Source organism: Panthera onca, chromosome B2, assembly GCF_046562875.1.
Source record: "Panthera onca isolate mPanOnc1 chromosome B2, mPanOnc1 haplotype 2, whole genome shotgun sequence".
NCBI lineage: Eukaryota > Metazoa > Chordata > Mammalia > Carnivora > Felidae > Panthera > Panthera onca.
In genome coordinates, this window is record NC_138343.1 from 143,401,465 (window position 1) to 143,689,822 (window position 288,358).

A 288,358-nucleotide genomic window follows, 5' to 3' on the forward strand; every position below is an offset into this window, starting at 1 on the left:
AGCTTCCACTGCAGTGATCAGATTCAACAGTCCCTTGACCTCCCAAAGTCTTGTTTTAAATAGGTACTTCATTTCAGGTAGTTGCAGCTTAAGTTTAAGGAACTGTTTTGCAACTGTCGTAAGTAGATACTATCCGTATCCCACTTTTTTCTGACAACAGTGCCATCAATGCATTTGATCCCAAACATATCATTTAACAAATTGCAGATTTTCCTATCTGGGCATCTATTTCCTGGGTGTGGTCTACTCATGGTCCCAAGTAGAATATTAATTTGTGTTTAATCAGCAAAACAGAAACCGCTGCAGGTATTTCAAAGAGAAGGAATTTAATACAGGCACTCGTTTACAAAATTGTTGAACAAACGGGAGAAAGGTATGCTAGAGAGAGAAAAGGGTGTTGACATAAGACCAGCAAACAGTGATTGCTTCTGGCTGGGGCCTGAGATCCTGTTCTTGCTGGAAGTCAGTGAGGCACTTCTGCTGCTGCTGCTGCTGTTGCCATTAAAACTGCACCTGTGCCATCGAGAAGTGACCAGGAGCCTCATTCCTTTGGTTGAGGTCGCCAGCAGCTCTTACTGCAGCTGCCCAAGATTCCTTCATGGTACAGGGGAAAATGGCTTCTCTCTTGCTCTTATCTTCCTATCTGGCCAATGCTGCCCATTGGGAGAGGCTTATAAGAAGCCAGGTGGCACAGGGCCAGGAACATGTCATGTGTTAGTGTCAACTCTTGATGTGACAGAGGAGAATTTAGAAGGACACGTGTGTGCTCTTTCTCAGGACAATACTGGGAGATGTGCTTCTTCAAAATGAGAGAGAAAACCAAGGATGAGGAAGACTTTGGATCTAGCAGACAGAGGTACACAAAACAGAGGCACTGGACATGCTCAGGAGGTGGGGAAAGGAGAGCCCAGGGCAACAGCTGTGCAGTAGGGCTCAATGGCACCCAGGCTCACTGGACCAGGAGAACTGCAGGCTCCAGGTGGGAAGGCTCTCTGGAAAAAGGAGCTGTGTTTGAAAGCAATGAGATATTTATAGTTTTATCAAAGAGTTGGGGGGGGGGGAGGAAATTAATGGTGAATATATAGAAAACAGCAACAAAAACCAAGGCTCAACAGGAACAAAATGCTGTGAAAAGAGTGGAAGAGTGATCATAGTACCCTATGTGGCTCAGCTGTTGGTAATAGCTACACAGCCCAAATTATGCAAATGTTAACTATTTATTGAATAAAAATGTGATAACACAGAGTTTGAAGAGAAAAACTGTGTGTTGGATTGAGGACAGAGATGAAGAGAGCTAAATCTTCATATTTTATACCAGAAAGTCAATAGGTAATATAATATTTATTTAAAATTTTTTTTTGTTTTTATTTTATTTTTGAGAGAGTGAGAGAGCGAGAGAGAGCAGGGGAGGGGCAAAGAGAGAAAGGGAGACACAGAATCCGAAGCAGACTCCAGGCTCTGAGCTGTTAGCACAGAGCCCAATGCAGGGCTCTAACTCATGAACCACGAGATCATGACCTGAGCAGAAGTCAGATGCTTAACTGACTGAGCTACCCAGGCACCCCAGTAATGTAATATTTAAAGTTAAAAAGGCAAGAGATATCAATATAAAGCAGGTTATTTAGATATATAAATATAAATCACAAGAGAAAGAAAGAGCTGAAATAGTTGAAAATTATTCTGGAGGCATTGGTAGAGGTGGAATGGGGCAAGGAACTTTTGTTTTCATTATAGGTCTTGAAGTATTTAGCTTCTAAATATTAATTTACTATATTACCATGGTAAAATATTAATATAATTTTTTTAAACCACAAATTTAGAGAAATTTTTATCAGGGTGAGACATTACCACATCGGTTTAGTAGGCCAAATTCAACACTGCTCCCTATCAAACTCTTCTCCAGATTTTTTTGTGGAAAGCACACATTTGTATTCAACTCGTCTAAATGGAGAAGACTTACTGATTACTCATGTTGTATTTCTGATTCTTTATTTTAGTTTCCTTTAAAAATCTAACCCAGATAATAATGTATTTTAAAATTTTGTCACCCATGTCACTTGAAAGGCCAATTTAAATTTCTTGGCATACATTCTGGACAACTTGATATTACTTTACATGTATCATTTCTTTAAGAAAACAGGTTCTCTGCTCTACTTAGTTTTCCAGATCTTCTCTGTTCTGTTTCCCTGGCCCACGATTCTCCTATGTGTTTTGGTTTGATATCATTGTGGAGAAAAGAATAAAATCAAATAAAGATAAAGACAATTCCTAGCACACCAATAGCATTGTCTTGGGAATGCTGGGAATGGAGTGAGCTGGTGGGGCTTGGTAGGATTTAGTCCCCTGGGTAGATTTTAATAAGTAGGACAACAAACTCTATTTGGCTATAGATTTAGGTTCGTAGGGTTCAAAAGGAGGTAAGGTTGAGTTATATGGGCTTTGTGGTGGATGGAGAAATCTCTGGTCTGGACTTGTATCATCAGAGCAAGGCCATAGCAAGAGTGGTCTCTCTTCTTAGTTTAGCGGATTGTCTACTTTCTTGACTTGGAGGTAAATCATCTTCTCTTTATTTTTTCTTGGTCTGCAGTAATAAAGAAAATGGAGAGGAGATAAAGAAATAATAAGGAAGCTATAAACCAAAATAAAGTGGGTAGTAAATGAATGGGACAAAAAATTGATGTAAGTTTTGTCCAGGATTAGTTTTGCAGTGTGTTCTGAGTGGTGATTCCTGAAAAGAAAATTGATGGGGCTTGGTGAACAACTAATGTGGTGGGGTGGTTCCAAAAATGCTCTTCTGGGACTGGCCTATGTTCCTTATTTTAGGTGTTCACTTTTCTATGTAATGGAGGATGTGGGTGGTGACTTATTTAATCTTATATTGGTAAAAAATGATTATTGCAAAATCTAGACAGCTATCATTTCTTGCAAATACAATTTTAGAAACTTTTTACCAAAGCTCATTTATTTTTCAACAGTTGCACAAGTGAAAAATCAACTAGAAATTTGTTCGAATTGCACATTTTCTCAGTCATCTTATCTTCATGAATACCAGGATGTTGCTGACACTCATTGTAGAGATGCTGGTTTCTTCGTTCTGCTGCTCCCAGACATGCCCTTTGATAGTAAGGCTGAAATCTGCAGTGGGGCGACCCCTGGGTCCCCCAGCTCCTTGCGGAATTTGCCCTGTTTGGGGATGCCTAGTCTTGCCTCAGCTTCTGGACCAGTCTGAGACAGGGAGGGTAGCAGAAGCTCACCCGAATCCCCTGGCAGTGCTGGAGTTCTCTCAGACCCCAGGCGTTGGGGCCCAAGGAAGTCAGCTGCACTCCCGGGGTCTCTGTGCCAACAACAGTAATGGCAAAAGCAGCGGCAGCAACAACAGAAACAACAGTTCCATCAGGAGCGGGAACACCAGCAACAACAACAGCAACACTAGCAACAGTGGCAACAACAGCAGTGACAATAGTGACAACGGCAACAACAGGAACAACAGCAACAGCAAAAGCAACAGCAGTAACAATAGCAACAGCAGCAATAGGAACCACCACGGTAGCAATAGGAGCCACAGCAGCAATAATAGCAACAACAGCAACAACAGGAATCACAGCAGCAACAACAGCAGCCATGACAGCAGCATCAGTAGCAGCCGTGGCAACGACAGGAACAACAGCGGCAACAACGGCAGCAATAATAGTGACAATGGCGGCAACGGCAACAGTAGGAACAGCAACAATAATAGGAGCCACAGCAGCAACAATAGTAACAACAGCAACAACAGCAGCAAGAGTAACTTTGGCAACAGCAGTAATAATAATGGCAAGAACAGCAGGAACAGCAGCAACGATAGTAACAATGGCAACAACAGGAACCACAGCAGCAACAATAGTAACAACAACAAGAACAAGAACCACAGCAGCAACAACAGTAACAGTAGTAACAATGGCAACAACAGCAGCCGTGACAGCAGCATCAGTAGTAGCAGCGGCAACACCAAGAACCACAGCAGCAATAATAGTAACAACAGCAACAACCACAGAGGCAACAATAGTGGCCACAACAATAATAGGAACCACAGCAACAACGATAGTAGCCGCAGGAACCACTGCAGCAACAGTAATAATGGCAACAGCAGCAGCGATGATAGCAACAATGGCAACAACAGGAACCACGGCAGCAACAATATTAACAGCAACAGCAACAACAACAATCATAGTAACAATGGCAACAACAGCAGCAGCAACAGTAGTGACAACAACAATAACAGGAACCACAGCAGCAACAACAGCAACAGTAGTAACAATGGCAACGACAGCCATGACAGCAGCATCAGTAGTAGCAGTGGCAACAACAGGAACCACGGCAGCAACAATATTAACGGCAACAGCAACAACAAGAGCAATAATAGTAACAACAGCAACAGCAGCAGCAGCAAGAGTAACTATGGCAGCAGCAGCAGTAATAATGGCAAGAACAGCAAGAACGGCAGCAACGATAGGAACAATGGCAACGACCACGGAAGCAACAATAGTAGCAACAACAATAGGAACCACAGTGACAACAGCAGCAACAGGAACCACAGCAGCACCAACAGCAACAGTGGTAATAATGGCAACAAGAGCAGCATTGACAGCAGCATCAATAGTAACGGCGGCAACAACAGGAACCACAGCAGCAACAATACTAACACCAATGGCAGCAATAACAGTAACAATGACAGCAACCGCAGCAGCAGCAGTAGTGACAACAACAATAACAGGAACCACAGCAGCAACAATAGCAACAACAATGAAAACCACAACGTCAGCAATAGTAACAACGGCAACAGCAGCAGCAGCAGCAAGAGTAACGATGGCAATGACAGTAGTAATAATGGCAAGAAAAGCAACAACAGCAGCAATGATAGTAACAATGGCGATAACCACAGCAGCAACAATAGTAGCGACAGCAACAATGGGAACCACAGTGACAACAATAGTAACCGCAGGAACCTCTGCAGTAGCTGGAGTTACCACGGCAGCAACCGTAGCAACTGGAGCAACAATGGCAACAACAGCAGCCATGACAGCAGCATCAATAATAACAGTGGCAACAACAGGAACCACAGCAGCAACTATAGTAACAATGAGAACCTCAGCATCAGCAATATAAACAACAGCAACAACAGCAGCAAGAGTAACCACGGCAGCAGCGACAGTAACAATGGCAAGAACAGCAACAACAGCAGCGATGACAGTAACAGTGGCAACAACAGGAACCACAGCAGCAACGGCAGCAGCAACAATACTAACAACAACGATAGGAACCGCAGCAGCAACAATAGTAACGAGAACAGCAACTGTAGCGGCAGCAATAGTAACCACAGCAACAAGAGCGACAACAGTAACCATAGCAACAACAACAGCAACAGTAGTGACAATGGCAACAGCAGCAGCAACAGCAGCAGCAACCGCAGCCACAATAGTATGGCAACAACAACAGCAACAACAGCGACCACGGCAACAGCAGCAGGTACAGCAGCAGCAGCGGCATCGCTATGCCGACTGACTGGTGAGGAGCCCCAGCCCGCTCTGGACCCTCACTGCATTCTTCCGCTTGTGAGCCCGGCCGTCTGGGACCTGGGTGCCAGGACTAGCCTGGCTTTGTCACTTACTGGCCTCATGGACGAATCCTTCCATCTGTCTTGCCTTCATTTTTTTCAGTTGTCCAATGGGGCTAATAATAATAATAATAATACCTGTTCCATACGGTTGGTGCCAGGATTAAATGAGGCAACACACGGGAAGGGCTTGGAAAGCACTAGCTAAAAGCTCTGAGTAAACGTTAGCCACTGTTACCCAATTTTACAGGAAAGGAAACAAGTGTCAGGGATGAAATAAGGTGTATATTAGGAAATCCCTAGGGCCGTCTTTGTAACCAGGATGGGCTCAGGGCCCTCGGGAGCCCAGTGACTCGATGGGGGTGGAGGGAGTCCCGCCCTACCCTGTTCGTGCGCCTCTCCCTCAGTGTCTGGGACACTGGACCTGGGTCGGCTCTCCTGACGGAGGCAGCCTGCCTGCCCCCCAGGGCCAGCGTGGGGTGCCCCTACTCCCGGCCATCTACGCGTCCTGTGGGCGGCCCCTGCTTGTCTTTCCCCACAGGGGGGCCCTTTGCCCGGCCCTGCCTCGGCGTCCACGTCCTCACTCCCTTGTGCAGCCCTCAAGCCTCACACAGGTCTGCCTTCCTTCTTCGAAAGGTGAGCCGGAGGACGTAATAAAGCAGAAAAGCGCAAACCTTCGCAGACGTATTTGTGGGTCACGTGAAGAGAAGGCGTGTAAAGCAACAGCAGGAATGATCTCCGCGATCCCCCTTTAGCCTGACGAACCGGCCTGACGAAAACGAAAGCCTCCTTCAAGGGGATGTGGATGTGTACGTCGCTGGGCTGAACTTCCCTGTCTCAACACCGTTCCGAATATATTTTAAAATTTGATCCCCAGTCAGTGATCTAGGTACATATTTACCTATTTTATAGAAGAGCCATGAAAACTTCTGTGAACGATATCGGTGGTTATTGGGCATCCACAAAGGGCCAGCCTCTTTACATGCATGTATCTCGTCACAAAAATCCAATGAGTAGAAACTGTTGTCCCCATTTACAGATGAAGACATTGAGGCTTAGAAGAGTTAAGGCCACACGGTAGGAAATGTCAAGACCTCGCCTATCAGACTCCACAGCCCCTGTCCTCCCCCACCACATATCCTTCCCACCTCTGGAGCTGGCTGGGAGAGCCTGGAGAAACCACAGTCAGAGATGCTCTAGAAGGAACTCAGCATGGGTCCCACAGCTCTTTGGCGGGCACCCGCTCTGTGTGTGTGCCAGGTACTGTGCTAAGCTCTAGGGCTGTGGCAGTCAATGGGGTACGATCTGTCTTCAAGACGACAGACGTCTTCAAGGGGACAGTCGTGTGCATGGGAAGCTTCACTGAGACGGGGGTAGAGAGGGGACAGTTGGTCTAGATCAGGGACCTCGACTCAAATGTCTGCATGTACCAGGCAGAAGATACAAATGTAGCGGGCACAAGACAGTCGGGCCTGGTGGCACCGCGGCCTACACCAGCAGGCGTGCCCTTCAAAATGCCGAGCTGTCTCTCAGCTCCGACGAATCATCGACAAGAGGAAATGCCTGCTCCGTGTTACCAAATCCTCTGAATTTGTTTTCTGGAACAGATCCTGGGAATCCACTTTATGTGGAATTTCCCACTTAAAAAATACCCACGTGGGCCAAGCAAAGCACTCGAGACCCTAGTGTCCTGTTTGCTGCCAGTGTGTGACCTCTGCTGAATTCAAAGGCCTCTTCTAATGCTGGCCTTCAAGCTCGGGGGGTAGCCTCCGACCACGGTGATTTCTTCTGCAGCAACATCTGCGTAAGTACTGAACGTGTTAAAAGGGAACATCGTGGAGAATGGATAAAATTCTGTTCAGTTCTCGGCATCAGCGGGCCAAAACTGTACTACAAATAAAATGCGTAAGAACATCTAAGCACACAGCATAAACAAACCTGTGGGGAGTGTGTCCTATGTTTATCTTTATTAGATTTTCTTGTGTTTTTTTTTTAAGTTTATTTATTTTTCTTGAGAGAGATAGAGAGCGAGTAGGGGAGGGGCAGAGAGAGAGAGAGGGAGGCAGAAGCCCAAGTAGGCTCCGTGCTGTCGGCACAGAACCCGATGTGGGGCTTGAACTCACGAACCGTGAGATCGTGACCTGAGCCAAAATCAAGAGTCAGATGCTTAACCAACGGAGCCACCCAGGCGCCCCTCTTTATTAGGTTTTCTTAAGTTTACTTTTTGAATAGGTTCATGTGGTTCAAAATTCAGAAAGTACAAAAAGGTATGCATTGAAAATCCCTCGCGGGGCTCCTGGGTGGCTCAGTTGGTTAAGTGCTCAATTCTTGGTTTCAGCTCGGGTCATGATCTCGTGGTTCATGAGTTCGAGCCCCGTGTCAGGCTGTGTTGACCGTGTGGAGCCTGCTTGGGATTCTCTCTCTCCCCTCTCTGTTCCTACCCTCTGCTCACTCTCTCTCTCTCTCTCTCTCTCTCTCTCTCAGAATGGGTACATAAAAACTTAAAAAAAAAAAAAGAAAATCTCTCCCACCTACGTTCTCCGCCCACCAATTCCACAGATGGCCAATGTTACAGCTTTTCCATATTCTTTCAGAGATACAGTAAATACACATATATATGTATATGTATATAGATATTTAACACGGATATGTATTTATTCATTCTTTTTTTAAAATGTGTATTTATTTTTGAAAGAGAGAGAGACAGAGCATGAGAGGGGGAGAGGCAGAGAGAGAGGGAGACGCAGAATCCGAAGCAGGTTCCGGGTGCTGAGCTGTCAGCACAGAGCCCGACGTGGGACTCGAACTCATGAACCGTGAGATCATGACCTGAGCCGACGTCGGACACTTAACCGACTGAGCCACCTGCGCGCCCCTATTTGTTCATTCTTTTTACAGAAATGGTAGAATATTTACTTTCTATATTTCCCTTTTTAAAATTAATAATATATCTGAGAGAACTTTCCTTACCAGTGCATGTAAAGCTGCCTCATTCTTTTTATTTTTATTTTTTTATTTTTTTTTAAATCTTTTAATCTTTATTTATTTTTGAGAGAGAGAGAGAGAGAGAGAGAGAGAGAGAGAGAGAAGCAGAGCTCCAGCGGGGGTGGAACGGAGAGAGAGGGAGACACAGAATCCGAAGCAGGCTCCAGGCTCCGAGGTGTCAGCACAGAGCCCGATGCGGGGCTTGAACTCACGAGCTGTGAGTTCATGACCTGAGCCGAAGTCAGACACCTAAACGACTGAGCCATCCAGGTGCCCCTGCCTCATTCTTTTTAATGGCTGCAGAGTATTTTATCGAATGACCTACCATAATTTATATAATCGGTGGGCATTTAGGCTGTTTCCAATCTTTTCTTACATAAAACACGGTCTTAAGTAGTAATCCTGTGCCCCCCTAATCTTGTACATATATGCTCCTAGAAGGGTGGAAATTTCCGGGTAAAAAGAAATGCACATTCTTGATACTATTGCCATCACAGAGAGTTCAGGTTTCTACTCCCACTGACAACACAGGGCGCCGTTTCCCCACGGTCCTTCCCAACATGATACGTTAACGAGCAGTTTAATCTTCGACAACCTCAGCTGTGAGTAGTGTGGTGTTCCTTTATACCTGTCTTAGTATGGGAGATCTGAGCATATTTTCATACCTTTAAGAGCTGTTTTTCTTTTCTTTTCCCTGAACTACCTATTCAAGTCCTTAGCCCATTTTTTTTTTCCTTTTGGGTGGTTCCTCTAATGGATTTGTCAGAGCCCTTTATATAGTGGGAAAACCAGCCCCTTGTCGAGGAGTAAATATTTTCTCCACATTTGTTATTATTATTTTTTAGATGATGTTGGTTTTTCAATGCAGAATTCTTTATTCAGAAAGGCACACTTACTGATCTTCTTTTCAAAGGGATCTGGATTTTTTGCCCTACTTACAGAGACCTTCCCCATTCTGAAAGTATCAGGGTATCTCCTAGCGTGTGTTCATTATTTTACTGTTTCTTTGTGTTTTGTTTTGTTTTGCTTTGCTTTGTTTTGTTTTTACTCTTCAGTCTTTGATTTTGTGTGACTCGATCTCAACGTACGGCATGAGCTACAAATTCAACCTCCTCTTTTTTTTCCACCTGGCCTCAGAACTGGCCCAGACACGCACGCACAGAGGAATTTCAGCTCCTTCCTTACCTCTGCATGTTCTCGGCTTCATCTATAGTCTCAGGCAAAGCCTTCCCTTTGGTCTCCGGAAGCAGCAACACCAGTACCCCAGCAACCAAGCCAATCACAGCTGAAGGTCAAACAGATGCAAATCACATTAAGAACTAAAATGCACAGGTTGGTTGTTTTTGCTGTTGGCCAGGAGCCTGACGTGGGGCTCGATCCCACGAACCGCGAGATCATGACCTGAGCTGAAATCAAGAGTCAGATGCTCAACGAACTAAACTCCTCAGGGGCCCCAAACATTCAGGTTTTATAATTAGAACTCCACTAATTTCTTCAAAAAAACGTTTGTGTGTGATTTTCTATAGTTACGGGTTTCTTTGCTCTCTGACTGTCCTATAAATATTTTGCTGATTCCAAACTCCGTTGGATTGCAATTCCTTATAGGGAGATGAAATACTTAACATTTTGAGTCAAGGTTATTCTAGGCTAGAGAACATTGCCACGATATTAAGATACATGGGAGTTAGAAAATAACTCTGAAAAAAAAATCAACTCCGAGGAAAGGAAGAACATAACCCTGCCAACATAAAGCACTTAGTAATGAAAATGAGTCAGAAACTTGGACCACTGTGAGCAGAGGTAATGAATCATGTATTACTGTATCGCAGTATGAAGAAGTATAGCCAGGCCTATGCTTTTAGTTTTAATTCGGGGGGTTGATAGAGTCTTTTTGTCCTTCCTTTTTCCCTTGTCTCCAGCTCTAATTTTTTGCACACGCTAGGGGGTAATCGTAAACATTAGGGTGTTTATGCTTCCTTAAATCCCCGCTAACATTTTGGGATTCTAAGGTCACATTTTATGCTTTGCTACAGTAGAATGCAGGAAGTAGGTGGGGGTTCTTCGCTGGTTTGGAGTTTCAAAAAAACGGCACACTGGACTCCATTTTGACATCTTTGCAAAATGGCAGGAGTAGAGGCCACCACGGTTCAGGACGCCGGCTGTAGCTTCGGGTCCCTGGGCTCCACTTGGGAGCCTCCACTCACTGGTCTCAGAGCCCTGGGAAGTTCTGTTCTGAACCTCAGCCATGAAGTGGGGTGACATCTCCACATCACATGCTTGTTGTGTGACTCAAGTGGCTTCCTGCCTGTTAAGTGGCCGTGCCCGCCACAGCGTATGAACGAGGTAGCTCTCCCCTCGGAGTCTCACCAAACCACGAACGATTCACTTGGTTGTAACTCATGCAAACAATAAACATATTCCGTGGGCTTTGATCCTCTGAAGTAAGTGAATTATGTAGAGAATATAATAGATGGCTCAAATTGTCATCCCTTTAGCATTTTATATTTGCAAAGATAGGCTTAATGAACCAGATTATTGCTTTTAAAAAAAAATTTTTTTTTTAATTTATTTTTGAGCGGGGGGAATGAGAGAGAGAGGGAGTGAGAGAAAATCCCAAGCAGGCCCTAAACTGCCAGCACAGAGCCCGGTGTGGGGATCGAACTCACAAACCATGAGCTCGTGACCTGAACTGAAATCAAGAGCTGTGTGCTTAACCGACTGAGCCACCCAGGCGCCCCTGAACCAGGTTATTTCTTAAATCAGTTTTTTTTCCAGTGCTCTTCCAATTGGGGTTTTCCCAGCTTTGGATGTGTTGATTTTCAGGCTTCTGGAGAATCGCTTCCGGCGATTTCAAGACCACAGTTGGCGCACCATTAATGTGTGCAAAAGAAACGCAAAGGAATAAAAATGTCAAAGTGTTAGTTTCGCTTCCCAATAAAAATGGGAGTTGTCTTCGAGTTTACTGGAAACGGTGACATGCAGCTAAAATCCTTTATCTTTTCAAGGGGAAGGTGAATCCTGAGGGAGGGTTAACAGAGGCTCCTCTAGGTCTGGACCTTACGTTGCTCTGGTAAATGAAGTCTCTGTTCGTGACCCACAAATGTCTCGCTGACCCATAATCACTCACTGCCCACCTAAGGGAGGGGCCGAGATTGAGGCGGTTCCACCTTCCTCCCTGGAAGGAAGGAGTCCACAGGGGCTTCTGGGACTCCTCTAAGTTGGAAAGTAGGCTCCGTGCGGATCCCTCAACCGGTGTGGGGAGAGGAAGGCGCCTGGGGCATGTAGGCCCCATAGGTAAGTGGTACCAGCCACTCTGTGGCCGAATCATGCTTATCTCAGGGTAAAGAGCTCGTGTTCTCGCAACTTTGGCCATCTTGCTGTTATTACGTTGCAACATAGAAGACTTCTTTGGGTCTATTCCGAGGGGAAGTTCTATTAGCGGCGTGGAGCATTTGCTGGCAGATGCACAGCAGTGGAAAACCCCCCTCTCCCCTTCCCGAATCCCTTGAGAAGAGGAAGGAGCGGAGATGTTTGTGTGCAACAATGCCCAGCATTAGGGGAAAAGCCATTTGGGTGTTCGTCCAATGTGCGGAGGGTCTTGTCCTCCCTCCCTCCAGTTAAGTGAGTGTTGGAGGCCCATGGGGGAAAATGTTACATTTTTTGTCAGATTAAAAGTGGTTCCCAATGGATCTAAAAGAAGATGAAAATGAGTGCATTGAGGCCTCCTGGCTAACGTGAGAAGGTGAATGCTGTGTGCGTGAATCTGGACACCTCTCTGCGTGGTGCCCAGGAGAGGGTCGGTCTCACAGTCCCCAGCTGCGGGGAAGGGCAATGGCCATGAGTGAACGGAAGTGCCCAGGATTCCCAGAGCCCTTTGAAAGCCTGCAGACCTTCAACACTGGCCTCTGTGTGCGAATTGCTGATAATTAGATTTGTCTCTGTCACTTTCCAGGCTGCAGGCTGGTCGGGGAGGGGAGGGCTCAGCACTGGTGCATTCCTTCAGTGTTGGAAGGAAGCACTGAGCCAATCCTCCTTAACTCTAACTGCCCAAGGAATCCGAGGAAGGGGTGCCCGACACCAGCACACGTGCACCGTTAAGCCAACGCATTTCCTTAATGGTGGTCTTTGTTTCCCCTGGATTTTGAAAACACTCTTTGCAAAACCATAACTGCCTTTCTTTGAAGTAATGTAGCGAAGAGTTGTGTATCTTCTCACATGTGGCCACAGAGGAGGCAGAGTGAGCTCTTTGACAAAGAGACCCAAGGAGGGGTGGAAATCGGTGAGGAGAGTTAGGGGTTTTCTTCAGGCAAATGTCTTTCCATCTTACTCCCTCTTGAACTTTGTACCACAAAGGCCGTGAGTCCTAGTGGGCTCCCATGCCTGGGTCTTAGTAGCTACTAATAGTATTACCAATACTAGTCTTACTAACGCTAAGAGTAGTCCTAATTACTAGCTGTATTTAGTAGTTGCTGGTAGGCATGATACCTATTTTGAGATAGAAAAATGGCGGATGCTAGGAAAATAGGGTTTCATTCAAAGACATGTCTGAGGATCTCTTACCAAAAACCAGCAGTGGGAGCTCATGCCAGACGTCGGTGAGCCGGTAGACCAGGAACGGAGTGATAATGCCACCGATGTCGCACATGGAGGAGCAGACAAGGACACCGAGATTCCTGAAATGCAGGAAACGGATTGAACTTTTAGCTTCTCGCCGGATGGTAGTTATCCCCCACTGCCTCCACATAAATACTTCCCTACATCACTAAAATGTCTGTGAACTGGAAAAAAAAAATTCACATTATTATATGTGTGTGTTCACATTATTTTCAACACACACAAATGGTGTGATACACAGTTCCCTCCCTATTCTGTTGTGCTTATTTCATGTTAGCTTTTTTGAAAATTTTTAATGGGGGGGTGGGCGATTTTACTCTTATCACCTGTCTTCTCTACGCTGTTCTGTGGTCCTGTGTGTGCTGTTTCTGACCACGCTCTCCCAGGGCCATTTGGTCATTGCTCTCTTGCAGTCAATACGCTGTATTTCACCCTAGCCGTAAGTGTGAGATGTGGCCTCGTTACTGCCTTCACATGTTCTAATCTTCTCTTACCCGTGTTTTGGAAAGGAAGGCGTCCTCTGAAAAGGTGTCCCCCACTGGCACTTGTGCTAGGTCTAGCCAACAACCAAATGTCCCGACCACCCTCTTGGCGTTGAGGAAAGCGTGCTAACCTGATGAACGTGGGGTACAGTTCCGCGTTGACCAGGCAAACCATTTCGTAGGCCATCGTAATCCCCATCCTACCCAAGCACGCGACTGTAACTCTTAGCCACTGCAGATCTGAGGGGCGAACACACACCAGTTACCCACGCTGCACTGGGTAGCGGCCTCCAAACCCTGGTCTGCAAACAGTGCCCCAGAGGCATGCAAAGGGAAAGTCCGCATTCCAGAATGGATTGAGAACGCAAAATGCTTCTTCTATAAACTCCAAGTCTTGAGCAAGATTCCCCACATCTGTTAGTTTTAACTTGGACACAGTTCTAACAGTCTCTTTAGACCCCAGTCATGAATGATGACAGAATTATACCAGTTTTCAAAGCTGGGCCAACTCTAGTCTATAGAGGTCGCCCACAAGGAACGGTAAAATATGGGAATATTTTAAGTAATTGCTAATAACTGAAGGATGCAAACAAAGCTCCTAGTTGCTAAGAGGATTCTATCATATAGGTTCTTCCTCTCCTTCGTTGAGAACGCATTTTAAAAAGAAGGAAAGGAACTGAATAAGTGTTCATTTGTTGCATTTACCTAAACTTCCTTATTTGTTCTGAAGAATGATGCAGGGAGGCCAAGGGAGTTGTCTAGATAGTGTCTGGGAAACACTAAAATAAGACTTTAACCCTGGGCCTGCTCTACCCCTGCAAAGCCCATGCTTTCGTTTCTGGGCCAGGCCAATGGTCTGTAGCATGAGTCCCCTTAGCCTTTCTTGTTCTAGTACATTAGAGAACAATCAGGTGTGATTGTATTATATCAGGCAACCTTTGGGTACAATTGTTCTTAAAGACAGGGTGGCTATATGGTTTGCTCAGGGAGGTCCCAGATACTGTGTTCACTCTTTCCAAATTGATTTGGATGACAAATTACATAGTCCTACTCTCAGCGGGCTATGCCCTCCCTCTGCTCAGGGCCTTAGAAGACAAGACCCCAGCTTGGCCTGACACTTACCATCAGGGATAAAAACCGAGGCTAGGCAGGCTACCCCTGCCACCATATTTGATGCAGCCCATGGATAGCGGCGACCTAAACGGTCAATGGTGAGGATGATGAGGAGGGCAGCTGGAAACTCCACCAGGGCAGAGTAGAAGAAATCCAAGTAGAAATTGCTCCCTGCAAGGCCCATGTGCATGATGAGGCCCTGGTAGAGAACAGAGCTCGTGAACCTGAGCAAAGAGGAGAGCTCAGGTCAAGCCAAGCACCAAAAGCAAATCATCGAGAAGGAGCGGCTTCTGGAAATGAGAGTGGATTGTGGGTCACCTTTCTTTGTCATCTTAGTGCTATTCCCTCTCTTCCACTGCTTTTGCATCATCTGACCCACTGTGGTGGCTGGTTGTGACCCCAGAACCAGGAAAGCAGAAGAAATTAAGATAGCATTCCCTGGCCAAACTGAAAGGCAAGAAGAAATTTCTTTCTAGAGTGATTTATTTGGTAAAACTGTATCAGTTTATTAGTGGCTGTTAATTATTATCTCTTTGTGGTTTTCTGATGGAATCGGGATCAAAAGGCTTGGCTACTTAATTCAAATTTTAGGAGACCAGAGACCCAAATAGGTACCAAATTCCCAAATGGATACGGCCTCACTTCTTGAGGATTTCTCTTCTGACACCATCCAGATAGCATTTTGACGATGTTTTTTTGCTTTGTTTTGTCGACTGAAAGTGTTTGTTATCTGTAATGGAAACTAGGAAGACCCCTGGCAAGAGCCACAATCATTCAGAAAAGGAAAGAAGGCTAACGAAGCCACATTTCACTGCTTCGTGTTACGCGCAGTACTGTAAAGGGTGCCAGATTAATTCCTGGTGAGCCTTGTTTCTGCCAGTGGTTACAAATCTCCGTTTGGCCAGTGTCAGTCCAATCACACTGAAAGGAAAGTTCACTGGACTAAGGAAGGCTTGGTGCAGGGTGAGGGCTCAGAGCTCCAGGAGAAGCCGGCAGACAGTGAAAACAATCACGCTTCAGCCACGGATTGTGGAGCTAGTGGATTACTCTTTGTGGCTTGTTCTCACTCGTAAGTTTATTTTTTTCTCCAATAGACAAGAAAAGGAAGAGACCCTTCCCTTGCTAGCCCTGTACAATAAGGAGAGATCTACACTCATCATAAATATAGAACCAGGAGTTGTCCGTTTTGGCTAAATACCGGAATCATCTGGAGAATGTTAAAATATCGGTGCCTTGGACCTTCCTTCAGCCAATTAAATTAGTATTTTCAGGGGGACAGTGTGGGGAGTCTGGGCTTGGTATTTTATAACCTCCCAGGAGATTCTAAGGCAATGCCGAAGTTGAGAACGTGCTTATCTATGCTTTGGGACTGTAAACCGATTTCAACCTCTGCCCCCCCAAAAAATACCAGGAAAGCCTGCAATAAGTGAGTCCCCTCACCATCCACAGTCAATACCAATACTGGAACTAGGCTATGTAATGGTGCTCTTGGTCCCTCCCTTAATGTGGATGATGGGGCTTTAAAAAAATGTGGCGAGGTTTTGAAGTGAAAAACATTCCTTACCAGTTGTACATCAGGATCAAAGTGTGTTTCCTGATCTGAGGGGTTCTGACCAAATCAAGAAATGAAGGATTCAGCTTCTCGTCAGCTTCCTCATCAGGTCTGAGGCTCTAGGAATAGAAATCGTAGGAACAGCTTTGTGTGGTTACAGACAGTGTCCCTGTATGTATGGAAGCCGATTTGACAATAAATCTCATATGTCAAAAAAAAAAAAAAAAAAAGACAGTGTCCCTGTGTAGTACAGGGAATCACAACAGTAGGTGACACTTTCTGGGGGCTCATAGTGAGCCTTTCATATGTACTAGCTCGGTTAATCTGGACTATCCTGGAAGTTAGTGTCTACCTTTTTTCACCCCTTTCACAGAAGAGGAAGCTGGGATTTGGGGGAGTTGGGTAACTCATGTGCCTCTGTCAAGGGGCCCTTGGAGGTAAAGCACAGGGGGGCAGGAGGAGGCCTGGCTCAGTGGCCCTGTGGGCTGAGGGCATGGGGCGCCCTCTCTGCAGGACCGGCTGGGACCCCGCAGTCAGGAAGCTCTGCTCTGGGACCCTTGCGCTGGGAGCAGCTCTTTATCGCCTAGAGCTTGTTAGAATGAAAGACCTGGGCCCCCATCCAGACAGACTGAATCGGAATCTGCATTTCCACAAGGTCCCCAGGTGCACCCTGTGCACAAGTATTAATGCTCCAGAAGCTCGGCTTTAGAAGAAAATAGTAGGTGGTGGAGTTGAGACCCAGTCTCCAGGGTTTTAGGAAGCAGAATGTTCGCAAAAACCACTCCTTCCGAAAGCAACACTGGACCGGTGCTAAAAGCCCGAGGACAAGAGGAAGAACCTCCAGCGGACTTACCGCTCTTCCGTGAACCTGAACTTTGGCCAGAGTGACTCACGTGCTTTAATCCCTGACCAATTTCTGAAATGGCCTAAAACTTAATCAGTGCTTGGCTGGTCATCAGCGGAAAAGACTGTCTACCCAACCACCAGAAACCAGAGAAGAAGTGAAAAAAAAAAAAAAAAAAAAAGGCTCTCAGGGTGGCCCAGGTGACTCAATCAGTTAAGCGTCTGACTCTTGATTTTGGCTGAGATCATGGTCTCATGGTTCATGAGTTTGAACCCCTCGACAGGTTCTGCGAGACAGCACGGAACCTGCTTGTGATTCTCTCTCTCCCTCTCTCTCTGCCCCTCCCTCACACACTCTCAAAATAATACATAAAGAAACTTAAAAAAAAAAAAAAGCCTCTGAGTCCCCAAATGCTCAACTCTAAAGTCATATAAATCGCAAATGCTTACAGGGAACCTAGCTTAGATCCTCACACAGAGATGATTTACTCTTATTTTGACAGTTTTCCAATCAGCTTGATTTTCTCTGTTCTATCCCACCAGATAAAAAGGCTTAAGTTAAAGGTGATGAGGTCTCCTAGAGGCAAAACACGAAATGCAGAGAAAATGGGCACCCCAGCCGCTTGTTTGTTTGTTTGTTTTTTTCCAGAGGGCAGGAGAGTGCTCACGATGTTTTGGGACAATTTCTATCCAAAATGTTTAAAATTCTAAGAAATTATTTGTGTTTGAAGACTCTTGCCTCTGTGAGCCCCTCCCCCCTCCCCGATCTGGTAAGGAAGACATTGGGTAGTTGGGTACAAGTGGCCCACACAGCCTTGGGTGACACATGGTAGAAACTCCTCATTTGCCTTTCAATGATTTTCAGTTTCCTTTTCCTTTTCTGCTTTGGATCTATTTAGAATCCAATACATTACCGGGGACCATGAATCCGAGTACCACGGAAACATCCTGTTGCATATGGTGGGCCCCTTCTATGACTCCCCATTGAGAACACACGGCTTTACCAGATTCTCCTTTGTCACCGTTCCATCATTTGATAGTTCAGCGGCTGGCTCACCTGAAGGGAGGTTGGCAGAGATTTTCCATTTTTCTTTGCGATGTGCTTAATGATCCTCATGGCTTTAGCATTTTTGTTCTGGGAGATCAGCCACCTTGGAGACTCAGGGATGCACCTAGGGAATAGCATAAGTGTTATCAGAGTTGTTCAGCGGGGGATGGGTGGAGGTCTTACTGAACCTTCTTCCCGCAGTGGTCACAGTCAAGTGTCTGCAAGTGAGGTTGGGTTGGATCTACAAAGGAAATAAAACCGTGCAGGGGTGGCACAGCAAAGGAAATCGACAAAAACAGAAAGCAGCCTACTGAATGGGAGAAAGCATTTGCAAATCATGTGCCAGGTTAAGAGGTTCATACCCCAAATACATAAAGAACTCATACAACTCAGTAGCAAAAAAACAAAAAATCTGATTTGGAAAATGGGCAGAGGATCCTAATAGACGTTTTTCCAGAGAAGACATACAAATGGCCAACAGGTACATGAAAAGATGCTCAACATCACTCATCACCAGGGAAATAGAAATCAAAACCACGAGGGGATATCACTTCACATCTGTTAGGACGGCTAGTCTCAAAAAGACAAGCAATAAACACTGACAAGGGTGTGGAGAAAGGGAAACCCTTATGCACTGTTGGTAGCAACATAAACTGGAGCAGCCACTATGGAAAAGAGTGTGGAGTTCCTCAAAACATTCAAAATAGAAAGCACAACATGGTCTAGCCATTCCACTTCTGGGTATTTATTAGAAGGAAACAAAAATACTAATTCAAAAAGATATATGCACTCCTGTGTTTACTTCAGCAAGTCATGGAAACACCCTAAGTGCCCGGGGATGGATGAATGAATGGCTGAAGAAGATGTGGTGTATATTACACAATGAAATAGTACTCAGCCATAAATAAGAATGAAGTCTTGCCATCCGACAACATGGGTGGGCCTAGAAGGTATTACGCTAAGTGAAATAAGTCAGAGAAAGACAAACACCACATGATCTCACTTATATGTAGAATCCAAAACAAACAGACCGAGCTCATAGATACAGAGCACAGATGGGTGGTTGCTGGCGGAGGAAGCGGACAACATGGGGGCAGAGGGTCAGGAGGCACAAACTTCCAGTTACAAAACAATTAGAAGCCCTGAGAATGCGACGTATGGTGCGGTGACCACAGTTAATAGAACTGTATTGCGTATTTGAAAGTTGCTGAGACAAGCAGTCTTCAAAGTTCTCTCACAAGAAAAGGATTTTTTAAAATTTTGCAGAGGCGACGTGGGTTTTTCCTCCCTCACACGCTGACTTGTGTTCAGCCTGGTGCAGGAGACTTTTGGGGCATCCTCTTCAGGGTCCCCGGTGGTCAACCGGATGCCCAGGCAGCCCTGTGCTAGAGGGAGGAGAGGCGGGTCAGCTGGGCTTTGCGAGTGCTGAGATCTGCCGGGTATGGGGACAGCAGAAGGCAGTTCCCTCACGGGGGAAACCAAGTATTTTACGTATATTATTCTGAGAGCTGATTTCTCAAAGGGAGGAGGTAAGAGTTTGAGATAAGATGGTAACAGAGCTTAAAAGCCAGATTGCTGGATCTGGCGGGACACGGGGTGGGCGGCCCTGTACCTCCTGGAGCAGGACTCTAGCCACCCGGATCTGTGTTTGGAGAGTGTTCTTGGAGTAGCCGGTTCAGGGTCGATGGGAGGAAGAGGGACTGGCAGGAAGGAGGTACAAGGACCGCCCTGGTGGGAGTCCTGGCATAGAGTCCGGAAGGCCCCATGTCGGGGCCTCACCCTGGGGGAGAAAGTTGCTCTGAGAGGGCCCAAAAGGAACTCGGGATGGATGTTTGTGGGAGTGCCATGGAGAGAGGAATCAAGTCCAATTCCTCAGTGAAGGCTCGACATCAGGAACAGAAATGTGCTCGGCGGCGGCCAATCCACAGCTCACGGTGAGCATCCTTTCTGCCGTGATGCCGTAGCATGATTTTCCTAGATCGCATTTGACGCACAGGTTCAGCCCAGTCGCTCACACCCCAAGAAGCGGAGTCAGCCGAGCCAGGTGTCAAGCGAGCTGAAGGGTCAAGGAGGACCTGGGAGCCACGTCAGAGAAGACAGGAACCAGAAATGGCTAGCCTCCCAGTGGAAAGTCTGGATGGATCCTCGGAGGCACATCCAGATAGGTACAGAGCTGCCCGGTAGAATAGAAATTAATTTTTTGAAGCTCTCGGTGCAGAATTAGGAACCCTGGGTAAACATGCCGGGAAGGTAAATTCCGGGTCAATGAGAAGTCTCTTGAAGACGAGCTTTGGGTTCTGCAGTGAAGTCTCTTGCTTGATGACAGAGTAAGAGCGAGAACAGTTTTCAAGCAGAGGCTGAATAATGATCCTCTGGGGGCATTGCTCTGGGGCTCCAGCCCTGGACAGGAAGCTGTGCCAGAGGGCTTCTAATGTCACCTCACCTCTAAGAGCTGACAGCTACCGGGACACACATGCCAGTCTCACCGTGTCAGGTGAACAGCTGATCCCAGCAAGCAGTGAAACGTGAAGGTTACAGAGACATGAGAGAAATGCCACTGGGCAGGGGACAGGGCCCCCCACTGGCCTTGGTCAGCCTGCATGGAGTCCCTCCTCTGGTGACCATCGCATCCCCTCCGCCCCTGTAGCCCGCCCCCCACCCCTTCTAGCCATGGCACCGCCTCTGTCTTCTGTCCTGACTCCTTGTCCTCAGCTAGGCTTTCAGAATTTAGTATATTTTTTTTGTGTTCTGCCCCATTCGCTTCCTCTCCGGGCTCTGCTCCTTTCCTCTGAGGAAGTGCCTCTATCCCCTACCCACCAACAGGGGGATTTTTCTTGAATTTCTGGTCCTCAGGTTCAACCACCCCTGGCCGTGTACACGTTGATGTCCTTTCCAGATGGATCTCAGATTCGGCATGTCCAAAGCTCACCCTCATTATCCCTCCTTTCAAACCCACCCCTCCTCTTGTGCTCCTTATCTCAGCACGTGCAGACACAGAAGCCTCCACTCCACCCACGAGGCACCTCCTCTCTCTAAACCTTCCCATTTGGTCTCCACCAGGCTCTGTCCCTGCTCACTGATGAAACTGATTTACAGTTTTCTCCTCTTCATAGGCCACCACTTGTCTTAACTCAGGCTCTGTCTCTCTTGCAAGGATTATGACGATAGTCCCTTACCTAACCTCTTTGCCTCCACTCTTCCCCCTAAACATCTGTTTTCTACTCTACATCTCCACTGATTTTCGATGATGTAGTCCCATCACGGAGGTCGTAGAATTGGAGGTAAATTAAATTTGATTCTATTGAGTAAAAATGGCAAGAAGCAACACATCAGAGGTGATCAGAACTTGGATGAGAGGTGCACCTTTTCTGTGATGCTAAAGCATCAGGAAAACAAAACCGTTGAAAGATTTTTAGGCAGGAAGGGAACACGGTGGAACTAATTTTAGAAATGGAGTGTGAAACATGCATTGGAGGATATGGAAGAGCGAATGTCAAAGAAACCAGGGTGAGTCTATCGTGCGGGTGGCTTCAGAGATATAAAGGAGATAGAATGGATATGGGAGGGAGGTAAGGGTCCCTCTCAGAGTTTGATCGGATTTTGCAGGAGAGCCAGGCTTTCTGGAAAGGGTTGAGATGCTTAATTCTTAGACAGGATGACTCTGGGAGGAAGAGGTGACAATGTCCAGAAAGTGGTTTGTTGCTTGAGAGAAGGATTTGCACGATAACCTAGCATCCCTCTTGTTTGATTTCAGGTAAACTCGCATTAGGAATTTCTGATAGTTTCTGCTGTTTCCACAGTTTCCCCGGCAGGTGTGACAAACAAGTTTCACATGTCCTGGCGACTCTGACTGACATGGTCTGCCTGATCTGGGATAAAGACTGCTGGATTGATTAGAGATATGTGCCTTGGGCAGGGATGTGGTTAAGTGGTAACACTTGTACGCTAAAGTCTCCTCTGAGCAGGGATGGAATGAGAGTAGTAATATTGTCAACCTCTGCCAAGGGCATTACAGCCACTAAAAGTTAATTTAAACACCACATTAATAATGTAAAAAGATGTGAGTTATAAAACTCTTAAGCCCGAAGCAAAAGGACATTTGATTTCCAGAGGGCAAGACACGTTGAAGTTCATGGGGGTTTTTTTGTTGTTGTTTTTGTTTTGTTTTGTTTTGTTTTGTTTTTATCCCTGAAACACTGACCTGGGCTTTCCATGAAGGAAAAGAGTGAATTCAGAATTTAGTATACACCTTGGAATACAGCTTGGAATACAGAAGGATGGTGTGCATTAAGGAGAGGTAGCCTTTTCAGGAAAACAAAATAGTTCAAGTTATTTCCTTTTTTGTTCCAAATGGACTTACCAGTAATAGAGCAAGAAGAAGACGTTGGGCAGGGAAACAGTGAGCTGGAGCCACCTCCAGTGAGGAAGCACGTATGCCACCCCCACCAGCGCCAGGAGCCCAACGGTGAAGGCCATTTGGTAAACGATGCCCACTGTTCTCCGATAGCTCAGCCCGACAAACTCCGTAACTGCAGAGAGAATCCAAACGGTCAACGCAAGTCAGTAGGACAGGGAGTTGGCCATCCAACTTCGGGGAAACTAGAGTGCCAGCCTCAAAAAAGAGTCCAAGTTCTAGAATGTTGTATACAACTTTCTGAATAATTTTAAGTGTTCTTTGGGACTGATTTTGTTATAATTTTGCTGTTGTATTAATATAAGATGTTGTAATTCCACATTGGGTGGGGGGGAAAGGCCTGCCAGTGTGAGCAAAATGTTTGATCGATAGAATAATTTCCAGGGAAAATGTGACTGGATTTCAGATACATGCAAAAAAAATGTTTTTTTGAAGCAATCCAAAGTTTTTATTTTTTTAAGTTGTGTTTGCTTTTTTTTTTTTAACATTTTTTTTCAAAGTTTATTTATTTTTAAGAGAGAGACAGAACATGAGCTGGGGAGGGGCAGAGAGAGAGAGGGACACAGAATCCGAAGCAGGCTCCAGGCTCTGAGCCATCAGCACAGAGCCTGATGCGGGGCTGGAACTCACAAACCCCGAGATCATGGCCTGAGCCGAAGTCAGATGCTTAACTGACCGAGCCACCCAGGTGCCCCATGTGATTGCTTTTTTTTTTTTTTTTTTATGTAACCCAGTTGTTTCTAATTGCAAAAGTTTGATCTAGAATAGTAAGGCAGGGGTAATTTACGATGTGAATAAATGGATCAAGCACTGAATTGAGATTGTAAAGGATTCTTATGTAAATGAACATCTCTTAGATGAGTTAAGTATTTTCTTGCCAATCCTAATAATGCATGTAAATGTCTTGGAAATCTAGCAGTGGGTTTCCCAACTGATTGGAGTCTGCTAGCATTGGCTTGCACGAACTGCTTTATAAATTTTCAGGGATTTTGCAACTTGGTCATTAAACCCATTAACCTCAGTCATGGTGGGAGTATTTACAACTTAGATATCAGACAACTCCACAAATCACGGCTCTTTATTTTCCAAGAGCCAGGTTGGCAGCGTAGCTCTGCATGTGGCATACGAATCAGCTTTACCCCATTCCATGGCTCCACCCTGACAGCTGTATGAAGTCTGCAGGACATGGACTTAGGGGATAGTCATTTCGTTCTCGCAAACACTCTAGAACTTCAATTCCAGATATTCCACGAGCCACAGACCTTTTGCTCTAAATGTTTAGTAATCGTGTTCAAGACGTCAACTATTTATAAACCAAATATAAATGCGCCCCCAAAATGTTTCTAGAAATTACTGCGAATTATCAAAAAGTATTTATAACGGAGTTAAACAAAAGTCTGTAAGTGCTCAATAAATAGAAATATCTGTCTTTCAAAGTGGTTGCGGCCACGGAGAGGTCTGAGGGTGGTGGGGAGGGAAGAGGTCAAGCAGCAAGGTGCACCTCAAGGACATTCAGAGGGACTGGAGAAGAGATTAATGGGCAGAAGGCTGAAATTTAAATTTATACAATGAAATTACACATATTTCTACATATCATGTGCTCTAAAAACCAATTACTGGTTGAATAATTGTACATTAATTCTTTTGTTGCCTGGGAATACGTTAGGGAGGTGCCTACCAAGACAGTAGCCTTCTGCATCTCACAGAGTTCCCCAAATTAACTTTACCAGGTGAAATTCTAAGCACACATACTCCAGCTCTTCATATTCTAGTTCCCATGGGTAATGAGAGTTTTATGATGGTGATGGTTTAGATTTCAAAGCGCCCATTTCCCTTTGTATGGATGCTCTTTGAATGTAGCCAGGGGCAAGTAATGATGGCGTTAATCCCCCAGATCTAATTATGGTGCTAATTTTTCTCACTATGACTTTAAAGGCGTTATGCTATTTATTGGGATTCAAGTATTCTCCCGGAGTCCGTGGAGTTTAAGCATAACTGGCTACCAGTGTGTGGGATGAAGTGATATTCCTGGTCAGACAAACGGCTGTCGAATCTAGATTGCCCACGGGGCTTATATTCTCCGTTTTCTTGTCTATAAATTGAGGAGAACAGTGGTTTGCAAGAATCCATTTATGCAAAGCAGTGAAGTCCCTCATAAAGCTGACGTATGTCTCACCATTGAATTTTCTTTATGTATAGACCTGGAGGGCTAGATTTTTCTCTGTATGTAACACCCCCGGGTATAGAAAGCTTTTTCCTAAAAAGTTATATTAGAATCTGGATGGTATGTTTACCCTCATTTCTGCCTTCATTGTTTTCTTTATAGAAAGAATGTAGACTGAGCGCTGAAAAGATTTTAGAAATACTTTTGATAGAGAAAAAAAAATCTCTAAACATTTTCTTGAAGCTGGGTCCGTTTTGGGGCCCAGCCCTTCCCTTCTCCTATGGATTTTGGCACAATGTCACTTAATTCTCCAGGCAGCAGCCACAAACATTCTTACTCAGGATGTAGCCTATAAGCCAGCCTGCCTTGCTGACCAGCCCCTGGATCAAACGGAAAATTAACACCCAGGTATAGTTTGGGGAAACGGCCAGCAGGAGTCCTGATGCAGCATTTATGAGGATCGTAACCAGTAGGCAGAGCTTACGGCCAAACCTGCAAGGAGAGACAATAGAATTAGATTAGATTCATGAAGGCTGTAGAAAATGCACAGAAGTTATGGAAGTCTCAAGAGGAGGTTGGCTCTGAATTAGGCAAACTCAGGAGACGCGGATTGATGCCCACCTAGGGAGAATCCCTGACTTCAGGTCAGTTCACTTTAGTACTTTTCCCCAGGGCACTCTGTGAAAATTCTATGCCTCATTCACCCCAGGGCCCCAGAACCTTCTCAGTCTCACACTGTGGAGGGTCTTCAGGCAGGGGGTGACTCTTCCAGGCCACCCAGGGGCCCATCTGGGTCTTCCTTCATCCTATAAGCTGGGGTCTCTGCACCAACAGTCTCCATCAACTGCCCACCCCAGAGAGTTTTTCTTTCGGAAAAACAAAAATTTCAATACTGCCTTTGGACTTTGTGGTATTTGCATGTCTCCCCGGAAATGGTCTCTGGTGTCAGCTGCGGGGGTGGAGGGCCTTTGTCATGGAGTACCCCAGGTTAGCTTCTTGACATTCTATCTGAGAGCCTTGGGTTTTCATCAGCTTAGGGACCTGGAGAGGGTCCCAGGACACAGAGGAGGGGAAAACTTAGAAACCTGGTTGAATCTTGGCCTTACCAATTACTCCGATGTCTGTGTTAGTCAACCTTTCTGTTTCCTCAGCTGGAAAAGACCTGTCCTACCCAGTCGACAAGAGGGTTAAGTGAGATATTACGCGGAAAGAGCTAGAGACACCGGCTTCCTTTCCCCCCATGTCTTTCCTTCTGTGTGTCAAGCAGGCTGTCTGAGAGTTGACTTTGGGGCAGAGCACTGTTAATTCATGTTGTCATCGCGTTCGCCTTGTTTTGTTCTAAGAGTCGTCCTAGTTGGCCGTTAATGGGTATTTTAAAGATTCTTCAGAGAAGGCAATGTTTTAGTCAGTCTTTGCTTATCTACTGCAAACTCAAGTCACGGACTGTTTTATGTCATTCCCTTGCACATTTGATGGTGGCTGAATATTTTTTAATAGTTACTCTGCTCCTAGGCTGCTACATCCTAGAGACCATTTCAATACCAGCTGACCGTTTGAAAATAATCCACAACATCCTTAACAATTATCGGGGAATGTTAATGTTTTAAATCGGAAATTGAAAGATCAAGCATTCTCATGAGTAATAAATGTAAACCGCTGAACTTCTTTCTTTTTTTTTTGTATGGTTACTTATTTATTTTGAGAGTGACAGAGCACGATCATGCATGAGCTGGGGACGGGCAGAGAAGGAGAGAGGGTGAGGGAAAATCCCGAGCAGGCTCCATGCTGCCAGCGCAGAGCCCGACGTGGGGCTCAGTGTCACAAACAGTGAGATCATGACCTGAGCTGAAATCAAGAGTTGGACGCTTAACCGAATGAGCCACCCAGGTGCCCCTAAACTGCTAAACTTCTTAAGGTTTGGACCATTGATTTCTTAATTCTCAGCCAATGGTTCCCCACCGTAAATATCTGCCTCTTTGGCCTTTTATTCAAAGTCTTCCAAAATCCCATCTTGACAAAATGTTTTAGCCTTTCATCTCCCGTGTCCTCCTACCCACACCCCTTCCTTTACCCTGAAAGAGTCTTTAAACATTTGTTCAGGTGATAGCTCTTTAGCTTCCAAAGTTGACCTGGGCCTCCCATACTAGTCACGCTCCTGTAGATGGACAAAATCCTGTGGCTGATAAGAGAGAATATTTGCCATTGGAAACTGAGAGCATGAAAACCTTCAGAAAATCAAATCTGTGATGCAGAAAAACTTCAGCGGGGGACACGTGCCAAATAAAGTCACGACGCCGAGCCTCAGGTTCCTCATCTGCAAACTGGGAATAACAAAATCATGTTTAAAAGGCTGTGATGAGTCTAAATGATCTATAACACATCAGTGTGCCCAGTACAGTGCCTGGCACATGGTCGGTAGCGGAGGACTTGTTTTGGAAGATTTCACATAGCTGGGTGAGTTTGACTATGACCCGTTGAGACTCCGATTCTGCTCTGATCTAGTTCCATCACGAAATATAGAGGAATGGGGGCTGGCTCTTGTTAGTTGGTCATTAGGATCTCAGAAAATTTGCAAGCTAATTGTTAAACACAGCCACTGTTAGAAATTAAATCCTACACTTAAAATTAAGGAAATTAGATTAAAAACAAGTGTAATAAGTATGCAAAACATTGCTTCCTAATTACTCTACTGTGTTCGGCCATTATCTGTGCTCATGAGATTATTTACCTCCGTCTGCTGTATCTGTACAGTGGAAATACCATACGATGGTGCCTATTTCCGGCCAACCCTGTGTCCAGTGGCCTCACTCTGGTGGCTTGAAATGGACCACTGTGGGAGTACTTACACCAGGGAAATCAGCAAATTCTACACACCAGGCCTCTATCCCTCAGAAAGCCAGTCATTAAACATTTACAGGCATGCCACTAAATACAGAACTTACAATTACCCATCAGTAGAGTAAAAAATCTGGAATTGGTGAGAGATTACTCTTTTTTTTTTTTTTTTTTCTTGCATCAGGTGATACTAAAAAATGTTCTTTAGGAGGTTTGAATGATGACATAAGTTAGACATATTATTAAGGGCTTGTTTTCAAATTCTCTAACACACACCCTTCCTTCCTTCCTCCCTTCCATCAGCAAAGCTGACTTCCAGAAAGTTGACATGGTGTAAAACTCAGTATTCTTATTTGTAACCTTTTCATCATACCCTCCTGGTTTTCTTCTAAAAGATACCCTCATCAGCTGTTGGTTCATATCTTTAAAAAGCATCACAGAAGGCAATCGATTTTAGTAATGTTAGTTTAATCCATAGCACGAAATGATTTTCCATGAGATTTTGTACCATTGTATAAAATCTGAGTATTGTTCAGAAAAAAGCATTAATTATGCAAAAGATAACTTGCTTTTTCTTTTTAATCCAATGGCTGTTGTGACTCTCACCCGCATATGCAAGTAGAACAGAAGAGGCAATAAACAACAGAAATTCAGACAATTTAAGAAACATAAATGGGGGCGCCCAGCGGCTCAGTCGATTGGGTGTCTGACTCTTGATTTCAGCTCAGGTCATGATCTCAGGGTCATGAGACTGAGCCCCGCGTCGTTGGGTTCTTCACTGAGCATGGAGCCTCCTTCAGATCCTCTCCCTCTCTCTCCCTCTTGCCCTCCCCAGCTTGTACTCTCTCTCTCTCTCTCTCTCTCTTTCAAGAAAAAAAAAGGAAAAGAAATGAAGATTTGTATATAGCTTTTTGGGGAAGAATAATGAGTAATCAACTTTACATAGAAGATTTCAACAATAGGAGCAAAATAATGAGATGAGGTCATCCAAGAAGGTGGATAATTGACTCAGGATTATAAATCAGGAATGCACTGTCAGGGTGGGGAATTATAACCTGTCTCCTTCTCTGTGAGTGGGATGAGAATAATTAACTCATTTCTTTAACCAGCCGAGAGGCTCAGTCACCTATTTGCTCACTTCTGTCCTGGCAGCTGAGTGTTAGTATCCCCACCTTATGGGAGGGAGGGAGTGGAGAGGGGGCAAGGAGGCAGGGGGCCGGACAGCCACACACTCTAGACCGTCCCTTGCCTGCAGCTCTCCTGACTTAAGGGCTCATCTCCAAACCATCGACCTATTGGTTGTGGGGCAATGAAAATAAAAGCAAATGACCTTCCTTTTTACCTCACAAGCCTCCCACACAAAGTCCCAGGAAGAACCTTTGAAGGAGGGCGGAGCAGACAGTTGCTGAAGTGGAGCGATGGATGGACTGCCCTGTGGCTCAGAGGCCTCGACTGCCATCCCCTCTCCCTCCCGCCGCCACGGTGGGCCCGGGCTCTGAACGCGCAGATACCCCTGGGAGGGGATGGATTAACTATTGTTACCAATCTTTAACTCATTTGCAAGTTTCCATCCAGCCTGACCATATAGCATCATCAAAGAAAATATTCTGTTTACATTTAATATAATACAGGTTTGGGTTTATCTCTAGCACAGATCTAGTTGGGGAAAGCAATACGCATAAAGCGTGTTTACCTAGATTCTATGTCTTTATTATACAGTTGCATAGCACTGGCTCTGGTTATTCGCGAGAATGATACTGTTCAAACACTGGAGCACAGTGCCTGGCACATGGAAAACACCCAATAAATAGTTGGTATTTCGAGTGCTCAAGTATCAAGTATAAAGCAAATTTTTCTGGTCCTTTCTCTTTTGAGGACTCTGAAAAATATCTAATTGGCCATCAACCGAGTAAAAATGCATGTTAAAAGGCACTTTCAGCACAGTAAATCTGGGAGTGCAAAGTGATGGACATAGAAAAGATACAGGCAGAGCTGGATTAGTGCGACTCACTGAAAACTAGCTCCCCGAACCGGACCTCCTCAGAGGACCATTTGCTGTATGCTCCACACACACAGGTCTTTCCTCGTCTCTCTCCGGGAACACTGACATTGGATAGTGGATATTTACCTCTGTCAGGGTAGACGGCCCCTGTGTCCCTTCTACCAGATGATAACCTAGGTTCCGGACCTACAATTACATCTGTCCCCAGGATCCCTATCAGGAATTCTGTGACCCAGTGGGCTAGGCAAGGACAGCTGCAGGGCAGGTCTACACTGGCTTTGGGTCTATGAGAGGCAGGCAGAGGAGGGAGAGCTTAGGAGCCCTGATGGCTCATGAATGGGGACCTAGTGATGAGGCCAATGAACTGGGAATCACAAAAGGGATCAAATCATTTATTACTCTCCCTTCTAACCCTAGGCTTCTGGATAGTCCACGCGGAAAAACTGCTGCCCAATATAGAACATTCCTCTGTGACCCCGGGGAATTAGAAAACAGACACGTCGGTCATGGTTATCAAAGCAGTGGAAGACATCTCAAATTGTCAAGACGGTTGCCATGAGGCCGGGAAACTGTGGTCTGTGTGCTTTGGGAAAGGATGCTATTCAAGCAGGGGCAGGTGAATCCGAGTGTTTTCCGGACCTGCGGGGCTATTTAAATTCCACCACATTTGTGTGACACCCACCTGTCTGCTATGTAGCCGATACCCACAGAACCGATAAAAAATCCTACATTCACAGCCGACTGAAACAGGTCCAGCATCCAGGAACTGGCACACACTAGGTTAAACTGCCGAGGGGCGAGAGGTTTCCCGGGTCAGGAGAGAAAACAAAATCCTGTTAGACACAGCTCAGCCCAGGGAACTCCTCGAATATTCCTTGCCTTGAGCTGATGTGGATGAATGGCCATAAACCAACTGGTTTTTTTTGTTTTTTTTTGCTTATGTGAATTTTCCTTATACAACCAAGAGATTTGTCCCACGATCTATTTAGCCTTCCACCTAGAAGCATGTCATTAAGCCAAAATCTGTTGTTGGCGAAATCAGCTGAAATCAGGTAAGTGCTCCATTTTCCCTTTCTAATGTTGATACGCAAGAGCAAATGGGTGCGTAAGCTGGATGCCAACGCTGGCCCGAGGGAGCTGGAGCTGGGGTATTCAGCGTCTCTTTGCTGTCTCTTTAACAGTAGGGGAATCGGGGTCGGGGGGTGTCTGAGTCGGTTAAGCTTCCGACTCTTGATTTCAGCTCAGGCCATGATCTCGCGGTTCGTGAGATCGAGCCCCGCATCGGGCTCCTTCTGACAGTATGGAGCCTGCTTGGGATTCTCTCTCCCCTGCCCCTGCTCATGCTCTCTCCCTCTCTCTCACAAAAATAGATAAATACACATTTAAAAAAATAGTAAGGGAATCTGGAATGTTTTCACAGCCTGCTACATTCGCTCTCATTTGGAACAAGAGGCAATGTTGAAGGAACAGGTGGAAATTTGGTTTCTAGAGTGAACTGTTAACTCTGTGGCCTTGGGCAAAATGTTTCTCTGTTCTGGGCCTCAGTTTTCTCATCTCTGTATGAAGGGATGAGATTAGCAACGTTGTAAAGCCTCTTGAAATTGTATGATGTTATATCTGTGATCTCTATCTACGGTTTCATGTAAGCATCAGACCATTTAAGAAAAGCTCCTATACTGGGGAGCCTGGGTGCCTCAGTCTGTTGGGCCTCTGACTTCAGCTCAGGTCATGATCTCTTGGTCTGTGAGTTCGAGCCCCGCGTCGGGCTCTGTGCTGACAGCTCAGAGCCTGGAGCCTGCTTCGGATTCTGTGTCTCCCTCTCTCTGCCCCTCCCCTGTGCATGCCTCTGTCTCTGTCTCTCTCTCTCTCCCAAAAGCAAATAAACATTAAAGAAAATTTTTTTAATAAAAAAAAAAAAAAAGAAAAGCTCCAGTACCTAAATGTCTGTTTATACAAAATGTCTTCACGTTACCCAAGCAGTCATTTTAAATTAAGCCAGGCAGCTGGCTTTCTCTGTATTTTCAGAATAAATGCACTCTCCCATTTTGGTTTGCCTCCAATAAAAGCAGGTCCCCATTTTTTTTTTTTTGTTTTCTCTGTATTTATTAAAAGGAGGCTTCACAATTAGATATTAATGTTGACTGTAGTTTTTAATAAAACAATAGCGCCATAGCAGAAACATCAACCCCAGATGGTTTTTATGCAAACATTTTGAGCAAATCCAAGAGAAAAAAGTAGCTATCAAGAGAAAATTGTATCGTATCATGGTAAGGCACCGTTCAGGTGAGTTCCATGAACTTTCAGGCTCCAGAAAAAGGCTTAAAAATTTTCCTTTTCCTGGAATTATGTCCAAGAATTCGGCTATGCTTTTCCTTGTTTCTTACCCCTGAAACTTACATAAACTGGAATCATTATTGCCAGAATTTGACGAAGTTTTAACTAATTCACTCATCCTCCAGACAAATAAGAGGCTCCATGTTCTTGCCGGAAATGAGGATTTTATAAGATCCTTTGAGCCCCCAAATCACGTCCAGACAGCGTAAGAACCAGGCCTTACTGGCTTCTCCCTTAAGAAAAGCCAGTGTATCGGCTCTCGCCTGCCCTGGGTCCTGCACTCACCCACCTCGGTCACGATGGACGAGCCGGGCGTTTCGTACACCCAGCCGTGCCGACAGGGGCCCAGCGGCAGGTGGCTCCTGTTGGCCGCCAGGCCGGCCAGGGGGTCCGCGCAGCTGAGGGCGCTCTGGTTCCAGTCCACCTCGTAGCGGCGGCACTGGTGAGGGGACGCCTCGCCCGCGGCCCCCGGGCCCGGCGCTGTGTAGTTCAGCTCCTCTGCCAGGCTCCAGCCGCATCTCCGGCTCAGCTCGGCCACCCCGGGGCTCAGGCAGCGGTGATCCGGGGTGAAGGCCAGGAAGACGATGCCCACATAGATGGGGGTGAACGCGGCCGAGAGCAGAGCTAAGAGAAAGAACGTCTGCTTCTGGAAGAAGTTAAATTCCCCTATGTGCTCTAGGATGTCATCCACAGTTGGCATTATTATCGGAGGCAGGAGTCCTGATGCTCTTCCCCGGGCTGGTGCGAGTGGCCCCGAGTGAGGCCGTGGCCGGCTCAGTTCAGCTCTTATCCAAAAGTCAGAGGGTTGGAGGGAGTTTACTTTCGAATGAGACCAACCTTTGATCCAGACCTTTACTTGGTCAGGCTAATTTCCAACTGTGCCCTCCTCCAGCGGACATGTGTCCTGCCGCTCTCCCGAGGTGCCCTGAGCAAGAAACAGGGCCAGATGTTGTGTGTGTGGTAAGATCACTCCCCAAGAGCTTGCCTTACCTCACCCCACCCCCACAAACAAGCCCTCCTCTGTATCACCCAGGGAGAAATCGGAGAGCGTTCACCTATCACGGGCCTGTTAATCTTTCCCCTGTAGGCTAAGCGTCCGGGAAATTAATATATTCGTATCTCACCCACGCAGCCAACCTCCTCTCTAAGGTGCTACAGAGAACGCACACGCATTTGGCTTTGCTCGCCAGTGGGATGTGAATCATGGTCTTGGGTCAGAGCTCTTGTCTGGATTCAGAGCGGTTTGCAGTTTCTGCCACCGGCCTCAGTCTACAAACAACAACGAGCGCACTGGGGATACACGCTTGTTTTAATTCCCCCCCCCCCCACCTAGATTTTATAATTCTGCTTTTCAAAGAATGCCAACCTGACATTCTTGTGTTTCAACCCTGAAGTGTCCTTCCCTTGACCCGTTTGTGGGGAAAGAATAAAATGTTCACCACACATACGGGTCACGTGTAAATGCAGGCAGGCAGGAATGTTTTTATTTTTCTTCTTTCGTCCGAGAGATTTCTGCCCGCGGTCAAGGATGCCTCTTTAGGTTGGTGTTGGGCGCATCCAAACACCAGACAAACAGTCAGTCCGTCTTTCCTGGTGTGCAAAAGGATCCTTCCTACAGCGGGAAGCTGCCCCATGGAGAAGGTGGCCTGTTGATACATCTGCATATGAAAACACCAGAAATTTAATCTCGCTTTCTTTCTTCCTTTTCTTCTGTTGACTAGTCAGTGGGCATGATAATGGTCCTAAAAGTAGTGGCTCATGAGGATCCTCCTCCCTCCTGCAGTTTTGAGCGTCTTGTTTTCTTGAAAAAGCAAGAAGCAGATGCCTGTGGGGACCCTATCAGCCTCTGCTGCACCTGTGTTGGCTCACAGGGGTGCTCTGCTTGGTGCAGGGGTGCATCAGGCCGGGCGGGTCCCTACCGCTGTCCTCCTCAGTTTGCCATTGGCCGCGTGAGTGGGTTCAGACCCTGCGGGACCAAGAGTTTGGGGGAGAATTTCTGGCACTAAAGTTATAATGACAAAGCCCATCGCAATTATCCCCACTGACTAGTCAATAGAAAACAAAACAAAACCAAAAAAACCCAACGAGAAATGGATTACATTTGTGGTTGCATCGTGACTATCCGAGGCCAGAGGTAGGCGGTGGCGAACGGGGATCTCACCTCCTGGAAAGCTGTGGCTCATTCTGCAGCCACCGTGGGTGCTGGGAAGCATTTATGAGAGACGAGGCTGTGGGCCCACGAATCTGAGACACGTTCCAGTTCATGCCTCAGGAGCTCCTGAGATGGAGAGAGTTTTCAAATACAAATGAAAAGTCATTCATAAAATCAAGGTCAGATAAGTAATGCCAACCAGCAAAAAGATGAGACAGTGTCGAACAAGAAAAATATACTTTCAACTTTTGCTTCCAGGAAATATGGAGTAGATGTACTTTACTTTTTCTTCCCACTCAGTACAACTAAGGCCCCTGGATACTATTTATAAAACAATTCTAAGAGACCGAACAGTGGAAATAAAGTCAGACTGGCTTGGGACATCCGGGCCCAGAGACACGGTGGGTGAGTTTTCTTCCGGGTTTTCTTTCCGCTTCACGTAAACCAGACTGGGTGCTGGAGAAGCCCGCCAGCCAAAAATACCAATAGAGGCAGGCACCCTGAGCCCCAGCAAAAGCCTGCTCTCTCTAGATTCCCAGGAATAAGTCAAAACTTTTTTTTATGAGCCCTGTGGACATCTCGTTCCTCTTTCCTGTGTTTTGGTCGGTATCTTACTGACTTCAAATCATTTTTGTCTCTCCAAATGGTCTTGAAAGAGTGTCTGAACGCCATGTGATGTAGCCTTCCTTTCAGAGTTGCTGTCTGCAATTCTGCAGGGTGATTTAGTCATCTGAACAAGTGTGCTGAGCACCTTGGACATTATTCCCTAGCTGGGAACAACTGGCAGGGACCAGCTGTCACCTAGACCAGCCTCGGACAAATGTGTGGATCCCTCAACAAGATCCTCAGCCTCGGAGGCTGCCAGCTTCACTGCCTGAAATTTCTAGTTACGGAAAGGTGCCATCTTATGCAATTCTGGTGCCTGTCCCTGTCCAACCTCTACCTACTGGACCTCGTTCTCCTCTCCGGATGACCAGAATGAGGACTTCTTCCTCTTTGAGGGGACACTCATCACACGGCAGAGACCTGCACCGCTGCTGAGGCCGACGTGAAGAGACTCAGGTGGTCTGTGATTTCTCCTCAGAGTCAAACATGGCTTTGGTCTTGGCACCGCGCCCTCCCCCTCCAGCCTCTTCTCCCAGGTGCCGATGACAGAAACCGGAGGTGGACTTACAGGGCCTGGGACCGAGAGGATGGCACGGAGTGGAGGAAGGAATGGAAGGGACGTGGTCTGCACGGGATCTGCTCCAGGTAGCCCTCGAGGGGCTGTGTTCGTGCGACTTCTCTCCTGTCATCTGAACAACACCCCTGCGTGGTGGTTGTGAATGCTTCTTTTTCACAGACGGGCATGCCGAGGATCAGAGCAGTTTCGGGACTTCCTCAGGGTCAGCTAGCCAGTAAGGATGGGTCAGAACCGGAGGCGAGGGTGTCCCTCGCTTCCCCTGCCTCCCATCATTCACCAGAAATGCTGTGAGAGTGGGCTCCTTAAAAAGTGACCGAGGTCGTGAACCTTGACTCCAGTCCCAAGAACCCAGAGGTGGTCCTGACTGCCTCTTACTAGGACACCAGACCTTCATACGGGGAACAAGAGGGCACCAGGTGAGAAGCAAGATGAGTGTCGTTTGCCAAGGAGAAATGATGTTGAAATGCACCATGAATTACTTAGAGTAAACAATCAGATAAGGAGAAGGTAAGACCTCAGATCACTTATAGCAACTGGTTGCCTGTCGTCCACACTTTCCCATGGGCTAGGAGCACAGGCACAAAGCCCACAGCACAGCTGCCGTAACACCCACCCTTGGCAGGTGACAGACCAGACTCCACAGCAAAGCCACAGGCAGCTGAGCCACTGGACGAGAGAAACCACAGAGGGAGATGCGGGACCTAAGATAGAGCGAACTCAGAATTTACTATTTGAATCTGGTCTCTTGTGTACTTATCACTTCCCGTGGTGTTGGGGGGTTGCTTACATACTCACAAGTATGATAAGGGGCTAATCTGATCCTATGGTGAATGATCATTTAATCCACATAATTTGATGATTATTATAATTAATATCAGCACTATTTCTCAATCTGTTATCAGGTTCTTTTGCAATGTGAATAATTATTGTCCCCAGGCTGCTAACTTCTGGAGGCACGGAGGAAGGCTGGTTGTGTCTACACTAACTTTCCCAGCTCTCCCCACGGGAGGACAGGGACTGGTTCAGGTGGGCAGTTAGACTCCTACTCGGCAACAAGCCAGGCATTGGGTCTTTGAAGGACGACAGGGCAGAGCCAGGTGACCCATCAGCAAGGGAGAGGAGGGTCTCTGGTCTTGTGTCGTGCAGGATGGTTTTAACACTAGATGTCTGATACAGTGAAAAAGCAAGATGTGGCCCTGGGTCAGTGCTGCCCCTCGGGTAAGTTGAAGTCTACTCGAGACAAGGATGACTGAAGACAGATTATCTCACGGTGATGCATGTTTTGTTTTCTCTCCGTGACTCACAGGGATAATGGCCGGAGGCCAGGTGGGGCCAGGAGGGGCGGGGCCACATAGACCGTGGTCCTGCCTTGCCCCAGGGCATCTGTGTCATCCGGGAAGGCTCCTAACTCGTGAACTGGCTACTGTACCCAAATCGGAGAGCTGATGTGCAGGAACACACGGGACTACCCTGGGTGGTTCACACTGGTCCATGTTGGTTCACGAGACCTTCCTCACTCCATCCCTCTCTTCTCCCTGTTCCCCTCCTCCTTGTCCCCCCACCTTGTCTTGCACTTGCCGGGGTCTTCTGCAATTCCCTGCTGCCCATGTGCATCGCTGCCAGCTGGTTAGGCATCGGGTCCTGTGGCCAGCCGTGGTGGCAAGAGATCCGCTTGACCCAGAACATCGGATGGAAAGGACCTCAGGCGACATCAGAATAGCACCGCGCTTAAATTCCCCGTAGACATCTGTCCCAGATAGTCACACACAAATGCTTCCTAGGTCAGGTGAGCACAGTCCGTTGTTGGATGTTACAGATTGCTGGAAAGCTCTCCCGCCTATTGTATCAGAACTTGTCTTCCAAAATCTCCCACACACTTGGACGTTGTTCTCCTTTTTTGGGGTCAGGTAGGTTAAGTTAAAACTTTCCTACACAGAACTTTAGATGTTGGAGGATGACTTTCTTTGACCTTGGCCTCTCTTCAGGAGTAGACCCTCCCATCCCGCCGGGACAGGCGTTCAGTTGTCCCCACCCCCGGGGACAACCCTGATGTGCAAGATGGCTTCTTTCTTCCCTTAACGGGCTGCATCCAGGACCCCACACAGCGCGCGGGTGGGGTGGTATGTGTGTGCCACACAGCCAGCTGGTTGCTTTCCAAGCACGGTTGGGGCCACGGCAGAGGAGGCCACTGCTTAATCAGCCCACTGTATTTACCTTCCTGCTGAGGCTGGAGGCCCAAGGGCTCGTGGCAGCTCCCTTGGAGCTCCCTTCAATAACGACATCTTTTCCTTTGTTTACTGGTTCTCTTTTCCCTATGAAAGGATGGCTCTGTGCTTATTCCTTTTAAGCATGGAAGTCAGAGTCAGATGGGTGTGAGATCAGGAGGTCTTTGCCAGGAGGGGGAGGCTTGAGGGTCACGTTGCTGGTTCCAAGTCCCCTCCCTCCGGTAGCACCTTCTCTCTCCCATAATGTGTCCCCCTCCACACCCAAGCTGGTAGCTGTTGGCCTGGACTCTGCACTTTAAAATACAAGACACCCCGGGGGGCCTGGGTGGCTCAGTCGGTTAAGAGTCCGACTCTTCATTTCAGTTCAGGTCATGATCTCACGGTTCATGAGTTCAAGCCCCAGGTCGGGCTCTGGACAGTGCAGATCCTGCTTGGGATTGTCTCTCTCCCCTCTCTCTGCCCCTACTCTACTTGTTCTCTCTCTCTCAAAGTAAATAAACTTAAAAAAATAAAAATAACATACCATTTTATTTCTTATGTAAAATTAACTGCAGAGTATCGGGGCTTCAGCATCCAGAGCTCCTCGATTTGGCAGCTCAGCACGTCCAGTTCTGTTGGCCAAAGCAAACACCTGATTGATATCCAAAGACCATTTAAACTGTCGTGGGTGGTTAACCTCTCCAAGAGCCAGGAAAGAGTGAACTTGGTTGGACTCCTGTCTTCGGAGAAATAGTGAATCCAGGTGGCATAGAAGGAACACCCTTTAAGTCTTACCTGGAGAACTATTGGAGACTGAGAAGAGAAGAATCGTTGAGATTTTAATTTCTATGGGGCACTTGGGTGGCTCAGTTGTGAAGCGTCTGACTTCGCCTCAGGTTTGTGAGTTCGAGCCCCGCGTCGGGCTCTGTGCTGACAGCTCGGAGCCTGAAGCCTGCTTCAGATTCTGTGTCTCCCTCTCTCTGCCCCTCCCTCTCTCTCTCTCTTTCAAAAATGAATAAACGTTAAGAAAAATTTTTTAAAGATTTTCCTTTCCATAATTGTCAGCTTTTATTATTTTTTAAAATTTAGGATTAGTGACCAGTTTCTTCCTTGACCAAGTTATTGTTGCTTAAAACCATTTATCCAAAGCACAGAGGATAACAGTGTTTACAACCTCTCATCTGCTTATGATGTGGCACAGATGCACGAGGAAGGAGGGAAGGAGGGAAGGAAGGAAGGACAGAAAGAGGGAAGGAGGGAAGGAAGGACAGAAGGAGGGAAGGAAGGAAGGAGGGAGGGAAAGAAGCAGAAAAGGAGGGAGGGAAGAAAGGAGGAAAGGAGAAAGGAAAAGAGGGAGGGAAGGAGGGAGGAAAGGAGGGAAGGAAGGAGGGAAGGAGGGAGGGAAGGAGGGAGAAGACAACTGACAACTGGTACACGTCTTTTCTGCTTCTTTGTCCTTTCTTGCTTCCTCTGCCTGCAGCATTCTGATGCTCTTGCCTCCACCGTGGACCATGAAATTGAAGGTGAGGATGCCTGACCCCAAACCAAAGGGGACAAATTCCATGGTGGCTTTGTGGCATAGAGCCTCCCTGCAGGTACTATGATGATTTCTTTTGGCTTTTTCATGAGAAAGTAACAAATGTCTATTTAAATCATTGTTAGTTTGGATCTGTGTTACCTTGCAGTGGAACCTAATATTTTTAAAAAACATTTATTTATTTTGAGAGAGAGAGAGGGGGACAGCACACGAGCAGGGGAGGGAGAGAGAGGAAGAGAGAGAATCCCAAGCAAGTTCCATGCTGTAAACCCTGAGCTCAACACGGGGCTCTATCCCACAAACCATGAGATCATGACCTGAGCCAAAATCAAGAGTTGAACGCCTAACTGACGAGCCACCCAGGTGCCCCAGGAACCTAATCTTAACAGAAACTCTTATCACTTAGAAATTCCAGATGACTTGGCTACTCATTTATCATGTAAATACCAATTCGGCAGCCCACAGTACGAACGGCCATTTGAGAAAAAATTCTAAGCAGATATCAGAATAATTCATTATACAGTTTGGGCAATAAAATCAAATTCTACTGGATTTTGAAGTTATAGAAGTGATTTGCTGACCCCTAAATTAGAGATATAAAAGTCAGTGCCCAGCTTGGGGGCCAAAAGGAACCCAGTGATCATTGTGTGGTATAATGAAACATGTACTAGACTAGAAAAGAATCTGTACTTTGTCTTAGATGGGCTATCTCCCCCAGTTACTTTAAGCTAGTCAGTTAATGAGTCTCAATTTCCTCTTCCATAAATAGAAGAGAATGACCCAGATTCTCTAGGGTTCCTTTCACATGCCATAATTTAAGGACTTAGAGATTTGCTGGTGGTAAATCCAGTCTGTTATGTCATGCACAGATAGACTCATAAAACTTATTATGCTAGAGATCTATCATCACAGCATAAATATATGTAAACATTTCCCTCTTTCTCTCAGACTTCCACTTTAGCATAGGCAGAGCCAAGTTGGTTCGTGCGAGGCGTATGGTTTCTGAATCAACGGCCACCCACGTCCTCTTGGTTTCCTTGGATTATCGGCCTGTCTAATTAAGAGAAAAATTATCCAGCATATCACTGATATAATCACTTCCTCTAGAAATTCTTCATTTTTTTTAAAGAAAGACAAATTCAACTGGAAGTCTAGCGAAGATCTGTGGACTTCCTACTGAAACGAGCGACCATGGGAAGTTACCGAAGTGTTGTGTTTATATCTGAGATTCCCTCAAGATCAGCTCTCAGAGTTTTAGTTTCTTTGATTCAGGAACAGCGAGAACAGAGAGCCTAAGGTCATAGTTTGCATAGGTTTGGAAGTCAATTAAGGGACCAGCAAACTGTATTTCATTTACCCAGAGCAAGCAAAAAAGGAATACAATGTGAAGCATATAACTGAGATTTAAAGTTTTTAAAAATTTTACCTCTTTTCTTCATATTAATGGGTGACATAATTCATTCTTTAGGGAAAAGAATGAATTTGTTCTAAAAGCTAAAATGAACAAGTGTGGAAATGAACAAAAACCACCCAAATGAGAAGAAGCAAATGCTGTTTATTTGGCGCTTGATGGAACAAGGGAGTCAGGCACCATCACTTGTGTTTCGGCAGAGACTCAAAGGCAGGCAGGGTGGGAAGCTTCTCAGGGAAGAAAGGAATGGCTTTGGATGCGTGCTGACGGAGGCTGTGGGCACGGGGCTGCTGGGGGCAGCTGACGAGGAGGGGGGCGTCCATGGGATTGCTTAGGGGCGCAGAGTTGGCTTTTCTTGGCTGCTTATAAATGGGAAACAGGGACAAAAATGAGGAAAAGCTGTCAATTATTAATCAGGTCCTGGCCATTTTAGTTTGATTGCTACAAGTGGTTATCTGGCTTTCCGGACTGATTGCTGCAGTCAGTCTGTTTGCGTGTTTACGTCTTCTGTCTCTCACAAACTAGTCATTTGTTAGAATAAGCTTTAGCTGCTCTGTGCAAAGAAACCAAACTGGCATTGGCTGGGGAGACAGAACAATGTGATGGGTTGTGGTCACAGAAAATGACATGTGATATCACGTTTGGGGGTGTGATTCTCAGACCTCATCAGAAAAAATCACCAGGAAAAATACAGATCTCAGAGCGGAGCAACTTTCTTCTAGACTCTCCTAGACTCTAGGGCTCTGAGATTGTAATGGTGCAATCAACAATCCAATTTTCCTATTTGATTGAAGAAAAACAGCTCTATCAAAGTGAGGGGAGAAGTCTGGTAGGGGTCCTTATTCTAGAAGATTCTCTAACCTTTTTTCCTTCAAATATTATTTCATTTTTCTCCCCTTCAAACATTATTTCTGTTCCATTCTCCCAACTGGAGTCTTTTCATAAATAATTTGGAGTTTTTCATTCTTTCATTCGTTTAAAAAAAACTTTTGGTCTATTTTTTCCATCTCCTTATTTCTCTGTATTAAAGTCTGCTTTGTTCTCCGAGATATTTTCAACTGATTAGTTTCCTCTTCTGCTGTATTTAGCCTACAGTTCAACTTGTGTACAGAATTTGATTTTAATGGCTGTTTGGTACCTCTTCAATCTCTTTGCTGGTTTTTTTTTTTTTTTTTAATTTTTTTTCACATTTTATTTTTATTTTTGAGAAACAGAGTGAGGCAAAGCGTGAGCAGGGGAGGGACAGAGAGAGAAGGAGACACAGAATCTGAAGCAGGCTCCAGGATCTGAGCAAGCAGTCAGCACAGAGCCTGATGCGGGGCTCGAACCCATGAACTGTGAGATCATGACCTGAGCCACAGTCGGACGCTCAACCGACTGAGCCACCCAGGCGCCCCTCTTTGCTGTTTTTAAGGTAATTCTGCATTCTTGCGTTACATATTCAACGATCCATATATTTACATATTCAAACTTTTAAAACCTACTCATTTGAAAATATTTTTGAGTTTCCCTTATTTTTGTGTTTTTGGGAATGAGTTATCTCCCATCTTTAGCTTTATTTTGGGAACTCAGTTTCAGCTGCTCATCACCAGTAGGGCTTAAGTCCCTGGCTTCTGTTTTTCCTTAGGCAGTAATCTCCAGTGACAAGGGGTGGATGGCACCCCATGGGCTCAACCCATGTTGAAACTCAAGAGCCATTGCTCTGATTTAGAATTCCTTCGGCGACTCAAGCCTCTAGGGATATCCTTCTCTTGCTTTTGGGCTTGGCTTTCTATCTAACAATGCTTCTATCCAGCATTTCTCTGAGCAAGGAGCAGTGAGATCTGCTACCTCCACCATATTGACCAGTGGCAACCGATACTTATGATGTGTCTGCTGTATATCTACTGTAGCTAGGTGCAGAGAGTGAGAAATAAAGCATGGGCTTCTTCCTCAGGGCAAGTAGAGTCCAGGGAGCCAGACAGACCAATGAAACATTTATAATAAATACAAGAGGTCTAGCGGTGCAAGTGTCCTGACGTATACCAGGGTGGGGGACATCTGACTCAGGCTTTAGGGGAAGGGTGCAGGTCAGCAAAGAAAACGCGTATTCTTCTAAACAAAGTCTCCATTGGCAAAGATGAATGTGAAAGGGAATTTGGTGTGGAAAACACTTTTGGCTTTACTTTATTTTAGAATCTATGTGTGGGCCCAACACCCACAATCACACACAGAAGGTCTTGCCTCCCTAGATCCCACAGCCTAGATTTTCACAAGCTTCCTGTTTCTTTCGGCACCAAAGATGTTATTTGATGAATCATTTATTTGGCAGACATCGTCCCAACAACTATTAAGGTAACTTCCCCAAAGATTAATTTTACTGCTGGGATATAGATTATATCCTGGAAGACTTTGAATCATTGTCAACAGTCATTGTAAATGTTTTTATTGGGAAGATATTCCCAATGACTAAGAAGCTTTATTCTGTTGTTGTTGTTGTTGTTGTTGTTAAAAGAGCTGTCAGCACAGAGTCGGACGCAGGGCTCGAACCCACAAACCGTGAGATCATAACCTGAGCCAGAGTCGGATGCTTAGCCAACTGAGCCACCCAGGCACCCTGAATCCCAATTCTTTATTTTGAGATAAGAAATGGAGACCAAGAGAGGGTAAGTGATGAGCCTTAGATTCTGCAGCTAGTTGCAAACAGACTGGGGGATAGCCACCCTGGTCTTCCTTTGCCTGTCCTCAAGCAGTTTCCACAGAAATCACAAGAGCTGTTGGCCAGTATTAGTTAATCAAGCATCCTGTTTGTATCAGAGCTCTGGTTCAGACCCTCAAAATAGCGTCGCTTCTACTGAAAAACGCAGGCTTGGCGAGCCATTTGAGTTGTCTACAATTTACTAAAGAACCAAGATTTTTGTGAAATTTCAATGATGCTCATTGATGTGATTCTACGTAACCGAGATGTTCCTTTCAAGGTCACGTTTTCTTTTTGAGAAAATATCTCTTCCCGCCTCCTTTACCTGTGAAAAAAACAAAGGCCTTGAGCCAGTCTCCGAGGCTTTCTGTATAATCTGATCATTTTCTGTGGTACTGGTGCCTGGGTGACCAAGATCTTTGCCAAACAGCAAATAAATCCTTACACAGCCTTTGTCCGTTTGATGATTGGTTGTAATATATGCAAAGTTAGAGTTTGCTTCATGAAAACACCCAGTTTTATTGGAGGTCATTTCTTCTCGTCAGTACATTCAGATGCCCAGGGGAAAAAGAAACCTAAATTCATATTTTGAAGCCCTACGGGCCTGTCATTCGCCTCTTACTACCATATTGACAAATCAGTAAAGGAGACAGCAAAGGGCGAATGAAAGCAGGCTCCAGAATGTCCTGCTTTATCCTTGGAGATTTGTATCTCTGTGAACCAGCCCTCCCTGGTGCGTGAGAAGCTCCCTCACTAATAGGTTGCTCATGGTCACTCGGCAGGCCTAGCTTGGACTCTGACACTGCAGGCCCGTTGTCATCGACTCTAGAGGCCGGCGGCTGGAAACGACCACCAGCGATATTCTAGCTCCACTCCAATCTATGTCAGTGTGCCAGTGACAAAATTCACAACTTTTCCTCGGCGCTGCTGGGGATCTGTCTGGCAGGGCACATCCTCGCCGACAGCCGGTGCCAGTGGCCTCAGCAGCTGTTCCTTGCCCTTCGCTGAGATGGCCGGCAGCTCCGGGAGACAGCTCAGGAATGCCGCTGGCGTCATCAGGGGCTCAGCACCCTTACCTGCTTACGCTGCAATCTGCCAGCCGGTAAGAGGAACCGCGTCTCCAGACTGTGGGATGCACTCACCGCACCCGGCGATGAATTCCGCGCTGGCTTTGCGCAGAACCCGGGAACACTCGCAGTCCACCTGAAGTCTGGGGGTGGAACCAAAATCAGGCCGATGCTGCGTAGTCAGGACATCCATCTGGAGGCCCCACAGAGCCCTCACTCCTTTGCCCTGAATTACCACCTCTTCTGCGCCGTTCCCAGAATCGTGTTGTGTCTCAGTCCGGGTAGACAAGGCCTATCTCCCGGTCTCTTTTCGCGCACAGCGCGTGTCCGACGTGGCAGCGTGGGAGAGCAGGAAGATCACCAGTTGAGTCTAAAGGTCTGGATTCCATTCACGCTCTGACAGTGTTTACGAGCTGGCGTAAAAAGCTCGGTTGCTGGGGGCCGTGTTTCCTCTCAACTGGCTGCAGCTGTGGTTTCCCACTGCTTCGGAGAGTCGAGGGTTCACGGAGCTGTGCACGTCCCCCTGAGAATCTGGCCACAGGTAAAGTCACTGACTAGGCTTCTGAAAACGTGGTGAGCTCAGACACTCCAGTTCCTAAGATTGTACTTTAGCTGCTTTCTTTGATGCCTGTTCGGGGTCACATCGCAAATTTCACGAAGAGCCCACACTGTTCCACAGAGCCTTTCTGTTTGAACACGATATACGTACACGTATGTATATGTGTGTGTATATTGGTAGTGTAGAAACGTGAAAAATACGTTGTCATAACAACTTCATTGTGAACCAAGATGTAGAACACGCAAACATTTGTGGCACAATGATGTATTTTCTGGGCACTCATGAGCAGGACCCCTTCCCTGATTTTTGGGAAGGCACGGTGAGGACAATGAGGCCCGACTGGTGACCTCTTTGAGACTCTGGAATTCTCCCTGCACGTCCATTGTGATGACGTGTCTTGGCTTGAACAGCACCTGATCAGATATCACTGAGGTCACTTAAAAATATTTGGAATCGGGCAGCCGGTCTCTGCCCCAGGAGAGAGGACACCAGAGATCCAGAGACGTGCTGTGCGATGGCAATTTTCCCAAGGACTGAAGTGTTCTGTGCGTGTACCGTTCAGTCTGACAGCAAGTGGCCACGGGTAGCCCTTGAGCTTTGGGATGTGGCAAATGCAAGCGAGGTACCACACTTTAAATCTTACTTAAGTTTAGTTAATTTAAATTTAAAGTTACAGAGACATGCGTGGTCAGCCACGAGCGTATTGGACATCAGTTTGAAGAACCTTTCGCGTGGGCTTCCCCCAGGGGCTGTGGTGGCCAGCTGGGGCAAGCCTGGAGCTCTTTTCTTCCCCCTCTCTTTTTTAAGTTTATTTATTTTGAGAGAGAGAGAGAGAGAGAGAGAGAGAGAGAATCCGAGCTGTCAGCCCGGAGCCAGATGCAGGGTTCCGACTCACAACCCTGAGATCATGACCTGAGTCAAAACCAAGAGCTGGCTGCTTAACCGACTGAGCCACCCGGGCACCCCAAGCCTGGAGCTCTTAACTGAACACCCCAAGCCCTGGTCCTGCACTGAAGACGGCCGGCCGCTCCCGTGGATTGTGCGGGCTTCAGTCCGGGTGTCTGCTCACCCATCTGGGCTCCAATGTCTCACTCGCTCGGTCCCCCAGCGTGCATGCGCACACGCACACACACCCTCCCGGTTACCGTGTGTGACCCCATGCATGTTGCGGGGTTGGTGGACCGCCGGCCTCACCACCGACTTTACTTTGACAGGAAGAGAATTTGCCTCGGCTCCCCTCTCCCCTCCATCCCCTGAAGAGAGCCCTTCGGTCTCCTCGAGGATCCGCAGCTCCGCAGCACCTGCCGAGCAGCCTGAGTCTTCCAGCCCTTCCCCCTCGAAGGCAGCTGCTCTTACCCCCACGCTCCCTCTCTCAGCTGCTCCCATCTGGCCCCAGAGATGGTCTAGCTTATCCTTCTTTGCGGCTCCGCTTATTGGTTTTACGTGGTGGAAGCCACGAGCGAATGAAGATTAAATTAAATAACGCAGGGCCTCTCCAAATATATTCCTGCAAGGTACTGTGTTGGCCCAAACTGGATTCAGTTCAGCTGCAGCTAAAACCAGATTCGGTCTCTCACCAGAAAAGAGCTTCTCAATGTCAGACTTTTTCTCTAGCACATTTTTTCCCCCTTGGGCTCATTTGGCTGCTACCAATTTTCAAGCAGGTAGCTAATCTAGTAGCAGATGAATTTGTTTTATTTTTAAGCTACAAATAATCCTATTAACAGCCTTTAAACAAAAAACCAAGTTCATATTTTCAACTTTTGGGGGAAAAAAATTGAAGTAGCCAAGCTTTGTAAGACGAGACACCTGAACCGTGGATTAATAGCAATTCCGTTCTTCCGGTGACTCAGGACAAAGACCTTGATTTCCAACCCAGCACACAAAGGGATCCCGTTTCTCCTCTGAGGCTCTCCTCACTGACTCTAGAGTAAGACCTCCAAATCTCCCCCGCTCCCTGACTCTGGCACACTGGCCTCTTGCCTAAGGTACAGCCTCTCCTGCAGGACCCGCCTCCTCATAACGCCTCCTCACCTCCTTCAGGACTCAGCAGTGCTCACCTCATCAGAGCAGACACCCCAGCGCAGGGTGCAGACACACAGCTCTTGCTTTAGTTTTCCTATCCAGCATTTTGCTCTCGAAAGCATATTTTACATAGTTCCTGTGTTTCGTTTCTATCTCCCCCATCACAGTGCAGGTTCTTCAGGTTGGGGATTTATGTCTCTCGTTCCCTGCTCTGTCACCTGCCCAGAGGAGCCTCCAGCACTGGCCCACACTCATGAATGAGTCTTCTCCAGTGTAGTACCCACATTCTGTACTTTGGTGTAGAAATTGGCGTGCTTTGAAATGACTGTCCCTAACATAGATACACAATTCAAACCTTGGTTCCAGCCCCCCTCCCGACCCTACAACCATGGAAGGAGTTTCTCAAACTTAACATTGTAGAATCTTCTTTCCTCTCTTTTCTTTTTTTTCTTTTCTTTTCTTTTCTTTACTTTTCTTTTCTCTTTTCTTTCCTTTTTCTTTTCTTTCTTTCTTTCTTTCTTTCTTTCTTTCTTTCTTTCTTTCTTTCAACTGGTAAACCATAAACTGCACGTATCTCAAGTGTAAAATTTGATGTGTGCGCCCATGAAACTATTACTACAGTCAAGATAATGAAAGCATCTCTCATCTCCCCAGATTTCCTCATGCCCTTTGTAATCGTCCCCAGTGGTCCAGCCCCAACCCATTCCACACAGCCACCTATCTGCTGTCACTAGAGGTAGTCTACATTTTCTAGAGCTTTATGTAAATGAAATCACACATTCTGTTCTTTTGTCCAGCTTTGTTCACTCAGCATATTATTTTGAGAACCATCTATGTTGTGTAGATCAGTATTTTTTTCCTTTTTCCTGCTGTTGATGGACAGCAGTCCATCAGTCTTGGGTGATTTCCAGTCTGGGGTTATGACTAAGAAAGCTGTCATAAACAGTCATGCATGAGTCTTTGTGTGAACATGTGGCTTCATTTCTTCTAGGTAAATACGTAGGAAGGAGGTGGCTGGGTCATATATGCTTAACTGTTTAGGCAACTGCCAAACTGTGCTTCAAAGTAGTCATGGATCATTTGACATTTTCTCCAACAGTGAATGAGAGCTCCAGTTCCCCCACATCCTCACCCACACTTGGTGTGGTCAGGCTTCCTAATTTTAGTCGTCTATGCGGATGTGTAGCAGTATCTTATTGTGCTGTAAATTTCTATTTCTCTAATGATTTGAGGCTCTTTGAGGTACAATTGAGATATAATAAACTGTACATTATTAAAGTGTACAGCTTAATCTTTTTGTTTATTTGCCACCTATCGTCTCTTGTGAAGCGTCTGTTCATGTGTTTTGCCCATCTCTTATTTGTTGCTTTCTTATTATTAAGTTTTCAGAGTACTAGATGCAAGTCCTTCATCAGCTATGATTCACACTTTCTCCCAGGATGTGATCCATCTTCTCATTCTCTTAATAGTCCTTCAAAGAGCAGACTTTTTTTATAAAGTCCAATTTATTAATGTATTCTTTTATAGATGGTGATTTTGATGTCATACCTAAGAAATATTTGCCCGACCCTAGATCATAAAGATTTTCTCTTATGATTTCCTTTATGAGTCTTATAGTTTTAGGTTTTGGTCATGCATATATCTATATACCATATGATAATGTATACGTTGGATCTGTGATTCATTTTGAGCCAATTTTTATATCAGGCATGAGATATGTATCAGAGTTAATTTTTTGGCATATGGATCTATCCTGTTGTTCCAACATCATTTGTTGAAAGGCTGTGCTTTCTCCCTTTAAATGCCTTTATACCTTTCCAAAATTCCTTGTTCATATATGTATGGGTCTATTTCTGTATTCTCCCATTGATCTATTTGTCTATCTTCATGCTGGTACCACACTGCCTTGATTACTGTAACTTTATAATACATATTGAAATCAATATGTATTATATTATATTATATTATATTATATTATATTATATTATAATTATATTAATTATATCAATATTAATTATATTATATTATGTAGTGTTAACTCTCCAACTTTGTTCTTTCTCAAAGTTGCTTTGCTTAATTCTAGGTCCTTTGAATTTTAGAATTATTTGCTTGTGGAATTCTACAGAAAAGACTTCTGGGATTTTGAATCTGTAGATCAGTTTAGCAAGAGTTAAATAACAGTAATAAACCTTCTGATATATGGAAATGGCATACCTCTTTTTTTATCTGGGTTATCCTTAGTTTCTCTCAATCTTTTAATTTTTCAATATAAAGAGTTTGCATATCTTTTGTAAAAAATTTTCTAAGTGTTTTTCTTTCTAGTGTTATTTTTTTGGTGTTATTTTAAATGGTGTTTAACTTCAATTGTTGATTATTGCTAGTATATAAACACTTTTTGCATATTTAGCCTGTATCCTGCAACAGTGATAAACTCGCATTAATTTTAGTAGCTTTTTGATTTTTGTAAACTCCTTCAGATATTCTACATAGATAATCAATTCTGCTGTGAATGAAAACAGTTTACTTTTTCCTTTTCAGCTTGAATGCCTTTTCTTTTTCTTGCTCAACTGAACTAGATAAAATCTACAGTTCAATTTTGAATAGAAGTGGAGAGAGGGAATATCTTGTCATGTTACTAATCTTAGGGTTAAAGCAAGTAGTATTTCACCATTATTATTTTAACCATGGGTAATTCATAGATCCTCATTATTAGATTGAGGATGTTCCCTCTATTCCTAGTTTGCTGAGAGTTTTTATTTTTAATCACAAATGGGTGCTGGATTTTGTTAAATGATTTTCTGCTTCTATTGAGATGATAATACGGTTTTCCAATTTGAATTTGTGAAGATGATAAATTACATTGAAAGCAAAATTAAACTTTTAGGACTACACCAAAATAAAAAGCTTTTGCACAGTGAAGGGAACCACCAACAAAACAAAAAGGCGATCTACTGAATGGGAGAAGATATGTGCAAATGATACAACAAATAAAGAGTTAATATTCAATTTATAAAGAATATATACAACTCAACACCAAAAAAACAATCTGATTTTAAAATGTACAGAGGACCTGAATAGATACTTTTTTTTCCCCAAAAGAATCATACAGATGGCCAACAGGCACTTGAAAGGATGCTCAACATCACTAATTATCAGAGAAATGCAAATTAAAGCCACAAGATACCATTTTACACTTGTCAGAGTGCCTAAAATAAAACACCCATGATTTTTGAATATTAAACCAACCAAGCATTCCTTGAGTAAGTCCTTCTTGGTCATGACAAATTATCTTTTTGCTATACAGTTGAATTTGGATTATTAAAATTTTGTTTAGGATTTTTGCATCTATGTTTTTGAGGTATATTAATCTGTAGTTTTCTTTTCTCGTGATATCATTGTATGTGTTTAGTATTGGGGTAAAGCTGGTCCCATAGAATAGACTAGGAAGTACTGTTTTCCTTTCTCTTCAAAGTTCTGGAAAAATTTGTATAGAACTGATGTTATTTCTTTCTTAAATATTCGGTAGAATTTTTCAATGAAGCCATCTGGATCTGGAATTTTCTTATTGAGAAGGTTTTAACTACAAGTTCAATTTTCTTAATAGATGTAAGGCTATTCAATTATATACATCTTCTTAAATGAGTTTTGGTTTTATGTCTTTCAAGGAATTTATCCATTTCATCTAAGTTGTAGGATTTATAGGCAGGAATTTGTTCATAATATTTTCTTATTATTTTTTTTAATGTCTGTGGATTCTATAGTGGTGTCACCTCTCTCATTGCTGATATTGGTAATTTGTGAATTTTCTTTCTTTTCTAGTTTACTGATCAGTCTGGTTAGAGGTTTATCAATTTTATTGATTTTTTTTTTTTTTAAGAACCAGCTTTGGTTTCATTAATTTTCTCTATTCTTTTTACTGTTTTCTATTTCATTGATTTTTTTGTCCTTATTAGCAGTATTTTCTTTCCTTGGCTTATTTTGGGTTTAGTTTGCTCTCCTTTTCCTACTCTCTTAAGATGATATCTGAGGTTTTTGACTTGGGACCTTTTGTCCTTTCAAATAATAGGAACTCAGTGTTATAAATTTCCTTCTAAATACAGCTTTGGTGTTATTCCACAGAATTTGGTTTGTGATGTTTTAATTTTTATTCAATTCAAAGTTGTTTCTAATTTTCCTTTCAATTTCCTGGCTGATCCATGGATTATTCAAAAATATTTGAATAATATTTAATATATATACTTTTAATATTATATTTTTATTTTAATATTTTAATTTAAAACATTTTAATATTTTAATTTTAAATTTATTTAATTTAAAATACTACTTAATTTTCAAATATTTGAGGATTTTTCAGTGATGTCTCTGTTATTGATTTCCAATTTAATTTCACTGTGGTCAAAGAACATACTCTGTGTGACTTGACCCTTTTTAAATTTATTGAGACATATTTTATGGACTAGAATATGACTGTCTTGGTAAATGTTGTGTATACACTTGACAGGCATGTGTATTTTGCTATTGTTGGGTAGAATGTTCAATAAATGGCAATTAGGTCAACTTGGCTGGTCGTGTTTTCATGTCTCATATAGCCTTTCTTTCCTGACTGCTTGTTTAATTGATTGTTGAGAGAGTGATATTTAAATCACTGACTATAATTATCAATTCATCCATTTCTCCTTCTATAGCTATCAGGTTTTTATTCATGTTTTTCAAAGTTCTGTTGTCAGTTATATGAACTTTTAGGATTATTATACCCTCTTGATAAATTAATCCTTTATCTTACTGAAATAACCTTTAATCTCTGGCAATATTATTTGCTCTATAGTTTACTTTGTTTGCTATTAGTATCTACTCTAGCTTTCTTTTCACTAGGATTAACAAGTCATATCATTTTCCATCCTTTTGTTTCACCCTCTTGTTTCTTTACGTACAAAGTGTGTTTCTTGTAAGCAGAATTTAGTTGGATATTGCTTCATTTATGCATTCTGACAACTTGTGCCTTTTAAAACTCTTAACTAAGATCTTTAGATCATTTATGTTTAATGTGATTATTTACATGGTTAGATTTAAGTCTATCATCTTGCTATTTACCTTTTTTGTTCTTTTTTCCTATGTTCTTTCTTCTTTTGGATTGTTTATTATTATTCCATTTAATCTCTTTTGTTGCCTTCTTAGCTAAAACTTTTTGTTTTGCTATGTTAGTGGTTGCTTTAGAGTTTACAGTAAAAATACTTCAAGAGATATTATGTGACTTCCATATAAGCATTTATATACAGTAGTAGAACTCTATTTTCCTCTTCTTGCTTTCATGGTATTGTTGACATACATTTTTACTAACCCCCTCCAAACATAAAATAACATAAAATAAAAACGTAAAATAAAAAAAGTCTTTTTGGTTATTGTTAAAAAGCTTTAAAAGTTAAAAAGATTTTTTTGTTTTAAAAATTGAAAACTTAAGATTTAAAATATTTTTGCCTAAAAACTTAGCTATTTTTTAGAATATTTTTTTTCATTTTAAGTAATCTCTATGCCCAATGTCAGACTCAAACTCACACTCCAAGATCAAGAGTCACATGCTCTTCCAACAGAGCCAGCCAGGTACCCCAAAAGTTAGCTATTTTTTGTTTATTTTTTACTTTGTAAAATATTTATTTATTTTGAGAGACAGTGTGTGTATGCACAAGTAGGGAAGGGGCAGGGAGAGAGAGGGAGAGAGACAGAATCTCAAGAAGATTCTGCACTGTCAGCACAGAGCCCGGTGGGGGGCTCGAACTCACAAAGTGTGAGATCATAACCTGAGTTGAAATCAAGTGTTGGGAAAAAAAAAAAAGAAATCAAGTGTTGGATGCTCAACCGACTGAGCCACCTGGGTGCCCCAGCTATCTTTTAAACAGATTTAAGTGATAAAAAAAAATCTGACATATTTACCAATGTAATAGCATTCCGGGTGCCTTTATTTCTTTCTGTAAATCAGTGGTTCTGGGCTGGATGTGATTCTCAACTGCGTGTGATTTTGCCCACTAGAGACATTTGGCAATCTCTGGATAAAGAATTGTCCAGTCCCAAACGTCACCAGTGCCAGGCTTGAAAAAATGCTGGTGTGAATCCCTATTTTCATTTGGTTTCACTTCCTTTAGCCTGAAGGGCTGCCTTTGACGTTTTTTATAATGGGGCTCTGCTGGCCTGGAATTCTTTCAACCTGGTTAGAATTTGGTTTTTATTTTACCTTCAGTTTTGAAAAGTACTGGGTGTAGAATTTCAGATTAAGGTTTTTGTTGTTTTGTTTTGTTTTGTTTTGTTTTTTTAGTACTTTAAAGATATATTCCACTATCTTGTGTGCATTGTTTCAAAAAAAAAAAAAAAAAAAATCTGCCGTCATCCTTATCTTTGCTCCTGTGTACTTAATGTGTCCTTTGGCTGCTCTTCAGATTTTATCAGTGGTTTGTGCAATTTGAATATGAAGTGCCTCTGTATGATTTTTAACTATTTCTCATTCTCAGGGCACCTTTTGCTGTGGGGACAGGCACCTTTTCTGGTCCTGTGTGAGTGCTTGACCCTCTTCTCTCCAGCTCTCTCAGACAGTTCTTTCTCCTGCCTCAGAGTTTCCTCGTGTGCGTGTGCCCTACCTGCATTCTGCTGGAATCTTGAGGGGTTCCCTCCGCGGCTCGCAGAAATTCTCCCTCCGTGCAGCTCTCTCCTCTCTGGTGCTTTATTCTGCAGACTTGAGGTACCTTGATCTCTTACACTTTCAGCCCTGTGTTTTCGGTAGAGCTCTGTTTACCCAGGGAGTCCACTGGGCACTACCTCGACTCCCCATCCCTGTACCATGGTCTGGAAACTCTCAGGAGCTGGGGTGATCAGAGGACTCACCTTGTCTATTTCCCAACTCCCTGGATCGCTGTCTTTCATTGTCTGGTGTCCACTACCTTGAACACTGCTGATTGATACATTTCATTTGGTGTTTCTAATTGTTTCAGGAGGCAGTCTGGTCTCTGTTACTCCTTGTTTGTCAGAAGCAGAAGATGCAAATGAGCCAGTTTTTACTTTCTTCTTACAAACATGTATGCGTGTGGCTATGATTTTACACTGTACAGTATTTAATAGCTATCTTCTTAAGCAAAATTGATCCTAGTTTTATACTGGAACTGAACAGGAACCGAATAAATCACGGGTTTGTTTGCTAGGTAAATCACGCCTTGCAGGTACTGAATACCTTGGAGTCTTCCCGCCCTGGTAGATCTGCCTGTCACTGATTTGCATTCAGAACCCTCTTTTTGCCTGAAGGGAATTCTTCCCTTCTCAGTGAAGGTCTTTGTTCCTATTAACTACCCACTTGAAGTCCGGTCAAGTTCACTCTTTTCAAATCTCAGTTTTTTTGTTTTTTTGTTTTTTAACGTTTATTTATTTTTGAGATAGAGAGAAAGACAGAGCATGAACGGGGGAGGGTCAGAGAGAGGGAGACACAGAATCCGAAACAGGCTCCAGTCTCTGAGCTGTCAGCACAGAGCCCAACGCAGGGCTCGAACTCACGGACCGCGAGATCATGACCTGAGCCGAAGTCGGCCGCCCAACCGACTGAGCCACCCAGGCGCCCCTCAAATCTCAGTTTTTGCTCCCTTGAGCATGTTACAAATTGACTTCTCCTAAAGGGATCAGAGCACATTTCTAGTTTTAAAAATCTAAGCCTAAAGTAATACAAGTTCTAAAAATGTATTTACCATGATAAAATCCTCAGGCATGGAAATGCCTAGATATTATACATAAATGTTCCATAAGTAAATAGTTGGTAAGTAAATGGTAGGATCTCCACTCATGGTGCTTCTGTGTCTCCAGAGGGTACATGGGCACAGAGATCTTAAAAGCAGAAATAAGAGCAGGACAGTCTATCCCAACACAGAAATAGCCTGTTCTCCGCAGAAATGGCGAGCAAGGCAGAGTCGGTACATTTTAGGAAGCTGCAAATTTGTGCCAATGATTTTTTTTCCCCAGCTTATTTTTGGTCTTCTTATCTTAAGGAGTTTCAACTTACAAAGGTGATTAAAATTTAAATAGATGTTTTTTCTTTTATTTCTTCCATTGCTTTTATGTCTTATTGTTCTTTTGTTAGGGGTGTGCGATAAGAAAACAATATGATATTTTCCAAAATGTCAAGAAAGTTTCCCAGCACCATCGCTTTAGAGACTCGTCCTCATTGATTTCTGATGCCATTTTTGTACAATATAGACGTCTTATATATACTATGATCTGTTCATGGGCTCTCAGCTCTATTTCTTTTTCTGTCTTCTACGTCTATAATGCTACTGTAAATTCTAGAAAAGGTCTTCTGTAGAAAAGACCTGTACTATTCCTATTCACTGATTATTCTTACTCCTTCAATCTATCTTCCACATACAATTCATGTTAGCTTTTTCAGGTTCAGGGCGGAGGAAGAAACATTAGCGACTTCCTTGTAATGAGCATCGAACACATCCTAGCGATGTTACACTTTTAACGTTACCTGTATTTTTCTCAGCAAGTGATTTCATCATAACCCCCTTTTGTCTCAGAATGATGCGCTTTATTTCCAGGCAGAAGCGGAAAGGAAGATTCCACTAGCTCCGCCAAGATGCTCTTCTGGGCTGTTTTCTAAGTGAGCGGCCAATTGCACTTGGCCACATCTCAGGGAGTGTCTGTAACGGCCAATACAAACAAACTGTGAACCTTCAGGGGGAAACTCACTGCTCTGGAGTCGCGTTTGCCTGGGGGGTTGAGGTGGGTGCTTGGAACTCAGGGCAGCTCCATAGGAATAGATACCCCGATGGGAACTCGTATCCTTAAAACCACTAAACATGCTTGAAACTAAACATGTCTGCAATCACACACCCTGAAAGACCTGGCTATTCAGATCCCCTGGAGGGAGCCAGCTATGCAAAGTGGATTGCAAATCTCTCCTCCTGTTGTGGCTTCAAAGCCCTCTGAAAAAATTCCCTGGGGGAAGAAATGAGCTTGACCCCAAGGGTCAGGTGCAGCCAGGTTCCCCAGAGGCTGAGGACACTCAAGTTTTTGCAGCATAACCTCCAAAGTTCACAAAAAAAGGGGCATGGGAACTGGATCTCTAGCTTCACAGAAAACATTCGTTAACTTCTTCAACAGATCCGGAGTGAGCTGCTATGTGCCCAAGACTTTGAGTTACAGAGAATGCAGAAGATCTGGTCCCAGGCATCAGGGAAATCAGTACCCAAGTGTGGGCAGGAAGTCAGGAGGGACCTCCACATTCAACTGCAGGGGCTTGTTACTTTCACCTGTAAGTGTCAGGGACCGAGCCAGATGGCCAACGTGCGGAATAGTTAGAAGCGGAGTAGGTTGTCGGTGAGCCCAGAGGCTCTCGTACATGCATATCACATGGGGAAGTTATGACGGGTGAAAAACAGTGAGCTATTTCAGAACACCAGGGCTCGAATCTGTGCCCTTATCTCCTCTGTGGTCTGGAACACCCCCAACGTCTCTTTCCCCACCTGAAAAATAGAAACAGTTGTATCTACGTCATAATGCTATGGAGACATTTATGGAGAAAATGTGTGTGTAAGATTTTTGTAAACAGAAAGTCCTCCACAAATATAGCTCTGGGTGGTAGGTCCTGGTAAGAAACTTCACTTCAAATTCACCAACGTTTGCTGTCACCGTGCTAATCCCAGAGCGCAGCTAATGGAACCGTACAATGAGCAACTGGGATCATGAACATGTGTGACAATTTGTTTTTCTAACCACAGGATAAGATTATGATTAAGTACATGTTTATTTCACAAGCCTGCAGGGCGTGTATATATAACCTCTATTCTGCAGGCTAAGTAAAAATCCGCCACCCAAAGAGCCCACATCGGTGGGGTAAACCTTTGATTTGGGGGTTCGGAGGGAAACGTGATTATGTTGGTGGTTGGTGGATGTCTGTAAAAGCATATACAAACCACACGCATACGTGCCAAGAGGCTTCAGAGTGGGTTATGTAAAGCAGGATGACTCAGGAAGACGTGCCCGTGCCGGAGAGGTGGTTTCTGGCATCGCTGCAAGGGGACAGAGCCAGGAGAGGAGGGAGCCTGAGACACACACGCTCCCGTAGGAGCTTTTCTACTTTTTTCTTGGGGTAACAGAGCAAGCCCTGGGTACTCTAAGAAGGAGTCCACGTCCTCGTGACGGATTCCTTCCATGGACATTCGAAAAACAGATTCTCCTTAAAGACACAGGTACGCAGCAATCCGGGCCGTCACTGTCCTCATTTAGGAAGCCGGAAAAAAAGTGTTTTTCTGATGAAAACAAAGACCCCGCAGCGTGATTATGAGCCACCACTGGCACGGAGCCCTTCCTACTTGCAAATCTGAAAACTTCACTAACTCGTTTCGTGGATTACCAGAGACCTGGCCTTCAGGGTTCAAAATCAAGAATTGTCTCCTCATCTGGGGCCATTAGATCACATTGTTCCACAGCCTGTACCTCAAAATATTTTTGAGGAGCGTGTTAATATTCCACATCAATGCGCAGGAACATCGAAAGTGTGGGCGCTGATTTTGTATTTGTACGCCCGTCAAGTGTTTGTCGAATGCCCACGCCTCCTGTCCGCTCACCTTTCCCTGGATCGTGAACCGCGCAGGGATGATGACATTCACGGGCGCGCGTGCTCTGTCGCTAACACTGTGCCCGGAATATGGTAGGTTTCCATAAAGGGATGAATGAGTGAACGGGCCCCGAGCGTGAGAAGGATGGGGAAGAAACACAGGGCAGGTTCCCTGTCCGTCGTGAGCTGGGGAGGCCTGGGCGGGGTCTGTTACGACAGCTTTGCGAGTGTGGTCCGGGCTGCTGGGTGAGCGGGGTGGGGCCCCCCCAACCCCCCACTCCCCGCAGCGTGCTTGAGTGAGATGGTCACACTTGGCAGGCAGACTGCGCCCTGATCTGAAGCAGAGCTCCAAAGCTGTCCTCGTTCTGAGGGAGGCTGAGCCGTGGACTCCACCTTGTGGCGTTTGCAGAGTCCTCAGGAACGTGACAGGAAGCAAGCAGAGGACAGCTGCTGAGCCGGCCGCGCGGCACCAGCCCACGCAGGGACGCACTTCCCAGGGCCGAGGGGCTGCGGATCCATTGCTCCCAGGAGCTGTGGGCTCTACTCCACCCATCTCCTGCTCACAGAGCGGTGTCCTTGGGGAGACGGTCAAACAGGACAGTGGCGCCTCCTGGGAAAATGCTGTCTGATGTCCTGGATGGTCCAGCTGTGGACCTGACAGCCGGGAGGGTGGCTCTTGTGTGCTTGCTTTCCCCGTGAGTAATCCGAGGTTCAGAGGAAAGTGCCCAGGGAGAAACCCGCCCCCGGACCCCCGCCCCGCAGCCCGCCCTCCCATCCCCGCCACACTAACACCCCCTCTCGCCTCCCGTTGGCATGGGGCTCTGCCACGGGCGGGCACGTTCGTGTGTGATCCACAGCCTAGCTGGCCGTCCAGTGGAGACATAAGCAGGAGTGTCCTTGTCCGCGACACCGGGGAGGGGCTGGTCAGGTGAGGTCATCCAGCTAGTGAACCGCAGAGCTCACTAGACCCGGCCAGGGCTCTCCTGCGTTTGGTTTGAAGAATGATACAACAGGTAAATGGTGCAACCTGGTCCACTTGGCCGAGCTCTGCGGGGCAGTTCACTTCCGTCCACCTCAGGGTTTGCACATCCCATCAGAGTCTGGAAGAAGGAAAAGGGAAGACGTGCAGGTTTATTGGAGGCACTTCGTCTCCCCAAACGAAGTGCTACGTTCACCCACGCTGAATGAACAGTCCAACGCAACCCAAACAATGAAACGACACGGTTTCCAAAGCCTGGTTTATTCAAAACCAAAAGCAAAACCAAAAGCCCACGTCTGTGTTTTCTTTGGGATGCTCCTTGCGGATTCAGTGTTACAGCATCTCGGTCCCCTGTCGCGTCATGCTCACAGAGATGTGGGAGGTGTTTGGCTTGCTGTGGAAATGCCTCCAACACTCAGATATCACCTGACGCCAGTCAGAGTGGCTCAAATGAACAGATCAGGAGACTGTAGATGCTGGAAAGGATGGAAGTGAATTAGATGGGACCAGAAAGTGCAGGGGAAAGAAATCTAAGTTGGCGGAGGGGAGGGAGGATGAAGGTGTCTTGAAGATATTACAGAGCGATATACCGGACGAAGACACGATAAGAGCAAAGGTATAAACTTCAGGACAAGTGGAACCAGAATTGAGTGGCCGGATTGTGCTCTCCGGCCATTCCACCCCAAAGAGAAGGGGACTCTCTGTGTCATTTCACAAACACCCTGTTAGCAGAGAGAACTGCCCTACCCCTCATCACCTACCAAGTCCGGGTTTACCTAAAATGAAGCAAGAGTTACTGTGGCTTTCAACTGGAATTAAGAAAACTCAGGAAACACTCAACCCTATAAAAACATTTGTTTCAGAAGAGCAAAAGTCACCAAATCTTTTTTCAGGAAGAAGCGCAGAACAAGTCATAATGGATGTTTGCTTGGACTGGGAGCACATGGGATGATCAGGGTGAAGGCTTTTGCACGTGCATGGGCACACACACACGCACACTCACACCTAGTCATACTGATTTGGGCGGGATCCTGTCCTTCTCAAATTTGCATGCGGAAGGTCCTAACTCTTAGTACCTCGGAATGATTGTATTTGGAAGTACAGCCTTTATGTTATGTTATGTTATGTTATTTATTTTATGTTACCTTATTTATTCTATTTTATTTTTTTATGTTTATTTATTTTTGAGAGAGAGACAGAGCACAAGCAGGGAGGGGCACAGAGAGAGGGAGACACAGAATCCAAAGCAGGCTCCAGGCTCCGAGCTGTCGGCTCAGAGCCTGACACGGGGCTCGAACCCACAAACTATGAGATCGTGACCTGAGCCAAAGTTGGATGCTTCACCAACTGAGCCAGCCACCCAGGAGCCCCGGAAGCAGAGCCTTTAAAGAAGTAATTATGTTAGAATGAGTTTGTTACGGCGGACCCTCATCCAATATGATCAGTTTTTTTATAAGGAGGAAATTTGGACACATACAGAGACGCTACAGATGCACACGTGTGTGAGGAGAGACCACGCGAGGGAGGACACGAAGGTGGCCACCCGCAAGTCCAGGAGAGCCCTCCGAGTGAAACCGACCCTCCTGACACCTTGATCTCGGACTTCTGACTTCCAGAGCTGTGAGAAAATAAGTCCACTGTTTAAGCCACCCAGCCTACGGGGTCTGGCAGCCCTTGGTGACTAATACACGCATTGTTTTACACGAAGTACAAGATAATGATGGCTTACAGTGCACATTAAAGTTTATTTATTTATTTTGAGAGACAGGAAGAGAGAGAGGGAGGGAGGGGCACTGTCAGTGCAGAGTCCGACACGGGGCTGGAACCCACGATCCATGAGATCGCGACCTGCGCTGAAATCAAGAGTCAGACGACCAACCGACTGAGCCGCCCAGGCGCCCCGCACATTTAAAATTTTTAATGCAGTGGGGTACCTGGGTGGCTCAGTCGGTTGAGCGTCTGACTTCAGCTCAGGTCATGATCTCACGGTTTGCAGTTTCGAGCCCCCCCATCAGGCTCTGTGCTGACAGCTCAGGAGCCTGGAGTCTGCTTCGGATTCTGTGTCTCCCTCTCTCTCTGCCCCTCCCCCACTAGCGCTCTGTCTCTCTCAAAAATAAATAAACATTAAAAAATTTTTAAAAATTTTTTAATGTAGGCTTTCTCTTATTTTTATGCTTGACTCGTTCTTCTGCTTCTGCCCAAGGTCACCTGTGTACAACTCATCAGGTTGGAGTCCACATTTCTCTATATCATCATGTAATCAAAGAGGCATTTACCCGCCCCCCCCCCAAACATGTATATATTATGTGAAGGCAGGTCATTGTTTCACATGATTAGGATCATATATCACACAGCTTTCAACATCTTGCTTTGCGTTACTCATTACGTATTTTACATTTTGAAACAATTTCAAACTTACAGAAAAGTTGCAAGTATATTTTGAAACAATTTCAAACTTACAGAAAAGTTGCAAGTATAATACAAAGTACCTGTTTTTGTCGTTGTTTTTTTTTGTCGTTGTTTTTAAGCCCTGATGCACGTGGATCAAGGTGTAGACATGATGCCTCATTATGTCTGATTACTTTGGTCTGTATTTCCTACACACAGGTTGGCATCGTTAGCAGGAATATTACAGAAATGATTCTGGCTTTTCACGTGGAACCCCATAGGTGGTGCGCAGTTTCATTTACCAATACTCGCAACGTTCACCTTGACAGCTTGATCAAGACAGTGTCTGCCAGTATTTTTTTTTTTTTTACCATACGGTTACTCTTTTTCCCTTTGTAATCAACGGTTTGTGGGAAGGCATCGTGACTCTCTGCAAATATCTTGTTCCTTGGCCGAATTTTTGTTTACTCGTTTATGTATATCACATGGACTCATACTTGGTTTTTGTCTTTAGTAGGTTATAATTTATTAACTATCGTTATGCATTTTGACGCCTGCGTCCGTATCCTTTTGGTAAGTCCTATCACTATTCGAACACCTTCCTGCTTACCGACACAAGAAGTTTCAGGCCCGTCTTGCATTTTCCCTGCCCCAGCATGGAATCTGCCATTTCTTCTTTTTTTTTTAATATGAAATTTATTGTGAAATTGGTTTCCATACAACACCCAGCGCTCATCCCAACAGGTGCCCTCCTCAATGCCCATCAGCCACTTTCCCCTCCCTGCCACCCATCAACCCTCAGTTTATTCTCAGTTTTTAAGAGTCTCCTATGGTTTGCCTCCCTCCCTCTAACTTTTTTTCCCCTTCCCCTCCTCCATGGTCTTCTGTTAAGTTTCTCAGGATCCACATAAGAGTGAAAACATATGGTATCTGTCTTTCTCTGTATGACTTATTTCACTTAGCATAACACTCTCCGGTTCCATCCATGTGGCTGCAAAAGGCCACATTTCCTCTTTCTCATTGCCACGTAGTATTCCATTGTGTATATAAGCCACATCTTCTTTATCCATTTGTCAGTTGATGGGCATTTAGGCTCTTTCCATAGTTTGGCTATTGTTGAAAGTGCTGCTATAAACATTGGGGTACAAGTGCCCCTATGCATCAGCACTCCTGTATCCCTTGGGTAAATTCCTAGCAGTGCTATTGCTGGGTCATAGGGTAGATCTGTTTTTCATTTTTTGAGGAACTTCCACACTGTTTTCCAGAGCAGCTGCACCAGTTTGCATTCCCACCAACCGTGCAAGAGGGTTCCCTTTTCTCCACATCCTCTCCAGCATCTATAGTCTCCCGACTTGTTCATCTTAGCCACTCTGACTGGCGTAAGGTGATATCTCAGTGTGGTTTTGATTTGTATTTCCCTGATGAGGAGTGATGTTGAGCATCTTTTCATGTGCCTGTTGGCCATCCGGATGTCTTCTTTAGAGAAGTGTCTATTCATGTCTTTTGCCCATTTCTTCACTGGATTATTTGTTTTTTGGGTGTGGAGTTTGGTGAGTTCTTTATAGATTTTGGATACTAGCCCTTTGTCCGATATGTCATTTGCGAATATCTTTTCCCATTCCGTTGGTTGCCTTTTAGTTTTGTTGATTGTTTCCTTTGCAGTGCAGACGCTTTTTATCTTCATGAGGTCCCAATAGTTCATTTTTGCTTTTAATTCCCTTGCCTTTGGAGATGTGTCAAGTAAGAAATTGCTGTGGCTGAAGGCAGAGAGGCTTTTTTCCTGCTTTCTCCTCTAGGGTTTTGATGGTTTCCTATCTCACATTCAGGTCCTTCATCCATTTTGAGTTTATTTTTGTGAATGGTGTGAGAAAGTGGTCTAGTTTCATTCTTCTGCACGTTGCTGTCCAGTTCTCCCAGCACCATTTGTTAAAGAGACTGTCTTTTTTCCATTGGATATTCTTTCCTGCTTTGTCAAAGGTTAGTTGGCCATACTTTTGTGGGTCCAGTTCTGCAGTCTCTATTCTATTCCATTTGTCTGTGTGTCTGTTTTTGTGCCAATACCGTGCTGTCTAGATGATGACAGCTTTGTAGTAGAGGCTAAAGTCTGGGATTGTGATGCCTCCCGCTTTGGTCTTCTTCTTCAATATTACTTTGGCTATTCGGGATCTTTGTGGTTCCATACAAATTTTAGGATTGCTTGTTCTAGCTTCGAGAAGAATGCTGGTGCGGAATCTGCCACTTCTTAAGGATCCTCTCCCCCAGTCGGCAGAGTTAGAGATTTTATATGCATGTTCACACACACACATGTATATTCACACATATGTGCACACACCCATACGTATCTACGCATACACACATGAGAATATGTATATCCGTTCTTATATATTATGTATTATATACATACTATAATCGTGTATATTGATGAACATGAACTCACATTGGTACCCCTGCTTCCAATTTAGAACTGCTGGGTTTATCCCAATTTTGGAGTGTTCTTATCTGTCAATCCCATCTCTCACAGGGAGGAATATGGCTCTATCATTCTTAACATGTCATGTGATGGATCCCCTGGCATACAAACAGCCTTCCATTGTGCCCTACATCCTCTCCTATGTGGATGCTCTCCTCACCTGCTGCCTGGACCCCACTTTATGCCCCTGCTCCCCCTCCCCGCTGCTGGGGCTCCAGCACCCACACGCTGGGCTGTTCCCCCAGGCAGAGTCCCTCTTAGCCCTCCTGGACCAGTCACCCCACACTGGGCCCCCCCCCCCCCCGCCGTGAGCACCTCCTCGCCCTTCTGGGGCTCTGAGACCCCAGGCCAGGCTCCCACACTGCACGACCTGTCTTCTCCGCTGAGCCTCTGACATCTTGCCGGGGCACCCCCTGGAAATGGACGCTCTTCTCACTCCCTCAGGCTCTGACACCTCTACTGGGCCACCCCCTTACGTTACGTTCTCACCCTCCTCTCTCTGCTCCGGGTCCCCTGTGCACGGACACTCTCCACGCTCTGTTCAGAATCTGACTTGTCCTACAAGGATGCCGTCCTCCCCCCGACCCTGACCGTCCTCCCCTGACAATCCCAGACTTTAGCCTCTACTACAAGGCTGTAATCATCAAGACAGCATGGTATTGGCACAAAAACAGACACACAGACCAATGGAATAGAATATCCAACATCCCATGTGTGACTGCCCACCCTGCTTAGCCCCACCAAAGACGTTAGGGCTGAGTTGTTCTGGGAAGGATGGGAAAGGCAAGGGAAGGGAGAGCCCCACCTTGCTACTCTCACTCAGCAAGACCTCCGGCAAATCATTCCCAGTCACTTCGCGGAGGTGGGCAGTCCCCCTTCCCAATAGCACACGCGTTCCACGGTGTGGGTACGTCACAACAGCTGCGTGTGTGCCCCTCGATGGCATTCTCGTCGTCTTCAGTGTGTTACCACCGTGAACAAAGCTGCAACAAACATCCTTGTATATGACTTAAGCGTTGGAATGTGCTTTTATTTCTATAGGACGAGATTTCTGGATCAAAGGTAAAGATTTTAATAATGTCTGGCGACCCTGTGACAGTGTCTGAGAAACTGAGATTTGGTTCTTCACGTGGGGAAATGGCAGTGCTGAGAGGCATCTCAGATCCTTAGCAGCCATTGAGCCTTGGCAGTTGCATAAGCCTGGAGATGTTGAATCTTCTCCAGTAGCCATGCCAGCCAAGGAAGGCTCCCTCTAATCCTTGTAGGTCCCCATTAGGGGGCAGAGTGCACCCCCTGCCCCCCAACGCTCGGCAGACTGTGATTTGAATGCTGACTGAATGCTGGGCTTGGAGCCAGGTACTGGGTGCTCACCGCCTACTGGGGAGGTCGACCAGCAAGCCAGTCCTTGTCCCCACATGTGCTAAGGCTATGGGGACACAGGACAGGGGTGGCTGGGATACAGTGCCAGCAGGGAGGCCCGCAAGGGCTTCCCAGAAGAGTGACGCGTGACCCTGGTCCTGAAGGTCGGGGAGGTACCAACTGGACAAAGGAGAGGCAGGGCGTGTCCCTCAGAGGAAACAGTGACAGGGAGTGGTGTCCCACTCGGGGAACATGTGCACACCCTCCGCTGAGGTTCCAGGGCCTCTGCCTCCTTCATATCTCGCTCCGCTTGGCACCGCTCCTCACCGACACTCAAATGGGTTCGGCCCAGCCTCACGTCCGCGCCGCCTCACCCTCCCAGCCTTTCTTCCCAAACAACACCACTTCCCAAAGGCTCGGTTCCCAGCTCACAGGTGAAGCCTTTCCTGGCTGCCGCAGGTCACGCTCTGGACCCCGGAACAGCGAACCCCGTGCCAGGCACTTTACCAAATCCTTGAGGGACTTATTGACGGGAACACTCCTGTGCTGCGGAGGGGGGTTGGGGTTCCTGCTCCCCAGCTAGACAGCTCGGTGAGAGGCCAGCCCTCACCCTGCACAGAAGGGGCTCAGCTGGCTGGGTGCTGACGAGGAGCAGCCCGGGTCGGGAGTCCGTAGAGGCTTCACCCGCAGAGAGCCCTCCACACCGGTGGGAGGCTGGGCTGGGAGGCAGGTGCACAGTCCAGACCCTCCTCCGGCCTTTGCGGTTTGCAAAGCGGTCCAGTGTCCACCTTTCCATCTGAGGGCTGGGGGAGGGGTGCAATGGTGCCACCATGGAAAGAGGACAGCAGTTTTCCTTCACGGTTTCTCTTCCCACCAAGGCCCTGGCGAGCCGAGTAACCCGGATCTCTCGTGAGCTAGGAGTTTAGCCTAAGGATTTGGCTCAGGGAACTTTCAGGTAGATCAGGAGCACGTTGTAAATACAGCTTGGAGAGACGGCGTGGCTCCGAACGGCCGAGCGGGGGAGGCCAGGCTCCTCCGGGTTCCGGAAACTTCCCCGTGCGGTGCAGGCAGCCGCTGTGCTTCCAGCATCTCATGGTCGTCTGACCAGTCGCTGACCGCCGCTCACGCTGCTGAGACAGAGTCGATCCGGCAGTTTTGAGGTCTCCCCTTTGAAAGAGTTACTACACTTGTCAGTAGAGCTGATCGTTCGAGGCCACTTTCTATGGTCAGTATTTTATAGTCTAGACACAAGTTGCTCTTTGTCTCAAATTGAAATAACTAAAATAAAGTCCAGTTTGGCGGAAAAAGTCATAGTATATTAAGGAAGAAGCTGTTTATGCTAAGAAGTATGTGCACCAGGGGTCCTGTGGTTTGAAGTAAGTGTGTTGGCCTGCTCCAGGGATTAATAGATGAGCTTCCTGAAATTATTAGACATCAAAGGCCTGTTCTGTCTAGAGGGCAGACCATTTGCAGATGCAAAGTGTGTGTGTGTGTGTGTGTGTGTGTGTGTGTGTTATGGAAGGGGCTGTGATTTCAAGGATCCTGTCGAGGCCCTGCCTTCGAAATGGCAAGCTCAGAGAAGTTGGATCCATTCTGGGAAGAGGCAATTTGTAGGAAACTATTATGCCTGGTAGTCAATCTCTACAAGGACTACTAAACTTTATTTTTTTTAATGGGGGGGAGGGGCGGAGGAGAGAGAGAGAGAGAGAGAGAGAGAGAGAATCTTAAGCAGGTTCCATGCTCAGCGCAGAGCCTGAGGCAGGGTTTGATCCCACGACCCTGGGATCATGACCTGAGCCGAAATCAAGACTCAGAGGCTCGACCAACTGAGCCACCCAGGTGCCTACCCCTCGCCCCTTTTTTTCCTGTGAGGACTCTATCGAAGAGGTATCACCTAGTTAGATTCTGAAAACACCCAGTAGGGGTTAGCTTGGTGCATCGAAACCACTGAAGTTTCTCCCGGGAATCTGGACTCGTGATGGGAGAGTGGCGTGCCCGATGTTACCAACACTGGCAGTAAGAGACAGGCGGCTGGGTCCAGTCCCTGCTCTTTCCTGAACCAGCTTGGTGACCTTGGGCGTGTCACTTAGCCGCCAAGACTTTTTTCAGTCCTAAATGTTCTGATGTATTCACCGTTTGGAGGTAGATAAGATGTACTGGGTAGAGAAAGGCATTGCTGATGAGAACCAGAGAAATACATATATATACAATTGTTGCTTCCCATCATGAGCTGGTCCCATTTCTCCGCATGAATGTCATCAGGCTGCAATCACTTAGATGACAGTGACTGGAACAGAGAGAAGCAATGTTGGAAGGGTTTGCGATAAAAGGCAAGTCTTCACTTGGATTTAGAAGGGAGGAGCCTCGCCTGGGATGGGTGGGATGTTCCAGGCGGGGATTAGCTTGTCTGGTGGCTTGGAGGGGCAGCGGCTGGAAGGAAGAGTGGGTGCTAGGGTGTGAGTGACAAGAGAAAGATTGAGGGACCAAGATCGTGGTAAAAAGGCTTTAATTAATTTGCCGACATAGATACCACACAGACTTTTCGGCTCCAAGAACAGTAGACTCAAAGGAGAAATCCACACTCTAGCAGTTCCAACTGGTTGTGCTTTATGGACCAGGACGGTGCATTTAAAACCTGCGATGACTGACCCGGAGCTGCCGGCAAGACACTCAAAAGCAGAGCACAAACCGAAGCAATGACAGCAACAAATGTTCTCCTCTTGCCCGGACTTCAAGCAAAAAGGACACGCGGAGACTAGACATTGCAGGCATCGTCGCAGAATGTAGAAATGGAATAAATGTAGCTTTAAAAAATTTGAATGACATTGTATTTTCGTATCTTACCCCATTTTGACAGAAGTCAGCAAACGCCGTGGGAGGCCAGCACCGCGATGTAACTGACCCATTTTACAGACAAACCGAGCCTGGGAGACAGAATCACGCACGATGTACCTTCGCTTTCATGGCCTCTCCGACTTCCAAAGCACTTGCGCAAGATCCCCGAAAAGAGAGGAAGGTTGTGTCTTGCTTTTAATTGCAGGGGGATCGTGGAGAGGGACTCAGCGAGAGACCTGGATTGTTTACTGCCTCATTAGCTCTAAACCCTGAAGTATAGGATAAACTCAGAACCTTTAGCATCAGGACTGTATAATTATGGAAATGCGCGAGACCCACGGGTCCGGTTTGTCTCCCGTTCAGCAGATGAGCCCACGGGGGCTGTGGATAGACGCTTGTGACTGGTTCAGCTTGGTGCCAGACGTGGAGCTCGGCGCACGGACCCGCAAGGAAAGCCGGGGGCCGTGTGTTGGCCACCCAGGTGCATTCCAGCGATCACGATTAGCAAGAGTGGGGAGGGGGAGGCCCACCAGATGGGAACTTTTCTATGTGAACGTTTGTTGCAGGAACACGTTAAATAGGAGCTAATTTAAAATTGGTCCAGCGGCACACGGCTGTCTGCCGAAGAACTTAAAAGGAAACCCCTGCACTGTCAGTGTGCTCCCCTCCCTTTCCGATGGAGTTGGCTGAGGACTGCCCTGAGCGGCACAAGGGAGCCTGGGCACCCTCCGGCTCACCTGCCATGGGCCCCCCGGGGAGGGGAGAAGGACCCTGGGCAGTGGAGGCAGGCAGGTGGCTCCACCGGGGTGCCAGGCTGGATCGATGCCGGCTCAGCCAGCCGGACAACACGGTGGGGCTTTTGAGCTTTCACGAGCACAGAACCAGGACGATCATTCTAGGGCTCCCCCCATGGACTGGCCATTGTTACTCACACCACATGCCGCTAAAGGAGGCCCTGCCTTTAAAATAGGACTGCTTTAAAAATAGCAATCATACCCCGTGCCGGGAAAGTACCTCTGCTCTACCAGACACCATCACATCCGCCTACTTATTTGATCCCCACAATGACCCAACAGAGGTGACAGGGTGCAGAAGCTATCCAGGAGAGAGACTCACTCATTTCTGGGCCAGGTATCTGGCAGGAGTTCAGCTAATGCTGAAAGAAAGGAAGAAAGGATGGAAGGAAGGGAGGGAGGAGTCGAGGGTGCGGGTGGTGTCTTGAATTTACCGGGGAGGAAACAGCTCAGGGAGAAAGGGATTTACCCAATGTGACACCACTGACTGGTGGGGTGGGGGGTGCTGTGGACCCCTGGGCTAGAGCTCTTCCTTCCCGGGACCCCTCCAGTGTCTCTCAGCTCTTTGCTGACAGGTGCAGTTGGGGTGATCTTTTCAAAGTGAATCAGCCCACGGGGTTCTAGGTCTTGGACTGATGGCTGTAAAGGGGGTCAGGCTACGCCTCTGTAAAGTGCCGAGGGGCCCAGCCGCCCCAGGAAGTGTCTGAGAGAGAGCAGCAGGGTGGCTCTGTGATGTGACCAGAGGATCTCGGGTTACGTCCACTCTATAACACAAGCTTGGTGCATCTTGCCAATAGCTGGCCCTCTCCAGGCCACAGTTCTCTCAGGGATATAATCAGGGTCTTCCTGACCACCGGACTTTTTCCGTCTCCATCTTCTGCCTCTAAAGTCCATCCTGGGTGCCTTCCAGAAGTTTTCCACCTTGCTGATGCCTGAGACTCACTCTGCCCAGCCTCAGCCTCAGGGGAACATGGTGGGATGGGGGAGGTGCTGGGGAGAGAAGGCTGCAGGAGCCCTGGGGTGCATAGTGCCACCACCCCAGAAGCGTCCTGCTGTCCTCTCCTCCCCTGTGGCCTTGTTGGCACAGAAGAAGAGATTCTGCAGCCAACAATCAAATCAATGATCCCTTGATAAGAGTGTTTAGTGTTTTGCTTTGTCCTTTTGAGTAGAAAAATGTGATCCCTTATGACCTTATTCTTCAGTTTTATTTTAAATACTATCCTTTCAGAAATGATTCCACAGTACAGAATTTTCTCCTGGGACTCAAGATATGTGAGGAAAGAGGGGAAGGAGGGACGAAGGAAAGGAAGTATCTAAAGCAAATGGAGAAGATACATGCCGATAGAAACTGGGTCAGCCCTGAGTGTCTAATCGATGTAAATGAAATGTATTCATTCAATAAACCTCTCCTGGAAACTCATTGTGTACAGAACTCTGGATGGCATGTGGCAACCTTCACCCCTACAGAGCCATGAAGTCTTTAGCCAAACAATAACTTGCTTGTGAACAGAGCAGAATCTACGAGCCTGGCTGAGCAGTTGCTGGGGACGATGGAAGACGGTAGAAGGTGTCCAGTGACCAGAGTCAGGGGCATCCAGCCGGCCAGAGGAGAGAGACCCACTGAACGTCCCAGCTTTCAGCTCACATACGGGAAAGGCCACACTTACAAGCACAGCTACTCTGGTTAGGGTAAGGGCTGCTCTAGACTCATCTGATGAAGCTTAAAATCAAGCCTCATTAGAAGAGCCTGATGTGCCAATAAATCAACTGCCTGTTGGCACAAAAATAGATGGTTGCTGGATGAAGACATTACAATGTGGGCTCTTAACAATGCAGCATTCGTAATTCCAGCCTAAAATTGAAAATCGATGAGCGTGTGACAAGGAGAAAAATGTGACCCATAATCAAGATAAGAAAAATCAATAGAAAATTACCTTGAAATAACCCAAATGTGATAACGAGAAGGAGACAAGGAATTTTAAAGAGCCTTATAAATATATTAAGGAATTAAAGGCAGCAATGCCTACAATAAAAGGACAGTTATAATATTTCAGTAGAGTAGTGGAAACCGTAAAAAGAACGAAATGGACATTGTACAACTAAAAAGTAAAATGACCAAAACAAAAATTGGATGGGCCTAACAGCAGGCTATGTATGACAAAATAAATGGTCAATAACCTTGCAGATTGATTAATGAAAACAATCAATTCTGAAAAACAAGAAGAAACGGTTTGAGAAGATATTGATCTGTGAGATGAGATCAAGCAATTTAAAGTATGTAACTGAAGTCCCAGGAGGAGAAAAGTGGGGCAAAAAATATTACTTGAAAAACTAATGATTTAAATTTTTCCAAGTTTGATGAAAACCCATAACCTTATAGATCCAAACAGTTCACTGAACCTAAGATGAATATATACAAAGAAGCCCACACCTCGGCATGTCATAGTCACACTGCTGAAAATCAAAGAGAACAAGAAAATCTTGGAAATGGTAAAACAAACACAAAAACCAAGCAAGCTCACAATAACTATAAGGAAGCAAAAATATGAATAATGGCTGACTTCACGGCAGAAAACTTGGAGATGAGAATATGATGGAGCGGTGTCTGTAAAGTACAAAAAAGTATCTGCCAACCTAGTAGGAGTGAATGAGTTAAGACCCTTCAAAAATGGAGGAGACCTTTGCAGATGTCTGACAATTGACAGAATCTGTGGCCAGCAGATTCACATGATAAGAAATAAAACAAGTTCTTCAGTCTGAAGAGAATTGACCCCAAATGGGAATTTAGATCTACAGGGGAAGAAGAGAGAGACAGGAAGAGAGAAAGCACGAGGAATAGTAAATATGTGGGCAAGTATAGAAGAGTACATAGTTTTTATTCTCTTAACTTTTAAAAAAAGACTTAATATGTGTAACACTGTGTGTGTTGACAGAAGACCATGGGGGAAGGGAAGGGGAAAAATAGTTTCAAACACAGAGGGAGGCAGACCATAAGAGACTCTTAAATACAGAGAACAAATTGAGGGTTTATGGTGGGGCGGGGGGAGGGGGAAATGGGTGATGGGCATTGAGGAGGGCACTCGTTGGGATGGGCACTGGGGGTTGTATGGAAGCGATGAACCATGGGAATCTACCCCCAAAACCAAGAGCACGCTGTATGCACTGTATGTTAGCTAACTTGACAATAAATTATATTTAAAAATAAATAAATACAAATAAAGTAAAAAAAAAAAGACTTAATATGTGTAACACTGTGCGTGAAGTACGTAAATATAATACATGTGGCAGCAGTAGAATCAAGAACGGTGGTAAATGGAACCATATTGCTGCAAGGTTCTTACATGTTCTGAGAAGTGGAGGGATATGAACTCTGAGTGGGCTGTGAGGAGTTTAGGATTGGTACGGGAATCCGTACGGGAACAGCAGAAGCATGAAATCCAACGCGGGACCTGACGGATGCTGAGCTGCGCTTCCTACGATGCCCCTTCGATGAGCTGTTGGCAAAGGTGAGTATAAAGAGCCATTTTGCCCTCCCCTGCCTTGGGCAGCACGCAGGATATGACTGATCGATTGAAAAGTATAAAGGTCTGGCTCTTTTGGCCCAAACAGGACTACTCTGAAGAACCAGTGTATTTCTAGAAGTTTCTGTGGGGTCTTTCTTTTTTTTTTTTTTTTTTTTTGATGTTATTTTCACTATTTTATTATTTTTTTTTTTTTTAATTTTTTAATATATGAAATTTACTGTCAAATTGGTTTCCATACAACACCCTCTGTGGGGTCTTTCTGAGGCTAATGTTGGACCCGCGGGCAGGTCAACCTTTCCCTCTGCCCCGTTCTCCTTTCTCTTCTGTTCCCCTGACATGGCCCTCCAGGGCACTCCCGAACAAGCACGTCACATGCTAACCTCCATCTCAGAGACTTTCGCTGGGACCCAGTCTGCAACAATTGGCAGCAGGAATGTGCTGAGACAGCAGGCGAAAAGAAATGGAGTTTGGAGTGGGCACACTCACGAGTCGGGGTGGTAATGAGGACCCCGTCATAGCCCCCGGTAGAAGGCAATAGTCTAATGATTTCAACCTTCTCTGGTGGAGGACTGGGGTGGCAAAACAGGGGAAGAGATTGCTACAATATGGCTGGTGTGATCTATCGGGGCTTAAGCGAAGAATACTGCCTGAGGTCGCTTAACAAGCAATGGAAAGCTACCTTGGTCACATACCAACACGCTCTCCCCCGGTTCTCCTGCAGCAGGGGGGACACAAAGCTGAGGATGAGACCCAAACTGAATTGCCAGAGTAGCCAAGGCCCAGAGAAGGATAAATGGGAACCAAGGTAGGATGTAATGCCAGACCTTATGGGAAAGAATACGACCGGGGCTCAGGGAACAGGGACGAGAAGTCAGTGTTCCTTCAAATACTTTAAAAACATTTTTGAGATAAAATTCACCATCATATGATTTTAAGTCTGTAATTCAGTGGTTTTTCATCTACTCAAAATGTGCAACCATCATCACTACCTGATTCAGAACATAGCCATCATGCCCAAAAGAAAGAGTGTGCTCCCCTATTTCCTCTTCCTCCCACGCCCTGGACACCACCGATTTACCTCTTCTGGGTATTTCACATAAAGGGTGTCTTACAAAATGCAGCATTTTGTATCCAGCTTCTGTCACGTAGCATAATGTTTTATAGGTTCATCCCTGTTGAGACACGTGTCAGGTGACTAAAAATTACATGTATGTTTCCAAGAAGTTTACAGTTTTAGGTCTCTGGTTCATTTTTTAAAAAAAAATTTAATGTTTATTCACATTTGAAAGACAGAGAGACACAGAGCATGAGCGGGAGAGGGGCAGAGAGAGGGAGACACAGAATCCGAAGCAAGCTCCAGGCTCTGAGCTGTCAGTACAGAGCTGGATGGGGGGCTCGAACCCACAAACCGTGAGTTCATGACCTGAGCCAAAACCAGACGCTTAGCCAACTGAGCCACCCAGGCACCCCAGGTCTCTGATTCATTTTGAGTTCGTTTTGAGTTCGTTGTTCAATTGAGTTCGTGAAATGAGGACCCAAATTCACTCTTGCATGTGGATATCCAGTATTCTAGCACCGTTTATTGAAAGATTATTCTTTTCTCTTTTGAATGGTCTTGGCACCCTTGACAAAAGTCAGTTCATCAGATCTATGGGCTACTTTCTGGACTTGTAACTCTATTCCATTGGTTTATGCATTGATTCAAAGCCAGAACCACATTGTTGTTGTTGTTTTAAATTTTTTTCAATGTTTATTTCTTTTTGAGAGAGAGAGAGAGAGAGAGAGAGAGAGAGAATGAATGAGTGGGGGAAGGGCAGAGAAGACAGAGACACAGAATCTGAAACAGGCTCCAGGCTCTAAGCTGTTAGCACAGAGCTCGATGCGGGGCTCGAACTCATGAACCGCAAGATATGACCTGAGTTGAAGTTGGTGGCTTAATGGACTGAGCCACCCAGGCACCCCAGTAACACATTGTTTTCAAAACTGTAACTTTTTAATATATTTTGAAACTGGGAAGTGTGAGTCTACTACTGTGTTCCTCTTTTTTAAACGTTCTTTTGGCTATTTGAGGTCACTTGCATTTCCACGTGAATTTTAGGATCATCCAGTCCATTTCTGCAAAAAACATATTGGACTTTTGATAGGGATTCAATGGAATCTGTAGATCAATTTGGGTAATGTTGCCTTTCTAACAATATTAAGTCTTTCAAGCCACAACAAGGGATGTGTTTCAATTGATTTAGTCCTCCTTTAATATCTTACATTAATGTTTTATTGTCCCTGGTGTACAAGTTTTGGACTTTCTTGATTAAATTTATTTCTAAATGTTTTATTCTTTTTGCAGCTGTTGTAAACAGAATTTTGTAAACTTGAAATCTGCGCTGTTGATTGTTAGTGTATGGGAATACCACTGACAGGTGCATATTGTTCTCGTATCCTGCAACTTCTCTCAACTCATTTATTAGCTCTTAATTTATTTTTTTTACATGTGCCTGTAAATGTTTTTGATACTTACAGATAACGGCTTTAGCTCTAGGTGGGTTCCAAGTTAGGCACTATAAAGGCAAGCATTTTGAGCTGGTCTTCCATGAACCCACCAGACTGACCAAAACAAATAATACAATTCTTTGTGAAGGTTTGTCCTGCTCCTTCTGGACTGGTGGCAGGGACACAGGATGGGGTTTTCAAGGCTATCGCTGAGCTGGGGCATGGTGGATGGGATTAGACTGAATCAAAAAGACACAAAGTTTGCTTTTCTTACAGAGATTCAACTGTTTTTCTTGTATATGTCTTCCCTTGGTTACTGCAAGCTTTCGGTTAGTTTCCAGAGTCCTGAAAAGCTGATTCTGTTAGTTTTTGCCAGTCTTTTTTCATTGCTTTTATGAGGGGATGGACTTTTGGAGGTTTTTGCTCCACCGTTTTTGCAGACATCAAGCTCCCCACCTCCCCACCCCCATCTTGAATCTGGATTCCTGTGGATTCCTCCGAATTCCTCTGAGTCTAGGAAGTGGCTTACCCCTCCCTCTTATTTGCATACAGGGCAGAGGTCACTGCCTCACAAGACACCATGTGGCCCCTCAGCTCCACAGCCATGCCTACCCCCCCCCCCCCCACCCGTCACCTCCTAACACCAGGTCTACAGCTAAGGTTACATTACAGGGACCCAGCCAGGGATGCACTGATCCTGACAAGGGAGGAAAGGGATTACCCCCAAGAAGAGCGATAATAAGCACTGTCCATGTGGGAGCTGGAAGGGGACACATAAGACTGGATCCTGTGGGTGCTGATTCGAACAAAGAGACCAAAACATAAGGTCAGATAAGGGAGAGTTCATTGATCTGAGAGCAGTTTTCCAGGTTATGAGATTTAAGACTCTGGCGAGGACCTTAGAATGTAGTGTGAACTCACTATTAGGGTGGCTCTCAGAAGCCCGGAAATAGTGCTGGTCCATGCCAGGTGAGGTAGAAATGCCAGAATTACCATGGCTGACAGTGGAGAAGATGAAAAGGCCCAGAGAAGTGGGCATACTGGGCTGGAGAGACTCTGTAAGACCGGAAAACCCACTAACTGCAAATGTTCCATGGAAAGGCTTTGAGAATTCACCCAGGCCACGAGGAGTGCACTGGTGAGGGGCACCAGCATCACTGAGAACTTTGTGATGGATCTCTTCTGTAAGCCAGGGCCGATCAGGGAGAGGCTATGACAGAATTTGGCTCACTGATAGCAATGGGGTAGGACCCGAAACCCGAAAGCCGGTGGGGTAGTTACTCACCCAAAGCCAGATGGATGCAATTACCACAATAAATGGCAACGTTGGAGGCTCGGTCAGGGGACCTGACTGCCCAAGTTACAGAGATGATTTATACGCTACAGCATTCTTGGGAGAAAACCAAACATGCTGCCAACAAGGGTACCACTCAATCTGTGCCAAGAAAACAAATCACGAATGAATGATCAGGAGGTTGAGGGCAGTTGCTCTAATAAAGCATGATTCTTTAAGGAGCTGCTGAAGCTGAACCAATTTTTTGACCTGAAATTCATCTATTAAAAAATGATTCGGTATCCAGGAGGAGGGATTCTGTTACCTCACAGCAAGCATACGTGATAATGATTACCCCAGTCTTTCCCCAAAAGGACTTATGGCCATTTACTCAGGAAACTGTGCACTGGAAAAGAATACCCAATATTTCAAGGATTGTTGAACACGGGGTCAAAGCTGACGTAGATATGCAGGAATTCAAAGCATTATCATGGCCCCTATGTTAGAGAGTGGACATATTGGGGGTGGGAAATAAATTGAGTCGTGGCCAAGATAAGGTTCACAGAGTCCAATGACCATTTCCCTGGTCCTCAAATAATTATATTTGGAATTGGACTGGACACTATATTTGGAATAGACATCCTTGATGGTTGGCTTGACCTCCACGTTAGGTCCTTGGACTATGGGGTAAGAGCCCAAGTAAAAGCCTCTGAAGTGCTCTCCTCCCCATCTTGTCTCCATGAAGACAATAAATAAAAAAACAATATTGTATCCTCGGGGGAGTGATGGAAATTAGTGTGCCCTTTAAAGATCTACAGGGTGTAGTGACGGTGTTTTCCAACATATCTTTATTTAATTGACCACTCTGGGCCCTGAAAAACCCAGGTGAAGAAGGACAATAGACTACCACTAACTTAACTGAATGGTAGCCCGACTTACAGCTGCCATGCAAAATGTACTATGTTTGTTAAAATTTGCTGGAACAAATTTACACAGCCGCAGGTGCATGGTGTATGGCCATTCATTTGGCAAATAGGTTCTTTTACGTCCTTTGCAGAAAAGAGGGTCGGGAAGATTTTGCATTCACATGAAATGGTCCATAGTCTTAATTTGCAGTTTGTCTCAGATCTATGCTAATTCTCTCACTCTCTGTCATAATCTAGTCCCAGGAAATCTGGATGGTTTGAACATCCTGCACATTGATCTACTATGTTAATGGCATTGTGCTGGTGTGGCTGGATGACAAAACCTCCCAAGCACTTTGGAAGTTTGGTAAGGCACATGTCTTCCAGAGGGCGTCACATAAACCCCATGAAGATTCAGGGACTGGCCATATCAGTAAAATTTTTAGGGATCCAGTGGCCAAGGATATGCTGTAACATCCATCCCATCCAAAGAACAGGACAAATTACTGCATCTTACATCTCTCACCATAAAGGAAGAAGCATAATGTCAACCCCTATACTGGGTGGCACAAAATTGTCACGGTGGAGTGGTATCTTAAGCAGGAGAAGGCTTGGGAGGAGGTCCAGGCTTTGTCACGTGGGACATACAACCTGCCTGATATTGTGGTATTACAGCTGTCAGTGGTGGGGAAAAGTGCCGTGTAGAGTTTAAAACACACATCTTAATGGGATATCATAACACTGACCCCTAAGTTTCTGGGACTCAGTCATGCCATTTGCAATAAGAACTGGGTGAATTCTGGAAAACAACTGGCATGTTCTGAGCCCTGGACAAGGAGCCCTGACTGTGAGGTACGAAATGCTGGCATGACAACAATTGCCCACCACAAGCTTGGTTCCATCAGACCAACCAAGTCATGAGATCAAGTAGCGGGCCCTTATGTGATGGAATTAATTCACTTGGGGTTGAACAAGAGCTGAGTCAGAAGGCATAAGCAAGCTCAGGAGCGTGTGGCCATGTGACCCACGATTGTTGCACAGTGGCTGTCACTTGCCTTACATCTATGGCTCTAGGGAGCATCGTCAGTGGCCAGCCGGAAGTGGAAAAAGGCCCCAGTTTGATTTACGGGTAGGCTGGCCTGATGTGTGGATGAGTTGACAGGAACATCTCACCACCCCTCCCAGTGGGGGCTTGGAAGGCCATGGTGAGAACTTTAGGTAGTATACCTGGTCACCCAATTTTTATAGGACGGTAAGTGGCCTGAGTTAGAATATAAGCAGACATATGGGCAGTGGCAAATGACTTGGCTGACAGGTCAATGAACAACTGGAAGACTGGGGACAGAGAGATCTGAAGCAGATGCGTGTGGATGCAGCTACAGGAGTGTGAATGTCTTCATATTGTATGTTTTATGCTCACTAGAAAGTATCCGTCATGGAAGAGGGACCAGCAACCATAGAGAGGGAATGGCTAGGCCAAATGATACTAGCCAGCCTCTGTCAATGGCCGCTTCGGGGCCAGCTTACTTCCCTGTCCTCTTTTTAGAGGACAAAGGGGAAAAAAATGACCCTTTCTTCATTTTTTTTTAATCAAAACATACTTTTCCAGGTGCAGCGTGGTTGGCTGAATGGTAGCTCCCCCCCCAAAAAAAAGATGCGTCCATATCCTACCCCTGGAAGCTGTAAATGCAACCTTATTTGGAAAGGGGGTCTTGGCAGAGATAATTAAGCTAAGTATCTCAAGATGTGATCTTCCTGGATTATCTGGATGGGCCCGACATCCACAAAGTGTCCTCCTAAGAGACACACAGAGGAGAGTCACACAGGGAGAAGGGGTGAAGGCCATGTTAAGATAGAGGCCAAGAATGGAAGGGTGCAGCCACAGCCAAGGAATGCCCACAGCCATCAGAATATGGATGTAGTAGGACTGGATTCTTCCCTAATGCCTCAGGAGGGAGCATGGCTCTGCCATGCTTGATTTTGAACTTCCGGTCTCCAAAGCCATGAGAATACATTTCCGTTGTTTTGAGCCACACATTTTGTGGTAATTTGTTACAGCAGACATGAGAAACTGATACACGCCATTATAGGAACTGGGTCCTCTTTCCATTTAGTCTATACTCTTCACTTCTTTTCACCTCTGACTTTCAGCTCTGTCCAGGAGAGGTTAAAAGTCTTCTCGGGTCTTCCTTTGTGAGTGTACCTCAAAGCAGACTAATACAAACGTGAAATAACAATTACTGGAGGTGGAATAAGAGTGTCCTCCTCATTTTCAAGTGCTAGCAGCCCACAGAAAGATTCTGTTGACAATGGACTTGCAAGGAGCTCACAGGAGAGTTGGCGAGATTTATTACCCACTTAGGAGTTGTTCATTTCATCGTCCACACCGGAGGTCTTCTCACTCTTGACAGAGGGTAGTAAAAAAAGTGGAACATTAGGGATGGAGGGATGCCAGTGCTTCTGTGGTGGAGCCAGGAGATGCTGTCCAGGATTCTAGGACAAGAAATAGAGACGCATTTTATTTAAATAGGGAAAACTATAAATTATTCTGTAGTCATAAAATACTTACAGGATTACAGGAAAGGAATGCTTTATCTTTTGCAGAAGAGGGTCCATGGATACTGTCAAGACTGGCTAAACAAGAAATAGAAGGAGAGGCTTAGAGTTCTACGTGACAGTGGTCATGTCCAGTAGGATTGAAAATGGAAATCATTAAAAAATGGTCAGCTCTGGGGGACGTGGAAGGGTCATGGGATGAGAGATTGTTGTTTCCTCATAGTCCCTTCGGTATCATTCAATTTTTTTCATGTGCATGTATAATTTTAACTAAATTTTTTGAAATAAGCTATCCCAAAAGTAAAGTGTATACTCAAGGTAGAAGTTGGGGAAGAGTGAAGAAGGTCAGACAGGGGAGGCAGTACAGTCATGAATCAGGCCCCCTGCCCTTCCCTCCCAGTCCTGGGTATCAGCTGCCTGCCCCCAGAAAGGACAACTTGTAATGGGCTCAAGAATTCTTGGAAGGTCTCCAGTGTCATAGAGCCCTGGTTGTACTTATTCCTGAGGACCCACATCTCATAAAGCCAACTTTCGCAGCACCAGGGCACATCTGTGAGAAGCCCGGGCTTGGATCACAAATCTGTGAAGACAGGAACAATGGGAAAATTCACTGATTGACGAAAGCAGCACTTGAATCATCTGGGATGCTTTTATAAAGGCATAGCTATGCTGCTCCTGAGTTCATTCGAGAAGGTACCACTAACATTAATATCTGTAGCAAGGGGCATAGCATGTTGTCAGCGTTCAAGGGCTTGCAAGACACCAGAGTCCCGTGGATATTGTTGGCTTTGGGAGGGCTTTTAAATTTGCTCAGAAAAGAACAATTTCCATCTGGTCGCACCCAATTTTCTCTCTCCCCACTCCATTGAGAGTTGGTTTCAAAGATGGATTTGGGGACATAATTTTAATTCTTTGGGGGGCTATGTAACTGTGCCTATCGAACACTCAAATGGGTGGTCCTTTCCAGTAGAGCTGGAAAAGCCCATGCCTGGAAGTGCAAGGAGCTATCTGTTGTGCAACAGTTTTTGGGGTGGAGATTCTATTTTCTATATTCTTGGCCAGGTTAACTTGAGAATTCAGGCAGTGGCCATTTTCCAGGAGGGCCTTTTCTAAGACAGACTTGGGAGCCAACAGAGTGTGGATGACATCAGCAGTGATCCATGAGCTTTTCTTGGGGCTCTACCCAAACACCTAGTGGTCAAATGTCAATTATTTTGCAAATGTAGAGGCAGGAACTTGGGAAATCCATCGTGACGTTGATAAAGATATAGAATAGACTAATGTAAAAAGGACTTAGAACCCTGATTGCAGGCTTAGGAACCTGAGTCTGAATCCCAACTCTGTCTCCTACTGATGGATAATTTGTTCTTGTTTGAACTTCACTCTTTCTGAAAGAGAAAAAGGCAGCATGACCAGGTGGGAAAACCATCAGGTTTAGAATTTGACAGGCTTGGATTTTAATTCTGTCCTTGTTATGTTTTGGGTGAATTCACTCTCTCCAATCTCAGTTTTTCTCTGTGAAAAAAATAGCAAAACAGTTTAAATGAGATGAAGTGTGTGAAAAATGTCTGGGACATTCTAGTTTCTATTTCGCCAAAAGAGGTAAGAGCCTAGGAAGTGTAAACAAACAAACAAATAAAAATTCTGCCTCCCGAAATGAGGTAGGAGAAGGAGAAAGAACGGGTAAGAGTAAGAGAGGGACAAATTTGGGGACATGAGGTGACCAGGCTCTGAGTTTCTCCTTGACTGAGCAAAACTAAGCAGCCATTAACTTTGAGGCATTGTATATTTGGGGAACATTTGCTACTGCAGCTACAACTACTTTAATATGAATAACTGAAGTTATGGGGTGGTTACGATTGCCCAAGGAGAGTTTGTAGAAAAGGAGGAGTGCGATTTGTGGGGAACCCTGTGGTATGCCCACGTGGAGGGAGTGGACAGGAAGAAAGAACCCACCAAGAGGTCTGAGGAGTGGGCTTTGGGTCTCTCAGAACCCAAGGGAAGGAAGTGCTTCGGGAAAAAGGAAGAATTCAGTAACATTGAAGGTGACCAGGAAGTCTAAGAGGAAAAGATTTCTTATCAATTGGGTTTAGCCAAAAAAAATTTTTTTTAAAATTCCAGTGTAGTTAACGTACGGTGTTATCTCAGTTTCAGGTGTACAATATAGTGATTCAACACTTCCATATGTTAAGCGTTCTCTTAATCCCTGTCACCGATTTCTCCCATCCCCCTACCTACCTCCCCTCTGGTAATCATCTGTTTGTTCTCTATAGTTAAGACTCTGTCTCTCTCTTTTTTTTTTTAAGTTTTAATTTTATTATTTAAAAAATTTTTTTTAATGTTTATTTTTGAAAGAGAGAGACAGAGCATGAGCGGAAGAGGGGCAGAGAGAGAGGGAGACACAGAATCCGAAGCAGGCTCCAGGCTCTGAGCTGTCAGCACAGAGCCCGATGCAGGGTTCAAACCCACGAACCATGAGATCATGACCCGAGCTGAAGTCAGTTGCTTAACTGACTGAGCCACCCAGGCGCCCCAAGTCTCTCTTTCTTGATTTGTCTCCCCTCCTCCAATTTGTTCATTTGTTTCATTTCTTAAATTCCACTTATGAGTGAACGCATATGGTATTTGCCTTTCTCTGACTGGCTTATTTCGCTTAACGTTACACTTTCTAGGTCCATCCAGGTGGATGCAAATGGTGAGCCGAAAGGAGGTCCTTAATGATCTTGCTATGAGGGTCTTAGTGGAGTAGTGAGTACAAGGGAAATTATAGCAGTGGAGGAGATGCTGTAACCAGAGAAGGGGTGGACGGCACCCTGGACGGATGGGGCTGTAGAAAGCTGGGTTTCTTCCTTCTTCCTCCTTTCTTTTCTTTCTTCTTCTTCTCCTTCCCTTTGTTCCTTCCCCTCTCCCTCCCTTCTTTTCCTTCTTTGAGTAGAGAGACGTAAGCATGCTTAAATAATAATGAAAAAAGAAACGGAAGACACAGGTGAACAATTTCCAAAACCCTTCTCTCCTGCCCGGATGACTTTCTCATATGAGCGGCAAGTTGCCAAACAGCTCCATGTGGATATTCCCTGGGTACCTGAAGTTCAACAAGCCCAAACTGATTTCCCCCTCTCCTCCTAGCTTTCTGCTTTTTGTAGGCTCTTGACTGACACCACCAGTCATTCCCTGAGCTGCCACGTCAGGTACCTGTCGTCACCCTGGATTCCCAGTGGCATCCTACGATCCCCTCAACATCCCTCCCATCCATCGGTCTCCTTTGTCCCCACTGTCACTCCTAAGGGCAGCTAGTTGCCACTTCCTCTCCCTCCAGCCAAATGGCCACCTTGCCTCACGTCTCATATCTCAAATCCTCAAAGGGATTTTCCTCGATTTAGCAACGCCATCTTTGGAAGGAATTTCTTCATTCTGAAACCCAGCTGTAGGAAGTTTTGCAGCTTTCCAAATGTGATGTGTGGGTTCCTCGTCATTGACTCTGTCCCTTCATCCTCCTCAGTCTGGCATGCCCTTTGCCCCCGGTATCAGACCCAGCTCGAGGGGTTGTCTGACTCCCAGGAAGAACTGGCCACCTCTGTTCCAGTCTCTGATCTGATGTCACATGCCCCTCACCCTTTCTACTGTAGAGAGTAAGCTCTTTAAAGAAAGGGATACTGTTTTATTAATCTCTGTACCTCCAGCACCTGGCCCAATAGCAGAACTCAGCGAATGAATGAATGAATGAATGAATGAATGAAAATGACGACAGGGCTAATTGTGATTTTGTGGAACTGAGTCCTCATCACTTTTTGGGCTCAGTTCTCTAACTGAGTCATAGCACCAAGTCATATCATCACCATCCAGCCACACTTCTCTCAGCCACAGGAGACCATCACAGACATCAGAAGGCCATTTGTTGCACGCATATGTTTCCCAAAATGTGCTGCCAGGACACCTCAGACCTTTAAGATGATCTGTGATAGAAGGATTCCACGGTGAACATACGTTTCAAAAACAGTGTGTACCACATTCCCGCCTGGGAATACACAACGCCCTTTGAGGGCTCTGAGAAGTTTTATAGTAAAAAAGCAAAATTTGTTTCCAAAGTCTACCCAAACTTATTTGAATTCTTTCTTCCTTCAAATCACACCTTGGAGTTTTAATATATTTTAACGCTTGCCTAAGATAGTCTTACAATTTACTAACACATTGGGGTTATTCTAGTAACATCACACTTGAGTCCTATATGACTCCTATGCAGTGATTTTTAGTGCCGTCTTCTGAAAACAAAATAGCATATGGCAGTTTTTACAACTGTTTTCCAATGATAATGTATTTTGAGTTTATGGCATGTTTTAGAAATTAATGCTTATTCCTCAACTAAGGAAATTCTAAAAAAAGAAGAACAGGAAAGAGAAAAATCTATGCTTATCTGAAAGATTCCACTTATGAGGTATGCGTTTGTTTTGTACAAGACTTTTTGTTCTTCCTAATGCCTTGGGGGATTAAATGAAATAAGATATATAAAGTTACTATTTTGATTTCTTATTTGAAATGTAAATGGATTAAAGTCAGGTCCTGCTTCCTCTGGGGCTTCACTCCAGGCTCCGTAAAGAAAAGCAAGAACTATTTCGAACATGCTCTGGATGGTGAGTTTTAACCTAAATATTTCTCGTTTTTAAATTTGAGATTTCAGAAACTTATGGTATATCTCCACATGTCTCCTAGACTGAAATCCATACTTCTTTATGTTTAAAAGTTAAAAGGTACCTTGGGGCACCTGGGTGACTCAGTCAGTTAAGCAGCCGACTCTTGATTTCAGCTCAAGTCAAGATCTCATGGTTCGTGATTTCAAGCCCTGCCTTGGGCTCTGGGGTGACAGCACGGAGCCTGCTTGGGATTCTGTCTCTCTCCCTCTTCCTCTGCCCCTCCCTCGCTAATGTGCACTCTCTCTCTCTCTCAAAATAAATAAATAAACTTAAAACAAAAAAGTTAGAAGTTTCATCATCATTTAAAATATGCACCTGTCTAGTTGATTTCTACAGGTGAGTTTGTACTGTGTTAAATGATCTTTCTTTAATGTCACAACACTTCAGACTGTCTGCTATGTGAAGTTTAGGGAACTGCGTTGTGAGCAGGAAACACTCATGCAGTTCATTCACACAACATCTGGAACATTCACCACCGCTCCCATTCATGAGTATTCTTTTCCTGAAAGGATAGCACGAATCTCAAATCTTATCGCAGAGCTGGTATTGAAAAGCTCAATTTCACGTTTTTTTCCAAGCCAAATCTCCTAAATATTTGGATGAACTAATACCATGAAGAAGGGACTTGCCATCTGAACAACAGTACTTAGAATTATGATTCCCAGGCTATCTGCGTCATTTCTCATCTGAGTGAGGATTATGCTAATCACTTCGGGCAAACATGTGCAGAAAGCTGTTTGATGTTCTCTAATGGAGATTTCACAGTCATAAAATATCCAAGTGGGAAGATTTCTTTCAAAATCAGTCAGTTTGTCTATCACTCTTTCTGGTGCATAAAATGCATTCCTTTCAACAAAGGTCTGCCGACCTCGCAAACTGAACATCTTTTAGATTTTGTCTAACACCTGCAAGGGCGATAAGGCATAAATCTCCCAGTGCCCTGCCAAGTTTCCTCTGTAACTGGTGTTTTGGTGTTACCAGCTCATGACAGGCAGATCAGAAGCACATCAGAAAAACGTCAGTGGAACAATAATTAGCAACTGCGTCAGGCATCTGGGCCCATTTTGATAATGTGAGATCATGGCGTTCTTGCTCTTGGATGAACAGGGAAGAACGGGTTTCTGGACACCACAGAGGACTTAATTTATTTCTCTCACTTGTATAGAGGGGAAAGTGTTCTTAGACCCGAGCGTTAAAAAAAAAAAAAAAAAAAAAAAAAAGCATGTCGGAAAGATGAATATTCTGAAGTACTAACCTTATGAGTCATTAAGTTCCCCTTAAAGTGACATAGAGATCCGATGGGTTGATTGTGGACTGTCTTGTGAAATGTCCAGCATTACATTGGGAAAGACATGCATGAGAAATACATAATGCAATCCTGGTTGTTAGGAAGACCAGGAAGACACTAATGACTCGTACGGCACAATTAGAAAATGTACTTCCTGCTAAGTGGTTTGTACTGGGGGTAAGTGGTATGACATGGGCATAAATACCCAAGAGTTAAGAGAGACAAACGTAGGGAAGAGGCACAGGGGAGATGGGATTCAGTGCAACCCGGAAGTGGAGAGCAGTTCAGAAGAGTAGTTAACACTGAACCCTTCTTTGTGTCAGATACTATGGTAAACGGTCAACTTAACAGTGTTTCACTTACTGCTCCCTTCGGTTCTCTGGGCTTAATACTGCTCTTTAGCCTCATTTCACTGGAGAAGAAACTGAGATTCGCTGGGGATCTGTGATGTGTCCGAGAAGCCCGGCAAATAAGCGATGGAGGAGGAAATCCAGATCCATTTCCAGAAGTTTGCCACCTTGCTCCAGTAGCTGGCAGTGTTGTTGTAAGAGACGTGGGTCTAGCTATGAATACAGATATAAATGTCTATATATGGATAGAAATGGATATGATGTCTATAAACAGCACACCTTGCATATAAATACTGGATGTGTATATATATATATATATATATATATATATATATATATATATATATGTATTTTTTTTTTTCGACGTGACTTAGGCAGCAGACAGCAATAGGAGGGTATTGCAGATGCGAGAGAAGAATTACGCGTAACTGTAGTCGTAGTTGGCATGAGTTTGAGGAGGGGTCAACGAGGATACTTCCGTGAGTAGCTGAAAGGAGGGCTTACCTTGGGAAGGGTTAGATGAAAAGGGGTTGGTTTATGGAAGACCCAGTGGGCAGGCCGGTGGGATAGCATGTGACAGGGAGTTAGGGCTGGTCTGGAGCTGAGATTCAGGGGTGTACTGGCTGCCCGAATAAGTAACCACCCTAATTTGTGTGCTTTGACAGAATGTTTAGGGACACGTGCCCGGGCAAGTCCCCTGATCTGAGCCCAGGAGACCCGTGGCAAAGAGCTAGAACCCTGACTGTTTGGGGAGGGGGGTGAAATATACACAGACCTGAGAGATAAACCAGAGGTGGGGAGCAGTGGGAACGTAGGGGCTGAGGCTCGAAGAGGTCCCGTCCAGTCCCCCCAACCCCCACTCAGGGGCCCCTAGGGAATCTGAACGAGTGCGGTGGACCTGTTCTTCCATGGCATTGGCCAGCCTCCCAGGGGCACACGTCATCATTCTCCTTCTGTAGTTTCAAGCAAGGTGACCCCCAGTGCATGCCAGTCACCCCACCTGGTCCCTGACCAGAGAAACATGATCTGATCTTGTTCTGGGGTACTGAGAAGACTTTCAAGCCAGATTTTTGACCACACACTCTTTTCTCCCTGTGCTCTGCCTTGAGAACCAAACACGTGTGTCAGATGCACTTTCTCCGTGCACAGGAGAAGCCCCACCCACACTATTGTGGGCTTAGAGATTCCTGGGAGGTACCAGAACGGGAAAGTTCCAAAACTGCCAATAAGGCCTGTGGGATCCACATAAAGACAAGCCCCAGGGATTCCCAGGAATGCTTGGGTACGCGACCTTCTGCAGAAATAGGGGCTGTTAAAGCTTCAGGGATTCACACAGCCATCCTGAAGTGCTGCACTGGTGAGCACAGGCTGAAGATACCCAGGAGAGCCAGCTTGTCAAATACACGCTGTTCTTGTGTGCTTCAGGTGTGTTACCGGATGTGCACACAAAACCCTATGCACCACGTGTGTAAGTAAGCAAGACCACAGGATCGCAAACATCAATGGCTGAAACGGTAAAAGAGTAGAAGAAACACACATACCATTTTTTTTTTTTTTTGGTTGTAGCCTTCTTATAAGACTTTGGCTTTGGAAAAACATAACTGATCACTGATCACCTAATGGTAAAACTTCTTTCTTTGTCCATCCAAAGATGAATGCTTATTTCCAAGCAGAAGAAATCTATAGCTCCGTGTATTCAGTTTCCCTTGTACTCTGTGCTAAACTCAAGGTCACGCTCAAGACAGCACACACACAAAACAATCCTCAATTTACAGATGGGCGGGGCCCCAAGAGAACACTTGTAAATTGGTTCCTGGAACACCGGGGCATTTCCCCAAGGACACAATGGTAGGAAGGAGTGCTTCACCCTCGGGACAGCCTGGAAAACTCTAGTTAACCCCTTGAGGGCTGAGGCTGGTTCCAAGAGTCACCAGGCACCTGGGAGAGAGAGGATGGGGCCAGGGAGGTGGGGCTGGGTTTGGAGTTCAGGGACCGTCCTGTCCTTGAAAGGAAGAACTCAATGGCACAGTCATTTTGGCCACAAAATGTTCAGGACTGGTTGTCATAGCGATATATCAATACTTTTCTAAAAATAACTTTTTATTTTGAAATAGTTTAGGACTCACAAGAAGTTGTAAAAATAGTACAGAGAGTTTCTGTGCACCCTTCTCCCACTTTGTCCCATGATCATATCTTACATAACCCTGGGGTATTGTCAAAACCAGGAGCCTGATACAATCACGATACATTTTACCCAGTTAGGGAGCTTACTCAGACTTGCCCAGTTATCTTTTTTCCCCCCACACAAATATAATGCTTTAGAATTATTAGATCATTTTATTTCTCCAGTGTTACAGATGCTAAAAATCTTTACTTTTGCAACAAAATCTCCCATTCTTTACTATAAAAATTTTTAACTCTTATTTGAATGAAGATTGAGTAGGCTTTCTATTCATACAAATTACTTTAATTCTGACATCAAAAGGCAAAGATTTTTAAAGTTTCTGGAATATGCTATATTTGTAGTCAAAGGAGTAAGTTATGAAATGACACCTTTACAAGATAATGAGTCGACCGACACTTGATAATAGTGTGGGCCGGCCTCCTGCTCCCACTGTGCCACGAACTAAGTGAAGTCCTTTTAGCTGAGTTACTTGATCTCTTTGGCCCTTAATTACTTGATTGCGAAATAAGGAAATCAGACTACATGACTTCTAAAATGTCTTTTCGTTAAAAAAGACATCCTACAATAGCTTTTGACAGAAGTATTGTACAGAGATCATTATAGAAAGCGTAGGATGCTTTTATTTAAAACAAACAAACCCAAAAATGATCCCAGGCCTAAAGCAAAAGCAAAAAATGTCTTGTATTTTCATGAAGGCCATGGGAAAAGTACAAAAGAGAATGCAAAGGCAGCATCGGTGGCCCTGCGGAGACCCACCCGCAGATGGCCGAGAAGGCACAAATGGTCTGCACTCCCCAGAAGCCACTGAAACTCGTGTGACATTTGGACGGATGATGTTAGCCTTTCCGAGCCTGTGTTTCTTCTACTGTGCAAAAGGACCGTATTCCCGGGGAGTGTGGTTCTGAGGACCGAAGGGAGGGAGGGAGTAAAGCACACAGGCATCCCAGGCAGGGTCCATGAAGGTTACCGGACAGCCCGAGTGTCAGGGGTGAAGGGAATATGCGAGACAGGCTGGGAGGAGGTTTTCATTTAGGGAATATGACTGAAAGGAGCAGTCGGCTTGTCTTTTAGCGCAGTTACCTTCAGTGGGGAGCCTCTGTTCTCTGAGGACACTTTAGGAGGAGAAACTGTTATGGGGCTCAGATGGATTTGTCGCCCCGGCCACTTCCCGAAGCATCGAGCTGAGCTGAGGAAGGTAACGTGGCTTCCCCCCATGATGCACAAGACAGACTCATGGTCTCAGCATCCCTGAACTGGCAGAGAGGCAGAAACGAGCAACACAGAGAGCTCTAATCTGTTTTTAGGACAAGTAAACACGTCCCACGTACTTTTTATCTCACTGTATGTTTGGGATTAGGATTTAGACTCTGGGTTCCGGAGTCTAAGACATCTTACTATGAAAATGAAGCAAAGATTTATTATTCTCTCCCCATCTTGCTGCTCGTTCTCATTTCCTGTCGTAAACATCTTCTCCGCTGCCTGACCCTTTCTCCTAATATTTACAGTGGTGCCTCAAACATAAGCCTTCCAATGGCTGCACTCGAGATAAATGATAAAATCATCCAGACCACGAATGATTCGATAAACTATAGAAAAAAAATAAGACAGAAATATTTGTTTTGGCTGTCCCAGCAGCCATGTGTCACTGCTATTTACATCAAAATTGCATAATGGACATTCTTTGGTTTTTTAATTTTTTTTAATGTTTTTATTTATTTTTGAAAGAGAGAGACAGAGCGTGAGTGGGGGAGGAGCAGAGAGAGAGGGAGACACAGAATTCGAAGCAGGCTTCAGGCTCTGAGTCGTCAGCACAGAGCCTGATGTGGGGCTCGAACCCACAAACTGTGAGATCATGACCTGAGCCGAAGCCGGATGCTCAACCGACTGAGCCACCCAGGCGCCCCTCATAAAGGACATTCTTATACTCCTGATTCGATTACTTCAGCTCACATTTTAATTTTTTAATTTTTCATTTCATTCTATTTTTTTTGCAGGCCACATTTTTAAAAGGTTTCCTTTGGAATTTTTCAGATTCTTTCACATTCTTATGTTAAGACACAGCTTTAAAAAATCTCGCAAAATCGAATATTCCATCTGCCAACCTTGTACCACCTGCATTTGAAAGCCTGTATTCATACATAGTCAGAAATCAACTCTGGAATATTTCATCATGTTTTCCACTTGGCTACACCTTCTCCAAAGATGACTTTAAGTCTAAGTTCCTTGATATCTCAAGTATAGAGTGAGCATTGATTTCAAAAGGATAATGGTATCTATAATGTTCATACATCTGCTTGTGTCCTGGTTACAATAAAGAATTTGTTGGGGCGCCTGGGTGGCGCAGTCGGTTAAGCGTCCGACTTCAGCCAGGTCACGATCTCACGGTCCGTGAGTTCGAGCCCCGCGTCAGGCTCTGGGCTGATGGCTCAGAGCCTGGAGCCTGTTTCCGATTCTGTGTCTCCCTCTCTCTCTGTCCCTCCCCCGTTCATGCTCTGTCTCTCTCTGTCCCAAAAATAAATAAACGTTGAAAAAAAAAAAAAATTTAAAAAAAAAAAAAAAAAAAAAAAAAAAAAAAGAATTTGCATGGAAATATATATATGTTATTATACAAAAAATTAGATTTCGCATAGGATGCACTATTACAACTGATCTGTGAATTGCTTCCCCCTGTTTGCAATCGGGTAAGTGCAGAAATTGGGAGTAAGCCTTTAGAAACTTTTATACAACCTGACATCACCATGAAGTGTGTGCCTTGTAGACGGGTCTCCTTGAATAGGATGTAGACCGGTTCCGATGCTGTTGAATTCACCTTGCTGTTGTATGTGTTGTGAACCTCAGGCTTTTTTCATGCCCAGTGAAACCAGGAATTGGTCCGCAATTGATAGAAAACAGGCAAACAAACACATCTCTTTTACCACAGATTGGTTGGGAATCATTGATATCGAACGCAGTCTAACAGGTAGTGAGCATCATTCGATTTCAGTGACTATGTGTCTGTAACATAATTTTCTTTTCTTTTTTAGAGAGAGAGGAAGCATGAGAGAGCATGCAAGCCGGGGAGGGGCAGAGAGAGACAGAGAATGCCAAGCAGGCTCCATGCTCACTGTAAGCCCATCACAAGACTCGATCTCACGACTGCGAGATCATGACCTGAGCCAAAATCGAGAGTCGACACTTAACAGGCTGAGCCACCCAGGTGCCCCTATAACATAATTTTCAGTAAATGTGTTATTCTTCAGTCTTTACGTGCAATTAGTTGAGAGGTGACTCAAGTTTTAATTGATGCCTGCCTCTTTCCCAAGACTGCCTGCTCCCTTTCGAAGATTGCATTAATGGGACTTCGGTACGCTGGCACTGAGATTCAGAAAGAGTGCATCTCTGTTGAATGCTCTGCCCAGGGTAACTACTTCCAAACTATTGAAGGCACCTCACTAAAAGACAATTTCATCTACAATTGGGATCCGATAGCAGAAACCTCTGGGCAATATTTCAGCAATTAATAGCACAGTGGCCTTTCACCAAGACCTTTATAAATCCCCAAAGTCATAGATGCTCTGAGTGTTGGAGAGCCAGAGGACGAATCATAGCAATTTGGCACTGATTGGGCTGCGTGGACCAATAGAAGCATGATAACTCTTTTACACTCATCCTACCCCCCCCCCCCCCCTTCTCCTCTATCTGACATTACTAATCAATCGTGGCCTGCTTTGGACTCAACCTCAAAGTTATCCTCGATAAAGTTATCCTCCAGAGAGCTTCTGCCAAATCACAGGGTGGGACATAAGAAGGAATCCACTGGTCTAAACCATTTGCCATGAAAAGGCAAGAGTTGCAACACACTTCACCTTGCACTTGTTAGAAGAGCACAAACCCCACAAATATTGAAAGGGAAGTGGTGAAGGGCTTGCTACCGTAAACGTTAGCAGAGTAAATAGAACTCCACAAGGCTCTTAAAAGCGTCACTAAGTTTTCCTACCTTGTCAAAAACCAACTCTGGAATATTTCATCATGTTTTCTGCTTGGCTACACCTTCTCCAAAGATTACTTTAAGTCTTAGTTCCTTGATATTTCAAGTAGAGTGAGCATTGATTTCAAAAGGATAATGGTATCTATAATGTTTCCCCCTCAAACCAGGAAGTTTCTTATAGGAAAGTCCAAATCGTAATCAACTAGCAAGAGAATGGGTCAGAAAAAGATAATGATGAATACTGGCCAATCTAAATCAATGTTAGGGTCCAGTGTTAAGCCATGTAATAATGGAAGTGCCCTGTAGCATTTACTACATTCATATGCTAAAGTAAAAAATAGTTACTCCGTGTCAGATATGGTAAGAATGAGAATGCTTCAAATATTCTTACCCATTCATTAAAAAACAAAAAAGGAAATATAATTCCTAATTTTTTCCTTAGGCTTGAATACATGCACCAGTCCACTTGCCCAATTTTTTTTTTCCAGTGGACCTTTTTGAGACATTTTGTTTCAAGATTTATTATTTATTCCCAAGCAAACTAGTGTCTTTTGGTGCCTTACACACAGCATAAATGTCATTAAGACATCTTTTGGTAACTCAGTATGTGGTGAATATACCCTAATACTTGGTATGTCAATTCCTAAATGCAATAAAAAATACCAGCTATAAAATTTTAGATGAATAAATCTGAAAAATTACCTTTTCAGAAAGAATAAAGTCAGTATGTTTTACAAAGGCCGAAGGTTGTGGGCCAATTGATTCTTGTTATTTCTATTCAGTTAATGATCATGGTATCTGCATCAGCACTGCCCAAGAGAACTTCATGTGGAGAATGGAAATGTTCTGTATCTGCTTAGTCAATATCTTAGCCATTAACCACATTGACTAGTGTGCAACTTGAAACGTGGCTCATGAGGAACAGGATTTTTTATTTTACTAAATTTTAATTAAATTAAATTTAAACAGCCACATGTGCAGATATAAAATAGACATCAGTGTGTTGGGATAGAAACATGAATTGATATGGCTTTTCTCTCGAAGACCTACAAAGTAATGGGAGAAATAAAATGTGTACAGGATTTTACATCACAGTCCCAACTGAATTTTTATGGACCTTAATAAATATAAATTTTATATGGAAGAAAAAAGCCCCCAAATCACCAAGATAATTCTGAAGAGGAATAAGGTTAGGGAGTGGAGGTGGGATTTAATATCTCCCAGATATTAAGACTTTGTACAGAGCTACTGTAATTAACAAGGAAATATTGGTATGGAGCTAGTGCAGTAAAACAGAATGAACCCAGAAACACATTCGTGAAGGATTTCTTTTCTTTTCTTTTTTCTTTTTTTGCAAAAGACAAAAAGCAGAAGCTCTCAAGAAGATTGATAAATTTTACTACAGCTGAACTTAAACTTTTTATAGTCAGCAAGACACTATAAACAAAGTTAACAGACTGAGAGGACAGAACCCATACCACTGATAAAGGAGCAGAATACACAAATATACAAATAACTTCCTAAAAATTCAATAAGAAAACACAAGTAACAAAGAGAACGCAGATAGAGGATATGAAAAGAGGCCTCTCTTGGAAGATAAAACCCGAGTAATGAATAAGCATGAAGAATGTGTTCCATTTGACCACATACAAATCAGAACAGTAAGACTGCATTTTATACCCAGAGTATCCACTAGTGGGCTTGAGTTTAACAAAGCTGAGCCATAGCATGGACATGGATAACTTCATACATCATTTGCAGGATACAAGGTGGGACCACCCCCCTAAGAGCTACCTGGCAATGTCTGGCAAACTCCAAATCCGTACACTCTGCAGCCCTGCTAATCTATTTCTAGGTACTTACTTTCCATCAATTCTTGTACAAAGTGCACAAGGGAGCGTGCATAGCACATTCACTGCAACGTTACTTGTAATTGTGGAAAATTAAGAATGAGCTAAATGTCTCTCAGTAGGGGAATGGATAAATCATAGTATGGTCATTCAAAAGAATGATCCGTAGCAGCTGGAATAAATGAGCTAGATCCATGTTTATCAAGGCTAATGGGTCTCAAAAATATAATGTGTGGTGAAAAAGAGAAGTGACAGAAAAATATGTGGAGTGTGGTACCACTTATGTAAATATCAAAGCACCCCACGTACTAGATATTGTTTGTACGTGATACTTGTGTATTAAAAGGATGAAAACTGGACGAGATGAAAATTAACAATTTCACAATAGCTACACCTGGGCAAGACAGGTCTGTGCCCTCGGGGGAGGAGCTCTGGCCTTCCTCTGTCTGCTCAGAGCCCCAGGGCCAAGGGGTAGTACCCACCGGAGGCCTATCACCACTTTGTCTCTCCAGTTCCCCCCTGCTCTGGGAGCCAGGAACCCAAGATTCTCTGCCCAAGGGTCCTGAGCCCTCTTCTTGGGTCTGGGTGGGCCTTCTCCCCTGGCCCACCTTCTGAAGAAATGGCCTGGTGGCTGCCTTGGGGAGGGAGTGAGGTGACAGGAAACAGGATCTGAAGGCTTATGAAGGAGACTTCAACTCTGTCTATGAATGTTAGTTCTTTATAATGATATACCTAAAACAAACATAACAACATGACATTTGCTAATTCTCGGGGTGGGTGGTATTTTTTTTCATTGCTCTTTTTTGAAAAAAAACTTTTTTTTGAGTTTATTTATTTATTTTGAGAGAGAGAGAGAGAGAGAGAGAGAGTATGTGAGCGGGGTTAGAGGCAGAGAGAGAGGGAGAGAGAGAAGCCCAAGCTTGCTCTGCACTGTCAGCACAGAGCCTGATGTGGGGCTTGATCCCATGAACTGTGAGATCATGACCTGAGCCAAAATCAAGAGTCAGATGCTTAATTGACTGTGACACCCAGGCACCTCACTCATTGCTTTTTTAAATAGCTGACTCACATACAGCACTTATCATGTTTCAATTATTATTCTAAATGATTTGCATTAAAAACGAGAAGGTTCAGGGCGCCTGGGTGGCTCAATCGGTTGGGCGGCCGACTTTGGCTCAGGTCATGACCTCGCGGTCCGTGAGTTCGAGCCCCGCGTCGGGCTCTGTGCTGACAGCTCAGAGCCTGGAGTCTGTTTCGGATTCTGTGTCTCCCTCTCTCTGACCCTCCCCCGTTCATGCTCTGTCTCTCTCTGTCTCAAAAATAAACATTAAAAAAAAAAACAAACAAAAAACGAGAAGGTTCATTATTACTCGGTTTTATGGAAGACAACTAAATAACTTGCCCAAGGTTACTCACTGCAAAAAATAGAAGGGGATTTGAACCCAGTAGGGGTTCTGTGATCTTAGCAATATACTAGGTCTACTTGACTGTATACTTCATTAAAAACATTAAAATTAAAATACCAAGTACAATACAAAGAAAAAGGTAGTGAAATTCCATGAGAAGTTTCTTGGATGTGTTAGGAGCACAAACCAAGAGGGCATTACTTGGGAAGGAAGGCAGTTGCTATGGTGGGAAAGGCTTCATGAACCTGGTGCCAACTTTTAGGCCAGGCCTTCCTGGGCAGTGGGCAGGAGGGGCAGGAGAGTGACCCACCAGGAAGAGGGAACTTCGCGTATACCGGGATGGGTGTAGGAAAGTTCAAGAAGGATTGGAGTATTAGCAAGTAGCTGTGTTTGGCTGCCACATAAGGGGACAACTTGGTGAGGAACATGGGTTAGGATCTTGAAAGGGAGGGTGAGACATGAGGATTTAATTTGGAAGGCAAGGCGGGCCTGGAGCTCCACTGTGGGCAGTTGGTGGGCAGCGTGGGCTGGACCGCAGGACAGGGCCGGGGCCGCAGGTGAGGAACCCCGGGGGCACTGCGGGCAGAACAAAGATGGCGGTGGAGAGGAAAGGAGACAATACCTGTGTGTGTATAGGGGGCTGTGTCAAGAAGCACCCAGTTACCAGCACCTACTATGAAGCAGGCACAGTTGTGGGTGGTGGCAACATAGAGTGAACAAAACAGAAATTTCTGCTTTCATGGAACTTGCAGTCTAGCAGAGGATCACAAGTAAGATAAATGAACAGATGAAGACACATGGTAAACAAAGGAATACGGATATGCATCGTAGGTGGATAAAGCAGGGAAGGGAGCCGGAAGGAAGGATGGATCGCCCGTGTGTGTGTATGCGTGTGTGTTGGGTGGTGAGGGGAAGGCTGACCGGTGGGGGCGGAGTGAGCTGAGGTGACTTTTGAAGAAAGGCCCGCAAAAGTGAGAGGTGTTGAGATGATCCAGAGATTCATTCTGGGGTTGGGCCTTGGTTACACCAAAAGGGAGGTCAGGAGGAAGAGCTGGGGTGGGGGTAGCGGGTGACAGATTGAGTCTGGAGTCCAGGGAGCCGGTTAAAAATATGGGCTAGGGGGATGCCTGGGTGGCTCGGTCAGTTAAGCATCCGACTTCGGCTCAGGTCATGATCTCCCGGTTCCTGAGTTCCAGCCCCGTGTTGGGCGCTGTGCTGACAGCTCAGAGCCTGGAGCCTGCTTTGGATTCTGTGTCTCCCTCTCTCTCTTCCCCTCCCCTGCTCACACTCTGTCTGTCTGTCTCTCTCTCTCAAAAATAAATAAATGTTAAAAAAGGGCTTTTTGTTTGTTTGTTTTTGTTTTTTTAATATGGGCTACAGCCTGGAGCAGGAGACACGTGGACATAGAAATCATTGCTAACTCGGTGGTAGATCTGCTTTATTTAGTAGCCGAGGTCAAGGAAGGTGAGGACAATAAAAACCGCGCATCGGCGAGCCCCTGCTGTGTGGCCTGCACACTACCAGGTGCTCTATCCTACACAGTATCTGTCACCCTAAGGACATCCCTGCACCCTCCATAGCATTAACTCGGCCCAAATAACAGTAATAGCTGCCAACACATGAAAGGGTATGCTCTGTGCATCAGGTGCTTTTCTGGCACTTTATATATTTGTTTAGTCTTGACAGAGACCCCAGGAGGGTGTTAGCCTCGCTTGACAGATGAGAATACTGGGCCGGCCAATGAGTCGCCGAAGGTCAAGAGCTGGTGAGGGGATGAAGCGGGCTGCATAGAGGCAACCTGGCTTCCCGAGTCCTTGATCCGGAAGGACAAAACGTGTCTGTGCTCTACCCGCTTCTGGGAGCTTCCAGAAAAGCGACACGAGGATACAAAGCTTTTCTGAGGATGGGGTGGGGTCTGGGGAGAAGAGCTAGAGAAATTCTGAGAAAACACATGGCCAGATAGGCTAGGCCAGGGCTGGGTGAGCGCCGTGGGCAGTGTGGACCGGGGCGGTGTGGTCAGCACCGCCCCAGGCTGCCGCCTGCAGGGGTCGGGGGTCCCGCGACCCCGCGCGGGAAGACCCAGGAGGCACGGGACACGGCAGCCCAGGGCCCAGGACGCCAGGGGCCAGTGCGGACACAGCCCTGCGGACCTCCGGGCGCGAGTCAAGAAGGTAAAAACAACGCTCAAAGCAACCAACACCCTCTCCGGGCGCTTTCGGGCCAAGAGAGTAGGTCGCAAAGGCCCGGGCTTAAGGAGCCCCAAATGCGGCCCGAGGTCCTCTCCCACTTTGAACTTGCGGAACGCGAACGAGGCGCTTGGACTCCGTAGACCGCCCAGCTGCCTTTTTGAAAAAGTTGGACCATCTCCGAGACGTCGCCGAACTCGAATCCCGCCTGGAGCCGGCTCGGCGGCGGGTCGCGCGGGGCGGCCCCTGAGCGCCGAGGGCTTGGAGGGCCCGAGGGCGTCTCCCGGGACACAGGCGCGGGACCCGGAGCCCGCGGCGTCCGTCCCCGCTCCGCCACCCCCTCCCCCCCACCTCCGACGCCGCCCTCGGGGGCCTCCGAGGGGCCGCGACCGAGACCGGAGGGTGACCCTGCAACTTCCTTCTGGAGCGCGACCCCGGGGCCGACCGCAGAGCAGGCTGCCGGCGGGGACCGAGCGGAGCCCCGCGCCAGGCCGGAGGCGGCCGCGGCCGCCACTCGCGGTCCCGGGCCGGGTCCCCGGCGCGTCCCCGGGGAGCGCGGCCCGGGCGGGCGGGAGGCGGGGGCGGCGGGCGCGGCGCCCGGGGGCGTGAGGCGGGGAGCGCGGGGCGGGGTGAGGCGGCGGCCGGCGGCGGGGCGCGCGCTCACTCGGAGGCCGGGCGGCGGGCGGCAGGACGCGCCCGCGGGGTCGCGCACCATGCCCTCGTTCGACGAGGCGCTGCAGCGGGCCGGCGAGTTCGGGCGCTTCCAGCGGCGCGTGTTCCTGCTGCTGTGCCTGACGGGCGTCACCTTCGCCTTCCTCTTCGTCGGCGTGGTCTTCCTGGGCAGCCGGCCCGAGCGCTACTGGTGCCGCGGGCCGAGCGCCGCCGCGCTGGCCGAGCGCTGCGGCTGGAGCCCGGAGGAGGAGTGGAACCGCACGGCGCCCCCCGAGCGCGGCGGCGACGCCGGCTGCCGGCGCTACCTCCTGGAGGCGGCCAACGGCAGCGCGGCGGCGGGCGCGCTCAGCTGCGCCGACCCGCTCGCCGCCTTCCCCAACCGCTCGGCGCCGCTCGTGCCCTGCCGGGGCGGCTGGCGGTACGTCCAGGCCCACTCCACCATCGTCAGCGAGGTACGGGCGTCGGGGCTCGCTCGGGGCGGGGGAGAAACCCCCGGCGGGACGGGACGCCGCGGGGAAGGGCCGCGGGGACGCCGGCACCTGTTGGTTGCCTCGGGGGGGGGGGGGGGGGACCGACCGGGTTCATCCCGCGCTCGGAAGCGCTGCGTCCCGAGTGCCCGGGGAAATGCCTCTCGTGTGTGTCCCTCTGCGGGGGGAGTGGACGGGGGGGTGGGGTGGGGGGATGCCTGGGTTTCGGGAGGGAACGCAAGCCGGGACGGATGCTGAGTTGGGAGACGCTCCGCACGCCCCTCCTGGGGAATCCGAGCGGCCAGCGCGCGGCGCGTCGTCGCCCCCCGAGGGGTTTGCGCCGCGGGGGGCGATGTTGGATCGGCTCGCGGCGGAGAAGCGCAGCCCCGCGGGGCGGACGGCTCGCTGGGGGCAGGGCCCGAGTGCTTTGTGGGCTTCGGGGCGGGGGGGGGGGGGTCAGGGAAGGGCGAGACGGTGCCTGGTTGCCCGAACGATTATGTGAAGCGCGAGGGCACGAAGGTCAAGGCTCTCCCGGGTCGCGATTTTGGTAAAACCGCTTTGGGGGCAAAGAGCAACATCGGAGCGAAGTTGGGAGAGCTGAGGTTTTGAATTGAGAGTTTGGGGGCGCCTGGGGAAGGGCTCGGTTGGTTAAGGGTCTGACTTCAGCTCGAGTCGTGATCTCCCAGTCCGCGGGTTCCAGTCCGGCATCAGGGTCTGTGCTGCAGCTTGGAGCCTGGAGCCCGGAGCCTGCTTCGGACTGTGTCTCCCTCCCTCTCTGCCGTTTACCCCACTCGTGCTCTGTCTCTCAAAAATGAATAAACGTTAAAAAAAAAAAAAAAAAGAGTTTTAATTCTTTCTTTCTTTCTTTTCCCCCCCCTGCTAATAAATTACAGGAGGGCAGCAGAAGAGGCTTCAAGCCTTACAAAGCAGACCCCCTCCCACCTTCCTGGGAGTGGCTGCTTGGGGCAGGTGGGGGCAGTCCCCCCATTTCCCTAGGTGTGTTTGGGCATGCAGTGCATTGGGGGTTCCGTGGCCCCTCAGCTCTGGCTGCACGGCCGTTCCTACCCCAGGCTGGGAAGGCAGTTTGGCCGTCTTTATCTGCGGGGGGAGGGGGGGGGCTGCCTCTGTGGGGGCTGGGTGGCAGGAACGAGCAGTTTCATTGAACTTCGTCTGCAATCCTAGGTCAATTTAATGTCTGAAAGAAACGATTGAATGTGCTCAGGCAAATTAGGAAAGAAAACCTTTTGTCTTTATTGCCATAAACATTTTAAAGCACCTGCATGAATAATGGAGAAAACACTAGATTCAGCTTTAGCAGTGTGTCTTGTGTCACTGTTGATGGTGTTCTTTGGTCTGGTGTCACTGGTGTTGGGGTGATTGATCTTTGAGTTCATTTGAGTTCATGCATATTCTTTTTTTACAGTTTCTTTCTTTTTTTTTTTAATTTTAACATTTATTTATTATTGAGACAAAGAGACAGCGTGTGAGCAGGGGAGGGGCAGAGAGAGAGGGAGACACAGGCTCTGAAGCAGGCTCCAGGTTCTGAGCTGTCAGCCCAGAGCCCGATGCAGGGCTGGAACTCACGAACCGTGAGATTGACCTGAGCTGAAGTCGGACGCTTAACCAACTGAGCCACCCGGGGGCCCCAAAAATCTATTTCTCTATTTTGAGAGAAAGAGAGTGAGCAAGTGAGTGGGGGAGGGGCAGAGAAAGAGGGAGAGAGAGAGAGAGAGAGAGAGAGAGAGAGACTCCCAAGCAGGCTCTGCACTGGGAGCCATATGTGGGGCTTGAACTCCCGAACCGTGAGCCGAAATCAAGAGTCCCGCGCTTATCCGACTGAGCCACCCAGGTGCCCCCAGTTCACGCATGTTCTGTAGAGTGCCAAGCGTGTGTGGTCCCGTACTATGTGCTGTAGAACTCACAGCAGCCCAGCCAGGCAGTGTGTGTGCGTGTGTTTGGGGTACTTTAATTTCCACCTAACCTGTGGGCGATGCTGATGACTGCTGTATAAACTATGGTGGCCTTGTGGTTAAGGATCTCATAGTTGAAATGGCAGGGGGTGGACTTCGGTAGGACGGGGCATTGTCACTAGTACTTGCTTAGAGCTGCACCGGTTAGGTGGCTCCGTGTATAGCCCTTCACCTGGCTGCTCAGTGCCTACTTCCCAGGCAAATCGGAAGATACCATTTGGAGAGAGGACACCTGATCTGTGAAGACGTATAAGCCTCAAATGAAGAATAAGATGAGCCTCTAAAGCTAAAGGCACACGCACTCAAGCGGGGTTTCTGTGAGCAGACGTGACCCCTAGACACCGGAGAAAGGAGACGTAAAAATCTGTGAGTTGGTGCCCCAATGCTTTAGAAACATTTTGGGGTTCTGGAGTTGTTTCAAGCGATCTGGGCTTATTTCAAGGAGGGACAGGGAGTTTTATGAAGGTCAGTGGCTCCCCAAAGGTAGCGCGTGGCAGGTGGAAGGGCAGGAGACCCAGTGTGGCACTGTCTGCAGTGAGCTGTGTGGCTCGAGTGGATCACTTAACCTCCCTGGGCTTGGCTTTCTCATCTGTAAAATTAGAGGTTGGATGACGTCCTACAGATGCCGTCCATCAGCGGTATCGCTGGATTGCTGCTCCGTGCGCTTAGAACAATGATAAAAATCTTCGAGGAAAAGTTGAATGATAGTCCACAGGCACTCCTTAAGGCCACCGACAAGTCTTTGAAGCATGTTGGAGAGTTTTGTTTTGTTTTCTTTTTAAGTCCCAAACTGTTTGCTTCTTCTGGCTTGTTTGCTTTTAATGTATTGATTCTTAAGAGGAACCCCCACCTCCCCCCCATCCATTTAGGAAGTTCCGCCATTCAGAGTGACTCATTCGCTTTCAGAGTTCTGCCTGGCTGATATTTTGCTGCCTTGGGTTTTGAATAGGATCCGTTTAGTTTTTGTGCTTTCATATTCTGTCAGCATTCAAGGAACTATCCTTCTGTATTTGGTTAACACGGTGTATCCAATGTGTTTTTATAGGCTCAGAGTCTAATGTATTAATCGTGGAAAGAGGGTGAACTGCAAGAGTTTAGAAGGTAGAAGGGCAGACCAGACTCCAGGATGTCTCTATCTGGCTATTCTATTTCATCTTTGCACCCCTGTGAGGAGACATCGCTGTCCCGGCTTTGTAGAAGAGGCACCTGAGGTGGAAGGACCTGCCAGAGTCCCAGACCTTTTAAGTAGCCCAGTTGGGTTCAGATCTAAGGGTCGTGAGTGTAAATCGTCCTCTTGTCCTCCATACGGCGTTTGAAGTCTTCGGGGAAGTCCAGGCAAGTTGGACTTGGTTCTTGGAAAGGCTTCCCCTTTCTCCTCATCCCCGCCAACCACTCACACTTTAGAAGCTGCAGGAAATCCCGGGGGCCTCTTCGTGTTGACTTCATTCCTCGGGCCAACATGCCATTGTATTTCATTGCCTGGTGGCAGGAACGGGGTCAGCCATACAGCCAGACCGGCGGATGAGAATGGCTGTCTCCTCTTGATGTGGACATTGCAGAATGGGCATTGGCACCTCACCCACTGTCTTTCCATCTTTCGAAGCAGAATGGCTCCGGGGAGTGAAGTCAGAAGCCAAGGCCAAGTGCAGGGCCGTTTAAATCCAGCTCCCTCAGTTACTTCTCTTGCTCAAGGCGAGGCAGTAGATTTTCCACCTGCATGTAGCTTTCTCAGCGCAGTTTCTAAGTCTGAACCTTGGCCTTGTCTGCTTGTCAGACACTGGCCAGAATTAAGCATGATATAATGCAGAGAAGTCCGAACCCCCTCCCCCCACCCCAGTATTTCAATTCATTGCCTAGGGAGTGAGTCTTTGAAATGGATGTTAGGACTTTTAAATGCTTGCTTGTATACCATAAATGGGAAAAAGAAAGAAAGAAAGAAAGAAAGAAAGAAAGAAAGAAAGAAAGAAAGAAAGGGAAGGAAGGAAGGAAGGAAGGAAGGAAGGAAGGAAAGAAAGAAAGAAAGAAAGAAAGAAAGAAAGAAAAGGAAGTTCCCTCTAGTGTCTCATTAGGAACTGGGCTTCAGAGCACCTTTTAAAAATAGTCCGAATCATGCTTATTTTTCCTTTCCAGATCTTTTTTTTCCCACAATAAAAGTAAAGTCCATTTGAGGGAAGTAGCCGGAGAGAGTGATGGCTGCTTTGATCTGTGGGGCTTCACATGTCTCTGCTTTGCCTCTTGAATGTCTGTCCCACGACATAAGGTCAACCCACAGACATCAGTGCCGCCAGCATCCTGGCCTCTCTGTTGTCAAGCATGGAATTGCGCGGCTGTGGAAACTGGAGAAAATCTATCCAGGCCCACGTTTTAGTCTGGGCTCAGTCTCTGATTTGCTCTGGGTACTTGAGAAAGATCTTGCTTTTGTACTGTTTTTATTTCTAATATTATTTGGACCTCCTTTTTTTTTTTTTTTTTTTTTTGGCTATATCAACCTCACCAGGAGGACATCTGTTTTATTACTACTTTGAAGACCCAAATATGTGGCTGTTCATTTTCATCTCGTTAATTTCTCCTCTTTATTATTTGTTCTTGTTTCTTGGATTTACTTTTGGTATGCTTCTTCCGATTTACGTTTGATCCATAGCTCAGTTATTTTCAGCCTTTCTTCTTTTCTAGTATAAATATTTAAAGCTATGGATTTCCTTCTATGTACTTTTTTGACTGTATCCGACAAGTTTTGAAAAGCTAATTTTAATATTTCATTCTCAGTATTTGTAATTTCCATTGTTGTTTTCTCTTTGGCCCATGATTTATTTAGAGGCTTGTTTTAAACTTTCAACTGTGTGCTGATGCTTTTATCTTTTAATTATTGACTTTTAATTGTTGTTGAATTGTTTAACTTTGGAGTGGCCGGAGAACAAGGTCTGTGTGACATGGCCTCTTTAGACTTTGTCGAAACTTGCTTTTTGGCCTTTAAGAGGTCGATTTTCGTAAATGTTCCCTGCGTGCTCCACAGGAATGTACAGTCTTGGGACACGTGGGTGGCTCAGTAGGTTGAGCATCAGACTTCAGCTCAGGTCATGATCTTGCGGTTTGTGGGTTCGAGTCCCATGTCTGCGCTGACAGCATGGCTCCTGGAGCCTGCTTCAGATTCTGTGTCTCCCTCTCTCTCGGCCCCTGCCCCCCTCCCTTGTGCTCTGTCTCTCTCTCTCTCTCAAAAATAAATATTAAAAAAAAACAACGATGTACAGTCTTTAGCTGTTGGGTGCAGGGTTTATAGATGCCCCATATTTGAAGCTTGTCACTTATGCTGTTAAACTTCCATTTGCTTGGTCTGTCAAAATTAACTAACAGGTGTTGAAATTTGCCATTATGTTTGTGGGTTTGTCAGTTCCTCCCTATTTTTCCAGCAGACTTAAAAAGTCACATACATGGGGCAGTTTTATTAGATGTCTGTGTCTACAAATTTAGAATTTGCTTTTAACCTACATACTGAATTGAACCTTTTATAGGTGTAGGGACCCTACCTAAAATCCATGTTGTATATTGTTTTAAGGTCTCTTTTGTTTGAAACTAATGTAGCTACTGCAGTTTTCTTTCAGTTAATATTCGCCTGCTGTATTTTATGTTATCTCTGACTTTCAAGCTTCCCATGTTCTGATATTTATATGTATCTTTTATGAAATGCATATAACTTTATTTAGTTTTTAACTGCTATGCTTAGTCTCTTTATGTTCATTGTGTTAATTGGTATATTTGAGCTTGTTACGCTACACTATTTTCTTTGTCTTGTTCTTTCTATGCTTTTTTTCCTTCCTTTAAAAGATGATTTTTCAGGGGCGCCTGGGTGGCGCAGTCGGTTAAGCGTCCGACTTCAGCCAGGTCACGATCTCACGGTCCGTGAGTTCGAGCCCCGCGTCAGGCTCTGGGCTGATGGCTCAGAGCCTGGAGCCTGTTTCCGATTCTGTGTCTCCCTCTCTCTCTGTCCCTCCCCCGTTCATGCTCTGTCTCTCTCTGTCCCAAAAATAAATAAACGTTGAAAAAAAAAAAAAAAAAAAATTAAAAGATGATTTTTCAATTTGTTTTTCTTACTCTAGTTTGTTCCTTCGTTTGTTTGGAATTTAGATTTTTTATTTCAATTCTTTCAGTGGTTACCCTTGACACTTTACTATGTTTACTTCACAGAGCCTAAATTTAATACTGCAAACTTCTCCTCAACAAGTTAGGAATCTTTTTATTTATTTATTTTTATTTTTGAGAGAGACAGAGAGAGAGAGAGAGAGAGAGCAAGCACACAAGCAGGGGAGGGGAGAGAGAGAGAGAGAATCTGCCTTCAGCACAGAGCCCAATCCCATGACCCTGGGATCCATGACCTGAGCTGAAATCAAGAGTCAGACGCTCAACCAACTGAGCCACCCGGGTGCCCTGAGAAGATTTTATTTTTAAGTAATCTCTGCACCCCACAGGGGGCTCAAACCCACATCCCTGAGATCAAGAGTCACACGCTCCACCGACCAAGCCAGCCATTGTTCACCATTATTCTTGAAAGATGGTTTTGGTGGGAAAATAGTTCTGTGTTGCCAATTTTTCCTCAGTGCTTTGAAGATGTTACTTCTGTCTTAAAGCTTTCATTTTGCTTTGGAGCAATCTGCTGACCATCTAACCATCCTTTTTCTCCCAGGTTGTATCTAAGTGGGTACTTCTTTTGTTTACCCAGATTGGTGTACATTGCCTCTTAAAGTCATCTGGCATATAATAGGCACTCAGTAAATATTCATTAAATGAACCAATTGTTGTATTTCCTTTAACTGTGAATTTTGGTTCTTTTTAATAAATCCTGGGTAACTCTCAGCCATTATCTCTTCAGTGTTACCTTTTCCATGCTCTGTTTTTTCCTTTTGGGATTCTAATTAGACATAAGTTGGACCTTCTTTTGCTGCCCTTCGTGAATCTTAACATTATCTCATATTTTCCATTTCCATACCTACGTGTATGGTCTAGATATTGTTTCAGACCTACCTTCCAGAACACTGCCTTTCTATTCAGAGATTTGGAATCAAAGGACTGAGGTGGGGTTTGGGAATCTTCATTTTTCCCATGGAGGTGGTCCATGGAGACATGCTGGGTGTTCCTTTATGAGGAGCATGCCGAGAATATCATGAGAGGAACGGCCTTATGTGTGGTTGAAGCAAGTGCCATTCTTCCAGACACTCTGAGACCTTGGGACAAAAGCATCATCCCTTTCCCTGGAGGCACGAGTCCCAGATTGTATCTGGTGAAAAGCCGCTGTTGATCTGCAGAAGCTTGGGGCTCTCCAGGGATGGGCAACTGACAGCAAAATCCCATAACTGACTGGGCTGGGGTGCCCACAACTGGACCACACTCCCTGTGAATTTTGGCAAACCTGCATAGAGCTCTGGGGAGAGGCAGGGGCACAACCGAATGGGATATCCAACAGATATGGCATTGATATTTACAGTTTCTGATGTATCTTTGGGATTTGATAGATCTGGGCCTAAATGCCAGCTCCTCTGTATTTCAACTTTGAGGAGAAGTCACAGAATCTGCTTCAGCCTTGGTGTCCTCAGCTCTAGAATGGGCGTAATAACACCTACCATGATGATGGGTAGGTGTTATTACCTACCAGTAGGAGGAGGAGGGAGAGAGAGAATTAGTGGTGTGCCAGATTTGACCCTGCAGCTGTAGTTTGCTGAATCCTGGTCTAGCATAATACATCACTAATAAACTTGGCTTTAAATATAAAGAAAAAAATCTCTCAGACATTAATTTGCCCTTAGGGCAGACAATACCCTGTACTTTCCTCCTGGACACACCCGAGATTGTATTTCCCAGCTTCCTTTGCAGCTAGTAGGTCATGGGACAGAGTCCTGGTCAGTGAAGATGGGAGAAGTGATATGTGACTCTGCCAGGCCCGGAGCCCGAATAACCTTCCTCCGGGTAATCCCCATCTCTTCCTTGCTTCCCTCACCTTCCAGCAGAGAATGCTGACGCCCTAAAACATGGTGGAGTCCTTAGATGGAAGGAGATCCATCCCTGAAAGCCTGTGGGGAGGAAGTCTACATGGGAGTGTGAAATTAATGAGAAATAAACTTTCTTGTATTAAACCACTGATATTGGAGGGGCTGTTTGTTGCATCTCTTAATGTGAGCCTACCCTGACTAACACACCATTTGAGCATATTTTCTGTAGGTTGCACGTCCCTGATTAAATGGTAGGGAAGCTTGTTCCCTCAAGACAGTCCTCCCCTTGGTCTTTGCACAAGGCCACCCTGTCCCTGCCTGTGGGCATCTAGAGCCCTACAGGCCCCTGGCCTCTCTAGCACCCAGTGCTCCAGCCGCCCACCTGCCCTCTCCCGGCTCTGGAATGTGCTGTTTCCTTTTCTCAAAATACCTTTCTTCTTTTTCCATAAGGCTGTTCCATTTTTTCTGCAGCTGGGAGTTACCTATTCCAGAAGTACCTTCCATAATTTCCACCTGCCCTCCACTCCCCACCCACACACACACCTGCCACTACCCTGGGGGGTATCTGGATTCCTTCCTCTGCCTCAACACCCTCACTGTATGCTAACTGTGCTCATCATTGCCTCCTTTGTCGGACTACAGGTTTCTTGAGGGCTGAGAACGTGTTCAGTAAATATATGTGATGAAATTACATGGTGTGTAATTTTTTTTTAATTTATTTATTTAAATTCAAGTTAGTTAACCTACAGTGTAGTCTTGGTTTCAGGAGTAGAATCCAGTGATTCATCACATACATTCAATACCCAGTGCTCATCACAAGTGCCATCCTTAATGCCCACCCCCCCATTTAGCCCATCCTCCCCCACCTCCCCTCCAGCCACCCTCAATTTGTTCTCTGTATCTAAGAGCCTCTTATGGTTTGCCTCCCTCTCTGTTATTATCTTATTTTTCCGTCCCTTCGCTTCTGTTCATCTGTTTTGTTTCTTAAATTCCACATGTGAGTGAAATCATATGACATTTGTCTTTCTCTGCCTGACTTATTTGCTTAGCGTGATATACTCTAGTTCCATCCACGTTGTTGCAAATGGCAAGATTTCATTCTCTTTGATCACCAAGTAGTGTTCCATTTTATGTATATGTATGTATGTGTATGTATGTACACACACACACACACACACACGCACACACATCTTTATCCATTCATCCATCGATGGACATTTGGGCTCTTTCCATACTTTGGCTATTGTTGATAGTGTTGCTGTAAACGTTGGGGTGCACGTGCCCCTTCGAATCAGCACATTCACATCCTTTGGATAAATACCTAGTAGTGCAATTGCTGGGTCACAGGGTAGTTCTATTTTTCATTTTTTGAGGGACCTCCATACTGTTTTCCAGAGCGGCTGCACCAGTCTGCATTCCCACCAGCAGTGCAAGAGGGTTCCCCTTTCTCCATACCCTCGCCAACATCTCTTGTTGTCTGAGTTGTTCGTTTTAGCCATTCTGACAGGTGTGAGGTGGTATCTCACTGTGGTAATTTTTGTGGCTAAATTAGTGAGTCAATGAGAAAAGGGTTGAGTGACAAATTTGACCCCTGTTACAATTTTGGTCAAGCCAACCCTGAAACTGACCTTTGTAGATTAACGTCAGCTCTTGTCCCCAAACAGGCTGCCCCTTGTTCTTTCTCTTTTACTTTAATTTTATGTTTTAATTTAGGGAAAATGGACATTTCAACAATTCCAATATATTGAACGTGATGTATTTGGTGTAATTTGAACGGCTGTGTTGTTGCACTTTCTTAGGCATTCCGTTTCTCTCCGCAGCGTCTTGTTTTCAGTGAAGGTCTTACACAGATGTCAGTGGTTTTATTCCTGGGTACTTGTTGTCCTATTGATGGCACCGTACGGGCCTCCTCCTCACCCCATGAGGTCTGACGAGTCCTCAGGTGGCCACGGCCCTGCAGAAACTGCCCCCATCCCCACCCCGAGGCCGAGGGCTGACAGACCACACCCCTGTCCCCTGTCTGCACAAAGGTGCTGCCATCCTCAGAATCCTAATTTAGGGGATGTGACCTGGAACAGGAAAGGAAGCAGGGAACAGAACTTCTGGCTCTTCGGGGCCATAATTGTTATGTGCTGACGTCCGCTGGGCAGAAAAGGCTATTTGTTCAGCTGTCCTGGCACACTTTTTGGCACATGTGCGTCTTCGACCTAGCCACGCTCCAGAAGCAGCTGCACACGGGCGCAGGGCCTGGCTCAGCGAGAGGCTTACGGGGGCCTGGCTCTCAACGGTTCAGAGACACAGGGCTGAGCCCCCCAAAGCTGTGGAGAGGGCAGACACTGCCTACCTTTCAGAACCAAATAAAACCTTTCTAACACTCTTCCTCCTCTTTCCCTTTCCTGAACCACAGAAAAGAAAGAAAGTTTATTTCTGTTCTATGAGGAAAGTTCTCTAAAGTTCCTGGTATCGCTTTTTAGAATGATAAATAATGGTTAATGTCATTGTGTCCGGGTGAGAGATCAGTGACGTGGCTTTTCAAGGATTGCTGGGTTCTAACTGTTCCATGCTTGTCTTCTTTTTAATTTTTAAATATTTATTTATTTTTGAGAGAGACAGAGACAGAGACAGAGATAGTGCACGAGCAGGGGAGGGGCAGAGGGAGAGGGAGACACAGAATCCGAAGCAGGCTCCAGGCTCTAAACTGTCAGCACAGAGCCTGACGCGGGGCTCGAACTCACGAACCATGAGATCATGACCTGAGCTGAAGTTGGGCGCTTAAACGACTGAGCCCCCCCAGATGTCCCTAACCATTCCATGCTTGCAATAAAACAAAGCAACTTTGGGGCTGGCTGTTGAGTAGTAATAGAGAAAAACAGCGAGGGATGCGGTTTAGGGCCTATAAGAAGGTGAATAATGAATGTGATTTTAACAAATTCTTTAAAGTTAAATTCTGCCGACAGTGTGGACCCTGGGGCAGCACATCATTCAAAGTGTAAGATTGATTCAGTAATTTCACCTCAAAAGCTGTGTTCGGGAAAATTAAAAATGAAAGTCACGGAATGAGCATAGTGATTGTTGCTGAATAGTTTCTAAAAGCTTAGACCGTGGTCTCTGACGAATCAGAGAAGCAGACGGCATGGTAGAAGGAGAACCTGGCCCAAGATGCAGAACCGCGTCACAGGTTTCTGTGAGCCACCGGGGGCAGTGGGCCACATCTGTGGACCTCTGTCAATTAATTGCCAGTGGATTTCCAAGGTTCCTCCGTGTCTATCCTTCCACAACCAAATCCGTTATCAGGCTCCTGGTGTATTTAATCCCTGACCCTGAGCTCAGCGTCGTCACATCCCAGTGTCTTGGAATGAAGCTAACTTAAAGCCTACAGGTGTTAGTTTCTGGAAATCAGGATGGATTCCTCCCCAGGGCGCCTTTCTTTCGGGTGGGCATGCTGTGTGCCGTGAGTGACGTCCACAGGAGCACAGGGGAATGTGGTCGGTGGGTGTCCCTGCACCCTGCAGAAGGTGCCCGTCCTGCCTTCTTCAACATTGATTCTAGACCCCAGGGCCTCGTGGAGAATCTGAAAGGGACGTGCCACGGGCCACGCACACAACGAAAACTCCCAGGGGGAGGTAGGGGGGAGTGCAAGCCTAGACTTCAGAAACGAAGGTGATTATGATGCTGTCTGATCTGGTCTTGGGAGGCAGGTGACTCCTGCTGTGGGGCAGGAGCAGGGGAGATGACCAAGTGACAGGTGGGTCTCTGGCTTTCCATTTGAACGGCGACGGCTGGGGTCGGGAGTTGAGACAGTAACACGGGAAAATGAACAAGAGCTTCACAAGCCTGTCCGTACTCACACCCTTTGGCCTCAGTGATCTGATCATTAACGTTCAACCATGAAACTTAACATTGAACGTCTGTGCCAAAACATTTAAGTATTTTAAGCAATCCTGACAAGGTTGCATCCGTTGAAGGGGCATGTAACATTTCTTTTATGGGGTTTGTTAACTTACGCTGCGCTGATTTGTAATAAAACCCAAAGGTGAGTGTGGGAGACCATGTTTTCTGGTTCCTTAGAATAGAGTTCAGAGACCCACTTTGACAGGCTTCAAAACACCTGGGAAGTTAGACGCGCACTTCCTCACAGGTGCAGGTGATGGCAAACCAGAGCTCACGGTGAGAGAGTTTCTTTTGTATCATCAGTCAGAATTGTTTAATTTCTCTTGACTTCGTAACGCAGAAATAGGCGTTTCACCTACAAGACCTACATTAGCATTTCAGAATATGGGATGCAAGTTTCTTTGGTCTGGAACGAAAGTTGACTTCATTACTGCCGGTGTCACACAGGGGCGGCTTTGGAAAGTGGCGGTGTTCTGTGAAACGCCACCGGCACCGCGGTGCCCAGCACGAGAGACCCAAGTAAGGCCCGTGGTTAGGTGAAGTTAGACGAAGCCAGGGCCTTGGCGGGTCCCGCTGGCCAGAGAAGAAGGAAGCGACACAGAAAAACCAGCCCTGACTCTAAGGCACCGGGGCCCGTGACACTGTTGGGTCCCAGCGAAGTCCGACGGCTTTGAAAGTTTTTGCCGGTAGCGGTAGCGTTGTCGGGTTTCTGGGGTCACCGCCCGTGTCCTCGTGAGCCAAGGAGGCTGAGGGGACTGCCCCCCCCCCCCCAGGGAAGACAGCGCTTCCCCAGGGCAGCCTGGACCCCCTCCCGGCCTCCTCTCCTACACGCTGTCCATCCTCCCTGCTCGACAGCGGCTCACGTCTCAGACGCCTTTTTCAGTTGTGGCTTAAGTCCCACATACGCACAGGGTGGCTCTGATTTCAGGGGCTTCGGCCAACTGGAAGTGCCGTGCGGCCCGCGGCACAGGATGAAAGACAGCGTGTGTGTCTCCGTCCCTGGGGAAAGGACGCCACCAGCTGAGGCCTCGGAGACGTAAGCAGAAGGGAGAGGTGCCAGGGCCTCTGGTTCTGAAGACGGTGGCACATTTATGCGGGGGGGGGGGGGGGAGGAAGGGCATGGCACTCACGGGCTATACGTTCGATGCGGATGCTGTTCTAACCGCGACACTCGGGAGACACCTGTTCCCGTGCACTGTTCTCAAGCGCGTGGTTGGCAGCTGACACGCGCATGGAAGCCACGGGGATAATTGAACGTATTAAATATCGAGGGTCGAGGCGAAAATTAGGGGGAAGCTCATTAAAACGAATGCGGCACCAACTTTTTAAAAAGTCAAAGAGAGAAAGGAAGTTCAAGGGTTCTGTCGTGGACGGGAAATTACTCCAGGATCCCGCCCCGCAGCAGTTCTCCGTGTCGCCGTGTCTCAGCAACTTGGGAATGGTGTGACAGATTTCTCTGGGGGCCTCCTCTCCTCTGTCACCCCCGCACCCCTGTAGGATTACGACGGCGCCCCCTCCAGGGTGGACGACTTTAAATGAAAGCAGGTCAGGTGTGTTACCAAACCATATAGATGATTAGATAATGGCCATTTATGGTTGCAAAATGCTGTGAAGAAATGATCAGATTTCAGACCTGAACCGGTGCGGTGTGGCCTGTCTCTAAAGTTGAATACGTGGCTAAGGATATAGGCTCATTGGTTGTGTGAAGATGGCAAGTTGCTTAGTTTGACATGTGTCTGGGCTTGGATTCTTTTTTTTTTTTAATGTTTATTTTTCAGAGAGAGAGAGAGAGAGCGAGTTGGGGAGCGGCAGAGAGAGAGGGAGACACAGAATCCGAAGCAGGCTCCGGGCTCCGAGCCGTCAGCACAGAGCCTGACACGGGGCTCGAACCCATAGACTGTGAGATCATGACCCGAGCTGAAGTCGGACGCTTAATGGATTGAGCCCCCCGAACACCCCCCAGGCTCAGATTCTTACAAATGGGAAAACTAGCCACTGAGAGGCTGGCCCCTGGGAAGTGCTGAGTGCCTGGCTCTGGTGGTAGTTGTTGATTATAGATATTCAGGAAGTCTACACAGAGAGGCAGCCTGGGTCTGGGGATTAGAGGAAATGGCAAACCCTGGGTCCGAGGAAAGCTTTTGTCTGGCAGACCACCAAGATTCCAGCACTAAGGGACATGGCAGGGGTCCACCGTCTGGAGCCGGTGGAGCTGGGGCTTAGTAATAAAGACTGAGGAAAGATCCAGGATACGAGGTCAGAGCTACGAGCTTTGACGAAACTTCCCAAGGTTCCTTTCTCCAGCTGTGACCTCCCCCCGCCAGAGAGCTCCATTGATTCCCTTCGTCTTGCTCTTGTCACTAGAGGTGGCCTCCCAGGCCTGGGTGCGCCTGGTCTGGTCTGGGGGTGAGGAGCCCAGACTGGCTCAGGCCCCACGCTGTGTTCTGACCGCAGGCAGAGCAGAGCACCGCCGGGCCAGGGCCTTGGACTTCCCTGAAACTGGGGAGATCTCGGGGCGCTGCAGGGTGCGGGCGGAAAACCCGGCAGCGGGTAAAGATGTTTTTCTCAAGTGTCACATAAAAGAGAGCTCTCCTGATTGAAGTTATGGCTGTTTTATTCGCGGTGGTGGCACTGTGGGAGACAAGTGCCGGTGTGAGCTGTGTGTTGGTTGCAACTGATGCGTGCTGTGTCCCCAGAGAGCAGGCTGCTGCCAGGAGAGCCCCTGGGGAGGGAAAGAGGACGGCCAGAGGCACACGCCGAGGCCCTGCGACCCCCCCGAGTAGAATGTGCTTCTTCTCTGGCCAGGTGGGGTGGCAGCCTGGCATCTGTCACTTCCCTGGGCCCCCTGTGGCTCTGGGGGGGGGGGTGGCTCACTGTCCGTGATCACGCGGAGCCACACACATGGCTCTGCCTACTGCCCCCTGTGCTGGCTGCTCGTTGATGAAGGATTTCGGAAAGAAAAGGACTAAGGCATCACTATACCACGAAGCCCTCTCCGTCGCGTGTTTCCGTGCACAAACCCCTGAAATCCTTCAGTAAATCAGGACGGCAAAGGTTCCCCAGAGGTGCTGTGTTGGGACGCACCGCTGTGGCTCATGCCAACTTTCTGGTCGGGTCAATAAGACACATTTGCCTCATGTTGGGGGCCCGTTTTCAAAGTCTAAATGATATCACAGTTTGCTTGTCCTCCTGTCATGAGAAAGTGGCCTCAGAGAGAAAAGACCAAAAGGGTACCTCCCCAGCCCCCCTGCGGTCTGTGAAATGAGCACAGAGCAGTGATGGGGGGGGGGGGCAGTAATCAGGAATATTGGGATTCAGGTTGAGTGAATTTGGCTAAATTGCTCTCTATATTAAGCAGTCCAGTCCCCTGACATTGAATAGGCATGAAAATTTAATCCATGAAAGTAGCTTAATCCCTGATAGGGACACAAAGCCGTGCTGTAATATACTACGTGTAACTATAACCTTACAGTTATTAAAGCACATTACTGCTTGGAGACTTTTTTCCTTACTAAATTACCGGAAAACGTAGTAAACAGTCAACTCGTTTAATCCTCACGCACCCTGGGAGGCAGGTGCTCTTTTGTAGGGAAGGAAAGTAAGGTACAGAGAGATTAAGTAACTTGTCCCATGTCTGGATCACTGGGAAAGATTTTTTTTTTTAATTTGAGAAAAAGAGAGAGAGCAAGGACGAGCGAGGGAGAGGGACAGAGGGAGAAAGAGAGAGAATCCCAGGCAGGCCCCCTGCCCAGCACGGAGCCCGACGCCTATGCACAGATTGGCACCTTAGAGACTAAATACGTCTCAAGTGTACAGATATCACCTGTGTCTTCGTCCCCTGTGACAGCTGGCCTGAGATGTCCCCGGAGCTGTCTACCCGCAGGGATCAGAGACCCTGGGATCATGACCTGACTCCAGCTCAAGAGTCAGACACTCAACCCACTGAGCCACTCAGGTGCCAGGAAAAGATATTTTTTGATGTCTGAACCAATAAGAAGTTAATCGATGTCTCCAGAATCTAAACGGGGCTTCCGTGAATCAGTAAGACAAAGGTAACAGGCCTGGTAGGAGAAGTGACAAAGGATAGAGACAGCTTTCATGAAAGTAGACCCAAAAGGCCATTAAGCGTAAGAAGCAACGCAGATCCATTCGTAATCAGAGAAATAAAAATGGAACCAAGATAGCGCTTCACACTCATTAGGCTGGTTAGAAACTACAAGCCCAGCAGTGCCAAGGGTTGGTAGCTGGCAGGATGCCTGCTGGAGGGCATGTGCAGCTGTTTTCCATCACAGTCTGGAACCGCGGATGCCCGTTAGCTGTCCCCATACTGTGACCCAGCAATTCCACTCCTGTGCATTAAGTCCCAAAGGAAGCTCTCAAACCCATCCATCAGGAGGTAGGGATGTTCTCTGCAGCATTACTTGGGTGACCGAGAGTTGGAGGCAGTCTGGGAGAGAGGGAATGTCAGATACGGTGGATACGCCCCATGCGGTTGTCAGAAATTGTGGGTTAGATGTTCATATGGCATGATGGATGGTCCATAAAGCCTCAGGCAGAATAAAAAGTAAGAAGCAGAGTGAGGTATAGGATACAATACCATTTACATAACACTAAACATATGTGGACACAAAAGAATATAGATTGTATAAGAAGACGAGCAAAAAGAGACACCTTAACACATCAGTAGAATTCCTTTGTGGGGACGGGATGGAAATAGGAATAGCGATAAAATAGAATCGATAAAAAAATAAGGTAGGGGTCTCGTATAACCAATGACTAGAATACATTATAATTAACCCAACCTTCTTCCATTGAGGCTCAAAAGGGACAAGGGGGTAAAAAGAAAGAAATGGGTTTTTCTGCCAAAGACACTCAAGGGCCTCGTAAGATGTCTTAGAAATCACCCAGCCCCTGGTCTGTTAAATGGATCAGCCCGTAACCTAGGAATATCGACAGGGTCTCACTAGGGTTCTTGCAAACTGTGTTCTTGCCAGTCCTTGGCTTTGCAACGTCCGTCCCTTTCAGCAAAGTAATTTTACTTTTGTCAGTTTTATTTTGGTGTTAAGATTGTTCTGTTTTCTAAGAGGGGAGCTAGAGTTCTTCTAAAATAATATTTGAAAAAACACAGGATGAATATTCCCCCGGATCCCTTCCAGATCTAAAACTGTATATTTTAAACAAAACAACCATCTTGACTACCAGTGTTTTAAAACCTGGGAGTTTGAAATGTCAGGTCCACGTGTGAGTGTATGTAAGAAATTTTCCTGGGAAGGTGTTGGGAACTTGTCATTCCTAAATGCTCATTCAGCCTTTTTGTTAGCTTTCAGTACACCATGGAACATCATGTAAATCTATGTGTAGATTTGTACCTTAGAGACTGAATACATCTCAAGTGTATGGATACCACCTGTGTCTTTGTCCCCTGTGACAGCTGGCCAGAGATGTCCCCGGAGCTGTCTACCTGCAGGGATCGGAGACAGCACTGCTGAAGGACAGACACAGGCGATTTCAGCGGTCACTGGGGATGCTGTGCCCCAGATGCAGACCGTTGCGGCACAAGTGGCTCTTTCCTGTACATGTCATATGGAAGATGTCCCTCAGATTCCATCTCAGAAGTCTACTATAAAATAATAATTCAATCAAGTCCAGTAGTGCATTCCCAATGTTGCTTTCTTTTTTTTTTTTTTTTTTTTTTTTAATTTTTTTTTCAACGTTTTTTATTTATTTTTGGGACAGAGAGAGACACAGCATGAACGGGGGAGGGGCAGAGAGAGAGGGAGACACAGAATCGGAAACAGGCTCCAGGCTCCGGGCCATCAGCCCAGAGCCTGACGCGGGGCTCGAACTCACGGACTGCGAGATCGTGACCTGGCTGAAGTCGGACGCTTAACCGACTGTGCCACCCAGGCGCCCCCCCAATGTTGCTTTCTAATCCACAGTTTTTATTATGCTTTTCTGCGTTCTCGGATATAGAATTTCAGGCATTGCTTTTGTCTTTCAAGATCATATCACGTTCCTATTTGGGAAGCAGAGGTAGCAGATACTGTGCAGAATCTTCGGGGGCACTAGGTTCTTGAAGTCCTGCGACTGGGCAACTCTGCAGGTCTTCCAGAAACAGGATGCTGTAATCTGTCATCACTGTCCTTTTCGATTTGCCCTCTTTCCTTGTCTTTTGGTTCTGCAGCGAGGTGCCGTCTTCACCTGGGCTCCCCAGAGAGCAGAGCCTGAGACGAGGGTTTGTATATGTGCTATTTCATGCCTTAGCACAGCCAGGAAACGGGGGTGGGGGCAGGGAGGGTGAAGAAGGGGAGAAGGAAGCAGGCGGCCTCACCATTACACCCTTCACGCCCCTTTGCACCCTGCCCCCCGAGAATCAGGTGGAGGACGAGGGACAGAGAGCAGAGAGGGTGGGAAGGGGAAGAATTTATCCACTGGCTCCCGCCTCCCTGAGGTCAAAGTTTCCTGCCGCAGGCATTAACTGGCTCATGCTTTCAGGTTATCCTGCAGAGGGCGCATGCGGCTCTGACCTCTGACGTAGGAGGGGGAGGTGCAGGGCAAGGGCAGGAGGTCAGGAGCTGAGAAGGGGGGGGGCGAAGGGGGGAGGGGGGTGGGGGGTAGGAGGGGTGGGGGAGGGGCGGCCTGCATCAGGTGGTCAGAGCTCCCACGGGGCCAGGTCAGGAGGCAAGTGAGGAATAGTAGATGGGAGGACGGCAGAGACCGTCTGCTACTGGGACCAGTAGATCACTAGCTCCCACACAGACTATCCCGAAATCTAGTAGGACACTACTCACTGGATTTTTGCCTCTCTGTTCCCAAACGCCTGCATGTGGTGGATCCCCTCCCACCGTGTTTTGCCCGGCTTCATGTCGGATGCCCTTGCCCCCTGCCTCCTTGCGTGGGGCCGCCTTGAATCCCCAACTTGTCCTGTGGAGTTTTTCCCTTCCGATACTGTGTTCTGCATTCTAGCTCCCATTTTCTTTACAGCTCGCAGATGGGGCTCTCCATGGGGGACCAGCTGTCCCAGTTTGCCTGCCACTGAGGGGGTTTTCTGTGATGTAAGACATTCGGTGCCGGATCTGGGAGAGTCCTTGGCAAGCCGGTACAGTTGGTCACCTCGAGCACGCTACGAGCAGAAAAAGTGATTCACAAGATGTATAAAAAATGAAAATTTGTAAACAACTTGATTGAGTATTAGAGGGGAATATGGTTAAATAAACATAGTGTACCCATTTGATATGATATGGCAGAGATGATAAAACCGTTTACAGCATCGTAATGCAGACATGCTGGGGAGACAATATTAAGTTAAAACAAAGGGCTGGGCTATCAGTGTGTGCATATTGCACGATTGCAATCGTATGTTTAAAACCTTTGCGTGCAAAATTGGTTGTTGTAAAGCAGGGACCGCCTACACCAAGGCCTTGAAAGGAGAGACCTTTTAGTTGCTGTTGCTTACATTTTTTTCTTAATGGAGATCTTCTTTTGCCAAAGTCAGCGCTAAAATACAGGTAAGGCCATATTAACGTTGTGGTCATGCTGCACTTAAAATTGATGAGCAGAGGGGCGCCTGCGTGGCTCAGTCAGTTGAACCTCTGGCTCTTGATCTCAGTTCAGGTCACGATCTCAAGGTCGTGAGACTGAGCCCCTAGTTGGGCTCTGCACTAAGCATGGAGCCAGCTTGGGATTCTCTCTCTCTCTCTCTCTCTCTCTCTCTCTCTCTCTCTTTCTCCCTTACCTGAGCTCTCTCTCTCTTTCTCTCCCAAAAACAAAATGAAATAAAATAAAACAAAATAAAATAAAGTAAAATAAAATAGAACGGATAAACAGAATGCGTATGGTTCGTTCAAAGCAACCGCAATTGTTTTGTTCACCTTGATAGGATTGCCAAGAAACCAGGCAAATCTACAAAAACTAGAATGTGCAAATAAGACCAGGTTTTCAGCAGAGGAAAAAGCTCTCCGTAAGGCCCACTAATGCGAGGTTGTGAAATCCTATAGCTAGTGAAAGAACAGTATTGATAATTTCTTATCCAGCACAAGCACTTAATGGCCTACCCAAAAACCTCCAGAAAAGAGGGGGCTGTTTAGGGAAAATCGCCTGGGGAGAAGGAGCCTCTAGCATCAAGGGTATCCAGTCTGGAAACTGTCAGAGGTGACAAGACGCCTCTTCTTCAACCCAACGCAAGGTCAGAAAACAAAGCTGGACCTATAATTGCCTGGCTTGCTCTGAATAATCAAAAAGGCGATTTTGTTCTGCTTGGCAGGAATTAAGGGTTGAATCTGACCCGGCTTTAATAGCTAGAGTCGGTTTACATGTGTTAGAGACCATATTACATTTTGCATTGTCCAGTTTATATTGTTTTACATTAGTGATTTTTTTTTTAACTGTGTGATGAGATGCCCTCACGTGATTCATGAACCATTTATTTATGTGTTTGAGGTTATGTACTAGGTGGGGTTGTTTTGATCACTGACTTTTATTTCAGTCATAAAAACATAAGAGCTAGGTATGTTCTGGGTACTTTGAATGTATTATATTAGCATCAAGATAGCCTTATGACAGAAGTCATTATTTTCCTGTTTTCCGAAGGATGGGACTGAGGCTGTGAAGATGGGCCACTGTGAGTTGCATTCCTTCTGAGGTCAGCCTCACCCAAGCCAATGACCTGTCTCTACCAACCTGACTCCAGAACAGTGGCTTTCAGAGTCTAGAACCACCTGGAAGGCGTGTGGGGATTGAGATCTCTGGGCCCCACCCCCGAGTTTCTGAGTCAGTCGGGCAGGGGTGGGCCCGAGAATCTGGATTCCCAGCTGTTACTGATGCTGTGGATCCTTGGGACCACACTTTGAGAACCACTTGGTCTAAAAGGAGGTTGGGTTTAGCTCATGAATTTTCATGAGGATGGTGACCGGCTAACCTTATACTTGAATGGAAAACAATGACTGTCTTCAAGTAAGGTTCATATGAGGTTTGGTTCTTCTTAAAAATGCAGCTACTACTCACTGATGTGCCTTCTTTCTCAGTCATATTCTCTTTTAGCCCGATGTCGCCAGATGGGTCTTATGCACACAGCATATTGGTCACAGCACGGTTCTATTTACAGAGCAACCAAGGCTCCCTTTTGTCTATGAAATGAAGTTCAGGTACCACCGTCTGGCATTGATCTCACGTGCCTGGAGCAGACTGTCCAATGAAATGGGACCTTCCTGTGCTCTGCCAGTGTGGTCCCCCCCACCAGTCACCCCTGAAAGCGCCACCGAGAGTCCTGTCAGCCCCTGGAATGTGGTTCTGGAGGGACTGTCTATGGAGTGGCCAGGGTGTGCCAGGCACGTCGTAGGTGCGGGGGCGCCCCCTACCTTGTGTTCTTCCAGCTTTCTGTCTCTGTTTCCTCCCCTCGAAGGCCCCCGGGCCCCCAGGACCATCCCTCCTCTTCCTTCTCATCCTGTTTAGATTCAGGCCCAGTTCTGCAGCCCGCATCTTGCACGGCTCTGCTCCCCTGCTCCACGCCTGCCTGGCCGGCTGAGCACGGTCCTCGCCGGTCCTTGGGCCTCCGGTGCTGGCGGGCAGCCTCCCTCCCTCCGGAGACTCCTTCTCCACCGTCTGTCCTCCCCACACCCACCCTTGACCTTCCCTCCTAGCAAGTCCCTTCACTTTCCACTGCCCAGACATAGAAGACTTGGGACAAGAAGCTTCCTGAGTGTCCCGCCACCTATAGGAACTTACCCGTGCCAGCTCCCATCCTAGCCGCCTGACGCCCCTCCCCACGGAAGGCTGTCCCCTCCGCCGTGCCCATTTCTGAGGTGATCGCCCCCTCCACCGCTGCTCTGTCTCCTGGTGTCCTTTACTGGCATCTTTCCCCATCCACGTTTAAAAAAGGTGCTCAAGTGTATCTCATCTATAGGACACCCTCCCTGATGCCCGAATATCTCTACAGCTGAGGTCCATGTTTCCCCCCCAGAGGCTCATTTCCTGAAAGGCCTCTCGCTCTAATTGCCCCCACGTTCTCACTCTCCTCTCCGCCCACTGTGCTCTCTCCATCCTCACCATCCAGAATCTGCTCTTACCAGGGCTTCCGGAGACCCCGGGGGCTGCTGTTCGCTCAAGCCTCATCCCTGGTCCCATGTATCCCCCAAAGTGTCACCTGTGCTTGAGGGAGGGGCATGATTCATACTGTTAGTGACCCGGCTGTCATAGGGACCTGTTCATATTTCACTGTTTTGCTCATCCTATGCCCCCAGGCACCTCTGTCCCACCTCTGCCCGCTCAGCCCCCTGTCTGCTGAAGCCAACACACCCAAACAGATGGGTACAGCCGGGCGGACCCCCATCTGCTGGTTCCCGCACAATTCCAGGAACCGTGCTCTGAAATCTGGAGACATCTGCAGAAAATATTCAATCTAGTAGAAATAATTTAGATTAACTCTCCTGTAACCCATTATCTCCACCATTGCTGTTATTTCCAAGTGCCTGCGTGGAATGTAGATGCTCTTAGGAGATTTTCATATCGGTGATTTCATTTTCTCATTGTTCTTTATTTTTTCAGCCACGCTCTGTCTGGAAACAGCCCAAGCCTCAATGCCTGACTTAGCATGTTGACAAATTATCCCTGACTGCCTGTGTTTACTTGTTTAACCTTTTCGACACGAGGCCAAAATCCATTAGCATTTCAAAAAATCTGGTAAATAATGCTGTCGTAGCGTGCTGACATTTTCCAGGCTATTACGAAACTCTTCCACTCAAGTAAGTCATGGGAACCAATGTCGGAATTTACTACTTTGTGGAACCATGAGCAGAGCAATTCCAGTGACATGTGCTTGTAATTCTCATGGGCCACTTTATAGGTATTTCATCTCCATCTTTGAATCCTTAAGAGAACCAAATAAAATGCAAATAGCCTTACATGTGAGCCTTTTAGATTTTTTTTTTTTTTTTAACATCAACCCTTAGAAATTTACTGGAAATTTTGGCAATTTGTATGTCACGTTAGAAATACAAATGTATTTCACGGGAAGTTTTCCATTAAAAAATACAAAATTTTTCAAAGAACGACTTAAACATTCACACACCACTACCCAAAATGAACAGATGTTAGCCTTTCATCGTGTTTACTTTAAGTATTTTTTAAAAGAAGTGAACCGTTACAGGTCAATTTGAGACTCCACTTAATACTGCTGTGTGGCAAATGACGCTAAAACTTGGCGACTTGTGACAACCATTTTCTTGTGGTCGCAGAGCCTGTGGGTCAGGGATGCAGAGCAGGCCCAACGGGGAGTGCTTGTCTCTGTTCCGTGATGCGCGGCCTCAGATAGGAAGGCTCACAGGCTGAGATGACCCGATGGCCCATGGCAGGAGCCATCGGGCAGTTAGTATCCACGCCAGCTGGGACATCATCTGGCCTGTCTGCTGACACAGTGGCACCTGACCTCTCCAGGTAGCTAGGGCTTCTCACTGGTGAGGTGGCCTCAGACTTCCCACGTGGCGGCTCACAACTCCTTGCGAGTCTAGCTCATACTGCTGATGGCCTCCCGTGGAAGTCACGCCACATCACTTCCGCCGCATTCCGTGGGCTCCAGGAGAATCGCAAGCCCTGCCTGGATTCCAGGGAAGGAGAGTTCGATTCTGCCTCCTCATGACAGCATGACAAGGTTGTGGGGTGGAAACTGGGGTCCAGCCGTCCTTAAGTAGGCCACAAGTCCTCGGGGGCCCCCCACTGTTGTGGTGCGCTTCTGGTCCCTTTTTAATAGTCATCCTGCATCGGTGGGCGTCCACGTGAATTTCTTCTTGTTGTAGCTGTCTTTCTAAGAACTGACCACTGAGGGCCGTGGATATGCAATGTCAGAACCAGGCGTCGCCAGTGCTCTCACAGTATTATTTATCAAGCAAGGGGGAAGGGGGTAGGGGGAACATGGCATTGATACATACCGTTGATGGAATTATACTCTACTTTCTGAGACTTTCAAATCACTGGTAAAAGTATCCATATCTTACTTGGTGGAGTATTTGACGGTGTTTAAAGGACATTCACATTAATTCCTTTAGTTGAGGCTGCATGAAAACAAACTTGATTAGAATCTTAAGACTTAGGTATGTATGTTGTGTGAAACAACGTAATGGCTGACCCAGTGCTTCGGGAACCGTCTAGAGCTATGGAGAGGCCCCTTGCTATAAAGTCCCGCAGTCACGCTTTCTGGTGAGCTGCTTATATCCTGGAATCCTGCCCTGCGCTGCCCCTCCTGTGTCTCCTGGCTGACCCTGCCCACTTTGCTCCCGCTCATCTCCGTGTGTCCAAATGCAACCAGCTCTTCGAGGCCTGGCTCAAATCCTGCCTCCTGCAAGAGACCTTCCCTGATACGTGCCTCGCAGCTGGGACTCATCTCTGTTCTGCGCTTCCAGAGCCTTCTATGTGTCTCTCACGGCATTTAAACACATTCCACTTCGTATTCTCTTCCACATGCTGCATCCCCGATGCTCAGCTGGAAGCTTCTGGCAAACCGGAGCCCGGCTTTGGTGCCCTGTCCGTGCACGACAACGTGCCTCACGGCCAGGAGCAGTCCGTAGAAGTGTTTTGAATGAACGAGTGAAAGAATGAATGAATGAATGATCTCTACACCATGCTTTGCTTCCTCGTACTTCTCTCAGGCGTGGACGAGACAAGGTCTGGGGGTACTTTATATGTGGGAGCACCTGGTAGCTCAGAGGAATCTTCCCTGGCTCACCCCAGATCACACAGCTTTAGCGAGAAGATGGTGGCCTTTGCGACGCTGGCCTTTCCCGCGACTCACGCCTTCCCGGCACCAGGGCGCTCATCTCTGGGGGCCCCGGCTTTCCAGTCCGGAGCACATGTGGATTGGGAAAGACCACGAAAAAGCAAATAGACTCGGAGGCAGGGAGGTCATTTAGGCTTTCTCTGGGATGAGCGCCAACCTCTGGTTTTAAGCACTAAGTTAGAGTAAAGGAATGTGTGTCTTGCCTCCTTGCCCGCGCAGTGCCGCGGTGCGCAGCCGTGTGGTGTGGCAGGTGGATCCTCTGTGAATCCCAGGTGCCGCTGAAGTGTAGACGGAGTCGTGCGGCTGCCCAGCTTCGGAAGTCTGACACCCACCGCTTTCCCGAGTGGGTAGGTGAACAGCGCCACGGGAACGACTTCATGGCCACCCAAAACCTTGGTGGCAGCGTCTCTTTCCAGGAACCGACCAGGCCAGACCCCAAGGAGATCTGGCTCCCAAACAGCCGGATCCACCTCGGCGCACAAAACTAGCACCACCGCCTTTCTGAAGCGCCCCGCGAAGTTTAACACCAGAAATACAGCCTTAGCCGTGGCTTATTTTCTTGTGTCTAGCTTAGTCAGAGCCCAGAAAAAGATAAGCGGCCAAGGTGACACTCTACTCTAGAACCCTCTCTCCTTTTCGAAACAAACACGACTTTAAGACCAAGGTGCGTGACTCTGGTCCTCAAGAGTTTGCCCCTCCCCCCAGCCCCCAAGCAATTGGTCCTGAGAGCAAAATGAAGCTGCTGGAGCAGTGTTTGAGGACAATGAATAACCAGACTGGTACATACCCATGCCATTTTTTTTTTTTTTTTTTGTATTATACCAGTTGTAGAAAATTTTAGAGAAAACTTGAGGCAGTATTCAATTGGCAAAATGAAGGCAGTAGCTCACTTACTAAAAAGAGACCGTTTAATGAAGTCTATGTAATTATTTACATTTTTTTCATGTTTATTCTTGAGAGAGAGAGAGAGCGCGTGCATGAACGGGGGAGGGGCAGAGAGAGAGGGAGACACAGAATCCGAAGCAGGCTCCAGGCTCCGAGCTGTCAACACAGAGCCCGATGTGGGGCTCGAGCTCAGGAACCGTGAGATCATGACCTGAGCCAAAGTCGGACGCTCAACCGACTGAGCCACCCAGGTGCCCTATCTGTGTAATTATTAATGCTCATTTGTTTAGAAGAAAATGACAAGAGTTTTTTTTTTTTTAGAAAACCCCCCAAACAAGAGAATTTTGGATATTTGCTGCACCATGCCTCGATCCAAGTAAAAGCAGTTTAAGAATGATCCGTGGCACCTGCTTAAATGAAGAATGTCTATTTTGGCAGATTTTAAGAACTGCGTGCCTTTGTAAAAGGCTGCAGGAGTTGGGGTGTGGCTCTGGATTGGGGTGTACTAGGGGTTGATAATCAGCCTCCCCTGATTACATACTGGCTACTATGCAACTGCTAAGTAGCTTCTAATCTCAGCCTCCTCATCTGTAAAATGATGATAATAATCACGTCTGGATTGCTGGAGGGCTTCGAAGTGACAGCGTGTACCAAGCGGCTAACCTGAGGCCTGGCACGCGGTGCATGGTAGGTGTCAACAGAAATCGGCTTCAGCCACTGGATTCCAGATGCGAAGCCTGTCCCGTTACCCACGGCCGGGCCTCGTCTGCATATCTATTCACCGGGCGTCTAGATGTATACAATCAAACTGCCCAGGTTGTTGACGCTTGCCGCTTCGCAGCCGCTCGCGTACTTGGTTATTGTGCTTTCGGGGACGGTCCTCAGTGACACCTCCTTTAAGACCCTGAAAACAGGGTCTTTGTGAACTCCATCTATAGTTTTGGTTTCGACCACTCCAAATAAGCATTATGAAAACAGTTGGTCTTAAACATGTGTTAAGGAGATATTTCCAATTGAGAGCCTTGTACAAACAATCATAATGTTGTCTTGGGTCCCGTGTATGATACACCAGAGTGGCTTTCCGGGAGCAGTCAGGGTCAGAGTGCATCTCAGGCCCAGAAGGGGAGCTGGGATGCCTTTCATAGCTTTTTTCTAACATGCCCGACACCTGGGCAGGGATGGTGCGGGGCATCCTCAGGGCTCAGGGACAGACGCTCCTGGGTGGGGAGGGAGGGTGTGTGTGTGTGAGAACACTATTCAGTTTTACAGATGACAAAGTTGGATCTGCACCTCAGGTCAAATGATTATCAACTTTACAGTCACAACAAGGAAACGTTTTCAGAGCTATGCTCTCCAGCAGGAATATTTGTCAATGATCCTATTGTCCCCGGACTTCCCTGAAGCTCTTGGACCACAAATCCCGGCCAAAACTCTCCCAAGATTACGCGTTTCTCAAATCTCTTTCCTGATTCTAAGCAATTGGAAATGTTATCAAAATAAATCTGTTGTCAAGTCCCATTTATTCTTGCTTTCACATACAAACCACCAAGAGAACAAAAAACAAAGTGGAAGCGAGCACAAGACACAAAAGGGGCAGAGACCATCCGCAGAGGCTGCTAAGAAGCTCAGATTTGGCTCAAACATTTCCGTTTGTTTGAATCAGCTCTAACCTTGTGGGAATTCGTTGACTTACACTGACAGTAGCTTCTACTTTTCTCGCTTTTATCGAATGTTATATTTCTCCTCTGAAACTTTTCATCGTATGTTTGTTTCCCTCCTAATCAAATAGTAGTTATTTTAAGGATATGAGTAACCTGGCGTTTCTGCCCTAACACTCATTCCACATTCACAGAATCAGAAAAATACCAGAACAGGAAAGCACGGACCTTCAAGACGGTTCAGTGTGTCTAATTGGATGTGTGAACAAAACTAAGGCCTAGATGGTTCTAGAATGGTGTGTCAACGTCAGAAAGGTGGTAATAGGATTAGAATGCAGCTTTTTGATATTCATACCAAAATGCAATGATGTTTAGAAGTTTAAGAAAGACATGTATTAAACTGGGAAGATTCTAGATGTTTAAAATCTGTAAGTTACTTTTCATATTCTGGAGAAGTCAGTTTTTATGTGGCGCTCTTGCTGCTGTTTCATCAGCTTGGCTGACTATGTCATAAGAGTGTGTTCTTAGAAAACATAGGCTTTGGCAGACTTTAAAAGGTGTACGTGTTATGCCATGTTCAGACTAGATTATGAAAATCGTTGGCAACGGTGGTTTCCAAGTGGAGAAAACGTGTTGCCAATGATTCTGAAGACAGAAACTAAAATCTAGTAAGATGTTATGGGTCTCCTTCTCCACTCTGGAATTCCTCTGCAAGGAATATCCGATGGACATAATATATATCAGGAGATCTTTGACATATCAAAATGGCAGATTTCCAAAAGGGATTGGAGTCTAGGTGTCCTGGGAGAGGCCCCAATAGTTAACAGGATCCAAATCACACACTCACATGGGAGGTGGGGAAGAGGGGTCTGTCTTTCTCTTTAAAGGACAGAAAAGGTTATGTGTTTACTTTCCTCAAAAGGAATGGTTAAGCTCATCGTGGGATTTATTATTATTGTTACTCTTTTGTTTTCTCCTATCCGTTTCACCCAACCTATAATCAGATGGCTTATGACATCCTTTCTGTACATTCCATTGGCTCTTACAGCCCAGGAAGCTGTCCAAATATCACTGTGTCTGTATTTGAGAAAATTTCCAGTAGCAAAATATTCCTTGGTTCTGTTTTCAAAATGCCAAGTAGATGTGACAGAACTTTTTATACCAGTAAAGGTCCCCAAGTCTCTTGCTGCATACTAGGTTAATTTGGTACTTTCCTTTTCCCAAACCAAGGAGTCCTAAAAGGCAGCCAAACTTCTATTAATTACGATTAGTTTTGAACCTTATAATGTTTCTAAAGATAAATCTGATGTGTTTTTTCCCCTTTAGTACTTACAGTTATCAAATAGTTGGCCTACTTTTGCGCTAATTGTGAGCTTTCAAATTCAAGTCAGCCCCCATGTGTAACGGCAGTGTGAGTCTAAGAAAGCAGAACGATGACCCATGCTCGGTACGTGTCATTGTTTCTGAGTTGTATCTCATTTATGACCTGTGCTCACAAATCATATGCAGATAAATGCATCTAAAATGTACATGCTGACTATGTTACCTGTTTTTATTTTTCTATCATCTAGCCTGGATAGCCTTGTTTCCAAAATGTTGAGTCATTTTATATACATTGATCATGTCCTTTATTTTTGTCACACTTTTAAAAAAAGTTTATTTACTTATTTTGAAAGTGGGGGGGGGGGGGGAGCAGAGAGAGAGAGAGGAGAGAGAGAGAATCCCAAGCAGGCCCTGTGCTGGCGGTATGGAGCCCGATACGGGGCTCGAACTCACAAACTGTGAGATCATGACCTGAGCCGAAATCATGAGTTAGGTGCTTAACCACCCAGTGGCCCCTGATCATGTCCTTTAAATGTCTTCATATCTTGCAAATAGTTCAGAAGGTTATTCTCATGTAAGGGCTACAAAATCAATGCCACAAAAAACCTGTGATCACTTTCATTAACATTGAAGCTAATCTAGATAGATTCCACATTTAAAAAAAAACTGGGGTTGAAAAACTTTATGGGGAAAAATGGATTTCTGTGAAAAATCATGCATATTTTATTTTAGAAGGTCAATGTAAGAGTTTTACCAAAGAATCTGTAATATATATATATATATATATATACACGTATTATATGTATTATATATATAATATGTATTATATATATATAATATGTATTATACATATATATATAAATTAGCAAGTTGCTTTACATAGTATTTTTTAATTTGTTTTATAATAAGTTGGAATATGGGAACATATTTGCTTATTGTAAGAATACAGTACGTAATACATATAACATACAAAATATGTGTTAATTGACTGTTTATGTTATCAGTGAGTCTGATCAACAGTAGGCTGTTAGTAGTTCAGTTTTGGGGGGAGTCAAAAGTTACCCATGAATTTTTAACTGCACAGGGACTTGGTGCCCCTAACCCTGCATTGCTCAAGGGTCAACTGTATATTCAGATTCCAAGGTTCATGCTTTCTGTGGTTCTCTTGCTTCTGGGAAAGCTCACTCACTTAATTTCTAGCTGGTCTGCCAGTTCAAAGCTCTGGTCTCTTACATCTTTAGCCAGGAGGGCTTTGGCTTTCTATCACCCAAGCTGTACATGGGTTGGGACATGCACTCAGTTAATAAATGAAAAAAAGTGAATCTGGATTTTTTTTTTTCTAAGACAAACTAAGTTGGATAAAATTGGGAATTAGCATACTGTGGCTCTAATGGGGTAATACCTCCATGATAATATTGAATTTTCCACATTTAAAGACCACACAAAATGAGCTTTCAGGCTTTAAAATAATTGTAAAATGAACGTTTTGCTTCACGAAAAAGACAAGATAGCTCCTGCTGAAAAGAATATGTCCTTCATAATTTTTGATTTTAAAAATTGTCTCCATTCCGCTGGACTCAATTAAGTTCCACTTAAATGAATTAAGTGCTGTTGTCATTACGTGCAATACTGGAATCATGGAGTAAGAGATTTCTGACCACCAGAGGACCAGGCTGAGCTGTTATTAGCTGCCATACATCACAGGGATGTCAGACTTGGCAGTCTGAGTCCAGATAAGGTAACTGCCTACCAGAACAAGAGTCTACAGTTATTAGAAGAGCACAACTGGTTCAGATTCTGTGTCTCCCTCTCTCTCTGCCCTTCCCCCACTTGTGCTCTCTTGCTCGCTCTCTCTGTCTCAAAAATGAATAAAAAAAAAAAAAAAAAAAAAAAAGCACAACTGGATTGAGAGAGGCTAAGAGAGGCTGAAGTGACTATTATCTGCCAGCTTTAGGCCCTGTCCTTTGACACCTCAAGCCAGTAAGACATGCAGAGCAACAGGAAAGGCGATCATGCCAGGGGTGGTTGGGGTGGAGAAGGGAAGCCAGTAGACTGACTCTGAGTGGTCCTGGGTGTTAGTAGGTAGTCAGACTTCAACGTGGCTGTTGTCAGTACGTTCAGGCAATTGTATGATGTTCAAAGAATTAAAGGAAAAATGGTCTTAATACCGAGTGAGTAGGTAATCTCAATAGAGAAATGGGAACAATTTTGAAAAAAAGGAAATTCTAGAGCTGAGAGGTACAATAACTGAGATGATACATTCACTAAATGGGCTCAGTAGGAGATTGGAGAGGGCAGAAGGAAGCATAAGTTATTTTGAAGGTAGATCAGTAGAGATGACCCAGTCCCAAGGAGAGAAAGGAAAAACCTTGAACACAAACAGTGCCCCAGAGACCTGAGGGATAATATCACAGGGTCTGTGTACAAAACCCCAGTTCTGCCTGAGCGTTAGGCTACAGACCAGCCAGGAACGGCAGTGAGCGAGAGCTGCATTCTGCCATGAAAACTCATTTCCCAGAACTGGATTTGCCAGAGGTAAGAGTGGGGACTTGCCTTAAGCATTAGGGCTTTAGCTCTACTTTGAGAGAGATTCTTGATCTGTGTTTTTGCATCTTTAATTATTGCTTACATTTCAAGTGAAACTAAATATTATTGAGAAACTTTTTTTTCCCTTAGGTAGTCTCCGTGCCCACCCTAGGGCTTGAACTCACGACTCAGAACAAGAGTCACGTGCTCGACCTACTGAGCCAGCCAGGTGCCCCTCTTGAAAGACTTTTAAGAAGACATTCTCCCCGCCCAACCCTCACTCATCTCTAATTCCCTTCTGAATTATCTCAAACATAATTGTCAGGAAGAGCTCCCCACTCGACCCCATACCAGCCTTTGATAGATAGTTGCTCCCATCTCTGGAGGCCCCTTCTCCCCCCTTCCCCTTGCCATGGTTACATTATTCCCTCAGCCAAAGTCTTTCCCCAACCTTCTAATATATGGCTTTATATTCAGTATACAATTTTTCGGAGGTGGATGTAGTTTTATGGTTTTCTTTTTCTTTTTCTTGAGAGAGAGAGAGAGAGAGAGAGGGCATGCATGAATGAGCGGGGAGAGGGGCAGACAGATAGCACAGAGCCCAACGCAGGACTCCATCCCATGACCCCAGGATTATGACCTGAACTGAAATCAACAGTCGGATGCTTAACAGGCTGAGCCACTCAGGTGCCCTTAATTTTATGTTTTTCTAATAAAATACATAAAAATAATACATACTCAATGGAGAGAAAATTAAGAAAGCACACAAAAACATATGAAAACAAGATCACCTACCACCCAACCACTCAGAACTCCCCCCGCCCCCCTGCCCCCAGGCCTGTCCAGACTTCTGACCTCCAGAGCTGTGGGACAATGAGCCGGTGTTGACCGAAGCTGCTAGGTCTGTGGTAATTTGTCACATAGCAGTTGAGGACCGAGGCCCTACGCAAAACTGATACAGGGCCCCCGCATTCTCTCAAGAAGCCCGTGGTGATAGCTTGGCTTCCCTGAAGGCGGCCAGTTGTACGCATCAGAGCGTCCAGGTTGCAAACTTACTAACGTAAACAGGATGTCACAGTCCGTGTTTCTGAAGCTTGACTGTGCGGCCGAATCCCCTGCAGGACTGGGTCCGACGCGGGTTTCTGGGCCCCACCCCAGAGTTTCTGATTCAGCGGGTCTATGGTAGACCCCAAGAACCTGTGTTTCTCAGAAGCTCCCAGATGCTGCTGCTGCTGCTGGTCCAAACACTTTGAGAACCACTGTGTTAGGTCACTTAATACTAGAAAAAGAATGATTTACCAAGGTGCAGTGATTTTGTTCATCTTCCCAGAACATTCATTTTCAGGTGACCTACTGAAGTATCTGAGATTGTAGATGCATAATCTCGCTTGGTTAAGAAGTCACGGGACTTGGTTCTGTACCACTGCGCTTCAGCCATGAGCCATTTTGTTTAAACAGTCTTGTACCAGTATTGAGCTCCTTCTACCATTTTCTTGGAATAACTGACCGGACCAGTCGGTGAACAAGCATCTATCGAGTGTCTACAGAGTGTCGAGCAAGTAAATGTTGATTCCATCATTTAATCCTCAGCTCAACCCACCTCGGGCCATGTGGTGGCTTTGGTGAGGGAGGACAGAGCTCCTTGACTGACAGTTCCCATACCTGTTCACAGCACGTGGGGGGTGAGTCCCCAGAAGTCAGCCTGGCCTGTGTCCTGCATGTGGAGTCCGAGGCACTTTTCTGTGATTCTGCCAAGGGGCTCTTCTATTCCGTGGGTCTAGCAGGTCAGATACGTGTTCCTTTCTGACCATTCTTCCTCCCGGTGTTGAAGGTGCTCTTACCCCGATAGTCGGAGCCAGGCTGGAGGCTCAGTTCTTCAATCATGTCCCACCCTTTCTAGAAAGGGGCGCATCTGGTAATACCAGGTGTGTGGCCACAGGACCTGCTGGTAAGCCTGGCTCTGAGGATATACTCCTGAACCTGGTTGGAATTGGCTCCCTCAGGCAAGGCGCGAGAGTCCAGAGAGTGAAGTCTAAAATAGCTGCGCCTGGATGAGACTTTGGATGGATCTTTCCTTCTGGATGCAAGTGTACTCAATCAAGGTGGCAGCTAAGGGTGCTTAACTCGTGGAAAATAGGAGCCGTGGCACTATTTGCACCGAACTCACAACTCGCCTATTAGGATGTTTCATTCTGAATAGACCCCTCCACACAGAGTCGTGAATTTGAAACAGAGTAGTGCTTGTTGAAAGGATCATGAGCTGCTTGTGAAGCATTCCTCTACCTGGGTTCCCTAAATAACAGAGCCTGGGACAAGAGCTTGCATACTGACTCTCCATCAGGAGCCGCAGCCCCAGCTAGGGAGGAGTGAAGGGGGGAAGCGAAGGGGGGAGGGCAAATCCAAGGGAATGGAGCCCCAGGCCGGCCACAGCTCCGCAGCAAACACTGTGCTCGGCCTTCAGTGTCTCCCCTGAGGCCGCGTGGACCACCCACATCTCAGAGCAGCCACGGCAGGGTGGGACCCCTCCCTCCTCCCTCCTCCCTCCTCCCTCCTCCCGCCTCCCGCCTCCCGCCTCCCTCCTCCCTCTTCCCGTCTCCCACCTCCCATCGGTCAGTCCGAACCAAGAGGCCTCCATTCCTTCTCCTGTCTGAGATGTCAAGCCCTCTCTGCCTGGGGAGCCAGCACGTTTGGCCACCTGCACACAGAAGGCCTCCACACTGAGCCCCAGGCAGCAGTGGTGGCTGGCCCCCCCAGTGAGAGAAGGATCCACGCTTTCTCCGGGGCCCTACACCAGCGAGATGGGCCACTGAGGGAAACGGAGCTGTGCGGATCTGGATCCATTATGCAGCTCACCCATGCATCCCAAGGAGCTAGGACCAGGAAGGAAGAGCTGTCTTTTTTTTTTTTTAATCCTTCATTTTATACAAAAACTTTGAAAATATCCTGATTGATACGTGTATTAGTTTCCCAGGGCGGGCATAACACATTACTACGAAGTGGGTTATATGAAACAGCAAAAATTCTTCTCTCGTGATTCTGGGGGCCAAAAGTCTGAAATCTGACGTCAGATGTTCCGGGCTGAGATACAGCCACCATCACCCCCCGCCCCCACTGAATTCATATGTGCCTCAGACTGTGACTGTATTTGGAGACAGAATCTTTAAGGGCAAAGCAAGCTGAAATGAAGCGATCAGGGTGGGCTCTAATCCAAATGGCAGGTGACCTTATTAGAAGAGGCGGTCAGGACACAGACATACAGAGGAGGCCGGCGCAAAGGTACGGGGAGAAGGTGGCCGTCTACAAGTCAAGGAGCCGCCTCACCAGCCCTGTGGACACCGTGGTCTTACGCTTTCAGCCTCCAGATTGGCGAGAAAATAAGTTTCTGCCATTTAAGCCCCCGTCTGAGCTACTCTGCCATGGCGGCCCTGGCAAGTGAATACACAGGTCTGCTTGGCCGTCCTGAGCAGTGTCTGCCTACGCCTTCCCATGCTGTTCCCCCTGCGTGCGTCTGTGTCTCTGTTTTCTCTCCATATAAGGACACCCGTCATTGGATTAGGGCCCCGCTCTGATCCAGTATGACGTCATTCCAACTAATTACATCTGCAAAGACCCCACTTCCAAATAAGGTCACATTCTGAAGCTCCAGATGGGGAAAAACTGGGGAGGGGCCCTATTCAATCCAGTACAATATGCAGAAGTAGTGGCAAAAGTGGCAAAAGTCCACTGTCCCCCAGCAGGTGTTTACAGAGCTGAGAACTGGTGGGTTTCGACCTCAGCGGCTCACTAGACTAGATTTTGACTGGATTGGTCTGGAGGGGCCTTAGACATTTTTTTTTTCAGTTGTCCCCAGTAATTCTAATGGGCAGCCAGTGTGGAAAAGCACATTTTAAGACCACTAGTAATGCTATGGATTATTATCATTATCATTGTATCACTAATCCTAATGCAAGAGGTAGCATTTATCAGACATTTAAGATGTCTCAAGCATTGGGGGAAGTACTTTACATAGTTTATTTCGTTGGTATCATTAGTCCTGTCCTTAGCCTCGTTTTATAGATGGGGACACAGAGGGTTGAAGATGTAAAGGCCACACACCTAGCAATGGTAGACCAGACACCAGGCTGGCTGACCCCAGCCCCGCGGTTCCTCTGCCCTTAGATGTGCACACACACACCCAGAGCCTCTCGTCCTCCTCCTGTCTGTGGACATTCAGTCGTTTAAAGAAATCATCAACATTTTAAGATAAGTAACAGCCTGTCTTCTCCACAAAGAAGCAGAACGGTTTGAGCTCCTAAGATTAGAGGGTGACAACCAGGCATTATTACCATTGAGGTAAATTCGGTTTTGTATTCTTTACTTCACAAGCCCAGACGAAAAGCCATGTACTGAAAGAACACCTGCTCATTCTATCTCGAGGGCGATATGCTTAGCCGTACCTTAAAGCGCGGCTGTTATTAACCTTGGAGGACAGCTTAGGTGACAGCTTATATTAGCCTGTTAATCAAATTTGGTGCCTCCTCATGCCAGACCCGTGGCAGATCGCAGGTTCCCCTCCATCTCCTGGTCTTGCTCTCACCTCTCCGGAATCATGTTCTGTCCTGGGGCAGGACATCTGTTCTGGGCCTTTCCATTTGCGACCTTGCAGCTTCTCCCTCTGTCCTCTAGAACTTCCTACTCCCTCTGTCCTGAATTCCCCTGATGTCTCTGGTTCCCTGAGAAAGAAACTCACTGTCCCACGTCCTGGGCCCGCCCTGGGCCCTGTTGGGTGGGACAGAGGCAGGTGGTTCCCAGCTTAGGATCTGAGCTCGGCACCCCCACGTGCTGCAGGCAGAGCTGAACCTCACTGGCATTCATGGCCCCTGCCCTGGGCTGGCCATCACTCTGCTCCAGTACCCTTCTTCTCTCCCATGTTTCCTGCTAAGCCCAGCTCATTGCCGAAGGATCTGTTACATCCCACCTTCTTCTGTAACTGACTGCTCTGGGCCCACCTGCCATTTCCTCTGCTGAGGCCCTCCTGCATTTCGTGGCCCATCACTCTCAGCCCTGATCTCAGTTGTTCCACAGCTGCTTCACCTACGTTGACCTTGACTCTCCAACCTAGGTACTAAGCTCCTCACAGAGGCAGAGGCCAGGCTGAGCATGCCCCTGGAAGCTGCCTGGGTTTCTTGCAGCTGCAGTTAGTTCATTGTGATGGTTCGTACCTACCAGAAAAGCTTTCATTGTTTCATGTTAAGAGGCCCATATAGGCCAGCAGATCACGTGAAAGAAATGTTCATTATGACTAGAATTACTTATGGTATCCTCCACCCTCATGGAGGCCCAACCCACATTTTTCTCTTTACAATTACAATAGTTTTTAATCATTCTTAGGCTCTGTTAGGGTGGCTTGGTGTTGATTAGAAATGGAAGCCGCCCGGGCGCCTGGGTGGCTCAGTGGGTTAAGCACCTGACTTCGGCTCAGGTCACGATCTCATGGTACGTGGGTTTGAGACCTGCGTCAGGCTCGGAGCCTGGAGCCTGCTTCAGATTCTTTGTCTCCCTCTCTCTCTCTGCCCCTCCCTCACTCATGCTCTGTCTCTCTCAAGAATAAAATATTCTCTCTCAAGAATGAAAAAGAAAAAAAGAAATGGCACCCGCCCGTGGAGGTCGACATGTAATTGGCCAGGGCTACCTTTAGCCAGGGGCACCCCATACCTGATGTCAAATCAAAGGTACGTTTGATGTTTTTGTTAACACTGATGAAGAGTTTAGTGGCCACTGATTTTGAACAAAAAGTTGATTAGGAATGGCTCAATTTAGTACTCATCCTTAGAAAACGCAAACAGTAAAGAAAGAAAGAGAGAGAGAGAGAGAGAGAGAGAGAAAGAAAAAGAAAGAAAGAAAGAAAGAAAGAAAGAGAAAGAAAGAAAGAAAAAGAAAGAACAGAAAATCGAAACACAGGCACATATGTCTGGTCACTTGACATCAGAGACTTCCCTTTCTCCCACAACAGTACAAAGAGCTAATGAGGACTCTTCCTCACGGACGTGACTGAAGTCAGATGCTGTGATGGCCTCTAACCTTGACCCTCTTACATGACAGTTTGTTCTAGAGACATCTGCAGAAAAGCCAGCAGCTGGCCATCCAGATCCACTCTCTGTGCTTAAGGAGCAGGCAGGCCCCCTCTGACTTTCTAAGTCTTTTGCATACCTGCATTATTTGTACCTAATTTGTTGCCTTTGACCTTTGAATAGTGGAGATATTCTGTTGCTCTAGTCTTAAAGGGGACTTAGAAATCAAAACTGTAACAGGTATTGAATGGTAACTCGTCCCAGCATTTTATCATTGTAGCTGAAGTTAACAGAATGTCTATTTGGATTGTAACAACGAGGAAATGCTAAGAAACATCCCTAGGTCTAGAAGCCCTTCAAAAGTATCTAATAAAGCTGGAGTTGTGCTTTCTGTGAAATGAAGCAATGTGATTCTTTCAACATTACATGAATAGTTATTTGAGTCCAAGGGGAGTAAATTCTCTTTGTGTAAAGGTGATTTTGAAGATTAGTAACTAACAGAATGAGTACACATGGATTTATGAGTATTTAAAAATAATTTTAAATGTCTTTGTGTAGACTCAAAAAATAAAAAAAAAGAAATGTCTCATTTGCTCTTGATAAATTGCCTTAGAAGAAAGACATAAACACGTGTGTCTTTGATTCAGACTTGGGTACATTTGACAAGAGGTAGGTTTTAGGTCTGTCTGGGAACTACAACAAACTTTCAGTACTTTATTTTAGGAAAAAGTCCGTGGCCTGCGAAGCTCATCAGCTTCCGTGCCTGCTGACCTCTCTTTAAACATGAAAACATATCACAGACCCAGAGCTGTTGTGGTAGCAGGCAGTGTGAGCTAAGACCTGATTAGCAAGCACCGGGCCCAGGAGGCAGGAGGCAGGCTGCCTCCTGAATGTATGAGTTAGGGTCAAAACCAAGCCCCCGAATGCGTGTCCCTGCTGTGTTGGTCCCCGTACTGGAAACACAAGTGTATGTGTGCTTGTGTGCATTTCCTAACAGGTACATGATTTAATTTATTTTGTACTTTTGAAAGATAGCAGGCTCCCATCATAAAAGCAGAAACCAGGTGAGGTATCTCAAGCAGGAAGGGATTTGGTAAAAGGATTTGGATTCGAGTTGCTTTGGAAGGGCTAGAAAAGCACAGACAGGAGAGATCAGGAAGGATAGCGCTGCAGATCCCTTGCCCTGTGTGGGGCATTACAGTGCTCACAGTGCCCGTGGGCCCAGTGCCCCTTTGCTCCGACGTGGACAGGGCATGGTTAGAAATGCTGGCTGACTTCAGCCACCAACCACTGTTGTCACTGCCACGGTTCGAGCTGGAGCTGCTGCCATATCCAGAAGCAGAAGCCCCACTACCTGCTTCCAGCCTTCTGATCTTGCACTTACCTCCCCCTTCCCCCACTGGCGGGACCAGAACTCGGAGCCTTGCTGGCAAGGTATTCTGGGAAAATGAAGTTTTCACACCTCCAGCCCCTGGGATGCAGAATAAAGCACAAAGAGCAGGCAACACGTAGCCCAGATGCATCACAGTCCTTTAGAAAATGTCATCACAGAACTTTAACCACGTAGACATTTATTTTCAATTAAAGTATGAAGAACATTTGTTTTGGGGTGCTTGGGTGACTCAGTCGGTTAAGCCTCCGATTTTGGCTCAGGTCATGATCTCACGGTTTGTGGGTTTGAGCCCCACATGGGGCTCTGTGCTGACAGCTCAGAGCCTGGAGCCTCCTTCAGATTCTGTTTCCCTCTCTGTCTCTCTCAAAAAAAAAATAAACATTAAAAAAAATTTTAAGGAAAAATATATTTTTTTATTTTTTTTAACGTTTATTTATTTTTGAGACAGAGCATGAACGGGGGAGGGTCAGAGAGAGGGAGACACAGAATCTGAAACAGGCTCCAGGCTCCGAGCTGTCAGCACAGAGCCCGACGCGGGGCTTGAACTCACGGACCGCGAGGTCATGACCTGAGCCGAAGTCGGCCGCTTAACCGACTGAGCCACCCAGGCGCCCCTAAGGAAAAATATTTTAATACGAAATATGAAAAAACACTTTTTGATAGTTTCTCTTACGGGAGGGTGAAAAAGATCATCAGTTTTCTATTGGAGAATCTTTCGTGGATTTAAAGAATATTTGGGGAGCATTTTAGTTTGTGCAATTCAAAAGCAGCTGCACGAATTCGTTGGAAGGATAGCTCTTGCTGGGCCTTGCGGTGTCATCTGTGCAGAGCTTGCCTGCGCCCCCATCTAATCCCGGTACCTGCAGCACAGCTGGAGGAGGTGACTTCCACTCTCGGGGAACTTATATTTGACGTTGGTTGCTACTTTTCCTGAAGCACAGTGTTTTCTCTGGCAGCTAAGTTGCCTGTTTGATATGCTTTTTTCCTTTTTGCATTCTTTTCTTTGTTTTTATTTTTATTTTTTAATTAAACAGATTGTTTAAAATGTTCCTTTTATTTTTGAGAGACACCGTGTGCACACATGCACACACCGAGCAGAGGAGGGGCAGAGGGGGAGGATCCGAAGCGGGGCTTCAGGTTGTCTGCAGAGCCCCTTGTGGGCTCGAACTCACAGACCGGGAGATCATGACCTGAGCGGAAGTTGGACGCTTAACCGACTGAGCCACCCAGGGGCCCCTTAAGTTTTTATTTTAATTCCCGCGTCGTTAATATACAGTGTTATATTAGTTTCAGGTGTACAGTATAATGATTGAACAATTCCATGCATCTCTCAGTGCTCATCATGACTCGTGCACTCCTTAATCCCCGTCCCTTACTTCACTCATTGCCCCACCCACCTCTCCTCTGGTACCATCAGGTGACTGTCCTCTGTAGGTAAGAGTCTGCTTCTTGGTTTCTCTCTCTCCCTCTCTCTCTCTCTCTCTCTGTCCTGTTTCCTAAATTCCACATGCGTGAAATCATGTGGTATTCGTCTTTCTCTGATTGACTGATTTCACTTAGCATTATACACTCTAGCTCCATCCATGTTGTTGCCCATGAAAATATTTCCTTTTTTGTGGCTGAATAATATTCCATTGTATATATACACTACATCTTCCTCATCCATTCATCTATATGTGGACACTTGGACTGCTTCCATTGTTTGCCTGTTGTAAATAATGCTGCAAAACATAGGGTTGCGTGTATCCCTTTGAATTATGTTTTTGTATTTGGGAGGTAGATACCCAGTAGTGCGATTACTGGATCATAGGGTAGTTCTATTTTTAACTTGTTGAGGAACCTCCATACTGTTTTCCACAGTGGCCGCACCAGTTTGCATTCCCATCAAAAGCGTAAGAGGGTTCCTTTTTCTCCACATCCTCGCCAACACTTGTTTCTTGTGGTTTTGATTTTAGCCCTTCTGACCGGTGTGAGGTGATATCTCATTGTAGTTTTGATTTGCATTTCCCTGATGATGATTGATGTTGAGCATCTTTTCATGTGTCTGTTGGCCATCTGTTGTGTCTTCCTTGGAGAAATGTCTGTTCATGTCTTCTGCCAATTTTTAATTGGATTATTTGTTTTTTGGGTATTGAGCTGTATCAGTTCTTTATATATTTTGGATACTGCCCTTTATCGGATATGTGATTTGCAAATATCTTCTCCCGTTCAGTAGGTTGTCTTATAGTTTTGTTGATTGTTTCCTTCACTGTGCAGAAATTTTTATTTTGGTGAAGTCCCAATAGTTTATTTTTACTTTTGTTTCCCTTGCCCCAGGAGACCTATCTACAAAAATGTTGCTGCAGCCAACATCAGAGAAATTACTGCCTGTACTCTCTTCTAGGATTTTTAGGGCTTCAAATATCACGTTTAGGTCTTTCATCCATTTTGAATTTATTTCCGTGTGTTGTGTAAGAAAGTGGTCCATTTTCATTCTTCTGCATGCTGCTGTCCTCTAACTGCATTCTCTGCATGGTTAACTCCAGTGGGAAATTATTTCAGTTAATTGTAATCGTCTGCAAGTTTACTTATAGTCAAACTGCCGTGCCTTGAGAGACTAGTACCTGAATGGATGATAAAACTCACTTCAAGTTACCAGAATTACTATCCTCTGCATATATGGAAATCTTTTTACTTTTTAATCTCCATAAATCTTCTCAGCAACTCTGTGACATGGGCCAGCTACCAATGCTCCCATTTTCTCCCCAGCTGTGTTAAGTGACAGGTCATTAGCTGTGGAACCAAGACAAGAAGTTGGGTTCCGTAAATAAATGTGACAGTTTGCTTATGAATGTGTATTTATGAGCGATCCTCAAGCTGGGGTGGGCAAGCCATTTGGAGGTATGCAAAGCCATTCGTTCACAGGGTGGAGGGTCTGGGTACGTTGAAGGGACTCCATTGTCAGCCTCGGCTCATGTAGGTCCAGAACGGATCTGCCTGAGAGTATGCATGTGATGAGGACGCGGGTCCTTTTTCCTAAAGGTCCTTCTCCCACTTGGCTAAAGGAACCCTGCCTCTCTCCCGTCTCGCTATGATGCACTGACTTGATGTTTTAAAACCTGTGGGGACATAGGGTAGATCAATTTTTAATTTTTTGAGGAACCTCCACACTGTTTTCCAGAGCGGCTGCACCAGTTTGCATTCCCACCAATGTTTATAGCAGCACTCTCAACAATAGCCAAATTATGGAAAGAGCCTAAATGTCCATCGACTGATAAATGGATAAAGAAGTTGTGGTTTATATATACAATGGAATACTACTTGGCAGAGAAAGAATGAAATGTGGCCTTTTGTAGCCACGTGGATGGAACCAGAGAGTGTGATGCTAAGTGAAATAAGTCATACAGAGAAAGACAGATACCTTATGTTTTCACTCTTATGGGGATCCTGAGAAACTTAACAGAAGATCATGGGGGAGGGGAAGGGGGGGAAAAGTTAGAGAGGGAGGGGGGCAAACCATAAGAGACTCTTAAAAAGTGAGAATAAACTGAGGGTTGATGGGGGCTGGGAGGGAGAGGAAAGTGGCTGATGGGCATTGAGGAGGGCACCTGTTGGGATGTGCGCTGGGTGTTGTATGGAAACCAATCTGACGATAAATTTCATATTTTAAAAACTGTGGGGAATGAAATAGTGGGACAGTTTAGGCTATTGGTTTTGGTATGAAGAAGATCATGAGGAAAGAAAGTAACTGCGCCTAATGATCTGATTCAACAACTTTTGTAAGTGTGGCGGTCTCCTTTTCTTTCCTTGCAGCAAGAGCGTAGGACTGAAAAGGGCATGTTGGTTAATAGGCAAGTAAAACTAATTTTGATGATAGATTGCTCTGTGAGTCTTGGCACGTAGCTGAGAGGGAGACAGAAGAATTGAGTAACATTGCTGTAACAAAACTCTCTCAGTTCTCAATAATTTATTTATACACATATGTTTTCCTGGCATGTGTATTTATAAAAATGAAAAATGGAGCAGAATTGATGTTTAGCCATAACTGACTCTAGTAATAAACAGTCTTCTTCCCCAGATGACATGAACTGGCTGGAAAACCCCAGGCTTTCTTAACATTCTTCTAGAAACAGAGAGCCGCATTTCCAACAAAATGTTACCCCTGTGCAGTAATTCTTTTTCAAGATTCCTACATTTTCTATTTGCTTCTGTTGCAGTCTAGTAACTGTAATTATAACCCCATCAGAAAGGATGAAAATATTTCGAGACGTTGTCACAGGGAAAAATTTGTAATTAAATGTCAACTTATATATATAGTTTTTACACACAGAAGTATCTGTGTACCTCACGGCTGATGCAATACGCACTGACACAAAACACAATAAAATATGTTCTGCTTATAATACGAGGGTGTAGGTATGTGGGAATGAAAACAAGAACTCAAAGAGAAAAAAAGATCGACTTCAGATTGAGACCACTGAGGAACTGGTTTTTACTGGGTGATGGTGGGTGTCCGGTGTCTTCAGTATTTAGACTGTTGGAGACAGTGGGGACATCTTTGCCCGTTATTGAAACTGACCAAAAAACAAAAACAAAACAAAAAAAAACCCCTTACGTATCAATATAAAAATATGCATGTGAAACGTTTAAAAAATGTAAGGAGTGTTTGGGCAAAAATGTTTAACGATCACAGATCTAGACAGAAGACCAGATGTCTTGAGGATAAGCATGGTCACGTGACTCCCATGCATCTCCTTTGTCTTCCCAGTTTGACCTCGTGTGTGTCAATGCTTGGATGCTGGACCTCACACAAGCCGTCCTAAACCTGGGCTTCCTGGCCGGAGCCTTCACCTTGGGTTATGCGGCGGACAGGTAGGCACGAATGTGACAGCCATTGACATGATGCATAAGTGTGGGGATGAAAATATTTTATGTTAACATTAGGAAACAATTTTTGTTAAACTTGGGGGGGAAAAATCTTATTTTCTCTACCTGTGACATTCACACTTGTTTGGTTAGACTAATTCTCTCCTTGTTGAACTACGTCTCCTTACTCCTTGAACTGTACAAATGGATGGGACCGCTCCCCGTGGATCTGAAAGCATCTTAGTGGAAACACACACCGGCAAGGCAGTAACTTCATCACGGGACAGACGGATAGCTGGCTGGACACTGCGGACAGAGTTGATTCCCTGTGCTTCCATAACTCACTGGTTGTGGTCTGGATTAATTTAGTCATAGAGTCGGCCCCTTCCCAATATGTTTCGGTTATGTTTTTTAAAAGAAATCCTTGTATTTTATTCTACAAGTTAAAACCTCTGCAAGAAAAAAAAACCACAGTTTTTCCAAAGACCTTTAAGAGAATTTTACCTATTATTTAACATTCGTAAAGATATAGATTAATGGCAGACATGGTGAGTATGTATACCGAACATAGTAATTTTTCTATTCAAACATTCCTGTTTCGGACATTACTGATGTTGGTTATTCTATCCGTGCCTAACTATTCCTTTATCCCAATTCTAACTATGAAAATACATGCAGCAATTTAATAATTCCTTCTATAACCCTTAGGACAGGGGTAGGAAAGCTTTGGCCATTGACCGTGTCTGGCTGGGTATCGCTCTGGTCACTCTAAGCCCAGCCTTGATGGGTCCCTGTGACCCAGCACATGGTGCACAGTGCTTAAGGGTACTTCTTGGAGAACTGCCCGCAGCAATTAATTAGCTAATTGGAGACAATAAAATGCCCCAAATGCTTTAGCCAGTTGACAATCTGAATTTGGCCGGATCAGGACTTCAAAGTATAACCTTTGTTTTCTTTTTCTGCTCCCTCGTCTGTCTCTTATTTTTCTCCTGCGGCCCCCTGACCCCGTCTTCTGCATGTGAGTTTCTCCTTAATCCTTGTGTCTGATGCTCTTTCCCCGTCTTTTATCCGTGTTTTTTTCTATGGTTTCCTCTTATAGCCCTTCCCGTTCATCTTTCTTTTCTTAATCTCCCCACACATCACTTTCTCTCCTAGCTGCTATGGCTTCGAATTGAGTGATGTGTTTTCAACACGTATTTCTTCATTTTAGTTGTTACTCTTCCTGATTTAAACATTAGGTTTTGCTTCTTCTTCATGTTCTTCTCTCACAGTCAATAAACATAATCCCCAAACAAAAGAACTCAACTAAAGGAGGGGGGGCTTTTCCTACCTATGTTCCAGCAGGGGCCTGCGCACCTGTCCTCATTGATGATTCCGTGCTTTGCAGAAGAAGACAGACCCATGAACGATTCTGCCTCACCACAGGGCCAACCGTCTGTCGGCTCCTTCTCTGCTTCTATATCGTGGAAGGAAAGGACCAGAAACAATTTAATAGGCCCCAAATCTACCAGAGGACAGTGTAGGAAGGACAGACGGTGAATTTTAAAACCGGAATAAATGAGAACTACTTCCGTCTCTGCTCCGCTGACCGAAGCAGGACACTGCATGAGTGAATTTGGTGGGAATTTCTATGGGAGAATGTTTTTGAATCAAGTCTCATAAAGGTCATTGACGACAGACTTTCACCAGCCAGTAATCTGGCACAGTTGTACTGAACCATTTAGCATCAGAATCCCAGAGTATTGCCCACGACGGTAACCTGTGCCCTTTGCCTACGCCTTTAGTAACAGCTACGTAAACGGTGAGACTAAAATGCGAAACTTAAGAACAGCTCGCCCTGGTCGTGAACTTTAGAGTTTGTAAGCAGCTTTCACATCAGCATCGCATTTGAGCCTGTACAACTTCACTGTAGAAAGGGAGGGGAGAAACAAGCAAACAAACAAAATCTGAATCTTGGTTCCCTTAAGAAACGGACCCAAGGTCGCATGGTTGGTGGATGAGTGAGCCACGACTGAAGCCCGCTCCTGGGGCTTTCTCCCTTTCTCCTCCCAACTCCACCCACAAAAATTCTAGAAAGGTATCAAAGCTGGGCCACCAGGGCGACCGTATGTGACAGAGAGGGTCATCTTTTTGGAAACTGCAATCCCCCCAAAAGTGCATTCTGTGCCTTGCGTTTTGCAATGCCATTTCAGGAACACATGTCCTTACTTGCCTGGTTTTGCTGCAGAATGAAACGCAGAATTCTCAGCCATCCTGTACACAGTAGTAATAATGCAGCGTCGAAAACAAAATTTCTGTCCTGAAGCCTCTTCTAACAACACTTACCGATAGTGCTTTTCACTGTGTCGGAGAAAATGCCAAAGGTGACTTCTTGCTCTCTCTTTCTCAAAAAGGTACGGCAGGATAGTCATTTACCTAATATCCTGCTTCGGTGTTGGCGTCACCGGTGTTGTGGTGGCGTTCGCACCAAATTTCCCCGTGTTTGTGACCTTCCGCTTCCTACAAGGTGTGTTTGGAAAGGGCACGTGGATGACCTGCTACGTGATCGGTAAGACACTGCTGCGCTCCGTGTCTCTTTGACGCCAGGGTCAGGTGTCTGGGCGGTGCCGGCTGCTGAGCCTCCTCGGGCTCGCATGATGAGGCTTCGCGGCTGCCACACGAATGATCTCTGCAAATAGGAAGGTCGCCGCAGTGAGACTCTGACTCTGGCAAAATGAACTTCTCATTTTTAGGTCCTGGCCACATACGGAATATCACAAAATACGGGGGTGAACCACGCTCTTGCAGATAACTGCTGTACTGTTATCACAAGTTATTGTTTGCCTTCTGGGAGATTGACGTTTATGAAAAATTTCAGCAATTCTTTGAAACCTTTTTAAAGCATTCTCTGTGCATTTCTGGGATATAGTTTGAGACGACACTCCTGTGTTCTCAAATATTTCTTAATTCTATTCCTTGTGTACAAGTGGAGAGCTTTTTAACTGTGAAGGAGATAGGACCTAAAAATGAGACGCTCATTTGTGAACCTTTGTTACTTCCGTAACCAGAAAGTTTGACCTTTCTAGAAAGAAAAACTTCCCTTTGCTGTCTGCTCCTTTTACTGAGAAAAGTCCTGGATGCTACTTGGGCTCTGTTGCCAGTGATGTCCAGACCAGTCACCTCCTCTAAGGGTCACGGTGGATTCGTGACCAGGGAGAGACAAAAGCTTCTTTTACAGTATTGCTCTGGATCTGTAGGCTTCTAGTCCCTTCCATTACTGCTAGACAATCCTTCCCCAAGCAGTGCCCACCTTAATTAAGGACCCTCTGAAGGTCTTTGTATGGGCCGGGAAGTTGCCTGTCGCTGGCTGGGGCAGAAGGGATAACTTTGGCATATGAAGCATTTCTAAGGAGATCCAAGTGTAGGTGAATTTTCAAAGCTGCGATCTTAGGGCACAACCAAGTAGCGTAATCCCAAGATGATCGGAATAGAATTAATGACAGATAGAAATGGATTCGTTTGGGTGGAGAAGGATGCCAGCAATAAAATTCCCCATGTGACTTTTAAAGAGATATCACCTACATGTAAAGTCTGACACTGTGGAGAGGACCATGATGTAATAGAAACTATCTTGTGATCTTGAAAAAATCATTTGTAGAGTCTAATGCTCATAAAGAATCTCCTAAGAGACTATAATATGCACCCCTTTAGAGATACCGTGATAGAAATCTAGCCAGTTTGTTTTACTTCTGTATTGATACAATAGTCATCATTTAAGCTTTCCTAAAATCAACAGATACATTTTTTTGTATAACGAGAAGAGTGCTGGGCTGTGTGTGTAAGATGAGTGTGGCCAGTGCCTGCCAATAACTGGCAGAGAAGAGAGTGAGCAGAAAACCCAGCTCCAGCAGGCATGGAAGTTTTAGTGTCCTTAAGAATGTTGTGGTGTTGGGGCACCTGGGTGGCTCAGTCGGTTAAGCGTCCGACTCCAGTCATGATCTCACAGTTTGTGAGTTCGAGCCCCACGTCGGGCTCTGTGCTGACAGCTCAGAGCCTGGAGCCTGCTTGAGATTCTGTGTCTCCCTCTTCTCTCTGCCCCTCCCCCACTCATGCTGTCTCTATCTCTCATAAATAAATAAACTTTAAAAAATTAAAAAAGAAAGAGAGAATTCTGTGGTGTTCTAACAATGCCGATGGATATGACAGATGTAATGTCTCTGTGTGTTTATTTTGGAGCTCAACTCGAGCTTCCCTAACCTCTGTGTTTGTTTTCCTTCAGTAACAGAAATAGTAGGTTCAAAGCAAAGGAGAATTGTGGGGATAGTAGTCCAAATGTTCTTCACCCTTGGAATCATAATTCTCCCTGGAATTGCCTACTTTATCCCCAGTTGGCAAGGGATCCAGCTAGCCATAACGCTGCCCAGCTTTCTCTTCCTCCTTTATTACTGGTAAAGTGGTTCTGGTCATTATTGAATTTATTCTTATTCCACAGAAATGTAGAATCTGCACTTTCTAAACCAACAGGAAAATGAAAGCAATTAAGGAGATTTTCTGACATCTCCAGAGTAGCCGTGGGCTTTGAGAATTTCTAGAGTGTTTGAGAATTTATAGAGAGTGGTCATTAATTGACTAATAGTTCTCATTAAAATAGATTAATAAAGTACCAAAACACAAAACTCCAGAGTATTAGTTATGTTTTGTTATTTTGTAATATTTTCACGGACACTGTAAGGTAACAAACCCTACCTGCCGATATTTCAACATGCAAATTAAATGCAACGAAATCGCTTTGCTTCCCTGTGTGTTCTATTATGCAAATTAATATTGTTCAGGAATCCTCTCAGGAATAAGAAAATGTTGAGAGCATCAGAAAATTAAGTTACCAGAAAGCTACAGGTGTATACATTTGACTCTTACTGAAGCGAATACATTTTGATCATTTCTCTAATTTAATTTTAATATATGGGGAAATCAGTTTACATACATGCCTAAGTGCCCATTGAATTCTTTTCACGTGTGTAATTTCAGTTCTTTTCATGTGTGTAATTTAGGACACTGTATTCTAGGTTAGCCTGGTCTTACAAGAACAATGTAATATTGATTGTTTTTATCATGACCAATGATCCAATTATCAAGTGAGCATTTTTTCCCTCCATGATAAGCTTTCCAAGATAATCTATGTTTCAAAGAGCATGTTCTAAACTCTCAGAATCTCCTAAAGTTTTAACTAATTGCAAGCTCTATTTTAAGAGGGAAAGTGAGGTTGTTAATTAACTGTTAAGGTTTTGAAATTCCTAGACATACTCAACAAAGTCTTCTTGCCAGGGTGGTTCCTGAATCTCCTCGCTGGCTGATTACTCGGAAGAAAGGAGATAAAGCATTAAAAATTCTGAGGAACATTGCCAAATGCAATGGGAAGTATCTCTCACCAAATTACTCAGAGGTAATTTCATTTATTACTGGTAACAAATATTATTCAAGTGAGTGAATTAATTTGTCTCATTATCAAACATCTGACTAAATCATTTTTAGTTTGGCTTTAAAAAAGGAAAAAAAAACCGCCTTGGGGAGAATCACAAGGTGCATTAGAGAAGACACACTTGGAAGCTGTGACAGCATTAAGGTTGAGCCCAACTGGCCACTTAGTCCGTATTTTCATAGTTGCACCTTGTCACTTACATTATTAAACTTTACCTACCGTAGGCCCCGTACTATGAAATCATTCATTCATCTTAATTGCACAAACTAGAGATCTTTTCTTGACATTCAGTGTAGTCTAAAGATTTGTCTTTAAATTTAGTCTTGGAAATACTGTCTCTTCGAATCAGAACTTGAGCAAGAATGTAGTTTTCAACCTTTAGACTTACACATGCTGGCTGGCCTACTCCTCCCTCCTTACCTCGTTCCCTTCCTCCCTTCTTTTTCTTCTTCCTTTGTCCAGCAAAGCCTTTTGGGGTGCTTCTGTATCATTACACTAAAAGAAATGGTGGGGACTAAAGCTTATTCTTTGCTCTTTGGAAGCTTTGATATGCCTCAGATATATTTGAAGCCACACCTGAATAATTAGAGAATAATATCTAAAAAGATATGGCAATGTGGGGCGCCCGGGTGGCTCAGTCAGTTGAGCGTCTGACATCAGCTCGGGTCATGATCTCATGGTTTGTGGGTTTGAGCCCCGTGTCGGGCTCTGCTGACAGCTCGGAGCCTGGAGCCTGCTTTGGATTCTGTGTCTCCTTCTCTCTGCCCCTCCCCTTCTCATGCTCTGTCTCTCTCTCAGAAATAAATAAGATTTTGAAAGAAAAAGAAAAGACATGGCAATGCTTTACTACAGAGACAAAGTGAATATAGAATAACAGAAGATTTCTTATAAAGGGATGTGAGGGAAGAATTTTTGGAAGATACGTATCTTGAAGAATATTAGGTTGCTAACATTTTTTTTTTTTTGGTAGCACTCAGTTTCGATAGAACATTCTGAGAGAAAACAGGCTTCGTTGGTTTTATTATCACCTCCCCAGCCCCCCAGAACTTGGTCGGAGATATTTGGATTTCTACCTTTTTCCTTCACTCTTATGTTCGGCAACAAGCAGGAGCCTCCATGTTTACAAAGGTTTCAGTTGACCAGTTGTCACTGGATTGTGATGATGTACCTGGGCGTTTACAGATTGTACAATGTGTGGTAAAGATAAAAAGAAAAAAATCTGCTTTAACCATTAAGGTTAAAGCGATCCTGGTTCTCTGAGCACCTTTGGGCTGTGTATTCCTTTCAGGGAAAAAGTATCCAATGCCTTCACACCTTGCTCTCATCCCGTTAGCCTTGGCCTTCACAACAGGATCAAACGTATAATAATCTGCACTCATTTTTAATAGTCCAATAAGTATTTTTACTCCTCGCTCAGCAGTATACTGAAGACACTGCACACGTAGTCCTGGCGTTAAGCATTTGTCAGATCTACATCAAGGTTTTAAAAAAATAGAAAAAAAAAAAAAAAAGAAAGAAAGAAAGAAACCAGTGTGTTCTGATGGCTTCCAGAAGAAGGCACCACTTGACGAGGCACGTGATGTGTTATTGTGAGTACCGCTAAGAGGCCCCAGCTACTTCTGCACATCCTCGGGGGACCAGTTCAACGCTGCGCCCATAGACCCACTGACCCACTTCTAATTCACAAACACTGTAGAGACATTTCCCCGGGGAAGTAGTCCAATGCTCTACATGGTTGTGCTTGTGGAAGGATCGTGAATGATGGATCCAGTGGCTTCCAAAACATGTTAACTCTGGCTTTAAGCAGTGAGATGATCTCCATTTGAAAGTCAGGTTCGAAGCCAGACATGAATTTCTCTCGGAGTTTAGTGCCCCAGCCACCACTGTCTGATGATTACATATTGTGATTGGCTCATAAGCCTCTTCGGTCTTTTATCTATAGGTTCCTGTTCTTTTCTTTTCCTTGCAACCTTGGGAATAAAGAATGCTAGGGTTTTTTTTTTTTTTCTTTCTTCCTCTTTTTTTTTTTTTTTTTTTTTTTTGTTTCTGTAGACTTTTCTGCAGTCTAAATTTTGTTGATTACATCCTTAGGATCCTTTAATATGGCCCTCTGTCTCTTGTGTTCCCTATCAGTTGGTAGGTAGATCTAGAGCTTAATTAAGTTTGGGTTTGATACTTTTGGCAATCCTACTTCGTAAGTGGTTTAGTACATTTCCATTAAGAGATAGCTCGTGTCTGCCTGTTTCTCCTTTTGTGATGTTTTGTGATTGTCGTTGCCTGGATTTATGAATTTATCAGAGGTCGCAAGTGACAGTATTCCCATGTTATCGTTATTATTTCATATATTGCTGGAATACTTACATAAAGACTAACTTCACCCATCAATCATTTGGTGACTCTGAGATACAGGTCTTACAGGAAAGGCAGGAAACATGTGTAATTCTTTCTTTTCAAAATAACAAGTCGGTTCACTGCATTCTGCAAAAGTTATCAGTGAATTGTGTGTTGTGGGGTTTTTTAAAAAATTTTTTAAGCCTCATTATTAACATCTGGGTTTTAACCTACTGTGAGTCAGCCCTTCTCAGTTATTGTCATTATCCTAATTTGTGCTTAGATTGCCCCATCTTTGGACAGACAAGGCTCATCTTTGTTGGTTCCGGGCTCCCTCTGCCATATTCTAGGAGTTTCAGAATGCCGCTTTGCTCATTAGCACGGTGACATTTTCCCAGGCTCATCTTGTGGTCTCTGGTCTCACTCTTGGAATCACCCACTTCTCAAAGGGTGCTTTGAGGTTTGAAACAAATGTCTTCAAACTGAACCTATCCATCCCCAACCTTTTAAAATTGTACAACATAAGTAGAAAAGCAAAGTATTGTCTTCAAGAAGAGAAGGAATTGACATTTCAGTTTAAAACCCCTTGCTAATAGAGGAATTCAGTCAAATTATAGACCAAACCACAATTTTCTGTTTCAGAGATGTTAATGTTCCCACAAAGCATAACCATGTGCAAGATACAGTTTATAATACTCAGAAATACTGGCCAGTGGTGGAATTGCACTCAAGTGCATTGGCTTGAGCCCCAATGCCAAAAGCAAAGCAGGATCCTGTTGTGGTTTCTGTGTAACCCTGTCAATTTCTCATGTTCTAGTGACTCAGATAACTAATTGCCCATGTCAATGTCCGGGTCATCTTGAAACCTGATGTTTACATAGTCACTTCAAACCTTCTGTGTCCTTTTGCTGCCTTAACTGGTATCCCTGCTCTCTGGATATAATCTCAAGGATGCCGCCATGGCCCAGGATCATAGCATTTTCTCTTTCCACAGAACCTTTTTGTCCGTAAATCCCGACTTTAGGAAGAAGTTATTATCACGTAAATTACCGCATCCTCCAAGACCTCTCCAATCCCCACCTCATCCTAAGGGTGCACATCATTGATTGCAGTGAAGCTAGAATCAACTAGAAAGGATCTGCTTGACGCACATTGTCCGCAGGAGGACTGGCAGCTATGCTGTCTTCCTCAGCCACCCCCAAACCCCAGCCCGTGCCATCGCTGGCACCAAAGATCCTGGTCTGTTTTATGGGGATCAAAAGACCTACCTTAAAACAATGCTCTGTATCACAGAAGAGATCCTGAAATTCACCACAAACTAGGATTACACTAACCCCCTGGGCTTTATAAATTATTTTTTTAACGTTTATTTATTTTTGAGACAGAGAGAGACAGAGCATGAATGGGGGAGGGTCAGAGAGAGGGAGACACAGAATCTGAAACAGGCTCCGGGCTCTGAGCTGTCAGCACAGGGGCCCGATGCGGGGCTCGAACTCACGGACCGCGAGATCGTGAACCTGAGCCGAAGTCGGCGCTCAACCGACTGAGCCACCCAGGCGCCCAACCCTGGGCTTTATAAATGGAAGGGGGATATGGGAAGAAATAGGTAGGGTGGATTGAATTCCAGCATTCAACCAGGTGGGTTATTCTAAGGTTTGGCTGTATAATAAACCATCACAGTTATATTTCACATGGATGTTACTCATCTCATGGGCCAATAAACTCTGGCTCTCTGTCTCACTGGTCCCTAGGCTTCCATTTGCCAGAATTCCCAGCTGGCTTCTGACTTTGTTAAAGCCACAGCTGGAAGGTAGAAATACAGGTGATGAGAACATCAGGCTCTCTGGATATATGAACAGTGTAGTTATTATTTACTGAAAAGAAAAGTCCAAAAATATAAACCCAATGCAGATGAGGCAGGTGGGTGGAACTTCTAGGAAGCTGAAGCAATGTAGAAAACGGAAATCAAAGACCCCCGTAGAGGGTCAGCGGAGGGGCTGAGTGTGGAACACGAGGCACTTAGCCAATGCAGGAGGACAGTTGGCTTAGACACTTACGTGGGTGCCTTTGCACTGTTTAAGGCACACTTGAAGAAATTAAAACCAAATTCTTGGCAAGACCACGGTAGGTATAGCCCAGGCACAGCAATGGCACAACAGCGTCTCCTAATGTCATTCGGGGCATCCACAGCCATCCTCTGACCCGGGGAGCATGTCGGTGATAGAACTGTTTCCTGCCCTGGCCACGCCGGGCAGACTTCTTACACGTTGCGGTTAAATTTGGCATCAGTCTGACGTTACTTCCGACCTGTCACTTGGAGTGTGTTGTTTCTTGCCTCACGCCTAGTAAGTTACCAGTCGATCCGACTTTCCATTCTCGTACGGTAGACACGCACCAGTACTGCGTGTGTGATTGAACGAGGCATCGAATGGCGATGCTGGTCTGAAGAGATGGCCATTGCCCTAAAAACTGAATGTGTGTCAATACAGCTGAGAAAGTGAGCAAGGATTTAAGTGGGCTCAGGCTTAGGGAGTAGTAGACTTGGTCTGTTGGTACGTAGTGGAGAGCTGGGCTTGTTGCTTAGTGGCCTTTTCTCATCACGAGGCGGTACTACTTGTGATAGACCGTGTTTTTCTTCCCAGCTCTTCACCCCTCTCTGTAAGAGGATGACACCCCCCCAACCTGTGGCCGTGTGACTGGCCGCAGTGCCTCCGGGCAGGCAGATATACTTCCCCACTGAAGCTTGGCCATCTGACTTGATGGCCCAAGGAACAGAAGTGGCCAGGTACCCGTTCAGAGCAGAAGCTGTAAAGGCAGCATGCATTTCTGACAGCTCTCTGGCTCTTTCCTTCTGCCACAAGGACAGCATATCCCAAACTGGTATTGTTCCTTCAGCGTGGTCTCAGAATGAGAAGAACCACAACTTGGAACAGAGCTGCAGAAGCTGACCTACAGCCACTACGTGGAATACAGCCCAAACCCAACTGTTTCCTCAGTAAACTACACTCCACTCAATGGGTCTTAGTGTGCTCTTGGAGATTTGAGAGTGTCTGTTATTGTGGCCAAACCTAACTAATGTAGCTGATCGTAATAGCACTGTTTCAGTTGCCAGAGTAGGGTTTAGTGATTCAACACATTTTTGGTTACCTGGGTGACAGTGGATTGTGGTAGTTTATTGTTTGAAATATTCATGTCCCCCCCCCCCCTCATTTCCATTGGGTGAAAATACTTCCTGGTTCCATTGATATCGGGCATGGCAGCGTAACTCGCTTTGGTCTCGTGGCAGGTGAAAAGTATGTCCTGCCCTTTGACTTTGGCCTTGATCACGCCTTGACCATGCGAGTTGCTTTGGCCAATGGCAGGTTACCTACCACCAGACGTGATGCAGTAGACTTTTGAGATGTGGGCTTGCTCTCTGCGCTTCAGCCATCACCAGGAGAAGAATATTCCCAGGCTTGCCTCCTGGCCCCAGAGGAGGCTGAGAGGCATTTGGAGTAAGGCTTATTTTACCAAAACTTCCCAAACCTAGATCAGCAGTCTCTCAGCCAACTCACAAATGTGTGAGGTAAACAAATGCTTATTATTTTATGCCACTGAGATCGATGGTTGTTATGCAGCATTATTTAACCAATACACTGGTCAAACAGCTTTTGTCGCTTACCGACCCAGATTATACAACTGCGTAGGTAGCAGCTGTGGCTGTGGTGGTGCTTGCATTTTTTTCTAAAGGATTTTAAAAGCCCTTACCCTAAAGCTCCCTCTCCTCCCCTACTCCTCCACGTCTTGTCTTTGTATGCGATATGCTCATGGAAAAGAGTATGTTGCAATTCTCGTTAACAAAGAGCCTCTAACAGCGCAGAACTGAATATTTGTCCATATTCATTAGCGATGTTGTTCTGTGTTGGCCCCCAAAACCAATAAGTCTTGATTGTAATTTCCCTATTTTGATGCTATGCTTATATAGTTCCTTGTTCACAGCTAACCTACAACTTATTAAAATACAAGTGCCAGATGTTATATTGATGCCCATTCGTGCGTAAATACACTCGTGGGCAGTGTCCCTGGTGGCATGTTTACATAACATTAGGAGCTAATGCTCGAGCTTTCTGATCCCAAGCCTTTAGGTAGGTATATAAGAAATAGAAAATAGTAAAGATTAAGACCTCATTAGATAGTGTCAGGCTAAAGTTAAGATTACCTCAGTTACCAGAGTGATTTCCAACTCTTCATAGCTGCCATCTTATCTGTATTTTAACAAAGTATCACACAGACGCCAATATCACTCCAGAAAGGGACTTTCCAGCCTTGGGAATGTCTGTTTATGACATTGCCTTTCAATGGGGGATTTTTATAAACGTAACTCTTGTTCTTCCAAAGAAGGAACCACACCAGGATTCTGGCTGTCATGAAGCCCATCTGGGCTGTGCGGAATTTCAGCCCAATTATTGTACTGTCTTTGTTAATGCTGTGTTTAATTACCATCTCAGGACTTGAAAACTCTCTTCCTGGCATTCAATTACAGAGAAAGTAATTCAGGCCCACGCAGTGCCCAAGGCGGGGCTCCCGTCCACTTCCCATGTCAAGAGTGGGAAAGGCGTGAGTCTAGAAAAATAGTGAAGGATATCGGAAAGAAAGTCACCGGAAACTCATACGCCACTTTCCCTTCACAGAATTCCAGCTTCATTCTTTGACCTCACACAGAACTAATGGTGCCAATCGTACCAGCAAAGCCATCATCCTTAAAAATGGCATATAAAAATTACTGGAATATGCATGCCGCCATGTTAACTTTCATTTAGAATATTCTCGAATGCATAAAAAATAGCAGGACACTTTATATAGCTAACATAGAATGGACCTTTGGAGCTGAGAGTTAATTTAGTAGTACTCTACCTAAATACATTTTCACAAATAGCCTGAGTTCAACGAATGACCTATATTTAAATGGGTTGTTTACTTGGTTCCCATGTCTTTAACCTTTTCAAAAGGTGACCGTATTGCACGAAAAGGGTAAAATGTTGTGTGAAGAAAACTAATGCCTGCAAAGGGGGAAAATGCTACAATAAAAACAGCCACAAAAAACAGTCCTGATGGACTTTTGAATCCAGAGTGAGCTCCTTCCCCCCGCCCCAAAGTGGGTGATTAAACTTTAAGCCCCTCCCATGAAAGGAAATTCTGCCTAAACTCTTTCCAGGCCGGTGGACTCTCGTTTAACCTACACAAATACTGATGGGAGGATGTTCCAGAGCATCATATGGCTTTCATTGAGCTAGGAATCCGAGTAACATATCTCTTATGGAATGAGATCGCAGCTTTGGAGCAGATAAGGCAGATTTTTCAGGACGCCTCCCCAAAGAACAGCATCTCGAGTGGGGAACCCTGGAGAGACAGGGTCCCCCACCCCAGTTCCTCATGCCCAACTTCCAGACTCCCTCTAGAAATAACTGGGCCGTACACCTTTGTCAGAACCTTAACTGTTTCATTTAAATACAAGTAAAAGCTTGAGAAACATCCGTCAGAAGTATGAAGGGAAAGCATGCAGCGTTACTGTTAACATGCACTCCGGGTGTGCGATCCTGCTCATCGGTCCTGGTGTCTCATGACACATCACTGATGAGTAATGGGATCTACAGGACCCAGGACAGCGGCTCAGGCGCCAGTAGGGTGACCAGTTGTCCGTGTTTGCCCAGGACTGGAGGGATTCCTGGGACGCGGGAAAGTCTGAGAAAGTCTCAGGCAAACTGGGACGAGCTGGTCAGTCCTCGCCCGCCCGGCTGTGTCAGAGGGAGATACAAAGGTTTACGTACGTGGGCTTCACGTCTGCCTGCCTGCCTGACGCCACTAGAGGATGGGCTCCGAGTTTGCTCGCTGGACTGGTCCCAAAGTCAGATGCAGGCCGCCACGCCCCAGGGCCCACCGGACCCCTCTCTTTCTAGCCCTCTCTTCTTCAATCCCTCACTTCTTTTCTCTCTCTCTTTGTCTTCTTCTTTTTTTGTTTTTTAACTTTTACGGCCTTTATTTGAAGTTCCGACATGAAATGATACTCCTTTTTTAAAATAACACTTGACTGACATCTGATAAACACACAATAAGCTGCACGTATTTGATTTATTCAGCTTGCTTACTCCCCTTTCTATTCTAGTTCTTATTTGGCCTTGAACCCTAGCCTATTTGGGGTGCCTGCGTGGCTCTGTTGGTTAAGCGTCCGACTCTTGGTTTCGGCTCGGGTCGCGATCTCACGTTTCATGGGTCGGAGTCTCACATCGGGCTGTGCGCTGACACCTGGAGCGTGCTTGGGATTCTCTCTCTCTCTCTCTCTCTTTCTCTCTCTCTGTCTCTCTCTCTGCCCCTCCCCTGCTCACTCTGGACACATGCTGTCTCTCTCATGCTCAAAATAAATAAACGTAAAAAGAAAAAGTCTGATTTGAACCCTAGCCTATTTGAGGGCCTGACCCCTGCTTAATGTTTGCCCTCTCTCTTGAAAGTAGGAGTCTGTTGCTTATATATCTGCTCATCGGTTCTCTGAAAGCCACATGCCACATTCTCTTGATGACCGGCACCTGCTCTTTCGAGAGACCGCTGCCACTAAGAGCCCCCTCTGCAGATGCGTCCCAGACCACAGACAGCCGTGTGCCCATGCAAGACCCGCGTGTGCCCTCCCTTGCACCGGCCTCTCCACCTGCAGGTCCTGGTCCCATTTGTGGCCAGGCACAGAGCCACGGCCCCTCCGTTCACACGTGACCTGCTCTCCCTCCTGCTGAGACTCCAGCAAATCTCTGTGGGGGATGATGGAGGTGGGGGGCGCAGAGAGCTCCAAGCTCTGGTGACCTTCACAGTCATTTCAGCGGGTCATTCGTTGTTACGTAATCTGGGAATCAGGGACCCCTCCCTTTTTCCTTCTCAAAGGCTGATCCTTGCCCTGGAGAGTAATGGCCCTCCCCTTCCAGCCGCAGCATGCTGTAGGCTGCAGAGGGGCACTTGCCTCTTTCTGCCGAGCCCAAGCCCTGGTGGCATGACGAACAGAATGAATTCAAATATAAAAGAAAATGAATAAGCCACACGGGCTTTTTCTATTCTGTTAATAACGGTAGCTCTCTTTTGTGGGCATTGTGAAAATGCTTAATTCAATTGTTTTAATTCTGAATCCCGCTCTAATAGAATAGGGGAGTGGGTTTGCTCTTTCTTTTTCTTTTTCAAGCATTTGCCAAGAGAACGGCCCTCTAATACCGTCTTTGAAACGTTCACGCTCTGTGTGAGCGAGAAAGATGCTCGGCTTTTCGAAGCATTTTGTTCCTGCGCCATTTGGCCCAGTCTCGTGTTTTTGGCAAAACCAGTTTGTGCAATCCCAATTGCTGTGCTTCCCCGCTGTGAATAAATGAGAAAATACTAGCTCTTTGTGAACGCGCTCCCTGCTGCGAAGGCGATGAGGGGTACAATGTCCAGAGCCCTGTGTGTCCAGCTCCCTGGCAGGGATTCTGGGCGTTACTCCTAATCCAGAGCTGCCGTTGCCATGACGATACTGGCTGCTCGACCTTCATCCCACCAGGAAAGTTGCCTTTGTTCACGAAATAATCCTAAGAAAAGAGGTGCAGCCTGGGGAGCAGGTGAAATCATTCAGATTCTCCAAGGCCAGCTTGATGCTGGTGAACACAGACGAGCTCCATTGATGCAAATAAACACGGGAGGAAATTGTGTAAATTGAGGAAATTGTGTAAAGGAGAAAGCACACTAAGGTCCACTTGTTTTTTCCTTCGCTCGAGGCCCCATCCAGGAAAATGGTAGGAAAGATGTCAGGTGCTAGATCTTTCATGGGATCAACCCTCTCTTTCCTGAGAGGGCACCCAGATGGCTGGATGAAGAATATCGATTGTGTCGCCTTCCCAACGCTTCCTCATGTGGGTGCAGATGCAAAGGGGACTAGGCGTGCACAATCCAGAGATGGCTGGATGTCTTGTTTTGGAACCAAATAGTATGGACCTGTGCTGTTTTCTTTTTTCTTTGAATTTGGTGCTGTTTAAAGGGAACCTGATTGGGAGGAAGCCTTCCTTCTCCACGTAGTGAATGCACCCTTCTTGATGTGGCCGGGTGAAGGAGGGCTGAGAGTGAAGTCTTTATGTCCTTCCCAGGAGAAGAACCTGGGGAATGTTGGGGGGAATGGCCAGAACCGAGGACACTCTTTCTGCTAGAGGAAACTTTCATGTAAAAGCAAAATTTGTCACCTTCCCTAGTAACGGGCATGGAGGGCGACCAGATAGAAAATCCTGATGAGCAGGGTTGCTAACACGCTGGTGTCTCCCAGCAGCTGTAACTTCAGCCCCACGGCAGATGGGATAATCAGGTGGCAGTCTGCCCCAAGGGGCCACAGACCCTTGGGGACCATGGAAATTCTGCAAGACTCCTCAAACCATTCGCAACCAAGCCTTATCTGTAGAGTGAATTAATACACCTTGGATAAATACATACTAATTTTTCAGATGAAGGCGGATGCAATTGTTTGTAATAATAACCAATGGGTTGAAAGATCTTATTGGGTTTGTAGTAAATCTATGTCGTTATGTGGCCTCAATGAACAGAAACTAAAAGCACAACTGCTATCATGTGGGCAGCCGTTATATTCTTTGACATTACCTGGAAGTGGTAATACTCGGGAGGGATAAGAGTCACTGATCTGTCAGCACAAGTAGGATTAGTGTCCATCTGCTGCAAAACTGTTGTCTGAGCTGTCACAGTTAAAGTTACATGATGGTCTCAGGAAGAGCTGAAGGACCTCTCATCGTCTTCATAAACATGGAATCTTGACAGCTTCCAAGATTCATTCATTTTTTTGATTCAGTAAAGTAAACGCAAGTGCATCGTATTCTGCCCTTTCACTGACCTTGTGGACAAGTTCTACGTGTTGAGTAGGAAGGGTTGAGTGACTCGGTGCACCATTGCCTTGCTACCTCGAAAAGGTGAATCCTGGTTTTCTTTCCTGCTCACATTTCAGAGCCAACACACACAAATAGTTTAGATTTTGAGGAAGAATGAGGGAGGCTTACAGAATGAATGCTCGGCGTGATTACTTTATTTAGAGTGCCGTAGAGTTTAAGTACGTCTCCTCCTGTTTCGATCATTATGTGTAGTCTCCAGGCATAAATAGTTGTCTTTGAGACCTTAGAGAAATTTTGCTAAAGACAGTTGAAGGGACGCCTGGGTGGCATCCAACTCTCGATTTCGGTCATGATCTCATGGTTCATGAGTTTGAGCCCTGTGTCGGGCTCTACGCTGACAGCGTGGAGCCTGCTTGGGATTCTCTCTCTCTCCCTCTCTCTCTCTGCCCCTCCCCCACTAGTGCTGTCTCTCAAAAATAAATAAACTTTAAAAAAAGACAGCTGAAGCATTCACTCTGCCATTTATGACCGTTTACATGCTGTATTTATAGAGACTGCTCCAAAATTAGCAGGGGATGGACTTTTTGATGGCAGTTGAGTGAACCGTAGGGTCTGCTTCGTGTAGTATTTTTTTCCCTATCCTTTCTTCCCAAGTTCTACAAACTATTTGGTAGGCTTTATTGCCTAAACATAACCAGCTTCTTAAGTTCAATAAGTCATTGATCGTTGCCATGAAGATATTTTTCACGTTATAGAGTGAAGCACAGAATATTTTATTTGGTGGTCACATGTTTAGAAAAACCACTTAAGTTTAGTTGACATGAAGCTGCCCAGAAGCAAAAGGACACTGACTCACCCAGTGTAGCTGGTACTCATTGTCATTTGTGTATCTATTTAGTCAGCAAATAGTTACCAAGCGCTGTGTTCAAAACATCTGCTTTTTTAAACAACCTCCATGTAATATTCACTTTCAAAAAATGTTTCTTGACAGGCATTCAAGATGCATTTTTTTCCAATTCTTTGTGGTTGCTTTTTTGTTTCTTTTGTCTTTTTGGAGCTGTTTTCAGTTTCCGTGACTGGTAATTCCTTATCTCTTCAACTATACTCGCTTTCATCATATAGGGATGCTGAATAGGGCTAAATCTAAATTCTTGTCATTTACAGTCGAAGGACAGCTTAGCTTTCATGGGCAGTGTTTGGAAACCATTTCAGTGTTTTGTTTTTTTTTATTGATTGCATTTGTTTATAAATAGGAAGGTATTCTTATTGGATCTCAGTCAGTATAGCTGGGAATGATGCAAACGAACATATATATTTGGTGAAATGTAATAAGACAATTCACAGTTCAAAATTAGGGTAAATCGTGTGCACAGGCTCACCTCGATGCACATTACCGTGGTCCAGAGTCAAGCCGTGAGACTAAACATGCTTCATTATCGAAAACCTCCGGAAACAGAATTCCAGGGATGGCATCTGCCATCTGCTCGTGGCTTGTACATAGAAGCATCTCGTCCCTCTCTAAAGATTGTTCTGCATTGAACAATAAGGACATACCAACGAACAATAAGTAGCCGGATGGGAAAAAATTTTTCGCAAGTCAAGGAAAGGGAGCAGCTTGCAAATTCCAGAACGCACCAAGGATTGTGATATTTACGGAGGTACACCTCAACTAGTCTTTTGACTGTTCGGTTGTACTTGACCGTCGGCGGAAAAGTTTCTCCGCATCCGCCAACGCAAGCGAATAAAACAGGAAACGAAGGGTTTTCTGAGGTACCGGAGGAAGGCAAGATTTGGAGGTTCCCCGTGGAGTGTAATGCTGGGTCCTGTGATGCATGCAGGATTCGTGCCCTGAGTACTGCCAGATTGCTTTCCATGTACACCCATCGAGTGTCTAGGTGCCCACACACATTGGGTATTTTCCGATCTTCTAATTTTGGCCCGCCTCCTGAATGTTTGCAGTGGCACATCTCTGGTTACTAGTGAGATTCCGCATATCTTCAAGCATCTTACTCTGCCGTTTGGGCTCCTTCTCTGTGGGTTGCCTTGCCGTCTCCTTGCCCACGTGTGTTGGATTTTCTGGTATTTGCCTCCTTCAATTTATAGGATCTCCTCTCATATTCTAAAACCACCACCCCTTGTGGGTTTTCGACATTCCAAGTATATTCTCCTCCATGTTTTAGTTACTTTAAACTTTGCCTACTTTTTTCTTCATTGAACAAAAATTCTTACAGCCTTAGACTTCTTCGATACGGGCAAGTGAGTGTGTATCTTTGCGTATTGATTGTATTATAGGTTTTGTTTAAGAAATACTCTTCTACATCCAAGGGCCGCAAAGATATTCCCCTATTAGCTGTGGCTTTAGCTACCACAGTCATGCCCGAATTTTTCTGCCACCCACCATTCCGACTGAGAAGCAGTGATCCACCTTTATTTGTTTCAATGCCAAGCTGGTTGTTTTTTGGTTTTGGGGTTTTTTTGGTTTTTTTTGTTTTTTTGAGCTCCAGCTACTAAGCAAATTCATCATTTATCAAGTTCCTGTTTCAGAGTCTGAATTAGTTTACAAGCCAAAGTCTGTCTCCTATTTTTAAGGAACCAAATAGCTGGTGACTTAAATATGTGCTTCTGTGCTGCAGACTTGAGCCAGGATCCAGACGGGTTGCAGATGTTATCAGTGACAGCATACTTACAAAGCTCCATATGATAGAGAAAGGGGTAATGAGTCACAGCATTTAGACCCCAGCTTTGTGTACACTACCAAACAGTCATCTTCACCTTGTTGGCCTCAAAAGATGAGTACGTGGGGCACCTGGGGGGCTCAGTCGGTTAGGGGGTCACGATGTCTTGGTCGTGAGATCGAGCCCCGCGTTGGGCTCCACACGGTGGGCATGGAGCCTGCTTAAGATTCTCTCTCTCTCTGCCCCTCTCCTTCTTGCCCTTCTCTACAGCACCCTTTACAATTCTGTTCGTCCCGGGAATAAAGCAGAAGGGATATGATAGTTCCTCCAAATACTCAGCATTTCTTTATTTAAAAGAAATTTTTTTTTTAACGTTTACTTATTTTTGAAGGAGAGAGAGACAGTGTGAGCGGGAGACAGAGAAGGGCAAAGAGGGAGACACAGAATCCGAAGCAGGCTCCGGGCTCTGAGCTGTCAGTACAGAGCCCGACGCCGGACTTGGACTCACAAACTGTGAGATCATGACCTGAAGCTGAAGTCCAGACACTTAACTGACTGAGCCACCCAGGCGCCCCTCAGCATTTCTTTCAACAGTGAGATTTGCAGGGGCGCCTGGGCGGCTCAGTCAGTTAAGCATCCGACTTTGCGGTCATGATCTCAAGGTCTGTGAGTTCGAGCCCCGCATCGGGCTCTGTGCTGACGGCTCAGGGCCCGGAGCCTGCTTCGGATTCTGTGTCTCCCTCTCTCTCTCCCCCTCCCTCACTCATGCTCTGTCTCTCTCTCTCTGTCAAAAATAAACAAACATTAAAAAATTTTTAAAAAATGAGATTTGCTCTCTGCGACAGTGATGCCCTGCCCTCCTCCCTCTCTGTACCTTGTAAAGGGAGGTGATGTGTATGAGCACACTTCAGAAATGTAAAAAGAGATCATGATTTTTAGATCCAGCAACACCTTCATGAGATCTACCTGGGGCTGAAATTTGATTTGTTAACGTTTTCTTTCCTTGGGCAGTTGCACAATTTCTTAGCTGAAAGCCTTCCACAGGATGGAAGTTCGCACCAGGGCCCTCTGCTTTAGTGTTACACTTTCGTGGTTTATTTCCGTGATAAATTGATTAGTGCCTGTGAATCGAAAATGCAGTAGAAATGGCCCTCATTTCCTTTTAGGCGTTTTAATGGTGCGATTTTGTCAAAAGGGGTTATTACGAGAAACAAAATCGTAAAGATTGCAAGTTTTCCAAATTTAAATCAGACAGTCTAAGTTTAATTCCAAATAGAAATTTAGTGTTTTGCATGGTGAATTCCCATCAGGAAGAAGGTGTGGACCAGAGGTCTTTTGGGTAAACCTGAGAAATCTACAGACTCTTGGTCACTCAGGATAAGCTAGGCCTGTGTGTAACGAGCACTCCCCAAATCTCAGTGGCTTAAAACGATAAAGGGCTAAGTCTCGTCTGTGCCCGTAGGCTCACTGGGGTTCCTCTCCTCGGAGCGGGGTTCTCCGCCTATAATCCAGGCTGTCCTAGCGGCTGCTGCCTGGACTATCAGAGGAAAGAGAATTCGAGGGGGTCTTACTTCAGCAGTGAAATGCTCACACGTCCTTGGCAGATTTGGGTAGCGGCCCCCCCCCCCCCAGGCGCAAGGGGCCAAGAAGTACAATCTTATCATGCCCCTGTGATGGGGTAAGGAGGGAGGGAGGGAAGCAAAATTATTTGGCAAACTGTGCTAATAATAGAAACAAATGATTAAGAGCACAGGATTCAGTTAACACTGACTCAGGAAGATAAATGCTTTTCAGTTCAAATGATTACTGCAAAGCGGGCTTCACCTTCTATAACTGGTAAAAATAAATAAATAAATAAATTTGGTCGAAGTGTACCCACATTTTAAAAGTTGTGATGGAAAGACATAGTAGCAATTATGAAGACCCATTTCCCGAGAGAGAAACCCCAACTTCGGGGCACCCTGGGAGCAGACGGAGGGCCGTGCCCAAAGGAACAGACGTCAGGGGCACAGGGACAGGGGCAAGTGGAAGAGCCGCCAGGTGTCCCCCCCGGCACAGCTGGCAGGTGGGGGCCAGTTCGGGGCAAGGATTCGCACAAAACGCCCTGAAGAGATGCCCGAGAACCAAGCGGAGGGGGAGCACCCGGGAATAGGCGGGGACCCCACCTGGGCTTGCGGAGAGGCTGGGAGGGGCCGGAGGACGGAAGAGAAGAGAGAGACCCCGTCCCTGGGGGGACATACAGGAGGCAGCTGACACCAACCTGCAGGTTCTGAGAATGCCATCCTGGACTCGCTCCATCACCGTGGCCCTGGGCACTTGTGTGGCAGAGCCTGTTGCCGCCTGGCTGTCCTTGGCCTGTCCAGAAAGGGCTGCCAACTCTGAGTTGGGGCAGGAGTCCTTTAGGCCCGCAGGCCCGGGCAGAAAGACACCTGCCGGGAATCTAACTGGGCAGAGTTGTCGTTTTACTGGAATCCTGCAAATACCTGAACATCTGGAAAAGAGAGCTGACTCGGGCAACAGCTCGCAGAACCTAGTGGGAAATACCACCCCCTGCCCCAGCTGATGAAGAGAAAGGCCGTCTCATGAGGTTCTATCTACCCTGTTATTAACACGTTAAAGAGTGTGTTCTTGTTAAAACCATGTCTGAAGCATTCAGAAGACTGAAAAGAAACGATGATAAAAAGATTGATGAGTGGAAGAGTGTGGTTTGGCTTTCATTTGTGACATATCAGATGACTTTAACTCACTCACTAGCTTTTTCCTTTCTCTTAAAAAAAAAAAGTCCTTGGCTAACCAGTGACATAGATACTCAATTTGTGGATTCACAGAACTAAAACTTTTGTGTATCCAAGCATGCTACTTTAGTATAAGACAATGGACGTCCTTTAAAACGTGATATTTAGAACTTTTCTGTTTCAGTGATTGTCACTGACGTTTGTAGGTGCTATAGGAGAGTTGACGGACATGTTCAATTCAATCATTTTGGTGTCCCTGCGCCCCCCCCCCCTCCAAATTCTGAGCCTTTTGGGTTAGAGTTTTAGATCTGAGAGTGCCTTTTCTTCTTTCTCTCTCTTTCTCTTACTTTAACACCCCCCCCCAAAAAAAACCTCTTTCAGTTTGTTTTTTAAAAATGAAGAAATGTCCCAACACGTGACCCACAGCTGCAACCCGTTAACCTTTGCTAATATTGAGTCTGCACTTTGGATCCCTTGTGGGACCTCTAGATAGATGTGCTTTTGCTGTTCTAGGCAGTGTGCCTGCTTGGGGAATGGAGGGGAGGGGCTCTCTCCAGCCAGACTCAAACGGATGGAATAAATATCTTCTCTGCACGGCACCGTAACAGAAGACCTGGCTGGGCCCCAGGTGCTTGGGACCCGCTCTGTCCAGTACAGCAGCCACTAGCCATGCGTGGTCATGGAGCTTTGCAATGTGGCTAATCTGAACCAAAATGAGCTGTAAAAGCAAGCTGAATGGTGAATTTCATAGAGCACATAGACTATCTTGTTAACTTCGTATTAATTACCTGTTGAAATGGTAACATGTTGGATAGATTGGATTAAACGGAACATTTTATTAGAATTGATTTTGACTGTTTATTTTCACCCCTTTTAATGTGGCTTCTAGAAAATTGAAACTGAACTGTGTAAGTCGCACTATAATTTTGTGGGGTGGCTCTGGTCCAGGTGACTGAGATGTGTCTTTAACTACCTTAATAAGAGGCAAATGCTTGTCATCATTTTAATGTGGACTTTTCCTTTTACTGTGAACTCTGCATGGTAAATATTTTATCTACTCTTATTTTTCTTAAAGTTTACCTATTTATTTTGAGAGTGAGAGAGAGAGCACACACACATGCACAAGTTGGGGAGGGACAGAGAGAGAGGATCCCAAACAGGGTCTGAGCTGTCAGCACAGAGCCCGATGTGGGGCTCGAACCCATGAACAATGAGATCATGACCTGGTTCGAAGTCAGACGCTTAACTGATTGAGCCAACCCAGGCTCCCCTATGAACTCTTGTTTTAAAGTAGAATGAGGTTTTTAACAATTCCTGAAGCACTATGGGTTATTTGACAAATTCTCTTTTGTGGATACCAGGTAGTGCTAAGCTGGCCTAGGCTTTCTAATGTTAAATACTTACCCTTGGACCTTCTGGTGCCAGCCTTCATCTCACTGATGGGGGTGTGCACGAGGCAGGGGGCCAGGGGGTGAGGGCATGGGTGCCCAGCAGGCATGGGTGGACTTCCTCCCGCCCAGCCCCGCCTTCTGGCCCCTGACCCTTGTATGAGACACGTGTGGGCAGTTGAACTTCGAAGGTGGCCCCTGGGCCTCCAAATCAGTGAACCCCAAATCCCCAAGCAATATTTTATTCTCACAGCTTTCTGAGTGAGTCAAGGCTTCTAGAGAACAGAGCTTTAGGGAACCAGCGACAACTGATTAAATTACAGGGTCTGGCTCAAGAACAGATAAAGCCTCCTTCTCATTGGTGGCTTCCTTTTCCTTGTGAAATATGGCAACTGATGAAAAATCCACCTGTTGAGAACAAGCAGATGAAACTGCAAGGCTGGAGACACAGCCACCTGACATTGTCCCCGCCACCCCCACCCCTACCCTGGCCAGCCCTGCGAACGAGTTCTTTCCTCTGAAGCCTGGGGGGGCGCTATTACTTCTCAGCCTGGGGACAGTAAACTCTAGGAGGCAGCCCTGAGGCGGGACAACTCACTGACTATCAGTGCTTCTCACACTAGTCTCCTTGGATGTTGTAAAAATTCAGATTCTGATTCCCTAATCTGGGTTGAGGCGTGTTGAACCAGCTCGCGGGTGATGGCCACACTGCCGATGCGCGGACCACACACACTTTGAGAAGCACGTTCGCAAAGCGTCATCTGCTTGTGTGGACATTCCCGAAAAATTATCCGGCCTGAGGCCTGGGAGATCAGTGTGTCAAACTGGCGTTAAATATACCTGGTAAACTTAAGAAAATCCAATATAAAAAGAAAGCCTTGAAAAAGGATTGACCATTCTTTTTACAAAGGGATTCACAACAGGGAACCTTTAAAAGCATCTCCCCTTAGGCATTATGGCATCAGCTACAGTTTACTAACTGAAAAGATAAAAAAGTGCCAAGGCAATCATCATCTGGAAGTAAGTATCTCTGAAATGTTATAAAAAAGCAATAGTAATGCTGATCACTTCCATTACTGAATGCTGTGTGTGTGCCCTGTGTGTGTGTGTGTGTGTGTGTGTGTGTATGTAAACAGATTATCTAATTGGATCTTCAAAATACTAGTAAAATGAGGGTTACTATCCTTACACTCCTGACCAGAGAAGTAAGGTCCATGGAGTTAAAGTAACATGTCAGGAAGAAAACATTCTGAGCAAAACACCGTGTCTCAGGCCTGATCCTGGCTGGTTGTCCTTTTTTTTTCTTTTTTTTTTTTTTTAAGTGTTTTTAATGTGTATTTATATTTAGAGAGACAGAGACAGAGAGAGAGAGAGAGACTGTGCTTGAGTGGGGAAGGGGCAGAGAGACGGAGACAGAATCTGACGTAGGCTCCAGGCTCTGAGCTGTCAGCATAGAACCTGATACGGGGCTCGAACCCACGAGCAGCGGGATCGTGACCTGAGCTGAAGTTGGAGACTTAACCGACTGAGCCACCCAGGCACCCCCTGGCTGGTTGTCTTTCACATCAGGGGCACACTGACACCATATTTGGAACAGATGGCAATTTATAATGTCCTTCTCTTCCTCGGCAATTTAAATTAAAATGTCAACTTAAAGAATGGTTTCAGAAAGGCACCAGGAAGGATTGTAAATATAGCTAGATTGAGCAAAGAAAGATGAACAAAGTATACTTTCAGCGTAAGCTGAATCACTGGTAACGTAATGTAAAAGTCTTGGAAAAGCTAAAAGACCATTAAGAGACAGGACAGATGGCACTCAGCTCAGTAAATACACATCAGGAAACCAACGTGTGCAATCTACCTGTGAGCAACACCTTTTCCTATGAGTGACATCACTAGGCAACGAGAGTCCAAACACGCAAATGTTACCAAGAGCCTTCCCTGTCTTCCTTTACTCCGAACTGAAGCAGGCACATACCACTTAGATGGCATAATCATACGACGAAATAGAATACCAGGCTAGATACAAAAGATAACATTCTGTGTGGCTCCCTTTATATGAAATTCTAGAAAAGGCAAAACTGTTATGGCAGAAAACAGATGAGGGGGTGCCAGGGGCTAAGAGTTGGGGGTGGGGAGAGGGTGACCGTAGAGTCAGGAGGAAACTTCCTGAGGGTAATGGAGACGTTCCATCTCACGATGGCGATGGTGGAAGTAGGGATTTCTACAACTCAACCCATTAGTCGAAACTCACCGAAGTGTACCCTTGGAATTGCTGACTTCTATTCTATGAAAGTTCTGTGTCGATAAAGCGAATTAAAATACATACATATGATAACCTAATATAGCCTTTCTATCCTTTTGTATCTGACTCAGAGTAAGTGAAATTCAGTAACCCTCTGGCAACAGAAAATAAACCCAGCTTAATTTCAAAGTAGAGACCTAGAAGTTGCTGTAAAAAAAAAAAAAAAGTAGCTGCAGCAGCCACTGAGAATGAGTTGCCAAGACTTTATTGGATGAATTCCATCCAAGATACTGCATTTAGTCTCTCAAGGTCTTTGGACACCCAGAAAGTGGGTCGTCTTTCAGAATATCTGCGTCACTATGGAGAACATGTCAGTAAATCAAAAACCAGCTGGATTTACTCTTAAATTGGCAAAATGCTCACTTGCTTGGAAGTACTATTAATCCCTTCCTTCACTGGACAGGGAAGATTGGTTTTATGGTCTTGATTACCTTCGGTTTTATCCATACTGCATGTTCTTTTGGTAGAGGGTACGTATTAGGCATTAAACTTGTGCTTTGGGAAAGCAGGGATCATGTGACTGCTTGATTCTAAATCTTAAGAATTTGAAACTAAGATGAACACTGAATATTTTTACTAAGTTGGAATACAAAAGCAATTATTTTTAACTAGTTAACAGAGAATTATTTTGCCTAAAATATTCAATTATTAATGCCAAAGCATCGTTCTGCCCTGAATTCTCCAGACAATCCTGCTTTTGGCAACGAGTTACAGAAACCAACTTACATGGGCTTAGACAGGAAGCCCATTTCCTGGCTTGTGTATCTGGAATTCTAGAGTTATAGCCCTGTTCAGGGTTGGCTAGACCTGGGTCTCAACAGTCCCATCAAGCCATGGTTTCCTTCCTCTCTACTCTGCTGCCTGGGTGGCTTTATCTTTACACTGGTTCCCTCCTGGGTATAGCATGGCTGCTAAGATCTGTTTGAGCCCACCATTTTCTCACTAATTTCCTGAGAATCCAGAGAGAAGATTCCTTCAGGAGCCTCTGACTTAAGGTCAGTAAAGGACTTTCTGGAGGTCTTTTCTCATTGGTTCAAATTGGGTCACATGGCCATTTCTCATTGGTTCAGATTGGGTCACGTGCCCAGTCCCTTGTACAGAGGATGAAATTACCCTTCGGTAATCAGGTCTGCCCTACAACTGGAAACAGAATCAGCTCCCCTGAGAACACAAATGGATGAAGGGGGGGTGGGGTGGGGGCAGTGGAAGTTCCATTAAGAAAGAGAAAGGGAGATTGACACTGAGTCAACAGTAAAAAACGTACATTAGGGTCTAATTTAAATCCGTTACTTTAAAGGGAAGCTATATTTTTTTTCTTTTTAGGAAAGTACTCTAGGTTTAAATTTTAATTTTAAGAGAATATTTGTAACAAAAAGGAAGAGAGTAAAAACCACTACAATCCCACTACCCCGTAAGAACTATTAACGAGTGATACAAGCGTATTTTTAAATAATAAAATATTCTACTGTGTATTCTGTAGACACAGTATAGTCTAATGGTTAGCAGTATACAGCCTTAGATGTCACCCTGCTATCTGTGTGTCCTCACTGAGTAAGCTACTTATCTTTCCTGTGCCTCAACTTCTTCTCTGTGATACATATAAGAATAGTATCTATAAGTTACTCTGGCAGTAACCCTGGAGCTCAGAGATCAGCAATCTGCAGCCTGCGGGCCAGACCTGGCTTGCTGCCTGTTTTCATAAACAAAGTTTTACTGGAATCCAGTCACGGTCATCTGTTTGTGTTTCCATCTATGGCTGCTTTCACACTACAATGGGAAGGTTAAGTCGTTCCGACAGAGACTATATATAGCGCACAGAACCAAAGGTATTTCTGATCTGGCCCTTTGCAGAAAAAGTTTGCCAACCTCTGGGTCAGACCATCAGACTTCTATTGTCTTGTCAAAATCTCACATGTCATAGTTCTGTGGTCATGCAGTAACTTAACCAGCCTGGAGATACGATCAAGAAAAAGTGACATCTGCAGAGCTTACACAAAGGCGAGCGATGATGCGAAGTTATTTTATCAGCTAGAAATAGTTAAGAACCACGAGTAATTGAAAAATCTACCAAGGTGTTTAAATGCCAAATTATCTATCTGAATTGACCAGAGATCTTAAAATACGTGATACATGATTTCCCTTGAACTCTGGCGTGTTGACACTGGGACATGAACGAAAGTGAATTTGTATGGAGTCACAGCTACAGGGAGAAAATAAGACTGAAGAGCAAATGAAAGAGAACCCATAACAAGTCATTGCAGATGTTGCTGTAGAAAAGAAAAGATTGTCGCCCCCTGTGTGCTCTGGGTGAACAGTGGTGGAGATGTGTGGATGGGAAGGGCTCCCCGGAGCAAAGGGAATAGTCTGAATGGGCACAGTGAAGCCGACCCAAGCCTGAGGCTCGGAAGAGCCATAAGGGAAGAGAAAAGCATCACTGGAATAAGTGATACATCCGTGGAGGAACACCGCCCTCACCTTATGGGTCGTTTTGGTCTTGAATTTAAAGATCCTCAAGATCTAAATTATTTTAGTCACGTCCAACTTTTCCAAAAAATAGTGTCTTAACTAAAGGCCGTTAGATTCTTGGCCAAATGTGTAATGTCCTTCTCTAAAAATGAAGTGACCATCAACTACAAAGAACTTTTCTAGAACAAAAAGCTTTCCATACATTCAGCAGTGCAGTGAGGATTAAGAATGAAGGATCTCCATCAACTGCCTGACTTCAAATCCTGGCTCAACCACCTTCCATTTAATCTTTAATGCCCTAAGGCTTGTTTTTTTTTTTTAATTTATTTACAAAACAGGATTGATAAAAAGGACTAACTTTAGAGAGTTTTGATGATAATCAAGTGAAATAATCCCCATGGAAAATAGCCCAGAATCTAACAAATACTACATGCTCCTTAGAAGTGAACCGTTTTGATGTGGACAAGACAGTTGTGGAAAACATTTGATAACCAACCATATAATGATATATTGTTGTAATATACTAAGTTCTTCCACTTTTGGTATTCCTGCTTTATTTTTGGACCAGCAAAAGCGAAGATAGATTTTTAGAACCCTTTACTGGCGTCTTAGCATTTAGAAGAGCAGATCAGGGAACATTTTAATAAGCACGCTATTAGTTGAGAGTATAGGTCAACTTGCTGCTGAAACAGAGACCCAAAAAATAGAATGAGAAAGGAAGGAAGGAGCAAAGGAAAAGAGGGAGGGAGGGAGGGAAGAAGGAAGGAAGGAGGAAAAGAAGGAGGGAAGGAGGGAGGAAGGGAGGGAGGAAGGAAGTAAGGAGGGAGGGAAGAGGGAGAGAGGAAGGAAGGAAGGAAGGAGAAAGGAAAGAGGGAGGGAGGAAAGGAGGGAGGGAGGAAAGGAAGGGAGGGAGGGAGGGAGGGATGGAGGGAGGAAGGAAGTAAGAAGGGAGGGAGGAGGGAGGGAGGATGAAGGGAAGGAGGGAGGAAGGAAGAAGGGAGGGAAGGAGGGAGGAGGGAAGGAAGGGAGGGAGGGAGGAAGGAAGGAACAAAGGAGGGAGGGAAGGAGGGAGGAAGAAAGGGAGGGAGGGAGGGAGGGATGGAGAGAGGAAGGAAGTAAGAAGGGAGGGAGGATGAAGGGAAGGAGGGAGGAAGGAAGGAGGGAGGGAAGGAGGGAGGAGGGAAGGAAGGAAGTGAGGGAGGGAGGAAGGAAGGAATAAAGGGGGGAGGGAAGGAGGGAGGAAGGAAGGAAGGAACGAACAAAGGAGGGAGGGAAGGAGGGAGGAAGGAGGGAGGGAAGAGAAGCGTCTTTAACATGCCCACCCAGAGGTAAGCAGGCCCAGCAGCGGAAGACAGCTCTGCTCCATGAGGGCCTCCAGGACCCAGGTTCCAGTTACCTTGTTTGCCCACTGTCAACTGCAGTAGGTTGTATCGTAGAAGCTGGTTCACTAGTACCTTCTCCTTCTATCCCTTAGGAGACGGAAGGCAGTGAAGGAAGAGCAAAGCCATCCTTTTCAAAGGATTGTATGTAGAGCTTAATTAAATACCTGGCTTCTATTCGCACATCATTGCCAAGATTTTAGTCAAATAGCCACCCACAGTTGAAAAAGAGGCTAGAAAATGTGACTCTAGCTAGGCAGCCATGTGCCCAACTAAAATTCAGCGGATTCTGTTATCAATAGGGAGGAGGAAAGAATGGAAGGTGGAATCCATTAACAGTCTTCCACGGGTATTGTCATGGAAACTAGTGTTGTTTGCCCGAGCTATGACACTATTGATTGTAAAACACATCGTTTTATGCACCATTAAGTAAGAAAAAACATTCTATTAAACATATTGTTTTCTTATTAGCTCAGTTGTAGGACCCATCCCAATTTAAGAGGTGTTAAAATGTGAAAAACTTGTGTCTCGCTATAGAAGAAATACAGTATTGGAAAGACTGAGGAAGAGAAAGTGATCCAAGGACATTCATTTTTGCAGTCTCTGTGTGTGTGTGTGTGACTTTCCTTAGAGCAAGCCTTGACAGGAGATATCAAACTTTGTTTTAGCCATCAAGTGTAATGCTCGACTAGGTGACTAACAAAGTACGATCCGTGTGAGCGTGCTCTAAGTCAAATTCCTGTGACTGCTGGCAGAGAGACTTTTGTCTCAAAGTCTTGGGGGAAATTTTGCCTAAATCTCCACTCAGTCTTGACCGGATGTGGAGTTGAGTAAGAAGATGGTAGGGGTCCTGTCTTTCCTAGCCGGGGCTCTCCCTTAGTAGGACAAAGACTGAGGGCAGTATTCCGAGCGAACAGGCATGGCCTGGGCACTTGGCTTCTGGCTTCACACTCAGTCATCACCCAAACGTTGGTTGACCGGCCACTTTGCTTGGTGCTACAACACGGTCCGTGCCCTCCTGGAGCTCCAGAGCTCAGGGAGGGAGAAAGAGAAGTAGACGTGCAGGTGAGTAAAGGCACAGATCGGAGCAGCCGTGGTGACCCAGGGTCTGCCGTTCAGCTTTGTTTCCCTTACAGTACCTTATACATGGTAGGCAAACAGCAGTATGTGTTTAATGCAATTCAAGAAAAGACCCAACTTCTTGGATGGCCGAGTAGAGACGAGCTGAATTTTCCTGGCTCCAAAAGATGCTGGATTCCAGGAAACGGATGGAAGCAAATTGATCTCTTTGGTGCGGTGCTTGCTCTTGAACTCACTAGTATTTGGTGTGTGAACATCAGGTTGATATTCAACAAAGAAACACTCGTTTGGATCCCCCCCTGCTTTTGCCACTTTCACGTTTATTTTCTCCAGTTTCATAAATGCACAAATGTATTTTACTTTAAAACACCCCATTTTTCCTTGTTTAGTCAGATTAGAATTCAGTACTGCTGATACGTGCTTGCGTGTCAGTGAGGCAACCACATCTTGGTGAAATCGACCTTTTAACAAAGCGAGGGAATCAAAAGTCTTCATTCTCAGGTTTTCAGATGTAGGAAGTGGAAAGACCCTGGTCAGTTCAGTCAAATCATTTGACTCGGTGGCTTTGAACCTGGTCAGTGAAAATCTATAATGTGCAGGTGTTTCTTGCTGTATTTGCTACTGAAATCTGCTTCTCTCATATAGATCACTGTTACAGATGAGGAAGTTAGTAACCCATCCTTTTTAGATCTGGTGAGGACTCCCCAAATGAGGAAGTGCACACTTATTCTTATGTTTGCTTGGTAAGTCTGACTTGTGATGAGCTCAAAACCTTGTATCGAATTTACGACGCGTCCCCTTGTGCAGGTCAGGCTGAAGTTATGTCTTACTTGCTCTCCGTTGTCTCTCAATGTCGCCCCAGGTTCACAAGTGCCGTGGTTTATCAAGGACTCGTCATGCGCCTGGGGATTATAGGAGGCAACCTGTATATCGACTTCTTCATCTCAGGAGTTGTGGAGTTGCCTGCAGCCCTCTTGATCTTACTGACCATTGAGCGTTTTGGACGCCGCCTTCCCTTTGCGGGAAGCAACATGGTGGCAGGCGTGGCCTGCCTTGTCACCGCATTCTTACCAGAAGGTAATGGGCCCCTGAATCTGTTGGGCACTCAAGGCCTTGAAGTAGTCTTAAATCAAAATAATCAAGAATGGGGAGCCTCTTGTCCTCAGAAAACATATCACTGCATCAAAATCTTAGCACCAGGCAAGCTGTAGTGATGGCACTCGATTTTCTGCTTAATCAGCGTAACGAGTTTGAGTGTAGCGGTTGGTTCCATAGACTTTTCTGTTTTCTCCACTTCAGGTGCATTTATGGATGAAATAGGTGTGCAAAATCTAGCTTGTAGCCATGTAACTTGCTTTTGATCGCCTTTATTTGACTTATTTTCATGACATCGCCGACCACGTTTTGCATATTTCCTGAGCTTCTGCCATATCACTGGCCCCATGCAAAGCACCAGGGTTACAAAAGGAGGCAAGGAAGACATTTCTGACTTCCAAAGGTTCACAACCTAGTAAGAGATATAGATACCTTATTTTTGAAATTTTTTTCTTACAAGTTTTTATTCATATTCCAGTTAGTTAACGTACAGTGGAATAATCGCTCCAAGGGTAGAATTTAGTGATTCATCACTTACATGCAACACCCAGTGCTCATCACAACAAGTGCACTCCTGGGGCTCTTGGGTGGCTCAGTCAGTAGAGCATCCGACTTCAGCTCATGTCATGATCTCACAGTTTGTGGGTTCGAGCCCCACATTGAGCTCTGTGCTGACAGCTCGGAGCCTGGAGTCTGTTTTGGATTCTGTGTCTCCTTCTCTCTCTGCCCCTCCCCTGCTCACGTTCTTTCTCTCTCTCTCTCTTAAAAATAAATTTAAAAATTAAAAAAAAAAATTTTAAAAAGCAAATGCCCTCCCTAATACCCATCACCCATTGAATCCATCCAACCACCTGCCTACCTCCCCTCTGGCAACCCTCATATTGTTCTCTGTAGTTAAGAGTCTGTTTGTTCTTTGCCTCTCTTTCCCCCCACGTTCATGTCCTACGTTTCTTAAATTGCACATGAGTGAAATCATGTGGTTTTTGTCTTTCTGACTGGCTGATTTCATTTAGCATAATACTCTCCAGCTCCTTCCACATGGTTGCATTTAAAATGGCAAGATTTCATTCTTTTTATGACTGGTAGTATCTCATTGCATATCTATACGATATGTTCTTTATCCATTCATCATCAGTCAATGGACATTTGGGGTCTTTCCATAACTTGGCTCTTGCTGATAATGCTGCTGTAAACACCGAGGTGCATGTTGGAATATAGACACTTTAATGCTTTCACAACTCACTATAATACATGAAATAATGGAATTATTTACAGTTGACCTTTGACACAACGGTGGGGGCGCTGACTCCCTGCATGGTTGAAAATCTGAATATGACTTTTGACTCCCCCGAAACTTAACTGCTAATAGCCTTCTGTTGACCAGAAGCCTTACCAACAACAAAACAGTCAGTTAACACATATTTTGTATGCTATATGTGTTATATTCTGTATTCGTACAATCAAGTAAGCTAGAAAAAAGAAAATGTTATTAGGAAACTCATAAGGAAAAGAAAATACAGTTACAGTACAGCACTGTGAAAAGTGTCTGCTTGTGGGTGGACCCACGCAGTTTAAACCTGTTGCTCCAGAGCCAACAATACAAGATTTAGAAAAATAAATCTCTCTGAAGGCTCTGACTGATTAAAAAAATAGATGCAAGCAGTGATATGCATGGAGTAGTCAGGAAAAGCTTCCGGAGGCGAGAACTCGGCACATACGAAGGAAAAGAAACGTACTGGACAGGGGCACCTGGCTCGCTCAGTCAGAAGAGCATGCGACTCTTGACCGCAGGGTCACGAGTTCATACACATTGGGTGTAGAGATTACTAAAAAAATAAATAAGCTTAAAAAAAGAAGAGAAAGGAAAGGTAGTGGACAGAAGGGAAGGGTAGTGGAGATTGTCCACAGTAGGGCAGAGCTCTCAGAAGTATGAGCCATCTTCGGGAGTCCTGGGACCACACGTTCTCTGTTATTGCTGGAACATGCACGAAAAGGGGCCGAGGATACCTGCCACCAGCAGTGACTGGCCTCCCTGGCCGTGCCAGGAACTTGGGCATGGTCCTGCGAGCTTCCTGCTCGCCGCATCAGGTTGCATCTCTCCAGTGAGGAGAGAGATGCCGAGAGCAGGAGTTAAGGTTGTGGCAGGCGGCCCGGGGGACACAGGGTGATTTCAGGGAGAAGCCAGAGTTCGTGGGGGGGCCCGAGACCAGTGCACGCTGAGGAGGTGGCGGGTGACCCCAAGTGCACCGTTAACACAACCCACGTTATCTCTGCCACAGGACACAGCAGACGCAGGACAGGGAAGCTTTTCAAAGCCCCACGGAGTGCGTAGGAATTAGAGCAAGTTGGTTCTTTCCATGTTCCGGGGTATGTGGGGTGGGGGATACTGAGAGGGCTGATTCTCTGGGAGCCCTTTTGTCGGCCCCAAAGAGTCTGTCTTTTCTTTTGAGAATCACCTGAGGGTCAAGAAAGAAGCTCCAGTATTGTGGAAGTGAAAATAGACATTTACAGATGAGTTTGTTAATTGTATGAAGGTTTATGAAGTCCCCAAACCCTATTTAAATAAAATTACAGAAATGCCCCCCTTCAGACTAGAAAATTAAGATGTAAAGTCTTCTGGGGCGCCTGGGTGGCTCAGTCGGTTAAGCGTCTGACTTTGGCTCAGGTCGTGATCTCACAGCTGGTGAGTTCAAGCTCCATGTCGGGCTGTGTGCTGACAGCTCGGAGCCTGGAGCCTGCTTCGGATTCTGTGTCTCCCTCTCTCTGCCCTCCCCCACTCACATTCTGTCTCTCTCTGTCTCTTAAAAATAAACAAACATTAAAAAAAATTTTTCTTAAAAGATGTAAAGTGTTCTGATTGGAATGGTTGATGATAAACAGAACTGTTTATTTATACTGATCTCATTTTTGATGAGTCTACCAGATTCCTAGGGCTATAGTAACAAAGCACCACATCCCGGGTGGCTTGAAACAACAGAAACGTATTCTCTCACAGTCTCGGACACTGGAAATCTGAAATCCCAGTGTGGGCAGACCCACACTCTCTCTGAAGGCTCTGGGTGAGAATCCTTCCCTGCCTCCTCCTAATTTCCGGCAGTTGCCAGGAATCTTGGGTGTTGCTTGACACATTCCAATGTCCACCTCCACCCTCGTATGACTCTCTCTTCTTTATGTCATCTGCAAAGATCCATATAGAAATACAGTCACATTCTAGGTTCTGGGTGGACATGAACTCTAGGGGACACTATTCAACCCACTACACTGGATTCAAGCATTCTAACAGCTGAGGAATCTGTATAACTCATATTGGTCAATACATGTCTATTTAGTATCTTTTTTTTAAATGTTTATTTATTTCTGAGACAGAGAGAGACAGAGCATGAGTGGCAGAGGGGCAGAGAGAGAGGGAGACACAGAATCCAAAGCAGGCTTCAGGCTCCGAGCTGTCAGCACAGAGCCCGACACGGGGCTCAAACTCACAGACCGTGAGATCATGACCTGAGCCTAAGCCAGATGCTCAACCGACTGAGCCACCCAGACGCCCCTATTTAGTATCTATTAATTGCCACCACTAAATTAGGAGTGGGAACAGAGCCTGAACAAGATAGACGTAGCTCTTATCCTTGTGAACAATGCACAATTGAACTAGAAGGGGGACGAATGGGGAACATTGGAGACCTCACTGTTGTTTCCCTTTTTGACACTGTATCATTTTGGATTTAGTTCCCTAGAGCGAAGTCTTCTGTCCTCATCGCACATGGAATAGGAATTAAGTATTTATTGCATATGAAATTAGGAAGGTGTGGAGAAAGGTTAATGACTTACAGGTGGCCCATCATTTCGTGATACAATCTTTCCCTGGAAAATTCTCTCTGGCCCCAGACTGATTGGGCTCATTTTGATGGGTGCTGCATCCCGCACGATCTCAGAAAGCATTCTAAGCCATATGTCCACACCAACGTTGGAGGAACTAAATGTGTGGGAACGGAGCTATTTTGTAGAGAACACTCATAAATTGAAAACTATAAGGCAAAGAATAGACTTTTCTGTCTGGTCTGATCCGTCTTATTTTGAAGACATAATTTCCCAATTTCAGCCTTAGAATTGTTCTCATCAGGACTGAAAAACGATTGCTTTTATTCTGGACACATCTGATGTGTACATTCACAGATTCAGCTGCTTTTATAAAAGCCTACATCAGCCATGATTGACAAGAATAGGTTCAAGCCCCAATGCTCCTTATGAGCACCAAATTTTAACAGAGGTTCCTCGCTGGAGTTGGCAGCCCTAACTTCTACTTAAGGGAGGTTTTGGACCTGGTTACTTGGGCTGCTGGATTAACATTAGAAAGACTCTTCCTCTCAGTCGTTCTTGACGTCATGAACAGGAGGAGGGCCCCTGCACTGAATGCTGATTAGCCTTTTAGAGGAATCAGCTCTAAAATTATCTCTTAGAGAACAATTTAACTGGCTTTGCCTCCACTGAGCACAACTTTTCATGGTCTAAAGAATGACATTCTGGAAAAAGAAAGTCTTTCTGGCTGTCTCTTCACTTAAGGCACTCTGCTTTTGACCCAAATTTCTGAACTCTAATTGAAGTCTGAGAACTAGGTTTTCTTTATCCGTAGCTGTCTGCATCTTTCATTTGGGTTTGTTTAGGATGGGTACAAACCTAGCCCTTTTGGTAAGTAGTCTTTTTGAAAGGAGAATTCTGCCTTTTATTTCTCTTGAAGTGAGGAGTAAGCCAATACATCTTAATTTACATATCTCTATTACAAATTTTCACTACCGTTTTATTTCAGAACTCCAAGCAGATGGTACAGAGATGTAAAATAGTGTTCATTTAAAATCCTGCATATCCTTTCTTCAAAAATTGAGGCATTATTCTCAGTAATCTCCAGTCCCTTGACCAAATAAACGTCTATTCAGAGGGACCATCTTTCTCTGTGTTCTCAGGACTCCACGGAGCCTAGTTCCAGCGTCACTCCTCATTTTTAAGTTGTCTTGTGTGTTTTCTTGTCACTGTTCCTGAAAGGTGCCTGTTGCCTCTCTGAGACGAACTTCGAGTATTCCTGCGATGGATGATCAGACGTTTCTGTTTGCATCAGTAACATCCACACATCATTTACACTTCCTGACAAATCGCTTTCACTTCACTTTTAAGTTCACGAACAGTGCAGTGCCCTTGGGACTTCTGTTTCATTACACGTTTCACCGAAATCTCTAGCTCGGGGTGGTTAGATAGTGGCCTCTGCTGCTCGGAACGAACTGAGAGTCTTTCGGGGTAAAGTCAGCATGTAGGAGAAACCATGTCTCCCCAAGGGTGGCCGCTTGACAGCATTTTCTCAACATACCGCTGAATTGACTTGTTATCTGTCTGTATTCACTGAGCTAACCACGTGTTGCGTGTGTGTGCGTGTGTGTTGTGTTCGGTTTCCTGGGTTTCGTGTGGTTCTTTCTGGCAAACGGTGATAGCCTCACTCGTAAACTTAAATTGTCATGAAAGTTATCAGCGGGACTCACTTGTAGAGTAGTCTTGATTCAGTAGGAAAAAAACCCCTCTAACTTAAGAATTTAACCTGGATAATCAAGTCATTTCCACGGTAGCCGGCGACATTCTTTGCAGCCCGAGAACAGCGAGAGGTTGCCCGGTCGGGCTGGGACCCAGGGAATCTGGGCAAGGGCTCCCACTTTCCGTTCCCTGGCCCCTGGCGCTGTACCACCTGCTCATTGAAGGCTGGGGTGGAATGCATTTCCTAGTCCCCCTCTCTGGCCTTCATGAAGAGGCAAGGCCTAAATAAAACACATGTTTACCACTGCTCTGTGCCAGGGCACATGGCAGCCCAGCACATCAGCACAATCCTGATACTCCTCACCCCCTGATGTAACTGTTAGCGTGAGAGCTACAGGTGTCCTCATCTGGGAAAAACGTCAAGTACACCAGGACGTCCTCGGCCAGTTTGCGGTCAAAATGTAGTAACCCGGAGCCTCCCAGCAGTGATCTGGATTCTTAAACCATCTTTCTCTGTGCTTGCCGTCCTAGGCAATGGTTTTATTTGGTCGGTTTTAGCTTTGTTGTTGTTGCTGTTGTCGTTGACTATTCTTGTAGAGAAGACCAGTAAATCTACCAAGCTCAATTCTTTTCTTTCATCCTCCGCCTCCACACCTGCTTTTCTACTAAAAAAATCATGTGCTCGGGAATGAGCATTAATCCTTCTAGGAGACAAGAGGACCATTTAGTACTGAGTGAGCATGAATAAATATGAATATAAAAGGGAAGAATTTCATTTTCAAAGATGGAGGTCAGGATGTCCTTAGCTTTGCTTGGGAGAACAGATACGTGCTTGTCCATCAGTCACATATCTCAGACCCATGTCCACTAAGGACGGATGGCGTAAGTCACACAACTCTTTGTGTGTGTGTGTGTGTGTGTGTGTGTGTGTGTGAATCTTGCTAATCATTCTTTTTTTAACATTTTTAAAATTTATATCCAAGTTAGTTAGCATATAGTGCAACAATGATTTCAGGAGTAGATTCCTTAGTGCCCCTGATCCATTTAGCCCATCCCCCCTCCCACACCCCCTCCAGTAACCCTCTATTTGTCCTCCATATTTAAGAGTCTCTTATGTTTTGTCCCCCTCCCTGTTTTTATATTATTTTTGCTTCCCTTCCCTTATGTTCATCTGTTTTGTCTCTTAAAGTCCTCATATGAGTGAGGTCATACAATATTTGTCTTTCTCTGACTTATTAATTTCACTTATAATACCCTCTAGTTCCATCCACATAGCTGCAGATGGCAAGATTTCATTCTTTTTGATTGCCAAGTAATACTCCATTGTGTGTGTGTGTGTGTGTATATATATATATATATATACCACATCTTCTTTATCCATTCATCCATCGATGGACATTTGGGCTCTTTCCATACTTTGGTTATTGTTGATAGTGCTGCTATAAACATGGGGGTGCATGTGCCCCTTCAAAACAGCATACCTGTATCCTTTGGATAAATACCTAGTGGTGCAATTATTGGGTCATAGGGTAGTTCTATTTTTAATTTTTTGAGGAACCTCCATACTGTTTTCCAAAGTGGCTGCCCCGGTTTGCATTCCCACCAACAGTGCAAAAGAGATCCTCTATCTCCGCATCCTCGTCAACAACTGTTGTTGCCTGAGTTGTTAACATTAGCCATTCTGACAGGTGTCAGGTGGTATCTCATCGTGGTTTTGATTTGCATTTCCCTGATGATGAGTGATGTGGAGCATTTTTTCATGTGTCGGTTGGCCATCTGGATGTCTTCTTTGGAGAAGTGTCTATTCATGTCTCTTGCCCATTTCTTCACTGGATTATTTGTTTTTTGGGATGTTGAATTTGATAAGTTCTTTATAGATTTTAGGTACTGACCCTTTATCTGATATGTCATTTGCAAATATCTTCTCCCATTCCGTCAGTTGCCTTTAAGTTTTACTGATTGTTTCCTTCTCTGTGCAGAAGCTTTTTATTTTTTGAGTTCCCAATAGTTCATTTTTGCTTTTGTTTCCCTTGCCTCTGGAGATGGGTTGAGTAAGAAGTTGCTGCGGCCAAGGTCGAAGAGGTTTTTTTCCTGCTTTCTCCTCGAGGATTTTGATGGCTTCCTGTCTTACGTTTAGGTCTTTCATCCATTTTGAGTTTACTTTGTATCTGGTGTAGGAAAGTGGCTCAGGTTCATTTTTCTGCATGTCGTTGTCCAGTTTTCGCAGCACCATTTGCTGAAGAGACTGTCTTTATTCCATTGGATATTCTTTCTTGCTTTGTCAAAGATTAGTTGGCCATACATTTGTGGGTCCATTTCTGGGTTCTCTATTCTGTTCCATTGATCTGAGTGTCTGTTTTTGTGCAACTCTTAAGAAATTTAGAGCACTGACTTTTTAGGGCAAAGATGGTTTACTCCCTCTTCTCTTAAAACTCAAAAGAAATAAAACATTTAATGAAGAACTTTGAGCTTTTTCTCCTAGTTACTTTGGAGGATAGGAGAATTTCCTCATATAACCAGTGCAGCCCCTAGAACAGTTCATTTTTAAATGAATGAACCAACTGATTTTTAAGAATCTGGCCTCTTCTAGATGATTTCTTGGGGAAGTAGCAAGATTGGGGATGGGGAAGACAATAAGAAACATACACCCTACCAACAACACAAGGCATAGATCTTCCCTTCCGAAGGTTACAGTCCCCAAGCCTTTGCTACCCTCTAGAAAGCAACATTGGCTTCACATCCAGATTCTTTCTGGCCTGCTTGGAGCAGGTGTTCTGTGTGTTATCACTAAGGGGTGGGAACAGAGAGAGGGCAAATGGGCAATAGGCTGTGGTAACGGTTCTCAAGGGCCCAAGTGAAGACCACCTTCCAGAAGGCCAGGGCACACAGGCCCTCTAGGATGGCAGTGCCGGGAACACTGTTTTCAATACAGTGGCTGCTGAACAAATGGTTCTTGAATTGTATTTCCATCATCTAACCCTGCTCAGAAAGGCAACTAGCACACTAAATATGAGCTATCATCCTGGTGGTTGTTGCTGCTAAAATTTGGTTACAATATGGGGCACCTGGGTGGCTTAGCCGGTTAGGCGTCCAACTTCCACTCAGGTCATGGTCTCACAGTTCGGGAGTTCGAGCCCCGCATCGGGCTCTGGGCTGACAGCTCAGAGCCTGGAGCCTGTTTTGGATTCTGTGTCTCCCTCTTTCTCTGCCCCTCCCCTGCTCATGCTCTGTCTCTCTCTCTCTCTCTCTCTCAAAAATAAATAAACACTTAAAAATAAATTTGGCTACAATATTAGAAGATATCTGTCATTTGTGCTTAAAATTAGCAAAGACTTAGGGCTGGGAGAACACTAAACAAATGCCTTTTGTTGTTTTGTGATATTTCATTGAAAGCAAACCCCTAACTCTGCCCTTCCACATTTTCTATTTTCAGGAATACCGTGGTTGAGAACCACAGTGGCTACCCTGGGAAGACTAGGGATTACCATGGCCTTTGAAATTGTTTATTTGGTAAATTCAGAATTGTACCCAACAACATTACGGTAATTCCAACCTACATGTCCTGGTTTCTCCTAAGTGATTCTGCAGCCAAATGTTTTCACCTAAAACCCATGAAACAGTTTTCTTAACTTGATGATATATTAGCCCGGGCTGGAGGCAGCCAGTAAAGAAGATCCACTTTGAGCTATAGCTGCTTTCTGCATTGCTACCTTCCGCATCTCTTGACAGAAACATTTCTCATATCAGTATCTTTATACACAGCGGTGGTTTTGTGGGATCAGAAAATCTGGGTAGCGTACTTGCTTAGATGTGGGTCGAAACTGTGCTCGTCGGCATCACCCCGTTTAAAGGCTACGGCCTCTGTTCTGACCACATTCCACGTCTGGCAGCTGTGAGTGATTGAGGAAGGACAGAGTGAAACAGCGTGCGTGGGCTGCACGTTGGCCTCCTTTCCTGGGGGAGTATTCACGGGCCTTCCTTACTGTCAAGTGAGGGTGCCGAGGTGATCCCTGAGCATTGCGGCGTGGGCTGGGCGGTGAGCCTCCGGTGAGAGAATGATTTCCACCGGCGCTGTAGACCGCCTCGCTCTCCGGTGACTCGGCGTTTGCCCGGATGTGAAATGGGGCAGAATGGAAACGGCGTGCTTCGAAATAGGAGAGGAGGTCGTGGTTCTCAAAGTCGAAAGCTACAGAAACAGAAAATATTACTAAGATTGCTTTGTTGCCTGTGTATCTGAACGTTTCCCTTATCCTGACTACATTAAATATTTTTGTCTCTAAAACAATGTTTTACTCTACAGAAACTTCGGAGTTTCTCTCTGCTCGGGTTTATGTGATTTTGGGGGAATCATAGCCCCATTTCTGCTCTTCCGGCTGGCGGCCATTTGGTTAGAACTACCTCTTATCATCTTTGGTAAGAACTCCTTTCATACGTGATTCCTAAATGCTTTCATCTATATTCTTTGTATTTCATCTATAGTGATTACTAGGTTTGCTATTAATGAGATCATTCAATTTTTTTATGACAATTGCTTGAGTTTTGAGTGGCCAAACCGATTATAGTTCTATGGGAAACCTAAATGATTTTAATTTATTTTATATAAAAGTGTCGTGATGAGCCATTAGCTTTCTTTGCTTAAGTTCTGAGTTACGTTCCAGTACTACAAAACTCTTGAAATTGGGGGACCACACGACTAATTTTCAGGGGACCAATTTGGACCTTCCGGCTGTTTCGGAATAAGCCTACAAACTAATTAGATTTTTAAATGTTCGATACCTATTAGATATCGTATCTTCGTTTGCTCTGACGTGAAGCAGGCTGTGCGTGGAACCCCTTGCCCATGTACTGTAAGCTCTGCGATGGCTCTCAAGTTCATGCCCTACTTCCAACTCCAGTTTCCGCAGGCCTCCTGAGGGGCCAGAAGCAAGGCATAGGGGCTGGGGGCTTAGGGTGATTCAGTCCAGTGCTTCTCAAGTGTTGTGCTCACCTTTCTGCCTGTGTCTCGTCCCTGCCTCTACTCTCTTCAGCAAGAAAGCACACAGGCTGGCCCCCTTCCCACCTACCTTCCCTCCACCTCCACGTCCTCACTCCTGGTAGAGACTGTGTTCTACTTTGTGCTCAGCAGTTTAACTTGCAATGAAAATATTGAGTCCGTGGGGACATACATCCTGAATAATGCAAAATCCCTAACAGTGCTCACTAGCTAGGGGCAGGAAAGCTCCTAACCACGTGACAGCACCCAATTCAAGAAAAGATTACTGCAAATTATTCCATGGGGTCTGATGAACAAGCCCAGTGTTGACTCTGTGGCCAGCATGAAAAAGCAGAGAGTGCCTCTGTTCAACCAAGACCAAATGGTCTGGGCTGGGGGTGGGGCGGCAGTCGTTCAAGGTCTGGGCCTGGCTTGCAGCCAAGCGCTGGGAAAGCCGGCCCTGATGCTGTCCTGTCCCCCCTTCCTGCCGAGTCTGGCTGGGGAGAGAGCCACACTTCCTTCCAAACCATCAGTCACAGCACAGTGTGCTAAACACTGAAAGCAGAGGGCGCGGGCAGGCGAGCACAGGGTAGGGACACCTGACCCGCTGGAGTGGAGGAGGAAGGAGGAGTGCATAGCTGAGATCAGAGAGGAGTAGAAATTACCTACGTGGGAAGCGTGGGCCTGGGCTCCAGGCAGTGGAAGGCCTAGCGGCCAAGGGTGAAGCTGTTGTCTGGGAAGCGGGGGAGACAAAAGCAGATGCCAGATGTGGGGGGTTGGGGGCGCAGGGAAGGGAGGGGACGCTGGGTGGCAGGCTGGACCAGATCACAGTCATGAAGGGTAGTCCTGGTCCCGCAAAGGTTTGCTCTTTATCCAAACAGCATTGGAAGCTAGGAGATCTAAGCTGGGATTGACAGTGTTAGGTTTACATATTAGAAGCAGGACTCTGATGTGCAAATGGGTTGGAGGGAGGCCGTGCTGGTGGGGAGCCAGTTCCTCAGGGAAGGGATCATGCCTGGTGGCTGGGGGTTAAGGCCATGACACCAGGAGCACTGGGCGCAGAGATTCGAGAAATACGTTAGTAGTAAAACTGGCAAGGGGGCACCTGGGTGGCTCAGTCGGTTATGTGTCTGACTCTTGGTTTGGGGTCAGGTCGTGATCTCATGGTTTGTGAGTTCAAGCCCCACATCGGGCTCTGTGCTGACAGTACAGAGCCTGCTTGGGATTCTCTCTCCCTCTCTCTCTGCCCCTCCTCTACTCGTGTTCTCTCCCTCTCTCTTTCTCTCTCATGATAAATAAACTTAAAAAGAAAGTAAAACTGGCAAGAGGGGTGACTGAGTGGGCTCCCCGGAGGGGCTCCCCAGAGGCAAAGGGAGGGGGGAAGACCGAGCTCCAGGCTGGGAAAAGCGGAGACAGCCAGGCCCTCGTTGAGTGAATGCCAGAGGAGCTGGCCCACGGGACACCAAGGAACCTGTCTGGGTGTGGGTCGCAGCAAATGCCTGCAAGAAAGCCAGTAGCCTTTGGGGCGTGAGAAGAAGCGTGGCCCGGTGACAGAGATCGGGAGGCCATCTGAGTGTAGATAACCACTGACATGGGAGGGTCTGAGACCCCCACCCCAGGAATGGGACCAGGTGAGAGGAAAGGAGGGGGCCCGGGCAAGGCAGAGCCCTGATGAGCGACAAAGCGTCTTGGGTGGCAAAGGGCCTGGAGGCCTCAAGGAGAGGAGGAGGGATGCGAGAGGGATGAAGAGGCCAGAGAGAAGCGGGGCCAGGGGAGGGCAGCGGCTTCACCAGCGGCCGGTGCTGCCGTGGGGCCCGACCAGTGGGCAAGGTGGGTCCGGAGCACGCAGGGCGGACCCCACAGAGAGCGGGCGGGGGGGTGGGGGGGGGGGGCACAGGACGCCAGCCAGCACCCACCTGCCAAGGCCACCTGTGAAGTTTTCAGGGATTTTTGAGCCCAGGGGTTAGCACAGCCATTGTTCAAACTTCCCTGTATCAAATCTATTAAAAACAGAGGAGATAATTACTCAAACCCCATCACTTCCTAGTTCACGTACATTTCCCTACTCTCTGTGTTCTTCGGGCCACTTTGGTCTGTCGTGTCCTTATGGGGGAGACGCGACATCACACGTTGTCACCGCCCCTCCCTTCCCACCGCCTGGATCCATGATATCGTGGCAGGACCTAGAGATGCCCGCGGTGGGGGTACTCACACCACGGAAATTCGCAGATGCTGCAAGTCGGCGCTGTATTTTCGGGAGGGCTGGTTGCTAAACATTCACCGGCATATCCATAGGACGTGAAGAGATGTGGAAAATAGGGGAGGGTGGTGTTTCAAGAATTTCAGCTCTAAAGAACAGGAAAGGTGGGGACAGCAACTGGAGGATGACACGAGGTTGGGAGAAGGGTCCCGAAAGAGGAGAGGCTGGCATAGGGTCCGTGCCCCCACCAGCCCGTTGCAGACACTGGAGCCAGAGGGTTCGGTGCGCAGTGAGAAGCCCAGAAAGACTCCAAGAGATGGCCATTGGGCTGAAGTGGGGACGAGTCCAACCGTGTAATGTGACCCAGTAGGGAAGGGGGGGGAGAGGAACCGGTAAAGCGCTTGGTGGGTAAAAGGAAGCTGAGAGGAGTCCTGTGAGAAGCAGGAGGTGAGGTCTTCTCTCTCACTTAGGCGCCCGGTAAGTAACAGTGAAGTGAGCGAATGAACAGGTGTTTGCAAGAGTCCCGGGACGGTGGGACCGCGCAGGGTCCAAGGAAGGAAGAGAACGTTTCGAAGGGTGGCAAAAGAGAACCGGAGAGCTGGGTGGGTAACCAGAGGGCTGCTGCCAGTAAGGGCTGGTTGAGGTTAGTTGGTTAGCTGGTTAAGGTTAAGCTCCAGGGTGAGCAGGGAGGGAGGCCATGGGCCAGCTGTGCGTTCCTCGTGTGCTGTCGCCTTTCTTTATTCCGTAGGTATCCTGGCATCTGTCTGCGGCGGGCTCGTGATGCTGTTGCCTGAAACCAAGGGTATCGCCTTGCCAGAAACAGTGGACGATGTAGAAAAACTTGGCAGGTATCGTATGAAATTCAGTGCACCTTAAATAAAAGCAGCGTTTCAAACTACTAAGGGAAAAAAGGGTGTGGAGAAAATTGAACTCTCATAGGGGGAAATAATACCAATCTGTCATCTCACGTCCTAAGCAGAAGATTCAAAGTTGATTTGGAAGATTAATATAAAAAAAAGCAAAACTCTGAAAGAATGTATATTATTTTTAAGATGTGGTTATGAAGAGGGAAACATTGCTAAGGTGTTAAAACTCAGAAAAAAAAATCTAAAGGAAGAGAATGGGTCATTTGGCAAAGCAGAAATAAATGTGCATCAGTAGGAAACTGATCGTGAGAATGATAATATATTCATGGTATGGCTTACTATATAGAGATGAAAAGAATTGAGATATATCTGTGTGGAATGACACAGTAAGATCTTCAAGATTGATTACAAAGTGAAAAGTTGCTGAACAATGTGTTTCAGTATTTATTATTTTTTTTTTTAATTTTTTTAACGTTTATTTATTTTTGAGACAGAGAGAGACAGAGCATGAACGGGGGAGGGTCAGAGAGAGGGAGACACAGAATCCGAAACAGGCTCCGGGCTCCGAGCTGTCAGCACAGAGCCTGACGTGGGGCTCGAACTCACGGACTGTGAGATCATGACCTGAGCCGAAGTCGGCCGCTTAACCGACTGAGCCACCCAGGCGCCCCTGTTTCAGTATTTATTAAAAAATAAAACCAATAGCGAATTCTCTCTGGAGCTAGATGAGAAGACAGAAGATGGAAAGAGAGAGAAAGAGATAATGGATGGATGGATGGATGGATGGGTGGATGGATAAAAATAGATCAATAGAAGATGGAGAAGGAGAAAGAGAGATTAAGTTTTGAAGAAGGCTGTCTAACTGGTGTGTAGGGCAAGTATCTAACCGATACACAAACATGAAGAGTTATATCAAGAAAAATTCACACTACACAAATTCTTTCTAATTTCCTCTGCTGGAAATGTTTCATAATAAAAAGAGGAAGAGAGGATATGAAATATTAGAGTAAAATATTAGAATAGTAAAATATTAGTAAATTAGTAAAATTACTAATTAGTAAATTACTAATTACATTAGTAATTTACTAATTCGTAAATTAGTAAAATATTAGAATAAAAGATCTAATATAGTAATGTAGACCCTCTTGGGATAGCAATGAATTGGGAAGAAGACTTCACTTTTACACTCTGTAGACTTTTGTTTTTACATGTTTTATTTATTTTTGAGGACAAATAGAGACAGAGCACAAGTGGGGGAGGGGCAGAGAGAGAGGGAGACACAGAATCCGAAGCGGGCTCCGGGCTCCGAGCTGTCAGCACAGAGCCCGACGCAGGGCTCGAACTCACAAACTGTGAGATCATGACCTGAGCCAAAGTCAGACGCCCAACTGACTGAGCCACCCAGGAGCCCCATACACTCTGTAGACTTTTGTATTATTTGATTAATTTTCTCATTACAACACATGGCCTTGTATTATTTGCATAGTTAAAAAACAATTTAACTGCTGATTTTTAAAAGAAAACCAGTCTTCTAAATAACGGCCTGGAAATTAAGTATGTGGCTCTCTCAACTTAAAAAAAAAATTTGCATCAAAAATATTTATAAGAAGACTGAAGTGTTAATAACCTCATGGCAGTTCTTTTCCTCACTTGTAGATTAGGAAGAGATTAGAAGGCGGCATTTTTTAAGTACCAGTGTGACGGATGGTTTCACACATGCCATTTCATTTAATACTCAAAATGATTTTATGCAATTCCAGTTCTTATCCTCACTCATTTCAGTACTAGGAAATCTATGCTTAGAAAGGTTCACAGCTTTGGGGCACCTGGGTGGCTCAGTCGGTTAAGCGTCGGACTTTGGCTCAGGTCAGCAACCATTGCGAAGTGTCTCCTGAGCATGTTACCAAACCTCTACAACTTACACAATGATTTCATTGGATTTTATCGCCCTGTTTCTTGATGCTATTTTGAAACAGAAGATTGATTCGTCATCTCAGAACTTTCCTAAGGAAAGCTCATCAGTGTGTGTAAAATAAAACCATCAGCTCATATCGCGGTAACTGACTTATAACAGTCAGAGAACAGGTGGGCATTTGCCTCGGGAAGTAATCCAAACAGATTCTTACACTTGTTTGGAAATGAAGCGACGGTAATGACTTACTTCTCACCCAAAAGCTCCACCTATTTTTCACCCTTAGAGCAATGATACCTGAAATTTGGAGTGAGGTCGAAGATTCTCTTTGAGATACTGCCATTTTGCAAATCAAAATTAAGAAATTTATAAAAGGTGTTAAACTGTGTGAAATCCTCTTGAGCCTGATACCATCGTAAGGCCCCGCTTTATCCAAAAGAGAGAAACATTTTGCTAACTGTGTCTTTCTAGACAATTGCTTGGTTTGTATCCGAGTTCAGGCACCAGGTCAGGGTGGGTGGCGTCCTAGTCCTGTCACATAAAGAACTTACATGCAGATTAACCCTGCCTAGGGTCTGAAAGCAGGTTTTAAAAAATGAGCCTGGTGACAGTTTTTTTGTCACCTTTGAATTGGGCTTTTATGCGATGTTACACGTCCGTGTGTTTGATCAAAACCAACTATAATGTTGAGCAAGAAAACTTTGTTGTAGCTTGTTGTATAATAGTTCATAAGGACTTTCTCTTCTCTCCTTGTTTTGTTAGTCCATATTCCTACAAATGTGGCAGGAGAAAGAAAACCCAAGTTTGCAGCTCGCACCTTTGACGCCCCCCTGCCAAAGACAGAAGGAAGGGGCTCTCTAGGTCGATGTCTCTCAAGGAACCGATGTGCCTTGCACACACGTGCGTGTTGTCCGTTTTAGCCACATTATGCCGCGCGGCTCCAAGCGTTCGTCATGCTGTACAAAGACATTCAAACTGCCCAGGGTATTTTTATATGATGTCGGATGAATTAGGATTTACGGCGCTCGGGAACTTTCTGGGCGCACAGAGTATGCGGCTGGTTCAGCAAAGAGCCTGTTGCACATACAGCGTCCCCCGCCCCAGTTTTTGTCTAAAGTTGGGGCAGCGGGTCTGACCCAGTTATAGAGGGACGAGAGAAACCTTCACCAAGTTCTCACGACTGCTTGCTCCATCAAAGATGAAGGACGTGCAAACCAGGGATCGGGGAAAAGTGTCCAGAGTGGGTTCATCAAATCTGATCGACGAATGAAAGCTCCGAGCTGAGCGTTCTGAAGATTCCAGGGAGGATGAAGGTTTGGAGATCCTGCCTGTGAAGAGACTGAATCTGAGGCCCCTGGGCCACGTGGTACTGAGGCTTTCCTTTCTCTTCTTGTTTTGCCCAGTGGAAGCCACTGTAGCATCTGGGCCCGCGGGCGTGCTCGGGCCTTGTTCCGTGATCATGAACAAATCTGCTGTACAATTTGAGGATTTGACCCTATTGTTTTCTTAAATCAGATTTGGGCCTCAGAAGATAGAGCCCCGTACTCAGTTCAGTATTGAGCAAAATCCATGGATTCCGACTTCATGGGTCTTAAGATTTTAATCTTGAAGGGATATTTATCTTATATCTTGTGAGTCCAGTTCTACGATGCCGCCCATGGTGAAGGGTGAAAACCATGGACTGTTCTCATTCAACCTGGACACGTTTAACCTGTCTTGGGAAGCAGCTTACATTTTAATTTAAAAGTAAGGTCAATTTATATCCATGTTTAAAAGAATTGGGAGAAGCTTTAGAAGTGATGTCATAGACACTAATAAGGGATTTGATCTTTCTTTTTTTGTTACTGAGACTTTTGAAATGCGGAGCTTAAATACATATCTGTTACCTTTTCCTGCTGTTCTGCTTCGTATGTTATATTCGTGGTATTTCCGATTCAGTATGTATCTTATGCAGAAGTTTTTCATGAGTTATTTTGTGTGGACAGACAAAACGAGCACCGAGGAGAATCTTGCCAACGAAGAAGACAATTCTCTGTGAACACATGACAATAGGTACGGGGTGTGGGCTAATTGTAAAATAAGTTTTGTAATCCTCCAGCACAACAGGACTGAATATGAATGTTTTATTTTCCCGTGAAATAAACACTGCTCTTTGGGGACTTCATGCTGCCGTCACCCTGTACTCGTCCACACTCGCAGTTTCGCTGTTTTCGCGCTTCTCTATGCTGGAAGATGACTATTCCTGCCTCGATACTCTCACCTTCGAATTGCATCTTGGGTTGCTGTTTTGGTTCCGGTCACAATAAAAAAGTGTTTAATTGTCAAGAACAATCAAGGTTTGTTCTCGGTCTTCCTTTTCACACGCGTCACCGGAAAACACCGTTCCCGCGTGACAGGACAGGCTGTCTGGGCAGACAATTAGCGATGGAAATTAAGTGCTCTACCTTCAGTCTGCGGTCGTGGATCTTGGTACCATTCCTAGATTCAAATGTAACCCAGAATAGCACGCAGGCTCCCTACGGAGCCTGTATTGTATTGTATTACACTGCCATTGCCCGGTTCCCTTCACCGTGCACAAGTCTCCGCCCGGTGTCCGCTGTGCTCAGCTAACGTCAAGTTGTCAGTAACAGATTTCATCCCCAAGAATAGAATTTGTTCTCATGACTCCCCATACATGCTGCAGCTTTGAAAACATCCATCGCGGTGCCAGAAATAAAGACGTGTGTCAAACCGTCTTTTATAGACATGATAAACATATGGGCGGCTTACTAGGACTTCTCTGCTCTCTTCTCTATGATCTTACAGGCTTCTTTGTCCTTTACGCAACGACTCCTTATGAGAAAGAGAGAGATCACCTAAGTGCGGCAGTCACACTATTTAAAATGGGTAGGATAAACGAAGAACAAGAAAACAATGAAGCTCAAAAAAGTTAAAGGAAGTACAGAGTTTATTTTCAACAAATGTTATAAATGTGTTACTTTTTTTATTACAGAATCCAGCAGTCCACGGACAGGAACAATTTATCCACGATAATACTAAAAAATGTTGAGGTTTAGCAGCGGGTGGTGTAAGTACAGTGTGTTGGTCTGATTACTGTCAATCATTTCTGAGCGTGCTCAATTCCCCACCCGCGGTCCAGCTTCTAGATGTGCTGACGCCTCGCTCTGTCTCCCATCCAATTAATTGTTTCTCATTATCCCTTCAATCCAAGGAACAAACCTTGAAACACGAACATAGACACCGGGCTTATTGGGGCGGGCACAGCCAAGACCCCAAGAAGTGACTCCTTGTAAAATGTACTTGTCCTTCTCGAAGCAGACCAGAGGCCCTCCGCTGTCACCCTGGGCAGAGAGAGAAAAGAACCACGAGAGGATGAAACCGGCACCCTTTTATTATGGGATGTCACCCCTGTTACCCAAATGTATGTTTTCCCAGCACTTGAACATTCTTTTGCAATTAGAAACTTATTAATGTGTTACTTGAGTAGCTTCAGTACCCAACGAGGGCTGAAGTGCTTCGGTACTTAACAGGGTACATTTAGCAAAACCACACCGTTTGGTGTTCCTGGGGGAGAAGTCCCTTGTGAAGAGTGGACTCATCCCTTCGTGCCTTGGGGTTTCCCTTCGGCAGAGTAAAGCCCAGAGTAATTGCAAAGGGGGCACAGTTGGTCTTTTCCCCATACCCTCCCTTGCTTCCCTGCTAGCAAGGCCACCACCCGAGTCCCGTGCTCCAACACGGTCCCCAGGTGTGTGGGGCTCTGGCAGTGATGATACCTAACGACTCCCTTACAACCCATCTGGCACTCAGGGCCCAAGAAATCCCCTCAGATGACCTCAGTCCGCATTCAGGGCCAGACCTGAAATGTTTCTGGGTAGCACGTGGACGTGGCCTTCAATGGACAAAGGCTTCCTGGATTTGCCACTGGGGGGCAGAGGCATCTAAGAGGCCGACGCAGGACGGCGGAAGATTGGACTTTGTCCTCACCTGACAACTGTCGGTGCCTCCGGCCAGATTCCCAGCACAAAGCTCTGTGGATTTGACTCTTCCGTTGAGATACTCGTAGCGATTGCACACCTTGTTTTCGATCACCGGTAGCTGGGCTTCCTTGAGGAGACCGGCGCCAAAGGTCCCTGTGTTTAAAAAGATTAAGGAAATGGCTACCAGATCCCAAATATGCCCCCAAGGAAACTTCTGGCACAACCGAGCAACAGTGACAGGTCTCTTGTTTGACCGTGAGGTTGTATAAAGAAGTCAGTTCCCCGGGCGCCTGGGTGGCCCAGTGGGTTAGGCGTCCGACTTCCACTCAGGTCATGATCTCGCGGTTCGTGAGTTCGAGCCCCACGTCGGGCTCTGTGCCCACAGCTCAGAGCCTGGAGCTGCTTCGGATTCTGTGTCCCCCTCTCTCCCTGCCCCTCCTCTGCTCACATCCTCTCTCTCAAAATAAAAATTAAGTCAGTTCCTAATACTACTGGAATTCTTCTCTTTCTACCCCTTAAAGGTATAAATATTATATATGATTTCATGTTCCCAAGACCTGGGTTTAAAAATCTGGGTTTCTTTGTGGTGTTTTGGGGCTCGTGTTATGTTTCTTTGGTTCTTTTTTTAACTCTAAAGAAATCTTTTTTAACATGTAAAGAGAGATTGAGAAATACAGGTGCTACTATATCATATATTCACTTTCAGTCTTTTTTAGATGCTTGTTTCTTTTTTACCACTTATATCATATTGCACGACTTTATACCCTGGTTGATTTCACACAATCTTATATAATAAGGGCTTTTTTTTGGATACTACGATCTTTGTAATTAGTGGGTTGTGGTTTTTTTTTGAGAGAGAGAGAGCGAGCGAGAGCACACACGAACAGGGGAGGGGCAGAGGGAGAGGGAGAGGGAATCTTAACCAGGCTCCACGTTCTGCGAGAAGCCAAATGTGAGGCTGGATCTCACAACCGTGAGATCATGACCTGAGCCAAAACCCGGAGTCTGATGGTCAATGAGCCATCCGGGTGCCCGTAGTTAATATCTCGATGGGGGTGACTGCTTCATGGGTGGGCGGTTTCCTTTTAAGGTGAGGAAAGTGTTCCGGAAATAGCAGTCGTGGTTGCACAGCATTGCGAATGTACTAAGTGCTACTGAGTCGTACTCTTCAAAATAATTAAAATAGTGGGGCGCCTGGGTGGCGCAGTCGGTTAAGCGTCCGAATTCAGCCAGGTCACGACCTCGTGGTCCGTGAGTTCGAGCCCCGCGTCGGGCTCTGGGCTGATGGCTCGGAGCCTGGAGCCTGTTTCCAATTCTGTGTCTCCCTCTCTCTCTGCCCCTCCCCCGTTCATGCTCTGTCTCTCTCTGTCCCAAAAATAAATAAAAAACGTTCAAAAAAAAATTAAAAAAAAAATAATTAAAATAGTGAACTTTATGTCATATATACTTTACCACGATATAAAAAAAAAATGGCCGCCTTTTACCGGAATAAACTTTTTCAGGCACAGGCTCGTTCGGTGGTGTCTCTCATTTAATCCTTACCATAGTCACACGAAATAGGCACTTCTGTCAATCCTATTGCACAGTGAAGGAAACTGAGGCTGGGAGAGGGTGTGTAGGTTGCCCAAGATCACCCAGCAAGTCAGCGGAGGAACTGGGATTTGAAGTTGGGTCTGTGACATCATTGCCCAAATTCTTCACACCCGTGTTTCTGGGCTCCTACAGTGGTTTCCAACTGTCCACATCTTTGTTCACGCATTTTATTTATATTCCTTAATATTTTCTTACCCTGGTTCCCAGAAATTATATACATGTGTTTATGGCTCCCAGTTAACGTTGCCAAATTATTTTCTAAAAGTGTATGACAGGACACGATTTCACCAGAACAAAAGGGCACTTCACCCTACACTTCTGAGTATTTAATATTTTTTAAAATATTTGCTAATATAATAGTTGAAAATTGTCCTGGTTTGTTTCCTAGTTTTCACTTCTTTTCCAGTTAGGAAGAGTAAATATTCTCCCATGTGCTTGTCTTACTCGTATTTCTTTTGTAAAAAAAACTGCTTTTTTTTTTTCTACTCTGGCAAATTGAAGTGGAACATTTGCAAAACAGCCAGAGGAAACGCCGCTTTTCCAGATAGACACACCCGGGCATGTGTTTTCAGAAATAATCCAGTTTTCGAATCTTGCAAGCCCGGCTTTCACATGTCTCGCAAAAAAGCGTTGCTAGCATGGAACAGCCAGGAGATGGGGTGCTACTCCTTCTCCAAAGACTCTGAATAAACTTGGACGGTCGTGTCGAGTTTGGAATACCTACGCTGGATCTGGAGTTGACAGGAGCGTGGACGGGGACCGCCATCTGGGAAGGAGAGGCTTGACCCAGCTCTGGCTGGGCAGAGCCACCGCGGAAGAAGGGCCCGAGGAGGCATCGGGTGGGGTGCACTACTTGAGTTGAGTACTCGTGGGGAGGGACCAGCCCTCTCAAATACCCTGCTGCAAATTGATTTATTCAAGTGTCTTGCCCTTGTGTCTGCTTTCTGAGCAAGACCCGTCCAGAGGCTGGTGACAAAATCCACCACTAGCTGGCGGGGGAATTGGTGTGGTCTGTGCAGAAGTGCTGCCATCGTGTGGCCACAGTAGAGATGGCATTGCTGAGGGCCGGGAGGCTGGAGGTGTCCTAGATAGGGGCGCCCTGATAGGGGCTGTGGGGAGGAAGAGGCAGCAGCCCCAGAAGCACTCTGCTGATGAAGGACTAACCGGAACGAGCCCCTTGCCTGAATGCTTCCCTTGCTTTGAAATAGCAAGTCAGGGAAAGTCCGGAGACTGAAAGGGAGAACGGGAGAGTTTTGACTTCACGCCGAGAAGCCGAGGACACTGATCTAACGTCACTCCTGACATAAGAAAAGTGGTAAACAGGCCTGACTTCTGTTTTGTGACTCCTCCTGGTTCACTGAGTATACGGAGAATCGTCTTCCCACTCGACCTGAGGGCGAGGCCAGGGTAGATGGAGGAACCTAGCACAGGATGGCAGTTAGAAAATTGTGGATGGTGGCCGTGCTCAGTGCTCCGTGCACCCCTCTCATCGTTTCCCCCACCGTGGCCCTGCAGCCCGTTTTCCAGCTGAGGAAACAGGTTCAAGAAGAGCCTGCAGCCGATAGGTGGGAGTCGGGGTTCTGACTCAAGAACCCCCCTTGCCCGCCCTTTGTGCATGCGGCTCCCAGGGGGCCGCCCTGTACCTTCTCGGAACCTCAGATCCCTCATTTCCAAAATGGAAACAAAAAATATTGAACTCATAGGGGTTTGGGATGTTTAAATTTTTTTAAATGCAAAACAACGGAATAGACTGTCACATCCACAGCGACGCTTCATTTGGGAAGCTTTCCCTTTAACTTCTCAGTGCTCACAGCCTCCAAAGCACGGAAAGCAGGGGACGTGCAACATTCAGGAGGTGAGGTTTCACAAATGTAGGAAAAGTGCAGAAAGAAGGAAGGCAGATTTGAAGTGACCAAGGCCAGTCATTTTTAACTTTTTTTCCCCAAAACCACAAAACCTTGCTTAAACGAAAGCTAATAACAAAATACTGTGTGAAACACAATTCGAAAACGCGGGTTTTACAGGTGAGGGCTTCCAGGCCAAGTGGTACAAGGAGGCAAGGTGATTTGTCCAGTTTGCCCAGCGAGCGGCAGAACGAGATCTACCCTCCGGAGCCCCTGACCCCCATTCTGGAGCCCTCACCAACACTTGGAGAAAGCGAGGCAGAGATCTAAGACATTCTTACAATGTTTTGAGGCCCGAGTCTGGCGAGTATAATCCCTCTCAGGGCCTACTGCCAAGAGAAGATGGGGCCCCCCAAATGCAGCACGAGTGCTGATACAGGATCCTGCATAAGCATCTCCTCTTTCACACACACCCCATCGACCAACACCGAACGCCACCGTACGGCTGGAACCTTCCTTCCTTTCCCCCAGCTGTCAGTCTGTCCCACCACCAACAGCCTCTCCACGCCTACGAATGCATGTGGGGACCTGGGGAGATGAGCTTAACGGCAATTTTTATTGTTGTGTCGTGCCATGTTAGGGAGCTCAGTGTGGCTAACTTCACACGAAGAATAATCAAACACCCTTAATGTTTAGGTCTACTTCAAAACCCTACTTACCTGGGGATGGGATATCAACGTTGCATGTATGGGCCAAGAGACTCAGTCCCAAGAGGGACTACTCCGTCCCTCGCCCACGTCCCTCGACGATGAATTATGGAGACTTAGGCGGGAACCAAGACAAAGTCAGGAAGGGTGGACCCTCAGGAAAAGTGGTAGGAATTTGCACAAAGGGTCGTTTTCTCCTGTAGGCTATAGGTCTACACCAATTCCTTGTGTGAGTTTGGGAATTTCTCTCACCTTGGGTGTCTCCCCAGCCAGTGATGTAACATAATGTCCGGTCAGCAACCACATAATTTGGGGGTGGCAGACAAGCTGGGATCACTTTGGAGGTGATGATGGCAGATCTGAAAGAAAAACATCAAAAGTTACATCGGACTGCCTCGTTAGGATTCTCGCGCCACTCCTCTGTTGGTCACTCACAACAAGATGGCATCGGCCCAAAGCCCCCAGAATCCTCTGAGCTGGTATTTCCCTGCTCCAGTGACACAGTGCGATGCAGAAAACACCTTTTCTCCTGGTGCTGGCCTGGCCCATCCTGGCTCATCCCACGCTGTCCAGAATCCACCAGATACGGTACGTGTGTTCTCTGGGCCTTGTTGCCCGGCCCAAATGCGCCTATTCTCAAAATAGCTGTCCGATCAGCCTTCTCCATTGGCACCAGCTTCCAAATATCACTAACTTTAAGTAACATAAGCAGGTTTATCATTTCGTCAGACTTAACAAAATTCTATTTCAACAGGGAAAATAAAACCAAAGACAGGGAAGGGCGTCTGGGTGGCTCCATCGGTTAAGCATCCGACTTCGACTCGGGTCATGATCTCACAGTTCGCGCGTTCAGGTGAGCTTGAGCCCCGCTTTGGGTAAAAACATGAGCTCCGCTTCGGGTGAGCCCTGCTTCTCTCCCACTCGCTCTCTGCCCCTCACTCACTTTCACCCTCTCTTTCTCTCTCTCTCCCAAAAAAGCACTCCCTTTCTCTCTGTCTCCAAAAAAAGCAAAAGCAAAAACAAAAACATAGGAGGAAGAGGAATTTGCATTTGTGAATTGTGTGTGTATGTGTTTGTGTGTGGGTCTATATTGTAGCTTTTTGAAGAAACTATTTACTTGGGGCGGGGGAGAGCCCAAGCGGGGGCGGGGCAGAGAGAGGGAGACAGGGGATCTGAAGTGGGCTCCACACGGATAGCAGTGAGCGACACGTGGGCTCGAACTCACAAACTGCGAGATCACGACCTGAGCCAAAGTCGGATGCTCAACCCACTGAGCCATCTAGGCGCCCCTATATTGTAGCTTTTGAAGTGCTTTGAAACATGTAATTTTGTTTGGTTTCGCCCAAACAAGTATTGTTTTGAGAGGAGAACGGTCAACCTGGAAGAATTGAATACTTCTCTGATTATGGATGTATGTTAGCTGACTGGCCAAGGTTAAGTGAGAGCTTCATGCACTTCGTATTTCAACTCACTCCTTTTCCACACAAGGAAACCGAATCTTGGTGCCTCTTTTTAATGATCAGTCTCAAGTTAGTTAACATACAGTGTAGTCTTGGTTTCAGGAGTAGATTCCTGTGATTCATCACTTACATCCAACACCCAGTGCTCATCCCAACAAGTGCCCTCCTCAATGCCCATCACCCATTTTCCCTTCCTCCCACCCCCCATCAACCTTCAGTTTGTTCTCTGTATTTAAGAGCCTCTTAGGGTTTGCCTCCCTCTCTGTTTTTCTTATTTCCCCTTCCCCTGTGATCATCTGTTAAGTTTCTCAAATTCCACCTATGAGTGAAATCCTGTGATATCTGTCTGATGCCTTTTTTCAAGAGCACAGCTAATGTGTGGCAGAATGGGACCGAACCCAGGTTTTCTCTGTTCCCCAAAGCCTTTGTGTCTTTCATGTCCTAGACGGTGTCTCCCCCCACCACACACACACACATACGCACAACTCTGTTATGCTCATGAAACCCGGGCATAAACAAATGTTATCCCTGATCTTGGGGTGAAAACCAAGGGTGAGTTAGTACCTGCTTAGCTTCAGCAAGGCGATATCTGCACGTGTGGGCTCCAAGAACAGCTTGGATACCTCTATGTCCTGAATATCCGTTTCAAGATTTATTTCTCGGTGTGCGCCCAGGATGACCTTATACGCTGCAGGCCTTGAGGATCTAGGAAAGGTGGTGACATTTGGAGCAAAGTCATGTGCCAGCCCCTTCATCAGGTGGCCTTCTGAGTCATAAACATGGCGTCTTCTCCCCACCTCGCTACCCACAGTCAGCGACCTCCAAGTGGCAAGAGAGGAAGCTCACCGTTTACTTGAATCTGGTCACTAAGGAATGTTCTCGAGCTGCTTTTGGCCTGACCACAGAAGAAGAATGGACAGATACCCATGTCGGGAGAACCTGGGAGGACCCGTGTCTGTCACAGTGAGGAGGTCTGTTCTACCATGGACCCAGGCCTACATACCCACCCTCCCTAGAAATATTCCCCTTCTCTCTCATCCAGTGGCCCTGGAAATTCTGATTCAAACTTCACATCCATTCCCTGGTCCCTAGTGTCACTGCCATAAAAAGAAGGAAGGAAGGAAGGAAGGAAGGAAGGAAGGAAGGAAGGAGAAAAGAAGGGAGGGATGGAGAAAAGAGGGAGGGAAGGAGGAAAGAAAGGAGGGAGAGAGGGAGAAAAGAAGGGGCAGAGAGAGAAAGAAAGGAGGGAGGAAATCAGGAAAGGAGAAGGGGAGAGAGGCAGAGAGTTTTTAAGACAAGTCTTCATGTTCCCCAGACATACCTCTCCAAGCAGTGGGCAGCTGTCAACACCCACTCTGGGGCTATTAAAGTCCCTCCACAGAAGTGCTTTCCAAATCTGTAAGGAAAATTGCCAGAATTTTAGTTCAAATCAGATGATATGTTCTACAGAAAGCTCGAAAGAAGTATTCACTCAATTTTAACAAAGTTGATGCTCCCATAGGAAAAGGCTACCAGCCTATCATCGGGATGGTAAGAACTTTTGAGTTGTGCTTCAGTAGTGTATTTTCCAGAAGGTCTCATCCTCACCACACTTTAGCTGGCAGGGGAAGACCCAGGCAAAACCGGTCCACAGGAGAGCAAAGCCATGGGGCTGCAACAGGAAGTCCACACCCGTGGCTTAGACTCGTTGGCCCCGGATTCCAACAGGAGTGACCGGCCAAAGGTCCTACCCTTGAGGCCTCTTTTATTTCTTTATGGCAAGACCTATGCAAGGCCTGAACCAAATGTGACCCCGAATAGCTGCAATTTGTGGGAATCTGCTCATATGTACCCTTTGGGTGTCAGCCACTCCATCGTAATGAAAGGGATACAAATTGTAAGTGCCCGAATAATCAGTCAGGAAATAGACCACAGCATGGTTGGGGAAAGAAAGAACTTGAAATGTGTGAAAGGTGAGGGTTTGTATAGCAAGGAGTTAATAAATGATAAGGTGAAGAGAAGAAAAGCCAACTCAACAAAAGAATGAAATACACTGAAGTCGAGGTTAGTGGTGGCATCTCCCAAGTACAGGGAAGGAAGGCAATTGAGAACAACAACCGAATGCAGAAGTGTTGCCCTGGTGTCGAAACAAGATGACAGAGCAACACAGAAAACAGATCAGCCTGTTTCACACGTGCGCTTTATAAGAGGCTTCCAGGAAAATCGAACTTATTAAAAGCCCATGCCACTGAAACCGTCACCCAAACCTTCTGGGTTCCATAGGACCAGAACTGATCACTCTTGAATTATGGTGCTCCTGAACTATCTTAGAGTGAAGACATGGGATGTGCTTGTGAATGAATGGCTGAGCACCCTTTGATTAAATTCAAGAATTCACAAAAGTGTAAAAAAAAAAAGGGTATCGGTCAAAGATTATAGATAACTTTGCCCATGCCTCCCTCAACGTAACACATTTCTAAAAATACTCCCTGCCCTTTGTCTTCCAAAGAGACAATAGACATTGATAAAAACCCTCCAGGCATCTCCAATACTTTGCCAGAAATATCGGAATTTGGTATAAATTACTACATCCGCAGAGTTTGATGATAGATGCCCAGATCAAGGAAAATATTCCAATTCTGGCTATTTTCAAAGTAGAGAACCTAGAAAAATATAATTTTATTTTCGTCGTTTTCCTTCCTCCTAAGAATATAGAGGCAGGTACTGATAAGCTCTGTGGATTCAGTGTGAAATGAGAAAGGTTTTGCAGGGCTTACATAGAAGAATGGAACTAATCGTTTCTGGAAATGTTGTTACCTTGTTCTAAGACTGACTTGCCAGGGCCAAGAATGTGGGTTGGCCACACATCCACCTACAACCCTTCCAGGACATTTCTTCGGCTCCACCTGGGGCTTCCCACAATCAAATGAAGCGGACACTGTGGCACAAAGTGGAGAAGAGAGTCACATTTAAAGAAGCGAAATGAAAGGCAGCCATTGTGTCACACAACTCCAGAGAGATCAATGGGTCATGGCCAAAGCACGAAGGTTTTGACATCTCGAAGCCCAAACTGAACAGCAAGGTCATAAGCATCTTTTGGGATATTTTTTTCCCTTTGATTTCAAAAGTGGCAGCAGACAACACAGAACCTTCTCCTTTCAGGAAAATGTAAGTGCTCTTGTATTGTTTTGGGGGGAGGGATTAAGCAGAGTTAGGTGTTACAGTGAGAGTTTGCTGAGGGCGCCATGACACAAATGTTATTCTGACTTGATGTGATTTATCTAGGTTCTCATCTCCATCATCATCTCCCTCTTCTTCTTCCTCTTTCTCCTTCTCTGTCTCCTTCTCCTCCTCCTCCTCCTCCTCCTCCTCCTTCTTCTTCTTCTTCTTCCTCTGTGCCATCTGAACCACATAAAGTTTACTGAAAACCATAGTTGTCATGTCCATTGAAAGGCATGACGGGTATTTTTTTGATGTGAAACTCTGTGTACATACACATACCCATGTGTGTGTCTGTGTGTGTGTATAGTTGTATGTAACAAAGATAACTGTCCTAAACATCTCTCAGCCAGCCTCGGGACAGGGCTTCCAGAAGCTTCCAAAGACTAACCCAATGCCCTGGGGATGACTTACAGCCACTTGCCCTATTCTCTATTTCCCTCCTACCTTTCCCCCTAGGCAATAAGGGCAGTGCTCCTTCCTTGGTACCACCCACTAATGCCTAAAACAGCTCTAGCCTCCAAAAGACCAGAGCATCTGGTGGTGGCCTAGGGCTGCACCTGTGAAGTTACTGTACTTCTCCTCCATGGGCATTGAGGAGCATCATCCCAGGCACAGCTGTGAAGCCCATGACAGGAATGTCATGCTGATAAGACAACTTAAAGGCCATCCTGCCAAGCAAGCGGCCTGTCCAGCATGGAGAGCCTGGGCCGTAAGAGGCGGCCAGGTATTCCAGAAGGGGCAGGGCTGATCAGGAGTGACCCGCTGAAGGGAAGGCAGTAACCCCATTCAGAGACTTCCAGATGAAGGGGCCACCAAGAGAGCTTCTGCAGAACAGAGAGAACACCCACTCGAGGAAGATTCAGCTATAAACTCCCCCCAAATCCAGACAGCAGAATAACAGCAGCCGAGTGCAAACTTGCCTGTCACCCTGGCCGCTCCTTCCACCCCGCGGCTCTACCCAGGAGGGCCCCAGGTGCAAAGCCTGGCAAAGTGGCTCCCGTGCTCTTCACCTGTGCTCCCGACTGGCCCCCAACCGCCTCTGCACGCTGGTCTTCAGTGATTCCGCAGTCAGAGCTTCTCCCTCCCCAGCACTAGTCCCTCCACCAGGCAGACACAATCAGACACAATCAGACACAATCACATGTAACCAAGCCGAGCAAAGGGGAGGTCCAGCCTGGTTTTCTGTAACCGGCACGAATTCTGTGTGCAAAGACAGGTCTGCAGGAAATGACACGGGGTCCGAATCAAAGAGGCTTACGTTGTTCTCCAGACCTTCCCATGGATCTGTTATGCCAAATTTTCTCCTTTCCCTGATCCAAGCTTCTGGCTCCCTGGAAAGCCTCAGGGAAATGAGGAAAGAATCCAGACAAGCTTTCTCTAAGTTATGTGGCTAATGTGTGGGTAATGAATAGTAATCTGAGGAGAAAGGAGATTTGGGGCTTGGTAAAAATCTACATTACTTCTCATTGAATTCTTAGGATGACTGTTTATAGGTTTGCAACGTACATGGTATGCTTAGCTGGGTCATGTTGTTCGTATGTTTTTTCTTACTTCTCAGCCACTGAAAGAGAAGAGTCACCTGTCTGGGGACTGGACTTAAATTTGCTTTTCAGGCAGCCCAAGCGGGACATGGAGAATTCAGTGAGACCATCCTGAAGCTGATCGGATCACCTCTAAGTTTGCTCTTTGCGAAGATGGTGTATTTACTTTGTTTAGGTGTCAGGGAAGGGGACTCCCTGACCAATGAGGCCACCAGGAGGACAGATTCAAGAGGCCCAGGATGAAGAGAGGGCAGCCCACCCGACGTACTCAGCTCAGAGCCTTCCTTTTGCAAATCTGTATCGGGGAGATGATGCTGCATTTATCCGAGAAGTCATCTCCTTCCAGAAAGGAAAGCAACTTACCACACTGAGGGACATCACAGTAGTCAAAAAGTTTCCTTGGACTCATCGTGTAGCACCAAGGACCATTGACATCACCATCGGGATTGCGGCAGTACTGAAAACAAAAGGCAGGTGTATGGAGGGCTGGGCACAGCAGGGCAGAGAAGGTATTCAGACAGACATTTCACTGCTGTCGTTAGAAGCTGCGTAGTGGGGCGCGTGGGTGGCTCAGTCGGTTAAGCGTCCAACTTCGCTTCAGGTCATGATCTATCAGCTCAAGAGTTCAAGCCCCGCCTCAGGCTCTCTGCTGTCAGCCCATGGCCCACTCCAGATCCTCAGTCCCCCTCCCTCTGCCCCTCCCCCGCTCAATCTCTCTGACTCTCTCAAAATAAACACGCTTAAAAAAAAGATAAAAGGTGGTGTTCCTAGTTTTTTGCAGTGGGGGCAAGGTTATTTTTTTAGGATATTATAAAGCTCCTGACTCAGTTTGCCATCGGTCAAGCCCCCTGTGAGTGGATAGAACCCCCGAGGGGCTAAGGGAGAGGTGCTATAGGTTTTTCTCTTTAAAAAAAAATTTCTTTTTACATTTATTTATTTTTTGAGAGACATAGATAGGGCACAAGTTGGGGAGGGGCAGAGCGACAAGGAGACACGGAATCCGAAGCAGTCTCCACGCTCCGAGCTGTCAGCACAGAGCCTGACGCGGGGCTCGGACCCACGAACTGTGAGATCATGACCTGAGCTGAAGTTGGACGCTTAACTGACTGAGCCACCCAGGCGCCCTGAGGTGCTATAGGTTTTCCTTAATGTTTATTTTATTTTTTTTTAACGTTTTTTTTTTTTATTTTATTTTTGAGACAGAGAGAGACAGAGCATGAACGGGGAAGGGTCAGAGACAGGGAGACACAGAATCTGAAACAGGCTCCAGGCTCTGAGCTGTCAGCACAGAGCCCGACGCGGGGCTCGAACTCACAGACCGTGAGATCACGACCTGAGCCGAAGTCGGCCGCTTAACCGACTGAGCCACCCAGGCGCCCCAATGTTTATTTTATTTTTGAGAGTGAGGGAGCACGCATGAGCAGAGGAGGGGCAGAGAGAGGGGGATAGCAGATCCAACTTGGGCTCTGCGCTGACAGCAGCCGGTCCGATGTGGGGCTCAAAGTCACGAATTGTGAGATCATGACCTGAGCCAAAGTCAGACGCTCAACTGGCTGAGCCCCCCAGGTGCCCTGGGTAGAGGTGATAGAAAGGGGCCGCCCCTCCAGCAGCCTGTGTCAGCGGACCTCTGAGAGACCAAGCAGCAGCAAAAGTGGACCGTGGGACACGACTGACTCATCCCTAGGTTCACCTCTGCGGTGTCCTCCCCAGTGACGCCCATCTGCTCTTGTTCCAGAAACTGTTCTTGGCAACCATGCACATTCCAACAGGGTGAAGCCACGGGAAGGCGATGTCTTTCTTTTCCTGTCCTGTATAGACCCCCCACATAAACCACCCCACAGAGTGGGTGAGACTAGGAAAAATCCTACCGCGTGGAGTCCTAATGGACCATCCACATTTTTTTCTAGAAAAATTTGACTAAAATGTCACAAAAGTCACCCCTGACCACCAGAACGTAGAAGACAAATGCAGAGAAAGTAGAAACAGCCCACAATGTTAAAGGTCACAGACGAAGTGAGGGGCCTGAGCCCAGTGGCCACAAGCCCAGAGGTCCGCTTGCCCTTGGAAAGGGTCGTTGCCACGTGCTGATGCCGGTTACACGGAGGCTGAGTTCCTGAGGTCTCTCCTAATCCTCTCTGCCGCCCCCGAGGACCTGTCCAGCTGCCTTGCTGTACCACAGGACCAATCCTCTTTGCAAAGATCGGTCAGCAGAAGGCCAAATAGAGTCCAAATCAAAGTGGCTTACGTTTTTTTCCAGACCTGACTGTGGATTTGTCACAGGAGTGAAAATACCGTGTCTGTGGGGCTCCTGGGCTCCCCACTCCTGGCAGGGGATGCCCGAAACGGTGGTTGCCCTCTTGCCCCGGTATCCTTTGCCATTCCCGAACATGCAATCTGTAGGGAAAAGAAAATGGGGGGGGGGGGGTTATATGTCCTGCGCGGTTCCGGGATGGCAAGGAAGATATACAGCCTGAGCGGATTCTCTGACGACAGATCCTGCGGTCACATTCTCAGGGCCCTGGAATGCTGACAATCCCAGTGAGCGCTGACTACTTTAAAATGTTACTGGAAACGCTACTGCCTGGGAAATCATCACAAGCCAAGATGTTAGCATGGGAATTTTGGCTAGGACACTAGGTCAATTTCGTAACAAGGGGAGTTTGAGCACGTGGAGGGTTAACAAGACGCAGGTAGTTCTGTGAGCCGTCAGGCGACCCTTGGGCACCCCATTCTCATCAAGGGTGGATAAAAAGAGTGCGGACTGAAAAGGATTTTATAAACAAGTCTATCTTGGCTGGAGCTGTGCTGTGAGTTCCCACCCTCTGCGGTGAAAGGGTTCCTAAAGAAATGACTTGGCTGTGTCTCCCTCTCTCTCTGCCCCTCCCCTGTTCGTGCTCTGTCTCTCTCTGTCTCAAAAATAAATAAAAGATAAAAAAAAATTAAAAAAAAAAAAGAAATGACTTGGGGCCTCTTCCTCAAGCCCATCTTCAACTCAAGCCTCGGGAAAGGGAGCTTCCACAAGACACCCCCCCCCCCCCCGCCGAGAACATGATACATATGCCATAGGGGGACCCAGGGCACCAGTGCTCTGATGGCCATTTGGAAAATACAAAAAACGAAAGCTGGGCCAGCTAGCTTCTCTGCCAAGAAGGGGGGCCATCTGGGAAGCCTGGAACCTCGGTGTTTGCCAGGACCAGGGGAGGGGAGTTACCCCGCACACCAAAGGTGAGTCAGGCATGTGGGAGACCCATGGGGGGGTCATCTCAAGTACTATCTAGGAGGGATATGCAGACGGGCACAGAGCCTAGGGTGTCACCGAGAGAGAGGAAAGAGAGATGTGCTCAGCCTGGTCAAGGGAACGGGAGGTGAGCATTTCAGAGGAACCAAGCCCATCTCAGCAAGGAGAGGGGTCTCAACTTCCAACCAAGTTCTCGTTTTAATCATTACCCTCTGGAGGTGTTTGAGTTACCTAAATGTGGCCAGATGGGCCCTGGACCCCTGAGTCTCCATGCTGGGGCCGAGGGGAGACAAGCCCAGAAGTAGGTGCTAAGTGCTCAGAGCTACATACACTCCCAGGGCCAGGGAAGCACAGGGGAGGGTGATTATTTTCCTCGGATGACAATCACAACCCTGTGTTCGGGCCCAGGCACCCCGCAAGCCACATATCCACCTTCCCAGGTTTGTGTCAGGGAGCCTCACCCAACTGCCTTCCGAGCCCTCCTAACTCAGTACATTCAAAACCGAATTAATCATTTCTACTTCCCCATGGAGGAGGTGAGCGTTGAGTGTTCCAGCAGATTCCATCCTGGCCAGTGCTGCCATGGTCAACCCCTCAGTCTCCTCGGGCTCACATTTCATCCATCCCTCACCACCAATTGGTTTGCAAGTCCTTAAAACGTGGCCCACCCACGTCACACGGGCAGTAGCGGCTGTGGCCTCCGGTGGCCGACCGTCAGCCGGGGCTCAGTTGCCTGTAGCAATAAAGCCCTTCCAGGAGACGTCCCACCTCGCGTCCTCCCGATGCCCAGGTGTGTGGACGTCAGGGCACGGACTTCTCACCTGACTCGGAAGGGTCCTCTGCACTCGGAACCTGGGAAACAGTCGGGGACTTGGTGGCACTCTCTTCTCTGTCCGGACATTTTTTCAGGTTACAGAATTCCCAGCGGACACTGGGGTCGGTGGTGTAACACCAGGGGCTCTTGTCGGCGTCTGGGTTCCTGCAGTAGTTCATGGTCAGGCCGCTGTGGAGTCCACAATACAGGGCGTGAGAGGTGGGGAATCTTCTGGGGCCCTCCCAGACTTTTGTTATAACAGCCTGATTGATAGTAAGTGACTTTGAAATCGTTCCAGTACCTGTACCTCAGTGCCAATTGCTATTATAATTGTGACAAGCACAGATGGTTCTCAACTTCTAAACAACGGGGTACATTTAAAGCACAGCTTATAGGGGCGCCCGGGTGGCTCAGTCAGTTAAGCACCCAACTCTGGGTTTTGGCTCAGGTCACCTTTTCTTGCGGTTTCATGAGTTAGAGCCCAGTGTTGGGCAGAGGCTGCTTGGGAGTCTCTCACTCTTTCTCTCTCTATCCCCCTTCCCCACTCATGCCGTCTCTATCTCTCTCAAAATAAATAAACTTAAAAAAATGTTTTTAAACCATAGCTTATAATTTTTACTTTAATAATATAGTTTATATGCACGTCATATAAAAACAGATAATACCTAAGTGTGTAAAAGAAAGTACCTGAATGTCTTCCTTTCCCTGGGAATGTTATATACATTTCCCCAGGGATAACCAATACTGATTTTAAAGCAGATGTTTTAGATTTTTTTTTCTTATGCACATACAAATATATCTCTATCTCTATCTTATGAATACACAGAGCTATGTAAGTAGGAACTGAATATTTCCCCTGAGGAGTGACTTGTGACCACACTCCCAGGCCAGCCCCCTCCATCGACCGGTTCACCATGTTGCTAAAATGCTGTGCACTTAGCATGAAAATACTGTAAATAGCCTCTCAGGTAGATCTCGTGGGCTTGGGCTTTGAAAGACTTAAGAAAAGCTCGCCTGGGAAACTAGCTCCCAGGCAGAATGTGTTTCTAAAGGATGCCTTCTGGGGAAATGCAGGGGTGGGGGCAGGCAGACTGGGGACTCCCTCGCTGCAGCCACATAGGATGGAGGGAGGCAGACGATGCTAAAGCGGGGGTGAAAGGAGATGTGAGGGTGCAGCAGTGGGGCTGAGGGCTTACGGGAGAGTCAGAGACTACTGGGAAAGAGGCACAGCAGGTGAGGAACCTGGGAACACTGGGCAGTGTGGTCCCTGCCGCCCCCCTTCCCCCCCCCCCCCCCAAACTGCCCCAGCCTCTGGGATTTCTCAGCTTTGCAATCCTCTTTCGAGTTCAGACCCACAACCTGCTGAGAAAATCTGAAACATACTATGAATTATGGGAATCCAGCACTATGTCTGTGGACACTACAGGCAAGTGACTGTCACGGAGCCTGGCCAACAATCCGAGGAAGCCCTTCAGAGAGGCCCTCAAGCAACTGGATGTGTTGAAAGTTCTACCTTTTGAAATGGGGCCCTGATCTCTTTCTTCTTTAGAATCGAGGTATACTTAATACAGAGCGAAATGCATAGACCTTCAAGGGAGTTTGACGAGTTTTGTTGACCACATATACCTGTATAACCCACGGGATTATACGGGATTATACGGGATTCCCATCCCCCCAGAAAGCGGGGTCAGCGTTCAATGTATCTCTGCTGCCCCTCTGGGGGAGGAAATACTATTGATTTCTCTCACCATAATTCACCATAAATCACCATACCAGATTTGCCTCTTCCAGAATCTCATAAAAACGGACTCATGGTACGTACGTTTCTGTGTCTGGCTTCTTTCCTCAGGATGATTTTTTTGAGCTATTTAAGAGTATCGGTGGCTTGTTCCCTTTTATTGTTGAATGATATCCATTGTATGAATATACCACCAATTACTGATTCCTTTTCTTATTGCTGGGCACTGAAGCAGCTTCCAGTTCGGGGCTATTATGAATAAAGTTGCTCTGATACGAATATTCTGGTAGATATTTTTGTGGACTCGTGTTTTTATTTCCTCTAGGTAAAAATTCAGGGATAGAACTGCAAGTCTGTAGGGTAGATGCATGTGGATATCAGACTGATTTCACATGAAATGATTGTACATTTCCTACTCTACCCAGAACACGGGGCGGCGGGTAGAGTTGTTCTGCAACCTTGGCCCCACTGATTGTTGTCGGTCTTTCCTCTTTTCAATAACAGCCACTGCCATTGGTTATTGTGGTTACAATTCTTATTTCCTCGATGGCTAAGATGTTGAGCATTTTTTTAGGTACTTAATGGCCGTTTGTGTATCTTCCCTGTGGAATGCCTAATGAACTCCTCTGTCCATTTTTATTAGGTTGTTTGTTTCTGTATTAGCAAGTAGGAAGAATATGTATATATTCTGGATATAAACCATGCAGCAGATATATGAATTGAGAGTATTTTTCTCTCAGTCTGTGACTTACCTTTTTTTTTTTTTTTTTAACAATGACTTTCGGTGAGCAGGAGTTTTCACTTTGTTAAAGTCCAAAGTATACATTCTTTTTTCTTTTATTCTGCCTTTTAGGTCCTGTCTAAAAAAATTTTTCCCTTCCCTAAGGATATTAAAATATTCTGGAAGCTTTATATTTCAGCTTAGGTTTTAGCCTGCACCTTCAGGTCTAAGAGTTTTCTCTAATTTGAGGTAAGAAGAGTCAAGGTTTGGGTTGTTTGGTTTTGTTTTTCCACGTGGATATCCAGTTGTTCGAGAACGATTTTGGAAAAGACTTCCCTTCTGTACTGCTTTGCTTTGCCGTCATATCGAAAATCAATGGACCATGTGTATGTGGGTCTGGTTCTGGACCGTCCTTTTTTCTATTTGTATACCTTTCTGCCATTACCACTGTGTCTTGATTACTGTATTTTATAGTAAACCTTTAAATCAGGGTGGGTATGTCTTCCAACTTTGTTCTTCTTCTATAGATTGTTTTGCTGATTCTAGGTCCCTTGCCTACAGATTTTGTCTCTTTTTCAAAAAAAAAAAAAGCTGCAGGAATTTTGCTTGAATGTAGGTTGAATCCAAAGATCAGTTTGGTGAGAATTGATACTGACTCTTGTAATCCATAACATAGTATATCTATATTTAGATCTTTTAAATTTTTCTCAACATTTTGTAGTAAGCAGTATGTAGTTCTTGTACACACTTTGTTAAACTTATCATTAAATATTTTGTTTTTGATGCCATCGTCAGTGACATTGTTTTAAAATCTTTCTTTTCCAATTGGTTATTTCTGGTGTATAGAAATACAATGGATTCTTTGAATATTGATATTGTATATACTTTTGTATATTTCGACTTTGAAAAGCTCACTTATTTTTGTCCTTAGGACTCTGTATTATTAATCAAGTTTTCTGTGAATAAAGATAGGTTTACTGATTCCTTTCTAAACTTTAGCCTCTTTATTTCCTCTTCTTGTCCCCAGTCTTATAGAGAGAGCATTAATCTTTACCCATTAATATATTAGCTGGAGGTTTTTTGTAGATGGCCTTGATCAAATTGAGGACATTTCCTTCTATTCTCAGTTTGCTAAAACTTTTTTTATCATATGAATGTTAAATTTTGTCTAATTTTGTTCTACATCTATTGATAACATCATATGATATATCACTTTTATTCTGTTGACACGTTGGATTCGTTTGGTTGTTTGCAAATGTTAAACCAATCCTGCACTCAAATTACTAATTTTTTGTTAAGTCTTTTGTCTATGTTCACAACAGATCATGTTCTGTAGTTTCTAGCAATATTCTTGTCTACTTTTTGTATCTCAGTTTTTTGGGCCTCACAAATTGAATTGATAAGTATTCCCTCCTCCACTGTTTTCTGTAAGAGATGATATAGGATCCGTATTTTCTCCTTAAATACTTGATAAAATTTTGAAATTCTACTTATGATTCATTGAGCTTCTTAAACCTATGAGTTTATAATTTTCTTCATATTTGGAAAAATTTCAGCCATCATAACTTCAAGTATTTTTCTGTTTCAATATCTCTTTCCTCTCTTTCTGGGACTTGATTTACACATATATTGGAACTTTTGATATTTTTCTAGAGATCCTTATTTCCTTTATTTTCTTTCAGTCTTTTTTTTTTTTTTTTTTTTTTTTTTTGACTTTGTGCTTCAGGGTGTATAGCTTCTACTGCATTGTTTTCAAGCTAACATTTTCTTCTGTAATGTCTAACCTGATGGTAAGGTCATCCACTGTACTTTTCATTTGATGTATATATACTTTTTAATCCTGCCTTTTCCATTTGGTTCTTTTATAGTTTTCCTTTATCTTTAGAATATCTACTTTTCTCTTTTATATTCATACTTTCCTTTAAATTCTTAAACACAATTATATCTTTTTAAAATTTCTGTCTGCTGATTCCATCAGTTCTATCTATTTCTGGGTCTGCTTGTATTGACTGATTTTTCTCTTGGCTCTGGATTACATTTAATGATCTTTGCATGTCTGGTTATTTTTAAATTTATGCCAGACATTATTGGATGCCACATTACTGAGTGACTGGATTTGGTTGTTTTCTTCTGAAGAGAGTTGAGTTTACTTGTGGCAAGTCGTTAATTACATAGAGATTATTTTGATCCTTTTAAGATTGCTTTTAGGCTTTGCTGGGTGTTTCTAGAATAGCCTTTATTTTAGGAATACACTAAGTCTACTCCTAAAGTGTGACTTTTCTATAGTCTTGACTAAATGTTCACGGTGTCCCATGAGGTCTCCCCTCTCTGGCTAGTCAGGATCTCAAATCTCTGAACACAGAATCTCCCAATGCTGTGTGATTTATCTCACCACTCCCTGGTAGTTGTTCTTTCTTCAGTAGTTGTTCTTTGTCCTGCCAACTTTGTGGAATCTTTCCCTGTGCAGGTGCAGCTTTTTATTCAGCCAAAGATTTAAGGAGATCTATGCATATTCTTTCAGCTCCTTCTCTTCGTGGATCCTTCCTCATCATTCCCCAGCCTACGAAATCCCTGCAGCTTCAGTAATCCTATAACTAACTTACTACCTACTAATTTATTTCCCTTTCTAAAAGTTCTCAGGCCTGTGGCACCTTTCGTCCATCATGTGAAAGTAGTTTTTCCTTACATTTTCTAAACATTTACAGCATAAATGCTTGTTTTTGTCCTTCTACCTGTTTTGCTTATTGGTATCTGTATACTTCCTGACTTTCATCTGCCCTTCTGCTTTCGCTCTTCATGTCCTGGCAACTCCTATCCCTGCAGACCACTTGTGCTCAGGAGCCAAGTGTCAGTACAACTTAAGAGATATATATTACATGTTATATACACTTGAATATATATATATTTGTGATCCAATGATAAACACAAAGTCCACTTCAGAGTTGCAGTTTGGAATGATAAAACTCCACAGTTGAAAGATTTCATTGATCTTTAGCAGGGGTTATAGAATGGTTCTGTTTCTAAGTTTTTGGTCATGTGCTCTCTTGAGCTTTCTGCTGGTGTGACTGTAACACCTCTATACGTCTTCCTTTTCTTTCACAAAACTACTCAGGAAAGATAGCCAGTTTCTAACGTCTCTACTTCCAGAGCTTTTGCTCAAAGGTGAGGTGCCTCAGACATTTTGCCTCACGTTCTGGAGCCAGGGTGTGAAAGAGAAATTTGGTTCTAAGAAGTTAGCTTAAAGCACGGACCTTCTAACAGAAATTTAGCTTGGCTATCGTTCCCCTCGTGGTTAAAATTCAAGACATACGCGTCTGGGTAGCGTTCTGGGGTCTTCATGTGTCGGTGCGGTACCATAGATGACCAAGGTTGACACTTCTTTCCTGTGATGGTAGTAGATGATGTGCCTCGATAACTCTGTCCATTGCCTTGGTAGCACTCCTGGACCACAGGAGTTTGTTCAGGTGGTAGTGAAACTGAAATAGAAGAAACCAACTAAGTAATGACTAGAACAGAGATATGGGAAGCAATTTATGATGCAAACAGAGCAGCAGTCTCTTGGAATTAGCTTTGCTTTCTTTTCCACACTGGCGGTCAGACGGACTTGTGAACAAAACAATAGAGCCGTCACACTGTAGAATTTCAATCACGTTCTTTCTTTTGTAAAGACTTAATTTAAAATTCAGGAAAAAACAAATGGGTCAGAGTGCTTTACTTGGAAACTGCACTCATGTGCAAGTTCTTTTTCTTGGATGTCCACTGGGTGCTCATGAGAATAGATGGGTAGGAGCCCAGAGGCACATTCAATAGTGTAAGCTGCACATGATGACTGGCTTCCAGTGGGGGCAGAAATGAAATCCTTGTGTGTGTGTGTGTGTGTGTGTGTGTGTGTGTGTGTGTGTGTTTCCCCAGGCCTTTTGCTTATACAAAGCCAAAGCCTTAATCTGATGGGAGATGGGGCAGGAAATCGTTCTGCACCCAAGAGTGCAGGCAAAGTGTCCACTGTTTCTCAGGGAGGGATAGAGGCAAAGATCTATTCCCCTGGAAAAGGGACAGGGAATTCTCCGGTGCTCAGAATCCTTCATTGACCCAGAGCAGAAGTCTGGTACTCTTCCACTTAAGACCCACCACAGATACAAGTTGGAATTTAGTTCCATGGAAAGAAGGAGCAAGAACATTAAGAAAACACTACGTTTAAAGCCCAAGTGCACAGAGTCCATCTAAGAGTGAGGGTAGATCAGGAAGGTGGAGAATGCTTACCTCCACCAAAAGCTTAGCATTGAGTAACAAGAAATAGCAGTCTGTCACTAAAAGCAGGTTTAGAGCAAGAGCCCTCTGTGATGCAAGCATGTAGTGACTGCTAAAAACTAAGACCGGATTAGGAATCCTAAGAAAACTCTTGAGCACCCCCAAACTTTACTGTAAGGAATGTGAAGGAATGTGAAGGGGATATGAGGAATGTGAAACCTGCTTAAAGCAAAAGCAGCAAACGACAACTCAAATTCTGTTCATCTTCTGATTAGATTGACTCAGTTACCCACACAAGCTGCTTACAGAAGGAGGGTGTCCATTTCAAAGTGTAAGTACTATTTACTGCCATCGCTACTATTCTTCTACACATAATGTCCCACATTTGATAAAAAATAACAAGGCACACTAAAAAAGCCAGTAATAAAGAAATTAATAGAGCCAGACTCAGAGATGACCAGAGCAGACTATCAGAGATTGTCAGGTAGCTATGATGAATACGCTGAAGTATCTCATAGGAAAGGTGAACGAGATATATGAATAGGTGAAGAATTTCAGCAGAGATAGAAAGGATAAAATGCAAATGATAGAAATTTAAAAAACATGATATTAGAGACGAAGAATTCCTTTGATGGGCTGATCTGCAGACTAGACACAACTGAAAAGAGAATCAGAGAACTTGAAAATAGGTTAATAGAAATGATCTAAACTGGGGCTCCTGGTGGTTCAGATGGTTAAGTGTCTCACTTGGGCTCAGATCATCATCTCACAGTTCACGAGTTTGAGCCTCACATCAGGCTCACTGCTGTGAGCACAGAGCCCACTTCAGATCCTCTGTCCTCCTTCTCTCTCTCGGCCCCTCCCCCAGTCATTCTCCCTCAAATACATAAATTAAAACTTAAAAAAAAGAAATCATCTAAACTGACACACAAAGAGAGGAAAAAAGTGGAAGGGAAAAGAAGAATATATAAGAGGTATCAGGTAATATGAAAGGGTAATTAGAGTCTAAAAAAGGAAAACAGAAAGAGAGAGAGCAGGAAAAAAATATTTTCATAATAATGTCTGAGAATTTTATAAGAGTGACGAAAATCATCAATCCACACATACAGGAAGCTCAGAGAACCTCAAGCAGGATAGATACAAGATGTAAATAAATGGACAACACATGTGGACCTACCACAATGAAACTGCTGAAAACCAAAGATGAGACAAAATCTTGAAGGCAGCCAGAGAAAAAGGAAGTATGAAATACTTAGGAACAAAGATAAGATTTCTGGTCAGAAGCTATTCTAAACAGAATATCATGAAAGTAGTGAAAGAAAAAAAAATGAGCCTAGAATTCTACACCCAACAAAATTATTTTTTCAACTGAAGGCAAAATGGAGACTTTTTAAGACATACAAAAGCTGAAAGACTTCATTAGCAGCAGATCTGTACTACAAAAAATGTTAAAGGTTAAGTTTTTTTTTTACAGAAGAAATATGATACCAGATAGAAATTTGAATCTTCAAAAAGAAATGAAGAACATAAGCACTTTAATTTATAATCACTTTGAAAGGTGACTATTCGGGCAAAAATAGTATCAATATATTGTGAGATTTATAACATAGTAGAAGTAAGCCCTTTGGGAAAGGTAGCACGACACTGCAGGGAGGAAGTGGAAATACAGTGTTCTAAGATTCTGGCATTTCAAATATAGGAGACTAATATCATTTGAAGGTGGAATGTGATAAGTTAGAGATGGACATTGTAGATATTGGAAAAAACTAGTAAAAACATTAAAATTGGTTTAACTAATAAGCACGTAGCGGTGATAAAAGAGAACCAAAAATATTGAGTGAACACAGAGGCAGAGGAAGATTGAAAAAAATAACAAAAATCAAACAGGACAAGTAGAAACAACTTTTAAATCCAACCATATTAACAATTATATTAGGGGCACCTGGGTGGCTCGGTTGGTGAAGCGTCCGACTTCGGCTCAGGTCATGATCTCACGGATCATGAGTCCAAGCCCTGTGTCAGGCTCTGGGCTGACAGCTCGGAGCCTGGAGCCTGCCTCAGATTCTGTGTCTCCCTCTCTCTCTGCCCTTCCCCTGATCTCTCTCTCTCTCTCTCTCTCTCTCTCTCTCAAAAGCAAATAAAAACATTTAAAAAATGAAAAATAAATAAGAATAAAAATAAAGCAATTACATTAAATGCAAATGCTAAACATCTCAGTTAAAAGGCTGAGAGAAAAGAGGTATCATACAAACAATAGTGAAAATGGAGCTGTAAGGGCTGTGTTCCTACAAGTGAAAGCAGACTGAAGCGGGCAGTCTTTCCAAAGTTAAGGGGAGGCATTACATAATGATGAATGGGTCATTTCTTCAAGAAGACATAACAATCCTAAATGTATATATGCCTAACAAAGAGTTCCAGAATGGATAAAGCAAACACAAGACCAAGAAGATATGGACGAATCCATAGCTCAAGTTGGAGACATCACCATTCATCTCTCAGAAATCTATAGAACAGAGATAAAAACAAAAATTAGGAAGGATTCAGAAGAGCGAAACAACACTAACCCACCCGTCCTAACTGGCCTTCGTAGAACACTACCCGACAACAGCAGAGCTACCTGCTTTTCAAGAGCACGGGGCACATTCACCAAGACAAGCATATTCTCGACCTTAAAACAAGCCTCAACAAATTCAAAATCATTGAAATCATACAGCATGCTCTCTGAACAGAGCAGAAGGAAACTATAAACAAAGCTACTGTGTCCTGTGGCCCCACTGAAGTGGAAAAACCCAGAATGCCTCGGGGCCCTCGGTAAGCTCTCATTCCCCTTCCTTACCTGGGGTGTCCAAATGTTCTGAGGACAGTGGCGAGGACTCACAGGACGGGATCTGACAGTATTCCCACCTCACTTCGCTGTTGGTCGTATAGCACCACGGAGTTGTTTCTCCATCAGGGTTGCGACAGTAGTTTTCATCCAAATTTCTGAAAAAGAAGTGATTGGGAATCCAGGTTTTCAAAAAGGCTCAATAAATAATGGTGCATGCATGCTTGTTGATGGTGATATTGGGGATGCACCCAGCTAATTCTCCAGAATGACACAAATCAAGTAACAGGCGGAAACTTAAGCACAGAGGGATTCCGCAGGACCCGCAGAATTATGGCACCGATGCTTCTCACTGGCAAATGATGGGACTATACGCCTCAACTGTGGATAGTGAAGCAAAATAGGTCTTTTGCTGTGGGCTGGGTGCTATGCTCAATGTGGAAAACACAGTGGGTATTTTCCAGACCGTTTCTGCCTCAAGAAGGATACATCATAGCTGTAGAATTTAAGTGTTCTCAAACCTTTCTGTGCGTTTAGTGGGGAGCTTTCCAAAATACGTTGTCGGGACCCACTTCCGAGTTTCTGATCTAGTGGATCTGGACAGGGCTCAAGAATCGGCATTTGGAACAAATTCTGATGATGCCAGTGCTGCTGGTCTGGGGAACCACACTTAAAGAACGAGTGTTAGAGGAAAGGCAGTGTGAAATTTCACTTCCTTGTGTATGACTTGGCCAGTTCTCATTCGAGAATGCTTTAATGTTGGTTCCTCTAGTAACAAAGCCAAGGCCAAGTCAGTGGGATTTCACATTCCATTCAGCAGACAGGGATTGAGACCAGAGGCGGACTTACTTGCAAGGGAAGTTTTCAGGGGTCCTGTTGTGCTTGTGAGGGGTCTGTTCGCTCCAGCGCTGACAAGTATGTCCAGATACGGTGAGGGACACCTTCCCTCGGTAGTTTTCACCTTTGCCTTTCAGACACTCATACGTTGGACCAGAAGTTGGGGGTGGTGTTGCTTGAATGGAGGTAATAAATTACTATGAGTATTTTAAAAATAAAGACTGCACAGATGGATATTGTAGGAGGGATGGAGACAGGGAGAATCAGCCTGTCTTTGGCTCATCCTCTCTTGGAATCTGGCATTTGAAAATTGTCCATCATTTTCAAAAGAAGTTGACTTGGTAGAGTTTATTAGATCATCTAATGAGGAACTCTTCCCAAGACAAGACCCTTGGAGTGGATGCTTCTTTCTATATTTTCTCTGCTCAGTTCATCATTCATGGTAAGAGTCACATATGCCAATGATACAACTTCCTTTGCAATGAATAAATTATTCACTGAGTAAACATAACTGGAGAACACCCAGCATTCCATAAAGCCAAACAACAAGGAGCCCACTGAAAGAAGGCAAAAATTACCTCCAAGGAAAAGCGCATGCATACAGAAATCAAGAAATTCTTGAGAGGAAAAAAAAAAGATGACAAAATAATTGATATTCATAAAGGGGAGCACCTGATAACCTTCAGAGTCCCAAAGCACGATTGTGACATCAAAGAACAGGAAGCCACCATCAAGGTCTCCTGCATCTTCTTTAACCTTTGATGACTGTCCTTGTCTAAATGTTTAGTCCTCTGTTACAGGTTCTCACAGAAGGAAAACATAAAATTGTTTCTTCCAAGTCATTCCTGCCAAGTCTTCCCCTGAACACTATCTTTCTGCTGCTCTCTCACAAGTCTGGCTTACTGAAAAACTGCACATCCAGAGAGATCGCTTTGTTTACAAAGCAACAGTCACGAGGAACCCGGATTAATTTGAAATCCATGTATCAGAAAGCATGGGTCTGTTGCCCTTGTGCACTAGAGAAAAGTAGGATAGCAGAGATACTTCCCCCAAACCTGCATTGAACTGTACTTGGAAGAGGCAAGAAAAACAACAACGAAAACATAATCAGTAGAAGCTCTGATCAATTACCTACAGTCATCAATAAATTGTTTTAAAAGAGCAATTATATCCCACGGGACCTATAAGGCACGTTTTAGGCACAGCGCTCGAGCCTGATGCAAGGTTTCCGTTTGTTTTTGTTTGTTTGTTTGTTGTTGTTTGCTTGTTTTGTTTTGTTTGTTTGTTTCTATCTCCAGGGCATAACAGGTGAGGATCCCTGAGGGCTGGGCAGGAGCCATACTTACTACAGCGCGGGATGTCACAGAATTCCCAGCGTTTGTTGGGATCTGTGGTGAAGCACCACGGGCGGGGCTCCCCATCAGGGTTACGGCAGTAATTCATCTTCAGGTTCTTGTTTGGAAATCTGAAGGGGTAAGAAGGATTTTAATAGCACCGAGCATTTACATTTATGGGTGAGAATCCCTTCAAATGAGCCAATATTGAGCATCTGCTGTGTGCTAGGCACAGTCAGGCACCCAAGGAAATGACTGGATGAGAGCTGTCCTCAAAGAGGTAACTATCTCATTAGAAAGATTAGCTCACTATTCCAAGGGCTGTTTTTCTAACAGTGTATATATGCAAAAATCACAGGCCTTCATCATTTGGGCCATCTGGAAAATTAATGTAGGCAAACTCCAGCTATTCAGCTGCAAATGATAGCCATTTTAAAATACTAAGAACTCACTGACCAGGGATGGTCATCTAAGACCAGGGATGGTCATCTTGACCAGGGATAGTCAAGAAGTTGGCATCTTCATAACTTAAAGGAATGGTCCTTCTGGTCTACCAGGTTCCGGTCCTGTTAGCCTTTAAGCTTATAGAAACTGGAAGGGAGAAGGTATACTCCTGAAGCACTTGGCCAAATAGTGTCCCAGGGACCTCAGCAGGGACCTAGTGACGGAGACTATGAGATGCACGGCAAGCCTGTGGCCATTTGGGCTTATTTCACGTCCCTGTCTGAAGCTGTGAATATTCAGTCAGGAGGTAGAGCACAACCAGCAGTGGCTTAAACAAGCCTCTTCTAGTCTCTGGAAAGTGAATTTATCCAGTCTGGGCCTTGAGGCCTTTCCCGTATTTCTCCTTTGAAGGCAAATGACAACGGCTGTGTTTCAAGCGAGCCCTGTGGAATGGGATGTATAGAAATTCAGGGGAGTTGTGAGCCACAGTGAAATCCGTGGCTTAGTCCCATTTCCTATGAGTTTTATAAGGCCCATTACGAGGCATTTTCCAGTACAATTAGTGTGAGAAGGAAGACCCAGAAAACCTTACTCTAGGAATCGTCATTACTTTCCAGATCATGGATTCTTATTCCTATTATAAATTCATGATCCCCTTTGAAACTCTGGTGGAAGTTGAAAATCCTCACCCCGGAAAAATGCACTGATATAAATACACATAAAACGATGGGGGATTCACAATCCCTAAGACCCGTCCGTAGATCATACATTAGGAAGCTTTGAATCTCATCAGTATAAAGGAAAAGGAAAGGAATAAAGAGAGGAGGGAAATACTTGGAAAATACACAAGTGAGATGTATCTGTATTTCTCACAATTCAATGTGCGTATGAATCAGCCAGGAATCTGGCTATAATGCAAATTCAGATTCAGAGGGTCAGAGATTCTCCATTTCCAACCAACTCTCAGATGATATCACTCCTCTCTGCCCCACATTTTGAGTAGCAAGAAATTATACCTCAGTTGCAATGGTGCGGGAGAATACACACTTTCAAAACATCAGATGTGTTCTCTTCCTGAGGCATGCGAAAACATCCAAATAACATTAAACGCTCCCTAGAGGTGTAGAGTTGTAAACGTCTAATTGCTTTTCCAGTAAGACTTACTTGGAAGGAATATATCCGTGAGCATGTGGGGTTTGAGAGTTCCAGGACTGGCATTCGATTCCAGAGATGGTCTTGGAAATTTTGCCCTCATAGTTTTCTCCACTGCAGTGCATACATTCATCTGGGCAGAATGGAGAAGGAGGAAAGGAATGAAGGAAGAAACGGAAATGGAGGAATCAAAAAAGAGTAAAAAGTAGCAATGCCTCAAATACCACTTGCTACTTGTTCATTTGCATTTTCCAACAATCACTTGACAATGAAATTGCTGCAAGCACTCTTCTAATACACTTTAAAACGTCATTCTCTCTTCCAAAGAGTAAAATTCATGATTTCGGTCAATACCCCCTCAACTATTATACTCATGACCACGTCCAGAAATTCCGTAACGCCCTGTTCCTCAAACTGGGATCCACTGGCCCTTGGTGGGTGGGAAGGGTATGGGGAGAAGGTGCACGAATCCTCAGAAATCTATAAGTTCTCTACGAAGATTTTTAAATACTTGATGTCTTCATTTCAATAACAGTCTTTAGAAATTTCTAGGAAGTTATTCTGATCACGTGGATGACTGCCAGTGAGTTGGATTTTAGTGCTTGAGTTTTTGTTGGTGCTCAAGGCCTCCCCGGAGACCAATATTCACCTAAAGTGACAGGGCTTCTCTTTTTATATTATAGCAGTAGCCCCTCCTTATCCGTGGCTTTGTCTTCTGTGCTTCAGTTATCTGTGGTGAACCGCAGCCCGGAAGCAGATGATCTGACCTATCGTCAGAGGGTCGACAGTAGCCCAAGGTTACATCACAATGCCTACGACATTTCCCCTTGCTGCGTCTCATCTTGTAGGCATGTTATCATCTCACGCCACCACCAGAAGGGAGGATATGGTACAATAAGATATGGAGGTGGGGAGGCCGCATTCACGTAACTTTGATTACAGTTATTGTGTGTGTATAGTGTATTGTCATAATCACTCCCCTTTGTCATAATCACTCCCCTTTATTATCACTTATTGTTGTTCATCTCTTACTATGCCTTATTTATAATTAAACTTTATTGTATGTAGGTACAGGGAAAAAGACAGTATACACAGGGTTCTGTACTGTCTACAGTTTCAGGTATCCACAGTGGGGCTTGGAACGTATCCCCTGCGGATAAGACGGGGTTGGGGGTGGGGGGGCACTCTTGTACTGAGAAGCAAGACTGGTTGTTTTTTGCACTCCTACATTATTTAAAAACTGAAACTTTGGTCTGGAGTTCTTTTTTTTTTTTCCTCCCATTTACATTTTCTTTCTTTCTTTCTTTTTGGAATTATTGGAATAACATGGTGCAGTGGAAGAATCCATGATTTTAATTTTTACGGAATGATAACGAAACCAGAGGCGGACTTGATACAAAACTGATGCTTTCATGTCATTTAAGGGCCAAATGACCTCACGACACCATATACCAGTAAGGCATCTCTGTGGTTGGAACGAAGACGGGAGAAGTGAGCTGTCGCACCGTGCATATACAATCCACACTGCCACACAAATTCCGCCCTCATCCATTCCCCTTTTGCACCGATAAATGTGGCAGAAAATAGAAAACGAAGAAAAGTTTTTCAATAGGAGGTTCTTAAAGTTTTTAGCATTTACTCTCAAGGTACGCTATTCAACTGGTTGGTCCTCAAAGATAGCGGATTGCTGGTTTAAAAACCCGGGTTGGTGCTTGGCTTTGACAAAACAGCAAAGTCTACCGCATTAAATGAATACATGTATTTGGATTTTACTGATGCTGTGGTTCTAACGATTTAATCGCAAATCTGTTTTTGGCTTTATGCTGTGTAAGAGCTTTAAGCGTAAGAAAAGGTATCTAGGAGGGGCGCCTGGGTGGCTCCGTTGGTTAAGCGTCCAACTTCAGCTCAGGTCATGATCTCACGGTCCGTGAGTTCGAGCCCCGCGTCGGGCTCTGGGCTGACAGCTCAGAGCCTGGAGCCTGCTTCGGATCCTGTGCCTCCCTCTCTCTCTGCCCCTCCCCTGCTCATGCTCTGTCTCTCTCTGTCTCAAAAATAAGTAAAAACATTTTTAAAGATTAAAAAAAAAAGAAATGGTATCTAGGGGCATCTGGGTGGTTCAGGCGGTTAAGCATCCGACTCTTGGTTTCAGCTCAGGTCACGATCTCATGATTCATGAGATCAAGCCCCACGTCAGGCTCTGCACTGACAGTGCAGAGCCTGCTTGGGATTCTCTCTCTCCCCCTCCCCCTCTGCTTGCTCACGCTCTCTATATCTCAAAATAAATAAATAAACTTAAAAAAAGAAATTGTATCTGGAATTTACATCTACTTTGATACTTGTACATATTGAAACAACATTTAAATAAAAATAATTGAGGCCAATAAATAGGGATGAGTCTGAGCAAATTTTTGGTCTTTTCCCAGAGGTATACACATTACTCGATTTTGTCAAACATGCCACTAATTGATTGTTAATAATATCCTTGTAGGGAATCGCTCTACAGCACGTTACAGATAGATGGCAGATGTGAGAACATTTTCTAGAGCCGCTCCTGACCTTCACACTCTGGAATGTCGCAGTAGTCGAACCTCTGGTTTGGGTCTGTGGTGTAGCACCAGGGTCCGTCCTCGTCATTGTCGGGGTTCCTGCAGTAATTCTCCTCCAGCCCCTCCAAAGGGTACTTATCAGGTGAATACCTGTAGAGCATGGGAAAGAATCCCCGTGACTATACAGCTGACCCTTGAACAACACAGTTCAAGCCCAGTGAAGCCCAGGGTGAGCCCAGTGAAGGGCTCAGTTTCACAACCACGAGATCACGACCTGAGCCAAAATCAAGAGTCAGATGCCTAACCAGCTGAGCCACCCAGGCGCCCCAGGGGTCAAATGTGTTTTAAAAGTCAGTATGCTGGGGCACCTGGGTGGCTCAGTCGGTTAAGCGGCCGACTTCGGCTCAGGTCATGATTTCACGGTCCATGAGTTCAAGCCCCGAGTCAGGCTCTGTGCTGACAGCTCAGAGCCTGGAGCCTGTTTCAGATTTGGTGTCTCCCTCTCTCTGACCCTCCCCTGTTCATGCTCTGTCTCTCCCTGTCTCAAAAATAAATAAATAAAAAAAAGTTAAAAAAAATAAAAAATAAAAGTCAGTATGCTGTTAGGAAGGCAGAATGAGATGCCATTCCCATCTGAGGTTCAAGGTTCTGTCATCCAAATGCATTTCCGCTATGTGCTTCAGCATTTGTGTTGTCTGATTTCCAATGCTCTACTGTTAGACTGCTTCAGCATAGTAGCTAATATTACCATTATTATGATATTGACAGGTGAGCTAATATTACTATTATGATATTGACAGGTGAGTCTCAGAAGTAGAGCCAAAGTGTTTTTATGCACAGTCAGTAGAAATATAAAGACCTCAAAAGCCTGCCAAATTCTTGATTCCTTCCAAACACCTGCTTTTTTCAGGTAACCTTCACTCTGTCAAAATAGTGGTAGTTAATGCCATTTCTGTCTGTGTGAACAATGCACCAGGCATCACTGAAATCTTCCTCTACATTCTCTCATTTAGCTTTAATAAAACCCCTAAAGGGAAACATGTTATTATCCCTATTGTACAGATGAGAAAACTGAGGCACAGCAACGTCAAACAAAATACATCTTGCCTCAGTGTGAACACCTAATTAACTAGCATCTCAAGTTCAAATCAACCTGTCTGATTCCAAATGCGTGGGGGTGGGTAAAGTTAAGCTCATTTCCAGCTCTAGAAATTAGATGCTGTGTCGAGATAAAAATTAGATCAAAAGCCCAAGACTTAGAGTCTAAATGGCAGATTTCATTTCTGTTCTTCTATGTACCTGTTTTTGATAAAGTGCCTCCCGGGGCCTCAGTTTCCTCATCTGCTAGGGTCAAGATGGCCTAGATTATCTCTAAAGCCCCTGACACTCCATGACTTTGCCTTTTGGTTTGATCGTTTTTCCTCTATAAACCATATGTCTTGGGAATATCATATCTGCCAATGGCAATTTTTTTTGGGGGGGTGGGCGGTCATATACACTAAATTCTACTTGATAAGCACTGTCACTAAGAATTGATGAGAATTGTTACTGTTAATGCCACCTAATGCCATACTGGGGAAAGCACAAAAAGAATGACACGAAAATAATAATAGGCAAGTTGCAGGATAATCAGTTTTTCGTTTATGTTCTATTTGCTTTGTAATGTTGAGGTGAACACGTGGGGAGGGTTCTCACTTGATATGTTTGGGTTAGACTAATTCTGTCCTAAACAGGATCATCTGTGCTCTTTTCTGAGTCACCTGGGATTCGTGGTTTTACTGTTCTTTTCCACTAGGCATCCTTCCACGTTCCAGGTCTCCCAAAACAGTACACACACAAGAGCAAATGAGACCATTCTCTGCTTTTGTGCTATAAATAACTGACCCGTTCCACATCAACCTCAATAAGGCTCTCTCCAGACCGGTTTATTCGCATATTCTGTTTGATTTAGAAGTAATGGCGGCGGGGGGGTGGGGGAGTGGGTGCTACGCCTCGGTGGCTCAGTCGGTTAAGGGTCGGACTTTGGCTCAGGTCATGATCTCACGGTTCATGGGTTCGAGCCCCGTGTCAGGCTCCATACTGGTACAGAGCCTGCTTGGGATTCTCACTCTCTCGTCTCTCTCTACCCCTCCCCGTTCATGCTTTCTCCCTCTCTCTCTCTCTCTCTCAAGATAAATAAATAAACTTAAAAAAAAGTAATGGGGATCATTGTAAATATCACAGGCGAACACAGAGATGAGAGTCTTACTTAGGTTTGTGCGGAGCATTGTCACTCCATTTTTGACAGGTGACACCATTCTTCGTTTTGGACATCGTCCCCCTGTAGCTCTTCCCGTTTCCAGTCTTGCACTCTGAAAGATAGACTGAAGGGGGATCCACACAGCGGTCAAGACCTCCACAAGAACCACCACCAAGAAGCCCTGTGCTGCTTAGTCATGTGGAAAAAATTCGCATTCGAGACATCGTTTTCCTACTCCTTGAAAGACCATGTTGTGCATTTTACATCTGCGTGAGAGCTGCAGTTCACCAAGCTGTTTGGTGCTTTGGTTTATTCAAAGCCACAGCCCCTCTGTGTACCAGGTACCAGGCTGGGTGCTGGAGACACACGGAGGGGAGAACAGAGGCCCTACCCTCATGGAGCTTGCAGTCTAGGGGAGGCAGAGGGGCCGGTGACAGAAAGTAATCAAGGTCACAGATCATGAAATGAGACAACCTCACGGTCACACACGGAACAGACAGAACAAATAACATGAGGAGAGAGTCAAAGGGAATGGGGAGGGGGCTTTTCAGAGGTGGAAAGAGATCCAAGCCACTTCTGTTTTTTGAGGCTCCCAGTATTTTAGATATGGAAAAAAAAATGTCAAACAGAGTTATACGCTTGAGAGTACACAGTAGACATTCTCAACTAGCCTCCATTTAAGCAACTCACTGGTCAGCCAGTAGAAGTCTCCAGCCCATTTTTAAAATACACTGTCAGATGCCCACCTGTGTTCTCCATGTGATAAGGTGGGCACCTGTGGCTGGCAGGCCGCTTTCCAGTGTGCCCACCCACTTCTGTTCCCACCAGTTGGATTTTACACTTAGAAGAGTCAACTATTTTCATCATTAAACTTTTGATACAGCTGTATTTGATTTAAGATGATCTAAACTGAGAAATGAATGTGAAAAAAAAATCAAAGATGAATTAAAAAAAAAAAAGCTAAGATGAATGCTTTGAAGGACTCGAAAGACTCTAATCGTCTTTAAAAAGGCTATCAAGGGGCGCCTGGGTGGTTCAGTGGGTTAAGCGGCCGACTTCAGCTCAGGTCACGATCTCACGATCTCGCGGTCCGTGAGTTCGAGCCCCGCGTCGGGCTCTGGGCTGATGGCTCAGAGCCTGGAGCCTGCTTCCGATTCTGTGTCTCCCTCTCTCTCTGCTCCTCCCCTGTTCATGCTCTGTCTCTCTCTCTGTCTCAAAAATAAATAAATGTTAAAAAAAAAATTTAAAAAAAAAAATAAAAAGGCTATCAAACCCACTGAGGGCAATCCATTCATACTGTTGGCTATATAATTTTGGGTGGGAAATCCTAAAAACACAAAGGTATTTTACAGTCAGACTGATTAACAGATGTCTCTAGACCTTGCTTCACTTCAAAGAGATGAAAGGCACTTATCCTAGACGGTGCGCTTAGAGCGGAGTTTGCGCAGGAAATGACCTGATAATTGCTATTGGTGGCCCCATATTCGAAGAAAAAAGCTTCCACTCCTCATCAAAAGGTGCCAATGTGAATTGTGTTTTCTATGAAAACACAAAATACGTACGGTCTATTTGTGTCATCTTTTACGATTTCCTGCCAAGTTTTTAAATTAATTTGATCAATTATCTGGGGCAAGTACTTCTAACACACCCACAGCAAGCAAATGCTTTTAACTCAAGTTCGTGTATGAAGACTCCAAATATATCTTCATTTGATAAGCTATGGCAGTAGACATACTTCAGTGATCAAAAGTATAAACTGAAGGCACTTTGGAGGCCCAGGGGTCCGGGGAGACTTTTCAAAGAAGGTGATGTTTGAGCCGAGACGCGGGAGGTGAGAAGGGTCCGGCCGCGGAAAGAACAGAAGAGGGCCTCAGCATGGGGGTGTGTGCCTGGCATGTGGGAGGAACAGATACAAGCCTGGAGTAGAAAGGCCTAGTGAACCAGCAAATGGGGTGGGCTTAAATAGTACAGGTTCCAGTCATAGTAGGTTAAGTATTTGGATTTTATCCTAAAGGCATGAAGAGTAGCAAGCAGGGAAGTTACAGCCCATCTGCGGCCATGGCCTGGCCGGTGATAGTGATGGCTTAGACCCAGGTGGTGGCAGTGACCGTGGTGGGGAGGGGCAGATGTAAATGGGATCTGACATGGAGTATTCCCAGAAAAACTCAGGCAGGGAATTTAGCAGCGGGTCGATGTGCTACAGTAAAGAAACAAGCACCACAAAATGACTTGACTTTTGACTTTTTACCTCTCTTCTGTTTGTATGTACCCACTAGAGTTTATATAACCTTTTGCTCCTTTCCATCACCTTGAAAACAAGCCACTATTCAACTACTCATGCTAAGCCTAGCGATCACCCCCAAGCTCCTTCTGGTTAACAATTTACGAAGGATTTATTTAAATGTTAGCATTTTGCAGAGAAAATCCTACCGGTCTATTTTTTTAAAAAATCTACTAGGTAACCCTATATAGCTCACCCTGCACTGACTTGTAAAAATGAATAACTTCAACAGATAAACTTCAGATTGACTCTGCACTTGAATCTTGAGAATTAGAGATAAACATGGGGCGCCTGGGTGGCTCAGTCGGTTAAGCGTCCGAATTCAGCTCAGGTCCTGATCTCACTGTCCGTGAGTTCACGTCGGGCTCTGTGCTGACAGCTCAGAGCCTGGAGCCTGTTTCGGATTCTGTGTCTCCCTTTCTCTCTGCCCCTCCCCCACTCATGCTCTGTCTCTCTGTCTCTCTCTCTCTCTCTCTCTCAAAAATAAACATTAAAAAAAATTTTTTTAAAGAATTAGAGATAAATAATGGTAAGAAAGGGAGTATAGTAGGCATACAACTAATTAAACCTCAGAAGATGAACCAAGGCACAGAAGTAATCCTAACCTAAGGAAATGCTTCAGAAAATCTTATTTTGAGTTTTGTGGTGAGATTAGAGAGAATGTTGCAGGTCATTGTCAATAACGCATGATACAGGATGTTTCTTGTTGTCTTTCACACCTGTGACACAGTATATTTGGAGAGCTACGTTGTTATTATAAATAGTCTTACTCCTAGCCAACAACAGAGTACAGAGTAGCTTTTAAAATGTCACACAATCACTGAAATCTTCAGGCATACTTAATGGGATTTGGCATATCTAAAAGGACATACAATTTTCATAGGAGTCTAGCCCATCTGTCATCCTAAACAATGGGATTCTTGATCCAGAATTTTCAAAGAAATTATGGAAAAGCAACGGGGCTTGCACATTTTCAAAAGATCGTATTTCTGAGCCTGAGGTAAATGCAGACTGTGACGTAAAAACATCTGTAAAGTTAAAAATGAAAATATATTGTCTGTATACAAATGTTACTGAGGATTTAAGGCACCTCAGTTTTTCTATTTCCCCAGGCTTCAGTCCAGAAGCCAGGGCCCGAGGACCATGGTCCCTGCAGAATAAAAAGTCACGATCATAAGGAACGTTTAGACTCCCCTCTCCTCAAAGTTGAATATCTTATTTTCAGGGTTATAGAGGTAGAAGTGATTTTGTCAGTTCAATTCCTTCATTTTCAAATCAACAAAAATGAAATCTAAAGGGGGAAATAATATGTACTCAATATATAATATAATATATATCAATATATATTGGATTCGTGACCAAATCTTACCGTGAGTCTGAACTCAATTTCCCTGCGTGATAGTGTCTCCATTCTCTGGTCTAGCTGCTAAAGGACAGATATAAAAGAGGAAGTGGGGGGGGGGGGAGGAGGGGAGGGGGGAAGATGTGGGGAGGAAAAGAAGGACAGGAACAGGAGGAAGAAACATTGTACTCACTCTTCTTTTCAAATAAAACCACATCTCTCATCCTGAAGACAGCCGAATTCTTGCTGTTTTCAGCCATGATCACACAATGTTGCTCTTTACTGTGATATTGGAATGACCTGCAGAAGAAAATCAGGAAACACAACAAATGCTTTCCCCTATTAAAGGAAAGCAAACCTGTGTTCATAAATAAGAGACTCAAAAGGTAATTGTATCTCTTGATGGGTCACGGAGCTCAGAATGTTTCCTTTCCATTGAATTTGGTCCAGTTATCAGTCAAGTGCTGTGAAAGGACACATCAACGTGGTAATTATTCTTGTGTTCTTCCACCTTTGCCTTCTCCTCCTCTAAAGTTTCTCTTTCTGTTTCAACTTCTCTGCTTCTCTGCTCTTTCTTCACTTTTCTTTTTTTTTTCTTTTTTCTTTTTTTTTTTTAGTTCAGTGCTAGAATATTTGCTTTTATGTTGGAAAGAACCAAAGAACCAACTCAGATTTCTCTTTCCAGGAGGGTCTATGTGACTTCTGGACTCCCAGAATTTTCCCTTGGCTTGACTTCTGCCTCTACATTTCCCCTCTTCTCCCTTCACCTCAACCGCCTTGCCCATCGCCATGGTCTTGCCGTGGACATTCAGTCTGGCATTCAAAGCCATCCACAACTGTCTTTCCAACTCCATTTTCTCCATGAGCCCTTCTTTAGCCACCTTGGTACTCTCACTGTCCTGTTCACAGGGCCACGAGGCTCCCTGAGCCTGAATGTCTCCTGCCTCGTCAGTATATCTCACTCCTCCTTCCAAGCCCCGTCCTCCCCAGGCTTCCTCCAGCCTTCTCACTCCTTAGGAGTTCTTTTCTCTGCATCTTCATAAAGCACCCATTGATTATGTCACTTACGGACACCTCAAATTGCCTGTGTTCTTAAACAATTTTTACATTTTGTCCAGTGTCTGTGAGTACAACATAAACAGAAAAAGGCAAACACCGCATGTCCAACTATACAGAGAGTTATCACATACTGACACAGATCATATATATCATATATGCCGGTGATACAGATCATATACATCATATACCCTGGATCACTGCATCTGTGCTTCTTGGCTCCTTAGGCACAGGACTCTTCCAGTCACGTGCTGCTCATTAAATATTTACTGACGAGGATGTCAAGAAACCAGAGCTCAGAACAACAGCTGGTGATGTCGTGGGTAAAAATAACATCCTTTGGGGGCAGTTTCCTAAAAGGGATGCGAGTCAACTTTGACAAGGAACTGTTCACATGGCTTCAGATCCAGAGTGCAAATACACTCCAATCCCATGAAACTCCTCTTTCTTCTCAAATGCTATTTTTGCTAAGAAATCCCTGAGCAAATTTCTCGCTATCAAAACAATAGGGTCCCAAACAGCAAAATCTCTGCATGTGAGCAGTGACGAGGGAAATACCTGCAAATGAATCCTGTTTCCGCCTCACATCGTGCTGCACATTCTTCTATGCTTCCTGCTGACAGCTGCTTCTTAGTGAGGCTTACCAGAGAAGCCCCCTGGGTATTTACATAGTCATCCAGGGGGTCTCCGTGACCTACAAATGGAAGATAAAGGTGGGATAGTTGGTGAGATTCATCAACACCATGGTTCAATTATCATGACTTCATAATCATCTATTTGCTTTGCATCGACCAAATAAAACTTGCTGCTTTCTTGGAAAGCAGAACGGGGTGTCATGAATAAAAATGTTTAGTCAGGAAAACAGTTCCATCATTGGGTTGCATTCTATTAAAAGATCAACTGGACCAATTGGTTAATTAAGATTAGAATTATTGGGGCGCCCGGGTGGCTCAGTCGGTTGAGCCACCGACTTCGGCTCAGGTCATGATCTCACGGTTCGTGAGTTCGAGCCCCACATCGGGCTCTGTGCTGACAGCTCACAGCCTGGAGCCTGCTTCTGATTCTGTGTCTCCCTTTCTCTCTGCCCCTCCCCCACGTGCGCTGTCTCTCTCCGCCTCTCCAAAATAAAGAAAACTAATTTAAAAAATTAAAAAGAAAAAGATTAGAATTATTTAACAACTTCTGTTGCTACATTAATGGGCATGAAACCTTAAATAAGAAAAATTCGATTTGGGGGCGCCTGGGTGGCTCAGTCGGTTGAGCGTCCGACTTCGGCTCAGGTCATGATCTCGCCATCCGTGAGTTTGAGCCCCGCGTCCGGCTCTGTGCTGACAGCTCAGAGCCTGGAGCCTATTTCAGATTCTGTGTCTCCCTCTCTCTCTGACCCTCCCCCGTTCATGTTCTGTCTCTCTCTGTCTCAAAAATAAATAAACGTTAAAAAAAATTAAGAAAAATTCGATTTGTTTGCTATGGATCGCCACACCATGATAGAACAGTAAGAGACCACCAGTGGCCACTATGTTAGCAAGTACTAATGTTGATTTGTCCTTCGCTGGATGTGAACCCAACTTGAAGGCCATTCCTTGATTTCCAACACTATAAACTTTGGTTGCGACTCTGTTACTTAAACTGATGAGACAGACATTCTCTGAATGGTTCCACGTTAGCAAGTTGATGATTTTAATAAAGAAGGTTTGAGCTAAGTCTCAACTACCACACAAGGTCATTTTTATACTGGGCTTAGTACAGTGACACCTCACTCTTAATTAAAGAGAAATCATTTTTTCCCCACAATGATGACAAGTATCTGGCATTTCTGAGGAAATTATAAAAAAGCAGATCCTGGGACGAACACTGGTCTTGATTTTTCTAGAAGATAAAATCTGAAGCAAAGACTCTGTCCCAGGGTTGCTCTGCCCTTGCCACCTCAGAGAGTGTTCCCACAGGAGCTACAGGAGTGTTCTCTGTCTCGAGGCCTCCAGGCAGCGCTGAACTGGCTTTGATACCTTGACTCCCCACCCAGAGACGACGGCCTCCCCACTTTTTGCTTTTGGTGTGGAACCCTAGTGATGTTCCCAGGGGGACAGGCTGGAAGAGGTTAATAAAACGAAGACAGCAAAGTTGCCTAAAGTTTGCATAAATGGGATTAGGCAACATGGCGGCCTTGACCGCCTGGAGGGAGTGGTGAGGACGGAAGCCAGGCTGAGCGGGTTGAAGACTGACAGGAGCCCTGGAGCCTCAAGAGCAGGCAAGTCTTCAGAAGCCTGGCTGTGAAAGCAGCTTTTCCCAGAGGGCATGTGCCCTCACGGAATTTTTGTTTAAGCTGAGACATTCTAGAGCTTGTTTAGATGCTAATGAAAACTATCCACTAGGAAGTACCGTTAGAGGTCAGCCCCTCATTCTCTGAAAGACCCTCCCTTCCCACCTTGGAGAGACCTGGGGCACAGAGGCAATGCACTCTAGCAGGTGGAGACAAGCCATCTTCCGGAGGCCACCCTCCCTTCCTTCTGGTAGGGAGGCTTCCCCAATTCCTTCCTTCTGGCTTTCCCCAATTTAGGATACTCTAAACTGGAAAGTGGCAATGGAACAGGAAGTTAGCTGATGTAATTTACATTTAATGCACCAGAAAGCACTGGGAAAATGTTTCAAAGGATTATGGAGAAGCAGAGATTTTAGACCCATATCCGTGCCTTCATCCTGCATTTCCCCCAAATTTGAGCTTTCATTTCCAAGAAAAGGTGTGCTTGGCTGAATTCTATAGATGGGGATGTGATTTTAAAAAACAAATATGGCGATCACAGTAACTCTGGAAAGCATATCCTATAAAGACATAAACTTTCTGAAGAGTTCTCAGAAAGTTGAGAAGGCTGGGGTGTATGAATGATACCAAGACAAGAAAATTTCCATTTATATTACCCATTAATTAAGTGACCTTTAATTGTGTTGTTATATTTCATAGCAAAAAGCTGCTGAGACCACCTGAGGAGTTGATATCTCAAAGCAATATCCCAAAAGAGATCAGTTTTTTCTTTCTCACTTGAAAAGTTTTCCCACGTTATTTTCTTTAACTGCAGGGCTATAAAGCAGTGGGGCGTAATACAATTTATTGGTTGACCAAGAAATATTAAACACATCTTTTTAGTCAGGAAAGTATGTTTATATTCTAGGCCAAATGTAGATGTGTATTGCCACCAAAGCAAATGTATTGTGTTAATAATGTGGTGGGTTTTTTTTTTTTTTGTTTAATCACTGTAAAGCATATGCATACACCCGTGCTCATGTGTTTGAAAGGAAAGTCTTAGTGGTTTATTAAACCACCAAGAATGGCTGTAAGAGGATATTTTTTCCCTCTCCCCAGTCATGTCTGTGCCCTGGAAAGATGAAACACATCCACCGAAACAGAGTAAATGCCTTCCTTTCAAAAAGAGCCTATGAAAGTCTCCCCCTGCCAGGTTGACAAAAACTTGTTTATTTTATTGCAGAAGAGTTTGCTCTCCCATTCTGATGTGACCCACTGTATTGGTTCATGGTGTTCCGGATCCTGTTTTCCATAGGCTAACACAAAAGACACAGACCTGCACCCCCACACAGGACCGTTGCCCACAAAAAATCACTGTGTTCAATCCTTGTTTTGTATTTCTTTGGTATTTCTTTAAACGGATCTGCTAACTTCAAGTACATTTAACTCTAAAGTACAACCTACAGTGGGGAGCCTGCCTGAGGAGCTCAGTTGGTTAAGCGTCCCACTTCGGCTCAGGTCATGATCTCACAGCTCCTGGGTTCAAGCCCCGCGTCGGGCTCTGTGCTGACAGCTCGGAGCCTGGAGCCTGCTTCAGATTCTGTGTCTCCCTCTCTCTCTGTTCCTCCTCCACTCACTCTGTCTCCCTCTCTCAAAAATATATAAACATTAAAAAAATTTAAAGTACAGCCTATAAAATTTTATCCAGCAGAATTTAAAAATTGAATTTCAAGTATCTATGCATTGTTTATATGAAGAATTACCATCATAATGCATGATTTTATTTATATGAAATGTCTAAAATCGGCAACTCAGAGACAGAAAGTAGATTGTCAATTGCCAGGGGCTGGGTAGGAATGGAGGTAGAGGGATGGGGAGAGGGACTAAGGGTGACAGCTAAGGGGCCTGGAGTTTCTCTCTGGGGTAATGGAAATGTTCAAAAATGTATTGTGGTGATGGTTGCACAACTCTGAATATTCTGAAAACCACTGGATTGTATGCTTTAAATGGGTGAATTGTATGTGAATTGTAATTCAATAAAGCTGTCCAAAAAAAAAACAAAAAACCCAAACCTACAAGGACATGCTTAGAATATTTTAAAGACAGTTTAAACAAAGTTGAAAAGTGAGAAGAGCACCAGATTCCTTCTGGAAAAGCCTTGGTTTAAATTCTGGTTTCTTCACTTCCTGGATTTGGGAGTAGGGTCAAAAGAGAAATGACATAATTTCCCTAAGTGTGGATTTCCTCTTCTGTCAAATGGGGATGCATATACTACCCTACCTATCATACCACCTGAATAAGCTAGTAGTATCTAAGGACACACGGACACACACACACACACACACACACACGTGTGTGTGTGTGTGTGTGTATGTATGTATAAAAACGTGCTTGGTCTACCTCAAGCACTACGTGAGTATCTGTTAAATTTCCTCATGCACACATCATTCTGCACATCGATGGCCGTGATTTCTCCACGCATAAGAAGCAAACTTACACGTGTGGAAGACTGTCTTAAAGCCGAAGCAGGCAAAGAACCGGTGACGACCGCCACAGAATGGTCAAAGAACACAGTCAAAGAGAGTTCACCGCTTACATTTAAAAGTGAAGAGAATACAGGACACTAACAAAAATGATCTCAATCAAACTGAGGGCCTGGCAAGGGGGCCCACAACTTTGGGGGTCTTTCACCTCCGTGGGCTATTATTTCCACTCTAGCAACCATCACTGAGGTGCAATCTTTTTTTTTTTTTAATTTTTTAACGTTTATTTATTTTTTGAGAGACAGAAAGAGACAGAACGTGAGTGGGAGAGGGGCAGAGAGAGGGGGAGTCACAGAATCGGAGGCAGGCTCCAGGCTCTGAGCTGTCAGCACAGAGCCCGATGCGGGGCTCGAACTCACGAGCCGTGAGTTCATGACCTGAGCCGAAGTCAGATGCTTCACTGACTGAGCCACTCAGGCGCCCCAAGGTACAATCTTTTAGATTTAAAAAGTCATTCATTATTTCCTCTGCCCACTGGTCTTTAGCATTCGCAGAGAAATGAAAGTTAGTTCTTAGAGAACTCTTCAACCTTGCACGTAGGTTTTGGTTTGGGACTCTCATGAATCAGAAGCTAAATTAAACAGGTTGCCCAGAAAGCCGTCATGAGATCTATCTTTAGGACATTGCTAGGAAAACCATTTTAATTAAAGTAAAACAAACACACCCTCTGTCTTACCTGATTTCAGAAATATAAGAAGTAGAAGGATGACTTCCTTGTGTTCCATTTTGGGACCGGCCAGCAGTGCCCAGAAACCTGGGTGTCCCAATCCCGAGATGTTATTGACTTACAGGAGAGAAAACGCATCCACAAACAAGATAACCGCATGGAGTTAATTATTCTCTGAGACGCCCATCACCACTGTGCTCCGAAGGGTTCAAACATTACCTCGGCTGGAGCACCTTACAATGTTTGAGAGCCAAGTATGCAATAGATGCTGGGAAGTGGTGAAAGCCGTCCTACCCTCCTCCCCCCTTCCCTCCCTCCCACCGCCCTAGGCTGCCTTCTTATCTCCCGACCCCTGTCCTCTCCCCACCAAGCCTACCATTTTCCCCTGTTCCATCCGGGTTTTCCTCCCCACTTTCCTTCCCTGGCTTTGGGTAAAATGGAGGCGAAAAGAAAGAAAGACCATCATGCTAATAGCCAACCTCTGCTGAGAACTTTCCTAGGCCAGTCACTCTCCTAAGAGGTACATACGCACAGTTTCACTCACCCTTCAAAACAAGCAATATTAACACCCCCTCTTTAGAGGAGGGGACCCAGGCTCAGAAAGTTTAATTTTCTCAAGGTTATTTAGCTGCCAACGGTTGAGGCTAATAGACCCAGACTGTGTAGGCCTTAGATTATAAGCATAAACTAGGGCATTGGCATTCATATTCCCACGGCCTACCAAACAATATGGAAATTACTACGAAAGTTAAAATATTTCCTTATCAAAATTTCTTTATGCCCCCTGGACTCACATGCTTTCCATGATTATAAATTATGCTATAAAAACATTCGTCTTTTCCCCCAAAGAAATTCACAGTGCCTCTCCGTCTCTTTCTGCCCCTCCCCCACTCGTGAACTGTCTCTGTTTCCCTCTCAAATATAAATAAATATTTTAAAAAAAATTTTTAAACCCCTCCTATTTCAGTGTTCACCAATACTTAGGAGGAGTGGAATGGATTCTATTTTAATTGTGAAATAAGAACTCTAGGCTATGAAATCCCTTTCTGTAAATTAGCAAAGTGTAGAGGTCGTCACCAAACTGTCTTGGGTGGAACCTCTTGCTAAATTCCCTGGGACCCAAGTCCTCTGTGGAATTCTCCGGAACAAAACGTGCTGGAGAATAGGAAGGCAGACTATTGTGAGCGGCAGGGAGGACCTGATCACATTTCCTGGTTTTCTACCTCCTCCTGGCTTTCTTCTCTCCCCAAACTCTTCTGTCCCCCTCACCCCTCCCTGTCCCCAGTTGGCCTGGTTTACTAAAGGGGACACAGTGTGGAGGCAAGTGGAGGAGTCAGAACTGGGCAGACTGTTTTTCTTAAAAATGTTCCAAAAGTCTTTTAGGGGGATTATGTTGATGTGCTTGAAAAAGTTCTTTGGGGAAAAAAACCAGACTTTTCTGATACATAATGTTTCCAGTATGCATTTATTTCCATTTAAAATATTTTAGTTTTGGGGCACCTGGGTGGTTCAGTCGGTTAAGCCTCCAGCTCTTGATCTCAGCTCAGGTCAGGATCTCATGGTTCATGAAATCAAGCCCATCAGGCTCTGTGCTGACAGAGAGGAACCTGCTTGGGATTCTCTCTTTCTCTCTCTCTGCCCTTCCCCCACTCATGCTCTCTGTCTCTGTCTCTGTCTCTGTCTCAAATAAATAAATAAACATTTTTTTAAATTTAATATTTTATTACTGCTTTATGGATAAAGCATCAGGAACAATGTCATCAAGAAATTCTATATCCATGTGATTTTCCTTTTCCTGTTTGATTTTTTTAATTTGGGTGGTGGTGGTATGCCTTTTGTCCCCTTTCCTCCTGGAAGCTTCTTGAATGATTTGATTCTACGCCCGTTATTTTGTAAATCAGGTTGCCCTCCTACGGTCTTCTGCCTATACATTCTTCCTCACCTTCATAATGTATCAGCATCATGAGAGCGCAGATAAACATGAAGCAGGGTTTTGTGAATGTGCCATCAGATACTGCAGTGTGTAAAGAGAAGAGCAAAGAGGAATGTGTTGCTCAGGCGTGTACCAGACTGCATAGAGACTTCCGTTATGGCATGGTCCTCCATGATTTAGCTCCACAGGCACAGCGTAAGCATAAAGCAATGGCCTATTCTAGAGAGTTCATAGCAGTCTCACACCAGCACTCTTAGAAGGATGTTGGGCGGGGTTTTTGCTCAAAGCTGCAAAGGCAATTAATTCAAAGTAAATCATTTTCAACTTGAAAGAATGGCAAAAACTGAGGAAAGAGATAAAAGAAAGAGAGATCATCTCTCTATACTTTCAGCAGGTTGAATACATTCTGAGATGTGCATTCTTATTGAGTTCAATTCATTAAGTATTTTTTAAAGTTTTTTTAAACATTTTAACTATTTTGAGAGAGAGTGTGTGTGAACAGGGAAGGGGCAGAGAGGGAAAGAGAGAGAATCACAAGCAGGCCCCGCACGGCCAGCACAGAGCCCGATGCGGGGCTCGAACCCACGAACCAAACCCACGAACCGTGAGATCGTGACTTTAGCTGAAACCAAGAGTCAGACGCTGAACCGACTGAGCCACTCAGGCGCCCCCAATTCATCAAATATTTACTGACCACCTACTGTGTGTTGGGCTCCTTTAAGATTACATGAAAGGTACAAATCACAGTCCCTACCCAAAGGAACTCCAGGAAACTTCTGCATCTAAGATTTGTGAAGACTTCTGCTATACTTGTAGCCAACAACAAGGACATCAAAGTTAGACGGAAGATGAATCTAATTTCCTTAGCTCTGCAGCACGGGGCCTGCCACCAAGATCCATTCAGGTTCCCTTAGGAAGGGGAGAATTAGTACCTTCCCTTCAGGCATTACAATGGCTAATTCCTTGCAAGAACCTGAGAGGTAAGTTATGAACACGAGGCCAGGTCAACCTCACCAGGAGAGTGAGGCAGTTTCCCCTTTGGTGGCACCTGTCCCCACTTTGCCTAAAGTGGAAGCTGTGGCCAGGTCACAACTTCCCAGGGACTTGCTTTCACATTGCTTGGGCCTTGTGTTGCTGGCCTGACATTTGCACCTATCACCTTTCTCTACCGACTCTCCCCCTTCCTCCAGCCCCAGTAGGGTTCCTTCCAGCCCAGGCTCTGCCCCCTGGGGACTGTCATTCTAAGACACCTCATTTCTTTACCATGACCATTCTCTGAGTATCCCCAATAAGACCATATATTTCAAAATGAAACTAGCAACAATTAACTAATCCAGTAAGGGTTCAAACAAAGTATACCTTCCTTGTTGCAAAGGTTCTAGGCAAGTTTTTCTTTGCCCTGCATGTCAATTTGCAGAGTGCTTTTACTGTGTTATTTTACTAGAACATATGACCTAGGAAACATGTCCTCATTAACCGGAAGGTGGCTTTCATTTCTTTAATCCGACCTTTCTTTCAAATCTGTTAGCCTTTGTTCCTTAGTCTCTGGCACTATGGAATGAGATACGTATCAGCTCCCGTAAAGAGATAACAGGGCTGCTCAGTTAGCTCAGGAGTTAAAATGTAACCAGTCCAGGAGCACTTTCTAAGTAAGATCTGACTGACTAATTCAGTGTTCAGCAAGGCAATATTTTCTTAATTGAGTTGTGTTTGCAGAAATCAAGATGTTTTCATTTTTGGAAAAACAAAATTAGCCTTCATTGGGATACCTTTTCATTAGATTTTTATCCGCCTAAAAAAGATATTAGCAGAGAAGAAATTTACCAGCTCACACTGAGTCAGCACTAGGACTCCCCCGAGATCCAGGAAAAAACATCCTTTCTGTTCTGAGATCCAGAGTCACCACATATAAAACAAAGAGAGAAGCCAAATCATTCTTTCCATCTTTAAAATTCGTTATTCTCTAAGCTAATTATGACAAAAATCTTTCTTCATAGTACTTGGAAGACACAAAACATGTACATAACATAAAAATGTTTTAAGAAAAAATGAGTCTATATCAAAACTGGTGATGGGGCGCCTGGGTGGCTCAGTTGGTTAAGTGGCCGACTTCGGCTCAGGTCATGATCTCACGGTCTGTGAGTTCGAGCCCCGCGTTGGGCTCTGTGCTGACAGCTCAGAGCCCGGAGCCTGTTTCGGATTCTGTGTCTCCCTCTCTCTGACCCTCCCCCGTTCATGCTCTGTCTCTCTCTGTCTCAAAAATAAATAAACGTTAAAAAAATTTTTTTTTTTAAAAACTGGTGAAATCTGAGCTACGTCTGTGGACTAGTTCATTACGCTGGACCAATAGCAGTTTCCCAGTATTGACAATGAACTTCAGTTATGCAAGTTTTTACCCTTGGAGGAGCTGGGTGCTGGGTAATGGAGATACCAAATCTCTCAGCATTATTTTTGTAGCTTATTGTATGTTTATAATGACTTCCAGCTAAAAAGCAAAAATATATATCTATATATGCATATATGTTTATATGTTTATATATTTGTGTATATTTGGTTACATGTGTACATATTTGGCTATGTGTGTATATGTATTTACATATGTGTGTATATATATTTGGATACTTGTGTATATATTTTTGGGTACATGTGTATATATATTTGGAGAGATATATATATATTCGGACATATATGTATATATTTCAGAGGACCCAGGATGAGGTAAATGCTTCCATAATATTTAAAAGAACTACCAAAATATTAAATCAGCATGCAGGACTCAGCCTTTGGCTGATTTCCGTGAGCGCAGGGGAAGTGTGAGTGGAATGGGAGAGGCCCCCTCCCCCACCTCCACTGCCCCCTCTTCCAAGGCCAAGACGACTATTAAGGTCTGGTTGAGCTACCCGGCAGCAGGAGCCCCCACACACGGGTTTGGAATCCAGAGGCTGGAGGAGTCCCACCTCTCAGACACCCAACCCCTCTGCACACAGGTAAAACACCACCCAAACCGAGCGGGCCCCACACGATGACGCCTCCCTCGTCTCCCACTCAGCCACACCAACTCTACAGTCCAGCGGAAGTGTGGGAAGGTCCCCGAGTGAAGCAGGAGGGTGGGGTGGAGGCCGGGGTTTGTGCCGGGTGCGGCCCTCCTGGGTAGAGCCTCTCCGGTGTCTACAGTGTTTAGCTCCGTGCTGGGAGCTGGGTAGACGAGTGGGTAAGACCCGATTCCCGCTCTCAGGGAGTTTCCCACCTGATGGACACGGGGCCGCTGTGGATCCGTAAGTTGGGCTGTCAGGTGGCATGGTGAGTGCTCAGCCCTGCTGAGGCCCAGGCTACATGGAACAAGCAGAGCGACACCTGGCTTGTCTTGAGGAGTGAGCACACTTCCCCGAGGAAGTGACATCGAGCAGAGCCCTAGAAGACAAGTGGGAGGGATGAGAAGCAAGAAGGAATAGGTGTGCAAAGTCCCGGAGGCAAGAGGTCCGGGCCACTGAAATCATTCAGGCTGAAACCGGGAACCGGTGGCTGATTGAGGAGGGTCCAGTCTTGCTGGCCTCTTACACTGTGGCAGGGGGTTCTTTAACCGACAGACAGCAGGGACCACGGAAGGGTTTTAGATCGGAAGAGTGGCACCCTCCTTCTGCCTGCAGAGTGGGAGGGGATTGTAAGAAGCAGGGGGGAAGGAGGGGAGGACACAGGGGTCTCAAAGAAGGCAGCGGAGAAAGAGAACAGCGACGACATTAGGGAGATGATTAGAAAGCAGAATTGATAGGGTTTGGTGACTGACTGACTCTGGGGGTGGAACCAAGGCTCGTGCCCGCCTTTCTGTCCTGGGCACCTGGCAGTGGTATAGTTCATTGAGAAGGAACACAGAGCCGGGAGGGAATAAGACGAGTCTGTTTGGAGACGTTGTGTTTGGGAACTAGTGAAAGTCCACGGGGAAACTTCCAGAAGTAACTGGATATTTGGGCCGAAGGCAGGTGTTGTCAAATATAGCCCTTGGGGCCGCCTCCTGTTTTAATAAATCCTGTTACATTGGCAAACAGCCACACCCACCAACTGACTACTGGCTACTGCTACATTTGCAGGACAACGTCGAGCTGAGGTGGACAGAGGCGGCGAGATGTCCAGCAGGTGCATAAAATATTTACTGTCTGGCCCTAGAGTCTAGGAAAGAGGTGTGGGCTGGAGATGTAGAATCTGGGATTGCAGCAGGACCATGGCATTGAAATGAGAGTAGGGTGAGGGTGCCCTGACAGAAGAAAGAGGGACCACGGGAGGTCCCAGAGAAAGAGACGCCCCTCCAGGTTACGGGGACCAGTTAGCTGGAGAGAAGAACTGACTGGAGGTTCAGAGAAACCAAGGGAATCCAGGGCTTTAAAGCTGGGCGTCTCAACAATGCCGATCTCAAAAGGGTCTGGCCTCCCACAAAAGTTCACCCTGTCCACTGCTATCACCAAATATATAAGAAACCTAGGAAAATAGCATATTTTTATTAAATTCACGAGCCACCTCTGTAATGCTCTTTCCCTAACCTTTTTGGCTAATTTTTTATTGAACCTTCATATAACAATGGTTTTGTAACATCAGATCTCATGAGAGAATAGAAAAATAATTCATTCTTTCCCTTACATTTTATTATTGATAGACTGTAAAAGTTTCCGCTTCCATAGCTTATTATTCATAATAAAAGATAAATTTTCAGGATAATAGTCACATCTAGGAAAGCCTCTGTCAAACTGTTTTTTTTAGAAAGTTTTTTTTTTTAATATTCATTTATTTTGAGAGAGAGAGTGAGCATGAGCAGGGGAGGGGCAGAGAGAGGAGAGAGAGAGAATCCCAAGCAAGTGCTACCCTGTCAGCACAGAGCCCGATGCGGGGCTCGAATTCACAAACCGTGAGATCATGACCTGAGCCAAAACCAAGAGTCCGATGCTCAACCGATTGAGCCACCCAGGTGCCCCATCTGTTGAACTATTCTTATGTCTGAGCTGTAAAGTTTGGAATAATTCCCACAGACTCTCTTCGAACTTTGTACATTTCAAATCCACATGCCATATGGTGCATTCTCATGATACGATCTATAATCCTACACATTCCTGTCACACCCCCAAACCGGGACAGCGGTTGTTAGAAATATTTTGGAAGCTATTTACAGTAGTAACTTACACAGAAGTGAGTCCACAGCACATAAATACACCACATTGAGCCCAAGTTAAGTGAACCCCAACTCAATTTGCCTTTAGCCGAATCCTCAAAATGCCCACACCTACTCTAATGCCACTTGCAGAGACAGAGGGGAAGTCAGGGTGGAAAGAGACAGAAATTTTGACCAATTGTGGCTAAAATATCTTACCTTTGGAAATCTTACAAAAGCATATGATCACATTGGACACATTGCTGGGGCCCTTGCAGAGCCTCCAAGGGGCCTGTTAAAATTGTTTATTGCGATGGAATGAATCACCCCTAAACGTGGTGATCCATTCCATAGCAATAAGAACAATTATTGTATCATATCCTACAACTATGTAAGTTGACTGGGCTTAGCCTGGTGGTTCTCTCACTTAGGGTCACTCCGATGTCGCAGTCAGATGGTGGTGAGGGCTGGATTCCTCTCAAAGGTGTCTTGTCACTGGGACCTCAGCTGGGACTACAGGCCAGAACACCTGTAGCTTCTCCATGTATCCTGGGCTTCCTCGCCGTGTGGCAGCTGGGTTCCAAGAGAATCTGGCAGAAGTTATAGCTTCTTTGAGACCTAGCTCGGAAAGTATACGCATCATGGTCACAGGCCTGCCCGGACTCAAAAGGAGAACACGTAGGGCCTACCTGTCAGTGGGAAGAGTGTTGGCCTCACTCTGTAAGAAGAGCATACGTGATGGGCAGTCCTATTGCCGCCATCTTGGAAAACACACAATCTGCTGCAGGGGACCCTGCAGCCTCAGCTTTATTGGTTTCACTGTACATCTGGATCTGTTGACATGTGTTTCATAATTCAGCTCTTTCTATAGCTTAACAAAAGTACTTTGCTAAAACGCTTCCCTCTCCCACCTAGACACGGATCAGATTCTTACAGTTTGCCCAAAGAGCTTCAGGCACATCTGCTTCCAAAGAAAGTAGAGCCAGAGATTTGTTCTCACCCACCTTCCGCTACTGGTGTCAAAGCACCTCAATATCACTGCGCCTTTGTTAGGTAAAGGAGCTTGTTCATCTGTCCTCAGTGGCTCACAGACAATTAACTCCAAATTGTCATTGCACACAGACAGGGAGGTTTTGGCTTATCGGAAGGATAACATCTCCCACCCGTTACGTTCATTCAGGGATATAACAACACAAAGCTTCTTGGGGGGTCCAAAGTGTTCCAATCTTCAGTTATCTTAAACACGAAATCTTTTGCAAAGCATATTCAAGTACGTGTTTTTTGGTACTATGGTGTCAGGATGCGAATGGACTTCTGGCATTAGCACCTTATTCTGTCTTGAACCCAAAGTCCCTCCAATTTGATATCACGGTATTGGGGTAGACCTCTGGTATAAGGTCCTTTTCCCCTTCATGGTACATTCTCTCCCAGGAAGCCTGAGTGGTTTCCCACAAGTTGGTCACCTCTTTACATCCTTGAACTTCAACAGGCATTAGAGTGTGGACATCCCAGTAGTTTTCTCCCAGGTGGCTCCTCTGTCCCCAGGCCAATCGGGGAGGTGAAGACAGGGTAAGAGGGTCCTCCCAGCTCTGCATTTGTACCCAAGCCCCAGCTGTAGATCAGTTGGGGGACACTCCGACTCTCTTCCTCAGACCTGTAGGAGCTCCAATTCCTACTCGACCCAAATGTCCCTTTATAAGGATAAGGACTGAAAAACGTTCGTTGAGCTCAGCCACGAGGGGGGCAGCAGACAGGTGGGAGGGGGCGCCAGGCCACAGCTGAAGCGTCGGTGGCAGATAAAATGGAAACAACGTGCAGACAGCTCTCTCAGGAAGTGGGTCCGTGAGGGAGTAGAGGGAAGATACAGAGTCGGGGCTGGAGGGAGTGTGGGGCAAAGGCCACATTGTGGGGTTGATGGGACAACGCATGGGTGATGAGGAGGCCAGAGCAGAGGACACTGACTCGAGGTGCCAGAGGAGGCCGCGAGCCAAGCACCAGGAGAGGGAGAACCCTTCTCTGCTGACAGGGAGTTTGCAGTTTCCCCGAGGAAACTGAGTGAGCCCCTTCAGTGTTCTGTTTTGTCCCCAGAGCAGAGGCGGCACGAGGGTACAGGCAGGAGATGAGAGGAGGTAAGGGTGTTTTGAGCCAGTCCGTGAGCCTCCTCACGGAGACTGAGAGGAGCCCCAGGACTGGCTGCCCAGAGAGGTGGCCTGGACTCTGGAGCCTGAGACCCCTCTGGCCTCTTGGGAGAATGAAGCATAGCCTGTTCGGATCACATCTTCGTGGGTGCCCTGGCCCAGGGGGCAGACTCCCAGCACCTTCATCCCTGCCAGAAACATCTCCCAGGCCTGAGCTGCTCCGACTGAGTCTGGGTGGGAGGGGTGGGGACAGCTCAGAGGGAAGAGTGACAGTGAATGTGGTTCTGTGTGGCTGGCGAAAGTGACAATACTTTGGTTTGCTAGTGACTATGCTTTTAAAAGTTGTACTTGCTGGGGTGCCAGGGTGGCTCAGTTGGTTAAGCCTCTGACTTCAGCTCAGGTGGTGATCTTCTGGTTCGTCGGTTCGAGCCTTGCATTGGGCTCTAAGCTAATAGCACAGAGCCCACTTCAGATCCTCTGTTCCCCTCCTGCCCCTCCCCTGCTTATGAACACACACACACACACACACACACGCACGCACGCACGCACACACACTCTCTCTCTCTCTCTCTCAAAAAAATAAATGAATATCGGGGCGCCTGGGTGGCTCAGTCGGCTAAGTGTCCTCTGGCTCAGGTCATGATCTCGCAGTTTGTGCGTTCCAGCCATCGTCAGGCTCTGTGCTGACAGCTCAGGGCCCGGAGCCTGCTTCGGATTCTGTGTCTCCCTCTCTCTGCCCCTCCCCGGCTCGTGCTCTGTCTCTCTCTGTCTCTCAAAAGTGAATAAACACTAAAAAATATTTTTAAATAAATAAAATGAATGAACGTTGAAAAATAAAATAAAAATTTGTAACTGGCTCTCATCAAGATTCATTTTACCTGCCTGGCTGTTGAAAGCCATGGTTAGACCAAGAGCATGGGGGGAGGATGCTAAGAGTGGAAAATCAGAATGGGGTCAGATGACTGGAGGGGGTGCTTGATAAATATTATACATTTTAACCTAAAAGCTGTGACTTAAGGTAGGGTATACTACAAACTGGGGAGCTCCGGGTTCCTTGAAAAAGAATAAGTTGTCATGTGTGAAGAAAAGAAGGTAGGGTCCTTCCTTTTCTAGGATCATCTGACCTTCACAAAAGAGTAGTTTCTCTGGTGCTTAGTCTTAGAGCACGGAAACAGAAAGTAGTTCCCTGGACTTTTAAAGACCCTCTTCTGAATCATTCCAGCCTGGCTTCCTGAGTCCCGAAGGGCGCCCAGAGAGTAAAAGGCATCTGCTAAGTCTGCGTTCCAGTTCAGTAACGGGTGTGCATATCGTCCTGAAAAGGTATACAGGTATACAGGGGATGGGTACCCGATATCTCACTGCCGGCCTCCTGCCACGCGTCTCTAGCCCCGTTCCTTCCAGAATCCTTTCCTGTCAGCAAGGAGTGCCAGATTGTGGCAAATATTGTTCAGTTTGATTTGATCAACTTCTCAAAACCAAGCGGCGTATCCGAATAATTGCCAGAGCTAACAGGTTTGGTTTCTCCGACAAGACCCTCCAGCCACCCAGGCCATAATCACCGGTCATCACCAGCAAAAGTCCTCAAGGCCCTTCAGACTCAGACAAAGTGCTGTACACAGTCACTGACCTTCGAGTCACAGAGTTCAGACACTGGCAATTTGCTAAGAATTAACCTTCTGCTAAGTAAATGGATGGAAAAGTGAAATGAGACAAAGACGTGAATATTACCTCAGGGGACAATTAAGCATTGGTGGTTAGTCTAAACATAGCCTTTCAAAAAATTTATTTGGGAAATTTATTTGGGTGGCTCAGTCAGTTAAGCATTTGACACTCGATCTTTGGCTCAGGTCATGAACTCACGGGTTCGTGGGCTCGACCCCCGCATCGGACTCTGTGCCGACAGCTCAGAGTCTCCTTGGGACTCTCTCTCTTCCTCTCTCTGCCCTGCCTCCTCTCTCAAAATAAATAAAAATTAAACAAAAAATTTGTTTTACTACTAGCTACCACTTACTGTAGGCTTGTCCACTCTGCACTGGGCACAATCAACTCTACGAATTAAGCACAACGTCACATCACGAAATAATCACCATATCCTTTGCTATTATAATCATTGCCATTTTATAGCTCAGGAGATTGAAACTCACTTGTCCAGTGTTATGCCAGTGGAAATTGGCCACCTTCCTACCCAAATATCTGGGTTTTAAGTGACTGCTTTTTTAAAAATTTTTTTAGTTTTTAAAAAAAAATTTTTTAACGTTTATTTATTTTTGAGACAGAGAGAGACAGAGCATGAACGGGGGAGGGTCAGAGAGAGAGAGAGGGAGACACAGAATCTGAAACAGGCTCTAGGCTCTGAGCTGTCAGCACAGAGCCCGACAGGGGGCTCGAACTCACGGACCACGAGATCATGACCTGAGCCACAGTCGGCCGCTCAACCGACTGAGCCACCCAGGCGCCCCTCAAGTGACTGCTATTAACTAGTGCATTGCAACTTGGGGAAAGAAGGAACAGCAGTGGTAACAAAAAGGATAATAGCACCACTTGATTGAGTACTGGCTATGTACTAGGCTCCACCCTAAACACTTTACATACGTTATTTCCACTTACTCTTCATCCTGATCCTAAGCAGGAGGCACTGTTATCATTTGCATTTTGATGGCCGAGGAGTGAGGAGAGGTTCATAACGGGTCCAGTGTCACACAGCTAGTGAGGCTGGTTGGGGTAGGGACTGACAGGGCATTGAATGCCCCAGCCAGACCCTTCAGCCTCACTGCTGCAGAAAGCCTCCAGCTTCTCATCATCCACCAAAGTTATCAACCATTGCATCAACCATAAATAAGCATTTATGGAGCGCCTGCTGCATTTGCAGCAATGAGGCAAAGCCAAGGACAGGTAGACAAAGCAGAATCCAAATCAGAGTCCACTGCCTAAAGGGTGCTGCCTAGACCAACTTACTCTGGGGCCACTGCCCCGGGACTATCTGCTCAGGTCTGCACATTTTAATTTCTTGCACTGAGTTTGCCTCTTGGTTGTGCAGAGTTCGGTTTGCTTCCTGCTTTTGGGATGGACATCGCCAAGCTGAGTTGAACTCCTGCAGGAAACACACGGCTCATTTTAGTTCTCTTTTATATCCCCAAACCTGCAGAGGGCGTCTTGGTGCTCAAGTAGAAACCTGTTCAGTCGAATGGAACGTTCCTTTTCAAATCGCCTTCCTGATTGATTGTTCAAATGCGTTTAAGGGCATCAGTTCGATGCGGCCAACAACTCCCAGGCAGGGAATCGGCACAGCCAACATTTGCTTCTCCGAAGAAAACTTCTTCGTAAGCCCGATTTTGCAGAGGCTTGCTCGTCTGGAGAGACGGTAAACCAGAGGAGATAAAGTAGATTACGTTACGTGCTCAATGTGGAAAGTTGGCTTCCCGCTAGGGCTTGGAGTTTCCAGCGACGCAGCCCTGAAACCGCCTCTCCTGCCGCGATCCCAGCGCCTGGGGCCACCGCTCTGACGCAGGGAGACTTAACTCCGGCCCACGCGGCCGGCGGCCTTTACTCTGGACGTGCCTTGGAGGTGCTCCGCTTTTCTGGAACGCTGCTGAGCAAAGCGCGCGCCGACCCGGGCCGGCAGGGGGCGGCAGACGCCGCCGCTTTTCGCGGCGGAGGCTGAGCGTCGCGCCTCCCGGGTCGGAGTCTCCGGGTCACCGAACCTGTCGCAGGTTTTAGCCTCAGCGACTCCGCCAGCAGATGGGTCACATCCCTTCGGAGGCTGCAGACCCCGCGCGCGGGAAGGGGGGGGGGGGTTGCTGGTGCGGGCCCGGGGTCGTTCCCGTGCACGGTTAGGGCCTGGGACGAGGGCGGAAGCCCCCGGGGAGGACCGGGGGAGCGGGCGGGGCGCAGCTGCGCGCGTTCGGGCCGAGTGACGCGGCGGCGGGAAGCAAAGGTAGGAGCCCTCCTCCATCCCGCGCCCGGGGATGGGCTCCGTCCAAGGGCTGGCCCAGCGTCGGCCGCCCGGGGTGGGCCTGCGCACAATCCGCGTGGAATAGGAGGAGTGGAATTTCCACCTGGCACGTGCGTGGATGCGTAGCCTTGAGGCTGTAGACGCCGAAGCCTGCGCTGAGAAACGGTGCGCGTAGGCGCGCGTAGGCGGTGTTTGGAGGCCGGCGGCGCCCTGCCTTTCCCGGTTTCGAAACACCCTTTTGATGAAGGCAGCGACTGGGGAGGCTAGGTTAGGGAGGAAGGGGCAGGGAGTTCGCACCTGTGTTTTTTGGCCGGAGAAATTCAAACACCGGACAAGCCAGTCCTCCTTCTCCTTAACGTGCCCAGTGTGACTTTGGTAAGCTTCCTTCCGCAGATCGGCCTTGTTTTGTGCGATAGACGGGTTCCTAGAAAGCTATGCAAAACAATGTTCCTTTATGGAATCTGATGGAAGTAGCTTACCACAGGGCATATTGATCCCAGGTAACACGGGTTTATATACCCTTAATTAAATATGGATAATTATATGTTCCGTCTGCCTCATGTTATATAGAAGTACCGATGAGATGATCTTTTCTAAGTGATACTGAGAATTGTGAGCTGGTTACTTCAAGGCTATATAGTGGGGGCTGGGGGGCTTACTGTTTTCTCTTTACGTCTCTCTCCCCTTATTTCCAGAAGAGGGAATAAAGGAGAAACCCTTTTACTTAGATCAGTTTAACGTTTATCCCCCACTATTCTGAAGCTTGGGCTTCAATTAATGTAAGTAGAGTAAAATTAATACCCTAAAGCTAGCTGATATGCTTAACAATCAGAAAACGTTGCAATTTCTAAAAATTTTATTTCCTCTAGTATTTTAACCCATATGATGTACATGTGTATACGTGTATAAGCAGCTAGATATCTTTATAAGAAAAAGTGTGTTATCCGTTGTACTAAGTCTATCCTTTTATTGCTCCTCACTAAACCCTTTTTAAATGAAAAAAAAAAAAGTGACTTCTAAAGATCTGTGAAATAAGCAACAGGAACAAAAACATTGCATGTTTTTGTGATTTCATAAGCACACTGAAAAACCGAAAGCAATAATCTGTACTGCTGCTTAAGCGTGATGTTGCCATTATCGGCAATCAGTAATAAAAATGCAGTCAAATGCAGGAGACCCAATCCACATTCTCTCCGTGTGATACCTTGGAAATGACTCTTTTGAACAGATTTTTCTGGCTTTCTTTGTTATTTATCTTTCTTACAAAAGTAGAAAACAGGTATAAAAAATTGCATTTAGGAAAGTAAATTGCATAAGGGAAACTTAAATGCGATCACGGCATCCTCATAGAAGGCGAGCAAAAAATGTCAGTAATAAGGACCACTTGTGCTGGACCAGTCATCCCTCAGCCCCTCTTGTAGAGGACAGTCTTCCAGAGATGTCTGCAAGCATCGCTCAGGGCTACCAGTCTCCCGAGTCCCTCATCACCATCCCTTGAATATGCACCACCTTAGAAAAGACCACGGCCTCCAGGTATGTTCCAGAGAACTAAGACAGAGCCCCATGGGTCCACTGTTATGCATCCCTTGATCAGAATGCCGGATTTCTATGAATTCTGCAGACATTTTTTAAAAGATCCTTCGTTTTAAGCTAGTAGCTCAACAGTGGCGCGCGCGCGCGCGTGTGTGTGTGTGTGTGTGTGTGTGTAAACCGTCCTTCAGGTAGCTTTCCTGTGTGTGTGTGTGTGTGTGTGTGTGTGTGTGTGTGTGTGTAAACCGTCCTTCAGGTAGCTTTCCATCCTGGATTGTGAAGCTAATTATGGAGTTCATTAACATATGTTAATTTAAGAAATGTTAGCTATACAGAAAAGTACAGATTGAACAAATACCAAAGCAATTTATCAGCTTTCCCACAACCTGGAATGAATAATTGTGAACCTTTCATCCTTTGAGCATTATTCTTTAAAAAAAACAAAGGATGATGGTTTCCCGTCTCACATTCAGGTCCTTTATCCATTTTGAGTTTGTTTTTGTGAATGGTGTAAGAAAGTGGTCTAGTTTCATTCTTCTGCATGTTGCTGTCCAGTTCTCCCAGCACCATTTGTTAAAGAGACTGTCTTTTTTCCACTGGATATTCTTTCCTGCTTTGTCAAAGATTAGTTGGCCATACTTTTGTGGGTCTAGTTCTGGGGTTTCTATTCTATTGCATTGGTCTATGTGTCTGTTTTTGTGCCAATACCATGCTGTCTTGATGATGACAGCTTTGTAGTAGAGGCTAAAGTCTGGGATTGTGATGCCTCCTGCTTTGGTCTTCTTCTTCAAAATTACTTTGGCTATTCGGGGCCTTTTGTGGTGATGGGTATTGAGGAGGGCACCTTTTGGGGTGAGCACTGGGTGTTGTATGGAAACCAATTTGACAATAAATTTCATATTAAAACAATAAAAAAACAAAAGATGAAATCCTCAGTGTGCACCCATCCAATCTATTTTGGCATTAAACATTTTCTTTTAATCTAGTTATTAAAAGCTCAACTTTGATATGTGCACGTGGAGAGCCAAAAAGTTCTGAGAAGCACCTACAATTCCCTCATCCCAAAGGAAACCACTTTGAACTCCTTAAACGGATTCTATGGGCACTTACCTTCTGCTCTCTAAATAACATTCCAATCCTAGTGCTTCTAGATTTTTTTTTCAGCTATAATCATTATCTTTTGAGTTCTCAGTTTGCAACATTAGGACTGAACTCCCTTTAACTCACCTGTCAACGTCACACCGCATACACACACACGCGCGCGCACACACACACACACACACACACACGTCCTTTCTCATATGCTCGCAATATAATAGATAATTATATTGTAATTTTGGTTACATAAATCTTCAGTGTTCAGATCTTTAATGAGTCAGAAAATGCTGTTTATAACTAAGTCATGTAGTATACTTTTACATTTCTCGCTAGAATTCGTAATTTTTGTAAGCTTTTCATGGATTTTCACTAATTCCCACCCCAAATTCTCTACCAGTTTTACAAATCTTTTTTGTATACACCCGGATCTATTAGGCAGTCTAGTGATTTTCTGCTCTTAAGGATCTCTTCTCTGGACCTTCTGTCTTGCTCCCACCTGGCCTGGGTATGCGTCAGACCTGATACACACTTGTCATGTGATCCCCGTGTCTTGTCATCTACCAGATCCCTTAGCCTCCTTGATTTGACCCCCTGATTCCTGGATCTCACATCTCTTTCCTTTTTTAATTTATTACTTCTTCATTTTATCGGAGGAAATCCTTAGAAAAGATACGTGACTTTTTTTTAATGGAGGTAAAATTCATGTAACAGAATTAAACATCTTAGAGTGAAAAATTCATTGTCATTTAGGACATCTCTAATGCTGTGCAACCATTCCCTCTGCTAGTTCTAAAATATTTCCGTCACCCCAAAATAATGCCCTGTACTCACTCCCTTTCCCCTTCCCCCAGCCTTAGCAATGAGCAACCACTTAGCATAATGTTTTCCAGGGTCAGCCATATTGTAGCATGTGTGGGTACCTCATTCCTTCTTGTGGCTTAATAATACTCTATTGTGTATATATACCACAGTTTGTTGATTCATTTACCCACTGACAAACATCTGGGTTGTTTCCACCTTTTAGCGATTGCTATGAAGATTTGTGCTCAAGTATTTGTTCGAGTACCTGTTGTCAGTTATTTGGGGTGTATGTATACCTAAGAGTGGAATTGCCGAATCATATGGTAATTCTATTTAACATTTTGAGAAGCTGCCAAACTATTTTTCATGGCAGCTGAACCATCTTACATTCCTGCCAGCAATGAACAAGAGTTCTAACTTCTCTATATTCTCACTAGTACTTGTTATTTTCCATTTTCTTAAGTTATAGGCATCGTAGTGGGTGTGAAGGCATATTTCATTGTGATTTTGATTTGAATTTCCTTCATGACTAATGATGTGAACATCATTCCATGTACTTGTTCGCTATTTGTATATCTTTGGAGAACTGTCTGTTCAAATCCTGTGCCTATTTTTTAAGTTGGGTTGTCTTTTTGTTGTTGAGTTGTAAAAGTTCTTTATATATTATAGATATTAGGCCTTTATGAGATAATATCACTTGTAAATGTTCTCTCCCATTTTGTAGGTTGCTTTGTGCCTTGTGGATAGTGTTCTTTGATGCACAATATTTTTTAATCTTGAAAAAGTCCAACTTACCTAGTTTTCTTTTGTTGTTTTTGTTTTTAGTGTCGTGTCTAAGAATCCTTTGTCAAATTTCAAACCATGGAGATTTGCCCCTGTTTTCTTCTAGAAGTGTTACGGTTTAGGTCTTATATTTAGGTTGTTTGTCCATTTTGAGCTAATCTGTGTGCATGGTGTGAGGTAGGGGTCCCACTTGGTGCTTTTGTGTATGGCTGTCCAGTTGTTGAAGTGACTGTCCTTTCCCAATGGAATGTCTTTGAACTCTAATCGAAACTCAGTTGACTCAATAGATCTTTTAATATCTTCTATGTCTGAAAATGTCTTGACTCTACCTTTATACCTAATTGACAAGTCGGGTGGATAAAAATTTCATTTTTTCCCCCAGAATTATATTCCCGGTCCCACAGTTGCTGTGAGATGCCTGATGCCATTCTCATTCTTCATGCCTCACCTGTAACCTGTATTTTCTCTCTGGTAGTTTTTAGGATATTTTTTAATATCCAGTATTCAAGTACTTCATTATGATGTACATTCACGTGGGTTTATTTTTTGAGTGGGCTGTTTCAAAGTGCAAAGTCATGTCCTTCAGTTCTGGGGATTTTTCTTTGTCTTCATTATACACACACACATACACACACACACACACACACACACACACACACACACACACACACGTACATTATTTTACTTTTAGATTGTTCGTGGATAAACACACAGACATTATAACATTTCAGTGACCTATACACATATTTTGATATTTTGCCCCAGGAAAAAAAGATACTCTTTTAGATAACCATTATATCCTTTCAGCATACTTGTAAAAATTAAAAATAATTCCTAATGTTGCTTAATACCCTGTCTTGTTTTTTAAAATATTACCTGTCTCAGGACGTCAGTGATCTTGCCATTCTCTATCTGGCCACAGTTCAAGCCATTGCTTTTGGGACCCACCTCATTATAGAGACCTTGGGGGTGGCAGGGCACTGTATCAGCGCTGTTTTCCTGTGTGGAGGCCTGAGCAGGAATCCCCTTTTGTGCAGGTGCACGCGGACATGACAGGCATGCCTGTGGTCCTGTCGCAAGAAGTGGAGTCTGTTCTTGTGGGCGCTGTCATTCTGGGTGCCGGTGCCTCTGGGGATTTCACTTCTGTACCGGAGGCAATGGCTAGAATGCGCAAAGTTGGGAAAGTCGTGTTTCCTAGACTGGAGGATAAAAGATACTATGACAAGAAATATGAAGTATTCCTGAAGCTGGTTGAGCACCGGAAGGAACATGCAGCAATCGTGCAAGGAGACTTAACAGATCCTGCAGGGGCCAGTGCCAGAAGGTTCGGGGACATTCCATTAGGGACCTCTGTCTTCTTATCTTATATTCAAGACCCTTTAGGTATCACTGTATCACTTCTGTATCATCTTTTAATAAAGACAACCGAGATGTGTGCAAAAGATAAATAAATAAATAATAACAATAAAAATACTACCTACACCTCCCAATTCTGCTCTTCTTCCAAATCATTGATAAAAGCATTGCATTGAATGGAGCCAATGACAAAGCCTTGTGACAGGTTCCTAGAAACCAGTCTTCAGGTGGGCAGTGATCTGTCCTTACAGAATGTGGGGCTATTTACTTAATTTAATTTAACGTGCTATAATTTCACTTCATGTTTCCCTTTTGCACAAGGCTACCGTGAGCAGCTTTGTGACATGCCCTGTTGGGGAACAGATACGCATTGTATCTGCAGCAAGCGAAATCATTAGACTAAAAGAGGAAATAATGGCTACCATTTATTGTATTGCTGCAAGACACCATGTGTTTTCACGCAATGTCTCTAGAGCTGCCACTAAAATGGAGCATTTATTACCACAGTTTTAGTGATCGGTAGAGTGAAGCTCAGAGAGATGAAGGAGCGAGTTTAGGTGACAGTCTAATCTGATGCCAAAGACCATTTTCCCCTCTACTGTTTCCAACTGCTTATCGAGATCAGCTTGCCTTGATTTTTTTCTGAGCCATCACCTGTTTTCTTCTAAGTGCTCAGGAAGGCGTACGACAGCCAATGTTTGTTGTCATTATCATTATTAAGCTGAATCATCAGGATTAGTGAATGGTTTCTAGCTTTGACCCCTTTGGGGGAACTTTCTTCTGAAATCTACATAGACACCAGTCTCAGCCCTTGACCTCCAATAATGGTCCATAAAAAAGAACATAGAATCCTAAATAATAGAGCGTCTGTTTTTTTTTTTAATTATAAACAAAGATTTTAATCCAGTCTTCCCCTCCTAACATGCGCGCACACACACACACATACACACACACACGAAAATCTTGAACACAAAGAAGAACCAACTGTTACTTTTATGCAGAGTCATCTGATAGTTTAAAAATGTATATTAATAATGAATCTCTACACTTTATTTAATTTCCAAGAAATAGCTTTAGAGAAAATACAAATATTGTGTATTCTGGCCAGTGGGCTAAAATCTATACCTGCATTTGGAAGTGTTGCTTGCAAGATACCACAACCTATTTCCCAGCTCCCAAAGAATCGCTGTACCTTTGGAATCTCCTCATGGGAGGTCACCCAAGAAAGTGGTAGACTCCCTCCTTTGGCCCATCTGGGACTGCGCTGATTTGGGTGGCTCTCTTCCTCAGGCCAGTCGCATAAGGAAAGAATGGAATATGTTGGAATAAATAAATAAGCAAACCTCTGACAATAAAAAAAGAAGCATCTGTCTTGAGAAATATTTGTCCTTTGAATGTTTTATGTTAGAAATCAAAAGTTATAGGAAAGCAAAGATTAAAACGGAAGTCAATGAAATACTGGTTATTCTTTCATGGATTCATGCCACAAGTGTATATGGATTGTGCACCATGTCTTAGGCCCTGGGGTGCAATTAAAACAAGGAACAAGTTAGCGTGGGCATTGTACACCCTGAGCCTATGGGTAAGAGGGAGATACAGACAGAGAAAGGCAATTACACTCTATGATAAAACCCATGATGAGGAAGTACAGGGTGTTATGGTATCCATAGGAGGCAGTGAATCCAAAATAGGGAGCGTAGGGTAGCCAGAGAGGCTTCTGGAGTCCTTTCTGCGCAGGGATCTGAAGGAAGAATGAGGTAAAGACAGTGGATTGAGAACATGGGGGTGGGAGGGATAATCTTCTAGGCAGAGAGAATAATATCCACCAAGGTCTGGGGCTAATGGAGAGCCATGCGCATTGAAGGAGATAAACACAGAGCATGGTGCCTATGAGGTGGGAATCATCAAACAAATGAGGCTGGAGAAGTGAGTCAAGATCGGATTGTGGGGGGGTCTTTACAAAATACCGGAAACTGACATGCTGGATTACATGTCCACAGTGTGATGCTGTGGGTAAGCGATTGGTTGGGAGGCTCTTGAAGGATGACAGCGGCCCGAGTGAGGACAGGGGTGGCTGGCACCTAGGGAACTGAATGGCTGGGGATGGACTTGGATGATTGGATTGGGTTGGGATGGGTAGGTGAGAAAGAGGGAGACGTGGGGCACAGAGCCCAGGTTTCTGATCTGGATGACGGGTGGTGATGTTCACTGACTTGGGGAACCCGGAAAGAGCCACAGATGGGTGGGGACCATGTGAAATTTGAGGCACCCGTGAGACATCCAAGCAGACATCTATAGGTAGATATAGGTGCGTATCTAGCCTGAGGAACATAAGCGTGGGAGTCATCAGCACGTAGAGGTTTCTTGAAGCCAGAGGAATGGGTGAGAGCGTCTGCGTGCAGAGTGAGAAAAGAGAGGCCAGGGCACAATCGCCAAGAAGCACCAGCATCAAAGGCGTGGGAGGGCCAGGCAAAGAGGTGGAGCTGGAGGAACAGCCAGGACATTAGGTAGAAAATGAGCAGAGGAGGACGCCACAGGCGGAGTGGTGAGCAAAGGTATGCTTACGCTCGGAAACCTGATTTTCTTCTTGAGGCTCAAAATGAGCCACGTGCGTTTTTGCGTAGCTGTTCTATGTCCAGCACCGTTGATGTTAAGGCTTATAAAGAGTCCTAGCCTGACAACTTAAAGAATCTATTTGGCAAAGCAAAGCACGGAAATCATAGCACCAGTGACCAAAAAGCAGTGTGTTCAGTATAGATGTGGAAGGTGCCAGTAACTTTGTGGAACTTTTGGTTCAAGTGCTGATTGCCCCTGCCCACGCAGCCCCCTCCTGAGAGAGACCCACCAAAAGAGTCGTAGAGATTTGAAAAGCTTCACTCCACAAGGATGAGAGAAAGGGGAGCCACTGGTGACAGAGACCGTGGCAGAAACAAGAAGTGGTAGCTGATGGTAGGGTCTGGAGGACGCCCACGGATGGGGATGCACAAGAAAGGCGGGCAGGAGTTCGGGAGAAGCTCCAGATGTGGATGCAGCCAGGGATGACCCAGAGACAGAGAAGGGTGTGAGTCAAAGTCTATGGGGAACACGGTAGCGTTTCCTCCACCCAGATTCTCACAGAATTCCCAGCCTTCCACCCTTCGCCCCAGGTGGGAGGTCAGAGGTTTATCTCTGCAGAGGGAAGGGCCCAAAGATCGACCTCTCTGCACTGACGTCGGGGCTCACCCCAAGAAGAATGGGGCTCCCTACCAGAGCTCCTTCAGGGACAAGATCTGGGTTGGTTTTTGTGGGTGGGAGGCAAGCTCAGGGAGAGTGTTCTGTGTGACATTTGGTTGACTGGACTCTAGGACTGAGTAATGGGTCAGAAAACTGAAAGAATCGGGGTACTTCAGGCTGACTGTCTGAAGCCTGCTGTTGGTAGCAGTCCTACTAGAAAAGCCATGAAATCCTATCATCTGAATTAGACCAGCCATGTGGCCAGATCTTGAAGTTGAAAATGGAAAGCAACCTAAAAATGGCTCGCTCACTAGGTAGGTGTAGACCCTAACTTTTGTTGGCCTTTGCTTGTTCGTTCTTGTCTTTGGTTTGGGATCTCCTATTTTTCGACTTATTTGTCCTGCTGTGTTAATCACCGCTATTCTGCCCCTGACCGTTTCAAGGAGGGATTCTGTGGCGTTGACTCAGGCGGCCTCATCCTCACTAAACCCTTTTCCCCGATTGTACTTTATCGCCTCCGTGACCTCCTCATCTTCCAGGGCTCCTTCTGATAGACCTCCTCTCTGCGGCAGAACTTAACGTTTGCTCCATTAGAATCAAGAGGTGTAACAAGTTATGACAGTTTATTTCTCCTTTTGCTATGTTTTCTTTAGAAAAACTTCCCTATTTACTGTCTTTAAAGTGATTTATGAGTGACTGCTTTGTTTCTACTCCCTAGGACACCCTGGCTTGTTTATTTTATCCTTCTTTTATCAAAATACCTTGAACTGTTCCTCACATGGACTTTTTATTTAGGTATCATTTATGCTTCTGTCTTTCCTGGACTACTTTTCCATGTGACCTTTTGACAGTCTTTCCAGAAAGATTTTCTTTCGGTATGTGCTCAATATGGCCTCTTGTTCCCTTGTAGATTTTTTTTTTTTTTTTTTTTGCTACCTCTATTTCGCCACATTTTCCCCCTGTGCTATATAGAAGGGAAAGTTGTGGTGATAAAAAGGGGACCTTAAAATAAAATGAACAATCAAAGGAACTTGGCCTTCCCCATTTCAATCAGAAAATTGAGGGCAGCAAATTCTCTGAAGGTGTATAGAAAACGCCACTGGGGAGCTGTTCATATACTTCTGATTAGAGATTTGAGGCTTTACTGCCGTAACCTATTGACTGACTGCTTTGCCTATTTGGGTCAACATAACTTCCAGTATGTTTTGAATATTAGAATTTTCTGTGACCTTAAGTGTGCATTGGAGCAAGTATTGAAATCATATGTAATCTAAGTCAGTCAGAGAGACAAAAACCATATGATTTCACTCAAATTTTAGAAACAAAACGAACAAGCCAAGGAAAAAAGACATGGAGAGAGAGACAAAGCAAGAAACAAAACTCTTGACTATAGAGAACACACCGAGGAACACCAGAGAGCAGGTGGGCGGGGACATGGGTAGAACAGGTGATGGGGATTAAGGAGCTCACCTGTCATGATGAGCACCGAGTGACGTCTGGAATTGGTGACTCACTGTATTGTACACCTGAAATTAATACAACACCGCTAACTACTGGAATCGAAACCAAAACAATTTAAAAAATCCAACTGGAGGGGCGCCTGGGTGGCGCAGTCGGTTAAGCGTCCGACTTCAGCCAGGTCACGATCTCACGGTCCATGAGTTCGAGCCCCGCGTCAGGCTCTGGGCTGATGGCTCGGAGCCTGGAGCCTGTTTCTGATTCTGTGTCTCCCTCTCTCTCTGCCCCTCCCCCATTCATGCTATGTCTCTCTCTGTCCCAAAAATAAATAAAAAACGTTGAAAAAAAAAATTTAAAAAAAAAAAAAAAATCCAACTGGAAAAGAAACAGTAAAATTGTTCTCACACGCTTCAAAAACAACAACAAACCACGTGTAATCTGTCAGATGTTTCACCGGTGCATTTGCCAAAGCAGAAGAACTTGATGGCACTAACCTATGCTCAGGCCACGTTATGTCTCACTTTGCGTGGACCTCCAGATCCGAGATCACTTATAACTGTGTCGACGTGCCAGTATCCCGGGGAAAGGTAAAAACTTACATCACTATTTCTAATACATGACTGTTACAGATCAGATAATAGGATTTTTCTTTCATTCATGTCTTTAATGAAACCATTACTCCTCGCATCATCAGCTTTGACGCTAGGCAGAGAGAGAGGACTCAACATCACAGGTAGAAACTCCCTCAGTGGTTGATTTACCTTATTTGTTCTTAGGAATCTGAACATCTAAAATTCTCAGATTGTTCCCAGTTTTTACTTTAATGGGTTGAATAGTTATTGCCTAGTAGTTATGACATAAATAAGTATAGTTTCAATTTCTCTTCGTTAGCCAGGCTGTGAAAATGATGACTTAAATCTGAGAGATACTTTTACAGCTGCTTTTGATTGTGGCCTTCTGACTAATTGCATCATGACTACGTGGTGTCTTAATTTTGGGAAGAATGTTAATTCACAGATACAGGACTAACTAAAGTGGAAAGACACATCTATGGAGCATCATGGTATATTCTTTCTGACACATAAATAAAGTTTCACATTACGCTGTGATTATACCTACAGTGGCATATCCATAAGCCCTCCATGGACAACTTTTTAACCTCTTAGCCATTTTTGTATTTTGTTTGAAAGGAAAATACTAACAAAATTGCAAAAATAGTTATTTCTGTTATTTAATGACCCTAGCCAAAATAACTAAGAAATAAGCTGATTATAGCCAAAATTGTACTGCAAATATCTCTTCCCCCACTTATCTCATACCATTCCTACGACACGTATACGTACTTGGGTCCCTCCTCTGTCCTCCCACCAACGCTTTCCTTAAGACAAAAGAACCATCCTCAATTAACCTACAACAAAGGAGGTAAGAATGTACAACGGGGAAGATATAGTCCCTTCAATAGATGGGGCTGGGAAAGCTGGACAGCTACATGCAAAAGAACGAAACTGGACTACTTTTTAGAGCATACACAAAAATAAACTCAAAATGGATTTAAAGACCTGAAAGCATAAAACTCCTAGAAGAAAACATAGGCAGTAGTCTCTTTAACATCAGCCTTAGCAACGTTTGTCAAGATAGGTCTCCTCGGATAAGGGAAACAAAAGCAAAACTAAATTATCAGGACTACACCAAAATAAAAAGCTTTTGCACAATGAAGGAGACCGTCAACAAAATGAAAAGTCAAACCCACTGAATGGGAGAAGACATTTGTAAGTGACATATCCAATAGGGGTTCATATCCAAAATCTATAAAGAACTTCTACAACTCAATACCAAAAATACAAATACTCTGATTGAAAAGTGGGCAGAAGATCTGAATAGATGTTCTCTCCAATGAAGACACACAGATAGCCAACACATACATGAAAAGATGCTCATCGTTACTAATAATCGGGGAAACTCAAATAAAAACCACAGTGAGATATCTGCTTACACCTGTCAGAATGTCTACTATCAAAAAGACGAGAAACAACAAATGTTGGCAAGGGTGTGGAGACAAAGGAACCCTTGTGCGCTATCGGTGGGGATGTAAATTGACAGAGCCATTGTGGAAAACAGGATGGAGTTTCCTTAAAAAATTAAAAATAGAAATACCATACCGTCCAGTGATTCCGCTATCGGGTATCTACCCAGAGAAAATGAAAACACTAAATTGAAGAGATACATTCACCCCTGTGTGTAGCGTAGCATTAGTTACAGTAGCCAAGATACGGAAGCAACCTAAGTGTCCATCCATAGATGAATGGATACGCACCAACATACCAGCACCCTTCATGTTTGAGGGCAGAAAGCCTTTTCACCAAAGCCCTATTTTTAGATTAGTTCTGCACCAGCCTATACTGTTTCCTCTTTGTAAGTTGAAAGCAATACTCCGCCTAAAAACCGTTTTGAAAACGTGTTGGAGCCTTCTTGGGAATAACCCAGTGGTTTTGCCGAGCCCCCGGCCCACCTTTTTTTCAAGGTTACGGAAGTACAAAGAGTAGATTCAGTTTGTTACCTAAAGGATGTGCTTGGAGGAAACGAAAGTTACTTCTAGTTAGCGAGTTCTTTGCTATTCGGGTAACAACAATTCAACAATTTGTCACAATTTGACAAGATACACTTTTTAAATGCGGGGTTGGAAAGGAGGGTACAGATCGCTCTAGGCGGGAAGGAGAGGTTCTCGTGGAAGCAGATAATGTGTTGTGATATGATATTTTACTCCACACCCATATTGTAAACAAACACCACCGGAATATGATATATAAACCCTCCACTCCCTCACTGGGGCTGATGTGAAAGCATGTGTGCTGTGTTAAGAGAACTAGTGTCGGGGCGCCTGGGTGGCCCAGTCGGTTGAGCGTCCGACTTCAGCTCAGGTCGCGATCTCATGGTCCATGAGTTCGAGCCCCGCGTCAGGCTCTGGGCTGATGGCTCAGAGCCTGGAGTCTGCTTCCGATTCTGTGTCTCCCTCTCTCTCTGCCCCTCCCCCATTCATGCTCTGTCTCTCTCTGTCTCAAAAATAAATAAACAGGGGCGCCTGGGTGGCGCAGTTGGTTAAGCATCCGACTTCAGCCAGGTCACGATCTCGCGGTCCGTGAGTTCGAGCCCCGCGTCAGGCTCTGGGCTGATGGCTCGGAGCCTGGAGCCTGTTTCCGATTCTGTGTCTCCCTCTCTCTCTGCCCCTCCCCCGTTCATGTTCTGTCTCTCTCTGTCCCAAAAATAAATAAAAAACGTTGAAAAAAAAATTAAAATAAATAAATAAATAAATAAATAAATAAACATTAAAAAAAATTTAAAAAAATAAATAAAAAGAGAACTAGTGTATATGTTTGCATTTGGAGGGATTGGCTGGTCATTTTCTTCTCCACACTGACTGTACAGTTCGCAATTTGAAGTTCAGGTTACTTCTGGTTGGAGCACGGTCCATTTTCACTTATAAAATTTGCAGATGATCAGTCGGTAGTTCACTCTTTTTGGTAATCATTTCAAAGTCTAGCTGGCCTCGCCTTTCTGTCTGAACCCTTTCCAAGGTTTCTTTCCTTCCAATGCCCTCCTTCAATGTCCCCCCCGTGTTTACAGAATTTGGAAGATAGGTAACCCTACTCGGAGAAGGGAGGGCAAAGGTGTTTCATTTTGGTTACCTGCTGTTTTGGATGGTGACATCTCCAGGCAGTGTGTCACTTAAGGAGCCCTGCCCAGGAGCCAGTCTCTAACGAGTTTGTTAATCTCACACTATTGGAGAAACCACTAGGCTGTGACCCGGGACTAGTGCTGTGCTAGTTTTTAGCACTTATAATTCAGCTGCGTACATATGGACATCTCTTCGGTAATAAAACAGCGGGAACCATTGTCTTTTGATAACGTAGACAGCTTTTAGGTGTTGTTATGTGTCTTACCAAAACCGGTAACTTTGAGAAAACTTAAACCAATTATTCCACTTTGGGGAAACCAAAACCCCATTATTTTTACTTCCACATGTAATACTGTCACCTTGGGCTGCCATTGGGCTGAGCACCACCCACGAGTGATGCAAGCATTGTGGCATTAAACAAACACGTACTGATGTCCTGCTGTGTGTCAGGACCATGCTGGGTGCTAAGTGTGCCAAGGTGAGTAGGGCAATCCCTGTCCCCCAGGAGGTTGAGAGCTAGGGAGGGAAATTGAGCCAGGGGCGAATGACTGTAATTCCATGTGGACCATGGCGGTTTTATGTGACACGGAGAAGCGTCCCTAACTGCGCTTTCGGGAAGAGGCAGCCGGGAAGGCCTCCTGACGAAGGATGCTTGGATTGAGTCAGAGAGGATGAACATCAGCCTGTCTCCAACCAGAGTGGGAGGCGGTGTGGGAGGGGACGGCAGTGACGGCAGAGATGTCCCGTGAGTCACAACAAAGAGCAGTCTGCATTCTGAGGAGGGCATTGTTGGCATATACAGTGAAGGAGATCAGAGGCAAGGAGGAAGCTGGAAAACGAGGCCAGACTGACTCCTGAGTGCTCCGGGGCCGTGTGGATAAGTTTGGGCTTCATCCTTCGTTAGCCAACAGGGAGCCATCGAGAGTTTTCAGTGGAGGGGCGCCTGGGTGGCTCGGTCACTTAAAGGTCTGGCTTCAGCTCAGGTCACGATCTTGTGGTTTGTGAGTTCAAGCCCTGTGTCGGGCTGTGTGCTGACAGCTCAGCTTCGGGCTCTGTGTCTCCCTCTTTCTCTGCCCTTCCCCTGCTCGCACTCTGTCTTCCTCTCCCTCAAAAATAAATACACGTGAAAAAGAAATTAAGAAAAGAAAGTTATCAGTGGGGAAGTCACGTGGTCAGAGTTGCACGTTAGGCAGTTTAATTGACAGAGGACAGAACTGACAGCAAGATGGAACCCCAGGAGGGGAGCTGTGAGACTCTGCTGGTAGTTGGGGTAAGACGTGGACCAGACGGTGTTAGGGCTGGAGGAGGGAGGCAGCCTCAAGAACGATAAGCTTCTGACCAACAGAACGTGACGATTTCCTGGATAGGAGGCCAAGGGAGCAAGAGAAGTCCAGGTGACTCCCAGCATCCTAGCTCAGGAGTCCGGATGGGTGGCAAGATCGAGAATAAAATGGAGTCTGTTTTGGGGGCAAGTGATGGGTGAGGCTTTCTCTACACCTGCCACGTGACCAAGTACACACACACACACACACACACACACACACACACACACGAGTTTTAAATCTGTCTTGTTCCCACAGTGCCCGTGCTTCCCCTATGGGAACAAAACTGTGCTTCATTTTTATTACTTGTTTAATTGTCTGTCTTCCTCACTAGACCGCAGGCTCCTGAGGACAGGGGTCGTGCTGGCCTTCTTCACGATCATTCTGCCGTTAGCAGGCTGCCTGGCACAGGGGAGGCTTCTGTATGAAAGGAGTATGAGTTGTTTTCAGATCATCATTAACTGTCCGCCATACATTTTCAGTTAGGTTTCTGCAGTAATTTTTTTCCAGTTTATTTCTTTATTTTGAGAGAGAGACAGCACGAAGGGAGGGGGGAAGGGCAGAGAGAGAAGGAGAGAGAGGAGAGAGAATCCTTAGCAGGCTCTGTGCTACCAGTACAGAGCCCGATGCGGGGCTTGAACCCACGAAAGCGTGAGACTATGACCTGAACTGAAATCAAGAGTCAGATGCTTAACCAACTGAGCCACCCAAGCATCCCTCTACGGCGTTTTATTTATTTATTTTTTTTTAATTTTTTTTAACGTTTTTTTATTTATTTTTGAGACAGAGAGAGACAGAGCATGAACAGAGGAGGGTCAGAGAGAGGGAGACACAGAATCTGAAACAGGCTCCAGGCTCCGAGCTGTCAGCACAGAGCCCGACGCGGGGCTCGAACTCACGGACCGCGAGATCATGACCGGAGCCGAAGTCGGCCGCCCAACCGACTGAGCCACGCAGGCGCCCCATACAGCGTTTTATTTTTAATGACAGCCCTGTGGGACTTGTTAGTTGGTAAAGAGACTGGAGCTACCCACATCACTGAGCCTGGGGTCCAGCCCCAACCCTGCCCTTGGCAGCTTTGTGATCCAGGGCGAGGGACATCCCCTCTCCTGGGTATTGTTTCTTCATGAAGCTACTAGGGGATTTGGACACGCATGACTGATGAACTCCTGCCCACTCGTAATGCTTTGCAAGTAAGGGAGACCTTTTATTGGACTGGTTAAAAAGAGAAAAAATAGAAATACATTAAACCCTTTGCTGAGCGGAAAAAGAAAAAAACCCTCAGGAAAACAGAAAGCCCACCCTGTGAGTACACTTGACATTAAACTTTTCATTCTTTCCCAATTTTTTTGTTGTAGGTGGCCTTACTAAATCAGAGAGAAATCAACTGTGTGATATCTGTTCTGTTTCCACGAGCTGTAGTCGTTGTCCTAAGGTTTTATGGTGCCAGTGGTCGATCAGGTCAAGGGATGGTTTCAGCGACGCCGTCCGTGTTCATGGTGTGCCAGCCTGTGCCTGAGTCCCCCTCGTAGCTTCGTGTGCACTGGAGGCTCCCTTTGTCGCCAATGTCTCCCTCTGTCCCTAAGAGCCCTGCATTGATTCCACTTCTAAATGGCTTCCCCTTCTTGCAAAGCATCATTATACTGCGTAGGAAAGAATGTGAGCTCAGAGGCGTCTTTGTCCAAGAAAACTTTGAAGGCACATTTCTTGAACTGTTGAGACATTCAGCAGACAGTAGCTCCTTTCCTCATGGATGCATGTGTTTGACTCTGGCAGGAACCTTTGACATATTTTTCCATAGTTTCATTTATTGGGACTTCCTAGGGACATTTGACTTTGGAAGGTTACACCAGATGCGAAAGTATGTGTTACTCTTGCAGGGTTTTAAACAAGCTTGAAAAAACCCACTTGTTTTTACGCGATGTATTTGATAATAACCTTATTTGATAATAACCTTCTTAAGACAGCTGTGGGTGGACCTCGCTTACGCGGGAACGTGTGCTGGGGTGATGTGCGTGGTTTCTGTGAATCAAAACATACTAGGCAAGATTGCTAGTTAGAGGCGTTTGTCGTTTTGTCACAGTCCTTTTTAAAGTGAAAATCTGCTTTAGGGGTCAGGCTCCTAACTTGCCTATTTGCTGATTCATCGGATTATGCGCTCTGACCGGCGCGGTGAGGCCGACCGAGACCACTCTATTCCAGACCAAAGGCTTCACTTCCACGCTTTACACCTACCCCATGCTCTTTCCCTGCTCTACTTTGGGCCTCACCGCCTTCTGACATACCGACTATGTATTTGCTCATTTAGTAGGCCGATTGCTTTCATCAATAAAACGTAAGCCGAATGAAAGCAGTATCTGTTTTGTTTTTGTGAGATGCTGTATCTCCAGTGCCTCACGTGGTGCCAGCACACAATAGGGTCTCTAAATATTTGTGGAATGAATGAGTGAGTGAATGAGTGAGTGAGTGAGTTAATCGGGTGTTTTTCATGTTTACTCTAAGTGGAGTCAAATGTTTATTTTCTGCACGGTTTAAATCTAGGTGGGAAGGATACAGTGCATCAACTGTGTATTTTAAAAATTGTTTGTAACCAGCTACCAAGGACGTTCTTCATGACGTAAGGAATCACAAAGACTAGGTCCAAACTTAGGGAGGCACAGAAGCTCGCAGAAGGACAGAGCACGGACTTACGGCTTAGCTAGAGCGGCCGCTCTCAGTGTTTGTCGCCTCAGGAAAATGTGCATGATGACACTTGGTATTGTTGTGAACATTAGAGACAATGTATATAAAGCGCCTGGTCCACAGTGGCGGTTACTGCATGAGCAGAATAGTCGTAAGCTTCATGTCATTCTTTGGAGCCATCCTGGAGACCCCCTCAGCTGTCCCAGTGACTTAAGGCTTCCGAGAAAGCAAACAAACGGATTTCCCGCTGGAAGCCCTTAGCCCACCACACCCCTCAGGAGGCCCCCTGGGGACTGGAGCAGTGCACGGCATCGAAGCTATGCACCCGTACTGTTGTTCTAGAACAGAAAATCAGTGAAGGAACGGATGCCGCCCGCTTGCCCCGGAGAAAGCAAAAGCTTCCTTTCGTTGGCTTTGTGCTTCCAGCCGTTCACAAGCGTGGTACCTTTGCTGTGTGAGAGTTAAGGCAACGACAGTCGCACTTACGCCCGAGTTCCCAACAGCTGCCTGTGGGTCCGAGGTGTCCTGAGCTCCATGTAAGTGTTCCTTTCACCATTCGCAGCCGTCCCGCATTTATGCAATGAATATTTGAATTCTTTTTACGCACCAGACACTGTTCCAGGAATACAGTGGTGCCTCTGTCCCCGTAGGAGAAAAAGACAATAAATAATTAGCAAGAAGATGTGCAACATGCCCGGTAGACATTCCTGCTCTATAGAGGAAAGAGGAAGGGGGAGAGGCATCAGGTGTCCTGTCTGACGTTGGGCAACCAGGCGAAGCCTCACAGGGAAGGTGGCATTTTGGGCAGAGACCAAAGCGAGCCTGCAGACATCTGCCCAGTGTTGCAGCGAGGGAGGAGCAGGTGCAGAGCTCCTGAGGCAGGGCCAGGTTTGGATACTGGAAGCGTGGCAAGGAGGCCAGAGTGGCTGGAAGAGGTGGGAGAGCTGGCAGATGGCCAGGCCATGGTAGAACTTTCCAGGCTATCATAGAACCTTGACTTGCGCTCCAAGTGAGATGCAAGGAGAGTGGGATTGAGGGACGGGGGTTCATTCTGCTGCTGTGTCGAGAAGACTGAAGGGAGACCAGGGGAGCCGGGAGAGCAGATCTCTCAACAGACTCACCTGGGAGCTGTCACAGCAGAGGTGCGGAGAGTGGTTCCATTCTGGATGTACCGTGCAGGTAGAACTGGGAAAATCTTGCTGAACATTTGGAAATAGGGTTCGAGGGAAATTAGAGAATTCTAAGCTTTTGGCTTGAGCCGCTGGGAAAGTGGGGTTTCTGTATCCTCAAAAGGGAGATGTTGCAGGCAGAGCGGGTTTTTGTAGGTCTGATTGTTTCTTTGAAGGATGCAAGAGAAATCAGGAGTTCGATGTGGGACGTGTGAAGTTTATTAGCTATCCAAGTGGAGATGTCCAGGAGGCATGTTCATTAGCGAGAGTCTGACAGGAGCCGGGGGCCTGTTCTGGGTTGGAGACATGCATTCGGATACATCAGTGCAGAGATGCGGTTTAAACCCATGAAAGTAGATGGAATTATCTGGAGAGTGGGTCTAAACAAGGAAGTGGCCACGGTCAGAGACCTGTAGCAGTCTAACATTTGCCAGTTAGTGGATAGCAAGGGACCAGCAAAGGAACATGAGCAAGTGTGACTCGAGGGGAGGGGAAGCAGAGAGAGAGGTGATGTCCAGAGGGCCTGGGTGGGGTCACCTCTGTCAGGTGCTTCCAATAGGTCAGGTGTCGGGAGGTCTGAGACATGAACAATTGTGGCAATGTGCAGGTAGCTTCAATGGGCTGACTGTTCTTTCTCTTTCTCGGTGTCAAAAGTAGTGTTAAAACACAGTAATAATGGCAGAAGCTTGGTCTTTTTATTTTTGCATTGCAATTTTTTAAAAATTTGACTTACAGAAATATATGCTCGATGTAAAAACTTAGGAGTATGAAAAGCAAAGAGAAACCAAGAAAAAAAACAACAACAAAAACTTGCCCACAATCCAACCATTCACAGTTTTTTAGTGCATTTTCCCCCTATATTTGAGACCATATTATGAATACATATTTGTGAGTATGTGTAATTTTCTTTTATAAGCTTAATATTGCATCATATATTCCCAGGCCATTGAAAGTGCTGTGTAAACATTATTTTTGGTGACTGGACTGCACAATACCTTATTCTAGATCCTAATTTAATTATTCCATTACTTCTGGACATTTAAGTTTTCCAGTTTCTACCACTATAAATATCATTGAAAATAACATCTTAGTTTTCATTGGAGGTTAATTCTTAGGATAGCTTAGCCACAAGTGATACAAGTCAAGAAGAGTCAAGGGTAGGAGCATTTTAGGGCACTCGCTGCCTTTTGAGAAAGTTTGTAGGAATATACACACCCATCTGAAATGAGTGAGAGATGCTTTTTACCACTCCCTTCAGGCAGTGAGTGCTATCAATTATGTTCAAATACATTTTTTCTAATTATTAAAGCCGTGCCCTTTACTGAAGAAAATTTGAATAATCAGAAGTGAATTGAGAATTTTAAAATAAAAAATAAAATGTTAATACTTTTTTACATGTGTATTTATTTATTTTGAGACAGAGAGAGAGCCAGGGAAGAGCTGAGAGAGAGAGAGAGAGAGGGAGAGAGAAACCCAAGCAAGCTCTATGCTATGAGTGCAGAGGTGGGCTCCCAAATCACAAACCATGAGATCATGACCTGAGCTGAAATCAAGAGTTGGATGCTGAACCGACTGGGCCACCCAGGCGTCCCAAAATATTAATACTTTCGGTGTTGTCTTTCTGCTTACTTAGTTACAAATTAGAATCATACCATCTGTGTATACACACACACACACACACACACACACACACACACACACACAGTATGTGTATGTATTTGCCTTCTTGATATTACTTTATGAATCTTTTCCATTTCATTATTCCATATTCTCATATGTGGCTTTTAATGACTGTGTAGTCTTTCTTTTCTTTTCCTTTTTTTTGTGTGTGTAAAATTTATTGTCAAATTGGTTTCCATACAGCACCCAGTGCTCATCCCAACAGGTGCCTTCCTCAATGCCCATCACCCACCCTCACCTCCCTCTCACCCCCCGACTGCATAGTGTTTTATCTCATGGGTGTGCTCTAATTTATTTGCTTTTCTCTGATTGCTGGGTGTCTGTATCAGTTTTTCAGCATCGTATATAATGCTTGTGTGGAAATCACTTCATACTGCAGTATAAGTTTCTAGAAATGGAGTTGTAAAGCCAAAAGTGAATATGTATTATAAATGTCCCTCCAGAAAGACCGTTCCAGTTTTTGCTCCTCTTGGCTTTGTGAAAGAGGAATGCTTATTTTACTGTGGCTTCACCAACATTATGTATTGGTCATTTTTCTTTCTTTCTTTCTTTCTTTCTTTCTTTCTTTCTTTCTTTGACAACAGAGTTAAAATTGTCAATGATGTTTGCAATTTTTTCGTGAGCTTGTTATGGCTTTGTAGGCCTTTTGTTCGTGTCTTTTGTCAGTTTACCTGTTGAAGTCTTTTATTTTTGTTAGTTACTTGATCAAGCCACCAGTGCAGTAAGAATATTGATATTTTGTCATATTGGGGTAAATATTTTCCTCAACTATTTACATTTTGGTTTTATGATGGCATTACATGATCTATAGAGTTTTAACATTTTATGTGGTCAAATTGACCTGTATTTTCCTTTTCTTTTAAATATAAAAAATTGTTTGCTATCTGAAAGTAATATCTATCTGTAGGTGTATACAGGTTAACTCAAGATTTCTAAGTTTTAAGTGTTTTGAAGTTATTTATTATTATGTATAGTTAAAGATAAGGCCCTTGACTGCCCTTTTTCCCCCCAAAGTAACCAAATCTCTTCACCCATGTCAGAAATTTCTACTGTATGTTCCACATTCAGCCTCGCTTTGAACACTTCTAGACAAAGGCAATATGAATAGTAAATAATCTGTGTAAATAGTTTTAGTAGCTTAGGGTTTTTTGGTGTCAAATCTCCTTTCACATAATTTCTGTATCAGTTAGGATATGATAGGATATGCTTCAGTAATAAACAGCCCACATCTCTTCTATGCCTTGTCTGGAAGTGGCACCTGTCACTGCCACCCATACCCCACTGACCAGAGCTTCTCACGTGGTGCTGCCTAACTGCACGGGGGCAAGGAAGGCCCAGAAGCAAATAGAATGCCTAGGGGAAACCCCTCCTTTTGTCTCAGCTTCCTGCCGCTGGTTCTGGTGTTGGCCTTAAGAATGCAGAGTAAGGCTTTTCCACACATGCTTTCAAATATTTGAAAAGAGCAGTCACATTACTCTGCCCCAAGTATATAGATCCCCGTATGCACACCCCCTGTGCCCTTCACAGTCTTCTGGTTTTTAGAAAACAAACCCTAATCTTTTGGTCTTTCTTTCTTTTTCTTTTTTAATTTATTTTTTAATTTACATCCAAGTTAGTTAGCATATGGTGCAACAATGATTTCAGGAGTAGATTCCTTAGTGCCCCTTACTCATTTAGCCCATCCCCCCTCCCACAACCCCTCCAGGAACCCTCTGTTTGTTCTCCATATTTAAGAGTCTCTTATGTTTTGCCCCCCTCCCTGGTTTTATATTATTTTTGCTTCCCTTCCCTTGTATTCATCTGTTTTGTATCTTAGAGTCCTCCTATGAGTGAAGTCATATGCTATTTATCTTTCTCTGACTGACTAATTTCACTTAGCATAATACCCTCTGGTTCCATCCATGTGGTTGCAGAAGGCAAGATTTCATTCTTTCTGATTGCCGAGTAATACTCCATTGTATACGTATACCACATCTTCTTTATCCATTCATCCATCAGTGGACATTTGGGCTCTTTCCATACTTTAGCTATCGTTGATAACACTGCTATAAACATTGGGGTACCTGTGTCCCTTTGAAACAGCATACCTGTATCCCTTGGATAAATACCTAGTAGTGCAATTGCTGGGTTGTAGGGTAGTTCTATTTTTAATTTTTTGAGGAAATCAGACTGTTTTGCAAAGTTGCTGCACCAGTTTGCATTTCCATCAGCAGTACAAAAGAGATCCTCTCTCTCCACATCCTCGCCAACATCTGTTGTTGCCGGAGTTGTTAACATTAGCCATTCTGTCAGGTGTCAGGTGGTATCTCATCGTGGTTTTGATTTGTATTTCCCTGATGATGAGTGATGTGGAGCATTTTTTCATGTGTCGGTTGGCCATCTGAATGTCTTCTTTGGAGAAGTGTCTATTCATGTCTTTTGCCCATTTCTTCATTGGATTATTTGGTTTTTGGGTGTTGAGTTTGATAAGTTCTTTATAGGTTTTGGATACTAACCCTTTATCTGATATGTCATTTGCAGATATCTTCTCCCATTCCGTCGGTTGCCTTTTAGTTTTACTGATTGTTTCCTTCTCTGTGCAGAAGCTTTTTATTTTGATGAGGTCCCAATAGTTCATTTTTGCTTTTGTTTCCCTTGCCTCCAGAGACATGTTGAGTAAGAAGTTGCTGTGGGCAAGATCAAAGAGGTTTGTGCCTGCTTTCTCCTTGAGGATTTTGATGGCTTCCTGTCTTACATTTAGGTCTTTCATCCATTTTGAGTTTATTTTTGTGTCTGGTGTAAGAAAGTGATCCAGGTTCATTTTTCTGCATGTCATTGTCCAGTTTTCGCAGCACCACTTGCTGAGGAGACTCTCTTTACTCCATTGGATATTCTTTCCTGCTTTGTCAAAGATTAGTTGGCCATAGGTGTGTGGGTTCTCTATTCTGTTCCATTGCTCTGAGTGTCTGTTTTTGTCCATGGTCTTTCTTTCTATGACTTAGTTTCTTATCCCCTTGTCAGCCCAGTTACCCTTTTCCTGGTATTTCTCTGCCTCATTAATGTCACTTAATAGTACCCAAAACGTCTTTGTATTTAAAGAGATGTTTATAATATTTATTTTCTGTTTCATTCAATCCGGCCTTGTATTCTTGAAGGCAGGGCGTGTATCTTCTTCTTCTTGATATCCTCTGCACACACCTTCCTTCCCAGCATGGCACATGGCCTCCCAGATGGCTGCATGGATTGTAGACTTGTATTTCTCATTGATTCAAGGCCAATTTGAGAAGCCGTATCCTGGAGCCGTGACCAATAATCAGTTCATAAAAATACTATAACTGCCTTATGATATGATTGCTCAAGCCACGCAATCACATCCAGGGTCTGTGTTTCAGCTCCTCAGTGCTTTCTGCTGCTACCTGCTTTCCCATCGGTCTAGTGAGCCCTGGGCTGCCTGCGGGAAGTAGACGGCGTAGGAGGACAATGTTCCTGAACTGATAATGGGCGTGGAAGTCTTCAGTCTCTGCTGATTTAGAATGGGGACAGGAATAGACTCCTGGCGGCTCTATTCTCCAACTCCTCATAGGATGCTTAGATGGGAGAAGTTGCCTCAATCCGTCTTGTGCTCCCTAAACCTAAAAGCTTTCCTCTTTGCCACCCTATTCCCGCCCCCAGGGGCTTCACTCTCCCACAGAGGCAGAGAGTGACAAAGGGCCAGAGGGCTCTGCAGGACCTCTTCACAATGCTTCTGACGGAAAGGTTCACGGTGGTGGCATTTGAGAAGGTTTATGGAACAATGCACAGTGGACTTCTGTATTACCTATGACCTATGCTTTATTTGTGTTCAAAACCTGTTTAAAATGCTAAGTAGAAAATACCTGTACCTCACAACCCATAAGTGCCATGCTAAAGACCTGTGTGGTTGCTGGTCATGTGTGCGATAGCTGGTCACACGTACGGCAGCTCGTCACACACGTGATTACTAGTCATACGTGTATAATGGATCCTTGTCTGGATCCAGAGACGTGAGTTGTTCAAACAGGTTAGATTCAAACTTTTGTCGGGACACTCATGGATATTAAAGCTTAACCTTAACGTGTTCTTTAACGTACCTAGGAGTTTCCAAATACACTTTCAGCCTCTGCCGTCTCCTGACCTCCCTCACCTTCGTGACTGAATATGAAGAGCCAATTTTTCCGGACTGAGGCCACAAAGCCTCTCTTGAACCCAGTGAAATCGGACCCATATCCAACTGCCACTCATTAAATGCGTGATAAGCAAATCTGAAAAAGTCAACAATTCCGTGTGGCACCCTAAAGGTATTTTCCAGCGTTATTCCCAAAACGTGTTTTTATTCCAAGTACTGTGAGCAGGCCTCGCAATTAACTAATTTCCAGCCAAGTCTGAAATATCAAAGGTTGCTCCCCAGAGACGGCAGTGTGTAAAAGAATGGGGGCTCTTGTTTTAAAATTCAGCTGTGTTGATTTTTACAATTTCAGGACTGGAAAACGGCCAAAAGACTGGATTAACCTTCTTTTCAATCTTTCCTGAGAATTCTCTTCTTTCCAGGATGCCAATCAGATTCCAAGAACTCATTCTAATTCCGTTGTGCCTGAGGGAGGCACGCTGCTGTCAGTAGGGTTAACTGCAACGCCCAGGGGTGAGGGATGGAAAGAGCCAAAGTCAACTGTTTAACCCAAGCCGGAGGCATCTGTTTCACCTGGTGTCACAGTCAAGTTCAGGACCACCCTGAAAAGAGGAAGGAAGTTCCAACATGCAACCGCTGCTTGGGGCTAAGCCCCCGACTGCTTGGTTTTCAGCCCATTCTCTTGATATTTTGGTTCCTGTTACCCGGGCCTTCAGATTTATAGGTTGGAATCCTAATAGCCGTGGCTTTGTGTCTCCATTCCCACCTCTGGACCCTTCTCGCGTCCGGCCAGAGGACTCTGTCTCCCGCGTGCCCCAGCTCTGAGGACAGGCTCTTCGGGGCTGTGCTTCTCAGGGTTAAAATGCTTGCTCTCATCACTTAGAACATTGCAGAGAAAACTCAGATACAAGACATTTATGATATGATTTAAACCAATTTGAATATACCTTAAGAAAAGGCGCACTGTTTGAAGTACAAAAACTGAAATCTATTCAGAAATGGCATTAGTAAACTTTTGTATGCAAATTCACAGTATGTAAAGATGCAGATAGAATTTTGCAATGACAGTTTTTTGGTTTTGTTTTTGTTTTTGTTTTTGTTTTTGCGGCGCAGCTATAGGCCCAGATTTCAAACAGAGTAGAGGTTGGGATCATGCACACACTACAAATCGGTAAATCTTTAGAGGTAATCTAATCCCCCCAGCCCCCAAAAAGTAGTCTCTTTCATTCATTTCTTGGTAGCAATATTAAATCCGGTAAAGACTGTATTCCTCTGGCCATAATTAAAAGTCTATATATAAACAAAGACATTTCCATAAAAGCCAACCGTGAAAACATATGAAACCTCTAAAATGTTGATATAATGGAAACCCCTCTCCAGTATTTGCTAAATACATGTTTTTCCTCTCCTGACATCAGGTAAACAACTCCAGTTGCCTACGTCTGGGTTTAACATTACAAGACCTGGAGTCAAAGTACCAAAACACAGTCACCTCTGATCTTCTCTGGATTCATGGGTTATTTTTAAGATAAATACTAACTATATAACAAAGTAAGATCAAAACGCTGTATCTGGTTAACTAATTATTTGGGATATACAATCTCCCACATGTTAGAAGGCGATAAAAAATGGTTATCAACTTCCCCTACTCAAGAATGCCAGATAAGTTAGGCAGGTACCCCTCCCCCGACGAGGGCGGCACATGGTGACTTCTTTCCAAAGAGCAGAGAATGGAAGGGGGAAAAGAGAAACTTTACAGTGGGGAGGCCTGATGAACACGAGTGAGGTGGTCAAGGTCAACGTCAACGGTGATAAGGCCCCTTGGTATGATGTGAAGAGAAGGGCACTTCATCTGTGGTCTTCCTCCTTCACATCCATAACTGTGGTCTAACTGTGGGGAAAATGTCAGACAGACCCCAGTTGCTGGATTTCCTGCAAAATACCTGACCACTACTCGAAACCGTCATCAAAAACAAGGAACGTGAGGAACTGTTCCAGCCATAAGGTACCCAAGGACATGTGAGGACCAAAGGTAATATAGTATCCAGGATGGGATCCTGGAATGGAAAAAGGACATTAGGAAATCTGAATAAAGTATGAGCTTTAGTTAATAATAATGCATCAACGGTTGTTCGTTATTTGTGACAGACATACAATACTGATGTAAGATGTGAATGAAGAGGGGAAAATAGGTTTGGGGGATATGGCAACTCTGTATTATCTTCACAACTTTTCTGTTAAGTCCAAAACTATTTTAAAATAAAAATTAATTTAAAAACGGCCATTAACAGACCACCCAGAGGAGCCAGTATGGCTTTCTTTACTATCTGTTGTGCCATTTAACAATCTGATTCCAGGCCACCCCTGCTTCGGTTCTCTCACTCAGATTCCCTACCTGGTGACCTTTCTCTGGACCTTCCTTGAGGACCAAAGCATCTCCTAAAACATCTTTTATGTTGTTCTGCATATCTGGCACCAGGCCTGAAGCTTGCTCGAGTCATTGGAATCCGTGTCCAGCCCAGAACAGAGTCCCACGCAGGTGCAGTAGAAGACATTAGCCTTCTCAACACCTGCCTCGTATCTGTCTTTTGTGCCTTATGTGTCTCCCTGTGGTTTTTCAGCACAGAAGCTGTAAATTCCAGCCACCATCTCCACGTGCCAGCCACAGCGATACCAGCCTTGCAGTCTGGAGGCAAAGTGGGGGAAGCTTCGCAGGGGTCAGCCCCAGGGGAAGAGAGGGCAGTAGGGGCCGGTGGACAGGTCCACTGTTGGGTAGTCACGTGGTGGCAGCAGCATCGTTGGCCAACCAGTTCTGTAGCAAGCTTTGTTCCCAGACGTGAAGCCCTCAACCTGGTCCTTCAGCCTTCCTGGCAATACTGAAGCCACATGGCATTGCATAAAATTGTCTCTTGAAAAAGGACACACACGCATAACACTGCACAAATCTTAAGAGTATACTTTGATGGATTTTCACGAAGGGGATCAATCCTTACCAGCATTCATATCAATAAACAAAGCCCTAGAAACCCTTCATTTCCCGTCAGGTGCCTTGGCAGTCACTGGTGCCCCTAGAAGGAAATCACTATCCTGACTTCTCACACCGTTCATTAGTTTTGCCTGTGTTTCGAATGTTGAGAAGGTGGAATCGTGGTGTTGGGCTTCTTCATTTTGCAGTTGAGAGGCCTCCGTGTTCCGTGTTGTTGTCGGTCATTCACTCTCATTCAGATGCGGTTTCCCACTGGAGGAATATACGTATCACAATCCCTGTGTCCATTCCACTGGGCACGGACATGTGGCTTGGGTCCAGACGTGGCTCCTACGAATAGGGCTGTCGTGAACATTGTTGTACATGTCTTGGAGGCCAGTATTTAAAGACAAATACGTTTTCTGTTTTTCCTATGTCAGTTAAAATGAGTTTTCATTGTTTTTAACTAGAAGCTCTGAGGGGGGCCTGGGTGGCTCAATCAGTTAAGCATCCGACTCTCGATTTCGGCTCAGGTCATGATTCTCACTGTTCGCGAAATCGAGACTCACGTCAGGCTCTGCGCTGTCAGACTCTCTCTGGGACTCTCTCTCTCCCTCTCTCTCTCTCAAAATAAACAAGTTAATTTTAAAAAAAGAGCTCTGATATCCAGAAACATCAGTGTTGTTACATCTCCGGATGCTCTGGCCATTTCAAAGCTGAAAAGCTAAAGACGCTTCGGACAGTGAAGGTAGAGTGACACGGTGGTGTTAAATGTGAGGATTCTTTTTATGATGACAGTTCCGGAGCGTGATCTATTGTTTGTGTTTTAAGTTTTATTTTAATTCCAGCATAGTTACATACAGTATAATGTTAACGTTGGAGGTGCCATATAGTGATTCAACAGTTGCATACATCACTGAGTGATCCTCATGACAAGTGCCCTCCTTAATCCCCGTCACCTATTTCCCCGATCCCCTCCCCTCTGGTAACCATCAGTGTGTTCTCTATAGTTGAGTCTGTGTCTTGCTTTGTCTCTCTGCCTCTTATTTTTTTCCCTTTGTTCATTTGTTTTGTCTAAAGTGCTATCCTTATATTTAAACTTTGATATTGATTTTAAAGGTCATTTTGTATCTGCTCCTGCTTTTTTCTTTTTTAATATTTACTTCATTTTAAGAGGAAGAGAAAGAGAGTGTAGGGGAGGGGCAGAGAGAGAGGGAGACAGAGAATCCCAAGCAGGCTCCAAGCTGTCAGCACAGAGCCTGTTGTGGGGCTCGAACTCACGAATCGCGAGATCATGACCTACACCAAAGTCAGATGCTTAACCAACTGAGCCACCCAGGCACCCCTGCTCATGCTTTTTTTTTTTTTTTTTTTTTTTTTTATCTTACAAAGTTTTTTGGCCAAAAGCAATACATTTCTACCTTGATCAGATGATGCCAGTCTTTAACAGGATAAAAAAAGTTACGAACAGCCGTGTCCTTTACCCATCTCTACTCAAGAAACTGTATGTGTTCCTGTTCCAGTGTCCATCAGATCAACACTGGACATTGTACCACATTTTAGATTCACTTTGTTGTGAATCTGAAACAATCGAGTCTGAGTCTTAAAAATAGTGTATGTCTTGAAGAGCTTAATCCAATGTCCAACGATGGTGGCTGATTAATTAAACTGATATTTGCATTATAAAGAAATACTGGAGTAAGCTGTGAGAGCACTTTTAAAACAAGGTGCAATTGGGCCAGTACTTTGATTTTCTTTGGCTCAGCTTGAAAGACGTAAGAGAAAGGAATCAGAGTAGCAGACTGGCTCAGGGAGGTAGCGATTGCATTTTGTTGGTGGTGACAAGAATCGTTCATACGGTAGATTAAAACGGACTATTTTAAGGGCTTGGTCTTTTTCCAAGTAATAAGTGCCCACATTGTTATAACCCAGCGATCTGTTATGAATGATTTTTAGTGCTGTCAAGACACTGAAGTTGAGTTATTGTTTATTCGTATCGCTGCAGGTCAGGTCTGCAAGGAAACAGCTGTATTTTATAATTTGTTAGCAGGTAGATTAGAATGATGTTAATACTTAGCTCTTTCTCTGTGTGTTTTATAGTGGAAAGAACTTCGGAGTCAAATATACATGGATTCATATCCTGGTTCATTGGCTTTGTGACCTTGAGTCACGTAGTGACGTAGGTAATGTCTCCCAAGCCTCAGGTCCTACAAATGAAAATGGGTTAGTGAAACACTTATTTCCAGGGTGTTCAGAAGGCTTAGATGAAATAATGCATATAAAATGCCTACACCGTGCTTAGCGTGAAGTAGCTAATAAATACTAATTTCAGCAGCAAATTCTACTGGATTTAATTAATTTATTTTTTTGATATTCATCTTCTTTCTCTGCTTCAGACATCTTCCTTAACTTAATTCCTAGATGTTTCTTCATTGATTAGCGTATTACGTGATTTTACTTGTCTGTACTGGGCAAAGCAAACCTTCAGGTGTCATCCCTGACCACACCGCTTAGGGATCCTGCCCCCTCATGGGTCCTTGCTGGTGCCACATCACTCCCATCCCACTCCGCCCTCGAAGCCACAAACAATTGGGCCACAGTTGGCCATCCGACTCAAGAGAAACAAATCCGTGAGCTGGCCAGTGACAAACGGTCTTCAAAATTGGGTTGGGCCAAAACAGTGATGTCTGTAGGGAATATGAATGGGTGAATGCTGGGGTAGCAGCTAAAAGGATGTCATGAGTGAGAGTCAGGGCCATGCGGTCTGAGACTGTAAGAGAGAAAAGCTGTGATTAGTAGAGGAAGCGGCCAGGAGACAGAACGGCGGGAGAGCCGGGAGAGGCCAAGCCCTCGTCGGCCCTGCATGAGTCCCCAGGCCTGTTTCGTACCTCAGGTTCCATTTCCATTTTCCTTGTGTCCTTACGATAAGCCCCACTTTTCCTGAGTTGATTAAAGCATGCTTCTGTTCCTTGCAGCCAAAACAATCTGAATAGAAACTCTCTGCTGGGCATACAGAAAACACAGCCCTCCAGTGAAAACTATAACTCGCTCATGCCAGGTCTCCTGGGAACCTTCAAAATCACTGGCTTTGAGGGGGTAATTAAGGACACTATAGCATGAAGAATGAGGTGTCTGTCATTTAAAGGTTAGGCTTAAGACCATGGTATTTTTAGAATCAGATATAATGTCAGAATGGAGAATAGGGAGGGGGTGGAGCCAGTGACCCCGCACGGATTCCTGATGAATGAGCTTCAGTAAGCCATGTCTCTACCTACCTGCCTGTGTGGTCACAGGGAGAGAGCATGGAGAACCTGGGCTGAACGATGGTGGCTGAGCGAATGCATAACAACGTTACGTGGCAGAGAGTCTCAGACATTCATTTGAGATCAGTCTATGTCAGGGCCAGATGTTGGGGGGAGGACGGGAAAGTGACAGCACTGAACAAAACACGAGTGCCTTTTGCTCGTGTGTTTGCTAACAGCCCATGTGTCAAATTTGATGAAATGCATTCGTGAGCCCCTGCCAGACGTTCAAGAAAGCAGCTGTGAGTTCTCATCCTGTGAACTCGATGAGCCACCCGAACAATTTAGCTGATGGTGCTGAGTATCAGTTTATGCTGAGACAGGGTGTGGGCTGCCTCCTTCCGTGGGCCATTTGCCTTTTGGACAGCTCGCGGGAACACGTGTAGAGATACAGAGGGCATGTAGGGCATTTTAGGAGAAGCAGGAGTCTGCAGTCAACGCTGACACATTTATGCATCCACTCAGAGTTCTAAGTGGTTTGAACTATTTTTTCTAATTTATTTTACTCATTTGATCTTTGCTAGATAGGTTTCTTTGCAAATACTTGCTTAGCACCTGCTCTGCAAAGTCCAGCAGAGAATTTCCAGTTAGTATTTGTAACATTTTTCTCCACTTTGCATTTCTTCCATTACGAACTCTCTCAGGTCAGGGATTTTGTCTTTTCCGTTTGTGAATCCCAGTGTTGGGGGGTGGGGAGCGGCCAGTGCCTGGCTCACAAAAAGAGCTCAAAATACAGCTACTGAATTAATAACTTTGTGATATGTTGATCTTCAAAAGGAATTCGATCCTTTAAAGTTGGTTTTACATAATTGAAGCAGAGAGCATTTAGAAAGTGAATGCACAAAGCATCTGAGTTCATATGCTGGCTCTCGTGTTTATTAGCCGTACCCCGACGGGGGACCTGACCTCCGAGCCTCGATCCTAACCTGTACGATGAGGAAGGATGGAGTGTGTATGAGGTTCCTGGAACAGAGTGGTGCTGGTGGTCACCGATACAAGCATTCTAAGAGCGGAATTGTTGAGAAGGAGGATTTTAGAATCAGATCAGATCTCCGCTCGACCACTGTCTTGCTGTGTGGCCCATGTAAGGCATATGGCACTCTGCTTCGCACACAGCGGGTGAGTGATAAATTAGTATCATTATGAATAATAAAAGACAATTATCATTATGGCTGTTACTAGTATTAAATTACTTCTCTAAAAGGACGTACAAAACAGAGATATTCAAATCCATTTGGAAGGAGGAGAAATAAATTTTAGAGGACCTCAGAACGAGAAGATCTCTATAATCGAGCACCAAATTTAGCTTTGGGTTTCCTGGCAACTAATGCAACAATAAGAAATACAACAGTTTATGTAATTTTTTTTTTATCAGTTGTAACTAGTCAACCAGTGCTGCGCTGTCTAATATGGTAACCAGTAGCCACGTGGGGCTGTGATTGAGTCTTTGAAAAGTGGCTCGTCTAAATTGAGATGTGCTATAAAAGTAAAATACGCTGGATTGTGAAGACTTAGTATGAAAAAGTATATATCTCATGAATAAAGTTTTATATTGATTACATGTTGAGGTTATGGTATTTTGGTTATTTGGACTAAATAAAATATATTTATTATTAAAATTGATTCTACCTGTTTCTTTTTATTTTTTTTTGATGTGGCTGATTAGAAACTTTATATATGGTGCACCTTTGTGACTTGCATTATATCTCTAGAGAGGATGCTAAACTTCTTTTACTCTCACTATTTTAAGTGGAACTTATATAACTTATATTTTATGTTCATATGAAATATGTAATATGTCATTATATAATTACATTATAATATCACTGTATAAATATGTAATATAATGAAATATTTAATATCAAGTATATAGTATTAACGTATACATACGTAATCATATACAATATAGTTCATAGTAAACTAAATATAAAGTATATTATATATTGAGTTCAGCAAAGAACGTGGTCACCATCAGAGCATAGAACAAGTAACAATTTGAGATACACGTTAGAGATCTGGCTTTATCACGATTATATTCACTGAGATGTTTTGAGGCAAATATGAAAGATTTCAATGATCCCTCGTATCTCTGCCTGCGTTGTACCACCGGATGGTCTGGGGCCTTGGGGTTAGCTTTTTATGTTTGTCAGAAATTGGCTCCAAATACAAACAAGACTGGTTATGACTGGTTGTGATGTGAAAATAGATACCCTATTAACTTTCGCCTTTGGAGACCCCAGCTCATAACTAATCCTGACTACTGATACTGATTACATCTAGGTCATTCTCTATGAGATGCCCGGAAGCTACCAGTTGCCCTGGAGCTGAGCGGGCCTCAGTGAAGACTGAGCCCTATGCTTTTTTTTTTTTTTTTTACCTGAGTATTAATTCAGTCTTTTCCACGTGCTAGTTGCTGAGGAGGATGCAAAAGAAATGTAAATGTGTGTTTTGGTCCCCCAAAAGATCGCCATCCAGCTCGGGGACAAATGCACCGGAGACCATCACGTCAGAAGCAAAGGCAGTGCCCAGGGAAGTGGCAGAATGAGGCACGAATACAGGAGCCCAGGAAGGGAGAGGCGGGCCACCTGGGGAGGCTGAGGACTTTGTCACAGAGGAGGTGGGGCTTGGGCGGGAGCCAGCAGGATGGGCAGGAGGTCAGCAGATCTTACTGCCTGACATTGTTACTTAATTGTTACCCACACTCGTCTTATCTCCCAGCCAGATTGCACAGTCTCAGGGGAGAGTGACCTTTCCCTCCATAACCGGCACAGAGCCGTGCATACAGTAAGTGACTAATAATCTCCCCTGGAATGAGGTTGTCAAGAGGTTAATCTGCAAGGATTGAAATTGCTAATGTTGATAATGGGACCTCTCTTTAAAAAACCTTAAAAAAATGTGTTAATTGTCCTGTAAACCTTTCGTATCATCATGATAAAGCCGGAGATTTGTTTCCAGTGCTTATCTTAAGCGATTGTGCTGTGCTCTGAAGTTGGCGGTGTTCTTAACCTCCACATGAGCATTTTTTTAGAAAACAGCTTTTGTCTCCATCTCCAGAGCCACTGTTAGGGAGGGGGAGGCTGATTTGCTAGGCACGTCCTAGAGAAACTGGCTGAGGAGTTGTTTTTTTAAAACAATTTTATTTTTTATTTATTTTTTTTTTCAACGTTTTTTATTTATTTTTGGGACAGAGAGAGACAGAGCATGAACGGGGGAGGGGCAGAGAGAGAGAGGGAGACACAGAATCGGAAACAGGCTCCAGGCTCCGAGCCGTCAGCCCAGAGCCCGACGCGGGGCTCGAACTCACGGACCGCGAGATCGTGACCTGGCTGAAGTCGGACGCTTAACCGACTGCGCCACCCGGGCGCCCCTAAAACAATTTTGATAATTAGATGAGATCATTGAATTTGGAAGCCTGATAGCTGCGGACAGTGGACCCTTGCAGGGTCACCAGATGTAAGCGTGTTGAGACGTGTGCGTGTGGTGTCCATTCCAGCAGAGTACGTGGCTGAGGGACTCCCTGTCCTGCCTACCTTGCCGGACTCGGGGAACAGAGGGGCGATGGGGCGGGGAGCAAGGAAGGACCTGGGGAAGCTTGCATGGGGAGGACGGGGGTGTGCCTTATTCCTCCGTTTTCACTTGAACTAGCCGCTTCCGTTTCATTATCGCTAAGCACCTTGGCTTCAGTGTTTTCCAAAGAGGAAATGGGAGCAAACCCAGCACCCAGATACGGTGACCACAACACTCTCCCACACATCTGCCCTCGCGTGGCCGGGGTGTTTGGCCGGTTCATAAACACGCCATGGTGATGACCTAATAATAACAGAAGTGTCACGACCTGGCAGGCGGCAGGGGACATGAAGACGTTTGGCCTGAAATCCTCTGACGTGTCCAAGGCTCACACTCGGCTTCTGCTTTTCACCCAGTTCCCCAGCACCCAGCGGAGCGGGACCCGGGAGGCGCTGTGACTGGGGATCTGGTATGAATGAATCACGGCAGAGACTGCCAACCGAGAGGGAGATTTACGGTCTCCAGCCTTGAGTTCTCCAAGTTTCAGACGTGGACAGGGGCTAAAAGTCTCTCCTGACGTGGCCCGGGCTGCAGGCCCAGGCAGACGTCGTCACTCTCTCTGTGCTGCTGCTAGGGAACCGCAGCGACTTCTCAATGACGTTTAATCCGTCCTCTTGTTGTGATCCTTCGTGTCGCACCGAGATTCTAAAATTAAGACTGGAAACTGAGAAGAATACCTTCGGGGCCCTCCAGCCGCCACCACGTTTGCACACAAAGTACGGACTGACATTTGAAATCCTTTACTTTCTAACTCCCAGCCAGGGGCTCACCCTTATCACCACGGCGTCCGGACCGTGTCTGAGCCCCAACCCTGCACGCAGCTCTGCTCCCTGTCTTGCCCGTCCCCCAGTGCCCAACACCCTTTCCACCTGTGGCATCCGCTTGGGCTCAGGGCCCTCCAGTGCCCCTCCTGCCTGAAGCTGTTGCTCAGCAGTTTCCTTCCAGAAAGGCCCACACGTAGTGCTTTATGCCAGACGTGTTTGGTGAGATGGACACTTTTGACCTGTCTAGATCTGCAGTCAGTGGGTCGGCACGACGTCTTAAACTCGCTTTGCTGCACCAAGGGGATTTGTTTCAAATAGAGATGCCTGGGTCCTACCCCCTTGGGTTCTGATTCACGGATTCCTGGATGGGGCCCAGTGATTTGCATTTCCATGTAGAGCTTCCAGTGCTGGGGGTAGAAAGATCCTCTTTGGAGAAACACAAACCTAAGATGTACCACCCTGCCCCTGCCTCCTCTCTCCTGACCCTTTCCTATTTAGCCCTCTCTCAGTGCCGGCCTCAATGAGATCCCTATGTGATGGTTAATTTTTTTTTAAATTTTTTTTTTTTTCAACGTTTTTTATTTATTTTTGGGACAGAGAGAGACAGAGCATGAACGGGGGAGGGGCAGAGAGAGAGGGAGACACAGAATCGGAAACAGGCTCCAGGCTCCGAGCCATCAGCCCAGAGCCTGACGTGGGGCTCGAACTCACGGACCGCGAGATCGTGACCTGGCTGAAGTCGGACGCTTAACCGACTGCGCCACCCAGGCGCCCCTGTGATGGTTAATTTTATGTGACAGCGTCGCTGGGCTGCACTACCCAGATAGGTGATCAACATTATTCTGAATGTTTCTGTGAAGGTGTCTGGGATTAGATAATACTCAAATTGGTAGACTTTGAGGAAAGCGATTGCCTTCCATAGCGTGGGTGGGCCTCATCTAATCAGTTGCCGGCATGCATAGAACAAAAACCTGACCTCTCCTGAGTGTGAGGGAATTCTGTTGGAAGATGGCCTTTGGATTTCATCTGTAACATTTGCTCTCCCCTGGGTTTCCAGTCTGCCAGCCCACAGTGCAGACTTTGGACTTGTCAACCTCCTTAATCTTGGAAACCAGTTTCTTAAAATCTTTCTCTCTCCGTACACACACACACACACCCACATACATTTTTCTCATTTTTCTTATTGGCTCTGTTTCTCTGCTCTCTGATGCACCCTGTGAGAATTTGAACTCCACTCCTTCTCACTGCAAAGTATATATAGTCAACCCCCATGCCAGAATCTCCCAGAACAAGGCCTAAACCTATCTGAACAACCCAGAAGCCCTTAAAAATGCATGTTCCCAGTCTTCCTCCCGAGACTCTGACCCAGCAGAGCCTGGTGGGCCATGAAGTCTGCACTTACAGAATTCTTGGTGATATTTCCGTATGTGACTCTAATTCGTTTCAGCATGTGAGTTGCAATAGGGTAGAGCATGGTGAAAGGCACAGAAGTACGTAAGAACCAATCCGTCTAGCAAGGAGTCTACAATGCAAGTGAGGACTCCCATTGTGCAGTGTTTTGGAGTGACAAGGACCACCATGACCCGTTGCATGGGGTTGAACACGGTCACCCTTAAATTCCCGTCCTTGCCAGAACCTCAGAGTATGACCCTGTGAGAAATAGGGTTGTTACCAATGTAATTAATTAAGGTGAGGTCCTACTGGAGCAGGGTGGGCCCTTAATCCGTTATGACTGTCGTCCTTATGAGAAGAGACCACAGAGACAGACAGAAGACAGCCACAGTGACATGGAACAGACTCTTCCTCTGAGCCCCAAGAAGGAAGCAACTTTGCTGACCCCTTGATTCTGGACTTCTGGCCATCAGAAGTGTGAGAGAATAAATTGTTGTCTTAAGCCCTGCTGTTTGTGGTACCTGGGGATTAGGGAGGCCCTGGGATACTCCTACACCCAGCTGCCTATAAACAACTAGAAAATCGGTCAGAATATCTTGAACCACTGTTTGCAGGCACTGGATGACTGGCAGCACAGGTCTGTGACCCATGGGGGGAGGCAAAAAACAGGGTGGGGCAGCACCCTTGTGAACACCCAATGCAGTCGAGGCTATGCTGGAAAGTTCTGTGTTTGCAGGGCCTCTTGGGTCCCCACTGGGCGACATTTCCCGTGAGGACCAGCGGCTGGTTATCCAGACCTCTGTATTCCCAGCTTGAGGCCACGCAATGTTGTTCAGATTGGGCCCTGAGTAAATCATTGAGGAATACTCTTAGACCGTGTTTCCTAAGCCATCCTGCGGTTGAAGGTTGGGGTCCGTGACCGTGGTTCTGACCCTGGCTGGACATTAGAATCACCTGAGCAATTTTCTCAGCCTGTGGATGCTGGGGACCTGTCCCAGACCAGTTAATCTCAGATGTAGAAGAGGGGTGGGATCCAAGCATTAATGTGTTTAAGACGTCCCCAGGTAGTTCTGCCCTGCAGCCAAACGGAAGACCCATTGATCTAGATCTTAACTTTCCAAACTTCTTTTAATAATCCTGCTCAAACCTAATGTAAACTGATTTTTTTCCCCACAGGTGACTTATGACTTATTCCTCCACTCTACTAGAAGTGCATTCTGCCCTGAATTATCCCAAGCAGGTGGCATTTTGTTTCATGGCTATGGTCATGTTGGTGTCCTCCCACCCAGACCAGGCACTTTTTGCTTTGGCTTTCGAATTCTGTGATTAGTTTAAGCAAAACTACTGTAATCGGATCTGAATTGTCAAGTAAACCATTGTCAGAAAGATCTTCCTGTGGAGTCATTGCTAGCCTACACTACCCAAGTCTGAAGTGGAGGGGACAGGATGATGAGTCTGGAAAAAAGGTTTTGAAGACTTTTTTGTTGCCATTTTTGGGGAGAACCACACAATAGCTGTTCTCAAATGTTGAACTTTTATTTTGCTTTGTCTTAGATAGAACATTGGGTAGAAGTATTAAGGAGGCAGGTTTGGAATTATTATAAACATTGATTTTCAAAGAATAAGAGTTGTCAAAATACAGAAGAGACTGTCTTGTGAAACTGACAAATTCAAGCCTTGGACATGTCTGTACTTAATGAAGAGAAAAATCTTGCTCTGAGAAGACGGTTAGATAGGTGGCTTTGAAGAATGGTTTTAATTCAAAGGTCTCCTGTTGCAAAACTACTCTGAAAATGTACACTTCAGAAGGATAGGTCTTTGACTTCTGGGAACTTATTTCTGGCCTTTGGTTATAAGTCTGTTGGCTCAAAATATTTCCGATGTGCATCAGAGTCGTATCTCAATAAAAATCAGTGTTTTAAACTCCATTTTAACATTTATCCATCACTATTGTTCTTTTACTTCAACCAGAATAAAGTCAGAACCTTTTATTTGTTGGTAAGTGCATATATACGAACAACCAAAGGGGTCATTAAGATTCTTCACTGTCAGTCTAAAAATCCAGGTTATTTCTGTTCCGTTCTTCTGTTTTGTGACTTGAAGCCTCACAGGATATGAAATAACATTGCTTTTACCCCTCATATTGAATGCCTGTTTTTTATGTAACTTTTCGTCTTTACTTGTGTCCACCTTGATTGTCTCTGACCCTTTAGAACGTCTGTTATACTTTAAAAAGCTGCCTTATGATGCTCCTTAGAGTCTTGAGTGATTTTTATCCAAGGCTTATTTCCCCAATTGGATCCATCCGTGTCTCCGTCTGTCCATATGTTCACTCATCCATCCAGTTCGTTTTTTCAACGGACATTTTACTGAACATGTACTACGAGCGGTGTGTTATTTTAGGTCCGGAAGAGACAGCAATAGCAAGAAGTATTTCCCGCTCTCTAGAAGGTCACAGGCGAGGAAAGACACATGTAATCAACCGAACGTATAGATGCAGATAGGGAGGTAGTGCTAAAGTGAGGATTTGCCCAAGATGTTTACCGGGACAGGGGCGCCTGGGTGGCTCAGTAGGCTGAGCATCTGACTTTTGATTTTGGCTCAGATCATGATCCTAGGGTCCTGGGATTGAGCCCTGTGTTGGGCCTCACACTGACAGCAGGGAGCCTGCTTGGGATTCTCTCTCCCTCTCTCTTTGCCCCTCCCCCAGTCAACCCCCCGCCCCCAAATAAGTAAACTTTTTAAAAAAATTTTAAAAAGATGTTACGGGGACATTAAGGCACCGCCCAGTTGTCAGGTTAGGACAGACGGGTGGTGGAGCTCAGAGATGTCTTTCCAGAGTGGTTTGGGAGAACCTTCATCTGCGTTTGCAAGGAGGAGTGACTTTGGCAGAAGAAAGCGAGGAGCAGAAGCCTCGGGCAGAGGGTCCAGGAGCTCGTCGCCAGTGTCATCCACTCCGTGTCCTGTGTGAAGTCCACGTGTAGGGACTGAAGGGATCTGAAATTCATTTGGGAAGTGCACTTGCAGGGGCATGGTTCTCTAAAGCTGGCACCTGGACGTCTGAAAGCGGAACGGAAGGGAGAGGATCTGGCAAGGTCTGTAGACGTTTTGGTGGGGAAATGAGAGCGCTGTTTGGCTAGCGAGAAGGGTGGGCTCCCCTGGGGATTTAAATGCTCAAAGCTCAGGTTGGCGGGACCCTGG

The 288,358-nt window shown here is 45.4% G+C and overlaps 3 protein-coding genes across 3 annotated transcripts; 1 reads left to right on the forward strand and 2 right to left on the reverse strand.

Annotated features, from left to right (window-relative positions):
- Positions 1-307: 307 nt before the first annotated feature.
- Positions 308-32,971, reverse strand: LOC132667821 (solute carrier family 22 member 2). Its single transcript, XM_078447536.2, has 11 exons — positions 32,269-32,971; positions 30,328-30,431; positions 25,146-25,300; positions 22,591-22,759; positions 18,240-18,354; positions 16,352-16,458; positions 14,797-15,011; positions 13,806-13,914; positions 13,139-13,251; positions 9,764-9,863; positions 308-2,581 (listed from the first exon to the last, which is right to left on the reverse strand). The coding sequence occupies exons 1-11, from the start codon at positions 32,677-32,679 to the stop codon at positions 2,515-2,517; spliced, it is 1,665 nt and encodes a 554-aa protein (XP_078303662.2). The 5' UTR covers positions 32,680-32,971; the 3' UTR covers positions 308-2,514.
- Positions 32,972-97,493: 64,522 nt separating this feature from the next.
- On the forward strand, positions 97,494-190,867 carry SLC22A3 (solute carrier family 22 member 3). The gene is made up of 11 exons (XM_060617042.3): positions 97,494-97,996; positions 141,196-141,299; positions 143,687-143,841; positions 145,552-145,720; positions 146,598-146,715; positions 172,626-172,723; positions 172,843-173,057; positions 182,020-182,128; positions 182,887-182,999; positions 186,507-186,606; positions 189,299-190,867. The coding sequence occupies exons 1-11, from the start codon at positions 97,586-97,588 to the stop codon at positions 189,357-189,359; spliced, it is 1,653 nt and encodes a 550-aa protein (XP_060473025.1). The 5' UTR covers positions 97,494-97,585; the 3' UTR covers positions 189,360-190,867.
- Positions 190,868-191,465: 598 nt separating this feature from the next.
- Positions 191,466-235,265, reverse strand: PLG (plasminogen). The gene is made up of 19 exons (XM_060617041.3): positions 235,132-235,265; positions 230,232-230,367; positions 228,811-228,917; positions 225,004-225,118; positions 222,766-222,905; positions 220,222-220,342; positions 218,626-218,744; positions 217,292-217,454; positions 216,455-216,600; positions 212,681-212,846; positions 206,919-207,100; positions 205,105-205,253; positions 203,223-203,316; positions 200,914-201,034; positions 199,439-199,513; positions 198,682-198,822; positions 196,910-197,016; positions 192,521-192,666; positions 191,466-191,877 (listed from the first exon to the last, which is right to left on the reverse strand). The coding sequence occupies exons 1-19, from the start codon at positions 235,178-235,180 to the stop codon at positions 191,716-191,718; spliced, it is 2,439 nt and encodes an 812-aa protein (XP_060473024.1). The 5' UTR covers positions 235,181-235,265; the 3' UTR covers positions 191,466-191,715.
- Positions 235,266-288,358: the final 53,093 nt, after the last annotated feature.

Coding starts and splice junctions, on each gene's coding strand:
- LOC132667821 (XM_078447536.2), bottom strand. CDS start 32,679: ATGCCAACTGTGGATGACATCCTAGAGCACATAGGGGAATTTAACTTC. Junction 18,355..22,590: donor TTCTTCTTGCTCTATTACTG/GTAAGTCCATTT, acceptor GCTATTCCCTAG/GTGCATCCCTGAGTCTCCAA. Junction 2,582..9,763: donor GAAGCCGAGAACATGCAGAG/GTAAGGAAGGAG, acceptor TTATTACTGCAG/ACCAAGAAAAAATAAAGAGA.
- SLC22A3 (XM_060617042.3), top strand. CDS start 97,586: ATGCCCTCGTTCGACGAGGCGCTGCAGCGGGCCGGCGAGTTCGGGCGC. Junction 172,724..172,842: donor CTTATTCTTATGTTTGCTTG/GTAAGTCTGACT, acceptor ATGTCGCCCCAG/GTTCACAAGTGCCGTGGTTT. Junction 186,607..189,298: donor GATGTAGAAAAACTTGGCAG/GTATCGTATGAA, acceptor TTGTTTTGTTAG/TCCATATTCCTACAAATGTG.
- PLG (XM_060617041.3), bottom strand. CDS start 235,180: ATGGAACACAAGGAAGTCATCCTTCTACTTCTTATATTTCTGAAATCA. Junction 207,101..212,680: donor CCAGAACGCTACCCAGACGC/GTATGTCTTGAA, acceptor TGGACTCCACAG/CGGCCTGACCATGAACTACT. Junction 197,017..198,681: donor GCCTTGCTGAAGCTAAGCAG/GTACTAACTCAC, acceptor TTTTTCTTTCAG/ATCTGCCATCATCACCTCCA.